The following is a 284,901-nucleotide window of genomic DNA, read 5'->3' on the forward strand; positions in this document are numbered from 1 at the left end:
GGTGGGAGGGAGACGCAAGAGGGAGGAGATATGGGGATATATGTATACGTATAGCTGATTCACTTTGTTATAAAGCAGAAACTAACACACCATGGTAAAGCAATTATACTCCAATAAAGACGTTAAAAAAAAAGAATGTATATGTATGTATAACTGACTCACTTTGCTGTACAGCAGAAATTAACACAACATTGTAAATCAACTATACTTCAATTAAAAAAAATGGATAGGACATAAGAGGAGCAGTAACTATATCCAGGCCTTGCATCTCTCTTTTCTTTTTTTTGATGTGGATCATTTTCAAAGACCTTACTGAACCCGCTACAATACTGCTTCTGTTTTATGTTTTGGTTTTTTGGCTGTGAGACATGTGGGATCCTAGTTCCCTGATAAGGGATCGAACCTGCACCCCCTTCAGTGGAAGGTGAAGTCCCCACCACTGGACTGCCAGGGAAGTCCCACAGGCCCTGCATCTCTTCTCCAGTGTGCCTCTTGGGAAGTCCCTCTAGGGTCTGCCCCTCTCTATCCTTGCTGCTGACGCAGAGATTCCCTTTATGGCCACCCAACCCGGCCTGTCACCCACCGTCACTGGTGCCTGGTCCATAAAGTGGTTTTCTGGTGAGAGAACGAGCTGAGCCCTAGCCACTGGCATCTTCTTCATGGGGAAATCCCACAGGGTGAGGTTCACCTTGAGGGGCCTGGTGAGGGGCTCTGTGGAGTCCGAGTGAGCCTGCACGTGGATGTTCTCCGGGCTGCCGACCCGCAGGACCCGGGGGGTCACCAGGATGTACCTGCCAGCAGACAAACATGGGGGCACAGGGGGACTCAAGTGGTGGAAGTGATGGACGGGGGTCACATGCAGGGAATCATACAGATGGCAGATGTCCCCTCAGTTCTCCAGACTCACAGCGGCTCAGCATGGGCAACAGGGGTCCCCAGGAGGAGTAGAATCAATCCTAGGAACCAGGTCACATCCATGGCAGTGGGAGGACAATGTAGGGCCACAGGCCACAGATGCCTGTCCTCTCGTCCTCCCCAGCTCTGGTCTGTTTGCCTTGGCTTACCTTGGCCGAGTTAATATCTAAATGAACATGGGGAGGAAATTCCCATAAATCCAATGGGTGACGAGAGGGCTGCTCCGCCCTCCTCAGCCAATCCTCCGCAGGATGGGGGGCTGGGGACAGTTGCATTGAGAAGTGTTCCAGGCCCCACCCACGCCTTGGGGGCCAGGGTGTTAGGAGGGCTGCCTTTCCCATCAGCCATGGGGTCTCATCCTGAAGCCCTCTCCTCCCCCAGCAGGGAGCCTGGGCCATGTGGCCCTGGGCATGCACTCAGGGCTTGGCTGGGATTGGCTGGTAGGGGCAGGAGGAAAGAGGACTGTCCCCTCCTCTGCCCTTGTGAAACTGGCGAGAGTTTCTGGGGTAGTTGTTCCAACTGGGGCAATGCAGGCATTATGTTTTCATTTCCCAATCACAGGCATGATCAGCCATATGGCATTTAGCCATCTGACCCCGGAGACCCACTGTAGTGGAAGCTTCTGGGAAATGCATGGGTCAAACGCTCTTACCGGGTTTCAGATCTTTCTGAGCCCAGCATGTACTGCATGGCTTTTCTCCTTCCTTGCGGGAGCCAATCACACTTGGTAAATTGTCCACTGTCTATTGTTCCTAAATCTTGCCAATCTCTCTGGGCTCCTTTTCCAACAGGCAAATTATACATATTAAACCAGGGAGGAAAACACATCTTGCTTGAAGCATTCCTGGAAGAAGGCTTTCTCTGGCCAGAAATAATTCTCAGTGGCTGTTTAATATGCCCTATTAAAGACGTTGAACCCAATTTGTGGTGTCTGCCCCTTCGAAGCAGGTGGGGCTGCAGACAAGTTTGTCTGGTTCTTTCTTCTTCAGTGAAGTCAATACTGCCAGCTTAGAGAGTCTTGCCTATTGGAGGGACCTAGACCACCCCAAACAATGATAATATACATTTATCCCACAAAAATTCATTAAATATTTACTACAAGCTTGGTCCTACTTAGCATGCTGAGGACACAGCAGTGACCACAATAGACAAAGTTGCTGCTTGAGTGAAATAGACTTTTTTTTTTAATGAATTTATTTATTTTATTTATTTTTATTTTTGGCTGCGTTGGGTCTTCGTTGCCGTGAGGGGGCTTTCTCTAGTTGCTGTGAGCGGGGGTTACTCTTTGTTGCGGTGCACGTGCTTCTCGTTGCAGTGGCTTGTCTTGTTGCAGAGCATGGGCTCTAGGCGTGCGGGCTTCAGTAGTTGTGTCCCATGGGCTCAGTAGTTGTGGCGCACGGGCTTAGTTGCTCCACGGCATGTGGGATCTTCCTGGACCAGGGCTCCAACCCATGTCTCCTGCATTGGCAGGTGGATTCTTAACCACTGCGCCACCAGGGAAGTCCCTGGAGTGGACATTTTTTGAGAACTTACTTTCTCCTTAAAGCTCATAGCCTCCCGGGACTTGGGTTCACTGTGTGCCCACTTTCCAGACTCTATCTTTGTAGAGATTTGGGAAACCGAGTATGTCAGACACAAAGGGGGTAGTCATTTATTCCTCAGGCATTTATCGTGCACCTACTGTGGGCAAGACACTGTTGTACATGCTCTATGTACACTCACAGAAGTCTCACAGCTGAAGTAAGGATTACCACCCATTGTACAAATGAGGAAACCGAGGCCCCGAGAGGATGAGCAACTTACCCCGGGTCAGGCAGGTGAACCATGAGGACGGGAAATGCTCTTAAGTCTATGGTAAACAATCTCTTATGAAGCAAAAAATCAACAGAATTGAATTAAAGCCTGGATCAGGGATGCAGGTGAGACCTAATTTAGAAAGTTCTAGAACACTGGTGTCCATTTGGGGTGCCATATTCCACCGCTGTCCCAGGCTCTCAGAGAACCTCCATTGGTTCTGTTCAGCTCTCTCTTGGCTGGGGGTGAGCTCCCCCCCTTCACATCTTCATCCGTATACCAGGTATCCACATCCCTGCCCCCATACTAGGGGCTCCCAGGTGTCCAGGATGGGGGATATCCAAAGGTGAGGGGCTGCAGAGGCTTTATTCTCACCTTTCTCTCCAGTCTGGGCTCCTTCCTCTGTGCCAGTGTCTGTCTCCCGAGTGGGAATCTTTACCAGGTAGATGCATCCAAGCCACTTTGCAGCACACTCAGGCCTGCAGAGGTCTCTTGAGTTTCTTTTCTTTCCTTTTTTATTTATTTTTTTAGCAGTAAGCAGAACTTATTTATTTATTTATTTATTTATTTAGGCCACACGGCAAGGCTTGTGGGATCTTAGTTTCCGACTAGGGATCGAACCCGTTCCCCCTGCAGTGGAAGTTGTTAGCGTCCTAACAACTGGACCGTCAGGGAATTCCCTTGAGTTTCTATTTTGACTTGGAGGTGGGTCCAGGAAGGGAAAACTGCCCTTGGGTACCAATGAGCGGCAGAGGAGGCAGGAAAACAACTAGTGTGGGGTCCTTTGGGATATAGCCTTGCCACCCAGTGAACTAATGGATGGAGTCAAAAATGGATGCTGAGTGAATGAGTGATAGCAGGAATTCATATCTCATGCACCTGATCCCTCCACCCCACCCCAGTCCGGGTCCCCCAAAAGAAGAATGATAAGCATTGGCTCAATAATTAATAATGAAATAAATAATATAAATTTGAGCACCTACTGCATGGCTGGCTTTGTTGCTGGGGACACAGCAGTGAACAGGATGGAAACCTCCCCTCATGGAGTGGATATTTACTGTAGCCACGTTCACCTGGACTCTCCCTTTGAATCCTCTCAGCAATCTAATGACCCATTGACCCATTTTGCAGGTGAAAAAATCGCAGAATGAAGTGTCCTGCCCAATACTGTACAGCTAGGAAACTGAGGCACAGAGAGGTTAAGTGACTTGCTCAGGGTCACACAGCAGGTAAAGAGATGGAACTGAGCTTCTGAATCCAGGTTTAAGAGGGAGCCCAAATTAGCAGATACAAACCATTATATATAAAATAGATAAACAACGAGGTCCTGCTGTATAGCACAATGAAAAAAATATGAAAAAGTATATATATATATATATATATAATCACTTTGCTATACACCAGAAACTAACACAACATTGTAAATCAACTGTACTTCAGTTAAAAAACAAAACAAAACAAAGAGGGAGCCCAAGGAGGGTAGGAGGTCGGGAGAGTAGCTATGGGCTCCACCCAGGTCTGCTGGCAGCTGTCAGTGGTCAAGTCCAACCTCTCAAACTTGGCCACTAGAGGGCGCTAGCGAACCTCCGGCCAGACGCAGAGAAGCGCTTGGCCTCCTCCCGCAGGAATGTCAGTGGAGGAGGGAGGGGACTTTGGCCTCTAGCCTAGAGCAGCTGCTGCTGCCGCTCACATTCCGCCCGCCTTCCCCTCCCTGGGACGCCCGGTTTGCAGCGAGGCCGGGGCGGGCGGGCGGGCGGGGCGGCCTTGCAGGGATGTGTGCCCTCTGTTTTCGCCCCCTCCTCCTGGGCTTCCAGCCCGAGGCTTCCCCGGGAAAAGCTGGGCAGGACCCAGGGGTCAAGGAATAACACCCATAGCGACATAACAACGAATGTCTCATTGATGGTACACCTACTAAGTTCCTGCACTTACTGGGACTTTCTCTCCACTAAGTCTTCCATTCTACGGATGAGGAAACTGAGGCTCAGAGAGGTACGGTTGATCGCTCTGGCAGGAGGTGTCAGGAGCTTCTTAGCGTGGACGGTATGCCGGGATGTGCCCAGTTTGGTCAATTCCAGTCCCAGCCATGGCTCCTTGGGTCATTTCTTGGTTTCCTCAGGGCTTCAAGAACTGGCTTTGCTTCCAGATCCCTAAGGGAATCACATGCCTCCTCTGCTGGTCAAAGGAGGTTTCTGAAGGCAGTGAGAGTTTTCAAGAGAAGCTTATTGCTAAGAGGGGAGAAAGAATAATTTAGCAATCATGTTTGGGGTTGATTACTGGGTCTGAAAGCACCATGGAATTTCAATGATATGTGTCCCCACAGAGCTCACAGCCGGGCCAGGGAGAACTACCCATAAATAAGAAGCTGCAAGGGCCCAGAGGAGCCTGCTATCTCATCTAGCCTGGGGAGTCAAGGAAGGCTTCCCGAAGGAAGTGGTATTTAGGGTGAGACCAAAAAAGTTTCAGTAAATTAAGAATAATTGGATGGGACTTCCCTGTTGGCGCAGTGGTTAAGAATCCGCCTGCCAATGCAGGGGACATGGGTTCGAGCCCTGGCCCGGGAAGATCCCACATGCTGCGGAGCAACTAAGCCCATGTGCCACAACTACTGAGCCTGCACTCTAGAGCCCGCAGGCCACAACTACTGAAGCCCACGTGCCTAGAGCCTGTGCTCCGCAACAAGAGAAGCCACGCAATGAGAAACCCACACACTGCAACAAAGAGTAGCCCCTGCTCACCGCAACTAGAGAAAGCCCACGCACAGCAACGAAGACCCAACACAGCCAAAAATAAAATAAATAAAATTAAATTAAAAAAAAAAAGCAGGTTCAGGGGATAGAGAGGGGGCCTCTCTGAGGAGGTGACATTTGAGTCCCTATATGAGTTGAAGGAGGGAGACATGTGGATATCTGGGAAAATTATTCTAGGCAGAGGGAAGAGCAAGTGCAAAGCCCCTGAGGTGGAAGTGTGTGTGGAGCGTTTAAGAAACAGCAAGGAGGTCCGTGTTCTGGGAATGGAGTGACTGATAGGGAGAGAGTGGGATATAATCTGAGCTGAATATTCAGCGATCAGATCGTGTAGGAGGCCACATCATTGTGGATCTGAATCTAAGTTAGAGAGAGAACCAGTGGAGAGTTTCGAAAAGGGGAGTGACATTTTCTTTCTGTGTTAAACAATTAGTCTGGGGATGTCCTTTATTCCTATGACTCGAAATCCAAAAGTAACAACGATGACAAAGATGAATAATTCCACAACATAAAAGTAAGACCAAATACCACCACAGAAAAGTTTTAAAAAAAACTGAGAAAAGGTATCTGCACTTCCTACTATAGACCCCTTAATGTTCATAATATGTAAAGAGTTTCTAAGAATTAATAATAAAATATAAACAATCCCATAGAAAAAAAATTGAGCAAAAGTTGTAGTCAGGATGTCCACAAAAAATAAAACACAAATATTCTTTAACGCACTAAAAGACACTGGGCCTCACTCATGATAAGAGCAATGCAAGTTAAAATAAGAGGAATGTGAGATACTAATTTTTATGCATTAGATCAGCAAAACTTTGGAAGATCGATAACACCCAGTATGGTGAGGCTGTGGGGAAGTAAGCATGTTAACATGTGGACATCAGTCCCCCCAGTAGAGGTGAAATTGGTGATGTTCATAAAAATTACAAATGCTTAGTTTCTTTGGCCAATTAATCCCATGACAGAAATGCTTGCACACGTGTGAAACGATGTATAAACACAAGGCTATTCATTGCAGTCATTTCTATCATAGCCAAAGAGTGAAGAGAGCCCAAAGATTCATCACTACAGGATCAGTTGCATAAATTATTGTCCATCTACACAGTGGAATATATTGCAGCTGAACCAAAGAATGAGGAAGTCTTCTCGGGCTGATGTGAGAAACTCCTAAGACGTATTATTCAAGGAAAGAACCAAAGTTCACACTTATGTGTATAGTATGTTGCTTTTTGTGAAAAAGTTAAAAAAAGTGACTATTCATGTTTTTCCACTAAAATACTCCATATTTACTTTTAAAGTTGTGATAAAATATACACAACACAAAATTTACCATTTTGACCATTTTTGAGTGTACAGTTCCGTAGCATTAAGTACATTCATATTGTTGTGCCACCATCACCACCATCCGTCTCCAGAACTCTTTTTATCTTCCCAAACTAAAATTCTGTCCCCATTAAACACTAACTCCCCAGTCCCCCTTCCCAGCCTCTTTGAACCACTAATTTTACTTTCTGTCTATGAATTTGCATACTCTAGGTACCTAATATAAATGGAATCACACAATATATCTGTCCTTTTATATCTGGCTTATATCGCTAGGCATAATGTCTTCAAGGTTCATCCATGTTGTAGCACATGTCAGAATTTCCTTCCTTTTTAAGGCTGAATACTATTCCTTTGTGTGTATATACCACAGTTTATCCATTCATCAGGTTTTTTTCCCCCTTGTATAATCAGAAAGAAAACCTGGATAAATAACTCATGCAAGTTATAACAGGCAGTGGTGGGGGATCAGGAATTGGGCAGTTGAGGAAAGATGAGGGTAAGAGAATTGTTTAAAAAATATTTCTTCATATATATTTTTTAGTTTTAAAAGCACTGTGAATGTTTTACCTCTTTGAAAGATATTTTTATATCTATATGCAGGGAGGAAAACGCAGAAGAGGGGGAGGCTGGTGCAATATTCCAGGTGAGAAATCATGGTGGTTGGAGTAGGTTAGGGGCCAAGAAGGTGTTTTGAAGTGGTTGGTTCTGAATATACTTTGCAGGTCAGGTGAACAGGATCTCCTGATAGATTAGCTGTGAGATGTGAAAGAGAGAAAGTAGAGACGACGCCAGATTTTTGGCTTGAGCAGCTAGGATGTAAAGATGAGGTGGTGGGGGCATGAGTGTAGAAATAAAGAGTCAAGGGTTAGCTTGTTATTATCACCTTCTGAGCTTTGGCCAATCTCTGCTGGTCACCAATAGCATCCACCTGGAATTTAATAACAGCATCCCTCCCCACACTGCATTTGTTTTTATAGTTGCCATCTGGATTGATGATGATTCTTCCTTATATGCAACAGAAACTGACTCCGTGTGATTTAAGCTGCAAAGGAATTTCTTGGGTAGATCCTGAGGCCTCACGGAATCACCAGGCTTGGAAGATTGAAAGGGACAAAGTAGCAACGCAGGGCAGCAGCTAAGATCACAGCTTAAATCATCCCCCTGAAACCAACCAGAGGCTCTGGGTTTTGCTGCCAACACTGGCAATGCCATCCTCCTGTCCCTTCTGCTACCTCCTCTTCCTGATCCCTTCTGTGGGCGGCCAACTCTCAATTCTAAATCCTGTGCACCTGCAGAGTGGAATCAGGGTCACATGCTCACCCTCTAGCTGCAAGAGAAGCTGGGAGAGAAGGTCTGGTGTTTTCTTGCACCAAGAGTCTATACGTAGGGGGTTTGGAATACTGTACGCGCCACCTGCAAATAAGTACCGAGTTCAGCTTCACTCATGGTGGGTATGATGGCTTTTTCTTCTTGGTAAGGAGATAAATGTGTCTTTTAAAATAAATTATTTAAAGGAATTTTAAAAACATTTTTTAAAATTTAATTTTTATTTTTTATTGGAGTATAGTTGATGTACAATGTTTAGTTTCAGGTGTATAACAAAGTGATTCAGTTATACATATACATATATCTATTCCTTTTCAGATACTTTTCCCATATAGGTTATTACAGAATATTGAGTAGAGTTCTAAAGGATTTTTTTTTTTTTAAAGCAAAAGAATGCTGGACATAAAATTCAGGACAGTGGAGACCTTTGGGGTGAGGCAGACAGTGAATATCGATAATGTTCTAATGGTAGAGTCTGATGGTGGGCTAGTGTGTATGGATTTTGCTCCTCTGCTTTGTCAAGGGCGTATGTTACATCAGTCAGCATCTTGGATGGAAAGAGCCAGCAAACTTACAGTGAGTAATTTGGGAAGCGATGAGGACAGGAACGATGGTTAAGGGAAGGGTCAGGGGTAAGGAGCCGTGCCGCCCTGCTGGCAACCGTGGGGTCCCATCACCATCTTTAGCTGAAAGGGGCAAAAGGAGGGAGTGGTTCTCAGAAACTTGAGCTGGGGCTGAGATAGAGGGATGCTGCGAATCCACAGTGACCTGCATGGAAGGAGCTTGAGGGACAAACGCCGTGGCCTTTCCCCTCCCACTGGCAGAACCCAACATAACCGGAAGCCAAAGGTGGAGGAAATTGATTGATGTAATCCTGGGGTGAGCCTCCTGGGTAAAGACCTCTTGCACATGTGCATTTCATCTATTCTTTTAAAACATTAATTTAATTTAAAAATTGACACAGGGAACTCTACTCAATACTCCGTAATGACCTATATGGGAACAGAATCTAAAAAAGAGTGGATATATATGTATATGTATAACTGAATCACTTTGCTGTACACCTGAAACTAACACAACGTTGTAAATCAACTATACTCCAATAAAAATTAATTAAAAAATCAATATTCAGGTCATGTGAAATAAAATTACTGGGATAGACTCCAAAAAAATAAAAAATAAAAATTGAGATATCATTCATATACCATAAAATTTGCCCTGTTTAAATGCACAATTCAGTGGTTTTTGGTGGATTCATAAACGTGTGCAGCCATCACCACTCTCTACTTTCACATATTCTTTTTCAGGTATTCCAACATTGCTTCAAAAGTCCAGTATGGGAGAGGGGAAGGGAGGAGTTGATTTGAAAAAATATTAAATAGCCCCCATTATCTCTGCAATGACTCAAAGAGACCTCTTCTGAGGGTCCCGGACTCAGTTTCCCTTTTCCTAGAAAAGATCACGAGAGACCCCTAAAGAGCAGCATAGACTGTGTTGGACAGCCCCAGACTCGATTCCTGCCCCTTCCCCTCTGCCCCTGGCAAATGGGGACGTTCTGAGTGGCTTCATCTCATAAAACTGCAGAGCAAACATTAATTAAACACTTTGCCCAGAGCTTGGCATTCCAAGGTTTGAACACAAACCACAACAAAAACTGCAAGTGAAATGAAACAGTCCAGAGGACTTTCGTTTCAGCATTGTTATTGCTAACCCTGCTTGGCAGAAGATGACATCAGGGGAGTCACCTGCCCAGGGCCACCCACTGAACGGGAGGAAGAGCCAACATTTATGCCCAGAGTCCATTCACTTGCGAATTCTCAAGAGGAGGGCCAAGAAATTTGGGGACACTGTCTCAGGGGTTCAGATGAGACCCCTATTGATTTAAATTTTTAAAAATTGGGCTAAAATACACATGACACAAAATTTACCATCTTCACCATTTTTAAGTGTACAGTTCATTAGTGATAAGTACCTTCACATTGTTGTGTAACTGTCACCCCCATCCATCTCCAAGAACTCTTTATCTTGCAAAATTGAAACTCTGCCCCCATTCAACACTAACTCCCTGTTCCTCCCTCTCCCAGCCCCTGACACCCACCATTCTACTTTGCCTCTATGAATTTGACTCCTGTAGGGACATCATATAAGTGGAATCATACAGTATTTGTCCTTTTTGTGTCTGGCTTCTTTCGCTCAGCATAATGTCCTCAAAGTTCATCCATGTTGTAGCATGTGTCAGAATCTCCTTCCTTTTTAAGGCTGAATAAATATTCCATTGTACGGGTGGATCACATTTTGTTTATCCAGTAACCTGCTGATGGACATTTGGGTTGCTTCCACCTTTTGCCTGCTGTGAACAAGGCTGCTCTGAACATGGGTATACAAATATCTCTTCAACACCCTGTTTTCAATTCTTTCAGGTAATACCCAGGAATGGAATTGCTGAGTCATGTGATAATTCTAGTTCACTGTTGGAGGAACTGCCATACTGTTTTCCATAGTGGCTGTACCATTTTACATTCTCACCAACAGTGCACAGGGTTCCAATTTCTCTACATTCTTGTGAACACTTGTTATTTTCTGGGCAATTTTTTTTTTTTGATGTAGCCATGCTAATAGGTGTGAGATAGACCCTATTGCTTTTTAATTTTTTATTTAGGTGTAAGAAATTGAACTTTATTAAATACAGTGATTGCTAGTGGTTACAAATATATATTTTGTGAAAAAGTATACATACATTGCCGGTGTATGCACGAACAGATTTTACTGATGGAGTATGTGACCAGAAAAGTCTGGAGACCCCTTAGTCAAACCAGCTTTGGCTGTGTGTATAGGCGGGGAGGAGGGATGGGGATGTTTGGATCACCCCAGAATCCACAGACCGAAGATAACCAAGTCCAGAGGTTGACTGAGGCAGTCTGTCTCATCCTTCAAGGTCCAGCAACAATGCCCCCTCCTCCAGGAAGCCTCCCTTGCCTTCCCAGACACAACTCCAGCTCTCTGATCTGGGCTCCTCAGCCCAGGGTTCCAGAGTCCCAGGGTCCCCTCTCTCTGCCCCAGCCCTGACCACAGAGGGGTCTGTGTCTAGAGGCTGAGGGCTCTCTGGGGTCCCAGCAATGCCCAGGTACAGAATGGGTCAAGCAGAGTTTGCTGAATGAATGAATGAGTGAAGAGTCTGTATGGCCTGAGATGGATGTGAACCAAAGAGGCTTGGCTGTTCAGGGGTGAGGAGGGGCCTCTGCTCACAGAGCCTCAGAGGAGGCTCTGCTCACCGGGGCCACACTGGGGTACGGAAGCAGCTGCAGGCCAGACATCGAAGGCCAAGGTTGAGGAGGCGTGGCCAGCGGAAGAGTAGGCGATGGGAGGTTTGCACATACAGGCTGCCGGAGGGGTCCATGGCTTTGAGGGCGATCAGGGGAGTGTAGCGGGTGTTGGTCTGTCTGCGCAAGGGTGGTCTGGCTGAGCCGATGACCTTGACAATTACCTGTGGGGTAGAGCCCTGAGCTTTGGGACCCAAGGAGAGGGAGGTTCTGTAGGGAGGGGCCCCCTCACATACCTGAGCCATGTCCTGGGGCTCTGGGCCCCCCACTCACCTTGGCCACATCCTGTGGGCTCTGTCCCACAGAGTGAAAGAGCTCCCTGGAGGCCGGGAGGTACAAATCCCGAAAGTAGCTCAGGGTGTCAGCGTCAGTGCCTGGGAACTCGGCTGTGGAAACCTGCTCCAGGAGCTTCCCTTCAAATTCGGTGGCCACCGGGCCCGGCTCCACCAGGGAGATGCTGGGAACAGGGGTAGGGGGAGAGGGTCTTGAGCCCCAACACACTCGCTGCCCCATTTTGCCCATTACCATCCATCTTTCCTCTTCACTCCCCTGCTTCTCCCATCATTGTTTCATGCCTCCTTGCTCCCCCATCTCCTCGCTACTCCCCTCCCCTTGTCTGTCCCCTCACTGCCTTCATTCCCCTGTCACTGTCCAAGTGCCCGCCTCACAAGATGTTGAACTGCAGCAGCTGGACAGCCAGACTCTCGAAGAATCCCTCCATGGCGAACTTGGAGGCCGCATAGACTTCATTGAACACGACACCTGAGAGGATTACAGGAAGGTGGGCTCTTTGGGGGTCTGGGTGATGGGCTTTGTGGGTCCAGAGGGATGGGGTCTTGGGAGACAGAGCAAAGAGGATTTAGGGATCAGAGCATATCTGGGGTCAACCTGATGGGTGTATGTGATGGAAGCATATGGGGTCAGGATGAGGTTGTCTTGGGGTGCCAGGTCCCACCTCTTCCTGGCAGTGTTCCATCCACCCTCAGCCCAGGGAACTCTCCTATTCCCCTCTATCCTCTAAACCCTTGGGCCACTTGGGCATGGGATGCCCAGGGTCCCCAAGGGCAAGCGCCATTCACCAGGGTCTTTATTGGTCCCTGTTGAGCAGTGAATGTGTCCCCCTCCCTTCCAAGATCAGGAGGTTCAGCTGGAAGAGGGGCTGAAGGGATGGGGCTGAGTAAATGCAGCTTTTCCATGACAGGGTAACAAGTAGGGTGGATTCCTTAGGGGACTGCTGGGGAGGGGGGCAGATCCGAGGAAATTTCCAGGGAAAGGAAGGGAGTCTAGAGAGGTTCAAGGAGGAAGGGAACCGGGAGAAAGGATGGCAAGTAGATGGCCTCCATAGTAGGCCCATAGCAGACATCATTAGTCAATCTCTGTTCTTTTTCCTGCAGAACCTCAGGGTCCCAAATCTAGACATCTCTGGAGCCTGGTGGGAGGTGTTTGGGCAAGAAGGAGCCTCAGGAGGAGTGCTGATGGTTCCTTTGAGTTTTGTGGGATAGTTGGAAGAAATTTTTGGAGGTTTCCAGAAGTGGGGTTGATAATGGATGTGGATGGCCTTTGGCAGCATCTATACCACCCCTATCTATTCCTGTACCATGGTAGACATAGTTAATCTATCCCAGAACTTTTTCCTTCTGAGCTGCAGAATGCTTCTCAATGAAGGCATATTTAGGGAATATGAGCTAAAACCTAGTTGCCAACCTTCCAGCGGGGGGAGGGTCAGACGCTGGGAGAATTCCCAGGGGTGCATCCCCAGGGCTCACCTTGCAGCCCCATGACACTGCTGACCACCACGATGTGGCCCTGTCGTCTCCTCTTCATGCCAGGAAGTACAGCTTTGACCAGACGGACGGCCCCGAAAAAGTTGGTATCAAAGACGTTCTGCATGGCAGCTAGGCTGAGCCCCTCCAAGGGCCCCACCAGGCCCACTCCAGCATTATTCACTAAGGGGGTAGGGCTGAGGGTTACTTTGAAGTCCCCCAACCCTTCTAGTGTCACTCCCCCAGGGACACTCCCTAAATTATCCCACCCCTCCCCCACTCCAAGTTCAGGGCTAGTCCAAGATATCTTGGGTGGACAAATGTGTAGCATTGATAATCTTTAAATATAGTTCAGCATTTGTTATAGGGGACTCTGAGCCCTGGGTGGGGAAGAGGGCTGCTGAGAACAGCCTCCACTTTAATGCATGAGCAATTCAGCTCTGACCCCAAATTGCATCAAAACAGCCACACCCTCCTTAGAAGACCGTTTAGGGACCATGAGTTGCTTCTTCATCATGCTCCTTTCCCACAATGACTCATCAAATTAATTTTCCCAAGCACATATGGTTTTCTCCATATGTGAGAATTTCTATTCGATAAAATCCACCCTATCCCCAGGTCTCAGTATATTTCTTGTATCTCTAATAAACTGAATGGTATCCTGGGCTCTTAGCCAACTGATCTACCCCTTCTGCCCAGGGTCAGAGGTTATTAGGGAAACAAGAAAGCTAGTGCCCAGACACTGGAAAGAACTTGCTGTGATAAGGATCTATGCTTGGGCCAGGGAGGGGGCGAGTGACCCAAGGGGATGCTCAGACTCACCCAACACGTCCACTTCCCCTCCCTGGATGCAGCTGAGACACTGGGCCACTGACTCATCACTGCACACATCCAGCTGGGCCACGGTGAGGGTCTGACCCAGAGCCTCCCCAGCAGCTGCCTCCAGTGTCCCCTTCTTTCCCAGGTCCCTCATGGTGGCCACCACTGGGGACAGAGAACAGAGTTGGAGCAGGCACTAGGTTCCTTTACCCTGTGTGTGGACTTACATGTTCCTGTGATATTTTGCACGAGTAGTCACAGAGGAATGGAGACCCACAGATTTATACACCTACATTCGCCATACAACCACAAATGCATACTTGTGTACAGATATTTGTATATACTTCCATCCATCCATCCACTCATCTAGCAAACATTTATTGAGCATCTACTACACCCTATGCACTATTCTAGGTGCTGAGGCTATTGCATGAAATAAGATAAAGTCCCTGCCTTCATGGAGTTCAAAACCAGTAGGTAAGACAATAAAATAAATACAGAACAGATGGCTTGAGAAAAGAAATGCATGCACACCTAAAGTCAGCATATGTGCAAATATGCACATGCAAGTATGAATAGCCCCATTTACATCATCAACGTAGGTTCTGATTTATTGAACACCTACTATATGCCAGATAATATGCTAAACACATTTATAAACACTAACTCTAATCCTTACAAGAATCCTATGATTAGGTCATTAACTTATTTTCCAAAGATGACCTCAACATCTTTTTTCACACATGCTCTTCTAGAACCTAGCTGCTCACCCATCAGCCCATGAAATCTGATTCCTCTCCCCTTGAATCTTGTGGCTAGTTGGGAATCAATAGACTATGGTAAAGGTGACACTGTGCGGCTTTTGAGATTAGGATGGAAAAGATGTTGCAGTTTCTGCTTTGCTTGCTGGAATACTCACTCTTGGAGGCTTCAGCCACCCTATAGCAGCCCAGCTGTCCTGAGGCCACCATGCTGGGAAGAAGCCCAAGCTAGCCCAGGTAGAAAGACCACACGCAGGAGCCCTGAGATTACTGGAAGAGAGAGAGATGCCTGCCCAGCCCTGACATGTTCCAGTCTCCTCTGTGAGCCTTTGACCCTGAGCCCGAAGTGCCCAGCTGAGCCCTTCCAAATGCATGACCTTTGTAAACCATGAGAGATAGATGATTGCAGCTGTTTTACGCCATGCATTTTGGGGTGATTTGCTTTTAGCAATAGTAATCAGAACACGTAGGTAATATTATTATCCCCATTAACACACTGAGGCTCAACACAGTGAAGTTTCTTGCCTGGTCCCCCCCTAGCAAGTGTGAGAACTGAGATTTCAACCTGGGTTTGTCTGAGTGCTGAGCTCATGCACCTGTACACATGTTTGCACCCCCCCCTCCCCAACGCCTGCACCCACAATCACACACACATTTGCATGTTGTCTGTGAGCCCATGTAATTTTGGGCAAGGACCTTTGGCAGTCGGTGCCTCAGTTTCCTCATTTCTAAGATGGGGCAAATGATAGTGTCCACCTTATCGGGGTGATGTGGGGATTAAATGACTTTCTATATGCAAAACTCTTAGATGGAAGCCTGGCACACTGCAAGCAGTCAATAAGCATCATCCTTCAGCAGTGTTAGACACTCATCTGCCAGCCCACGGGGACACACACTACACAATTACCTCTCTGCACATTGGTACCCAGACTGTCACACCCAAAGCTGTGCGTGTCTCTAAGACAGAGGGCAGAGGGCTGGGAGAAGCAACTCTGCCAACTGGGGCAATGCCCTTACCCCTGCATCCTCCTCTTAAGTAACGGCCCTTTGCTTACTTCGACTCCAGTGTGCTCTGGGTCAGAGGTTCCCATGGGTGGGGTGCAGATTGGGGCCATTGATTCCAGAGTGGCAGGGGGCTGAGTCTTTAGACCTAGAGCCCCCTCCTCCTTAAACCCTCAAGGTCAGGGTCACTTAAGAGGCTTATCTTGGAGCGTTAATCTGGGGAGGCGTGGGGGTGGGGACTCTTAGGGAATGACTAAGTGAAACCTCAGAGAAGCCCTCCCCAGCCAGCCCTTCTAAAAATAAATATCACCCACACCCACCCCACTTGCTTTATTTTGCTTCTGACCACTTATCTGCACCAGCCGCATAATACAATTTGAAAATGTGTTTGTTGTTTGTTCTCCCTCACCTCCCCCACTACATCACTACCTAGGACAGAGATTTTTGTCTATTTAGTTCGCAGCTGTGTTTCTAGCACCTAGAATCTGGCACCCAATAGGTGCATTAGAAATATTCTTTGGATGAGGGGATGATTCACAGGAAGAGGTGGGAAGGGGGCCTCCGTGTGTCCTGGGTCCTCCCCAAGCCCACAAATGCAGTCGAAGTCATGGACCAGTGGAAATAGTGCTGGGAGAGCTGAGGGTCTTGGGAAGCCATGCCCATCCCTGTCCTTCCCAGCCTCAGCCTGGTCCCCTTACCCTGGTAGCGCTGCCTGGGGTCACGAGCCAGCTGCACTGCGAGCTCCAGGCCAATTCCCGAGGAGCATCCTGAGATCAGTACAGTCCGGGGTGCGTCGGCCATGTTGATCCCTTCCTGGACGCGTGACCTCTGCTGGCCAGCACCTGACTCCCGCCACCCATCATCTATCTGCTCATCTGTCCCCTCCTAAGCACCCCCCACCTGACTCCCTGCAGGATGAAGGGGGCCCTGGGAGCCCCCAATTATGAACTGACTTTGGGCAGGCAGCTGGGGGGAATCCCTTAACTTCAATATAGTCCCTTCCTTTTATCTGTCAAAAATTTCCTCTCGCTGCTACACTCAAAACTGGGGGCTTTTGTTGTGATGATAAATTATCCAGGGCTGGGGGGAGTTTCAGGGAGTGCGGGGAATAAGTGGAGGTGTTCTCTTGCTGTCTCTACTCGGGGCAAAGAATCTGTGATTGGAGAGAGCTGACCAAGAGTGTGGTCCCAGAAGGGTCCGTTCAAAGAGAATGGGCAGAAATGTCAGAAGGTGGGATTAGACTCTAGGAAGAACTTCCCAACGGAGCAAGGCAGGGCAGGAACTTTATGAGTCTTTTAGCTAGAAAAGTCTTAGTCTCTGATGTCCCTGGAGAGGGAGGAGGAGCAGCTTGGGGAGATCCCCTCTCCTCCTCCCTACTCAGGGCCCCCCTCTCCCCTTCAGGCCAGATGGGGCCCCACCCCCTCCTCCCTAAGGACACAGAGTCTCTTTGTCTGAGGAGCCAGAGGCTGGGAGGGAGACACTGCCGGCTTCTCCCTCTTGGCCTTGGGGCGGGGGGAGTGGGCAGTTCAGGGCCCGGGATATGCCCCTTGGGTTCCTCCTTGCAGAATCTCCTTCAGATCCTGCATGTCTGTGCTTGTTCAATTGCACAGACAGCTCCACCTGACCTGACCCGCTGGGGCCTCCTCACATGGGGGTGGGGGTGGGGTCCCAGTGGGGTGAGGGGGGGTTCTGCCTCACCCCAGGAATGGCAGCGGTCCACCCCTCCCTGTGGCAGTGCCCTGCTTACGGTAGGGCCATACTCCCTGATTTAATGGGCCATGTGTGAGAATGGAGCTGGGGCATCCATCTGGGGCCTGAGTCAGGGAGAAGAGGGCTAGGGATGGAGGTGGGAGCCTTTATTTGAAGACTAAGAGTTTGGGGGAAAGAAAGAACTGTGAGAACTCTGTTTGGGAATCTGTGGTGAGGGTTTTGGGGTGGGGCTAGGAACCCCATTTTGGAATCTGGGGTGAAGTTTGAGGTGGGGTGAAGATCCCTTATTTAGGGACCTGCAGGGAAAGTATGGAGTGAGATCGGTACCTATTATTGTGGGACCAGGCAGGTGGGTGAGAATTTGGCATCAGAATTTGGGGGCCTGGCTGAGACAGAAAGGATCTGGTATAAAGCTGCGCCCCCTAATTCCAGGGCCTGGATGGAGGCTGAAGGTTTGAATGGGACTAAGATCTCCTTTGACGGGGCCTGTTAGGAGAAAAGGGTTTGGGCTAAGGCTGGGACCCCGGATTCTAAGGGTGGGTGGGAGTGACCCTCCTCCGACCCTGTGGGGTGAGGCAAGAAGGGCCCAGCTCCCGGCCCAGGGCTCCACCCCTAGCTGGGCAATCAGAGCTCAGCACAAACTTTCCCAATTCCACCCACCAGCTGTCAGCTACCCCCCCTTCCGCGAGCTCCGCCTGGCCCGGAGCTGGAGCGCAGGGCGAGGCCAGGGCGGGGTCTCGGGCAGTCTCCTGTGGATCCCGAGTGGAGCCGGCCGCCGCGAGAGTGCCCCGAGCCCGTGGAGTCGCCGCGCCCCGCAGCCGCCCCGGCTGGTCCCCCGCCTTGAGTGTGGGTCCCGCGGGAATGGGGAGTCGCCAGGGCCTGGGCCAGCCGCGGGCCGGCCTCTGCCTGCTCCTGGTCTCTCTGCAGCTTCTCCCCCGGACGCAGGCCGGTGAGCCGGGAGGGAGAAAATAGGACCCGGAGTGCAGGATCCATCGAGGTCCCCAAAGACGGCGTGGAGTCGGGAGTCGGGGGCGTGCATGGGGGCCGTGCACGTTGCGCGTGGCTACGGTGTGGTATTGGGGGGCGAGTGTCTGACTCTGGGCGGTTTCTGAGTGTGACAGCTTGGTGGGGGGGGGGGTCGGGGAAACGTGTGACCCTGTTTCCTGGTGGGTGCGTGGGAATGAATGCAATTTATAGGTATACATGTGTGTAACAATGTGCGTGCGGCCACTTGGAGGAAACTCTGTGTGTGCTGGGTGTGGGAGGTGACGATGATTGTATGCATCTGGGTGATGGGATGGGCCCTGGGCGAGTATGTGATTGAGTTGTGGGTATGGGAGAGTGTGTCTGTGTGTGGGGCTGATTTTGAGAATAACCGTGTGTGTGTTATGCGTGTGATTGTGTGTCTCTGGGTGACCCTCTGAGGGCTGTGGTTGTGGTTTGGGAGGCTAAATAATTGCCCATGAGGATGATTCTCAGGGGGACGGCGGATGGTGAGCGGGCACTAGTAGAGGAGAGGGTTGATCTGGGATTCAGAGCTCCCTTTGCATCTCCCCAGATAGCTTCACCTTATTCCCCCTCTTTCTCCTCTGCCCCTAATTAGCGCGCGCCCACCTCCTTTCCCCCCCATCTCTGCCCCCCTGCCCCCTCCCCGCGCTCCCCTGAGCCGGGATCAGCACCATGGACAGGGCCTCGGGAGGGCCTTGGTGAGGGGCGAGGCGGGGCGGGGCGCGGGGCGGGGCGGGGCAGAGCACGGGCGGGGTCGGGGGGAGTGGAGGTTGCTCCCCCAAGCTGAGCGAGCCTCGGGTGTTTTTTCTGAGGAATTTCTCAGGGGCCCCCCCAGGGGTCCCGGGGGCCGCCGGACGGGTGAGTCAGCGCTGACGCACGCCCAGCTGCACGAATCTGGCTGGACGCCGCGCCCCGCCCCGCAGGGTTCTGGGTCGGGGGCGCCCCGGAGTTCGGGAAGGTCGTAGTCCCTCAAGTAGTGATTGAGGGGGGCTTCCCTGGTCTGAGACACCCCAGGTCAGGCCCTCCCCGTAATTCCTCCCTAAGGTGAACTCAGGACCCCAACACACCCACTCCCACTTTCTCACTTTCTCCTTTTCCCTGCAGTCCAGAGAGGTAGCGTGGTTACGGTGTGGTGTGTGTTTACGCGGATAATCCCAAAGTGGCCTATGCCCCACTCCCACGGTCACACATCCACACAGTCGTGCGATCTCAGGCATGCACTCAGAATATAAGGCCCCTGGGACACGAAGAACGTTAAACACCTGGTGCCCAGGCCAAGGCAACCCCATCAGCCACCCGCCACACGGTCACAGCTTTTGTCACCCACCTACACTTTCAAACTCTCACACATGCTTCCACTGGCATCCATACAACGCAGTCGACATTCTCAACCAGTCACCCACTCGCTGACTTGGCCACACTCTCACTATAACCACACTCCTCCATCTCGAGTCTGAGCTATTACTATCACAGACTCCCCTGCATCACCTGCAGGACCTCGAGCTCACTGCCAGGACCCCAGGACAAGTCAAAGAACTGCACCTAATCCCTCCATCATAGGCCAAACACTCACAGACATCGACACGCCACAAAGCACATGCTCAGCTAGTCCCCGGTCCATACATGCTTGCCCAGTCTCACGCATGTACACAATCGCACACGCACCTATTTGCACAGACACTCACACCTAGGTTCTCCTACTCATCTGAGAGCGTCCCAGCCATGTCCCAGCCTGGTCCCTGCCTGCCTTCTTCCACATCCTAGACCCCACCTAGCCTCTCCCTGGCATCCTGACCAGCACAGGGGAGAATCTGTGGGGGAAGGGCAAGCCGGTTACTTGACAGACTGCCACCCCCCACCCCGGCCCCGCAGGCAGGACTCAATGCCTCTTGTGTGTCTCCTTGTCACAAAGCCAGCCATGGAAAGAAAAGGCAGTTGGTTTCTGAAAGGTCCTTACAGAAGGAACACAGATTGAAGCAGGAGACATTTGGGTTAGATGCTGGGAAAGACTTTTAAAATGTTAATGAGCAGTTGGTCAAAGAGAGACCCCTTCCCACTGCATAGAAAGTGGAGTCTGGGTGAAAGGAGAGCCTGGGAGAGCCACACGGGGTGGAATCATGGATCTCAGCCCTCCCCTGGGACCCCCCCCAGAGAGGGGGCAGCTGGGATGATCATTCCACAGGGGAGTGACCCTTGTGGTCAGCAGAGCCTGGGAGCCCAGATTTTAGCCCCAGGGGGCTGTAACCCAAATACCTCTTAATAACAGCCCAGCCACAGAACAGGCAATTAGAGATGGGGCCGGTGGAGGCAGCAGGGTTAGGGGGGTGGGTGCCGAGGGGGAGAGAGAGAGAGATGGAGGGAGTAATCCACACACAGAGATATATATAGAGAGGCACAGAGATAGAGGTATGCAGAGAGAAACAGATGTGAGACCGAGGGAAATACCAAGAGGCAGAGACAGAGAGCTAGAGAGTGAGCGAGAGCTAGGAAGTAAGAGAGGGAGGGAGAGAGAAAGACTGATTCAGAGTTGGACACAGAAAGTGGGACAGAGAGAAGGCAGGGAGGGGGAGAGAAGAAAAAAAGCAGAAGGAGGTTGGGGGCAAGAGGGAGCTGAGGTTGGAACAGGGCTCTGGAGAGTTTGGAGAATGAGGGGTCTGACCCAGGAGGAGCTGGGATGGGGGAACCCTCATCCAAACCCCTGTCTCCCACAAGTCTGGCCCCCCACCCTGGATCCCAATGGTGAGGTCAGTAGAGACGCCCCCTGGGTGAGGTCATGGCAGAATCTGGCTCCTGCCAAGAGGCTGGGTCAGGGGGTCAGTGGGACAGTCTGCTGGGGGGAGGGGAGATCAGGCAGGAGTTTGGGGCTCAGGGGAAGACCCCGCCCACCCTTGCCCAAGCCATGTGGTTCCACTTAGCACTGGCCAGGCTGCACCGGGTGGGGCTGGTAGGACGGCCTGGGTTAGGATCTGACTGGACCAGTCCCTTCCTTTGTTGGGATGAGAGGGAGGAGGTCAGAAGGTTATCAGAGAGAGGTGATCAGAGGATAAGGTCAGAGAGGGTGATAAAAGGGGGAGGTCCAAAGGTCAGATGGAAGAAACTGCGATAGGAAGAGGGAAGAGGTCAGGTGGTAGTCAGAGGGAGGTGGTCAGGGTCAGGCAGAGGAAGGTCAGAGGGGGTGGCCAGAAGAAATCAGTGGGGATCAGAGAAAGAATGGTCAGAGGGAGGAAATGCAAAGGGGTAGTGGTCAGAGGGAGGAGGTCAAGGGTGATGAAGGTCAAGGAGGAGGTCAGAGGGAAGCAGTCAGGGGAGGTGGTGGTCAGAGGGAGGTCATGGGTGATGGTGGTCAAGGAAGAGGTCAGAGGGAGGAGAGCCCAGGGAAGAGGTGGGGAGAACACACGCAAGGAACCCCTCCTCTCTAAGCGGGTTTCCCCTGGCAAGGGGGCTTCAGGCCTGGGAAGCAGCCCCAGGGAGCTGGTGCGGGGGAGTGTGGAGAGGGGGACAGTTTGGCTCTGGGGCTCAGGCCAGGAAGCTTTGATTCATCCCAGAACTAGGTCAGCTTTTTTTTTTTCTCACCAAAAACCAAGGGAAAAAAACAGGAGTCAACAGGCTGATGAGGCTGGAACAGCTGTGGAGTGGTGAGGGGGGTATGTGTCCCAGGCCTGCTCCTTCCCCCTGACCCACAAACATAGCCGGGGTGGGGGGTGGGGTGGGGGCTGAGTCCCCCAAACCCGAGCCACTCACGCAGAGTGCTGGGCTTGTTGTAACTGCCCCGCACCCTGGCTTCTTTCCGTAGCGGACCCTGTGGATGTGCTGAAGGCTCTGGGCGTGCGGGGGGGCCAGGCTGGGCTCCCCGAGGGTCCCGGCCTCTGCCCCCAGAGGGTCCCGCAGGGCGACCGGGCATTCGGGGTGGGCAAGGCCAGCACGCTTGGTGTCCCCACGTGGGAGCTCTTTCAAGGTGAGTCAGGGTGAGAGGGGCTGTGGTTCATCCTGGGAGCATGGGTCACAGTCGGGCCATCTGAGCTGCCCCTTTCCCTCTGCCCTCCCAGCTGGGCACTTCCCTGAGAACTTCTCCGTGCTGATCACTGTGCGGGGCCGGCCAGCCAACCAGTCTGTCCTTCTATCCATCTACAATGAGGGCGGTGTCCGGCAGCTGGGCCTGGCGTTGGGGCCGGCTCTGGACCTCCTAGGTGACTCCTTCAGCCCCCTCCCCCAGCAGGTCAACCTCACGGATGGCAGGTGAATATGGGGGGGTGTGGGAGTCCCAGGAGAGGTGAGATGAGAGCACGCCCTCACTGAGACTGTCCTCTTGCAGGTGGCACCGTGTGGCGGTCAGTGTGGATGGTGGGATGGTGACCCTGGTGGCTGACTGTGAACCTCAGCCCCCCGTATTGAGCCAGGGACCTCGATTCATCAGCACAGCTGGACTTACTGTGCTTGGGACCCAGGACCTCGGGGAGGAGACTTTTGAGGTAGCGCTTCAGTGATGGGGGAAACTGAGGCAGAAGGCAGGAGGGAGATTTGTCCACAGCCTGAATCTGGAGAAGAGAACGGAGAAGGGAACTATCCAGCTTCAACTTAGCACCAGGAAGCTGAGGAAGGGAGTGCCAGGCATCACGGTGCATCTTTGTGGCGTGTGCCTGTGAGACTGTAAAGCCATGAATTGATCATTTGCGATGGTGCATACTTGGCTTATGGTGGGAGAATAAGGTTGTGACGTGTGACGACGCTGTTGGTTGTGATGGTGTGTGATGCCAGCAAGGCATGGAGTTGTGTGGCTCTGTGACAGATGTGTTTTCGATGTGGTGATTGTCATGTGTGTCATGACAGTCCAGGGACCTCATCATCTTGTTTCCCTCCTTATCTCCAGTACCTTGAAGGGCACCTGGCACACAGTAGGTGTCACCATGTGCCACGAGCGAAGGAACAAATGTGCCTCTGATGGGACAGATGTTGTGGGGTGTGGCTTGTGGTTGTGGTTTGGTGTCACCCTGATAGAATCTTCCTCCTCTCAGTTTTTTGAGGCAGAGGGATTTCTGGGGCTATGGTGGGGCTACCCCCTCCCTATACTTAGCATGCTTTGGGTGGAAAAACAGCAGACCTTGATGCTTGGAATGGGGGTCGGAGTCAGCCTGCAGACCTCTTCCCCGACCCCCGTTCTCTCCCCAGGGAGATATTCAAGAGCTGCTGATAAGCTCAGACCCTGAGGCTGCCTTCCGAGCCTGTGAGCAGTACCTTCCTGGCTGTGACGACCTGGCTCCTACAGCCACAGGGGTGAGTAAGGGGCTTGTCCTGAGGTCGCTGGCTGAGTCATCCCTGGCTCCAGGTCTCAGGAATGAATGAATTCTGAGCCCTATCCAGGGGGCTGAGGGACCGCTACCCTTAAACTGTTCTTAGGCATGAATGACCTTGACTTCAGGTCACATAACTGACCCTTGGCCCCTCATCATATGATTTACCTTGACCCCAGGTCCCAGGGCTGAGTGAGCCCTGGCTTTAAAACATAGGACGATGGACCATGTGCCAGCATGACCCCAGGTGATCTGAGTGATGGGGCCTCCACTCAGGGAATCTGGACCCGACTGGAGTCCTCTTCCCAGGTACCCCAGGGGGAGCCAGAAACCCCTCCCCCTCGGCGGAAGGGGAAGGGAAAAGGGAAGAAAAAAGGGCGAGGTCGTAAGGGGAAGGGCAGGAAGAAGAAGAACAAGGAAATTTTGGCCCTGAGTCCACCTCCTGTCTCCCTGGAGAACCAGGTAAGGGGTCTGCGATCTCTCCCCTCTGTTCTTTGACCGCCCTGCTTCTGGCCTCTGATCCCCACTGATCCCTTGTGCCTCTTGTCTCCAATAACTGACCTTTGACTTCTCTCAGCTGACCGATCACTGTCGGGGGGTCTGGTCCTGTCTTAGGTACTCTTTCATATCTCCCTCCCAACTTCCAGTTCTGCGGGGGGACTAGAGAGGGGGGGCACACCCAGTTGAGTACCTTATTATTAGGGGGCTCTTGATCAGGGCTACTGTTTAAGGGGAGCCACTAGCTGGGGTGAATGATGGGTTCGTTAGTTAATGTGTCATTGTTTGGGGTTGACTGGTTGGGGTCATGGGTGAGGGTTATTCATTGGGGTTCGCTAACTGGGGGGACACTATTTGGCCTCTCTGATAGAGATTGCTGGTTGGGGGGATCATTGTAGAGAGAGATACTGACTGAGGTTGATGTTTGGGGGTTTCCTAGTTGGAGGTCACTGTTAGAGGTCATTGATGGAGGCCGCTGTTGGTGTTATTGGTGTCTGTAGTTTAGGGTTAATGGTGTGGGGCTCATTGCTGAGGATCACTAGTTGGGCAAGTCACCAGTGGGGGGCCACTGATTAGAAGGCACTAGTGGAGTCACCAGTTGGGGTCACTAGTTGGGGGAGTGCCTTTCAGGGGATCATGGATGAGATAGTTTGGGAGTCCCTGATGGGTAATTAGTTGGGAAGTCATTGATGGGTCACTGGTTAGTGGAATTACTGTTTGGGGGTCATTGATTGGGGCGCACTAGTTGAGCTCACTCATGGATGTTCATTGTTGGAGGGTCACTGGTGAGGAGGAATGATTGGTTAGGGGTCACTGGTAGGGCTTATCGGGGGTCACTAGTTAGTACTTATTGTGGGGGGGTCATTTGTTGGGGAGGTCACTGGATGGGAGAGTAACTGGTTGTAGTCATTGATGGGGGTCATTAATTGGGGGGCCACTGATGGGTCACTGGTTATAGGAATAACGGGTGGGAGGCCAATGATTCGGGTTATTAGTAGGTGTGTATGGGTCATTGGTTAGGTTCCTTAGTGGGGATCGCTTGTCATGGGTCATTAATTGGGGGTCGTTAATGGGTCACTGGCTGTAGGAATAATTGGGGGTCACTGGGTAGGTGTCCCTGGTGTGGGCCACTGGTCGGGGTCCTTGGTTGGAGGGTCACTGGTTGCACTACATCTGCTCGCCGCATCAGTGGGGAGAAAGAGGGTTATCACTTCAGCCTAGAACAGAGACACCCGGAGTAGCCTACCCTTTCTCAGCCCCTTCCTTAGCCTTCACCTGGGCCCCCATCACCTGCTTTGCACCCTTGACCCAGTTCCTCTGCAGCTGTCCAGGCCAGGAGGAGCTCCCACTCCTTCTCTGACTGCGGCCTGGCTGGCTGACCGACTGCTGAGATCTGCCTTGGGAGAGGACATATGGGATAGGCTTCCAGGAGTCTGGCCCTGAGTGGTGGCCATTGACCCTGACCCTTGGGCTTTGGAGCCAGCCCCGCTCTGCCTTCCAGGCCTTCCAGACCTGCCAGACCTGCCCATCCTCCACACACAAGGGCTCCCCCTCCTGGCTGTCCTTGTTCAGCCAGCACACCTTCGCCTGCACTGGCCAGCCCCCTGCCCCATACCCCTCTGATGTTTTTTTTTGGGAATCCTCCTCTGTCCCCCTCCCTAGACTGGGTGCTCTGGGAGAGAGAGTCTGTCTCCTCCTTCATCTCCCTTTTGTCTTGATTGTCCTGACCGCAGACCTGGTACCCTCTCTGTCCTTCCTCCAGACCTCCACTGACATCCCCAAGACAGAGACACCAGCTCCAACTCTGCCTCCGACTCCCACGCCTTTGGTCTTCACCACAACTGTGGCCATTGGCGGCAACGTCACCGTCCTAGAGGTTGTGGGAAGTGGACGAGGCTGGAAGGGAAGGTCCTGGGACAGTGGTGGTGGCAGACAATGAAGAGGTCAGGGGTAAACTTTGGTCTGTCCCAATGTCCTCAGGAGAGCTTGGACCCTGACAATGGAACTGAACTGGGGACCGTGGAGACTGAGTTAGCCAGAGAAGAAGAAGGAGAAGGTGGTCCCACCATGGGCCCCTACTTCCGGGCAGCAGAACAGTCATGGAGGACTGAGTTCCAGATCTTTCCTGTGCGTCTGGGTGGCTGGGTTAGGTGCAAGGGGGAGGGACTCCTACCTGGAGCCACACATAGCTGCATTCTCTTTTTTGCTTTCTTTTTATCTTGCCTAGAATGCCTTCCCACCACCCCAGTGCAGTTGACAAATATTTATCTACAGATACTATGCTAATGTGACAGGCATTGTGCTAATGAATGGCTCTGTGGGTAGGGTGATTCATTTGGTTTTTAGCCTAAGCATGATGAGAAGCCACTTGAGATGGAATATGTCCTGACTTGGGAGTTTTCAAAGCTCTGTCTGGCTGCTGAACAGCATGTGGACTGTAGGGGGAGCCAGAGGGGCAGCAGGGAAACCAGTAGTCTATGCAAAGCAGAGTGATGACCTGGATGAGGGTGGTGGCTGTAGCGGTGGCGTTGGGGATAGAGAAAAGTTGGACAGATTGGGGACATGCCCCATTTTGCTCTCGCTGCTGTATGTGGAGAACGATGCAAAAATGACAGGGTAGAGGCACGGTGGCACCACTGAGTAGGATGGGGAAGCCTGAAGAAGGAACAGGTGGAAAGTGTCAAGGATCTCATTTTGGATGTGCTAAACTGGCAACCCTTGTTTGATTGTCCATGGGAGTGATTGGTTAGAAAATTCTGGAGTTCAAGGAAGATGGTCTAGCCTGGAGATAAAGACTTGGAACTCATCAGCGGAGAGATGCTATCTTTAGTCAAGGGATGAGATTGCCCAGGAAAATAAGGCAGACAGAGAGGGTGTCTAGGTTCTAGCTTTGGTGTTGGACAGGGGAGAAGGTGAATAATCCTAACCATCTTACTCTGAGTGCCTGTTATGTGCTAAGCATTGTTTTAGCTTATCTTCCCGTGGGATATATACAGTCGGCATTCACCCACAGACTTTGCAGGTGGGGCCATAGGAGTTGAATAAGTTGCCCAACATCACTCAGCTATTGAGAGGCAGCTCCAGGATTAGGACTCCACAGTATGCCCCAGGGTTCATGTTCTTTACCTTGCTGCAGCATGGCCAGCTTGAAACTGGAGAATGAGCTGCTCAAAACATACTGGTTGAAGAAAGGACAGGCAGAGACAGCTCAGAGGGTGGGCTCTGTGCACGCATGCATGCCTCTGTGTGTGTGTGTGTGTGTGTGTGTGTGTGTGTGATGAGTGGGAGGTAAGTTAGCTGAGAGTTCTATGTCTGAGTTCCAGGGCTCACACCTCTTCTCTTTCCATCCCCTGCCCCAGGGCGCTGGGGAGAAGGGAGAAAAAGGAGAACCGGCCGTGATTGAACAGGTGAGGGGCCTGGGGCTGGAGGAGGTGGCGGGGTCTGTGCTAGAATGGGGGTCACACTTATTTCTCCCCCAGGGACAGCAGTTTGAGGGACTTCCAGGAGGCCCAGGACCCCAAGTGAGTCATGGCTGCATTCCCCTCTTCTTGTCTTTTACTTCCAGTTGGGGTATTTGATCCTCTGGGGTGGGGAGTTGGGGTGTAATGTTGCCAGATCATTTGAAGACTATTGGATATTTGAGGCTCAGAAGATGAGTAAAAATAGGGGTTGAGATGTAAAGTTGGGGGTTTTTATGTGTCAGTATAGTATTGAGGGGCCAGGGGTGGCTCGGTGATGGGGTAGGAAGGTCAGCATGGGGTCAGTGTCAGTGGTGGTTTGGAAGTCAGCCTGGCTCAAACTTTGCATTTGTCATGACCTCTGTTCCTCTGTCCCCAACAGGGGGTGGTTGGCCCCTCAGGCCCTCCTGGTCCCCCAGGATTCCCTGGGGACCCTGGTCTATCGGTAAGAGACTTCCTCTGGGGCGTAAACTCCTGGGGGAGTGAGGTTTCAAGTTGCGAGCATGGCTGCGACTGGGAACATTGTCTTGGAGCTGGCTCTGACCCCTCCTGCTCTGGGAATTATCATTCTGGCTCCTCTTCTGTCTCGGGGGGGGGGGGCTATCCCCTGCCTTTCTCCTTCTGTCTCTATCCCTGAGTGTCTTTCATCTCTGCCTTTCTCCCTATGTCTCTGTGCCCGTTTCCTCGTCTCTCTTTTGTCTGTCTGTCTGTCTCTTTCTGTTTTTGTCTCTTCCACTTTTTATGACTCTTTCTCCTTCCCTCCATTTCTCTTTCTCTCGCCTTCTGTCTCTTCTCTCTCTCTCTCCCTGCCTCCAACTTTCTCTGTCTCTCCCTCCTTTCCTCTCTCCATCTCTCTGCCTTCACCTCTATCTCTCTCCCCTCCCCCCCATTTCTCTCTGTCCCCTCCTCCCTCCATCCTTTCCTCCATCTCTCTACCTCCATCCCCCTCTGTCTCTGTCCCTCTCTCAGGGCCCCGCTGGCCTCCCAGGAATCCCTGGCATTGATGGGATCCGGGGTCTACCAGGCACTGTAATCATGATACCGGTAAGAGGGAGATAGGGTGGCACAGCCTTGGGGAGTAGAATCCTGACCAAGGAGGGGGGCTTCTTCTGGAGGCTCCCCTCACTCCTAGTTGCCCCCTAGTTCCAGTTTGCAAGAGGCTCCCTCAAAGGACCCCCAGTCTCCTTCCAGCAGGCCCAGGCTCAGGCAGTCCTGCAACAGGCTCAGGTGAGTGGAGGATAATTGGGAGACTGTCAGGGGGTGATGGGAGGACATTGAGAGAATGACAGAGATAGGAGATGGTGAATAGTCAGGAGACAGGTGGCTATTTAACTTCTGATGATGGCTTTGTTCCCCTGTCTCTTCAGCTCTCTATGAAAGGCCCCCCTGGCCTGGTGGGGCTCACTGGGCGCCCAGGCCCCGTGGTGAGTAAGGAGGCTGCGTGGAGTGGGGAGTACATCAGTGGAGATGACTCTAACTCAAACTCCCTCTAAATGCATTACCCTATCTTTCTTCCTCCAAGGGTCTCCCTGGGTATCCAGGTCTGAAAGGAGAGATGGGAGAAATGGGGCCACAGGTGAGATTGGTGGGGGTGGGGACAGGGTTGATGGGAAGGGTCTTCTCACAGGGCTACAGGATAAAGTGCTAGCTGGGGAAAATGGCAAAGGGGCTGGGGTTACCCTTGCAATTACTGACGTTTTTCTTTCTCCTTTCCTTTCTCTTCTAGGGCCCCCGAGGACTTCAGGGACCTCTTGGACCCCCTGGCAGAGAGGGAAAGATGGTGAGTGACTCCTAGGTCCTCAGGTCATCCCTTATCCATCTCTCAACACCCAACAGGAGCCTCAGCTCTGTGCTCCCAGGGTCTGCTGGTGTCATTGGTGGGATAAGAGCACTGAGGACAGGGAATGACAGTACACTGAGGGTGTGACAAAGGAATCTGGCCAGGTCCCCGAGTCTGGGAGGATTTGCAGAGGAATGATGCTCGAACTGAGATCTGAGGTATAACCAGGGAAAAAGGAGAGGAAGGGCATTCCAAGTAGAAAGAACAGCACATGCAAAAGAAAAGACTGGCACATTGGGGGAAATGATGAACAAGATAATTCCAGATAGTTTTTTTTTTTGATTTATTTTTTGGCTGCGTTGTGTCTTTGTTGCTGCGTGCAGGCTTTTCTCTAGTTGTGGTGAGCAGGGGCTACTCTTTGTTGCGGTGTGCGGGCTTCTCATTGTGGTGGCTTTTCTTGTTGTGGAGCACAGGTTCTAGGTGTGCGGGCTTCAGTAGCTGCAGCACACGGGCTCAGTAGTTGTGGCTCGCTGGCTCTAGAGCACAGGCTCAGTAGTTGTGGCGCATGGGCTTAGTTGCTCCGCGGCAGGTGGGATCTTCCCGGACCAGGCACCGAACCCATGTCCCCTGCATTGGCAGGTGGATTCTTCACCACTGCGCCACCAGGGAAGTCCTCCAGATAGTTTTAAAGTGCCATGAGGAACATACAGCAGGGAAATTAATGGAGACTGAAGATGAGTGTTCTTAATTTTTGTGATGATGATAACGTGAACTAGAGAAAGGGCACTAGGGCTAAAAAGAATAATGGATGGGTTTGAGATATATTTAAGAGGTTAAATTGGTACATACAGAAGCCCCCAGCATAAGACACTGCATGAGAAAGGTGCTCGATACATGGTAGTAGTTATCTTGATGATGTCACCTCCCGCATAGGGCCGCCCTGGAGCAGATGGGGCTCGAGGCCTCCCAGGGGACACAGGACCTAAGGTAAGTGATGGGGCCAGGACTGGGACTTGGAGGGACTGTCAGGGTAGAGGATTCCAAGCTCAGCTGGCCTTTCTTTCTTTCTTTTTTCTTCCAATTTATTTTAATTAATTTATTTTTAAATATTCGTTATTTATTTATTGATTTTGGCTGTGCCGGGTCTTAGTTGCAGCATGCGAACTCTTAGTTGCAGCACGCATGTGCGATCTAGTTCCCTGACCAGGGATCGAACCCAGGCCCCCTGCATTGGGAGCACGGAGTCTTTCCCACTGGACCACCAGGGAAGTCCCTCAGCTGATGTTTCTTTGTGCAGGGTGATCAGGGCTTTGATGGCTTGCCAGGGCTGCCTGGAGAGAAGGGCCAGAGGGTGAGTGTGTGAGACCCCTCCCCCGTATCCAAGCCCCCTCCCAATGTTCCTGACACCCTCCCCACCCCCAATATCAGAGCCTCCATTCCTGGGTCTGAGTCCTCACCCCTAATACCCCATCTCCTTTCCTGGGGGCTGGTCTCCACTTTTTGACTCTGAACTGCCCTCTGTGTTCCCCACTCCAGGGTGACTTTGGTCATGTGGGGCAACCTGGTCCCCCAGGAGAGGATGGTGAGAAGGTAAGTTTGGAAGAGAGTTAGGGGGTGGTTTGGAAGCTAGAAAGCCAGAACAGGCGGAGTAGAGCATTCAGGAGCCTGGGGGAGGGGTGAAGGTCTGCACTGGAGAGTCAGGAGACCCCAGTGGGGCTCAAAGAGACAGGCTGAGAGTTGTGGGGTTAGGACTAGAGTTAAGAGGTTAAACCCAGGATTGCAGGTCCAGGATTGGGGTCAGGGGCCTGAATCAAATCACGTATACTCAGTTGGCTGGATCCTGCCACACACTCTGACTCTGAGATCCCCTGGAAGGGGCTGCCGATATGAGAGAAGGTGATTCTCTGAGGGTTATACCTCCCCCCTCCCCAAGTCATATGCTTTCCCACAGGGAGCAGAGGGGCCTCCGGGGCCCACCGGCCAGGCTGGGGAGCCGGTGAGTATCAGGGACCCCTGGGCCCCTTGCCTGGCACAGGGGAGGGAGTCAGGACTCAAAGGACCTCAGAGCAGTGATGCTGGAATAACGCTCCTACCTCCTTGCAGGGCCCCCGAGGACTGATTGGCCCTAGAGGCTCCCCTGGCCCCCTGGGACGCCCGGTGAGAATGTCGCTGTCTCTCTACATCCTGTGTGTCTTTTTCTCACCTTTGTCTCCTCTGCATGTCCATTTCTGTTGCCTGGATTCTCTGCCCGCTCAGCTTTTCACCTGTGCCCCTCAGTGTCTCAGACGCAGGCTCCCGTGCATGGGTCTGCCCTGGTCTCACACCCTCTCCTCCCCCCAGGGTGTAGTTGGAAGTGATGGTCCTCCAGGTGCCAAAGGAAATGTGGTATGTGTTCCGATCCCTGATGCGCTCTGACACTCTGACCCTAGGACCGCCCATATCCTTGTCCACTCCCATGATCCCCCATTTCAACTTCCCTGACACCGCAACACCATAACCCCTTTCAGCTTCACAGAACCCTCACTTTCTCCTCAGGGTCCTCCAGGAGAGCCAGGCCCCCCAGGACAGCAGGGAAATCCCGGGTCCCAGGTTTGCGCTATCTTTGCTGACAGAGGGGGCGGGTTGTAGCGGTGCTCAGCCGAGGTCAGAGACCACTCCTGGCTTCCCCAGGCTCTGCACTTGCTGCCGCTTTCTCATGCTTTCCTTCTCTCTTTTTTAAAAAATGTTTCCAGGGAATCCCCGGCCCCCAGGGACTCATTGGCACTCCTGGGGAGAAGGTGAGTGGCAACTCTCCCTCCCTCCCCTCCTCTCCCCCAACATCTTTTCCCTTCAACTCTGCCTGCAGGAAAATCTTCTCACCAGGGCCCCTTTTGTAAGCCCTGGATAATGATAAATTGCAACATTCCCTAAATAAGCTCAGAGTTACCAAGTGTCATTGCTGGGAAAGGGTTGATGGCCAGAAACAGAACTGCACCAAGGCTAGATCATAAGGGGATATTGTCAGGAGAGAGGGGAACCCGCAGAAGCCAGTCATAGAAAATATTACCAAGACTCATGGGCCAGGAAATCCCTTTGTCTCGGGTCTTGTGACGTCATCTTTCTTCCTCTGCACATCTGTTTCCATCTCCCCTGAAAGACAGGCTTCTTTCTATTTACATCGGAGTCTGTTCTTACCCCAGCTTCTGTTTCTACACACTCTTGTGCTGTCCTGTCACTAGTTCAGTCCCCAGTTCCTTATGACCTTACAGTTTCTTTATCCAAATGCATCTGATCCTAGTTTCTATGAGGCAAGATATCCCTTACCTCAAAATTTCAGGAGAGAATCTGATTGGCTTATCTGGGCCAAGTGCCCGCCTCTGGACTTGTCAATGGTTTGCAGGACATAGGGGGTCACCTCATGCCACACCTCTTCAGGTGCGGCTGGGGAGTCCCCCCGCCCCAGCATGTCTCTCACACTGTTTTTACATCCCTTGTCTCAGCCCTCCCAGAAGCAGAGGATTTCTGAGGCACAGAGAGGGGAGAGAGCTTGTCCAGGGTCACACAGCAAGTTTGCAAGAGCTGAGGATAGATTTCCTGGCCAGTAGGATCTGTTTTTTCTCTAACCTTGAGGTAGCTGTATGTCTGAGTAGGGACGTTCCTGGTGGAATGCCAGGCTCTGAGACCCTCTGTCTCCTCCTACTATTCATCTTCTTTCAGGGTCCCCCTGGGAACCCAGGAATTCCAGGCCTCCCAGGATCTGATGGCCCTCTGGTGAGAACTAGATTCTGGGAGAAGGAGGAAGGAGAAGTGGGGAGGCTTGGGAATTTGGATGGCATATCAGGTCTCTGACAACTTAGAATGTTTATCCATCTCCTAGGGTCACCCAGGTCATGAGGGCCCAACAGGAGAGAAAGGGGCCCAGGTGAGTGACCTGGAGAGGGGCTGATTTGGGGATGAGGGTTGGCAGGCAGGGCCAGGAGTCAGGGGCTATTAATGAGAAGAGAGATGAGGGCACTGGGAACATGGAGGGGGAAGAACAGGATGACACTCATCTTATGTCCATCTCAGGGTCCAGCAGGGTCGGCAGGCCCTTCGGGCTATCCTGGACCTCGGGGTGTGAAGGTAAGTGATACTTGGGGCCTGCAGATAGAGCTTTTTTTTTTTTTTTTTGGCCGTGCTGCGCGACTTGTGGAACCTTAGTTCCCCGACCAGGCATCAAACCCGGGCCCTCGGCAGTGAAAGTGCGGAGCCCTAACCACTGGACTGCCAGGGAATTCCCTGCAGATAGGGTTGATTCATCAGCATTGACTTCTGGGAGCCAGCTCTATCAGAAACTTCTGTATGTGTGATGAGAGGAATCAGTCTGCCAGGCAAGGTGTGGTAGAAGTGACAATATATAGTAGGGTGTGTGCTACTTTGGAGCTGAAAAGCCAAAGGGTAACATTACAGTATGGTTGTCACCTTGCAGTTGAGAACAGTTAAACCCATTAGAGGCTGAACCCATTTCACTGTAGGCACACACATCACATCCAGGTCCAGGTCGGCACACTGTAATCAAGCAGAGGGTTGTTTTAAAGCTCAAGCCCAGAGCCATACAATCTGCAAGCCCAGAAATGCTAGGGCAAGCTGAGAGCTGTACTGAATAGAGATTCACTGTTGACCAAGTGCAGGGCCATTGGAATTCACATCTATATGGTAGCGGAGTCCAGTGACATTGTAGCCAAGTACAGGTATCCATTACCTGTAGTCTAAAAACAGAGTCTGATGGTAGCCAAGAGCTGGCTCCTCATATTCTTGCATTATAGACAAGCTTAGTTACACTATAACCAAGGAGGTGGTTATATTGTAGCTGGCCACAAAATCCTGTGGGTGTCCAAACTCAGAGTTCCATTGTAGCCAGGCCTGGTTTTCTATATATAGTTGAAGGCTATGTTGTTGTTGAGTCTAGTTACATGGTAGCCATGGCCAGAGAACAATTGTAGCCAAGCTCAGTTACATTGTGGTCAATGAATTGCCCTGTGGCTAGAGACAGTCATGCTATTGTCAAAACACATAGTTATATTGTATCCAAGTATAATTTTGTTGTAGTCACTGAGTTCGGTTATATTGTATCTCCCTGTGGCTGGAAACAGTCATGCTATTGTGAAAACATAGTTGTACTGTATCCAAGTACAATTTCATTTTAGTGGCTGAGCTCAGTTACATTGTAGCCAAGTGCAGCTTTTCTTGTGGCCCAAGCCCAGAATTTGGTGTGAGCTGCATCTGGGCTTGCACTGAGCAGTCTTGCTGTAGCCAAGCACAGACTCCCCTTGTTGCCAGGCACAGAGTCGCATTGTAGCCAGCACAATGGGAAACATTCCTTTGCCTTTAGAATGCAGCCGGGGCCTGGAATGTTCATCCTCTTTCTCCTGCCAGAAGGAACTGTGGACACAGTGTCCCCGGGAGATGGGAATCAATTACTTGGAAATTTGGCCTTCCCTGCACTCCCCCACACAGATGACCTTGGGAGGCTGCCAGTGGAAAGGGGCGGGGGAGAGGCAGCCTCTTGCACACCATACTAGCAGACTCTGGGGAAAGATAATTTCCTCTGGGGCTGACCCTCACCCCCCTTCCTCAGGTCTGACATCCTCTTGGGACTCTCCTGGCTGTTTCAGGGCAGGGGACTGAGTCTGGGGCCCTTCTTAAGTGGGGGGGAGGGGGGACCTGAGAGCTTTTATATTTTTCAGGGTACCTCTGGCAACCGGGGCCTCCAGGGGGAGAAAGGAGAGAAGGTGAGAAGGGAGGGGATTCCTTGAGGGGGGAGCCCTAATAATGGGGCTCTGGCTGTGTCCCTTCCCTGAAGCCCTGACATCTGATCTCTGTACTATCTTCCACCCAGGGAGAGGATGGTTTCCCAGGCTTCAAGGGTGATGTGGGGCTTAAAGGCGATTGGGTAAGACGACCTCCAGAGGAGGGGTCTGGTGGATCTGGGGGACTTGGGAAAGAGAAGGAGGGGGTGAACTGGGGCAAAGACAGGAATGACACAGGGACTGATGTCAGGGCTTCTCCTTTTCTATTCCAGGGGCAAACCGGACCCCCAGGTCCTCGGGGAGAGGATGGTCCTGAAGGGCTGAAGGGGCAGGTGGGGCTTGCTGGTGAGGAGGGGCCCCCAGGCTCAGCTGGGGAGAAGGTGAGTGGACCTGGTCACCCCCTCCAGTCTATACCCCAGCTTCTCACCTGCAGGCAAGGTGTTCCCTGGCCCTTTGCCTTCTGCCCTCTGGGCTTTTGTCTCCAACTTCAGGAGGCTCTCAGCTCCTTCAATTCCCCAGCTCAGCATTACAGAGCAATTCCATGCACATTATCTTATTTTTATCCCCATAACCACCACAGGCAACAGACATTTTTACCCCCTTTTTACAGACAAGGAAACTGAGATTTGGAATGGTTGAATGAGTTGCCCAAGGACATGCCCCTAGCAGGCAGGGGCCAGGACTTGAACCCATGTTTCCCTGAATCCCCCCCTCCTACCCCTGCAACCATGCCCCAGCCTTCCTGCCCCTCCCCCACTGACCTCCAAGTTGCAGTCTCTGACCTTTGTCCCATAATCTCTCTGCAGGGCAAGCTTGGGGTGCCGGGTCTCCCAGGTTACCCAGGACGTCCAGGCCCTAAGGTCAGAAGCTAGCAGGAGGGTGGTGGACAAGGGCAGTGTTCAGAGACTAATTAACATCTGGGGGTCCAGGCTGTGGTCTGAGGGTGTGAGCTGTCCACCCCATGGGGCATTGAAAGTGTAAGATGTGGGCTTTGGCATCAGACAAACTTAGGCTCAAATACCCAGCCTTATCTGCTAAGTGACCTTGAGTAAGTCACACCTTACCTGCTAAATGATCTTGAACAAGTCTATTGAACCCATTTTCTCAGTTGCAAAAGGGAGATACCAGTAGTATCTACCTCATCAATTTGGTTATGATAATATTGATGATTTTGGTGATAATAAAACTGTAGGATCCTTCTTACTTGGTATGATTGAGGTTGGCTCCAACAAAAAGTCAGTAAGGAGGAGAATCATAAAAAATACATATTTTACATATCTTGAATTAATTATAACTTAGAATGTACTTATGTAAAACTGTACATTTGGCTGCCAATGTTTTGATGAATGATGCTATTGGTAAGACATGTCTTTCTGCCTAAACCACACCCATATTACATCACTGATGATTTATAGTTTTTTGTTACATAAAGTGGAGCAGAAACGCAAAGACACTTGGGAAGAAATCTGAGTACAGAATCCTTCTTGAGTTCCACACTTTTGGTATCTCGATCTGGCAGTTATCTTGCCCATGCCTAATTTGACAGTGTTTTTTTTTAAGTGACTTCCCTTTACATTGAGTCTTTTCCATTTAACCTAGATTTTACAGATATCTTTCTTTTCCCTTTCTACATTTCATCAGTTTTTGTAAGGTTTCATTAAGTCACATGACCCCAATAGCAAGGGCAACTGACATAAACAGGTTTGGGATTAACTCAAGGTATCAAAACTAAGAGCAGAACTCAGTCTGTTGGAACAGAAACTCATGGGAGTTAGAACAATGCCTCCTAGCCAAGACTGATCAGTGCGTCTTGGGCAACAAACAATGAATACTTTACAGGAGGCCTGATATGTTGGTTTAGTTGAGGTCAGTGTCTTATTCAGCTTGGGTTGCTAGAACAAAAATACCTTAGACTGGGTGATTTAAACAAAGAAATTTGTTCTGGAGGCCAGAAGTCTGAGATCAGAGTGCCAGCATAGTTGGATTCTGGTGAGGGCTTTTCTCCTGGTTTGTAGATGAACATTTTCTGTCTTTGTCCTCACATAGGGGAGAAGGAGAAAGAGAGAGAGAGAGAAAGAGAGAGAGAGAGAAAGAGAGAGAGAGAGAGAGATCTAGTCTCCTCTTCTTCTTATAAAGACACTAATCCCATTCACGAGGGCCCCACCCTCATGACCTACTTACTTCCCAAAGGCCCAACCTCCAAATATTATCACACTAGGGACTGAGGCTTCAGCATATGAATTTTGGGAGGACACAAACATTCAGTCCATAGCAGTTACTAATAATCAGCATGAATAACAAAGACAGCTAATATTTCTTGAGCACATACTATGTGCCAAGTACCTTTAAAAAAAAAATCCCATTTTCTATACATATCCCATTTAATCCTAAAAAAAACCTTGTAAAGGAGGTATTGCTGGTATCTCTAGGCTACAAAGAAGACTGATGCTCAGAGGGGTCAATCCATTTGTCCATGGCCACACAGCTAATTTAGTGATGGATCTAGGATTCAAAACACAGTGAGGGGTGAGAGGGGATATCAGAGCATATGATGTTTTCCTCCAGGTCAAGGGACGATGGGCAGGAAAGCAAGTACTGGAGGCAGTTAATTAACAAGTATTGAGTAAGCCACCACCATGTGCCAGGCAGTAGGAAGTAAGACCAGAGCATTATGTCCTAGTCATTGAATAAGTAAACAGATGAGCAAGGTCATTTCAAAACAAATATTATAGGGGAAACAAAATAAGACGTGATAAACAGAGCATGACTTGAGGATGTGGTGGTCAGGATGATGGTGGAAGGCTTCTCTACGGAGGTGATGTCTGAATGAGATTTAAATGATGAGGAGTAGCTGGCTTTGTGGGGATCTGAGAGAAGAGCATTTTAGGCAAAGGCAGACAGTGCAAAGGCCCTGAGGCAGGAATGTACTGGTATCTGAGTAGCATTAAAGAGGCCAGTGTGGCTGGAATGGAGTGAGCAAGGGAGGGGCTGCTCACTGGGGCTGGAGGGGCCAAAGAACTTTCTGAAATCACTGGCCTGGAAATGCCTGAAAAGATGGGGTGGCTGAATGGGGTGAGGGGCTAACGTCACCCACTCCTCACACCCACGTCTTCTCTCTCATTCTCTTTACTCAGGGATCTATTGGCTTTCCCGGGCCGCTGGCACCATTAGGAGAAAAAGGGAAGCGGGTGAGTCGCAATCCAGGGGTCAGGGGAGAGGGAAGGGCTTGCATGAGAGGAACAGAGTGTATGGCTGTGCGTGATAGCACGTGGGGCCCTAGGTGGCCGTGTCTATGCCTGGAAGCACTTGTGTGCACACATATTGCCATGTGCAATGCAGGGCACATGTAGGTGATCCCACCTGGCATTACAGCAAATGTGCCTGCATGTCTGTGTATGCATGTGCATCCCGTGTGCCTTTCAGTGCAGATTAGATGGGGTCTGGGTGCTGCAGCCTAGGGGCCTGTGACTGGGTGAACAAGGGCACCAGCTGCACGTACGTTGTGTGACTATGGGCGTACATGTGTGAGGGGGTATGTCGAAGTGTGTGAAAGAATAGGGAAATACACATATGTGTGTGTTTCTGCGCACTTGGGGGATTGTGTATACATGCATGCGTTGTTTCGCTATGTGTGCACTGTAGCTGTGTAAATGGACATTGTGTATATGCACATGAGGGTTTGTATACTGCTGTGTTTATCAGGACCGTGTCCTCACATGAATCCATGCACATACGTGTTTACACTAGATAGACACGTGTGCAAGGGACATATTTCATGACAGGCTCCGAGTGTCATCTCGAAGCTGCGGTCACCCCTTGCATGCTGCGATGGCATGCAGTCATGTGTGCATACCATGCAGCTGTGATAAATAGGTGTCTGTGTGAGCAAATGTGCTTGTATTTGTGGACCCTGTAGGTGCAATCATAATATAATTGGGTGCCTGTGATCTTTGCGTAGTTGCATGTGTAAGCTGTACTTATGCGTGCGTGTGAGTGAAAGGCTTGCAAATGAATGTGGGGCAGACATCTTTCCAGGTCTCTGACTGGGTGCACTTGTGTGTTTATGTCATGTCTTTGCACCATCACCCTCTTCTGCTTCCCCCTCATCTAATTTACGTTCCAGGGGAAGGCTGGGCAGCCAGGCCTGGAAGGAGAGCGGGGACCACCAGTAAGAAAATGGGGGCAGGGCTGGAAGGAGGGGCTGCGAGAGGAGAAGTGGGCGGGAAGAGGGTTTGGGTTACTTCAGGTAGTCATGGTGGGGGGACCCAGAGGACTCATCCTATCTCCTAGGCTCCCCCACCGTCTTACTTCCAATCTTTGCTTCTTTTCTATTCAGGGCTCCCATGGAGAGAGGGGGCAACCAGGTGCCACAGGGCAACCAGGCCCCAAGGTATGGGGTGGGTGGGTGGTCAGGCCCCCCAAGCAGGCCCTCTGCCCCAGGCTCACCAAGTCCCACCCAATACCTCCCTGTTGAGTTTGTTCTGCAGCCTGAGTCTCATTCATTCTATCCTAGGGTGATGTGGGCCAGGACGGAGCCCCTGGGTTCCCTGGAGAAAAGGTGAGTGAGTGAGTGTGTGTGTGTGTGTGTGTGATTCTGGGTAGGAGACAAGCCCAGAAGGTGGGGAGACATTATAATGCAGAATGCAGAAAAAGCACAGCCTCTGAAGTCAGAGAGCTGTGAGTTCAAGTCTTAGCTCTGCCATTCGCCTGCTGTGTGACCTTGGGTGAGTCACTTAACCTCTCTGTGCCTCAGTTTCCAACTCTATCAAATGGGAATAACCACAGTCCCCATCCCAAAGGGCTGCGGTGGTGAATGAAATGACTTCCTGCGCATAGAATGCTTGACCCCATGCCTGGCCTGCAGGAAGCACCCAACATGCTGTTGTCATTATGTGGGACTCAGGGGCAGGCGGGAGGGATGAGTGAATGATTTCTGCTTCCATTTCAGGGCCTCCCAGGTCTGCAAGGCCCTCCTGGGTTCTCTGGACCAAGGGGTCCCCCTGTAAGTGAACTCACCCTGCTGGGGGGGAGGGGGAGCCAGGCAGTGGGGGGACTCCTTGTTTGTGCCTCAACTCTCTCCCACCTTGTCCCTCAGGGCCCCCAAGGGAAAGACGGGCAACCTGGGCACCCTGGACATAGAGGAGAATTGGTGAGAAGCCCTTTGACCTCTGACCCATGACCCCATTAGGCTCTCCATTTCTTCCCCTCCATGACACCTCCTTTTAATGTGTCTCCTCAGGGCTTCCAAGGTCAAACAGGCCCACCTGGACCAGCTGGTGTCGTGGGTCCTCAGGTCAGAGTGTACCCCACAGGTCTCCCCGGTTTTGCACCAGTTCGGGGATATTTGGGGGAGGGGGAGGTGATCTCAGGCAGACCCCCACCCCAGGCCACCTCCATTCAAGATGAGCCTTCTTCCTCTCCAGGGAAAGACAGGAGAAGCAGGGCCTCTGGGTGAGAGGGGGCCCCCAGGCCCCCCTGGATCTCCTGGTGAACAAGGTCTTCCGGGCCTGGAAGGCAGAGAGGGGGCCAAGGTGAGACCCTGCCCCGCGAGAGATCTCATCAAGTGACCCCAAAGGTCCCTCAACGGCCCCACAGCACCTCCAGGCTCAGAATCAACCCCATGGGGCAGGGGGCCCAGACTCACAGATTGAGGGGAGACGCCCTCTTCTCTGGAGTCTGACCTCCCTCCTCTGCACTCCTCCAGGGGGACCTGGGACCACTGGGACCCTTTGGGAAGGAAGGGCCACCTGGACGCAGGGGCTTCCCTGGTCCCCAAGGAGCCCCTGGGGACCCAGTGAGTATCGTTTGGAGCCCCTCCTGCATGTGCCTGGCTGGGCTGTGAAGCATGGAAGGAAAGGGGGGCCCAGGGGAGGGGCAAATGTGATAGTAAAATAATGGCTGCAGGAGGGACAGATCCCTGAACCTCAGTGCCCGGGAAGCAGGTGGGAACTCTGAGTCCCCCAGAGTGAAGACAGGACCCGGGGGCACCTCTGGGAGTCTCTTGACTGTGAATCATCTCGTCCTCAGGGACCTACTGGTTTGAAGGGTGACAAGGGCCCCCCGGGCCCCGTCGGGGCTAACGTAAGTGTAAACCCGTCTGCTGTGTGGGGAGCAGGGTGCAGGGGTCTCAGGGTTTCTGGGACGCTGGGTATTGGCCTCATCAAGTCTGCTATTTGGGGAGCCAAACAGGTCGGGGTCACGGCCAACTCTGCCGCTCACTGGCCGGGCAGTCGTGTCACTCCGCGAGGCTCAGTTTCCTTGTCTGTAAAATAGTCCCATCTCCTAGATGATCGTAAATCTCAATGAGATGATCTGTTGGACACATACTTACCTGCGTGTCAGACATCAGCGTTTAAAAACCTTCTTTCTCCTGGAGTTTACTACGACCTAGCCAGGGAGATAAGGGATCAGCCGTGATGAATGCCACAAGGCAAAATAGCGCAGAGTAAAGGGGAGAAGGGGAGAGCCGTTGAAATAGGCAGGCCAGGGAAGGCCTCCTGAGAAGGTGACATTTGAGCTGAGACCTGAAGGCGGTGAGGGAGGAGCCATGTGGGTGTCTGGGGGGAAGAGTGTGCCAGGCAGAGGGAACGGCATGTGCAAAGTCCTGAGGCTGGAGGAAACAGTGAGGAGGCCCGTGTGGCTGGAGGGGAGTGAGCCTAGGGTGAGTGGGAGGAGGTGAGAGCATGGTCGTACAGGACCTTGTGGGCTGCCAGGAAAACCTTTTTTTCATCAAGTGAGGTGGGAGCCACAGAGGGATGTGGGCAGGGGAGGCACGTGCTCGGACTCTGGTGTTCACAGCGCCCTCTGCCTGCTGTCTGGGGAATAGATTGGATGTGTTGGTAACCACCTAACTCAGGGCCTGACTGCTTGAAAACTCTCCAATAAATGAGAATTACCACTACTGCTATTATCCCTGACCCTTCACCCCTGTTTTCAGGGCTCCCCTGGGGAGCGCGGTCCTGTAGGCCCAGCAGGGGGCATTGGGCTTCCTGGCCAAAGTGGAGGCCAAGGCCCTGTTGGTCCTGCAGGCGAGAAGGGGTCCCCGGTAAGTGCCTGCCCCCCATCCCCCAGGCATCCCCAAGACCCAGCCCTTTACATATCAGGAGCTCATTTCTGCCCTCCTGACCCCGACATACCCCTTTCCACTCCGCCCATCAGGGTGAACGCGGCCCCCCTGGCCCCACTGGCAAAGATGGGATCCCAGGGCCCCTGGGGCTTCCTGGATCCCCTGGAGCTGTGGGGCCTTCTGGCGAGGAAGGAGACAAGGTGAGAGAGAGCTCATGGAAAGGGAGGGGCTGGGGGGTGGATGGGGGTAGAGGGAGGCTTGGTCCTCCCTCATCCTGTTTCCTCTGCAGGGAGAAGTGGGAGCCCCAGGTCACAAGGGCAGCAAAGGCGATAAGGGGGATGCGGTGAGTGGGGGGCCCCAGTGAGGGGGGTGGTCCTCGGGGAGGGGAGAGGGATGTGGAGGGTGGACGGGGGGAGGCCACGGAGCTTCCTGCCTTCATGAGACCCATCTTGACACCTGCAAGTAACAGAAGCCACTCAAGCTACCTGGAATAAAGGGGCTAACTGCACCCCCAGCTTCCCTCCGGAAATTCAGCCTCAGCGCCAAGCATCAGGGAGCCAGCTCAGTCCCTGGGTCCTGGTGGGACTTTTGGGCAAACGTCCTGATGGGCCAAACTTAGGACAGATGCTCTGTCTGGTCCCATGAGTTGGTAGCTAGGAAGACAGGGTTGGGGGAGGGAAATGCAGCTTCTTGGTGGGGGGAGTGGACAGGGGTGCAGTGATTGACATCTCTAGTGTTTCCCCCCCCCCAATCTTGAACCTGAGGGGTTTTTGACTCTGTTCCCTCCTCCAGGGCCCACCTGGACCGACAGGGATACAGGGTCTTGTGGGACACCCAGGCTCCCCGGTGAGTGCTCCCTGCTTTGTGGCCATCCCTGGATCCCCAGTGGGAAGGGACAGTGCTCTCCATGGTGACTCGGGCCCAAACTCAGCCCTGACCCTGACCTACCCCTCCATGCCAACGCTCAAAATGAGCTCACCCCAGAATCTGACTCAACCCTGACCTCAACCCCTGAACCCCGTCACAGCCTTAATCTCAACACTGCTTGTGACCTTAACCTCAATCCCAACTCAGACCTGATCTTCACATCCAACATTAGCCGAACCTGACCCAGTCTTACCCTTAACCCCAGTCCTGACCCACCCTCCAAGGCAGACCCCAAACCTGGGCTCAAACTCTGATTCTACCTTGGCCCTAACCTCAAACCTTACCCTACATCTCAACCCCATCTGGACCTTCCCCTCACCACCTTAACTCACCTCAACTTGACCCTGACTCACCACCCAATGCAAAGTTTTTAGAAAAACTTTGACTCAACCCTTGACTTCATTCCTAATCTCTGATGCTTAACCTGCATCCCCAACTTCAAACCCAGTCCTGACCCTCTCCAAACTTAATCCCAACCCTGAATCTCAGTCCTGACTTTGACCTTGAGCCTCTCTCCAACCCTTGACACAGACCCTAACTGTGCCCTGCCCTGTCCTCCTCCCAGGGGGCAGATGGGGCTCAGGGACACCGGGGACCTCCAGGCCTCTTTGGGCAGAAAGGAGATGATGGAGTGAGAGGCTTCACAGGGGTGATTGGCCCCCTTGGCCTGCAGGTAAGTGTCTGAGTTTGGGGGTACAGCCTCTTGTCCTTCCCACTTTGTGCCCCAATTTTGCTTCTTTGTTCCACAGGGGATGCCAGGCCCTCCTGGAGAAAAAGGGGAAGTTGGAGATGTAGGGTCCATGGTATGGACAATGGGGGCAAATGGGAGGGGGTGGTAGGGCAGGGGTGGCCTGGGGGGGTCACAGGTCACATTGTCATTTTAAAGATCCTGTGGGTCACCAGCATCAAGGATGGTGTTTGTGATTAGTGGAGTTTTGAAGGGCCATGGGGTCACTGGATGCTCTTCTGACTGTCCCACAGGGTCCCCATGGAGCTCCAGGCCCTCGGGGTCCCCAGGGCCCCAGCAGATCAGAGGTGAGGACTCTGGGGGAGGGCAGGATGCCTCAGAGGTGAGGACATGGCTTTCCCAAGAAGGGCTGTTGGGATCGCACAGTCCCAGCTGTACCCCTTGCTGTCTCTCCAGGGTCCTCCAGGGCTGCCTGGGGGAGTTGGTCAGCCTGGAGCAGTGGGCGAGAAGGTGAGAGAGAGAGAGAACAGGAGTCTGCCCGGGGCGGGGAGGCACAACCAGTCCTGCCTGGGGGTGGCTGTTCTGGCTGCCAGGATGGGAACTCTCCTCACCTTCACTTTGCCTCCTGCAGGGTGAGCCAGGGGAGCCTGGAGACCCGGGACCCCCAGGAATCCCAGGCATCCTTGTGAGTAACTTTGTCCAGTGTCCCTGCACCCATCTCAGGGAATCCCTGACCCCTGGGCATCTAGGGCCACCATGACCTCTGCAGCCCTAGGTCACCCACTGACCCAGGAGCTACAGGCATCCCCCGTTATCTTGATGACAGAGCCCTGAAAGGTATCAGGGTTGCTACATAAAGTTCTCTAGGTTGTATACTGCACAAGGGTGTAGGGCTGAGGAGGCAGGTGGGGCTCAGATCTAAACCACAAGCCCTGGCTTGGGGATGAGTTGCCCAGAGGGGATCCCTTTTCTGATTCACTCCAGGGTGGCACATGGGCTAGCCCAAATTTGCCCATGACCTCTGGGCAACTGGACCATCCTGACCCCTGACTCCTATAAATCCTAGATTCCTCTGACCTCTGACCCTTGGGCAGTCTAGGCTACTCTGACCCCTAACCCCAGGAAAGCCCCAGGCCACCCAGATTCCTGAGTCCAGGTATGCTAACCCTTGACCCCTGGAGAGTCCAGGCACCTCTGAACTCTGTTTCTGCAAAGGGGCCCAAGGGAGAAATTGGTGAAAAGGGGGACACAGGCCCATCTGGGGCAGCTGGACCCCCGGGCAAGAAAGGCCCCCCCGGAGAGGATGGAGCAAAAGGGAACGTGGTGAGTCCTGGGGGACATGGAGGCAGAGACTCGGGGGAGGAGCACATGTGTCACCTTGGACCTGCTCCCCAACTTCCAGCTGGGGGTGGGGGTCCCATCCTCCAGTGTGCTGATTCCACAAGCAACCCGGAACATGGCTGAATGAATGAATGATTGAATGAAAGAATGAATCAATATAAAAATGGAGTGGTTATTTGTCATTGCAGTAGGGGAAAATTGATTCCACACTGAGTTGTTCTAACAATGCTGGCAAGGTCAAGGTTGAGACTCATGCTAGGTCAGAGTTGGCTGATGAAGGATTTGCCATCAGGGCAGCGGTTGAGCCCCTCCCACCATGGCGATGGGGCTCGGGGTTGGGAGGGAGAGCAGCAAGGAGCTTCGGGGTCTGAGGGACCTTGATTTGAATCTCACCACCCCACCGCTTGCCGAGTCCTTTCTCTGAGGTCAGTTCTATCTGTGAGTCCCAAGCCTAGAGGATGCAGTGAGATGATGCATGGAACATTCTTAGCTCACATTAAACACGAGGATGTTCCTTCTACCAGGGCTGGGATTTTGTGTTTTGTTCACCATTGTATCCCATCAACCAGAACTGTGCCTGGGCACAGTTAAATGAATGAATGAATGAACGCTCCATCGTTCAGAGATATAATTATCCATCATTCTGTGTTCCAGGGCCCCACAGGGCTCCCAGGAGACCTAGGCACCCCCGGAGACCCTGGGGTTTCGGTGAGTGTGACCCCTCCTTACTCGAAAGCCCAGTATATTCCCTATTCTGTCCCCATCTCCACAAGCCCCCCACAGACCTGGGCAAGGTCGATGGAGAAAATAACCTTCACTTTCCTCCAAACCTCACCCCTAAATTCTCATGTGCCCCCATGACCCCTTCCGACTTTGTTCCTCCCACCACAGGGTCAAGACGGCCCCCCAGGGGAGAAGGGAGACCCTGGAGATGTGGGGGGACTGGTGAGTAGGGGGACAGAGGATGTGGTGCATGAAGAGGGGGGTCAGGGCTGGTGGGTGGGTGAATTGGGGGGTCAGGAGAGTGGGTTAATGAGGTACCCACAGCCCTTGTAGATGCACCTGCTTTGCCTCTCTGGGGCCTCACCTTGAATGTGAGCAGCTTGAGGGTGGAGGCGGGAGATGGCTGGTGCTGGGTGATATGTGGGGAAGGCTGTCTTCGCATCAAAGGCATCCTGATGGGGACATATGTATACGTATAACTGATTCACTTTGTTATAAAGCAGAAACTAACACACCATTGTAAAGCAATTATACTCCAATAAAGATGTTAAAAAAAAAAAAGAAAAGGCATCCTGAAACCGTCATCCTCAACTACCCTGCTGGTTCTAATCTCCATAGGGTCCACCTGGTGCTTCTGGGGAACCCGGTCCCCCTGGGCCCCCTGGCAAAAGGGTGAGTGATGACCACCCCACCACCACCTCCTGGCTGCCCTGGCTCCAACTTTGTTCCATTCACTCTCACAGCCCCCTGCTCCCCACTACAAACCCCCCACTCATCCCCAGAGCACCCACTCACCTCACAGCCCCCCACTCACACTTTCTCCCCTAAGGGTCCTTCTGGTCACACGGGTCGAGAAGGCAGAGAAGGGGAGAAAGGTACCAAGGTGAGTGCCCCCTGCCAAGGTGGGGGTGGGGTCCTTATCCTGACGTGTCAGCCAACAGTTGGGCCATCAGAATGGGAAGAGGCCTGGGACACCACGGGTGCTCCAATTCCATCCCCCTCCCAGCTGGTTCTTGGCTGGTGGGTGGGGAGGCAGCCACCCCCTGACTCTCTCTGCCCCCTCCCTTGCCCCTGTCCTTTTCAGGGGGAACCAGGTCCTGACGGGCCCCCAGGGAGGACAGGCCCAGTGGGGACTCGAGGGCCCCCTGGGCATGTCGGGCCTGAGGGTCTTCGAGGGATCCCCGGCCCTGTGGTGAGTGGGGTGGGAACAGGGACAGGGCGGGGGTGGGGGTGGGATCCTGCCTTCCTTATGTGCTCCCGTCTTGTAATTTCTCACCATAGTTAGAAGGAGCTGACCCTGGTGGGCAGTGGGGCATCCACATTGAGTTCTGGCAGAGTTCAGCCGCCCATGTTCTGCTTTGCCCTAGGGTGAACCAGGCCTCCTGGGACCTCCTGGACAGTTGGGCCCTCCTGGCCCCCTGGTAAGAGACACCTTTTTCCCTGAGGTCCCAGCACTGGGAACCACACTGGGCATCCAGTGACCATCTAGTGACCATGGGTGCTGATGCTGCAGACTGACCACTCATTGACTATCCATCTGATGGTCCACCCTGACCCTCTATACTAACCATCTCTTCTGATCACTCATCTCAATGGTCTACACTGACCATCCACACTGACCCTTCATCTTGATGGTCTACACTGACTATCCACACTGACCCTCTATCTTGATGGTCTACATTGACCAAACAGACCACCTATCTTAATAGCCTACACTGACCATCTACATTGATGTTGACCACTGACCATCCAAGTTGGCCATCCTCCAACAAACCCCTTCATTCATCTCTCATCATCCCTCCTCTTTCTTGACCAGCATCCCCATGACCACTTCCCTGGTAATTCCATTTGAAACCTGGGTAATTTCCCATTTGACCACCCCCCAATCACTCACATGGACCTTGAGGCTTTCTGTTTGAGACTCACCAACTGACCCTAACTCTCCTTCCAGGGGCCCTCTGGCCTCCCAGGGCTGAAGGGAGATGCTGGCCTCAAGGGGGAAAAGGTAAGGATACCTCCTTCCATTATTCTCCTCCCCCACTTACCTCCCTCTCCTCCACCTTTACCTCCCTCTGTAGCCAGAGGGCTAGGAGATTGGGGTCTCCTCTGCTCCCAAACTCACTACTCCAAGGCTCTAGGAGAAAAGTCTCCCAATCCCCCGCCCTCACTTCTTCCACTACATGTGCCTCTTTTATCCTCCAGGGCCACATTGGATTAATTGGTCTCGTTGGTCCCCCTGGGGAGGCTGGTGAGAAAGGGGACCAGGGTTTGCCAGGAGTGCAAGGCCCCCCTGGCCTCCAGGGAGAACCTGTGAGTGTGTGTCCTGCCTCGAGTGGGAAGATTGTGTTCAGAGGGTGGTGGGAAGGCAGAAGTGGGGCTTGTTTGGAGACTGTGGGTGTGGGGATTTGGGAAGCCTGGGTCTAGAATAATAGGGGTTGTGTCTGGAGAAAATGGGGGGCTCTCTCTGGGGACTTGAAGGTTGAAGTCTGCATCTGGGGTTTGGGGTCTTCTTTGGAGGGAGCTGGAAGCCTGTCTGGGGGATGTGTCTGGACCACAGGGATGAACCCTATCAATGATGACTCTGATGTCCTTTCTCCAGGGTTCCCCTGGTCCCATCGGCTCTCTGGGCCACCCTGGGCCCCGAGGTGTGGTGGTGAGTATGAGGGGTTTGTGGGGTGGGGTCACCTTGTTGGGCCAGCCAGGACTCCGGCTCTCCCTGTCTCTACCCCACAGGGTCCTCCAGGACAGAAAGGCTCAAAGGGGTCCCTGGTGAGTACTCACTGTTCCCTTGGGCTCCCATATCCCAGCCTCCCAGCCCCCTTCACTGCGCCAGAACTCTCAGGGCCTTTGCATTCATTCATTTATTTATTCAGTCAGTCAGGCATTCAACAAGTATTTCTTCAACACCTACCATTGTATTTTATCAAATCTAAGATGCCATCCATTGTAAGATGAGCCATTATTTTATAAACTGCTACGGAAGAAAACAGTTCTGCCAAGTAAACTATGACTTGTCACAGATGTTAAGATGATGACTTCACAGATGTTCACATATAGAAAGAAAATTTGGAGTTTATGCTTGGTGCTGAAAATTGCATGTCCTTACCCCCAGTGCTCTGTGTGTGTGTGTGTGTGTGTTGGCAGGCAGCGGTCTCCATAGACAGAGTTCACACCCAAATGACTTCTCCCTACAGGGATCCCAAGGTCCCCGCGGAGACACCGGCCCCCCAGGTCCCCCCGGCCCCCAGGTGAATTACCCAGGGACTATGTTGGAGTGTGTCCCCCTTGGGTCCCTCAGTGCCCAGAACTGGATGGAACACCAGGTGTTCAGGGGGTGCAGGTGGGGTGGGAGGTGGCCCAAAAGCTGAAGGAGGAACTGGGCTGTGTGTAGGGCGTTGTGGGGGACATCCATGGGGGCTCTGACCGTATCTTGTATGTCCATCTCTCCTGGCCTTTCTCTGTCTCTATCTCAAACACTTGTTTACTATTTATCTTTGTTTCTCTCTTCCGGGCGCACCCTCTCTCTGTCTCTCTCTGTCCTTGTCTCTCTCTCTCCTTTGCCTGACTTTGTGGTTCTATCTCTTTTTATCGTCTCTCCACTTCGGCCTCTCCCCATCTCTGAGCCTTTCTGTCTCTCTCCTTCCCGTGTCTCCCTCTGTTTCTGACTGTCTATCTCCCCCTGTCCCTGTCTCTATCTCTCCCTCCCCTTTCTCCTCTCCCCCTACCCCTGTGTCTTTCTGTCCCCCATGTCTTTCATTTCTGCCCATCTCTCTCCCTGTCTCTTCCTCCTGCGTCTCTGATCTCCTCCTCTCCTCCATCCCCACCTCTGCCCAGGGTCCATCTGCGGAGCTGCACGGGCTGCGCCGACGCCGGCGCTCGGTCCCGGGGCCAGGAGTCCCGGAGGGCGGCCTGGAGGAGGTGCTGGCCTCGATCACGTCGCTGAGCTTCGAGCTGGAGGAGCTGCGACGCCCTCTGGGCACGGCTGAGAGCCCGGGCCTCGTGTGCGGCGAGTTGCACCGCAACCACCCGCATTTGCCCGACGGTGAGGTCCCGTCCCTCCCCCGGTGGGCGGGGTGCCTTGGGGTCCGCCCGGCTCATCCGCCCTACCTGGCTCTGCGGCAGGGGAGTACTGGATTGACCCCAATCAGGGCTGCGCGCGGGATGCGCTCAGGGTTTTCTGCAACTTCACGGCGGGAGGAGAGACCTGCCTTTACCCAGACAAGAAGTTTGAGACCGTGAGTACCTCTGGGGGTGAAGTGGGAGGTGGTGGTGGAAGGAGGGACAAGACTCTGGAAACCATTTCATTCATACCCCGCCCACACACACACACCAGGCGTTGACTGGGACTTTATTTTTCCTTCAACCAACATCTATTGAGCACCTACTGTATGCCAACTCCTTGAAATGCTGGGGTTACAGCGGAGAATCCAAAACAAAACAAAACAAAACAAACTTCTTTGCTTTGCTGTTATGGAGCTCATTTTCTGTGGGGAAAGACGGATAAGAAAATCTAGTAAAGAAGTCAATAATGATGGAGAACCTTGAAATAGCAGGTATGTGTGCCAGCCCTAAGCGCTTGGCTGCATTAACAACCACCAGTGTGGCCATTCTGTTATCATTCCTAAAATAGATAACCAACAAGAACCTACTGTGTAGCACAGGGAACTATACTCAATATTTTGTAATAACCTATAAGGGGAAAGAATCTGAAAAAAATAGATATGTATGTATGTATAACTGAATCACTTTTCTGTAACCTGAAACTAACACAACATTGTAAATCAACTATACTTCAATTAAAAAAATAAAATTCTGTTAGCATCCCCCAGACAGGGAAACTGAGGCACAGAGAGGGACAAGATTACCCACAACAGTCTGGCTCTTGTCCCAGCCCTTAACCACGCTCTATTGTGCCTCCTAACCTGCTGTCTTATAGGCCCCATGGGCTCACTGCCCTCTACCTGGTCCCCCAGAAATCCTGGGGTTCTCCATCAGGGAGCCCTGAGCCTAACAGCCTCTGACACCAAGCACCAGGCTTAGCTATAGAGGGCAGTGAGCTTCTGGACCCTGGACTGCTCAGACTGGAATCCAGATCTGTCACCTCAGTTTTTTCATCTGTAAAGTGGGGTTCAAGAAAGTATCTACCTCATAGGGTGGTTGTGCAATTGAGGTGCCAGCGAACATATCAGGGGACACTGATTGAACACTGACTATGTGCGTCGCTGTGTTAATACCTCTACTGCAGGTAAAACACGTTGTAAGTGCAGGGCCTGCAAAAGTGCCCAATAATGTTCTTCTTATTTATTCTTATTTTTTACTGGTCAGAGCCCTAGTTTAGTGGGAACTCAGATACCCTAGTGGATGCAAATTTAGACGAGCTCACCCCCACCCAATTTATGGGGGCTTGAGAGCAGGGCTTGATCTCTAAACAGTTGCTGAAACCTGAGGCCTGATCTCTCACCATTTCATCTTCCTTCTGCCCAGAGAGAGGCTGGGGCAGGGAGTGAGGAACATTCTTGGTTTGGGTTCCCCAGACACAGACCCTGAGATGAGGGTTTGACAAGAGCAAGTCATTTATTTAGGAGGTGATCCCAGGAGGGATAAGTGAGAGGGGCCAGGGGAGGCAGCCAATAAGGGGTGTGCTGTTAAAACATCACCATTGGACACCAAGGCTCAGTTCCACTGGGGACTTCTGGGAGACAGTGTAGGGTAGGCTCCTGGGAGCTGTCCCCCACCTCGGGGAGAGGGAGCCGGGGCATTTATCCACCAGCTCTCGTCAATCATTGGTGGAGGCTGCCTCAGAAGGCGGGAACACCCAGCCTCTTGGGTCTGTCCTGTGCACCAGCCAAGCCCAGTCCAACAGTCAGAGAACAGCCTGAGAGTCCCTGATATTTACAGTCAGTAGCTTTCATTGTGGGGAGGTAAATGCAGAAAGGACACGGTGGCCCCCTGGGGTACCTGCTACACCCTCCCCTCCATCCCCCAGGTGAAACTGGCCTCCTGGTCCAGAGAAAAGCTGGGAAGCTGGTATAGCACATTCCGTCGAGGGAAGAAGGTGAGTTGCCCTGGAGGCCAAGGTGGGGATGGTATAAAAATTGGTGGGAACCAGCATGGGAATTGGAGGAGGTGAGATGAACAGGATAGACTCACTTTGCCTTCCTGATGATCACAGCATCAGATGTATGATAGGGCAAGCACAGGTCATGGTGGCGATCCAGAGGCAGTGCTGGAAGGACCTGAAGGCTTCCTGGTAGAAGTCACAGCTCAGCTGAGGTCTAAGGAATAAGTTGGGTTGCAAGTTTGGGAGGACAAGGAATAGTGTTCCAGGCAGATGGAACAGGATATACGAAGGCCCAGAGTCAAGAGAGGGCCTGGTAAATTTAAAGAAAAGGTGACTTGCTCTGCTCTAGAGAGTGTGAGGGGGAATGTGGTAGGAGAAGTGGCTGGGGAGGTGGGTGTGAGCTAGGCCCACTTCCTCAGAAAGATCTATGAGCAGTAGGGAGCCATGGAATGTTTTTAAGTGAGGGAGGGACCGAGATTAAATCTCTGTGATAGAAAAATGCCTCTGAGCTGGTGGTGGTGGTGATGGGGAAATTGGAGGCTGGGAGACCCAGGAGAAGACTGATGTGTTGGTCCAAGAGAGCAAGGAAGGGACCAGGCTGGAGCTGGTGCTATGGGGATGGAGAAGAGGGCATGGCTTAGAACAACCTCTAAGAGGGCAAGTCAGTACGACCTAGTAATTGATGAGATGACAAGTCAATAGGACCTAGTAACTGATGAGATGGCACGTGGATAGGACCTATCAATAGTAATTGATGAGGTGAGTAATTGATGAGATGAGTAATTGATGAGATGGAGTGGAGGGAAGAGATAGGGATGACACCCAGGTTCCTGGTTTTCGAGACTGATGTCTAGTGAGGTTCTGAGATATGTAAATGGGAAGAAGGTCAGGTTTAAGCGACGGAGTGGAATCTTGGGTTCATTTGGGATTTGTTTATGTAACATATATGTGTATGCTAAACATTGGGAACATAGCAGCAAAGAAAACACAGTTCCTGACTTCATGAAGTTGATATTCTCCTGGGAATATGACCAAGGAAGCAGACAGACAATAACCAAGGAAACAAAGCTATAATATAATGTCAGGGGGTACCTTGGTTTGGGTTCCCCTGAAACAGACCCTGAGGCAAAGACTCAATTGCAAGGGGTTTATCTGGGACGTGATTCCAGAAAACATCAGTTGTGGAACATGAAATGGTACAGGGAAGAGAAGGAAGCCAGGACGCATTACCAAGCCAGTTATCTCAAGCCAGTGATAAGTTTAATAATATATTTTATGTAACCCAATATATCCAAAATGTTGTCATATCAATATAAAGATTATTGAGGCATTTTAAACTTTTCCCCTCTGAGTTCTTCAGAGGCTGGTGCATATTTTATATTTATAGCACATCGTAATTTGGACACTAACTTTCCTTGGAAGTACTTAGATTGCATAAAACCTGCAGTTGCAAAAGTAGATTCACATCCTCAAGTTGTTCCAAACCTCAGTTTTCTGATAAATGGATTGAAGCCCAGTTATTAGTTATAAATTAAAGTTACAATTTTTAAATTAAATAATTAAATAAAAAATTAAAATTTAAATGGATGGACCTAGAGATGATCATACTAAGTGTAGTAGGTCAGACAGAGAAAGACAAATACATGATATCACTTACATGTGGAATCTAAAAAAATGATACAAATGAACTTATTTACAAAACAGAAATAGACTTACAGACATAGAAAACAAACTTACAGTTACCAAAGGGGAAAGGGGAGGGAGGGATAAATTAGGAATTTGGGATTAACAGATACATACTGCTATATATAAAATAGATGAACAATGAGGTCCTACTGTATAGCACAGGGAACTATATATTCAATATCTTGTAATAATCTATAATGGAAAAGAATCTGAAAAATAATATATATATGAGTATATGTGTATATATATACACGCACACATACACACATATATATACACAAATAACTAAATCTTTTCACTGTAAGTCTGAAAATAACACGACATCGTAAATCAACTATACTTCAGTTTTTTAAAAATGGGTGCCAAAAGAAAAAAATTAAAATTTAAATAAAATTTTGAAAAGTTTCTCAGTCTCATTGGCTGCATTTCAAGGGCTCAGTAGCCACATGTGCCTAGAGGTTTTCAAGAGAACCATGGATGACCAGATGGCTGGTGGGGCTGATAAAGATGAGGACATGGCAGGGGGGGCAGGTCTGCGGTGCGTGGAGATCCTGGGAAGTGGGTACCTCAGGAAGAGTAGAGGCGAATGGAGTAGCCTCACCTCCTCTTTGTCCCACCTCCAGTTCTCCTACGTGGATGCTGATGGGGCCCCGGTGAGTGTGGTACAGTTGACCTTCCTGAAGTTGCTGAGTGCCACAGCCCGCCAGAGCTTCACATACTCCTGCCAGAACTCGGCCGCCTGGCTGGATGAAGCTGCAGGAGACCATGGCCGCTCCGTCAGTTTCCTTGGGTCCAACGGGGAAGAGCTGTCCTTCAACCAGACGGCAGCAGCCACCATCACTGTCCCCTATGATGGCTGCAGGGTAAGGGAGGGGTGAGGGGCTGGCCAGAACAGGGCGGGAGGCTGCGGCTGCCCTCCCCCTGACTCGGCATCCGTGTCTTCCCATGGTCAGCTCCGGAAGGGACAGACGAAGACCCTCTTCCAGTTCAGCTCTTCCCGAGTGGGATTTCTGCCCTTATGGGACGTGGCGTCCGCTGACTTTGGCCAGACGAACCAGAAGTTTGGGTTTGAACTGGGCCCCGTCTGCTTTAGCAGCTGAGAGCTTCAGGGGTGGGAGAGACAGTGAGGGAGCCCCGGATGGGGCACATTTGGTGCTGAGGCTTTGAAGCCATCCTATTTATCGTCTCCTGGGACTGTGGAGCCAGGGGAGAGTCTGCTCATTACGGTCAAACAATATTCCTTCTCCGTTCCGGAGGTCTGGAGGCTGGACTCCCCTGGCCCATGAGTCCAGTTTCCCTGCACTGCACCCCAGCTGGCATAACTGTAGTCTGGCTGTTTGTCCCCTTCATGCTCACCCGATGCTCAGCTCCCTCCCCCGACCCCCATGCGATGAACTTCTAACTCGGAGCTGATGAACGCCCCCCATGCCTGCCTCCCACCCCTCAATCAGTGCTCTCAACACCCTTTGGTGCTACCTTCCCCATAGTTAAGCACTGGATGTCTCCTGATCCCAGGCTGGGACCCCTTCACTCATTCCTATTTTCAGGTGGGTTCACAGTGAAGGGACCGAAGTCAGACTCCAGAGGGAAGTGGGACTTCCCTGGACTGAGCTGTGTGCCCCTCCTGCTGCCTCGGCCCAGCTCTGAATACTGCTTCCCCCCATATCTCCCCAAATGCACCTTGCCATGCCAGATGGTTTGGGGACCAAGATGGTGGGGGGTAAATCAGGATCGTAATGGTGCTGCCCTATTTATATCTGGGTCTGTATTAAAAGGGAAAACCCCCTCTGTTGTATATTTAATCTGCTTCCTCCTTAGAGAAGGCTGGGATATGATGAGAGAGATTCTAGCATGATCCCCCTGCCCCCACCCCCACCCCACCGCCCCAGTCCATAGGGCATACTTGGCATCTCAAGTCTGAGAATAAACCAGTGAACTGTGTCCCTGTCTGTCTTTCATCTGACGCTGGCCATCTCTCTCTTAGGGTCAGGCTCTTGTCTCACCCGAGGAATTGGCCACCGCTTGTCTTAATAATTGAGTCTTTTGGTAGAGGTAGCTTTGGGGGTCTGGGAACCTAATTATAATGGGATTCACTGGAAGTGACGGACCTGTTTATTAACTTGGGCTGCTAGAGGAAAAGTTGAAAAAATAGCCAGATCTCTAAGAGAGCAGATCTTAAATGTTCTCAGGACAAAAAAGAAATGGTAAATATGTGATGTGATGGAGATGTTAGCTAATGCTATGGTGGTAATCTTTTTGCCATATATCAGTGTATCAAATCAACATGTTATATACACTTTAAACATCCACAATGCTATATGTCTATTCTATCTCAATAAAGCTGGGAAAAATTGTGAACCTATTAGGAAGACATCTAAACTTTAAAAAACAAAATAGCCAGACCTCCATGTTGACCTTGATTGGTCCTGGAATCACTGGCTGAGCTGAGGGGTTGTATCAAGAGGTGACGTGGAATGTGGTTTTGTTTTGAGATAAAATGACTAGGGGTCAAAGATTTGGGTGGCAGGTCAAGGGAGTGAGTTAAGAGAATTGAATTATGAGTTGACCCTTGTGGTGAGTTGGAGGTTAGGGGTTAAGGGTAGGGTAAATTACATTGAAGTGGGTTGAAGATAAGTGGAGTTGGAGGGTGGTTTGAAGTGTGTTGAGTCAGTTTGGGGATCTGTTGAATTGGGGGTTGGAATGATGAGTGGATTGCATTAAGGGTTTGGAATTGGATATTGGGTTGAATTGAATTAGGGTTGATTTAAGAAGTAGAATGAACTGAGTAGAGGTAAGTAGGGGTTACTATGAATATGGGGTAGGGATTGCCAGTTTGGTAAGTTAAGATGTGATCAGTTAAGATGAGAGTTGGGTTTGGGGTGACTTGAATTTGGGGTTAGATGTTGGGTTGAAGGCTTTAAAAAACAGATTTATTGAGATATAATTCACATACCATATAATTCACCCATTTAAAGTATATAATTAAATGGTTTTTAGGGTATTCACAGACTTGTGCAACCATAACCACAATCAATTTGGAACATTTTCATCACCTCAGAAAGAAATCCCATATCCATTAGCAGTCACCCATCATCTCCTCCAAACCTCTCGGTGGTAGGAAACCACTAATCTTTCTGTCTCTGTGGATTTGCCTATTCTCCACATTTCATATAAATGGGATCATACAATATGTGGTCCTTTATGTCTGGCTTCTTTCATTTAGCATAATAATGTCACAGTTCATGCTGCAGAATGCATCAGAACTTCATTCCTTGTTATTGTTGAATAATAATTTACTGCATTTTGTTTATCCATTCAGCACTTGATAGACATTGTTGAGTTAGGAGTGATGGAGGGCTGGTGTGAGTTAAGTTGGATCAGGTGGGATTGTGTGGGTAGAGGTAGCAGGTTGGAGTGAATTGCCTCCCTCAAACCCAGAGCTTGGGACTTCCCTGGTGGCGCAGTGGTTAAGAATCCACCTGCCAATGCAGGGGACATGGGTTTGAGCCCTGGTCCCGGAAGATCCCACATGCCGTGGAGCAACTAAGCCCGTGCGCCACAACTACTGAGCCTGCGCTCTGGAGCCCGCGAGCCACGACTACTGAAGCCTGCGCGCCTAGAGCCTGTGCTCCGCAACAAGAGAAGCCACCGCAATGAGAAGCCCGCGCACTGCAACAAAGAGTAACCCCCGCTCGCCGCAACTAGAGAAAGCCTGTGCGCAGCAACAAAGACCCAATGTAGCCAAAAATAAATAAACAAATCTATTAAAAAACCCCAAAAACCAGAGCTTACTCTGCTATTCCTGCCAGCAGCCCTCTAAGGCCACCTGAATACTTGCTCTGGATTCCTTTATTCATTCCATAAATGTTACTAAGAGTGCTAACTCTATGAAGAATATTGGTGCCCAGAGGTTAATCAATGAGTTCATCCCTTTATTCACTTATTCACTTGTTTAGCTCTATTGAGTGTGTACTCAGCACTAGGCATTGCTCCAGATGCTGGGGATAGAAGAAAGATGCCGTATCTGCCCGTCAGGATCTTACTCCTGAGGAAAACAGATTATACACAAATCTCTATGTAATGTGACTTCAGGTAGTATTAATTGTTGTGAAGGAAAATCAAACAAGTTACATGGAGAGTGATGGAGTCGGGGGTTTATTTGAAATAGGTTGGTCAGAAGAGGCTTTGCTGAGGAACTGGTGTTTTAGCAGAGACCTGAAGGATGTGAGGGAAGAAACATGTGGAGTCTTTTTTTTTTGGCCGAGTGGCTTGAGGGATCTCAGTTCCCTGACCAGGGATTGAACCCAGGCCACAGCACACAGCAGTGAAAGCCCAGAATCCTAACCATTAGGCCACCAGAGAACTCCCCATGTAGAGTCTTGAGGAAGTATCTGACACACAATGAAGAACCCAGAAACCCTCAAATACCAATGAGGGCTCTTGAGGGGGTGGTGTTTCTCCTGGTCATCTCTTCTCCAGATGTGTTGCTTTTCCTGATTTCTTCACCCTGGGTTGACGTCTATCAACCCAAATGTAGACCTGAGCCTGCCTTCCTTTTAGTTCCTCTCTCAAACATCTTTAACTCAAGAATGCATATGGGGGGCTTCCCTGGTGGCGCAGTGGTTGAGAATCTGCCTGCTAATGCAGGGGACACGGGTTCGAGCCCTGGTCTGGGAAGATCCCACATGCCGCGGAGCAACTAGGCCCGTGAGCCACAACTGCTGAGCCTGCGCGTCTGGAGCCTGTGCTCTGCAACAAGAGAGGCCGCGACAGTGAGAAGCCCGCGCACCGCGATGAAGAGTGGCCCCTGCTTACCACAGCTAGAGGAAGCCCTCGCACAGAAACGAAGACCCAACACAGCCCAAAAAATAAATAATTAAATAAATAAAATTAAAAAAAAAAAAAAGAATGCATATGGTAACACCAGTGCTGTGCGTTATTTTCCTCCTCCTGGGCACACGTGATTGAGATCACATCTCCCAGCTTCCCTTGCAGTTATGTTGGGGACATGTGACTGGGTCTTGGCCAATGGGATATGAGTAGCCATAAAACCTCCCACATAGCCCTCCTTGCTCTTTCTCTCTATTCCATGAAGACCTTGGAGATCACGTGTGTAAGATGAACGTGTCATACATGGAACTAGTAAGGGGCCTGCTTCCATGAGTTACTGCAGTTGACCCTTGAACAATGCTGGGGTTAGGGGAGCCAAGACCCAGACAGTCAAAAATCTGCACATAACTTTACAGTCAGCCCTCTGTATCCATGGTTACAAATCTGTGGGTTCGACCAACCCCAGATCATGTAGTAATGTACATATTTATTGAAAAAAATCCACAAAGAAATGGACTTGCACAGTTCAAGCCCATGTTGTTCAAGGGTCAGCTGGACTTGGAAGAACACTGCCAAGAAGACCTTCATTAAACATGACCAAGAAATAACTTAATTGTTTTAAGCCCTTGAGAGTTTAAAGAATTGCTTGTTACAGCAGCTGTCATTAATTATCCTGACTAATACAGTGAACAAATCCAACTTTTACTGAAGGCCAGCATGTAAGCGTGTGTGAGAACCAGGATGTCTCATTGCAGGAAAATCAACATGTTAAAATTTACTATTGAATATCCTTATCCTCAAAAGTGCCCACCGCTGTGAAATTGTCACTGGAGGTGTGCTCTTCCCAAGTCCAGGTTTCCTACCATTCTGCTGTCCTTTTCCATCTTTCCCTCCCTGACACCTCTTCTTGCCTACCCTCTTCACTCCCTTCCTCTAAGCCTTTCTGCTCTTTCTTTTTTTTTTTTTTAATTTTTGGCCAAGCTGCATGGCTTGTGGGGTCTTAGTTCCCCGACCAGGGATCGAACCTGGACGCCCTGCAATGGAAGCTCAGAGTCCTAACCACTGGACCGCCAGGGAAGTCCCAAAGGCTTTCTGCTCCTAGATCAAATTTATCTCACTTTCTTATAAAGAACCATCCCCTAAACCCTTCTTACAGACCCTGGCTTCACGCCCACATGATCCATGATTAGTTCAATTGATTGTCTGCATGTCAGACACCGTTCATCGAATGTTTTCCCGAATGAATTTATTTATTCCTCATCACAACCTTTGAGGAAGATTCTGTCACTACCCTCATTTTGCAGATAAGGAAGCTGAGAAACAGAGAGGTAGAGAGTAACTTGCCCAGAGTCTAGAGCTGAAGATTTTGCTAAACAAAAAAGCCATCTTCTCCCTAAAGGGAATTATTTCCATCGTAATTTTAAAAATTACATCCAATAACAGCCCAGGGTTTTAATGCAGGTCAGCTGGCATGCCCTTTTGCAACTCCAATCCCACGCTGGTACAGGTATTTTGGAGGGGAGGAACAATTAATAGTGTAATGAGGACTCTTTAATTAGGTAAAAGCTCATTAAAGAATTAGAAGCTCGGCCCTGCTAAATTAAAGGGTAATTGACAAAGGTGTAAGGAGGGAATTTTAGGCCTTGCACACTCAGCTCTGTGTATTTACGCAGCATCATCAACGGCACCCTGGTGGCTGCTGGGAAACTCCCAGCTGATTTGCATATTCAGCAGCCATAATTAATCACACTGCTTGTGCTTCAGGAGCAATTACTCCCGAGCTGGGGGTGGGGCAGGGCGGCCAGCGTGGGGGCCGCTTGCAGATTCAGACAGGGTTGTAGGGGGTTGGTGGAGCAGGGGATGTTACACATACACACTCACAACATTGTCGGAGATACAAACAATGACATACGTAGACCAAGGGCTCATGGAATCGGACCCTCATCTTGTCACCTCCTTCCATCCCCCGCTGCTACCACAGCTACAAGTCACTTCCCAGACCCACAGACTCAGAGAGGCAGACCCGCATCACACACTCCCCTACACCGTCAGCCAGATCCAGATACACTGACACACAAAGGCCACACAGACAGCTGCACACACCCAGTTGTGTCTGGACATACACCTAGAGCTGCCCTGCAAAAACAACCGTGTTCACAAACCCACCCTCAGAGATGGAGCCACATCTGGAGGGAGATCCCCATTGTCACACATAGAACTACTGTATCCTGGGGCCTGGCACATGCTAGGCACACAGAGGAACATGCAGCCCCACACAGAGACATGCCACCAACACACAAGCCACAGATGTGGGCCCAGGTAAACTCCATCATGGGTGGTTCAGAGATAACCCTCCCTCTGCCCACACATTCATTCATTCATTCAATCAATCAACCAATCTTTGTTAAGCACCTACCATGTGCCAGGCACTATTCTAGGCTTCGGGGACCCAGCTGTGGACAAAACAAAGATCCCTGCCCTCGTGGAGTTAACACTCTAGTGGGGTTGACAGGCAGTAAGCAAATACATATATGATATGTCAGGTGGTGCTATGAAGAAAAATAAGGCAGGGAGGAGGACTAGAGGGGTGTTCCTTGAGACAAAGTAGTCAAGGAAGGCTTCCTGGAGGAGGCATCCCTGAAGTGGTGGCTCATACAGAGAGAGAGGGAGGGAGCCATGTGACATCTCACACAGCCAGGCCCAGAGGCACTGACCCATGCAGAACTGCACCGATCCACATCTGGCCATGCAAAGAGGTCCTGACCCCACAAGGGCAGACGTGTGGCCTCCTGTGCTGAGTGCCCCAGACACCAGAGCTCCTTTCAAGAGGACGGGCCTGGACCCTGAAGGTGACAGTGCAGCACTGGGAAGACGGGCGGCTGAGCAGACGGAAGACCCAGATTGACACCAAGAGGTTGTCCTGTCTTTCCATGATGCTAGTCTAATCTCCTTTATACACGCTTTTTCCCCCTTGGTAAATTTCTTTTTATTTTATTTTTGTGGTGAAAAACTGCATAACATAAAATTTACCATCTACCGTTTTTAAGTGTACAGTTCAGTAGTGTTAAGTATATTCACGTTGCTGGGCAACAGATCTCTACAACTTTTTCATCTTGCAAAATCGAAACTCTATACTCATTAAACAACTCTCCATGCCCTCCCACCTCAGCCCCTGGCACCCACCTTCTACTTTCTGTCTCTATGGATCTGACTCCTCTAGGGACCTCACATGAGTGGAATCATGCAGTATTTGTCTTTTTGTGACTGGCTTATTTCACTGAGCATCATATCCTCAAGGTTCACCCATGTTGTAGCAGGTATCAGAATTTCCTTCCTTTTTAAGGGTGAATGATATTCCATTGGATGGATGGACCACATTTTGTATATCCAGTCATCCACTGATGGACACTTAGGTTGCTTCCAGCTCTTGGCTACTGTGAATAATGCTGCTATGAATATGAAAGTGCAAGTATCTCTTTGAGACCCTGCTTTTGATTCTTTTGGATCTATCTCCAAAAGTGGAATTGCTAGACTGAGTATTATTTCTTTTTTAGAAATTGTTTTCATCCAGGCACACATTATGTACAATAAAATGCACTGATCTTAAGTGTTCTGTTGGAGGAGATTTGACAATTGTCTACACACCCTAAACAAGATGTAGACTGTTTCTAGCACCCAGAAAATCCTGATGCCCTTTCCCGTGCCCCCCCACCCCCGGAGACACACCCTCTTCTCGGATCCATTCCAAGTGTGGCAAAACCGATGAATGAAATACGGAAGGTGTATGGAGGTGGTGTGGTGTAGTGGTTAGAGCCAAGCCACCTGGTCCAAGTTTCAGCTCCTTTGCTATAACAGACGTGACCTTCACCCCTCTGAACCTCAGTCTCCAGAGCTGCAAAGTGGGGTGAATAATAGCACTTACAGCGTCAGATTGTGTGAGGATTAAAGTAGTTAAAATAGATCACATACTTAGAACAATGTCTGCCATGTGGTAAGTGCTACAAAAGTGTTGCATTTTAAGTGTTGCATGTATAAAAATATGCATACGTATGCAACACTTAAAATGCAACATACATATAAACATATGGGGAGAGAGAGGGAGAGATAGAAACTTTATAATGAACCCTCATGTGCCCACCACCCAACCTAAGAAATAAAGCATCATACCCACAATTGATGCCTCCTGTATACATTTCTGCCATTGCATTCCTCTCCCTTCCCCAGCAAGGGTAGATGAATGTGGAGAATTAAAAACATGGGTTTAGGGACTTCCCTGGCGGTCCAGTGGTTAAGACTCCGTGCTTCCACTGCAGGGGTTGGGGGTTCGATCCCTGGTTGGGGAACTAAGATCCTGCATGCCGTGCAGCACGGCCAAAAAAAATACATAAAATAAAATGTAAACCATTTACCCATTTTTAAGTGTCCAGTTCAGTGACATGAAATACGTCCACATTGTTGGGCAACCATTCCCACCATCCACCTCCAGAACTTTTTCATCTTCCCCAACTGAAACTCTGTCCCCATGAAACCCTAACTCCCTATTTTTTCCTTTCCCTAGGTTGTGGGAATTTTTGACCTCAGTTTATTTCTCCATGTTTACTGCTTACAGGAAGCTGTATCCAGGGATGATGCACAACATGATTTTGCAAGTTTCTAAACTATCTCGCACTGGTACAATATTGAACATGTTCTTTTGCGACTTGCTTTGTTAGTTCAGCCAGAGATTTTTTCATCTTCTCCATGTAGGCACAAGTATTTCTAGTCTTGTCTTTTTAATTGCTTTGAAAATGCTCACCTCAGCAGAGTTAGCTGTTCACCTACTCATAAACTTTTAGGTGTTTCCCATTTTGTTCCTCTTCAAACATCTGGGCATGTGTTGCACATGGTAAGTATCTCCAGGGTGTATAAGTATATAAGAAATTAGGAAATTCTGGGTTAGGGAGAAGGTGCATTTTCATCTATCCTGAGTATGATCTTCATGCTGGTTGCCCAAACCTCACTAGGTACCTTTCAGATCACCACTCTCCTGAGACTCCCTTTTGGCCCTAAGACGAAGTCCAAGTCCTTCTACCTGCGGTTCTGGCCTCACTTGTCACCATACCTCATCAGGAGACCTAGCCTCCTGCACCTTGTGGCCTCAGGGCCTTTGCACCTGCTCTTCTTTCTGCCCACCACGCCCTGCCAGCTCTTACTCATCCCTCTCATTTCAACTCTGGTGTCACTCCCTGACGCTGACCCCTCAGGCTAGATCTGGGCCCCCCAGTCACACTCAGCGAACCCTGCCCATCTGTGCAGGCACCCCACTCCTAACTCTCAATTACTTGAAAACGGGGCTGCCTCAAAGCCAGTGCAGGCTGGGCCTGGATTGAGTGCCCGGTCTCTGCTTGTGGATAGATGGAGGAGTCTGTGCATCTGCCTTGGGGCTGGGGTGGCAGCTGCACAGAGACCTGGGCTCCAATCCCAGTTCTACCACTTGCTAGCTGTGTGACCTCAGGCACGTGGCTTAACCCCTTTGAGCCCCTCACTTTCTTCTCCTGGGAAACCCTTCCCAGGGCTGTCGCAGGGGTTGAAATGAGCCCCAGCCAGGTCTGGCTCAGGGTAGACCACTCTTGGTAGGAGCTGCTGTGATTCTGAGCCAAGTTCCGGCCCCATAACCTTGGATTAGGGCTTCGCTCCTTCCTGGCTTGGCAGGGCTGGGAAGTGATGCTAGGTCTCCATGTCCCGCCAGCTCATTCCTCAATTCCCAGGCCTTTAATGGGAACCATATGCGCTGGACGCCTGCCTGCCCACCCGCCCTCCCGCCTCCGTCTCCTCCCCCAGAGAGGCCTCCTGAGTCATCTGGTCCCCCTCCCCCTCCCCCGCTTCTCACAACCTCATTCCCACACTGCTCCGGCCTGGGGTTCTCGTGTCGTGGGTGTCTGTGTTGTGTCATGGGTCCCTGTGGGTGTGTGTGAACTGTCTGCCTGTACTGTGTGTGGCTGCGTCTGAACTGTGGGTCTGTGTGCTGTGCTTAAACTACCTGCCCTGTTTTGTGTGATTGTCTTGTGAGTTTGTGCATGTTACTGTATGAACGATATGTCTGTTTTCTAGATCTCCACATACGTGAATCTGTGTGTGTGAGCTGTGCATCTGAACCGTGGGGTTTGGGTGTTTTTTGTGTCGGGGGTCTGTGTGTGTGTTGGATCGCCTGTATTTGTGAGCGCTGGTCCTTGGGTAACTGTGGTTGGTTCACCTCTGACGTTCTTCCACCATTTGATGGGTGTGTGTGTGGGTTTCTGTGGGCTCTTCTGCCTGGAACATGTATCTGGCTGTGTGTCGCATGTGGTTGTATGTGCTGGTTCTGGGTGACACTGTTCCCTCTGAGTATGGCCTTGTGCCTGGACCATTTATCAGGGTGCAGTGTCCCTGGGTGACTGTACGTCCGTGTTGTGTGTTTGTGTGTCAGTTCACTTGAGGCCAGGCCTGTGCAACTGGGGGACAAATTCTCATTTTCACATGGTCATTGTGTGTGTGTGTGTGTGATGCCTGGAGGGGAGGGAGTTCCTGTGGTGACTGCAGTTCCATGGTGAGAAATGCCCAAGAGAAGGAAAGAATGGCGCTGAACAGTGGAGACAGTCTGTGGGGAACCCCCAGGCTCAAGGGCTGAACTTAGGAGCCTCTCCTAGGACATGGAAGGACAGCTGGGCTCCATTCTGAGTGAACAACTGCCTGCAACCACAGCATAAAAAGCCTCGTGTCTGGAATCCGACACGAACCAAACTATGGTCTTAGCTCTGCTGTACACCCTCTCTGTGGCCTTGCCCAAGTGTCTTAATTTCTCTGAGCCTCAATTCCTCCATCTGAAAAGTGGGACCGAGGCAGATGATGTCAGTGTCCTGCCTGTATCCCCCTTTGCCCTCATGGGTTCCTGTGCACACTTTAGCCTCAGGGCTTTCTCAACTCATATTCTGGCCAAACCAGAAATGCTGAGGAGCTGACGCCCCTGGGAGCAGGCCTCCCACAGTGACACGTGGGACTTGGAGAATAAATACCTGCCTCCCTCACCCTCTGGTGGGACAGCTATGAAGGGCAGCATCTACGCTCTCTCCAAGGGGTCTCCAGGAGGACTGACCCTCAGTTGTCTATGTGGATCTGATAGGAAAGGAAAGATGCAGAACAAATAACCCAGTATAATGCTACAGAGGTCAATAGGTTGGCTTTGAGTCAGACAGAACTGGGTTTGAATCCCATGTCTGCTGTTTGTAGCTGGGTGGCCTTGGTCAAGTTAGCTAACCTCTCTGAGCCACAGACTTTTCATTCTTAAATTGGGGATAATAATTCCTACCTCATAGGGTTGTTGTAAGAATTCAAGGAAATAGGGACTTCCCTGGTGGTCCAGTGGCTAAGCCTCCATGCTCCCAGTGCAAGGGGCCCAGGTTCAATCCCTGGTCAGGGAAGTAGATCCCACATGCTGCAACTAAGAGTTCACATGCCGCAACTAAAGATCCTGCACGCGACAACGAAGATCCCACACGCGGCAACGAAGATCCCGCATGCTGCAACAAAGATCCCGTGTGCCACAGCTAAAAAAAAAAAAGAAGAATTAAAGGAAGTAATGCATGGAGAGGACTTCGCCTGGTGTTGAGTCCTTAGTGGGAGCTCGATGAGTGTGGGTGGTTGTTATTAAAGAGTTGTAGGGAATTCCCTGGTGGTCCAGTGGTTAGGACTCTGCGCTTCCATGGCAGGGGGCATGGGTTTGATCCCTGGTCCAGGAGCTAAGATCCCACAAGCCATGCAGCACAGCCAAAAAAAAAAAAAAAAAAGTGTGTGTGTGTGTGAGAGAGAGAGAGAGAGAGGGATGCAGCCCTGAGTAGGTAGTCACACATAGCCTGGGGTATTAGGACTTCATGAATGACAAGGTTTTCTCCAAACAGGTAAGGGGAATGAATATTCCAAGAACATATCAATCAGGGTTTAGCTATAGGAAATAAGGACCAAAATCAGGGAACCTGGTGCTTACAAAACTGTTGGAAGGCAGAAGGATGGGGCTCTAGGCTAAGCCTATTGGATGACTTCCTATAGAACATGACTTCTGAATTGACCCTTCCAGGAGCTTCTGCCTCTGTTATTCACATAGGAAGGTGGGGAATAACACACTGGGAACCACTGACTTCAAGAATACATCACCATAACAAGAATGAATATATGTATATGTGTAACTGAATCACTTTGCTGTACACCTGAAATTAACACAACATTGTAAATCAACTATATGCCAATAAAATAAAAAAAAATACATCACCACAATGCATAAGCAAAATCTGGTGCAGCCATACAATGGAATATTATTCAGGTATAAAAAAGAATGAAGTTCTGATACATGCCGTACCATGAGGTTTTGATAAACCTCAAAAACATTATGCTAAGTGAAAGAAGCCAGACACAAAAGAACAAATATTGTGTGACTCCACTTATATGAAATATCTTAGATAGGCAAATTCATTGAGACAGAAAGTAGATTAGAGGTTCCAGGGGCTGGGGATGGGAAAAAAGAGGAGTTATTGTTTGATGGTTACAGAGTTTTGGGGAGATGAAAAAGTTCTGAAAACAGATAGTGTTGATGGTTTCACAACACTGAAGAGGTAATTAATACCACTGAATTGCACCCTTAAAAATGGTTTAGGGAATTCCCTGGTGGTCCAGTGGTTTGGACTTTGTGCTTTCACTGCTGAGGGCCTGGGTTTGATCCCTGGGTTGGGGAACTAAGATCCCACAAGCCACGCAGTGTGGAAGAAGGAAGGAAGGAAGGAAGGAAGGAAGGAAGGAAGGAAGGAAAGAAAGAAAGAAAGAAAGAAAGAAAGAAAGAAAGAAAGAAAGGAAGGAAGGAAGGAAGGAAGGAAGGAAGGAAGGAAGGAAGGAAGGAAGGAAGGAAGGAAGGAAGAAAGAAAGAAAGAAAGAAAGAAAAGGAAGGAAGGAGGGAAGAAAAGGAAGGAAGGAGGGAAGAAAGAAAGGGAGAAAGAAAGAAAGAAAGAAAGGAAGAGAGAGAAAGAAAGAAAGAAAGGAAGGAAGGAAGGAAGGAAGGAAGGAAGGAAGGAAGAAAGGAAGGAAGACAGAACTTCCCTGGTTGCACAGTGGTTAAGACTCCGAGCTCCCAATGCAGGGGGCCCGGGTTCGATCCCTTGTCAGGGAACTAGATCCCACATGCATGCCGCAACTAAGAGTTCGCATGCTACAAATAAAGAGTTGGCGAGCCACAACTAAGGAGCCTGCCTTCCACAACTAAGACCCAGCGCAACCAAATAAATAAATAAATACAATATTTTTTAAAAAGAAAGAGAGATAGTTTAAATGGCAAATTTTATGATACTTGTATTTTACTACAACTTAAAAAATTAATCATGTAATATACCAAAAGCCATTGAAGTGTACACTAAAGGGTGCATTGTATGGTACGTGAATTATATCTTGATAAAACTTTTTTTTTTTAAAAAACACATCTCCATGGTTGCAATTTAGAGATTTGGAAGCTACCATCATTGTCACTTGCAACTGCCTCTCAACAAAAGCTAGTGACACTGGTGACTGAAGACAGTAACATCTCTGCAGGAAAACCCAGTGTCTCCACAACTGTGCTTGCTAGACACCACTGCAGCACAATAGAAAGATGACCTCCATCCACTTCCCCCACCCACATCTCAATCTTCCAATTGATAGAATCTCATTGCCATACAGAAATCTGTCTGGAAAACATAGTTTTTAGCTTTGCAGCCTCTGTAGTGTAGGAATGCACACTAGGAGGTTGGGATGCTGCTGAGAGTCAATTCATTGTCTTTTGGTTTTGCTTACACAGGATTTTTTCCCTCTTTCAATGGTAAAAGTTCCATATCTACCCCCCACCCCCACCTTCGCTCCCTTGTTTTCCATCCAATATAGATTGAATGAGGCTAACTCCACTTTCTGGCTCCAGAGTGGTGAACTATGAGCCAGGTCTGGTCAAGCCACATAATCAATTCCTCTGAAACCATGATTGGCTCAGGGATGGGCACATGACTTGGGATGGACCAATGAGAGACATTATTTTGCAAGCTCTCTTTTTGCTGAAGTTGCTGAGCTTGGAAGATGAAAGCTTCTGGGAATTATCTTTAACACCTCCTGGCTAAAAGAGATCCCTTGTAGAGAATAGTAGAGATGATAAATGGAGAGAGACAGAATTCTGATGATATAACAGAACCCCTGGATCCAGCCATGCCTGAATTCCATTACCTCTGGATTTTTTTTTTCAGTTATGTGAGCTAATAGATATTCTTTTTTTGTTTAAGACAGTTCAAGTTGCCTTTCTGCTACTTGCTATCAAAGGAGCCCTGAATAATATATGGAAGGCTCAGCAAGAGCAAAGGTATGGGTAGACATGAATGGCCTAGATTCATTTACTCATTAAATTCTTCTTGATCATCTTCTCCATGTCAGGCCCTTGTGCAGAGTATGGGAAAACAAAGGACTGGACTGTTTCTTCCTCTGGCTGGACACATTGAGGGGTCACAGGTGAGTAAAGTCAATGGCTGCCCAAGCATCAATTAAGAAAACCCAATGGCCAGCTGGTGAGAGTTGGCAGGGATCCACTGCCCTTCTCCCCTGCCTCTGCACATTGTGGAGAGCAGACTGCCCAGTACCAGACCCCAAGCCACCTGGTCCATCAGTTTTGTTGTACAAGGTCCTTGAGAAGCTGATCTCTCTTCAAGGACGGTGCACAAGGCAGACATCATGCTCATCGTAGCACTGACCATGGTGCTGATCTTGAAGCTGACAACTGTACAACCAGGACACTGAGTATGACCCTGACCACAGTACAACACGATAATATTTCTGACCACAGCATGACCAGGGCAGTGATTGTGACTCTGAGCCACAACACAGCCAGGAAGCTGACCACCACACTGACCACAGCACAGTCAAGAATGACCAGTGGATACCACAGTACTGACCACAATGCTGACCCCAGTAGAACCAGGATGCTGAGGGCAGCGCAGATCACAGTTTAATAGAACATTGACTACAGCATGATCAGGACACTGACATGCCACCGACCACAGCTGTGGTTATGTCTACAGCACTGAATGTATTGGCCAGGGTCTAGTCAGAAAAACATAGCTCACACCAGATAGTTCAATAGCAAGAATTTAATATGGGGATTTAGTTACAGAGGTGTTAGTTAAGCTTTAAGAGCAAATAGGGGACGGTGAATCTACTCTAATAATAGCAAGCCACCACCTTCCAAGGGCTGAAGCAGCAAAGGGAGGAAGTGTTTACCAGAGTTACGGCCACCTGGCAGGAGCTGAATGAACCATGGTGGGGACCCTCAAAGGGGCTGAGACCACAGAGGCTGAGACAACAGCCACTGCCAGAAACACCCAAACTGGAGAGAGAGGGAGAAATACCCTGGCTTCTTTTTTCTCCAGTCCTCCAATCTCTCTCCAGGCTTCCCATTGCCTGAGCCCAGCCTGGGAAATGTAGTTTGTAGGGATCAAGGGAACCTGGGAAATGTAGTTTTCAGGGGCCATCTCTCCCGAAACAGAGCAGGGGAAGGGGGAGGAATGGACCTAAGGGCCTGTTGACCCATGTCAACCACACAACACAGGCCATAGCTTGACCATACAATGACCTCTTCCATGACCAATCCCAAGAAGGACATTGTCCGTGGTTCTGAAACACAGCACTAACAAGGGCAAGGAAAGGGGCAGGGACAAGCAGGGCCCTCCTCCACCCAAGCTGACCACAGCCCACTCTTCGTCAAGAGCTTGTGGGTTCCAACAACCAATACCCCTCTCCTATCCCATGCCTAATGCAGGCTTGGCCTGAGGAGTCAGCAAAAGATCATCTCCCATCTGGGAAAAAGAGGGAGAGGGATGATGAGATGCCTTTCCTGGCTCAGATTCTGTTTTGTGTCCCACATCCCATGGCCAGTGTCCTCAACCCCACGCTTCACTGTAGTAATGCCCTCTGGGGATTGGGCGCTGGCTAGGTGCTCTATTCACTCATAAGTCACAGAAGTCCCCAACACCTCAAGAGGAAACAGGTCTCCTAAGAGAAGGAAAGCTCTTTGCCTGGGGTCACATGGCCAAGAAGTGACAGAACCAGGGTCGAACCCAGGTCTTATTGGATAACAAGCTCTTTCTCCTTGCTTTGACAAAACCATCCATAACTTGTTATCTGCAGGGCACACAGTAGGGTAAGAAAAATGCCAGGCTTCCCCACTCCCGATATTTTATGGCTGATTTCTCTATAACCTGACTTGCTTGCTCCCTCACCCAAAAAACCATAGAGGAACTTTGGTGAGGGAAGATGTTTGGGGAGACCGATGAGGGGGGAGAGGCATAGAAAGTCCGGGAGGCTGGACGAGGACGCCCTTCATATGCAAATAGCTTTGTGTGGAGGTGGCCTTAATATTTTGATTCTCTCAGGATCTGGTCTCTTGTCTTGGGCCATTGCAATGGGAGACAAAGACTGTCCCAGGTGTGATGGGGGGAAGGAAGATGCCCACCAGCTGGCCATCCCCTTTGGCCTCGTCTAGAGATCTCCCGCCCCCTGTATCTGTCCCTCACTTTCTGTCTCCATCTCCGCCCCCGTCCCAGCAGTGACCCCTCCCTCGAAGTCCAATTTCACAGACTCTGCCTCAGTTTCTCTGTTGACTCCTGAGCTTTTTAAAGAGGAGGCCTCTCAATTTCTCTTCTTTGCTACCAGGCCTCCCTCCTACTCCCCCTGCCCCTTGATCCCTCTCCCAACCCCATTTATAACGAAGGAAATGTCCAGGGAGGGTGAAATTGACTACCACGTGAAGGAACCCCCTCACCCTCCCCATCTCCATGAGCCACCCCCATATTGGTCTTGGGGTTCTGGGTCGCGACCCCAGCTACCCTCTCGGGGGCCGGCTTCCACACACACACACATACACACACACACACACACACACACCCCCGCTTCGCCGACCCCAGACCCCGCTCCGTCGGCGCCCGAAGACGAGCTGGGGGCGGGGCGGGGGGGGCGGAGCCCGCAACAAAGACTCGCAGCGAGCGAGGGGCGGGGGTGGGGCGGAATCCCAGCCGCCGGCGAGGCGGGGGAGGCGGCGGCATAGGGTCGCCCGGCCCGGCGGGCGGGGTAGCGCATGGTGGCGGTCCCCGTGCCGAGGCGTCGCTAGGGCGGGCGGGGGACGGGACGCCGGGCCGGGGGCACGTCATGTGGCCGCTTACGGTCCCGCCGCCGCCGCCGCTGCCGCTGCTGCTGCTGCTGCTGTGTTCAGGCCTCGCCGGACAGGTAGGGGCCCGGCAGGCAGGTGCGGGCGCAGAGGGCTCCAGAAGGGGCGGGGGCTCAGGGGGCCCCGCAGAAACGGGACTGGGGGCTCCATGAGCCCCCCCGGGGCTGCGAGGGAGGGGGCGTCGCAGCGAGGGGGCCGGGACGTCCACCCTGGCTTTGGGAATGGGAAGGGGAGCTTCAGATCCGGCCTCAGAGCTGGGATGGTTTGGGGGACAACCTGATCCCAGCTTTGGGGTTCTCAACCTCTCGGTGACCCGGAGCCCACACCCGCCATCTCGCTCGAGCTAAGTGGGGTCGTGGGGGGACTTCAGGAGGCCTTGTGTGTCGCTTATCCTTCACTTCCCCCATCATGGCCGGCGGTGCCCGGCTTTTATAGCCCCCCACTCCTCGCCCGCACCCCCAAGGTGGGCAAGGGGGCGGGACTCCCGTGTGAGTGACTGACGGGGACGTGTGTGAAGTGCTGGAGGGTGCTGGGTAAACGTGTGTGCCTTTGTGTCACAGCTGGGTGTGACTGAGAGTTTGCGTGTGTGGCTGTGCAGGTGTGCCCAACCGTGCATGACTTGGGGCATGATTGGGGGAGGGTGTTTGTACCTGAGGCAGAGTCTGTATGTGACAGTGGGAGGCTGTGACTTGGAGGGCCGATGTGACAGTGGAAGGCTTGTGAGCCTGAGACCGGGAGTTGTGTATCTGTGTGTGACTGGCTGTGTGACAGCAAGTGAGGACTGTATTAATCCCAGCGCTATGTGGGCAGCTGTGGCTGTGTATAAAGGACGGTGTGTGTCAGTGTCCCCATGACTCTGGCCTATCTGCCCGGGTGTGTACAAAATGTGGGTGACCAGGTGTGTGGCTGTGTGGGAGCTTTGGGTAACCATGTGTCATTCTGTGCCTAAGTCACTCTAAAAGGGGGTGTGCGGGGCAAGAGCTGTGTGTGCAAACGTGTACATCCGTGTGTGTGTGTTGGTGCCTTGCACACTACATGCTTTCACAGGAGCACGTCTCCCTCTCCATGGTACCTCATCTCTTGGGCAAGCTTGGGGGGCTTTTCAAAATGCTGGGGGGGGGGTGGTCCCAGCTTTCTAATGCTATTGGCAAACCTCTTTCCTCCTCCGTCTTGGGGGTGGAAGCCCCCTAAGTTCTCAGATCTTCAGGAGCTCAGAGGGAAGCTGGAATCCAAAATAATAAAATAATTATAATAACAGCTAGCACTTATTAAGTGCTTATTATATGCTGGGCACTGTTTCAAGCACACCGAATGAGCTAAGACGTTTACTCCTCTGAGCAGCTTACTAGTGGGTGCTATTGTTACCTTCATTTTACAGATGGGGGGGCCGAGGCACAGAAAAGTTAGGTCACTTGCTCAAGCTCAGACAGCTTGGGAGTGGCAGAGCTAAGATTGAACCAAGGCAGTCCGGCTCCTGAGCCCACACATTTACCCTCTTGCTAAATAATCCACTCCATGGGTGTGAACAGTGCCTGTGTAAACACTAGGAGGGTTTCTAGGTAGAAGCTCAGAGGAAAAACAGTCCTGGCACCTTCTCTTTCCTGGTCAAGAGAAGAATCAGACCCTTGTACCCACCCTGAGAGGGGCTATTGGGAGGGATGGAGATCAGACTCTAGATAGAAAGGTTTCCAGGCTACAAGGAGACCTCGTGAGGTCCCCTCCCTCACTCCTCTGTTTCCCCATCTCAAGACCCACATACTGGCTGGGATGGAAAGTGTGCTCAGAGCCAAGCATCAGGCCACACACACTGGGTGCTCAACTGATATGTGAGCCCCAAAGAAGTAAAGAGAGTCAGCTGAGCGAGAGACGAGAGACCGAAAGAGGTATACACTTGAGAGAATGGTGCCTAAAAATGCACCAGGAGTGAAGTTGAATTGGGTTTCCAAGAAGGATCCTTGGAGCCACCACCTGGGGATTATCCTCCACCCCTGCTGGCCCCTAGGAAACTCTAGATTTCCTGTTCGTTCACCAAGATTGCCTAAGGGTGTGGGAGAGTGCAGTGAGAGGTGATGTTGGGTGACCCCAGAGGAGGGTGGGAGATGCTTGGGGGCAGGGCTAACATGAAGATGCATGAGAGCTATACTAGGCTCTTTGGGGGGTGGGACTAAACTGGGTTCAGTGGAGGTGGGGCTAAATGGCCGGTGGGGCGGAGCTAAGCTGGGGTAATCAGTTGGGGTGAGGCTGGGAGGGTCCTGCCACCAACTACAGTGCCTCCAGGCGGCCATGGGCACTACAGTGTTGTGTGCCCCAGCTTGCCCACCCAGCCTGGCGCCCCAGGGAAGGAAGAGGTCTGGAGAATGGATGCTCTGTCCCATCTCCGTCCCCTTCATCGCTTCCCAGAACCCCCTCCTCGGTCCTTGATGGGCCCTGGTCTCCACCAGGGGTCCTTTCTAGAAATCATTCATTTGTCCATTCAATCAACAGCTATGACGAAGCATTGGAGATATAGCCATGAACCAAGTCATCAAATCCCTGCCCTCCTGGAGCTGACCTTGTTGCAGGAGAGACAGACAAGAATCGAATAAATATATAATACAATGTCAACACCTAAATCAGTATATAATACCATGCAAGTGGCATGAAGAATAATAAACAGGGTAAAGGGGATTAAAGTGTGATGGTGGTGGAGTGGGGGGCTATTTTAGCAGGTGTGGTAGGGGCGGTGTCTCTAAGGAGGTGGTATTTGAGGCGACACTTGAAGGAAGTGAGAGAAGGATGCCTTCTGTATCCAGGAGAAGAGCATTCAAAGCAGGAATAGCAATTGCAAAGGCCCTGAAAGTGGGAACAAGCATGGTATGTTTGGGGAGCAGCACAGAGGCTGGTGTGGCTGGATAGGTGTGAGTGAAGGGGAAGTTGGGGGGAGATGAGGCCAGGGAAGCCAGGAGGGACCGACCAAGTGGGAACCTGTGGGCCGTGGACAGCAGTTTGGATTTGACCCTGAGAACAGGGGAGTAGGACCTTTTAGAGGAGTTGTCCATCCCTCCAGGGTCTGGAGCTACCAGAGAGCTTGACAGGTCCAAGGCCCACCATCTTACCCGTGGGAAAGATGCCCCCTTCCTGACCACTGGGAAGTCCTCCTTAAGATCTAGCTACAGGGCTTCCCTGGTGGCACAGTGGTTAAGAATCTGCCTGCCAATGCAGGGGACACAGGTTCGAGCCCTGGTCCAGGAAGATCCCACATGCCACGGAGCAACTAAGCCTGTGTGCCACAACTACTGAGCCTGCACTCTGGAGCCCGCGAGCCACAACTACTGAGCTTGCGCACCACAACTACTGAAGCCCACGTGCCTAGTGCCTGTGCTCCGCAACAAGAGAAGCCGCCACAATGAGAAGCCCGTGCACTGCAACGAAGAGTAGGCCCCGCTCGCCACAACTAGAGAAAGCTCATGCCTAGCAACGAAGACCCAACGCAGCCAAAAATAAATAAATAAAATAAATAAATTTACAAAAAAAAAAGATGTAGCTACATCTTTGGTACTATCTGGGTTTGGGGTCACCTCTTTCCTGGGGTCCCCACAGGATGGGACAAGAGGAGTAGCTCAGTTTACAATGCACGCCCCAGGGCCTTTGCACTTGCCATTTCCTCTGCCTGGTACACTGATCCCCCAGGTAGCTACTCAACTTCCTCCCTCTCTTTCTGCTTAAATGTCACCTCCTCTGAGAGGCCATCAAAAATAACCTCCCGCTGCCACTTTCTGAGCTCTTACTCTGTGTTATTTTTCTTCATAGGCTTTGTCACTAGGCTTTGTCACATTTCCAGGATTTGTTTCTTCACCTATTGTCTGTCTTCCCTTAGAGGGGCAGCTCATCAGGGTCCAGTGGTCTCTGTTGTATCATCAATGCCTACAGCAGAGCCTGGCACATAGTAGGTTCTCAACGAATATCTGTTGAATGAATGGATGAATCCCCCTCCTCCTCCCACAGAGTCTCGTTCGTTCTTAAACAGTGGAACTCTTGTGCCAAGGGTGGGTCGGGGGAACAACCCTCCCCTTGGGCTATCCCATACCCATTTCAAGTCGACCACAGCTCCTGGATCCGAGGCATCAGGAAAACCCATCTTCTTCATCTGTGCCTAAAATTCCACCATTGCAGGGCACCACTATTTGGGGTTAGGATGCTGTTTCCCCCAGGGCGCCTTTAGAAAATGCAAATATCCCGGGTGGATGGAAGTAAAAGGAAATCTTGAGGACTCCCAGATAACAAGTGAACTGGACATTTTCTTCCTAAGGAATGGCGGTGTTGATGCTGAGCCTAAGATGAAGGAGCTGGGGCGACACCTAGTGGTAGAATGAGGTTTGTTCAGAGACTGTGTGTGTGTCCCTGTGACTCTGGGGAAGACGTGTGGGCAGATGCCCCTGGGTATGTGTGTCAGCCAGGGTCCTGACCAGGGTGTGAAGCAAACGAGGCACTCGCCTTGGGTGCAAGATGGAAGGGAGTGCCAAAAGCCTCAGAGACCAAGATAAATACTATTTTAATGCAATATTTTAAGAAAATCAAAATTAATGCAAAAAATCCATGATGAACAAAATATCAAAATTTAAATAAAGGCAGGATCCACCTCTGCTCTTGCATGACTCACCTCACTGTAACTCTGGCTCTATAGGAGTGTGTCTGTAGTGTCCACGGGTGTGTGTGTGTATGTTTAGGGACAGTGTACTTGGCATTGGCCAAACTGGACACAGGGACATGTGTGTGCCATAATCATGTTTGTGGGTGTGTGGGCACAGTTACTCTGTGTCCATACAGGTTGACCATGTGGGCGTGTGTGTGGATTTCTCATAATCCCAACAATTGGTGTTGGCAATGACTCTGTGTCCCCAGAATTCAGTGTCAGTGCCTGGGAGCCAGTAACTTGCTATGTTCATTTACTCATGCATTCATGTATTCATTTAGAAAGCATCCATTGTGAGCCTTCTGTGTTTTGAGCCTTATTGTGAGCCTTCTGTGTTTTGAGCCTTATGCTGGACACCAAGGCTGGGTGACTGCTTGAGCTCTCAAGGACTGGGATGGAAGATTTAACTTCTCTAAAGTTGAGCCTGGCTGTGCTGGGGAGAAGGGAGTTGTGACAAGGGCAGGAGATTTTGTTCCCATTTTTCAGGAACTCTTGTCCAAGAACATTGACATATCTTCACTCCCAGAGCGGAAGCCTGGTCTGTCTCACAGCCTCATCCATCCAGAGCTCAGCCACAAATCAAGGAGAAACCAGAGGAACAGAGAGGAGTCAGAATAGGTTCCATGAAGTCTGTGTGCAGAAACTGACTTGTGTTGCTTCTGGGAAACCCAGGAGGGTCTCAGTGCCTGTTAGCATCTAAGCCCTGCTTAACAGATGAGAAGACAGGGAGTCGCAGCGTGAGAAGAAAGAAACCAAGACACAGAGTCGGTTGATGCCATTGAGTTAAATGGCAGATAGCTTCTTACCTTTTAGGTGCTGAGAGGATCCTGGTTATTCCCAAGAAAAATACACGGGGAGCACATAATGAGCCAGATTGTTTCTAGTCCTAATTTCTCTAGTAATTCCTATGTGAATGACACCGAGCGAGGTACTGGGGAAGTGGAGGGGTGCGACACAGCCCACTGTGGAATCGTTCTCAGGGCCAAGTAAGGGTGTGTGTGTGTGTGTGTGTTTAAATAAAAGCGTTTTTTAAATTGTGGCAAAATACACAGAATATAAAATTTACCATCTTAACCATTTTTAAGTGTACAATTCAGTTGCATTAAGTACATTTGCATTGTGGTGCAAGCATCACCACCATTCATCTCCAGAACTCTTTTCATCTTGCAAAACTGAAATTCTACCCACTAAACAACAACTCCCCATCCTCTACCCCCAGCCCCTGGCAATCTTCATTCTACTTTCTGTCTCTGTGAATTTGACTCCTCTAGGGACGTCACATGGGTGGAATCATGCAGTGTTTGTCTTTTTGGCTTATTTCACTGAGCATAATGTCCTCAAGGTTCATCCATGTTGTAGCAGGTGTCAGAATTTCCTTCCTTTTTAAGGCTGAATACTGTTTCATTGTATGGTTGGAACACATTTTGTTTATCCATTTATCCTTCAATAGACATTTAGGCTGCTTCCACCTTTGGCTATTGTGAATAATGCTGCTATGAGCATGAGTGTGGTAATATCTCTTCAAGACCTTGCTTCTAACTCTTGGGTGTAAACCCAGAGGTGGGTCTTCTGGATTGTATGATAATAATGTGTTTAACTTTCTGAGGAATATGCATACCATTTTCCATAGTGGCTGGACCGTTTTCCACTCCCACCAACAGTGCACAAGGGTTCCATTTTCTCCACATCCTCACTAACACTTGTTAGTATTTGACTTTTTGATTCTAGCTCATCCTAAGGGGTGTAAGGTGGTTCTTCATCGTGGCTTTGATTTGCATTTTATTAAGAGTTAGTGATGCTGAGCATCTTTTCATGTGTTTATTGGCCATTTGTATATCTTCTTTGGAGAAATGTCTAGTCAAGTCCTTTGTTCCTTTTCAAAACTGGGATGTTTGCTTTTTTGTTGTTTAAATAGAAGGTTTTAAAGCCAGGAATGAAACATGGTTGGATTTGTGTGAGGGACAGATCCTTTGGCTGAAACTAGAGTAGGGACAGTAAAGGTGTGAAGACAGAATTATTTCAGGAGCTAACAAGACCTGAGGCAAATTGGTAACAGCCAGAGGCATAGTAGGACTAATATTTGGGGGAGGACAGGGGGAATGTACCTCTCATTGTCTGGTGTCCAAGGTCCTCAGCCAGGACTACTGTCTCCTTTGGAATCTCCTCTTGGAATTCTGAAGCAGGCAGGAAAGCAGAGATGGCAAGAGAGAATTCCAGGGAGAATTCAACACCATTTCCAAACAGTTTCTGTAACCAAGCAAAAAACTAAAAGCAGGCATAGGCTAGAAGATTAACACCATTTGTGTTCCAAGGGATGCAAAGCTGTGTATGTGCAGACGTAAATTCATGCCTTTCCTCTGTGTGAATGAAATACCATGGAGACCAAGATGGCAGAGTTGGTTGACAGAGACCACTTGGCTTCTTACAAAGGACAGTGAGTTTTGCTTGGTTTATGTTTTCTAGCTTTTCTACTGGAACTTCTAGCATTTTGACCTGCTGCACATCAAACAGAAATGACCCTTATGTTTTATACTTGATACCTTAATTCATATTTTTGAGTAAACTTCCTTCCTGACATAAAACATATCTACAAAGAAGTATGCAAATCATAAAGGTGCAGCTTGATAAATTGTCTTGAAGTGACATAATGTTACCAGTACTAGGTCAAGAAACAGAACTTTGCAAGAATCCAGAAACCCCCTCATGCTTCTTCTAGTTGCCACCTGCCCCCTCAAGAGTAACAGCTAAGCTGATGTCTCTCACTATGCACTGGTTTGACCTGCTTTTTAACTTAATGAAGTCACTAAGCATGTAGTTTTTGGTGCCCAGCTTCTTTTGATCCACAGAATGTTTGTAAGATTCCTCCATATTATTGTTTTGTGATTGATTCCTTGTTTTTGTTGCTTTATGGTGTTCCATTGTGTGAATATATCGCATGTGGTATATCCATTCTACTGTTTTTTGGCATTTGGGTTGGTGAAGTTTGTGGCTGAGACAAACAGTGCTGAAATAAACACTCTGACACATGTCCTTAATGAATGCTTGTTCACATTTCTGTTTGGTATATATGTACAGTAGATTCTCTATTCGGAGTAATTATGTTCTATAAAGAATTAGGGAATACTGAATTAGTGAATGCTGAATCATTGTGGGGTTAGATTCTTGCAAGCTTCTGGTCACGACATTTTTGTTGACCAAACAATATGCAACCTCCTTTTATGAATGTTTCTGTTTAAAAACACCTTATTTAATACACATTGTTGATTCATTGGCATCAAACTCACTGCCAAAGGCACTGTAACTCATACTTGAGTGAAGCTTATCGACAAGTTGTATTTTCTCTGGAAGACATGTTACAACCTTCTTGCGCCTAGAACACTAGACAGAACTTAGCGCTGTGCATGGGGCCACTTAAAATAGCGAGATCACCAATAAAAAGCACGAGAACGTGAAAATTTTGGCACTAAGTAGACTGTGAAAAAGACACTTGATTACAGTTATGAGAGCTAAAACAAGAAGGCCAGAGCATGGCTGTGGTGGATCTCCATTGGGAACCTGTGTGTCAGTGACTCAATTTTTTGCTACCCTGTGAATGTCCATAAATCACCACAAAAGCCCCATGAGGATTGATTTGGGGGTTACAAATAAATTGTAGTGAGTAGGCGAGTTTGACAATATGGAACCCACAAATAGTGAGACTCAAGTGTATACACCTAGGAGTAGAATTGCTGAGTCATAGGGGAGGAATATATTGAAGTTTAGGAGATAACTGCTGAACTGTCTTTGAAAGTTCCAAAGACTTTTCAAAGAGTTTACCAATTTACTCTCCCACTAGTAGTGTCTGGGCATTCGAGTTGCTCTACATCATCACCAGCACTTGGTGTTGTCTTTCTGTTTCACTTTAGACATTCTGATGGGTGTTTAGTGGTATCACATTTTGTATTTAATTTACATTTCCTGATGACTAATAATATTTAAATACCTTTTCACATGCTTATTGACCACTTGAGTATCCCCTTTTGTGAAATGCCTGCTCAAGTCTTTTGCCCGTTTCTCTATTAGGTTATCTGCCTTTTTCTTATTAATTTGTAAGAATATGTGTTTTTATACATCCAAATTTTATGTCTGTGTCTCTCTCTCTTTTACATAAATTAAAAATTAGGATATCAGTTATTTGTTGGACATAGGATTGCAAATACCTTCTCCTACTGTGTAGCTTGTCTTTTCATTCTCTTAGTGATGTCTTTGATAAATAGAATTTCTTAATTTGAATGTAGTTTAAATAATAACTGTTTTTCCTTCAAGGTTAGTGCTTGTTAGTGTCCTGTTTTAGAAATCTTTGCCTACCCCAGAGTAATGAAGATATTCTTCTATATTTACTTCGAAAAGATTTATTATCTCTCACATTTAGATGTAAAATCTACATGGAATTGATTTTTGTATGTGGCTTGAGGTAGGGATCAACATTTATTCTTTCCCCTTTGAATAGGACAAAATGACCCAGGAACAGGCTCCAGACTCTGGAGCCTGACTGTCTGGGATAGATTCCTGGGGGCTGGGAAAAGTTTCTTAGCATCTCTGTGCCACTATTTCCTCATTTAAAAAAATTGGAATTTAACCCTATCTACTTCATAGTGGTATTCTGAGGGTTAAATGAGTTATTACATGTACATTGTTGCAAATGGTGCTGAGCTCCTGAAAAGTACTCAATAAACCTTAGCAATTATTGTTATTGTTTCTGAGAGTTATGAACTTTTTTCCTCCTGATAATTTTCAGGTCAGGGAAAAAAGATTTCTTTTCGTGGCACCTGGCCTTAGTGTGTTCAGGTTGCTATAATAGAATACCATAGACTAGGTGGCTTATAAACAACAGAAATCTATTTCTCACAGTTCTGGAGTTAGGGAAGTCCAGGATCAAAGTGAAAGTGCTGTCAGGTTTGGTGTCTGGTGAGGACCAGTTTCTTGGTGTCTTCTCACTGTGTTCTCATATGATGGAAGGGAGAGGGAGCTCTCTGGGGTCTCTGTATAAGGGCACTAATCCCATACATGAGGGCTCCACCCTCTTGAACTAATCACCTCCCAGAGACTTCATCTCCAAATACTATCACACTGGGGATTAGCTTTCAACATATGAATTTGGGGGGGGATACAGGCATTCAGTCTGTGGCACTCCCCAACACGATGTTTAGAGTAATGATGGTGACAGTGAGAAAGGGATTCTTTCTGGAGATATTTCTACATCAATTTCAGCTGGCATTGGTGATAATTTGAATGGAGGAGTAGGGAAAGAAAAGGAAGGTGAGAGGGGCACTATCTGTAGTTTCTAACTGTGGGTACATTTGGGCCAGGACCAGGGTGAGGCAAGCAAGAAATCTAGGGTGCAAAATTTAAGGAAGGACTTATTCTCATGTCAGTGCAGGGCTCCTCGGGGGAGGGAGCTTGCAGGGAAAGTTTAGGGATATTCCCCCTTTTAAACAGTTTTATTGAGATATAATTTATATACCATTAAATCCACCTGTTTAAGTGTGCTACTCAATGACTTTTAGTAAATTTGCAGAGTTGTACAAACATCACCCCAATCCAGTTTTAGAACATTTCCATCACCTGCAAAAGATCCCTCATGCCATCCCCACCCCATCCCCAGTTCCAGGCAATCACTGATCTAATTTCTGTCTCTATATATTTGCTTTCTCTGGACATTTTGTGTAAACTAATCATACAAAATGTGGCCTTTTGTGTCTGACTTCTTTCACTTAGCAAAATATTTTTGAGGTTCATCCATGCTGTAGCATGTATCAGTAGTTCGTTCCTTTTCATTGTTGAACGACATTCCATTGTATGCATGTACCACAGTTTGTTTATCCATTCACCAGTTGATGAGCATTTGAATTGTTTCATTCATTAGGAACAATGCTGTTCTGAATATTCACATACAAGTCTTTCCATGGACATATGCTTTCATTTCTCTTGGGTGGATGGAATTGTTGGGTCTTACAGTAAATTTCTGTTTAACATTTTAAGAAACTGCTAAATTGTTTCTTAAAGTAGTTGCAGCATTTTATGTTCCCACTAGAAAGCAGTTTAGGTTTCTCCACTTCATCACCGATACTTGGTACTGCCTGTCTTTTTGATTGAGGTTGTTCTGGTGGGTGTCATGTGCTATTAGTCCTGTGAAACACACAAGTGGAGATGTCCAAGAAGCAGATGGGCATAGGGGTTTGAGCTCTAGATGGAGATCTGGGCTGCAGAAATGCTTTTGGGAGCCTCAGCTGTAGATTCATTTAGTCAGTCAAAAAACAATTTCTTGAGCACCTACTATGTGCCAGTCACTGTGCTAAGCCCTAGGGATGAGGCTGTAAAAACACAGACATGTAGGAGCCCTTGTGGAACTGAAAGTCTAGTGGAGGAGACAAACCATAAACAAATAAAAGTACAATATAATGTCACATGGTGACAAATGTTGTTCAAAAAAATAGAGCAGAGTAGCGGACGGGGGTGGAGGGGTTGCTATTGTAGATGAGGTGGCCAGGGGATGTCTTTCAGGATACAATAGCCAGATCACTCAGAGTCCAATCAGGGAAACAAACCAGTCTAGGTGTTTCAAAGAGAGGAAATTTGATATAGAGAATTGGTTAAGTGTGAGATGGAAGAGTTGTGAAGCCAAACTGATGGGATGATCAGGAATAAACCACAGCACAAAAAGCTACTGGAGGGACATGACAGAAGGGTGGTGTGATGAAGAAAAGGTTCTTGTGTGGGAGCTGGGATCATGGGATCATGGAGTAGGTATAGCCACTGTCAGAATACACACCCCCACCCTAAGCAGAAAGAGAGAGAAGAAATACCCTGGCCTCTCCCTTCCTCCCCACCCTCCAGTCTCCCTCCAGTGCCTCTCATTGGGTGAGACTAACAGGAAGCCAGTGTGCCAGGGAACCTGGGAAATGTAGTTTTCTGGAGAAGGGTAGGGCATTGCTCTGACTTGCACAATGATAGCGCAGAAATATAAATGAAGTAAAGGAACAAACCACATGTGTATCTGTGGTAATAGTGCTCTGGGTAGAGCAGACAGCAAGTGCAAAGGCCCTGAGGTGGGAGTGTGCCAAATGGAACCAAAACCCTGCATGTGAGTGTGATGGATGGTCCAGGCACAGTATACAGAATGACAGGGGCTAGGGACCTAGGACAAAGCCGTGGGAGACATTTAGGGAGAAGGCAGGAGACAGTGATAGTGCAGCCTTGAAGTCAAGGGACAAATGACTTTCAAGAAGGAGGGAATTATTCATGAAGACTTACCTGTAAGAGTGACTAAATGAGGGCTTGTGTGAGGCTGTGGGACCAGCAAATCGTAAGGTCACTGGTGCCATTAGTGAGAGGAGTTTTGGAAGCATACAGGAGATGGGAGGTAAGGAAGCAGAGAGAGCAAGTGCAAACATGAGTGTAGACCACTCCTTGGAGAAGTTTGGCTGGGAGGAGGCAGGGCAGTTTCCTACATCACCAATGGTGAGAGAGTGAGAGAGTATCATTGGGTTCCAGATTATCTAAACAGGGAGGGCTTGGAGCCCAGTGGTTTTGGGGTCTGAAATCAGACCCACCTAGGTCCAAATCCTGGGCTCCCATTTATGGGCTGGGTCACCTTGAGCTGGTCCCCTCTCCTCTCTGAGCCTAGTTTCCTCTCTTGTAAATAGGGAAGTTGCTGTACTGTTCATGGGCGGTTGCATCCAGTACTCAGCAAGTGTATTTGCAAAGTGTTCAGCACCCATAAATGCAAGCTGTAGTACAAGTAGGCAAGGAGACATCTCATTTTTTAAAGCTCATTGTCAGTTGCAAATAATTACAATGTCAGCTACTATTTATGAAACACCATGTTCCAGACACCGGGCAAAGTGCTTTACAAGCATCAACTCTCCCCAGTCCGCCCCAGCTCACTCTGCTGCAACCACACTGGCCTCATTCCTGTTCCTTGAACACTTATTCTCCTGCCCCAGGGCCTTTGCACTTGCTGTTCTTGGTGCCTGGAACTCTTCCTTCAGATATCCAAATGGCTCCCTCCCTCACCTTCTTCAGGTCTCTGATCAAATGTCACATTCCCCAACCACCTCGATTAAAGTTTTACTCCCCTACTTAGTCCATATGCCCCTTCCTCCCAATACCCTAGGTATTTTACTCCCCACCCCACCCCCATTTGTTGTCTGTCTTATCCCATAGAATGTTCATCTCCACATAGGCAGGCATTTTTTTACAAATTAATTAATTAATTATTGGCTGCACTGGGTCTTTGTTGCGCGCAGGCTTTCTCTAGTTGCGGCGAGCAGGGGCTACTCTTCGTTGTGGAGCACCCGACTTCTCATTGCGGTGGCCTCTCGTTGTGGAGCACGGGCTCTAGGCACGTGGGCTTCAGTAGTTCTGGTGCAGGGGCTCAGCAGTTGTGGCTCGCTGGCTCCAGAGCACGGGCTCAGTAGCTGCCACGCTGGGGCTTAGTTGCTCCACGGCATGTGGGATCCTCGCGGACCAGGGCTCCAACCCGTGTCCCCTGCATTGGCAGGCAGATTCCCAACCACTGTGCCACCAGGGAAGTCCCAGGCAGGCATTTTTTTAAATCTGTTGTTTACGGTGCTTGGGACATAGTAGATGTTCAATAAAGCTTTCACTTGATTCTCAGGACACAGGAGCCATTTACACGTATTAGGTCCATGGGTCCTTACAACCACCCACTTTGCAGATGAGGAAACTGAGGCAGAGAGAGGTCATTGCTGGAGGTCACATAGGGGCAGAACCTGCCTCTCCCTGCTGTTAAGCTTAAAAAAAAAAAAAAAAAAAAGGATAGTTCAAGACCCCCACCATCCCTACCCCCATGTTCAGCGCTTCTCCCCGAGGCGAGCCCTCGGTGAGCTGCCACGGCCCAGGGAAAGGCCTGAGTCATCGCCGCCTCCATAAGGCGGCGGCGGCCGCGAACTGAGGGCGACTGCGGCGGCCGCGGCGGCAGCGCGAGGTGATGCGGGGACGCCACGAGGGGGCGTGAGTGCAGGGAAAACAGAGGAAATTAAAACCAGCCGGGCTCTCCTCCTGGCGGCCTCGCCGCCCCGCCGCCGGCTGGTGCGTGGGTGCAAAGCTGGGGGCACTGCACTCCCCCTTCCTTCGAAGGGGCGGGCCCCGGAGCTGGTCCCTGGGGTCTGGAGGAAGGTCCGAAGTATCAGTTCCCCGCCCCCACCCCAAGTCCAAGTTGTGAGCGGAGACCCAGCTGGGACTTGCCGGCAAAAGGCTAGCTCCCGTCTCGGCCGTCTGGGGTTATAATGCCGCCCCTTGGAGTCATGGGGGTCCTCCTGCTGCAGATGCAGAAGTGACTCCACTCCGCATCCCAGTAATCGCCTGTTGGTTTCGGACCCGCCACTCTGGGCTTCCCTCGTTCGGAAACAACCAAGTGGTCCCCAAAGTGGTCCTGGTACCAGGGAAGCCCCTTCCCCAAGGAAAAGGAAACCCTTGGCCACCCGATTCAAGGGAGCGCACCGGAGGACCCCCCCCCCCCATACCTGCTCTCCCGGGTTTTAGGGAGCCGGGGTCGGTGTCTTAACAGTAGGTGGGTGGGGACTTGCGACTCCGGCCCCCTGCCAGCTTTGGGTGCACGGGGTGGGGCGGCTGCCCATTTAAACGCAGGCCGAGCGCCCGGGGCTCTGAAAGGGGCTGTGAGCCGAGGGTGGCCCGGGAATACTTCGCTTCGGGGGGCGGGGGCGGGAACACCGCTGGGGGCGGGGCTGGGAATGCCGCGGCGTGGGGGGGGCGCAGCTGGGGAATGCCGCCGGAGGGGGCCCCTTGCGGGGTGGGGCGATCCCGGACAGAGGGGGTTGCAAGGCCGGGGGAGAGGGGTGGGGACAGCCGGGGCGCCGCCCGCCCCCCGCCGGGCTCCGGGCCGGAGCCGTGACGTCACAGCGGCTGGAAGTGCCCGGCGCGGAGGCTGTGGGAGGCGCGGGAGGGGGTGGGGGGGGGCCGAGGCGGCGCTTTATAAGCGGAGCCCGCCGGGCGCGCCGAGCCGCAGCCCGCGTCCCCGAGACCCCCGGCCGGCCCCGGCCCCGGCCCCCCAGCTCGCGCTCGCGCCCCCTGGGCGGCTGGGTGGCAAGGGACCGAGCACCAGGCGGCGGGCCGGAGAAGGGACGCGCGGCGGGCGGCCGCGGGGCATGAGGCGGGGGCGCGATGTCGGTGCCGCTGCTCAAGATCGGGGCCGTGCTGAGCACCATGGCCATGGTCACCAACTGGATGTCGCAGACGCTGCCCTCGCTCGTGGGGCTCAACGGCACCGTGTCCCGCGCGGGCGCCTCCGAGAAAATCGTGAGTGGCCGCCGCGCAGGGGGCGCTCCCGGGGGGCGTGGTGCCCGCGCTGCCGCCGCAGCAGCCCCCGGGGCCCCCGCCCCCCAGCTTCCCGGCGCGCCCGGCCGGGGAGCGCCCTCCCGGGGCTGGGGGCTGGACGCGGAGGCAGAGGAGCCCTAGGACCCGCAGCCACCTCCGCGCCTTTTATTATTGTTATTATTATTATTTCTTATTATTAGTGTGCAGTGTCCGAGCGCCAGCAATGTACTAGGCTCGCTCTGGCCCCGGGGCGCAGGCGGCAAGGGCTGCGGAATTCAGCCTGGTCCGGGCTGAGTGGGGCGGAGCTGGAGGATAGATTCAGGCGGCTGGTTGGAACCCTGCCTCCGAATAGGGAAGTCTCGGGGTCCCCGAGGGTCTCCACCTTCAGCATCTCTCCCTGTTTGTGTCTCGGTGTCTCTGAGTAGCCCCTTGTCTGTCTGTCTGTCTCTCTCCCTCTCTTCTCTCTCTGTCTCTGTCTCTCCCCGTCTCTCTATGTCTCTCTCTTTCTGTCTCTCTCTGTCTGACTCTATTCTTTTTCCTCTGGTTTGCTTCCCTATTTTCCTCTCTGTCTGTCTCTGTCGCGCTGTCTCCGACTTTGTATCTTTTTTTGTCTGTCTCTCCTTTTCTCTCCCCTGCACAACACCCCACCCCCTGCATCTCCCTCCTTATTACCTGCCTCACCACGTGCTGAATATTTATTCCCATAACTGACCCTCCGTAGGAGGCCCGGTCTCATACTGGGGTGGGAGCAGGGGCTGGGGCTCATGCTGCCCCCAGAAACTGCAGGATTGCCCCCTCCCCCGTCCCATCCTATCCTCTTCTATCACCTTCATCCTCCAGCTTCCCAAGCCACAGAGTTTGGCTGGGGGGTGAGGGGAGGGCAGGATGTGTGTGTTGGGGGGCACTCCCTCGGGGTTAATAATGGTGGTCCTGGGGTCCTGGGGAGAGGGGAGGAGACATCCTCCACTGCAAGCTTCCCTCAGCCTCCTCCAGATATGCCCCTTCCCTCCCATTCCTTACCCTCTTCAATCTGGTTTCGGTACTCCTCCCAATACCTGGAACTGGGATTCATGGGGGCTCCCTCTCTTGCTTGATGTTCCGCCAACTTCATCAGCCCCCCTGTTTAGCCTCTAACTGCCACCACACTGAAAGATAAGAGGTCTTTGCTCCCAAGGGTTTTGGGCAAGTGGAGAGGGGGGTGCCCTGTGCTCAGGCTTTGTCCAGCTCCCGGAGGGAATTGTCACTGGGCTTGGCCCAGGTGAGGGCTTGCAGTTTAAATCCTCAGAATTGAAGCCAATGTGTGAAACAGTGTTTATCTGTGTGTCTGTCACATCAAGCAATATTTGACTATGTCCTGGTGTATCTATCTATGCATGGTGTGTGTATGGGTGTGTGTGTGAGTGGAGGGTGTGAGAAAGTTTATGTGCTTTGCTAGCATGAGGGCACAAGTGTGTCTGCCTGTATATGAGGGTGCATCCCAGAATGAGTGTGGGTGTGTCCCTGAGTACTCGCTGTGTCTGGGTGTGGATGTGTCTGCAGACTATGGGTTTGCATGTATGTAATTGCATGTGTGCATATAAGTTTATATACATGAGTCTGAGACAGACTTCTTGCTATTGCCTTCTGAGGGGGGGAGAGAGATGGTGTCTCATTGAAATCAGAAGCCAGATTCCCCTCCCCTACCATCTAAAAAGTTTGAGTCAGTGTAAATGTGTTCATGTATTATGTACAGCATATGGGTAAATGAGAGCATGTATGTCTGGGGAACGTGTACATAGTGTACAAGAGCATGTCTCTGAGTTATGATTTTGTGTGTGTATATGTGTCTTTGCAAATATGTACAAGTACATGTTTTGTGCATATAAATGTGGACATGTATGTCTTTAGAAGTGTGTGCATATATGTTCACGTGTGTATCTATGAATGGTCTATGAATGGTGTGTGCGCCTAGTTTGTATGCATGTGGGTGGATTCCTGTGTGTCTCATGAGTTTTCTGTAAGTGTGAGTGTGTGTGTGTACCCAAACTGACCTGGTCTTCACTCTAGCCCATCTGTAGCTAACAGGACCTTGATTCAATGCTTCCATGAAATCACCTGCTGAAAGCTAATAGTTCTCCCATTCCTGATCCCCACCCCATCCGTCAGTCTCGCTAAGCCTTTCCAGAAGAGCTCTATGGAATGAGATGCCAAGGGACTCAGGGTAGGACCTGGGAGGGGACTGTGACATGAGGGTGCTCAGGAAAGTGCCTTGGGAGTCTGATAGACATAGGCTGAAATCCAGACTTTCCCTTAACTTGCTCCACGAGTTGCACTCTGGCCCAGTGACATCACCGTTCTGAGCTGCGGTTTCCCATCTATGAAATGGGAATGATAATTCCTACCTCACAGAACTGTTGTGGGTAAGAGGTCTACCATCCAGCCCTTCATCCATCCATCCTTCCATCTATCTCTCCATCCATCCATCTTTCCACTCATCCTTTCATCCACCCATCCATCCGTCCAGTCACCTATCCATCCATTTACCCATCCATCCATCCAACCATCCACCCACCCATCCACCTCTTCGTCCACTTCTCCACCCATCTATCTTTCCATCCACCCATTATCCATCATCTGTCTCTCCATCGATTCTTCCATGCATCCATCCTTCCATCCATCCATCTCTCTATCCATCCACCCATTTTGTTTATTCAACAGAATAATTGAGTACCTCCTCTATGTCAAGTGTGTATATGCTTGAAAATCCCAGCTCAGTGCCTGACATAGTAAATGCTCAGTTAGTGACAGGACTCTGAGGCAGATGAATCTGGGTTTGAATTCTGGTCCTGCAATTTACTAGTGGTATGACCTTGGGGAAATTATTTAATCTCTCTAAACTCCAATATCCTCATTTAGTCAAGGGGAGTTCAGAGTCCCCATTAAGCCATAGGATCCATGAGAACATCTGTGTTTTACTCACTATTGAACCCTAAGCCCTAATGCAGAGTAGGCCTACAATAAATATTTGTCAAGTGGCTGAATCAACAATCACATCTTCATAAGGATTCCATCTTCAAATGGAGAGATGGCTGGGTGCATAGTAGGTGTTCAGTAAGGAGCGTTTGCTCTGTTTGACATTGTAGCCAAGCACATAATAGGCATGGAATAAATATTTGTCAAGTGTCTAAATCACTAATCCACCTTCCTAAGGATTGGGGAGAACAAATGGAAGTGAGGAGGCACAGAGTAGATGCTCAGTAAGGAGGAGTTGTACGAAGCTACAGAGCACCAACGTGGGTAAGCTGAGGGGTTCCGGAACCCAGGTAGTGAGAATTCCCAGTCATGAGGCAGACAGTTGGATGCTGGTCTTGACTTAAAAAACGACCTCTGTGAGGTAGGGGTGAGCCCAGACCCTCAGGCCATTCTTGTCTCTGGTTTCCCCTCCCCGATCTGATCCAGAGAAACAGTTTAGCATTCTAAGAGATTCTGAGAGATGGTGTTACAGATCATCTCTGAAAGGGGTGGGGGGAGGGAGAAGCTGCCACTGCTACTACCTTTGGCCAACTCCCAGCCATAAACCATCCCTATGGGATGGGAGCCTTCAGTGGAATAGCTTCTCACCTGGGGGTCATAAATTCAGAACCAGACTAAGAGTTGTCAGCCCCGTTGCCAGCGGCTGCCGTCATTATGGGGCCTGAAGTGAGTTACCTACATCCTATATGTTATGCCCTTGTCCATCCCCTCCTCCTTGAGGGATGGAGGGAAGGAAGGGGAGATGGAGGAGGGATATTCTGTTTGGGGAGGACCCTTTTCCTCATGGGAAGAACAGGGAGGGTCTGAGCAGCTATCAGCAAGAAGCTCTTTGAGGACTTCCCAGTAAGAACCAAAGTTCAGAATCTATGTGTTTTCTTGACAGTTTTCTGTGCGGGGTGGGGGGGGAAGGACCCCAATACTCAGTATCAGCCAAGAGAGGCAAGGTAACACTGCCATAACAAGTGGACACATATCTCGGTGGTTTAATACTGCACAGGTTTATTTTGTGCTTGAACTATGTATCCATGTTGGCTGGAGAGCTCTGTCCATGGTCGTCATGGACCTGGAATGATGGAGGCTCTATGGTGACATGATCATTGAAGCAGGGAAAGGAAGGTACAGCATAGCCCCCACTGGCTGCTAAAGCTCTTCCCTAGAAGTGACACGTTACTTCTGCTCACATTTCATTGGCCAACACAAGTCACATGGCATGCTTAACCTCAAAGAGGGTGATAAGTGTGGTCCTACTATGACCTGGACAGAGAGGAGTGGCCAAATATTTATGAACAACCTTAAATACACTACTGATCCCTCTTCCTCTTATTCTACAATAAGAGTTTTCTTGGAGGGTATCTCCATTCATTCATTCACTCATTCATTTATTCAACAAATATTTATTGAGCACCTACTATGTGCCAGGTGCTATTCTAAGTGCCAGGGATATGACAGTGAACAAAACAGACAGAAATCCTTGTCCTTGTGGAACTGACATTCTAGGGCAGGGTAGGGGAGAAATAAATAAGTATACAGATAAATTTATAATACATGGTGATACATGTGCTATGAAGAAGCATAGAGCAATATAAGGGGAGTGGAGAGTGCTGGGGGGGGACTATTTTAGATTGAGTAGGCGACATTTGAGCAGAGATCTGAAGGAAGTAAGCAGAGGGAACCGCAAGTGCAAAGGCCCTGAGGTGGGAATATGCCTGAAATTTTGGAGCGTCAGTGAGGAAACCAGTGTGGCTGAAGCAGAGTGAGTGAGGGGGGAAAGTGAGAAGAGGTGAGGGCAGGGAGGTGATGGGAGCCACATCATGTTCGGGGGAGAGGGACTTGCAGGGATTTTAGATTTAACTTGCAACTTCTCATGCATTCCCTCTCCTCCTTTCACGCTTTCCTTTTCAACATGCACTTTTAACCTTCTAACATTCACGGTGTAGTTGACATTTATTTTGTTGTCTGATTCTCACCCACTGTAATGTCAGCTCCATGAGGGCAGAGATTTTTTTCAAAATCCATTTTTGTTGACAGAGTCCCAGTGCCTGGCACTGGGTCTAGCACATAGTTGGTGTTCAATAAATACTTGTTAAGTGAATAAATGGGATGCCAGGGAGGGTGCTGAGCAAAGGAGGGATGGGACTTAACTCAGGTGTTCACAGTTTTTCTCTGGCCCCTGTGGGGAGGACAGACTGTAGGAGGTGAGGGTGGGAGCTGGGAGACTGGGGAGGCGGCCACAGCACTGGTCCAGGTGAGTGATGATGGGGGCTGGACCAGGGTAGGGACCAAGGAGGTAGAGAGAAAAGTAGGCATATTGTGGATTTGACCCACACCTGCCTATTCACCTGCTCCTAACTGTGGACTTACGGCTTTTGCTCAAACACCTCAATATGTCAGGAAATATTTATTGAGCACCTACTTTGTACTGGGAAGGGTCCTAGACTATAGAATATAGAGATGAATAATGCCCTGACTTCAATCAGATCGCTGTCTCATCAACAGTACTTGTGACACGACATGGTATGTGTAGAGACAGAGATATTTCTGGAGTGCTGTCGGGGCACAGAAGAGGGGCACTGAAATCAGCCAGGTTGCAATGGAGGTTTCTTGGAGGTGGTGATGTCCAACTGAGTCTTAAAGTGGAGAAGGAACTGGCCAGGTAAAAACAGAGCAAGGGCATTCCAGACGGAAAGAATAGCATGGACAAAGGCTCAGAAGTGAGGAACATCCTGTTGAGGACAGGGACACGGCAAGCTGTTCGGAGTTGCTGAAGACAATGTGCCAGGTTGGGAAGAGTGTGGAGGTGGCCTGAGTGGCCAGAGGGGTCCATGTCACAAAGGGATTTGGACTGAGGTGTCTGTACTTCATTCTGAGTGTCAAAGGATGGGAGATTTGGAGGGGTTTGGAGCAGGAAAGGAATATGAGGCTGTCAGTTGCATTTTTCAAAAGACCTGATTGTTAGAAAATCCTTCTAGATTGTGAGTATGAAATTTATCTCATTTTAACATTTTGCTGTCTCACTTGCACCAAATCTAAACTCCTTACCCTGGCCCAACTTGGTAAGCCTCAGTTTCTTCATCCATAAAATGGGGATAATAGTAGATTGTACCATATAGCATTGTGTTCAGCCATGTGCCTGGCATGTGGAAGGTGCCTATAAGGTTCGCTATTATTATTATCACTATTATTATCACAAGACCCCTGCCTGAGTCTCAGATCTTGGATCACTCTTCCATCCCTTGCTGCTTTTCTTGTTCCTGCCTCTGGAACTTTTCACTTGTTCCCATCCTCTGGGAACATCCTTCCTCCAGTCCTTCCTCTAGCCAGCTCCTTCTCACCCCTCCTGTTCCAGCTCAAACATCACCTCCTCAGAGAGAGCTCCCCTGACCACCCCAGCTACAGTGTCCCCACTTTATTATTTGAACCTGTTCTATTATCTTCTCAGTACTCATAATGATCTGAAATCATCTTGGTAATTGTTTGTTTACCACCCACAGAATGGAAGTGCCATCTGAGTGAAAACTTTGTCCCTCTTGTTTATTACTGGAATTTTCTCATTTGGGGCCATAGGTATTTCCTGAATGGTCTCAGTTCTGCCCCATGAGACCACTGCCCCTTTGTCCCCCCGGTGAAACTTCTGAGCCTTGATGAGTATTTCTGTGACCACTTAGTCTTCTCCCATGGCTCAGAAGTGTCTGTTTCTTATAGCTTTTTTTCTCGTGTCTTTGTTTCTCAACCCTTCTCTGTTTGAATGGATGTCCAACAAATGTGCACATTGCCACTTTCTCACATAAGGGTATGGAGTGATCTTTCCACCAGAGAGCAGAGTCATCCCTGACTAGCAGTCACTGAGCTCTTCTGTGTGCCAAGTCCTGTGTTGGGGGCTGGGGATAGAGCAGTGAACAAGGGAGACTTGATCTCTTCCCTCACGAAGCTTCATAGGGAGACACAGTGAACTTGGAATTGTGCAAATGGCTATATAATTAAAGATTGGTGGGGGCTGTGAGGGCAGGAAGTTGGGAATGGTTGATCAAGGAAGGCTTCCCTGAGGAGGTGATGTTTGCCCTGAGACATGAAGGGTGAGTAAGAGTTGGGCAAAGACAGAGCTGGTAACATGGAGGGAGAGAGGCCAAGAGAACAGGGTGTGTGAAGGTATTGGGATGGGATGGCAGGTGGTGTGTTTGAGGATCTGGCGAGATAGGCAGATACCTGACTACCACTCTAGACCCCAAGCTTGATGCAACATATAGAAATGGCTTGAGATGCTGCCTTTGCCCATACAGTTGGCACCAACAACAGCACCATAGACAGCTACCAAGGAAGGGTGGTCTGGGCTTTGGGGCTGCTTGAGTGTAGTTAAAACTGGCTTCCTCCTCTTCCAGAGGAAAGCTCTGGTTTCTGCCTCTTGGTGTCTTCATGCCCCCAGCATCCTTCTCACCTCCTGCCCTTGGTCGGCTGATGCCTCTTTGTGAAGCTCCAAAGAGGAGCAACCGCAAAGCTGGGAGAGGAAAAAGCAGGCTTCTGGGGGAGGCTCAGGCACTTTGAGAGTTTGATGTGGGGTTGGGTGTGTTTGTGTGTGGGAGTGAAGAAGTTGCCACTGGGAGATCTGAGGGACCAAGCTGGTTCTCAGTCCTTGTCTGTCTCAGCCTTGATGCTTCTCTATTTTTAAACTTTGTATTTTGAGTCTGTCTCTCTCTGTGTGTGTGTGTGTCTCTCTCTCACATATCTCTGTCTCATTAGCTGTCTTTATTCCTCTCTGTCTTCACTATGTATCTACAACATATGATAGACTTTCAATAAAAAGTTTGTTGAGTGAATATTGATTGTTATCTCTGTCTGCCTGTGTCTCATGTCTGCGTCTCTTTGTCTCTATCCTGCTCTCTGTTTTCTCTCCATCTCTGTCTTGTCTCTATCTCTGTCTCTAAGTCTGTTTCATCCTTTCTGTGTGTCTCTATCTCTATGTGTCTCTTTTGTCTCTGGTTCTGCCATCTCTGCCTCTTTGTGTCTCTGTCACTATATCTCTTCCATCTCTGTCTCTCAGTCTATGTCTGTCTGTCAGGATTCTGTTTCTCTCTCTCTAGGATTCTGTTTCCATATCACCATAGTTACCGTATCACAGTCTAGGACCCTGACAGGGAGTGGGGGAGAGACTCAAATTCTCAGACCTAAGAGGGCTCCTGAGACAGGACAGGGCCAGAACGTATGTTGGGTGTTGGGCAGGATTCAGTGAGTGGGACAGGATGAGCCAGACCAGCATCAGCCCTTGAAGGCCCTGGGGGGGACAAAGGAGGAGACGTTTGTACCCCTGGAGATGCTGGGAATGGGGGCCAAGCTTTGATTTCCGCCCGGGGTAAAAGGTGGGTGGGTGCCCAAGCTCTAGGTGACCCTGTGCCCTCCAACCCCCATTCCCACTCCCCTCTGCTGCCCAGGAGGGCATCCCTCTAGGACCCAGCCACCAGGCCCCAGCGCTGGCTCCAAGATGGAACAGCTGTCTGGGCTGCAGCTGCAGAAGCTCATTTTGAACAAGGGAGATGATTGCAGGAGTGAGTGGGGGAGGGTGAGAGAAGGGGAGGGTTGCAAGGGCCAAAGAGGAATCAGGCTTCATTGTTGCTGCTGCTGCAGCGGGTAGTTTGCCCAGGAGATGGGGAGACTGGGTGAGGCAGGAAAAGGCAGAGGGAGGTCTGTCGGCCCACGCGTGGTCCATCTGTCCCCACTTCTGGTCCTCCCTGGTGTGAAGTTTCTCTGCCTGTCTCTGGCTGGCTCTCCCTCTGCCTGAATTTCAGAGCCTGCATCTCTGACGCTGCCTGTGTCACTCAGACTCTGTGTTTCTTGTTGTGACACCTCCTGCCCTGTATTTCAGTTTCCCCATCTCTCCCTGCCTGTATCTCCCTGTCTCTCTGCCTGCCACTCCACCTGGATCTCTGTGTATCTCTGAGCCTCCTCGCCTGCCCCTCGGTGTTGCCTTCATTATCAGAAGCACGGCTAAGTCTCCAGCAGCCCTTCGGACTGCTCTTTTTTTTGTTGTCATTTCTGCGATACTCAGGGGTTGGAGACAAATAGAGATGGCAAATTCCCAGGAAATGACGGGATCGTGTCCTTCCATAAAGGGATATTTACAAAGATATCTCAATTAGGACTAATTAACTAAGCGAGTCACTTCCCCTGCCCTCTCCCCAACCCTGAGGTCCCGCAGCCTCCTGGGAGAAAATCAGCCAATGAGTGGATGGCAGTCTGGTGCTCAGATGGTGTCTCAATGTTTAATTTATAACAGCCTTCTCCTTGCTGCCCTATCAATCCATCCGGAAGGGCAAGGTGGGCTCAGGTGCATAGACTCAGGCAGAGGCTGGAGACCTGCTGGTCCCCCAGAGCATGCAAAGGCATGTGTGCATATGTTGGAGCCTGCCCTGCATTTCAGGGCGTGTTGTGGCATGTTTGAACATGTTGGGGTATGTCTTCATGGCAAACATGTCCCTTCGTGTAAGGAGAGTCCGATGGCCACCAGACATATCTGAGCACACGGGACATGTTGGAGCAGGTCAGAGCGTGTCTCTCATGTGGGGAATGCCTGAGCGTGAGGACCCCAACAGAGGATGTGGCACATGGCAGGGCACAGGGCACAGAATGGCTCCTATGCCATGCTGTGGAGGTCTGCACTTGCAGGTTAAGAATTTATCCTCAAGTGCAAGGCAAACTATGCCTTGCAGGACCGCCCCCCCCCCCCCCCCCGCCGGCAGGGATAACAGAACCATAACAATATCTACAACTTCCAGGAGGAACTGGTCACCCCCACCCGCTGCCACCCATGCAGCTATGCACTCTGAGTTTCCCCATCCCCTTCAGCACTGGTGGGTCAGGAGAGTTGAGTTCCAGCTCTTTTTTTTTTTTTTTTTGCTGCACCACGTGTGATGTGGGATCTTAGTTCCCTGACCAGGGATCGAACCCGTGTCCCCTGCAGTGGAAGCGTGGAGTCCTAACCACTGGACCGCCAGGGAGTCCCCGAGTTCTAACTCTCGATGCACTATTTGCTCCTCTGTCCTCTGTAGTTTCCCTCCCCCAGTGCATGGCATCAGGGTCTCCATTTCCTCCATTGCTACAGTCCTACCAGGTCCCTTGGGATTACTTCTCACCTCTGCCTGCCCCTTCCCACCCCACACAGTCTGTTGATGCAACCCTCAGTGTAGCTCCCCTCAGAGTGATGCAGCCTAAGATATAATGACAAATCTGGAGATACAGCCCTTAGTGTGATGCCAGGGTAGTGTCGGGGCCATAAACATATCTTGAAATCTGACTTCAGTTCTGCAGACAGGCACTGGCTGGGACATTTGGTGCAGTGAGAAGGAAGAGAAATTTGCTCATTCTGGTGTGTGAATAGCAACATTCTCTTGCTATTCCAGGAAACAAGGATTCCCCAGACCTGCTGGCCGAAGCTGGCTCCATTAGCCCTTGTTAAGTGCCATGTGACCTCAGCAGGACACCAGGCTTATTAGTAAAGCATAAATTCTTCAGGAATATTTCAGGACTGACTGCAATGCTAATGAGTTAGTCGGGGAGACCTAAGAGAGCAACTGACAGAACGTATACAGATGTCAGTTCCTACTGAGAAGAGTGTAGGAATGTTCAAGGCTACAGGATGAACACAAATGGACCTGGAGGATTATACATGGAAGGGTGCGGGGGTTCTTGAATGGACACAGATGTGTAACATGTTTGTGGCTTCTGGATAGTCATACACATATGTACATGGCTGTCCAGAATAGCACACAGAGGGTCGTGGGTATTTAGAGGGGGGCATTCCCCTGTGTGTTGGGCACACTGTGACAGAGCTGTTTGTGGGTTTAGGCAATGTGCATTTACATATGTGGCTACTCTCTCTCTATGTCCTTATGCAGACTGACTCGTGGGCTCACAAATTGTGCACAGAGTATATGGGAATAGAATGCTTGTGAACACGTCTAAATGAAGGGAATGTACATGGCTATGGACAACAGTGCAAGAGGCATGTATACTTGCACTTGCTCACTGATGCACACCGGCATTCGCTTGAATTTACACAAATGTGCACCTATGCACATAGCTAGTCACTGATGTATCCAGATGTTCCATATGTGTCCGGAACGTAGATGCTCACAGGTGCCTGTGGATAAACATGGATGCCCACAGACAGTCACAGAGCCCCTGTGTACCCCAGTACCCACATGCCACCATTTTGGGATGCAAATGACCAACTCCCTCGCAAATTCCCCAGATTCCTGGCAAAGTGAGATCTCAAAGCAACAAAGAGTGACCTTGGAACTGCCCCCAGACCCTTTTTGGAGGACCACGGAAAGGATGTCTCAAGTCACATGAGTGCCTGGGTGACCCGGCAACGCCATCCAGGAACACAGAGCCCTGAGCCAGCCTCTCTCAGGCTGTCTTAGCTGCGATTCTCACCTGTTTGACACCCCCCTTGCATCAGGGCCAGTTATGGCAGCCAATGCTCAGAAGTGGCTTAGAGTAGCGCCCAGCACAAGGAAGAGCCCAGTGCATGTTAAGGAGCATCATTACCATTGAGTAGAAATGTTATTACCATTGTGAATATTCGCCTTGAAATGCAGGGAGATCCTGATCCTCTGCATTTCAGTCCTGGCATCCACCGCAGTGTCCCTCCAGCGTTTCAGCTTCATCTGTTTCTCTCCTGCTCTCATTTAAGAGAGTCAGTCAGTCCATTAAAGCCGTGGTTTCCTCTCCCACTGTGCACTCTTCCCTGACATCTCTCTTCATTCTCGTTTGCCTCCAAGCATCACAGTTCCAGTCTGTCTGCCTGGGGGTGGGTGGGTGTTAGAGAGTCTGTTTGGAATATAGAGCCCCCTAAAATGGGCTGGTGAAATAGGAGCTTTAGATAAAGAATGGAGGGAGTCTCAGAAAACCCAATAGCTGGGGCTTTAGGGACTTGGAAGGCCGTCATTCACGCACTCATTTAGCAATTCAGTTAGCAAATATTTATTACCCACCTACTAGGAACCAGGTGGACGAGATAGACAGGGTGCTTGCTCTCGTGGAGCTGACATTTTAGTGGGAAGAGACCAGTTACACACAACGAGAAATTATCACCCAGTAAGAGCTCTGTGCAGACTTAAACCAGGGTGAGGGATGTGGTGGAGGTGGGGCTACTCTGGATTCAGGAGAAAATCCTCACTTTCCTGTCCTCCCCTCCACTCTGGGGGCCCTTCATTTCTGCACCCCTCACTCCAGCCTGCCCATGGCTCTGGTTTCTGCAGCCCCCAATCCCCCATGCACCTTCAGCTCCAGGGCCCCACTGGCTCCATACCTTTTAATTGCTTTGACCTCCATGTTCCAATTCCATTTCCCTGGACTGGAGAATTTGTCTTTTTCAACTTGTACCAGGAATCCACTTGTTGTCCAATTTGCCAGACACCTTGGGCACTTGGGAACATGTGGTTATGGAGGTCTCCCACTCAGCAGGGATTTACGGGCAGGAGCTTTCTCTTGGAAGGGTCACTGGGAGGGGAAGCAATGCTAGACATTGTCACTCATTCATTCATTTACTCCACAAACTCTGACTGAGTGCCTAGAGTCTCAGGAACTGTTGTAGGTGCTGAGACACAGCTGTGAATATGATGGGTCTACCTCAGTCTTGTGATGTGTATATTATATGGAGACACAACAAACATGTAAGCAAATACATAAACAAGTTCATTTTGGATAGATAAGTGCTGTAATAAAAATAACAAGAAGTAAAGTAATGTGACTGGGGAACCTCATTTTGTCAGGACACTGGGGTAGCCTCTCTGGGGAGGTGGCTTTTTTCCCAGCTTTATCGAGATATAATTGACATATAACATTGTGTAACTTTAAGGTGTACAACAAGATGTTCTGATACATGTATGTATCACAAAATAATTATCACCGTAGGGTTAGTTAACACCTCCATCACCTCACATAATTACCATTTGTGTGTGTGTGAGGTGAGAACATTTAAGATTTCTCTCTTAGCAACTTTCAAGTATATAATACAGTGTTGGTAACTAGAGTCACCATGCTATACATAATATCCCCAGAACTTATCCATCTTATACTTAGAAGTTTGAAGAGGTGACATGTGAACACAGATGAGAAGGAGTCAGTGGTGGAAAGAACTGGGAGAGGAGCATTCTGGGAGAGGGAAGAGCATTCTGGGAGAGAGAAGAGGATTCTGGGAGGAGAGCATTCTGGGAGAGGGAAATGACTGGGAGAAGAGCATTCTGGGAGAGGGAAGAGCATTCTGGGAGAAGAACATTCTGGGAGAGGGAACCACAGTGCAAATGCTCTGACATGGGAAGGAGCTTCTTGCCTTCTGGAAAGAGGACCAGGTGGACCTAGAGGAGGAGAGGATAAGGTCTTATAGCTTGGCAGGGGACACTGCATGCAGGGCCTCACAGGCCAAAGTGAGTTGTTGGGTTTTATTCTAAATACAGTGAGAAGCCACTTGACAAGTTGCAGTGGAGAGGGGAGCCATGATCTGATTCACATTGTGTAAAGATCCCTCTAACTTCTGTGATGGGGAATGGATTCCAGGGAGTGAGCATGGAAGCAGGGAGATCAAGGAGGAGGTGGCTGCAATGGTCCAAGCAAAAGCCAGTGGTGGCTGGGCCGGGATCGAAGCACCCGGAATGGTGAACAGTGGGCAGCTTTGGCACATGTCTTAAAGTAGAGCCATCAGGACTTGCTGATGGATCAGATGTTAGGGGTAAGAGAAAGTGAGGAACAGAGAAATGGGATGATGTTTAGAGAGAACCAGAGACCTAGGAAGCATTTCTAAAAGACCCCGGGGGGACCAGAGCAGACCAGATACCAGCTGGGTCACTCTGCCTCTTAATAACCAGGAAGATATAATGGCCTGAATCCCCTTCTAAGATCCATGGAAGGCCATTTATTCCCCAAGATTCCCCCACCCCCTGAAAGGCCTATATTCTCTTGGTCATCCCTGCCTCTGACTTTCTGCTTCTATGCAATTATTATTCTTCACTTGGTGTCTTGTGTCTTTTGGTCTCTGCTCTGACCTTTACCTGGACTGAGAGCTCAGTCCTTGAGGTCATGGAGAGCCTCAAATGCCAGGGCAAGTCACTCAAACTTAATCCTGAAAGCATTGGGGCCATTTATCCAATCATTAATTTATTCAACAAGTACTTTTGAGGACCTACTGTGTGCCTTTCCTGAGAGATAAGATGATGAGCCAAGCAGTGCATGGAGCCTCCTTCGAAACAGGGAGACAGGTAATGATCAAATATTCACAAAGAAATATAAATGGCAACTGTGATAACAGCTTGAGGAAAAGATTCTTGGTGTTATAGGAGATTCTAATAAGGGGATTTGATCTAATCTGGAAGGTCAGAGGAAGTAAGAGCTGAGATCTGAAGCAGAGAACAAAGGGTATTCCAGGCAGAGAGAATTGCTTATGCAAAGGCTCTGGGGTGAGGGAAAGTGTAGGTAGTATGACAGACCAAAGAAGGCTTTGGAGGGGAAAGAAGCTGTAGGATGAAAGGAGAGAGGTAAATAAAGGGCAGACCTGCAGGGCCTTGTGACTTTGTTAAGGAGTTTTATCTGTATCCTAAGAATAAAAGGAGTCTACCAATGAGGTTTTGGTTGGGAGAATGATATCATCAGATGTGCCTTATAAAATTTCCCTACCCTCCTACCCTGTTGCTGGGAATGTAAGTTGGTGCAGCCACTATGGAAAACAGTATGGAGGTTCCTCAAAAAACTAAAGATAGAGTTTCCATATGATCCAGCAATCACACTCCTAAGACATATATCCAGACAAAACTATAGTTCAAAAAGATAATGCACCCTTATGTTCATAGCAGCACTGTTTACAATAGCCAAGACATGGAAACAACCTAAATGTCCATCAACAGATGAATGGATAAAGAAGATGTGGTATATGCATACAATAGAATACTACTCAGCCATAAAAAAGGATGAAATAATGCCACTTGCAGCAACATGGATGGACCTAGAGATTATCATACTAAGTGAAGTAAGTCAGACAGAGAAGGACAAATATCATATGGTATCACTTACATGTGGAATCTAAAATATGACACAAATGAACTTATCTATGAAACAGAAACAGATTCACAGATATAGAGAACAGACTTGTGGTTGCCAAGGAGGTGGGGGTTGGGGAGGGATGGATTGGGAGTTTGGGATTAGCAGATGCAAACATATATAGAATGGATAAACAACAGTGTCCTACTGTATAGCACAGGGAACAATATTCAATATCCTGTAATAAACCATAATGGAAAGAAATATGAGAAAAAAAAGTTCCCTGAGGCTCCCATGTGTACAATGGACTGGTAAGAGGAAGAGTAGATCAAGGTAGACCAGATAGACTTTCTGGATTGTGAGGGTGGCTTGGACCATTGAGTGGTGATAGACAGTGGAGAACCCTGCATGAGTTGTAAAAATATCTAGGAGTTAAAGTCAACCAGACTTAGTGAGGGAGTGGAAATGGGGGTGGGGATAATGCCTGGGCATCTGAACCACTGGCCTGGGGGGATGGGGAAGGTGACATAGGGAGTATTGGATGAACTGGGCTCAAGAGAGAAGATCTTGCATTTCATTTTGAGAATGTTGAAATTGAGGTGCTTTTGAGATGTCCAAAGGTGTTGGGCAGAGGGGATCAAGGAGTCAGATGTATATATGGATTTGAAGTTCTAAGGATGTTAATGCATACAAGTGATGATATAAGATTTGGTAAGAGGAAGCATCCTTAGAGAAAGATTGACGTAAAGAGAGAGCCTAAGGCTGAGTCTAGAGCAGTGGTTCTCAACCCAGAGATGATTTTGCACCCAGGGAGATATTTGGCAATGTCTGTAGACATTTTGTTGTCACAACTGAGAGGGGATACTACCGGTGTCTAGTGGGTAGAAGCCAGAAATGCTGCTGAACATCCTACAATGCACAGAATTGTTATCTGGCCAAAATGTCAATCGTGCTTAGGTTGAGTTACCCTGATCTAGAGTAACATTTAATGGCCAGGTAGAGGAAGATGAGTCTGCAAAACAGATGCACTGGGGTAGGAAGGAACCATGCAAACATATGTGATGGCAGCCAAGAGAAGGAAATATATCAAGAAAGAGAGAAGAGTCAACAGAGTTGAACCCTGCTGAGAGGTCAAGAGAGATGGTGGGCTGAAAAGCATCCATTGGATTTAGAAACGTAGAAGCCATGGGTGGACTTTGCAAGAACTATTTTGGTCGTATGATGGGGTCAGAAACTAGATAGGAGCAGTGGAGGTGCGAGTTCAGGAAGTGAGGAAATGAAGGCAGTTAGTGTAGGCAACTAAGAAGAGGAGGAGAGGAACAGTAGACAGATGGAAGGAGGAGTCAAGTAAGGCGTTTTGTTTTTTCATAGGAGAGACTTGAGTTTATTTAAAAACCAATGAGAGGGCTTCCCTTGTGGCGCAGTGGTTAAGAATCCCCCTGCCAATGCAGGGGACACAGGTTCGAGCCCTGGTCTGGGAAGCTCCCACATGCTGCGGGGCAACTAAGCCCGTGCGCCACAACTACTAAGCCTGCACTCTAGAGCTCGCGAGCCACAACTACTGAGCCCACGTGCCATAATTACTGAAGCCTGAGCACCTAGAGCCCGTGCTCAGCAACAAAAGAAGCCACCTCAATGAGAAGCCTGCGCACCGCAACGAAGAGTAGGCCGTGCCTGCCACAACTAGAGAAAGCCCATGTGCAGCAACGAGGACCCAACGCAGCCAAAAGTAAATAAATAAAATAAAATAAAATAAAATAAAATAAAATAAAATACCTTGAAAAAAAAAAGGGAAAGTTCTGCTTGAAAGGGAGAGATTAAATATGTAAGATAAAGACAAGTAATATGATAGATAAGTATAGACAAAAGACAGATAAATGCAATACATTGTATAAGAAGGCAGAAGAGGACCAAAGCAAGAAAAGCTGCATGATCCTTAAACGATGAAGGGCAACTCCTCCACTGTAACGGGAGGGAGGGGCTGGGATGGGGCAAATGTTTGTAAATTATGTCAGGGGAGAAGAGGGGGTTCCATTTTATGGCTGTTATTTTCCCTGGGAGGTCAGGGGACGTTGGAGGGGAACGGAGAATGTTTTGAGCCTTCCAATGTAGCTGGAATTGCCCGTGATGGTGTGCAGGCCTTCCCCATGGTACACACCCATGAAGAAAGCCCTCTTCCACGTCCCCTACTGAACTCCTGTCCTGAGGTTTGGCATCTGAGCCTAGAGAGAGATCAGATGGGGAGTGGGGTGTCCAACTCCAATATTTATGAGGTAAAACTCATGATGGGTTCTCGTAAAGTCCCCAACTCTTGAAGATTAATGCTGTTTGTAATAACTTAATCAAGAAAGCCTTGTAATAATCCTTGAAAGACCCGTAAAATCCACTCTAGTGAATTTTAGATAATGGCATTGGAAAAATAAAATCCCCCTGCCCTTGTTCATCTTGGAACACACCAATCATTTGCAGTGGACATTCATTCAAGAGGCCTGAGCACTTGTGGCGGAAGTGATCCTGAGCACTTGTGGCGGAAGTGATCCTGAGCACTTGTGGCGGAAGTGATCCTGAGCACTTGTGGCGGAAGTGATCCTGAGCACTTGTGGCGGAAGTGATCCGTGAGTGGGGAGATGCCCAGGAAGAGGAAACTTCAGCTGTTGATTTCCCACCTGTTGTTGAAAGTTGAGCTAGGACAAGGTGGGCTCAGATACTAAGCTAGACCTGGGGGAAACTGGGTTCTGAGATAGATCAGGCTCAGCTCAGGTCCTGAGACTGGAGATTAATTCAAGTCCTGGGGCAGAGCAGAGATACACCCCTGAGGTCTTAAGATACTCCGTGGTTGACCCTGAAACACATTAGGGTCAAGCCCAAGCCCTGGACGGACAAAGACTGAACTTGGGTTTAGGGACAGACCAAAGATAAACCTGGTCCTAGGAGACCTAGGAGCCCAGGAATGAATCCAAGTCCTGGGTGACTCAGGGCTACAGTATGAGTTTGAGAGAGACAAGGCCAAACTCTGGTCCTGGGATAGACAAGAGTTGAACCTGGGTCCTGAGATGGTCCAGTGCTGAACCCATATCCTTAGAGAGACCAGAGCAGAGCTTATGAAGATACAGACAGAAAATGGGCTTCTCTTGGGAAAGCTGGGGAGAGCAGGCTTGCCCTCGGGGGATCTCCCAACCTGTTGAGCCACTTTGCTCTAACTGTTGAGTACCTCTTTGATTAATGTCCATTGTAAATGACACGGCATGTCCCAGGACTAATGAGGGGAAGTGAATTTTATTTGCCGATGCCAAGTCATCCTAGGACCCAGGTCGGAGCCAGCTCAGGCCCATAGGCCGAGAAACACGCTCGGCAGAGCTGACAGCTTGGGAATGCCCAGGGTAGCCAAGCCTCCCCTCCCTCCATGTTTTTTGTTTGTTTGTTTGTTTTCGTTTTGGGGTTTTTTTGGTTTTGTTTTGTTTTTTTGTTTTTGTTTTTCGGGCTTTTTTGACTGTGCCGCACATCTTGCAGGATCTTAGTTCCCTGACCAGAGATCAAACCTGGGCCCTGGTAGTGAAACCACTGGAGTCGTAACCACTGAACAGCCAAGGAATTCCCCTCCTTCCGTATTGACTGTGACCACTCTGATGGAAACTAGAGTGATGCTTACACTTCACACACAGGGGCGCATGCATTCACACTGCAACAGATACACACACACAGCACACACACCCATGCATGTGCCTCAGACACACAGCGACACGCTCTGCACAAACACGCACATGGATACAGCTGCCATATACAAATCCTCACACACACACACACAGGCACAGACCGCATCACAAATACACTGCCAGCCAGCCCAGGCAGTGCATTCAGACCTAGCCTCCCACACCATAGTCATAACACTTTCATATTTACAACAGTGGCACGACTCTAGGGGACGTGGTATTCTCTGAGAACAGTGCCCCCAGGAGTTGTGCATGCAGTGCCTCGCCATTCACATTCACATTTTCTTACCCACCTGCAGAGTCTTGCACAGACTTACCCAGTCCCTGTTTTGGACACTGATATGTGCAGTTTCATACAGTTGCTGATGCTTTCACACTTAAGCCTGTACATGGCTACACCCTCACGTGTGTTCTTGGCCACACGGACACAGACGTGCCACTCGTCCATCTCACGCACTCTCAGGCTCTGTGCTAGTCAGCGTAGGCGAGGCTGTGCCGCATAACACACAGTCCCCAAGTCTCAGTGGATTAGCATGACCAAATGAGTGACTTCTCATGCTGCATGAGGGCTGGCAGGGGTCTCTGCCTTGCGTGGCCAGCTGCTGGAGGCTTCTCACCAACACACACTTCCGCAATTCCTGAGGCAAGAACGTGGCAAATCACGCGCTGGCTGTTAGAGCTCTTAGCCGGAGGTCACTTCCACTCACATGGCATTGGCTAAAGGAAGTCCCAGGGCCACATTGGGGAAGTACAGTCCTATCATGTGCCCAAGAGAGAACTGGAAATTTTGTGAACAGTTCTATCAGCTGCCACAGTCTCTTACACATTCAAAGAGTTAGACATTCACAGATGCAGGCCCATACATGCACATTTTATTTCTTCCCATATGGACTAGTCTTTGGCACCTGTTCTCCTCCATGGGTCGAGGCAGGAGGCCACACATGCCCTCCCCATAGTTTGCCTCCAGAGTTCCTTTGTTTCATGGTACATCTGAGGAGTCTCCTGCTCCCTCCTGAGCTGCGGGGTCTCAGGGTAACAAGTTTCCAAGCCCGTGCTATAGTCAGAGCTGAGAAAACAGCATACATACCTTCTCTTCCCCCCGGGGAAGAATAATAATAGGCATTGGGAGATCTCCGTATTGGCCGAGAACCTTCCCCATCTTGCCAACTGCAGCCTGGAAGAGGAACCCCGAGGGGAGAAGGCGATTCCAGAGAGACCCCAGTCCTCTCCATCCACGCGTCCTCCCATCGCCACCAGGACCCTCTCCTTCCCCTCTCACGGCCCGCCCCACTCCTCCTCTGACTACTTAAATATTCCAAGGCAGGAAACTCATGAATATTTATAAGGGCCTGGCAGTGAGGGAGATTAAAAAAAAAAAAATCTGGAATCTATGAACCAGGATCCGTCTATAAATAACAGGCCCATGGCTGGCGGGGCTCTTCCCTCACCCACCACATTCCTTCGACTTCTGCTCCAGCCCCATCCAAGCCTCCCAGAGCTACCCCTCCTCACTCCCCCCGCCACACACAGCTTGGCTGTGGATACATGAATCCCCATCGTCCGGTGCACTGTCGCACGCACACACACACACACATTCCCACACAGCTGAACACACAGACACACATTCGCACCTGCCTGGGATCTAGCCCGCTGCCTCCTTTCCACACACAGACACGCACTTGCAAAATCGGCCTGAACACGTCCAGGCAGCCTCCTCCTGTGTCCACGTTCAGACAGATACAGGCATTTAAGCTCAGACCCGCACACACAACACAGAGTCGCACACAATCACACACACCCAAAGAGATGCCTGTGGACCACTCCCCGACCCACAAGCCAAGCGTGGCGTTTCCCTTCAGTGGGCCTCGGTGTCCTTATCTGTGTAGGGGGACACTCAGAGTCCCTGCCTCATAGGGAGTTGTGAGAAATTTTTTAAAAATTTTTTAATTAAATTAATTAATTTATTTATTTTTGGCTGCATTGGGTCTTCATTGCTGCGCACGGGCTTTCTCTAGTTGTGTCTAGCGGGGGCTACCCATCGTTGAGGTGCGCGGGCTTCTCATTGCGGTGGCTTCTCTTGTTGCAGAGCACAGGCTCTAGGCACTGGGCTTCAGTAGTTGCAGTGTGTGGGCTCAGTAGTTGTGGCACACAGGCTTAGTTGCTCTGCAGCATGTGGGATCTTCCCAGACCAGGGATTAAACCCGTGTCCCCTGCATTGGCAGGCAGATTCTTAACCACTGCACCACCAGGGAAGTCCCGGGAGCTGTGAGAATTTTTTAAAGTAAAAAATGGATACCTGTTGTGTGCAAGGTACTATTCTAGGTACTGGTGAAACAGCAGTGAACAAAAACAGACGAAGATCCCTGCCTGACATTCTGGAGGGGAAGAAAGATAACAAAAAATTAATGCATAAATGATGTAGTGTGTTGGAAGCTGATAAAGAAAAGAAGGCGACGGGTGGTGCTGAGACATTCGTAGTCCTGACTGGAGCAGGAGGGGTGTCAAGGAGGCCTCTTGAAACAACGACATTGAATAAAGGAGTTGGAAGGACATTCCAGGCAGGGGGAATAACGGGTGCAAAACCTCATATAGAAGCGTGCTCGGGGTGTTGTAGGAAGAGCGAGGAGGCCTGTGTGGCTGGAGCAGTGAGTGAGGGGGAGCATGGAGGAGGCGAGGGCAGGGAGGTGACAGGGACAGATTGTGCAGAGCGTTGTGGGCTGCAGGAGGACTTTGGCTTTTACAAGTGAGGTGGGAGTCATAGAGGCTTCTGAGCAGAGGAAGAATATGATCTGACTTGTGCTCACAGGCGCCCTCTGGCTGCTGCAGGGGGAACACACTGTGGGCGGCGAGGGCGGGATCCAGGGTACCAGGGCAGAGACAACTGCACCAGGAAGATGCCCGTCCAGAGCGGGAAAAGTGCATAGATCCCGATTGTAAAGAGGCAAGAGAAAGAGACAGTTAAAGCTGTCTCCAAATGAATGCATTTAAAGGATTCATTCTTTATTTCCAGAAATGTTTACTGAGCACCTACTGGGTGCCAGGCACCGTTCTGGCTTGAGGACACAGCAACGAGCAAAGCAGTAAACATCTCTTGGATGCTGCCATTGGAATGCCGACAGCATCATGGGGCAGACAGAGGAAGCAAGATAAATTTTAATGTAGGGTCAAGGGACAGTACATTTTATGCAATAAAACGCAGCAGAGCGGCAAGCCTTGGGGAGTGATAGGGGCTGCACATTGTAGGTTGGGTGGGCTGGGCAGAATTGGGGATACATTTTGACGTGATAGCTGTTCTCAGGATTGGATGATAGATGGCGTATGTAGGTGGAAATGACAGAACCTGGTGCCTGGGTGTGAAGATGAGCTTTGAAGGGACACCCACATAAATACCCTCTTCTGTTGAATGTTCATTGTTTCCCCCCATCTTAGGTTGGGTTCCTAAGAAGCAGAACCCAAGACAGGGATTTGGAGTACGTGACTAATTGTGAGTGGAGGGTAAGGGAAGTGGGACCAGGGAAGGGGATTCGGGTACATTCCAGGCTTGGCCTGATCCACAGGGATGGGGGGAGCTCTGGAACGTAAATTGTACTGCAGAGGGGTGGGCTTTTGGACCCCTGAATCAATCAATCATTGGCTGCTCCTGGGGGTGGGGGATGCCTCCGAGGCATCTCCAGTGTGTGGTAGCTCCCCAGAGCCAAGGGCAGGTCTCCAGAGAAGGTCACCAGTGCTAGCTGTGAGCCTCCACTCTCAGCAGCTGTGGGGTGGGTGTGCCCCATTATAAGAAGATCTAGGCAGAGCCCCAAGAGCATTGCCTACACCCCCAGGCTCCAACAAAGAGGGTCATGGGAGCACCAGGCATTTATGCCAATCACAGCGCAGATGTCTGACACCAGAACCTGTTCTCAGCTCTCTCAGGATGAAAATCAGGCCAACTTGGCACTGGGACTCCCCTCACCCAGCTGAGATCCTTTCCGGATTCATTAACTGCTGGAGACTCAGCTCTCGGCTGCTCAGACTTGCCTGGGAATTGCAGAAGGGAGCTGTGAGGAAGAGATGCAGCCCTGAAACAGATCCGAATAGCTCATTTCATTCTCCCATGGTCCTGTAGGAAGGCACTGCCATCATGCCCATTTTGCAGATGTGGAGACAGATGCACAGAGAAGTTAAATCACTTGCCAAGGCCACACAGCTAGAAACCAGAGGAGCCAGGATTTGAACTCAAGTCGTTAGGATCTGGGGTCTATGTGCTTCTGAGCTACATTCAACTGCCTTAGACCCCACACCCCCTTCAAAACCCAAAGCCCCTGTATCCACCCTGAGAGGAGTGGGAAGAGGGGAGGAAACCTTGAGAGAATAGAACAGAGAATATGTGAAGGGTGGGGGAGAAAGAGGTCACCTGGAGGACTTGGAGTGGGCAGGAGGCACTCATTCATTCATTCATTTGTTCATTGTTCATTCATCATATAAGAACCTTGTAAGAGGGAAGGGGTAGGGACTTTGGAGACACACACAGAGGGGATTCTGACCTGTCTGCAGGGATGGGGGAGGCTTTTCAGAAGTGGTAATGTTTACTCTGAACCCTGAAGGATGCAGAGAGTTTGGACAGCCCTGGGGTAGTTGGCAGGAGGATGGCAGAGTAGAAACACCAGCATCTCTACAGTGCCACAGAACTGGGTTTGTAATTCTAGCTCTACTATTTAATATACAGAGCAAGCAGCACCACCTCAGGGTTTAAAAAATATTGTACAAATATTTATTGAACACCTACTATGTGCCAAGTGCTGTTCTAGGCATTGGGAACATAGTAGTGACCAAGATATAAGGTCCTTGTATTTGTACACTTCTCATACACTACCCCAGCCAATAAATGTATATAGTATGATTTCTTCTACAACAAGTGGGGAGATGGGGACTGAGAAGATCTTCTTTAAGGAGGTAATCAGGGAAGGCTTCTTGAGGAGGTGACTTTTAAACTTAGGTGATTCTTTTTTTTTCTTTTTTCTTTTCTTTTCTTTCTTTCTTCTTCTTTTTTTTTTTTTTTTTTTTTTGGCCATGCTGCATGGCTTTCACGATCCTAGTTCCCCGACCAGGGATCGAACCCGGGCCCCTGCAGTGAAAACGCCAAGTCCTAACCACTGGACCACCAGGGAATTCTCATAAACTTAGGTGACTCTTAACTATGGATAAGAAGGATCCAGCATTATCACTGTTCCTTCAAAGACTTATTATTGTGAGGCACGAAATGGGACAGTTGACTGAAACAGATGCTCCCTAAGTGTGTAGCTTGGTGGTTAAGACAACTTTAGAGAGAGGCAGGCTGGGCCCTGAGTCCTGTGGGCTGGTCATTTACATGGTGTCCCTCAGATTCATTCCTTGCCCTCCCCTTGTTTTTGGTATCAGAGGGGGGTTGACCCCTGAAAACTACATTTCCCAGGTTCCCTTGCTCACTGGCTTCCTGTTAGATTTGGCCAATGGGAAGCCGTGGTGGGAGTTGGAGGCGGGAGGAAGAGAGAAGTCAGGGCATTTCTCCCCCTGTTTCTTTGCTGCAGGCAGTGGCCTTGTTGTCCCCTCCTTGGGTCCAGCTCCACTAACCCCTTTGCCCTGCCACCCTGCAGCAGCTTCTTTTTTTTTCTTTTTTGGTCACGACGCGTGGCATGTGGGATCTTAGTTCCCCGACGAGGGATGGAACTCGTGCCCCCTTCAGTGGAAGCACAGAGTCTTAACCACTGGACCGCCAGGGAAGTTCCCAACCCTGCAGCTTCTTACAGTTGCTATTCTTTTGATCGCTTCACCTTTCCCACCTACCCCATCCAGCCCTTCTGGCTCCTCGGCACCACACTCCCCATATTAAATTCCCTCCATGGAACCATCTAGCATGGCTTCTGTCCCTCAACAGACTGATGGCGTGGTAGGCTCTTCCCCTTGCCTTTCCTCCCTGACCTTCAGCTGAGGACACCCCCTACATCCCACAACTGTTGGGAGGTGAATGGAGGTGACCCTATCAGGAGCTGACCTTCCACAGTTCTTACTACGTATGGTTTGAAGCTCTATGTGCTCAGGCACTCATTTACCTCCACCACAATCCTAAGAGGTGGGTGCTGCTTATTAGCCCTGTTGTTTTGTTTGTTTGTTTTGTCTTCGTTGCTGCGCACGGGCTTTCTCTAGTTGTGGCGAGTGGGGGCTACTCTTCGTTGTGGTGCGAGGGCTTCTCATTGTGGTGGCTTCTCTTGTCGCAGAGCACGGGCTCTAGGTGTGCGGGCTTCAGTAGTTGTGGCATGCAGGCTCAGTAGTTGTGACGTGCGGGCTCTAGAGCGCAGGCTCAGTAGTTGTGGCGCACGGGCTTAGTTGCTTCGCGGCACGTGGGATCTTCCCGGACCAGGGATCAAACCTGTGTCCCCTGCATTGGCAGGCGGATTCTTAACCACTGCGCCACCAGGGAAGTCCCAGCCCTGTTTTATATATGGGAAGCCGAGGCACAGTGAGGTTCAAGTCACTTGCCCAAGGTCACATGGCTGGGAGGTGGCACTAGGAAGTCCCTCACGCACGCACGTGCCTGCATAGTGCCTGGCACACGGATGGCACGCGGCAAGGCTGGTGGTAATGATAATCATTACATGTGGAGCTGGTCTCTGGTGAGTGCCAGGACTGGAGGTGATGCTGAAACTCCACCTTGGACCAATGCAGGAGCCGGCAGTCGCAACGCATGCTGATTGAAGGCCCTTCTGGGACCCACGACCTGGTAGAACAGTCCTCGGGCTCCTGCTGGCTCCTGTCCCAGCCCTGGAGGACAGGGGCAAAGGGCCTCTCTACAGCAGCTTTGGCTGGGAGCAGCTGCTCTGTGCTTAGCCAGGATCGATTTCCCTTCAAGTGGGCCGTTCACACTAACAAAGGGCTCCGGTGACCCAGGTGGCCATCACCGCCTCCTGCCCTCCGAGCGGAGGATGTGCCTTGCGACCGGAGCTGTTTTCTTTGAGATCCATTTCTTTGAAAGCTCTGGAAAACTTCAAAGGATGGGCCGAGTCAGCCCCCCAATGTGCTCACCTGAATCTTGCTGGTGGATTTCTCTGCCTCTCTGTCTTGCTCTAACCAGCCCACCCTCAATGATCTTCCTGACCAGATCTTTTCTCTGCTCACACATGGATATGGGCTGAACGATGTCCCCCCCCCACACACAAATTCATATGTTGAAGTTCGCACCCTCAGGACCTCAGAATATGACTGTACAGTTAAGTCCCCCTCTATACAAATGAGTTCTGTTCTGAGATCATGTTCGTATGTCCAACAAAGTTAGCCTAGGTACCCAACTAACACAATCGGCTATTGTGTACTGTACTGTAATAGGTGTATAATACTTTTCACACAAATAATACATAAAAAACAAACAAACACGAAAAATAAAGAAAACATTTTTAATCGTACAGTACAGTACCTTGAAAAGTACAGTACAGTACCAGCTACATCACCACTGCTTTTACGCTTGCTTCCGGACATCCTGGGCTTGACATCCTGGGGGGATGCCCAGAGGAGCCACCAGTGTCAGGAGAGGAACATTGCCACCGTGAAACCATTGCTTGGCAGGAAGGGAACCAGGGAATTCAATACCCCAGACTCTTTCCTCTGCCTGCCCCCCACCCCAGTCTCCTGTGGTCACACTCACTGGCCAGACGTCGCTGGAAGCTGGAGGGCGGGGGCTTCTGGGAGGTGGAGGCTGCAGGGGTCAGCCTCCCGGAGCACAGAGCGGCTGGAGAAGTGGGGAGGGAGGACCTGGAGGGGCAAACAAAATATCCAGCTCATCTCCAGGCCTCCCGATTTGAGCTTCAAATTGTGCACCATCTTCTCCCTACTGGAGTAGAATCTTTGCGAGAACAGGGGTCTTTGCCTATCCTGTTTGCTGCTGTGTCTCCAGTACCCGGCACAGAGTAGATGCTCAATCAGTGTTTGTGGGATGCCTTTGCCCATGCTGTTCCCTTTGCCTGGAACCCTTGTAACCAGGCTCCGTAGCCATCCTCTGCTCTTACTTGTGCTCGCTTCATCAAGGCTTTGTTGCGCTGTTTTATAATCGCCTCTTTGTCTTTCAAATATCTTAGCTCCCTTAACCCTCAAAAACCAGCATTGTCATCACTCTTCTCCGCTTTGAGGAAATTGAGGCGCAGAGAGAGTAACTCGCCCAAGGTAACCCAGAGCCAGGATTTAAATGCAGACTGCCTGAGCCCCAGATACTGGGCTGCCTTTTTGGATTCCCTGTCAGCATCTATTTGCCTTTTTTTTTTTTTTTTTTTGGCTGCGCTGCACAGCTTGCGGGATCTTAGTTCCCCGACCAGGGATTGAACCCTGGTCCTGGCAGTGAAAGCACCGAGTTCTAATCACTGGGCCGCCAGGGAATTCCCTCTATTTGCTTATTTTCATGCCATAATCAATTTTATTGCACTCACGTGTATATTACATTGCCGATGTTATTCGAATACACTAACAACAACCTCAGTGACATCAGTACTATTCTTAGCTCCATATTACTAATGGGGAAACGGAGGCCCAGGGTGGCTAAGTCACTCGCCCAAGGTCACACAGCAGAGCTGAGATCGGAACCCAGGCGACCTGGCTCCAGATTCGGTGCCCTAAATGACCAGGCTCTGTTGCCTCACCTTGGCTGGGGGAATTGAATGCCTGCCTTTGAAATCCTGAATGTGAGTCCAAGGTGTAGCCAAAGGATAAAAGGTTTGGACCCCAAATTAACTTGCCACCCCCAGCGGCGCACACAGAGCCCACGGAAGTCAGTTTTCAGGCAGTGCTGATGCCTGGCTGTCCCTGTGAGTTATTAGCCAGCAGATCGGGCCCCTGTCACCTCCTGGCCACACTATCCAGCCTTCAAGGCCTCCCTCCTTCCATCCCCCGCCTGGGAGCCTCATAGCAAACACCTCCGTTTTGTGCAGGGGCGTCCCTGGCTCCTGGCGTGAGATTCCTGAGCCAGCCACAGAAGGTCAGTTTCCCCCGTGACAACCTTTTCCGTGCACCGACGGATTGATTTCAGAAATCCAACTCCAGCCAATGTGCCCATCCCCTACCGCAGGCACTGATGGCTGCAAATTTATGCCCAAGCCAGAAATTGAATTCCTATAGGTCGAGAGAATTGTCAGAAAAGCTCACCCAGGCTCATTTTTACTTCTGACAAACTTCAGGAGAGAGATTAAACCTGGGCCGGTGTCTTCCAGCAGCAGGGACTGTGGTGGCGGGGAAATGACCTTGACATGGGTATTTTTCTTACATTCCCTGGCTTCACCTTGGCCTCCCAGAGTTGAGAAATAAAAAGCAGCCAGACCCACAGGCCTGTGTGGTTAAAGCGAATTCCCATTTCTGACCAGCTAATGTTAAAAAGGGGCAAGCTCTGTGTACCTAAAGGCAAGTCTCTTGGTCCCTGTGGCAAATATTGAGCCATTCAGAGGGATGGGAAATAAAGCTTCTAATTCCTCTCCATCACGTGACAGCCAGGCCACTTCCTGCACCAGGTCCTGAGGCCGATTCAGTCTCGGCAACTTTGCACGGTTCTAATTAATCTTCCCTGTGCTATGACAGGGAGGACATAAAAATATGGGTAATGGGATGGGACTTCCCTGGTGGTCCAGTGGTTAAGACTCCGCATTTCCACTGAAGGGGTTGCAGGTTCGATCCCAGGTCAGGGAACTAAGATCCCACATGCCGCACAGCGAGGCCAAAAGATTTTTTTTTAAATGTGGATAATTCCGTAGCCCCTCACCCCCACTCTGCCGCCTGCCCGAAGGCCAGGAAGGAAGAAACAGAAATCAAATGATAGCTCTGGGAAGGAAGAATCCCCGTCTTGCGAGAAAAAATCTCTCTCACTTGCCTTGAAAAATGAGACGTCTGATACAAATGTAGCTGTTTCCCTTTGGTACAAAAGCCCCTAAATATTAAAGAAATGAATCCTTGATGTCTACAAAGAAAGGATCAAAAACGAAACTTTCTGAAAGGAGAAGAGCTTTTATTTCGCTGTGAACTTTTCTAGATCTAGACTCTGGCAGGGATGCTTGCAGAACATGGAGTGCGGGAGGATAAAGAAATAAATGACTGCCATTCTTGTATTCATTCATTCATTCAGGAAGTGTCTGTGAAGCAGCTACTGCATGCCAGGCATTGGGCTGTGAGCCAGGGAAACCTCAGGGAGAAATTAGGACCTGCTTCCCGCCCTTCAAAGCTGATGGGGCATTCTACAAAGTCTCTGACCAGTAGTCCTCAAAACTGCCAAGGTCATGAAAAGCAAGGAAAGATGAAGAAACTATTACAGACCAGAGGAGATTAAGGAGATGTGACAACTAAATGCAATGTGGAATCCTAGATGGGATTCTGGCCCAGAAAAGACATGAGTGGAAAAACTGGAGGAATCCCAATAAAGTCTGGAGTTTAGTAAGAGTGATGAACGAATGCTGGTTTCTTAGTTGTGACAAATGTGCCATGGATATGTAAGATGTTAACAACAAGGGAAATCGGGTGAGGGGTGTATGGAAGCTCTCTGTCCTATCTTTACAATTTTCCTGTAAATCTAAAATCCTTCTGGGACTTCCATGGCAGTCCAATGGTTAAGACTCCATGCTTCCACTGCAGGGGACGCGGGTTCAGTTGCTGGTCGGGGAACTAAGATCCCGCGTGCCCCGCAGCGCAGCCAAAAAATAAAATTAAAAAGGATCCATTAAAAAAAATAATAATTAAAAAGATAAAATATAAAATACTTCCAATATAAAAAGTTTATTTAAAAAAAAGTCAGCAGGGGACATGGAACAGTTCTAGAACAGTGCTGGTTCTGTGAATTGATATAAAAGCTCCCGCTGACTGGGCAGTCACAATGTACCAGGCACCGTGACTGACTCTTGACATGTACCAATTCATCATTTTCACAAGAACCTTGTGAAGCCTGGCCGTTATTATCCCAACTTTTAGATGAGGAAACAGAGAGGTTAAGAAAGGCACAGAGGGGTTAAGCTACTTGCCCAAGGTCACACAGGAAGGAGTAGATCAGAATTTGGACTGAAGCAGCCTGTGTGATAAGATCTACAGCTGGCTGTTCATGCACAGTATTTACTGAGCAGTTACTATACCCTTCAGAGGCTGACTAGAGAAACAACTCTTCTAGGGCTTTTGGGGATTTTAGTTCAGGGAATTGGTTACAAAGATGATGGAAGAGATGAAAAACTAAACAGAGATGGAAACGAAAACCAGAGATTAGCAACAGCCGAGAGCATTTATTCCCCTAGGACGGGTGGTGGTGGGGCATTGGATAGAAGAGGTGGTATAAACAGAGCCCAGGTGTGGGACTACCAGTGCGAGCTGAAGCCACGGAACCAATGCTGGAGCACAGGAGGCAGAGAAAGCAGGGAAATACCGCTGCTTCTCCCCTTGTCCTGCCCTCATATCCTCCATGAATGCCTCCCATTGGCTGAACCTTTCTGAAAGCAAAAGAGTGTGAGAGATGTAGTTCCCAACCATATGGAGCAGAGCAGGGGAAGGAAAGGATGCAAATTCAACCATCAGGCAGCTTACACTTAAGTGTGTGTGTGCATGGGGGGGACTAGGCAGGAAGGGGAAGGGATGGTTTTGGTTCCCAGTTTACAAGTGAAAGAGGCAAAGTGATCTGCTTAGAAACTCACAAAGAGGAAGTGGCAGATCCAGGATTTGGACATGTATTATGGGTTCAACCTCGTAGGGTTCTTCTGAGGATTGGTGAGAAATGAGCTGCAAAGCCCTTAGAATAGAGCCTGGCTTACAGGATATGCTCCATAAATGTTAGTTGTTATTGATGAGGAGGAGGATAATAATAATTACTATTACAACTACTGTCATTTTTATGATGCTAAAGGACCTTCCTTTGCATAGAACTGCTGTATCCCACTGTCACAGGACTCTGTGTGTGTATAGGTGTGTGTGTGAGGGGGTGGGGATGGGGACCATTTAAGGGAGGGGTCCATCCTGGAACCGGAACACCCCACTCTGCTGAGACCTGAGCAGATTTTCCCCATGTGAAGGAGGAGAGGGAGAGTGTCCTAAGCAAAGAACACAGCACGGACAAAGATCCAGAGGCAGAAAGGGGAACTGAAACAGCTGTATGTGGGTGAAGACAAGTAAACGGCGAGGCTGAGAATTCAGCCGTACCCAAGTGGGCAGGACTGGTGAGTGCATCCAGGTGGCATTTGGGCTTTATACTGAGGGCATTGGGGGCCATGAAGGGTTCAATGTGGGGGGTGACACTTTGTAAATTTATTTATTTTTGGCTGCTTTGGTTCTTCGTTGCTGTGCGCTGCTTTCTCTAGTTGCGGCGAGCGGGGGCTACTCTTCGTTGCGGTGCGCGGGCTTCTCATTGCAGTGGCTTCTCTTGTTGCGGAGCATGGACTCCAGGCGTGCGGGCTTCAGTAGTTGTGGCGCACGGGCTTAGTTGCTCCGCGGCATGTGGGATCGTCCCGGACCAGGGCTCGAACCCGTGTCCCCTGCATGGGCAGGCGGATTCTTAACTACTGCGCCACCAGGGAAGCCTGGGGGTGACACTTTGAAAGCTGGCTCTGGCTTCTCTGGGGAGAATGGATCAGTGGATGCAAGGCTTGAAGCCAAGCTTCCATGGAGAGAGAGAGAGTCTTCTCCCATGAGCATAGCGGCTAAGAGTGAGGACTTGAGAGCCTCACAGGCTGGGGTCCAAATTCCAGCTCAGACACTTGCTGTGTGAGTTTGGACAACTGACTTTCCTCTCTCTGCCTCAGTTTTTCCATCCGTAAAATGGAGCTAATGTTAGTACGTACCTCATTGGGGGAGGGGAGGCTACAAGGATTTAAAATTTGTAAAGCAGCTTAGAAGAGCATCTTAGTTCGTTCAGGCTGCTATAACAAAAACACTGTAGACGGGGTGGCTTAAACAACAAAATTTATTTCTCACAGTTCTGGAGGCTGGGAAGTCCAAGATCAAGGTGCTGGTAGATTCAGTGCCCAGTGAGAACCAGATTCCTTGTTCATAGATGGTGTCTTTTCGCTGTGTTCTCACATGGCAGAAGAGTTCAGGGAGCTCCCTGGGGTGTCTTATAAGGGCACTAATCCGACTCCCAAAGACCCCACCCCAAAATACCATCACATTGGGGATTAGTTTTCAACATTTGAATTCTGGGGAGACAGAAACAGTCTATAGCAAAGAGCACTCTATAAGTGTTAAATAAAATAAAAAACCAGTAGGAGAGGCTTCTCATGGCTTTTAATCCCATTTCTCTGCTGAGAGCACCCAAATATGTATCTCTACCCAAACCCTCTCTCCTCCTCTCCCCAGCTACCTACTTGATATTTCCACTTGGAGGTGGTCACAAGCAACATAAATGGAACGTGCCTTCAGGCTGGACTCTTGATTTTCATCCCCCCTCTAATTTTCCTCCCTGCCCCACTCCACATGGGCTCCTCCTCCAGCCTTTTTCAGCTCAGTAAATGGTACCCCCCATCCATGCACTCCATTGCTTGGGCCCCAAAAGTTGAACTCATCCTCAACTCCCCTCTTTCCCTTCCACCCCATATCTAATCCCTCAAATCCTGTGGGCTCTGCCTTTTTTTAATTAATTTATTTATTTAGCTGTGTCACGAGGCATGTGGGATCTTAGTTCCCCAACCAAGGATCAAACCTGTGCCCCCTGCAGTGGCAGCACGGAGTCTTAATCACTGGACCGCCAGGGAAGTCCCGGGCTCTGCCTTTAAAACATAGGAATCTACCCATTTGCTGTCCCTATTCCATCTACCCTGGTGCAAGCCCTCATCATGGCTCACCTGGATGACTGTGGGGGTGAACAGCATGTTCAAAGGCCCTGGGGTGATAAAGAGCTCAGGAGTCATTGGGAATCTGAATGTAGGCTGGTGAGATTCAGGAGACTCGAGTGAGGGTTTGTTTCTTCCCTGAGGGGTCTCCTCAAATGGGGTGTTATTGAGTGCTGGGGACGGGGAGGAACTTGTCCTTTCTCAAAGCAAACTGGGGCCCTCGTGTTGTAGCCTGGATGCAGACCTCTGTCCATAAACCCTACCCTTAGGGCTGTCTGCAGGCATCCACGGTGTTTCTGACAGTCTGGGCCACACTGCAAGGGAATGGACTGCGTTTGTAAATTCTTCCACAAGGCAAGCCTTCTCCAGGGAGAAGGACCCCAGGGAGGGCAGTCAGTCAAACTCAGAGACCTGTGTCTCTTCCCACCTTTCCCAAGGAAGTCTATTTCATTCATTTTGGTCCACGTTGGCAGTGTAATGGTAGAACCTAAGACATCCGGGAATGTATGTCTGGACCGGGGCCCAAGGGGCAATGGGGGTCTTCTGCCATGGCTTGGCTGGCTTCAGAGGGTGAGAGGTGGTGTGTGCCAGCCTGAATAGCCTCTCAGGGCAAGATGGGTTATCTGCATTGGAAGGGAACGAATGAATAAATGAATCGGGAATTCCCTGGCGGTCCAGTGGTTGGGACTCAGTGCTTTCACTGCCGAGGGCTTGGGTTCAATCCCTGGTGGGGGAACTAGGACCCTGCAAGCCGCAGGGCGTGGCCAAAAAAAAAAAAATGAGTGCATGAATGAATGAACTCACAGTCGCCCCCCTCATCCCGTCCCAGCCCCTCCCCCGGCCACGGACTCTCACAGGCCAAGCCCAGCTGCTGTGACTGAGAGAGGTTCTGGTTCTCCATCTCGGCACCGGTGAGCTGATATCTTCTTTAAAGCCTGTCAAGCTTATCACTCAGCGGGGATTTGCCCCATACTGCTAGGTTTGACAGGGGCAGCCTGCTATTATCTCAAGCCCTGCAAAGGGACTCAGGCCCCGTCACGGCTGAGACGTGGCAGATAGATATGTCCCTGATCATTCATCACGGCCTTTCTGCCGTCCCTGCAGTCAGAGGGAAGCCGCCGCCGCCTCTGTGCCTGCCTCAGATGATCTGCAACTTGATCTCAGACGGTCCCTCCCTGGGAGAGACGGAAACCGATTTGGTGGTGGAGGGGAAATGCATGGTGAATCCGTGATGGGCTGTTTGCCCATCAGCATCTAATCATTCAACAAACATTCATCATGCCTGGGGGATTCAGCAATGAGCAAAGCAGACAGAACTCCCCTTCCCCATGCTCTTTCCCGTCCGGGGGGCGGAGGCAGGCTTTGAGCCAGTGGTCACACCCAAGAGGTCCCAATGGCCATTGTGATCAGGGCTTGAAGGAGAACAGGGGAGGTGCAGCATGGTGGTGTAGACTGTGGAGCCATGTGGCCTGTGTTCAAATCCCAGCTCCACCACTTATAGACTGTGAAGCTCTGAGCAAGAGATTTGAGCCCTCTTTCCCCTAGTTTTCTTCACCTCTCAAAGGTAGATAATGACAGTGCCTGCCTCCTAGTGCAATGGTGAGAATTCCATCAGTTAAAGCATGCAAAGTGCTTAGAACAAGGCTTGACATACAGTAAGAAATACAAGTATTTGGGGAAAAAAGCACAGGATGCCTTGAGAAGTGTGTAACGTGGGGAAGGGACAGTGGAGGCTGCTTTTGGAAGAGACATTTATGCTTGAGCCCTAGAAATGGGGAAGAGTTAGCCCAGCCATGAGATGGGGCAAGAGTTTTGATGGCAGAGGGACCAGCCAGTGCAAAGACCTGAAGGTGGGAAAAAGCATGGTGTGTTCCAGGAAGAGGAGGATGCCTAGAGGATGGGCCACAGAGAACACGGCCGTGTGAGCCTTGGGGTTTTGTTGTTGCTTTTTGTTGTTGTTGTTTTTTGTTTTGTTTTGTTTTGGCTGGACTGCATGGCATGTGGGATCTTAGTTCGCCTACGGGATTAAACCCGCGCCCCCTGCAGTGGAAGTGCGGAGTCTTAACCACTGGACCGCCAGGGAAGTCCCATGAGCTTTGTTGATTGCCTGTTACACCGAAACAGGACTCCTCTCCACCAAATTACATCAGGGAGATGTAACTAGGACCAGAAACCAAACTGGCCGAGTCACGTGGCGAGTAGGATGGAGCAGTGTCTCTGTCTGTCTTTGGTAGGACTCGACACCCTGTCTCTCTTTCTCTCTCTCGCTGCCATCTGGCTGTGACTTCTCATCATCTTGCATTCTCAGCCCCAAATCCAATGGACTTTCACCCATTCTTCCAGATCATCTCAGTTCAGTGCCCGCATCAAATTCAAACCATTTTGACTTCAGGAAGTTACTAAATTGGCTTTAGAGCATCATGAGGATTATAATAATAACAATAGCAAACACTTCTGTAGCACTTACTACATGCTGATGACTGTTCTAATTGCTCACAAGTATAGTATTTTTTTTTTTTTTTTGGCCACGCCATGCGGCATGCAGGATCTTAATTCCCCACCCAGGGATTGAACCCGTGCCCCCTGCATTGGGAACGTGGAATCTTGACCACTTGACCACCAGGGAAGTTCCCTCTCACATGTATAGTATTGACTCATTCAAGCTTCCCAGCAACGCTGTGAGGTAGGTACAAATTATCGTGTCCAATTTACAGATGAGGACACGGAGGCACGGGGAGGTTAAACAACTCACACGGCAAGTGAGTGGCCAAGCCAGGACATCAACCCAGGCAGCCTGACCCTCAGACCCTGCTCTTAACCACCTGGCTCTACTCTACCAGCTGAGTAGGAAGAAGGAACATCCAGAAGAAACGAGTCATTTCCATTGTAAGGATGTTGTCTGGAAAGATGCTGGTGACATCACACGGACTCCTTTTTGGGAGGACCGTGGGAGAGATCCTTGCCTGTTCTTGGTACTAAAAATAGTTAAGTTTTCTCCTGAGCATCTGGTGTGTTTTTGTTTCAGGACACTGGGAGCCGCATAAATGACCAGCTTTCCCTTTTTGAGTTGGCTGCTAAGGAACTTGAAGCCAAATTTATGGCCCAACCATATGCTGGTTGTTCAAGTTTTTAAGGGATGGGTTTTTCTTAGCCTCACTTCTGGCTCTATGTCCCCACTTTTTCTCTCTCTTCCTTGCAAAAAAAAAAAAACAAAACCCCACAAAACTTTAAACGGACTGAAAAAAAATTTCACAAGAACAATACATGTTTACTGTAGACAACTTAGAAGGTAAATTTAAAGATGGGGATAAAAATCCCTGCTTGTCCCCGATTTTAATGGCTGCATAGTATTCCCTCCTGTAGAGTTTTAAAATCAATGCCCCTACTGGCAAAGGACTGGAGGGGAAAAAATTCCAGTTGTCCAATTTTAGACAGCACTTTAATGAGCGTTCTTGTAGCAATTGAGTGCTTGTCACATGATTTCCCTGGGCTAAATTCTTAGACTCAGATTGGCTGGGTTAAATACAAATGCAGAAACCTTAAGGCTTTGGCTCTGGATTGGCAGACCGCCCTCCAGAAATGTCGAATTCCTGCTCTCCTATTTAATTGGAGCTATCTTGTGGTATTTTACATATCCTTGTAAACCACTTGCAGTCCTCTCTGGAACAAGGCAGCCAACAAATAAATATATGAGCCCCAAGCCACTTCTGTTTCCTGATTAAATTATCCAGCCTCAACCGCAATAATATCCTTGACTTATTAAGAGGCAGCTGCTTGCTCTATTCCTGTTTGCTAATCCCCAATAGCCAGTGCTCAATGGTTGGTCGCCCCTGGGACCCTGTAGCAATCCCTCGGCCCCCGGAAGAACCAAGAATTGTTTTTTGAACCAAGACGTAGGTGACGGAGCTGTAGGCTGAGCTGATGATCCCGGACGCGAGAGCTAGAAAAACTTTTCCTGTGTGTCTTGTACTCAGTCAATCCTGGACCTGTTACAGAGACTGCTGCTTAATCGGGGCAGCAGCCTGGGTGAAAGCATTTGAAAAATCCCAGCCAGAAAAGGCAATATGAGGAAGAGCTACTTGAATGCATTGCTTACCTGCTTAGAGGCCATTAGCAAGAATATTGAACTTGAAACCAGCAACTCAGCCAAGAGGGTGGCTGGCTTCCCCATTGCATTTGCCACATGTGAGGTGAGACAGGCCACCAGATCAGAAGTGTCTGTACCGGGAGAGCTCCGCGGCTCTCACACCTGCTGTTATAAACATTTCCCTTAGTTATAGGCGTTCTCTACCCCTAGGACTGTGATCTCTGAGAACTCGTGACTTTGGTTTGAAGCTAAACCCAGTCTGAGAGAGCTGGCCTTTGGACTGTCAAACACGGAGCCTTCCAGGACCTTCCAATGGGTTCCCAAGGACATGAATTGACTGTGTATTTGAACTTGAACCCGATGGGCAAAACTTAGGCTCTTTGCCGTGCTGAGATTTGGCAGCCAAACCCCGAGCATTTAATTACGCTGCTGCAGAGAACACTCCAGCGAGGTGCGTCCAACGCAGACAATTATTTTAGGAAAGCCGTGGAGGCCTTCTCTCTGCGCCACTTAAATCTTGCTTCTCTTTTACAATTCAACATTTCGTGTGTTGAGAGAAAATGGCTTGTTTGCTTCAAAGGACACGCTACAGAATGTAGGAAGGGGATGTTAATTATGTTGAACCGGGCTGCTTTGTCTCTGCACAAATGAGAATCTTCGGGGGGTTCTATCCAAATTGCTTGGGGATCAGAGCCAGGGGAGCACAGATGGAGATGTTTGGACTCAAGTTCATGGTTTTGGTTTTTTTGTTTTTGTTTTTTAAGGACTGTATTTGTCATGAAAAAAGGTGAAGCTAGTTCTGCATTCTCCTAGAGCCAAAGGGGAAGGCACTCCTGAATCACTTTTCTTTTTTTTTGTTTTTAAAGTTTTATCTTATACTGGAGTATATTTGATTTACAATGTAGTGTTAGTTTCAGGTGTACAGCAAAGTGATTCAGTTATACATATACATATATCTATTCTTTTTCAGATTCTTTTCCCATACAGGTTATTACAGAATATTGAATAGAGTTCCCTGTGCTATACAGTCGGATCTTATTGATTATCTATTTTATATAGAGTAGTATGTGTATGTTAATCCCAACCTCCTAATTTATCCCTCCCCCTCTGGGTCACCCTTTTTGTCTTAGGCCATCCTTCTTGGTTTTGGTCAGGCTTCTTCAGGAGCAGAGCTGGATGAGAGGAGTTGAGTGCAAATACTTAGCTGGGAGGCGATCCCAGGAGGAACCAGTGGCGAAAGGGAGATGGGAAGTGAAGGAAACCCAGGCAGGGCAATCTAAGGGTGCCACTGTGGGCACCTGGAGCACAGATCCCCATGGGATCCTCTGGGAAACTGCAGGCAGCAGGCACCCCAGAGTTCTCCCACTGGAGAGGCGAGAGGGCTGGTATTTATCACGAACTCCGTAGGGACTTCCGGGTGGGAGGTACTTCTGCCTGCCCAGTGCAAAGGCGGGGTGGGCTCCGACCACACGAGGAAGCCCTTGGCATTGGGGATCCTGGGCGCTCTGCAGTAAGGCTGGAGTGTGGGCTCCACCTGGACCATGCCTGCGTGCAAGGGAGCCTGGGAAGGTGAGTGACTTCATTCTTCCGCCGGGGAAACATGGACTCGTAAAGAGGGGGTTCCCTCAACCTCCGAAGTGTGTACAAAAGGCTCAAAGAATGACTAATTACAATAGTTTCAGATGGCATCTATGAATGGTTTATTTATTTTTTTCTTATAAATTAGCGGAGGAGTCAAGCTCATCTGTACAGTGATATCACTTGTTCACATTCCAAAAAGCTTAAAAAAAAAAAAAAAAGCCTTTATTGAGTGGGAGAGAAAAAGGTGGGCTAACAGCTGGAGTCTCTGGGATTGCTCATAACTCACAGCCTGGCTTATCTCTGCTACAGCTCATGGGAACAGCCTCTGCGGGGTGATAAGTAGCGGCTGTGCAAATGATCCATGATGGTGAAGCTTTGTTTCTCTGTAAAACACTTGGGGTTCTATCAGACTTTCTTCCCTGTCTTAGGAATGCATTCTGGATAGGACCAGCATCTTCTACTTCCCATCTTCTCAGTTTCCACCCATCATCGCTTGCCTGGACTCTTGCAGTCACCTCTGCCCTGGTTTCCCACCCTTGCCACCCCACACCCACAGTCTGTTCCCCTCACAACCGCCAGGGGGCGCTTGTGAACACCTGAGTCAGGTCCTGTCCATCCTCTGCACAGAACCCTCCTTGGCTCCTACCTCACTCAGAGCAAAAATCACTGTCCTCCCCATGGTCCACAAGGCCCTGCACATGCTGTCCTGTCCCATCCCTGTCCTCATCTCCCCCACCCCCCGCACAATCTCCCCCTCGGTGACTCTGTTCTAGCCGCACTAGCCTCCTCCATGTTTCCCAAACATACCAGGCATGGTCCGGCCTCAGGGCCTTTGCACTTGCTGTTCCCTCTGCCTAGAACATCTTTCCCCAGATATCCTCATGGCTCCTCCCTCACCTCCTTCAGGTCTTTACTCAAATGACACCTTCTCATTAAGCCCTTCCCAGGGGCCCTAAAATTGCAATCCCTAACCACCCCCCAACCCTAGCATCCTCCATCATTTCTTCCCTGCTTTACTTCTCTCTATGGCACTCATCACCCTTTAAATACTTGGTGTTAACTTATTTGTTTATTTCTGTTGCTCTCCACTTTAATGTAACTCCTAGAGGAACTTTTGTGTTTGTGTTTTGTTTACTATGTTTTCAATATCCAGAACAGAGCCTGACACACAGTAGGAGCTTAACAAATATTTGTTGAACAAATGAGACCACCATGCCCTGATTAAAAACAAAAAGACTGGGAGTTGTGACTGACTCCAGTACGTTCTGGGGAAGCTCAAGGGGGCCTGATCTGGGGGCCCAACATGTTCCATCCAGTGAGGATTCATTGCTTTTTGAACAATGTTTCTCCAATCCCTCCAGATACTGGTCAGAATTTGTGTGCCAAAAGTGTCCCTTCCTCTCTCCTCTTCTCCTGGCTCACTCATCCCTCAAGTTCAGCTTACATGTCCCTTCCCTGGGGCACCTCCTCTGAGACCCTCAGCCTGGGAGGGTCTGTTACTCTCTGTACTTTCTTTGTAGCATTCACTGCAGCATATAGTTCTAGAAGTAATGGCAGGATTCCATAATTCATGTCTGTCTCCTCCACATCTATGGGCAGCAATCGATACGCTTTCTTCGTCTCTCTCTTCCTAGTCCCTATCCCGGACCCATGCCTGGCATAGAATAAGCACTCACTAGATATTTTCTAATAATTTTGGAAAATTATGGCTCTGATGAACATGAGCCGTAGGACACACGCATCCCTTAAAAACTTGAACAAGCAGCATCAGTTCCCTGATGAACATGAGCATTTCAAAGGTTCTGATAAGTCCTGCATTAAAGAAACTCGTTTCAGGAATTCCCTGGTGGTCCAGTGGTTGGGGCTCTGTGCTTTCACTGCTGAGGGCCCGGGTTTGATCCCTGATCAGGGAACTAAGAGCCCTCAAGCCGTGCAGCGTGGCCAAAAAAAAAAAAAAGAAAGAAAGAAAGAAACTCGTTTCACTCAGCAATGCACAAACATATTTGACCTCAGAGTACCCTCTTCCCAGCATGCCTGGTAAGATTGCCAGGGTTCCAAGGAGCATGGTTTGGGAAGCACGGCCATAATTGATCCCTGAATTATCTAAGTAGCATCAACTGACTTGAAGTTTAGTTTAGGAGGAGTCTAAAAGTGACGCCTTCTAGTCAAGGGCTTGGAGGTCTCTGCAAGGAGTCTGTCACCCTTTGGCCATCACTCTGCCTCTTCTCAGGAACAGGGGTTGGGGGAAGGGGGAATGACAATAGTAGAGTTGTGCTTAGTGGCCCCCAAGATATATCCAGAGCCCATCTGTCACTGTGGGTTGAGAAGCAGAAAGGAAGGTTCAGGTTTGAGGGTCGGTAGGAGTCTGGGTCTATGTTCTAATGGTGGTTATGGAGGCATTGTTGCATGCGTTTGAGAGAATGAATTCCCCTTTGGAAGGGCTCAAATCCCACAATTCCTTGCCATGTTCCTTCACCCCTCATACTTCAGTCTTATCATCTGTAAAATGGGTCTCCCGGAGGAGGGATTGAGATCACACACGTCTGGCACTTAGCACATGGTCTGGCACATTCCAAGGGTCCAGCAAAAGACATCTGTCATCTCTCTGGGGCCCCCTTTCTCTCCCAGGAGTTATGGGGTGATTCCCCCATTGGGTTCCCACTCTCTGACCCCCACCTCCCCGCAGACCCTCTTCCAAAGCCCAGAGGAAGGCTGGCAGCTGTACACCTCGGCCCAGGCTCCCGACGGAAAATGCATCTGCACGGCCGTGATCCCCGCGCAGAGCACCTGCTCCCGCGATGGCCGGAGCCGGGAGCTGCGGCAGCTGATGGAGAAGGTAAGAACCTTCCAGGTTCCCTTGTGAAAATCTCCCAATTCCCACCCTGCCCTCTGCCCCCATCCAGGTCAGCCGGGGCCAGATCTAGCCATGCAGATTATTCAGAACTGGTGGATAACCTGGCTCCCCTCCAGGTGGATATTTCGGTCAATATCTGTTTAGTGCTTTCTTTGGAGGAGAAGCTGAGCGCTGTATGGGGAAAGGGAAAGAGAACCCCAGTGGCAGCATCTGAGTCTTCGGTGCGTGAGCTCTGGCCCCACCATGCATTCAGCCAGACTCACCTGCTAAGAAGGGTCTCACCCTCCATCCCAAGAGACTTACATAAAGATGCCTTCCCCTTCTGATTGTGGTTGATATAAACTGGTCCCCATTCAATACATTCCCAAGGATATCTCGGTGCCCTTTAGAGGCCGACTGCTGTCCTTTGCCACTACCCAGCTGAACTGCCCATTAGTCACCTCTGATGTCAGTGTTGAAAGGGACTAGCAACTTCCCACCGCCATCCTGTGGAGGAGGAAGCTGAGGACAGAAGAGACCCTTGTTGGCACTGGAGTCTTCCACCCATTAACTCTGTAGGATCCTGCCCTGCCCGTGACACTGGAACTGCTTTCCCCAACAGTGCAGAATGGCCATGTGGTGTCCCCTGATTGTTGACCATGACTGTAAAAATGTTTTGTGGCGTCCAGGATGGGTATCAGGCTCTTGGCTTTCTGAGAACGTCCAAGTGTCACGTGAACGATGGTTCAGGAAAGTCTGTGTATTTCAACAAGCATCCAGCGTTGCCTCTGAGTTCACCTTGGTCGGGAGGAACTCAACTTAGCCAAGTTGAGGTGGGGGCTAGGGGGCCCTCGGTCTGGATTAGGAGAGGTCAGGGCAAGGGGAAGTTCAGTCCCCTCATTTAGCCTAAAGGTATTTATTGAGCATCCAGTATTTACTGAGCATTCAGCTGTGGACAAGCCAGACACTGGGTCTGCCTCTGAGGATCCCACCTAAAGGAGACAGATGAATAAGAACATTCCAGATAGTAGTCATAGCTGGAAAGAAAATAACCACGTAAGGGGGAGAGGGTGAGTGGCTGCTTAAGGCAGGATGATCAGGGAAGGCCACTCTGAGGAGGTGATGCTGGAGTTGAGACGTGAAGGATGAGGAGGAGCCAGCGGCAAAGACAAAGGGAACAGCGCTCCAGGTAGAGAGATCAGCAAGTGCAAAGGCCCTGAGGAGGGAAGAAGCTTCAAATCTATGTGAGCGAAGTTGGGCTGGTGGTCGCGGTGGATGAACACGGGCGACTAGGCAGGCAAAGGGGCAGGACCAGCTCGCAGGGTCTGCAGGGGAAGGTGATCCAATCTTCCTTTTGAAAAACTCCCTCTCGGGACTTCCCTGGTGGTCCAGCAGTTAAGACTCCACGCTTCCACTGCAGGGGGCCCGGGTTCGATCCCTGGTCGGGGAACTAAGATCCCACACGCCTCGCAGTGTGGCCAAAAAAAAAGAAAAAAGAAAAAAGAAAAAGCTCTGTCTGGCTGCTCTGTGGAGACTTGACTGCTGGGGACGAGAGTGGAGGCAGGGAGAGCAGGGAGGAGGGGAGAGGTGGGAGGTGGTGGTGGCCAGACTAGTAGCCAATGCATGGATTGGGCATGCCATTGGGAGGTCAGGTTGCTGGTAAGGTTGGGAGGAGAAGGTTGGTGGGGTGTTTGTCTGGCCTCTGGCCCCGCCAGGTCTTGTGTGTGGCATCCTGGGGACGGGGACAGGAGAGTGGCTCTCCCTAACCCTCCCAGTTCCTAGGTTCAGAACGTCTCCCAGTCCATGGAAGTCCTTGAGTTGCGGACGTACCGTGACCTCCAGTACGTGCGAAGCATGGAGACCCTCATGCGGAGCCTGGATGCGAGGCTCCGGGCGGCCGACGGGTCCCTCCCGGCCAAGAGCTTCCAGGTGGGTCCTTCTGGGTTCAGGTCAGAGGTCAAGAGAAGAATTGGGATCGGTGCCCATTAGCTCCCAGCGTGGGGGTCACATCTGGGAAGGACCGAGTGTTGGCTGCCCCAGATCTAGGGTCCAGTGTGGGCTGGGCCAGATGTGCATCAGAGATAAGGGGTGAAGTTGTGGGTTGAAGGTCGGGCTCAGGTCTGGGTCACTGGTCAGGGGTTGGGATCAGCAATGGTTCCACCTTGGGAGCAGGAGCTGAAGGGCAGGATGACGGAGCTGTTGCCCCTGAGCTCAGTCCTGGAGCAGTACAAGGCAGACATGAGGACCATTGTGCGCCTGCGGGAGGAGGTGAGGAATCTCTCCGGCAGCCTCGCAGCCATCCAGGAGGAGATGGGCGCCTACGGATACGAGGACATGCAGCAGCGGGTGATGGCACTGGAGGCCCGGCTCCACGCCTGTGCCCAGAAGCTGGGTATGCCTTGCTGCTTGATCTTGACCCCTGGCCTCCACACCCAACCCCCAAAACCCTCTGTGTGCCCAGGGCATGGTTTTGACCTCTAACTTCGAAACTTTGACCCTTGACCTCCCTACTCAAGGCCAAAAATAGACCCAGAAGCTGGAAATGCTCCTGACCCTACACTTTCAGTCCCTCACCCCCAACCTAGCTCCACCTTGGGACCAGATTTCTGGATCCTTCCTCAGCCCTGTTCCCAGCTCTTCAGTTTGCTCACACTACCACATCCTTGCCCTGCCTCCCTTGCATTCTTCCCATCCTCCGCTCTCATCCCCCCTGTTCCTGCCTCCCAGGCTGTGGGAAGCTGACGGGGGTCAGTAACCCCATCACCGTTCGGGCCATGGGGTCCCGCTTCGGCTCCTGGATGACTGACACGATGGCCCCCAGTGCGGATAGCCGGGTGAGTGACTGTGCCCACGCCAGGGGTCAGAACCTATACTGGGGAGGAGACATAGCCTGTGGCTGCCCCTAGGTGCCAAGCAATTCCACATCGATGATTATCTTGTAGGGCGGAGTGTCCTAGGGTCTCCAGGGACCTTGGACCTCCCCCTGACTGTCTAGTGACCACCAAGTGACCAAGAACTTTCCAGCCCTGTGAATCCATAAGTCAGCTGACCTCCAAAGACTGTATAGAGACTAATGGTTACTAGTACTAATGACCAGCTCCCAGTGACCACTGAGCTCAAAGTAACCACCAGTGACCAGTGCCTTCCCAAGGACTAGGACCTACCAGCACCACTCAATGACCTTTAAACTTCCGGTGGCCACCATGGTCACAATTGCCTATCACCTCTGATCCACAGGAACCATCTATGAACTGCCTAGTGACTATCCTAGTGACGGATGTTGGTCACTGGGCAGCCACTGAGTGTCATAGATTAGAGGCAGCAAATAGCCACTGCCCCACTGTGATCATTGGTCTCCCAGGCATCCTGGTGGTTCAACCAAGGGGTTAAGAGCTTGGGTTTGGGGGGAATTCCCTGGTGGTCCAGTGGTTAGGATTGGTGCTTCCACTGCTGGGCCATGGGTTCAGTCCCTGGTTGGGGAACTAAGATCCCGCAAGCCACGAGGCACCAAAAAAAAAAAAAGAAATCAGACTTGGAGTTATATCCCGCTTCCACCAATTCTTAGCTGGGAAACTTGGGCAGGTTCCTTAATGTCTCTGAGCCTCAATTTTCCTTATCTTCAAAATGGTTATGATAACATCAGCGTTACAGTTTTTAGGATGCTTTGCCCAATAACCAGCGCGAGTAAGGGCACTCACAAATGCTAATACCATGGTGACAGCGAAAGATGTTGACGGAGAGGATGCTGCGTTCATGCCGGTCACCTCGTGGTCACAGGAATTACCCACGGGCAATGGATTCACGTGACCTCTTACCACCCAAGGGCAGCCTAATGACCACTAGCCATCCCATATCCAATGACCAGTGCACTCCTAGGCCCAGTGAGTCACCAGGGACTGCAATTTCCCCGATTCTTGGGGATCAAGCACTGTCCTCTGAGTGTCTGAGACCAATAGCACTCCCTGACCAAATGATCCCAGTCACTGGGAGGTCATGAAAGGTCACTGGACATCCCATGACTGAGTAATGACCACTTAGTGACTGTTGATCCCTAATGACCATATGATTCCTGAGTGGCTGCTGGGACCTTTGGGTCATTGGTGGTGGTCCACCAGTGACCAGCGGCTCTCTTGTAGGTCTGGTACATGGATGGCTATTACAAGGGCCGGCGGGTCCTGGAGTTCCGCACTCTGGGAGACTTCATCAAAGGCCAGAACTTTATCCAGCACCTGCTGCCCCAGCCGTGGGCAGGCACAGGCCACGTGGTGTACAACGGCTCCCTGTTCTACAATAAGTACCAGAGCAACGTGGTGGTCAAGTACCACTTCCGCTCGCGTTCTGTGCTGGTGCAGAGGAGCCTCCCTGGGGCCGGCTACAATAACACCTTCCCCTACTCCTGGGGTGGCTTCTCGGACATGGACTTCATGGTGGACGAGAGTGGGCTCTGGGCCGTGTACACCACCAACCAGAATGCAGGCAACATTGTGGTCAGCCGGCTGGACCCGCACACCCTCGAGGTCGTGCGGTCCTGGGACACCGGCTACCCCAAGCGCAGCGCCGGCGAGGCCTTCATGATCTGTGGCGTGCTCTACGTGACCAACTCCCACCTGGCCGGGGCCAAGGTCTACTTTGCCTACTTCACCAACACGTCCAGCTATGAGTACACAGACGTGCCCTTCCACAACCAGTACTCCCACATCTCCATGCTGGATTACAACCCCCGCGAGCGGGCCCTCTACACCTGGAACAATGGCCACCAGGTGCTCTACAATGTCACCCTCTTCCACGTCATCAGCACCGCTGGGGGCCCCTAGGGGCTGCCATCGCTCACGCAGCCACGCGAGGGCCACGGGAGCCCTTTCTCCTCTGCCTGTGTCCCTCCAAGTTTATCTTTCTATCTCTGTCCTGCCCTCTCTCTCTCTCTCCCTCTCCCCTCCTGTACTGTTTTTTCTCCCTCCACCTTTGCGCCCAGCTTTCATTCTTTGCTTCGGTATTTCTGTCAGTGCGTTTTCTCAGTATTGTCTCTTCTTTACTGATCTCTGATTTTGATACCTCGCTCTTTCTTTTTATTGAGGCCTCTCTATCTTTTGATCGATCGGACTCTCCAGCTCTCTATCTCTGCCTCTCTTCCCTCCCTCCCTTCCCTCTTCGAGTCCCACCCCGTCCTCCTCCTCCTCGCTCCACGTCCCCTCCTCCCAACCCGAGGAGTTGAGTGCACGGATGCTTCTTTTTTTATTTACACTTTTTCTTTCCGGGTTGCTGGAATAAATGGGACCTTTGACATTTGATGCTTCCCCTGCTGTGTGTGTCTGGAAGGGGCAGAAGAGGCAAGGGGGAGGGTGAGCCTGGAGGCCCATCCCAGCTGGGTCCCCTTGTCCCAGGCCACAAGCTTTGTGAACAGGGGCAGGTAAGCCCAGCCCGGGGGGTGGGTGGGCGAGGGCCATGGCAGGGCGAGCCCTTTGGGAAGACAGGCGAGGATACCCAATCCAAAGTTGTTTCAATTGATCCAAACAACATGATCCAAATAACCAAGAACTCTATCACAACGATGAAGACTGGCCTCAAACGAATATCCTTTGTCACTGTTTTTTTTTTTTTCACTCACTGATCACACAGGTGCATCACTGACCCACCTGGCAACTTTTAAAATGGGTTTTTTAACAATTTGGCTGCTTTTAAGAATATGGGTATGAGAGGGTAGCACACAATTTTTCCTTTTTCTTCTCTTTTTGCTTTGTAACATCAAAATCATTTTGTATGAGTTGCACCTGTTCTGAGTTAGCTGCTAAAAAAAGATAGCAAGGCTGAAAGTGCATGGGGCCCTTCTGCTGGACACACCCACGCCCCGTGCCCGGGCTTGGGCAGGGATAGTCCCTGACGTGGGGACCGACATGGGGACCGGAGCTCTTGGAGGGGAAGGACGGGCAAAGCTAGCAAGTATCAGAGACAGGAAGGGAAGGGGTGTGTGAGCGCGTGGGGAAAAGACTGAAGTAAGCACAGGCCAAGTCCTCAGGAACCTCGGCAGTGTGACTAAGGTGGGGTAGGAGGGGGTCACAGAAGGGGAAAAACAAAATGAAGGCTTTATTTTAGCCAGATCTTTGGTAGCCTGGGTGACAGACTTCAAGGAGACGGGGGAGACAGTCGCCTCTGAAGCTGTGGCCGGGAACAAAGGTAGTGCTGACCACTCCCCACCCCCGCGTTGGCCCCAACACATGGCCCCCCCTGAAATCTCCAGCAGAAACATTGTGCAAACAGCCCTACCGGCCCAGACAACCCCCCCGCCCGCCCCTGCTGAGGCCACGGAGGCCAAACTTGCTCCTCTGGGAGGAACCCTCCCTCCCTGTCTCCCCGTCTCTAATTAATGGCCTGATTAAATCATCTCCGCTCCGTGCTGGCATCTCCCGGAACTCGGGACACTGGGGCCGCATTGCCGATGAAACCAGTGAATAATAAATGCGACTGCCTAATGCACTCATTTAAAACCAATTTTAAAAGAAATCTTCAAGAAATGCAATTAATTTCCATTTAAATTAACAAGTTCGACATTGAAGAGAATCGATTCCTGGATAAGCACCTTGAGAGGCACTTCGCTCTGTACCTGCTTTTAAAAAACAAACACACAAACAAAAAACAGGCACAGGGCGAGGACACCTAAAACATCTGCACCCCAACCCTCCAATCTGTATTGGGCATCAGTCAGATGCCCACAGGCGCCCCTTCTCTCTTTCTCACACACACACACACACACACACACACACACACACACAGGCAGGCCCAGCCCTCCTTATACTTTTGGGTTGGTGGCTTTTGTTCCAACCAAGGTTGGGAAGGAGTAATAACCCCCTGCCCCTGGACCCAGGCGAGGGTTGCGTGTCATCTGCGTGTCCTAGGCTGCCTACTGCTTACCCTGACTTCCCCTTTTGTGGATGTGTATCTGGCTACATCGGGGAAGCTTTGTAGCCCATCCCGTGGCAGTACCCATGTTACCCCGAGTTGAAGCAACTGGCTCTAGCCCTGCTCTGTGGCCACAGAAGCCTGAGCTGGTGAAAATGGCAAAAGAGTGGAAACCAGCCCCCTGGGTAGAGTTTGGGCCGGGAGGTGCCAGACCAGTGACAAAGACTATACTCTCACCACGCTGAAGGCCTGGGATTTAGGGCCTCACTTCTGGGCAGGAGGGGTGTGGAACAGGTGACAGAAGCCACAGCTCCTGAACCATGCATGCTGAGTGGGCTCTGGGGGCATGTTTACCAAAGAGCAACGTTCTTTTGTGTTGGGTTTTGGCCGCTGCACAGCTAGACAAAGGAAGAGGGAGGTCCATGGAGGCAGGTGGTCACGTCCAGATGGGGGGACCCCTGGGTCACACAGGACAGACACACACCTAAGGCCAACAAGTCACATGGGCACATGCAGGCTTGGGCACGCGCACACACACACACACACACACACACACGGATGCCCAAAGTGACAGGGAGTGACACAATTTCCCTGGGACTTCCCTGGCGGTCCAGTGGTTAGGACTCTGTGCTTCCACTGCAGGGGGCACAGGTTCGATCCCTGGTCAGGGACCTAAGATCCCCCAAACTGTGCGGCTTGGCCAAAAGAAAAGGAAAATTTCCCTGCCAGCCCCACACAGGAAAATGCGCGCGCACACACACACACACACACACACACACACACACACCCCCGCACCCTCCCTTCCCCGGCAGCATCTCAGATGCCTGGGAGCCCAGGGAGACCTTCCCCGGGCCTTTGGTGCTGAGAGCGAGGCACAGGCCCATCCTCAGGTGGTACCTTGGAGCAGGACCCTGAAAACCCTTCCGCCCCCAAGTACTCGTTTCCGATCCTTCCCAGAGGCTCCTTTGGACCTGGAGGGGTGCAATGGCTCCCCCGACACCGCAGAACGGTTGGCGCAGACGGCAGGGTTGCTGCCTGCCTTGTGGCCTCCACGGGTGGTGGGAGAGGATTCTGCCTGGAGGCGCAGCCGACCAGCCGGCTCTCCCCAGCCCACCGGAGCTGAGAGGAAATTCATTAAACCTTCCTAATGACAAACGCTCTGGCAGGCGGCAGGCAGAGAGCGATGGCTCCAGAAGCTGGCCAGATGGGAGTCGGCCCAGGTGGCTGTTTGAGACTCGGGCTTTTATCAGAGACTCAGCTTCGGCGGGGACGGGGGGCGGGGGGCAGGGTGTTCCCTGGCGTCAGGCCAGGCAGGGCTTTATTTTCCTCAGGTGCCCAAGCCCCGCTAGCCCGCCACCCGCCCCCGCCCCGGGCTGGTCCCCGTGAAGTAGGCGGGCAGACCAGGCCTAACCGCCTCTCAGCAACTCCGCAAACCTCCTGACCGACCTGAGCCCCCAGCCCAGGCCCTGGCCCCAGGGCAGCTACGAGGAGGTGATGGACAAGAGGTGGGCCGCACCCCAGCCCCCCACCTGAAGAGGAGGAAGAGCCCCCCCCCCCCGGACCCCATGTGCCACAGGATTCCCTCTGCTCCACGACAGCCCCTCCCCCGGAGGGCGGGGCAGGATCCCTGCTCTCAGAGGCGCCTGGCAGGGCCCCCCCCCACCAGGCTGGCCCCCTGCTGCCATGGTAACAGCGTCTGCAGAGGCCGCAGGACCCAAGCGCAATCTGCCAGAGCGCTCGTGGTGACAGGGAAGCAGGCCTCAGGGTGCTGGGCGTAGTTCATTCTAACTCAAGTGGCCCACGTGCGTGGAGGGAGTTGGTGGGAGGGGGGCGGCGAGAGCACCCAGGGCACGGGGGCTTCAATCTGGCTCCCCGAGGATGCCCTGCTCCACCCGACCTGCTGAATCCAGAGCTGGGGGGTCAGGGCCCTCGCGTGCCAGGACGTTCTTGAACACCCAGGTGTGAGGACCGCTGGCGCTGAGCAGTGCTCCACATCCCCGAGAGCCTGGCTGCCGCTAGGATGCCCCCAAGCCCAGGAAGAGGAGAGGCTCCTCAGCGAGGAGAGGCGGCCTGGACACCTGGATGCCAGGGATGGTGGGAGACGATCGCTCCCCCAACCGTGCCCCACTCACCTCCGCAGGGAGGAAATGAGAGACAGGGACAGCAGAACAGTGGTTCCAGGTTTAATCGAGGCTGGGGAAGGTGCTGCACTGCTGCTTAGAGAGGGCCCCCAAGCAGCAGGCAGCCTGGGCCCCAGGCGGAGCATTTGCTTTTTGCAACTGAATAGAGGGAGGTGGCAACACCAGAAACAACTCAAGGCCCTCCTGCCCCTGTCCTGGACCTGGAGGGACACAGGGGGCGGCTCAGCTAACCAGGCCTTCTCTTTGGGACAGGTCACCCCCAGCCCTTGGATCTGGAAGTCCTGCGAGCCTCTCCACCCTGCGCCCTTCTGAAGTCAATTCCTAAAGGGGAGGGGAGTCTGGCAGGGAGCCCCCGGTGGTGAAGAGCCCCCCTCCCAGCCATTTTGGGATCAATAAATACTGTGTGACACGAGCAGGGAGGGGAACGCACTGGTCAGCGGCAGCAGGGAGCGGAGCGTGCGCACCCAGCCACCCTCTCCCGCACCCAGCCCGGGACGGGCGGGGGGCGTGCGTGGCAGGCCTGGGCCGTCCACACCCCTCACTCCGTGCGCAGGATGATGTGGATGCCAGAATCCGTGAACACGGGCCCGCTCATCTCCCCTGCCCGCAGTGCAAAGGAGGCGTCTTCAAATGGCTTCTGCATCTGACCTGGGGAAGGAAGCATGAGGGATGGCAGGTGGGGGGTCAAGACCCGGGCTGCAGGCCAGGACCAGGCAGGGCGGGCAGATGGGGCTCCCACCTGCACCCCCGGGCACTCATTTGGACTCATCCGTCACGTGGTTTATGGCCCGGTCACAGCGGCGAGTGGGGCCCAGCTGAGGGCGGCAGGGCAATTAGGGAGGCCCCGGGAAGGCTGAGGACAGCGTGAGGGATGAGGGCAGAGCTGCGGTCTCTGCCGTGCACGTAAAGACGCGTTCTAGGCATGAACTGGTCTCCCTGCGCCGGTCCCCAGCCCCTGCCACACTGTCTGTCTCCCCTGCCTCCTGGGGCGGGCAGGCGGTCCACAGACCCTTGCTGGCTCCCCGACACCCCTCGCCCCATCCTGGGCCCCTCCCTGATGCTCTGTAGACCCCAGGGATGGAGTGGGAAGGAGGCGGAGGCCTGGCTCCCTCCGCTCCTCCCTTTTCCACAGCCCCAGCTGGAGAGGCCTGAACTCGGGGTTGCTGATCTGACCCCCTCCTCCCCTCACCCCTGGTTTCCCCACCCATGAGGGCGGGGCAGGGGATGCTGGGGGACATGCCCTGGGGCTCTAAGGGGCCCCAGCCTTACACCTCCAACAGGAGGAGAGGAAAATGGCAGCAAGTCCCCACCTTGGGGGGCCCGTGATGGGGACAACTGAGCAGAGAGACACACGGATGGACTCCCCACCCCAAAAGAGAATGTCACTGGGGAGAAGGCTCTGCGGCCACCACCCCCAGCAGGGCGGCCTCTGAAGCCTGAGGGAGGGACTTTGCTGCCACCTGGTGGACTCCAAAGGCCCATGCGGCAGGCGTTACCCCTCCCGATCTCTAGGTGGTGGGCGGGCGCTGGTGGGTCAGAGGGTCCTGCCGGGGTTTGGTGGTGCCCATTCCTCGCGCACCTCTGCTGAAGGCACCCAGGTCTCCCCTGGCCTTGGCGGAGCTGCAGTCGCTGAACTGTGAGGCCAGAGATTCAAAGTCCTCTTCTCCCGACTTAATCTTCTGGATGTAGCCTGCGAGGGGGACACACAGGGAGACCTCCCCGTCAGGGCTGGGGCGGGGCAGAGGGCTCCAGGGAGGGCGGCATTCCACTCAGAAAGCGCCTTTCACGTGCAGGCACACCGTGACACTGTGGTGACCGCAACAGCCAGCTGGTCTCACGTCCCACCCCTATACCGCCCGCCCTGTCACTCCCCACCCCACACACACTCAGCAACATACAATGAACAGAGCATGGCCTCTTCCTGCCCTCACACGTACTCTGAGAGAAAATCTACCCCCCAGGCCCTGTTGGGGAGGACAGCAGAAGACAGGACAGAAGTTAAAAAGGGACACTGGGACCCAGGGGTTCCCCAAGAACCCCAGGGCAGTGGTGGAAACCCCAGTGGAAAGTTTTCTACAGGCTTCTAGGAGAAAGGCAGGAGGCCAGGGCGCCAGCCCAACTCTGCCACAGGAGACGGCTGGGTCCTCAGCCCGTGGGCCTCAGTTGTCTCATCTGTCCAAAGTGTGAGGAAGGCCAGGGCCGCTTACTGGGGCTTTGTGGAGACCCAGCGGCGGCCTAGCTGGGGCTCGGGGAGGGACACGCGTCATTCCCACAGACTGCGCCCCAGAGACAGCAGGGTGTGTTGGTAGCGCACCAGATTCACCCTCTGTGCAGCCCAAACTGTCCCCATTGGGTACCGATTCTCCCCGGAGGGACAGGGAGGCTGGGCTGATGGGAGGGCAGGAAAAGGATGACTGAGGGGAAGGGCTCCCAGCAGAGGGCGCCAGGGGGCAGCACCGAGCACCTGTGTGGCTCTCACAGACCCTGCGTGTGCGGGGTAGGGAAGGGCCGCCAGCCACTCTCCTGAGTCCAGGCAGGAGCCCTTGGAGCGAGAACCCATCCTGTCCTCCCCAGACCACCAACGGACAGCCCCTTGCCTCGAGCTAGGCCTACACGGCTTCCCTGACAGCCACTCTCCTGGGGGGCATTATCCCTGAGGCCCCCGGGGGGACCTGGGACCATGCACCCCAACCCCCAGCTTAGCGATGGGACACCAGCCCACGCTGGTTGTGAGGGGCACCCCGTCACACCCACCGGTGGGTTTCTGAACTCCATGATGACACCTCTACCCGTTGCTCCTGTCTGACCTAAACGAGGCTGTGACACGCCTGGTACCTGTCTGAGCACCGCAGGGACACTGCGGATTAATCTACCTGGTGCTCTGAGGTCCAGACACGCAGCCCGGCCATCTGCCTAATGCTCGGCTGGTGCAAACCTCCCCTCGGCCCATGGGCCTCCGACTCCCGTCCGACCTCAATGTCACTGTTATCCATCTATCTCCCTGGAACGACGGTGACAGCACACCTATCACTCCCCGCCCACCCCCGTCTCACTGCTTGTCACAGCAGCAACTGCGTGTCCCGGTATCTGACCTGCTCGGCTGCTTCCACGGCTGTCCCGGTAGCCCCTGCCTCCCCCGTGTCCCTGTCACTCTCGCCCTGTCCTGACCGTCCCTTTGCTTCTGAGCCTCAACTGTCAGTCATTGCCAGCAGGCCACAGTGCCCCACAGCACAGTGCCCGGCACAGACAGACACCTTGACAAATGGCACTTGCTGTCACCATTCTCTTCCCCCTTCCGTGTGGGCTGTGCCAGCCGGTGACGAGGCTGCCCCTACTTCTCTCTGACCTGCCCACCCCTGGTCCTCCTCGCCTGCACCTCGCAGTCTGCGCCGGCCGTCACCGTGATGCGCTGCCTGGTCAGGCAGGCTCTCCGTCGGATGCGACACAAGCCCCACCCTCTGTGGACTGCTCGCATGCGGCAGCGGCTTCTGCCGTAATGCTCTGCGGTGCTCCCGACGCCGCCCTGGGGCTGCCAGGTAGGTGGTCCCCCTGTGCTAGACGCATTCACGGGTGACTGCGATCTGAACCGGATGTCACTAGGATACCCCTCCTCTACCTCCTCCTCTCCCTGGATTCTGGTTGCGTCCTCGGCCTCACCGGGACGGCACCAAGATATCTCCTCTCTCTTCTGTCTGGACCTCAGTAACAGCGGCCAGGGGATCCTGAGTGCACTGTGCCCCCCGGTGCACCTGCCCGCCTCCAGGTACCGTGGGGGGCACTGCTGCACATGCCCAGCACTTGGGGAGTCAGGCCCAGCCCTGAGCCCGGTACAAGCACCCCCCTGCTGCGTCCTCCAGCAGCTGGAGCTGTGGGCACAGTGGCGGGGAACCCCCGAGACTAGGTGGCCTGGCCGAGGCGCGCACACAGTGTATGTGTGCAAGCAACAGCAGCCTAAAGACTGAATAAAAGCCAAGCTTTTGCCCCCCCATAGTTTTTTGTTTGTTTTTTGGGGGTTTTTTGTTGGCCAGCCGCATGGCTTGTGGGATCTTAGTTCACTGGGCCCTCGGCAGTGAAAGCGGAGTCCTAACCACTGGAATGCCAAAGAATTCCCGTGTCCCCCATAGTTCATGGCACCCAAATCTTCCTCTGACCAGCCAACTCTCTCAGAAAATATTCTGCTTGGATGGGAACCTGAAATGATTTTGTTTAAAGAAACAACGCTTCCTTCCTGAGCTTCCCTTTCAAAAGCTGACCTTCAGGGGTCTGGCCACAAGTGAGGATGCAAGGCTACATTCAGAACCCCCTGTGTCCCCTCAGCTCAGTCTTACACCCCCCATGGTGTCCCGCCCAGTCTTGCCCCCCCCACACACCCCCACCTCTCAGCCTTTGCTTAACCTTTGTTTAATCATCTCTTCCCACCTGAAGCTCATCTGCTGTCCTCTGGTCTCACCCAGGAGTCTCCCTAAGGCCCCACTAGGCGAGGTGCCTCCCTGGGCCCTGCATTTACCCCTTTCCTGTTTGTGCGTCTGTTGCCGCCTCATACGGGAAGGAGAGGGACCAGGTCGGCCTTGCTCACTGCTGTGTCCCCAGCTCCCCGTGCTGTGCACTGAACAGGTGTTCACTAATGTTGAAGGAATTCGTGAATAAATGAGACAGAAACAGGCCACGGGGAAGGAGAGAGAGGGATCCACCACTGGGCTCTGTAGACGGAAATGCTGGAATCTCATGCCTTTTTTCTGTGAACCTCAGGCTCAAACGCTACAGAGGAGGCAAGAAAGGAAGTGCAAACCAGACACCCTGGGCTGTTCCCAGCAATGCCCTGCCTCACCCGACCGGCAACACCCCTTACCCAGACAGCGTCCATCTAACCCTCACCCAAGGGGGCAGCTGAGGCAGAGCAGGGTGGATTGTGGACCCCAACTACTGTGTTCGGATGCCAGCTCTACCGATCCTGAGCTTTGCAACCCTGGTACGTGACTTCGTCTCTTGGAGCTTCACTTGCCTGGTCTGTAAAATGGGCTAATTATCAGCTCTGACCTTGGAGGGCTGCTGTGAAGGGTAAAGGAATCATTGCCAGAACAGTGCCTGGTGCAGAGTGAGCCCCTGACAATTACTAGCTGTCAGTCCATAAATAATACGGGTTGAATGTTTATGTCCCTCTAGAATTCATATATTGAAACCCTAACCCTCCAATGTGACAGTTACATGTAGGGCGACTGCTGTTCACATCAGGGCCTCCCTGGGACCCTCAGGCCCTGGGCGTGTGGGGATGGAGGGATGGGAGTAAGCAGGGAGGGCTTCTCCACGGCCTGGCTTCCTTACACAAGGACACTGGCAATGACAGGCAGCCGGTCCCCAGATCCCTGACAAGCCTGTGGCCGCAGCCCAGCAGCTGCAGAGGAGCCAGCACTGGGAAAAGGAGCCTCAGCAGAAAATGTGGACACATTGCCGGCAGCCTGTCCCCTCGGGGCAACCGGGGAGCACAGGACCTAAAAGCGAACTGATGGACCCAGGCTGCCGGCTGCAGAGTGTGTCGCCCAAATCCTGATCTCTTTATCACCTGGAACAAGCCCTTGATGAGAACAGGGGCGGGGGGAACAACATCCACTTTCACGAAAGAGAAAACCAAGCCCAGGCGCCCAAAGCTTGCTGATGTGGCACACGAGTGTCTGGTTACCGAGTGCACCATGGCCCGGGCCATCTCACTGCACCCTCGTAAGGACCCCCGAGGGGGCCTGCCTCAGCCCCATCTCAGGACACTGAATAAAACCACAGGCCAAGGTCACTGGAGGGTCTGCACGCTAAACCCACCAGGCCTCCCGCGTCCTGGCCCAGAGCTCCACCCGCGGGCCATGGGGAAGCAGCAGGGAGCTCTTGGTAGGCGGAAGCCTTGTCCAGACCATGGTCCCCACCACACACTCCTAAATGAGTGGGGTCGAGGCTCTGCTGAGCATTCAGCTGCTGGCTGGCCCCTGGACCTTCACGGCCACCCGGGCCCCATCCTACAGATGAGGCAACTGAGGCTCTGACAGTAAAGACGCTTGCTGGAAGCTACGCCGCTGGCACCGAGATCCATCTCTGTGTGGCTCCAGGGCCGGGCCACACTGGTTCTGACCTTACCCCACCCCTGCCCCTCTAATCCATCACCCCGTCCTCCCGATTCTGCCTCCTAAATCTCTCTAGAATCTACTCTACCTGCTTCCTACCTGCCCCAAGTTCCAGTCACAGTGTTTCTAGTTGCGATTCCTCCCACAGCTTCCACCAGGCCCTCTGGCACAGGCAGGCAGGTCGGACCCCTGCTAACACTCCCGCGTGTGCACTGACTTAAGGCTAGGCCCCAGGGCCCAGCTGCTTACTGGGCACACCCCCAGACACCCCTTCCCAAGACCCAGGCTGACCTCAGCACCCCCAGGCTCCCACTGCAGTGCGAGCCCCACCAGACACATCCCTGTCCATCCTAGAGCTGGGTCGGGGGGGACCCTCACCTGCCACCCCCAGGCAGTCCCCAGGGCCCAACAGCTTTCCTTCCACGTGATGCTCAGATATCCCCACATCCACCTGCCATCTCTGGCCAGGACTGTCGCAAGGGCTTCTGTCTCTGGCCTGCTGCTCTGCGGAATCCAGGTCCTCTCACGGTTGCCTTGCCAACATCTCTTCCTCAGACCCTCAGATTTAGTGAGTCCCTCCCGAGACTGTGCCTCTTCCCAGTCCCCTCAACCAGTGATGGCACCTCCTGATGCTCAGTCTCCAAGTGCCCGTCACCTCTTGCTCGTCTCATGTGGTTCGGAAGCCTCAGAACAGGGACCCCTCTAGGAGCTAGGAGGACCCAAGAGGTCATCTCGTGATTCCTCTGGGTTTCCTGCCACATCCTCTTCCCCTGGGGCCGCCAGACCCCGCTCATTGCTCACAGCTCACCGCTGGTCCAGCCAGCCTGGGCCCTGGGCCTTCTGGCTTTCTTGGCCCGTCACCCTCCAGCCACACGGCTCTCTCCTAAAAGCCAGCGCCACAGGGCCCCCCTCCCAGTCACACGTGGCCATGTGTTTCCTGCTGTCTCTGGGAAAGGACCCAAACTCTTGGCCTCACTCTGGGCCGTCCTCCACCTGGCTGGGACCTGCCCTTGAGGGGTCTCATCCCTCTTCAGTCCCCTGCACAGCCTTCCCCCGAGTCCTACCTACAGCCGAGCCACAGGCCTTCATTTCTGCCACTTCCTCTGCCAGGGATCCTTCTCGCTTCCTCCTGATTCAGGAAACCAGGCTGCGAGCGCTGCCGTGGGCCAGGCTTTGTGTTGGGTGGCAGGAATACAGTGGGGAAAGAGACAGATCCAGTCCCTGCCCTCACGGAGCTCAGGAAGCGAGCTCTTTGAATCTGCCTTCAAGATTCTGTGCCAGAACTTGGCTCTGCTCTACAAGGCTGGGAGGTAGGAGGCTAAGAGGTGCCATTTAGCAGGTGCCAGACACTGTATGGGGGGTGTAGGTGTGGGTATAGGTGTGTTTAAGTAATATCCCACGGGCCAAGGACTTCCCTGGTGGCGCAGTGGTTAAGAATCCACCTGCCAATGCAGGGGACACGGGTTTGATCCCTGGTTCGGGAAGATCCCACATGCCACAGAGCAACTAAGCCCGTGCGCCACAACTACTGAGCCCATGTGCCACAACTACTGAAGCCCACGCACCTAGAGCCCGTGCTCCGCAACAAGAGAAGCCACCACAATGAGAAGCCCACGCACCGCAACGAAGAGTAGCCTCCGCTCGCTGCAACTAGAGAAAGCCCGCGCGCAGCAAAGAAGACCCAACGCAACCAGAAATAAATAACTAAAAAAAAAAAAAAAAAAATCCCACCGGCCAAGTACCGGACCAGTGATGCATAGCAAAACAACAGCCAATATGGACTGATTATGCCAGGGCTGTGCTAATAACAACCATCATAATGGCCACCAGCAATTACAGAACATTTACTAGATGCCAAGGCTGTTATTCATGCTTTACTGCATTAGGTCAGAGTCTTCTCAACTACCCTATGCAGTGGGTCCTATTATCATAACGCTAATTTTCCAAGTGAAAAGATTGAGACTCAGAGATGTTAAGTAACGTGCTCAAGGTCACACAGCCAGGACCTGGCAGAGCTGGATGGGCACTCAGCCTATTTGGGCATGGGAGAGAGACTGGTTATGTGGGGTTGGAGGGCCCGGGAGGGGTCTGGGATCTCTGGTGAGAGAGGCTGAGTGGATGATGAAACCACACGTGTGATCCAGACCAGCACTGTCCAACAGAACTTCCTGCAAGGATGGAAACCTTCTCTATCTGTGCTGTCCGAGATGGCAGCCACTAGCCACATATGGCCCCAGTGTGGCCAGTGTGACTGAGGACCCAATCTTTAATATGACTTAAATTTAATTAATTTAAATGGAAATAACCACACGTAGGTGGTGGTGGCCACACTGGACAGCTCTAGACCAGGGTGCTGCGAACTATGTCCCACAGGTCAAATCCTGCTGTTTTTGTAAATAAAGTTTTATTGGCACACAGCCGTGCCCATCTGTTTACATATCATCTATGGCTGCTATGGAGTTACCAAGCAGAGCTGACAGAGACTGTATGGTCCGCAAAACCTAAAATATTTACCATCTGGCCTTTTCAGAAAAAGTTTGCCTACCGACTGCTGCTCTAGACTGTGGAGGAAACACAGAACAGAATGAGGAACAGCCTTCTCCTTCAGGGCAGAGTTAATTCACTGATTCTACCTTTCCAACCTCCCTCCTGACCCATCCATACACGTGCCCCAGGACCCTGCTTGACGATACTACCATCAAGGATAGCTCCCACTGAACGAGGACCCACTGTGTGCCACGCACTTTCTCATCTCACTGAGTTTTCACGATGGCCCTCGGAGGCAGGTATATGATGCCCATTTTACAGAGGTGAAAACTGAGTCTCAAGGAAGTGATGTGAATGTCCCAAAGTCAAGGAGCTTATAGTGGCATGGCTACTGTCTGAACCCAGGTCTGCCAGCCCCAAGGTTGGGTCCTCCCCACCTACCCTGGCTCACCCTCAAATACCAGCTGGAGAGGAAAAGGAGAGGCAGCCGTGAGAGGCAGGCTCGTGTCATGTACAGGCACTTCCAGGTCTGTCAAGGCCACAGCTGACAGCTGAGCAAGCTGGGGTAGAGGGTCTGGCATGACTTCTACAAGCCCAGTCTGGCCCCTGGGGAGAGGGACCTGCCCCCCCCCAGACCCTGTCTCCACCTCCGCTCACCATTGATCAGCTCCAGAGCCTCCTCCTTGGTCCGGGTGATCTTCTCCTGCCGCCAGGACGAGGGCCGCCGTGACTGGCTGTGCTTGACCAGCAGGTGTGAGCAGCGGACCCTGGCGGGCTCCCCTTGTCCATTTTTGCCGCCGCCAGTGCTATTGCCACTCGGCCGCTCCCACTGGCTGGCGTTAGTGATGTGATTGAAGTAGTACACCCGGCCTGGAAGAGGGGGGAGTGGAATTCAGCTGCGACCTGCTCAGAGGACACCACCGTGAGGCCGTGATAAGGGACTGGCCAATGAGATGCCTCCATTCGGCCAACCCACTGCTGTCCACCAGTGCCACCAGGCCTTAGGGAGCTAACATTCTAGGCGGGGGCAGACAGACACCAAACAAGCAATAAGACCACGTTATAACTTCAGTCATTCATAACTTCAAGGGGGAAAATAACCCCAGGTGAGGAAGAAAGGTTCCAAGCGTGCACTCAGCAGCCAGACCGCCTGTTCAAATCTGCCACTCTGCCACTCACTCACTGTATGATCAACCTTCCCTGGGCCTCGGTTTTCTCACCTGTAAAATGGAGATAACAGCAATACCTGCCTGAAGGCTTGCTGTAAGGGCTGTATGAGTTCGTATCTGTAACGTGCTTAGGATAGCACCTGGCACACATTAGGAGTGTGGTAGCAACTATTATGTCCATTTTATAGACTACAAAACTAAGCAACATTTCCTGGGTGTTTACTCTGCTCCAGGCACATATGGGGGAGGCAGGAACTGTACCCATATGCGTCAGACACAAAAGCTCTGCTCTTTTCCCCTACCCAGTGTACTCTGTTGCAGAACTGCGGGCCAGCATTACTGGGGCCAGATGTTACCCAGAGACTAAGGAGCATGGAGTGAGGGCCGCAAACAAGAAGCTTGAAGTAGGACCCAGTAGAGATAGGGTGTCATTCCAGGGGCGGAGAGTTTGCCTGGGTTACGTGGAGGACTTGTGCCCACCATTGTGAAGGGCTGGATGTCACCCACGGGGAACACTGTTAGGGTTGAACTGGGAAGAAATGGAGGGAGTGGGGGCCCAGAATTGGGCAGAGCATCAGCTTTATGCTGCAGGTCACAGCCACAGGCCAGGGCTGCAGCAGGGTGGGTGACAGCTGAGCCACTGACTGCCTCTAAAACCTTGGCAATGGGCTCCATCTCCCTGAACCTCAGTTTTCTCACCTGAAAAGTGGGGGTGAGGTGAGAGAATAAGGACATCAAACCTCATGGGGTTAATGTGGAGAGCTGATGATGATGTATGCAAAGTGCTCACCAGAGCTCCTGGCGTTCAATAAATCGGAATTCTTACTGCGACTGTGATTACTGTGAGCTCTGGTCCGGCTGAGTGAAGCACTGGACCTCAGTGTATCTCAGTGGTTTGCAGTAACAAGGGCAGGGGGCTGTGGAGTCAGACTGACTGGATTCTAACCCAGCCCCCACCCCCTGAAATGAATGACCTTGAGCGAGTTCCTTCAGTTTTCTGGCCTCAGTTTCCTGACCTGCAAAATGGGAGTAATAACTACCTACCTTCCAGAATTGCAGCCATTCAGAGAAAGAAAACACCTAAAACGCTTGGCACAATGCTTGGCACTGAGATAAACGTGCCCTATTATTGACATTATTATTGGGGGAAAAACCTTAAATCGGGTCCCGGAGCACGGGGGGATGTCCTCAGGCAGAATACCACCGGGCGGATATCGCAAACTCAGATTTAGGTATGGATGGCAGCAGGCATGTTAGCAGTAGGAGGTTGTGGACCCGAGGCCGAGCAACCCTGGGGCCCCGCCCTGAGCATGGGGTTGGGGTGTCCTCCCCCAGGGGTGCCCCCTGGGCCCAGCGGGGTGCAAAGACCTTCTCCCCGGACGTCAAGTGCATTAGGCCGAACGAAAGGTGTCAGTCAGATCGGCAGGGCCAGGGCCATCCCTGAGGGAGTGCCGAGGGATCACCGTCCCCCTACCACCCCGGCAGTGCGAGGGGCCTCTCCGGCCCCGCCCCTTGCCTCAGTTTCCTCAGGGTTCCCCACTCCTCAGGCTCGCAGCCCTCACGGGGTGAGCCGGGCCGTCACCCTGGGACTACGCGGAGGAGCCAAGACCCCAAGGCAATCGAGCGGCGGCGCCGCGCCCAAGGGGCGAGCTCGAGCCCTGCTTCCGCGGGCCCTCGCGGCCCCGCCCCAGCCCCGACCCCTACGGCACCTGAGCTGCGGCTCATGCGCTTCTCCCAGCCGGGCGGCAGCTTCTCCTCGTCCGCCATCTTCCCTCCTGCCGCAGAGCCCGCTCCGCCTCCGCCGCACCGCCTCTGACGCCCGCGCCTGCCCACCGCCGCTGCCGATTGGTTGGGCCCGCCCCGCAACGGGGTCTGGCGACGACACTCATTGGGCACCCCAACTGTCCGGACGGGCTCTCTGGCTTCCTATTGAGCAGAAGCGGGGGTGGGCGGGACCTCCCACGGTTTTACCTGGGCCCCGCCCCCGGTCGGCCTCACCCAGGCCCCGCCCTCCTCCTTTCCTCGGCCCCTAAGTGGTGGGAAAGGTACACGAGCCCTCCTTGTCAACGCCCTTTGCCGAGCTTCAAAGAAGTCCTCACCTCTCCTTTGCGTCCTTCGCCGCAGAGCTCATCCGATTGGCTACTGCAGCAGCAATTCCCGCCTTCCTAAGCCGTACCCGGAGGGCCGCAGCTCCCCATGCGGAAGTGTCTGGTTTGTGTGGAGGTAACTGCAGCAGAGAAGGTTCTTGGCAGAGGCTGCGCTGCCTTTGTTGTTGCCATAGCAACGCAGTTACCTTGGTGATGAACAGCTAGGAACCCAGAAGCCTAAATTTGGCTCCTCCATCCTCCCTCTTCCCACCTGTTTCCTCCAGATGTCCAAAGCTAGCCCACCTCCTTTTAATTTTTTGTGCAAGTCTCTTTCCCTATGCTACTGACCCAAACACCTTACACTTCCGTTGGAGTCTACTTTACTTCACCTATTCCCTCCCAGTCTGGCTTCTGCCTCCGTCCTGGGTGACCAGTGGGTGTTGGCATTGCCATTCAGATGGGACAACATGGGAGGCGCGGGTGGGAAGATGATGAGCTCAGTTTGAGTCAATTTATTTTTTTAATTTATTTTTTATTTAAGTATAGTTGAATGAGTCGATTTAAAATTAAGTCTGTGGCACTCGTGGGACACTGAGGAGGTGGTTGGAGACCTAGGGCTGGAGATAGACATGGGAGTCAAGACACCAACAGGGAAGAGTTCAACTACAGTTCATCTATAGCATAGACCCTTACATAACCGTTAAAAAGAATGAGGTGCAATGACATGAAACACAGGGAAACATGTCTATGACAAATTATAGAGGCAGGATGGGGGTTGAAGGTTAACAGCACTCAGGAGCCAGATTGCTTTGGGTTCAAAGCCTGGCTCTACCATTTGCTATGACCTTGAACAAATTACTTAACTTCTGCACTTCAGCTTCTCCATCTGCAAAATGAGGGTAAGAAAAATACATATCTCATAAATACCTTTGATGTAAAGATTAAATGAGTTAATCTATATAAGCACTCAAAAACAATGTCTGGTCCCTAGCAAGGATATGTGTTGCTGGGTGAAAAAAAAAGCAAGTCACAGTACAGTGTAGCAATTATAGTATGTATGAAAGCATAACAAAACCAAAAAAAAAAATCAACAAAAATTAATTTAATTATGTGTATTATTAGAGTATGTATAATTATCTCAATTGTGTAAAAACTATATCTTTATATCACAGAAAATTTCTGGATTTATTCAAATATGTTAATGACTAACACTGGTGATTCAGGTGAAGGAAAAAATGGGAACTTAAGTTCTAATATAACATTTTGATTCCTTTTTACAAGCATATATGAGCACAGTAGTAATAATACTTTTTAAAAGATAATTTTAGACTTAGGGCAGAGCTGCAAAAGTAGTATAGTTTTCTGTGTCCTTCACCCAGCCTTCCCTTATATTAGCATCTTACATAATAGAACAGAGGCTCTCAGCTAGGGGTGATTTTGTTCCCCAAGGGACATTTGGCAATGTTTTAAGACATTTTTGATTGTCACAAATGGAGGAAAGGAGATGCTACTCGCATTTAGTGGGTAGAGGCTGCGTATGTTACTGAACATCCTACAATGCACAATTATCCACCCAAAATGTCAACAGTGCCAAAACTGAGAAATCCTGCCACAGAATAATGATCAAAACTAAGAAATCAACATTGGTACAATACTATTAACTAAACTAGACTTTAAAAGAATTTCCCCAGTTTTCCCACTAATATCCTTTGTATGTTCCAGGATCTACATTGTCATGTCTCCTTAGTCTCCTCCAATATATGTCAATTTCTAGGTCTTTCCTTGTCTTTCATGCTCTTGATACTTTTGTAGAGTAGAATGTCTCTCATTCTGATGTTTGGTCATGATGGGGTTTGTCTGGTATTCTCATGATTAGATTGAGGTTATGCATTATTGGGAGGGATACCACAGAGATGATATGCCCTTCTCAGTGCATCATACTGGGTGATCAATGATGTTGCAATGTATTACTGGTAGTATTAGGGTTTCAACTGCTGCATAACAAATTACCCCACAATTTAGTGGATTAACATTTGCCATCTCAGTTTCCAGTACAGTTTAGCTGGTGTCAGCAAGGGCGTCTGTGGTCTTATCTGAAGGCTTAACTGGATAGGATCTGCTTCCAAGCTCCCTCATATGGTTGCTAGCACGATTCAGTTGCTAACAGGATACTGGACTGAGGACCACAAGTTCTTCACTGGCTATTGGCTGGGGGCCAGTAAGGCAGCTCACAACCTGGCATCTGGCTTTCATCAATGAGCAAGAGAGCAAGCAAGACAGAAACCAGTCTCTTCACAACCCAATCTCAGAAGTGATATAACATCACTTATGCCATATTCTGTTTGTCAGAAGTTAGATCTACCCTATACTCAAGAGGAGGGGATCACACAAGGGTATGAATACATGAGATCATTAGGGGCCATCTTAGAAGCTGCCTCTCACAGTTGTGATGTTTTTGATCACTTGGTTAGGGCAGTATCTGAACTATTTTCCCCTTTGTAATGAATAACTACTTTTGGGAGAGATACTTTTGAGACTGTGCAAATATCCTACTTCTGCTTAAACTTTTGCCCACCAATTTTAGCATCTGTTAGTGCATCTTGCCTACAGCAATTATTACTATGGTGATGCAAGGGTGGGTGATTTCTTATTTCTCTTTCCTTCTACAACTGAAATCCTTTTGTAATGAAGAGTTGTCCCTTCTCCCCCACTCATTTACATATTCAGTTATTTATTTATACGAGCATGGGCTCAAGGATATTTAATTCTTTGGGTTATAATCCAATACTATCGTTATTTTGTTGCTCAAGTTGTTCCAAATTTGGCCACTGAGAGCTTTTTCACAGGTTGGCCTCTGTGCCCTTTCAACATGCTTCCATCCTTTTTATTTGAGTACTTCTTACCTTCTGGTACACAAATTTTGGGGGTTTGTTTTTTAAGCAGACAGGTAAAGAGGGTACTGACCTATAAGAGCAGGAAAATACAGGCTCAGCTTGTATTTTCCCTGCCCTAGCTCTGGAATCAATTACTTCTCCTCCCACCCCCCCCCACCCCAAATTACTTCTCCCAGAAGCCCTGGTTCCTTTTATTGGAGAATATTATTTAGAAACCAAGATCTGGCTGCTGGGTGTGCTCACTGATACTGGGGTGTCACGGCTTCTGGTCCCTCTAAGTGGGTAAAGGAAATATATGTATATATGCACATGTCTGTATTTCTACATGTGTCTGTAAACATATTAAACCAAAACCATGAGTCCACACTGATAACTCCCAACTCTAATCCAGCCCCACAGGGTTCATTCTACCCACCCCCTTCCAATGTACCCTCTCCTAGTTTTACTTGTAACTTCTTTCTCCAGCAGCAAGAAACCTGGCTCTAATTATATACAATATATTATCCAACCCTGTGTGTGTATACGTGTACAAAACTAGTTTCAGATTTGCTAAATCATACCACTGTGAGGAACATAGTTACCAACTAAAGTACAGTGTTTGTGTATAATTCTTTTTTCTTTATCCTTACAGTATTAAATCAAATTACTTTTTCAAGGTTATTTAGGTCAGCTCCTTTCTCCCCTAACCTCTTTGGTGGGGTCATGTGATTCATTTGTAATACAGGCAGATTTATTTGACAGCCTGCATTCCATCTTTCTCCCTATATCCTGGTTGGCAAATACTGAGTCCTGCATCCACCACTACAGTTCCAGACATAGCAGTTCCATCACCACAGAAATCCCTGCATACTGCCCTTTTATGTAAAAAAAAAAAAAAAAGCAAACAAAAATCAATAAAAATACTAATTAAAAAGAATGAAACGGATAATTTATATAGAAAGAAGAAAAGTAAAGCATAAAAAAGCAAACCGCTGAATGGTATGCAAATATTACAGAATATATAATTATTCCAATTGTATAAAAACTATAGGTTGTATTTCAGAAAATTTCTGGATTCACTCAAATGTTAATTATTGCCACTGTCGGTGGGGATATTATAAAAATAAGAAACAATTTTTAACAAAACATTTGGATTTTTTTTACAAGCAGTTATTGGCACAGTCTTTTTAAAAATAAAACTGAAGTTTATATAAATGCATTGAAAAAGGCCTGACCTCAGGAGAGAGAATGGGGCCAGAAGTGGGGTCTTACTTTTAGCCTGTCCTTTTCTATGCTGATTTGAAAACAAGGACTCACCTTGTCAAGGTTGTCATGAAATTAAATAAAAAATTGGGGGGGGTTGTTTTTTAAACTTTTGGGTTTTATCTATTTATTTATTTATTTATGGCTATGTTGGGTCTTCGTTTCTGTGCAAGGGCTTTCTCTAGTTGCGGCAGGTGGGGGCCACTCTTCATCGCGGTGTGCGGGCCTCTCATTATCGCGGCCTCTCTTGTTGCGGAGCACAGGCTCCAGACGCGCAGGCTCAGTAATTGTGGCTCACGGGCCCAGTTGCTCCGCGGCATGTGGGATCTTCCCAGACCAGGGCTCGAACCCGTGTCCCCTGCATTGGCAGGCAGATTCTCAACCACTGCGCCACCAGGGAAGCCCGGGGGTTTGTTTTTTAAGCAGACAGGTAAGGAGGATACTGACCTATAAGAGCAGGAAGAGCAGAGGTACCAGAAAACAGAGATTTCTAACTTGTCAGGAGGAAGTGGAGTCCTAGGGACAGGAGGGAAGCCAAGGGAGCAGGTAGGGAGGTGGCCAATGGAGACCGAGGTGAGACCATCACCCCAGGCAGCCGTCAGGTTTGCATCCCAAGAAGCTTGGTGGCAAAAGGCAGGCAGAAGCCTGGGTGGAGCAGTGGGCTAGACTTGAACATGGTTATGTCCTGAGAGGATCAGCCAAGTCAATACACAGAGAGGGGAGAAGGGATGGAGCAAGGTTCTAGGTGAAACTCTCAAAGCAGCTCCAGAATGTGGCTCTGGGAAAGGACAGGGCCAAGGTTGAGCCCAGGATCTGTGGCCAGGGGAACAGAAATGGAGTGTTTGGGGTCCTGTCTACTCAAACCTGAGGGAAGAAGGCAGGAGACGGCTAATAATGCCAGGCATCCTGCTGTTTTAACTCCATTATCTCATCATTATCTCATGGAAATGTGACTGTCATCATGGTTCCCCTTTTTAGAGGAAGAAACTGAGGATCAGAAAGGCTGACTCCTCCAAATTCCACTGCTAATGATCAAAATTCAAACCCAGTTGGTCTGACTCTTGAGGCTGGGTTCTTCTTATAGCCTATGCCACACTGTTTCACTCTGTCCACAAGGATTTCATAAGTGCTAAGAACTGTGGCTGCTTAATCATGCTTTATCTCATCTCCACTTCACAACACACCACTGAAGTAAACACTGTCGGTTCCAGTTTGGATAAGGAAATGAAGGTTAAGGGAGATTAAGTAACTTGCCCAGGGTCACAGTTGGTGGCAGAGCTGGGATTCCACCCATAGTCTCTCTGAATCTAAACCTGTATGCCTAACTACTACATCTACTGTCCTTACCCAGATGACAAAAATTAGGTCTATTAGGATGACAATAATCCTAGGATTATTGTTGGTCTATTAGGAAGACAATAATCCCAGGATCTCTTGACCTTCAGAGACACATGGCTAGCCCCAGAGCTCTGGTCTTCCATTCAGGCTCCCAGTCTACTGGCTCCCTCATTGATCCAATCTTGAAGTCTTATTGAGCAGCTGGGTACTGAGAATATAGTGACGACCAGATGCCAACCCTCCCCTCAAGAGATAGCCCTCACTCAAAGATGACAACAGTGAAGCAGCCTCTAAGTTTTTATTAACATGAGTTTTCAAAAACAAGCATCCATATTAGTGTGGGGGGCGAGGGTGGGGGAAGAGGGGAGGACAGGTAGAAGGAATTCTGCTCTATTGGTAATAAAGCTCCAGGTTCATCCCATCGTGGATTTCATCTGAAGTACAGGTGTTAAGGAATCCTCACTGTGGGCTCCATCCACACCCCTCCCATCTGTCACAGCTGGGTCAGGGTGGCCACATTTTAATTTGGATCATTTTAATGTGAAAAGAATCCAAACTTTTAAAGAAGTTCATGTTCCTTTTGCACAACAAACATGCCCGAGTCTCCCTCCACTCTGACCTCCTGTACCCAACTCAAGTGGAGCTCAGTAATAAATACTTTGACTGGAAAGTGTCAAAGTCTTATAAGCCGAGTCAAATCAAAATATTTCACCAACCACCCTCCTCCCCCAACAAAATAATTACATGGCTCCCATTTTCTAAATACTTAGCATGTGCCACATATTAAGTTAAACACATTATGTGCATAATCTCATATAGACTCCAGTACTGAACAAAGAGAACCAAGTCTGGGTATGTAGACCCTTCCTCAAGAAGTCAAAGGATACAGTCCCCCAGAGATACATGGTCCTTAAAAATCGTGTACCTGCGGGATAAAAACTTTTCAGGAAAAAGCTTAAGGAGGCTCTTCAGCCTGGAGGCAAGCTCAGGAAGTTCTGCCTAAGCAAAAGGCTGGCTGCAGCCCTCCCCCAACCAAAAACCTCTGGCCTGCTCCTGTCCAGCCCCCAGCTCTACCCCTGTACTCACCACTTCTTCAATACGATCTTGTTCCAACGAGTGCCAGTTTGGGCTGCAATCAGCTTCTTAAGGTCCCCGATGGTGTCATCAGTACTGGGCGCAGAGGAATTAAGGAAAATGGAAGGGGGAGATAGAACGCGACGAGGACATTTCCAGGAGTGAATGCTCTCTGCCAGGACCCCATTCCCGCCCCCAACCCTGCCCCCGGGTTTAACTAAAATCACCCTACAACATAGACTGAGTTGCCTGCCTCATTCATGTCAAGCACCCTCCGGAAGCCACCGCCTCTCGGCCGCCAGTGGATACTTGCATTTAACGCGGACTTTCTTCCCCAGACGGTCGTTGCAAACAACCTCGATCATCCTGGCTGGAGCTACACAGAGCGGGGACAGAAGCAAAAGAATCGGGACTTCAGGGGTCCCTCAGGCCCCAAGGCACCCGGTTATTGAGACTTAATGTTCACGCCTCCCTGAATCCCCCAGATCGGAGTCTTCCTGGGCCCCAAGTCCCGTGTCCCAGGAGCTCGGACCCCACGGCGACCGCGGACCCCAGGCAGCCGCGCGCCCCACCCCCCGTCCCGGCCCAGTCCCACTTCAGGTAGCCTGAAGGCCGAGCCTCGCCTCTCGCAGGCGGGCGGATCCTCGACGGCCGGGTCCCATCAACTTTCCCCTACTCCGGACCTCTCCACCTGGCCCCCTCACCTCGAATCTCCTGGAACCAGCAGACGCCACACCAAGCTCGCTCGAATGGAGAGCCCCAGCCAGCGCGGACGCTAAGAACCGGAAGCGGAAGTGCGCAGCCGAAAGCTCCTCCCTCCGCTCCTCCCAGTGCCTGTCAACGCCCCGCGGAATTCGCAGCCCCGGGCAGGATGTGGGCTTGCGGTTCCTAGGAGCAGCTTTGGGGTCCCGAGCCTGAGTAGAGGGACACATGTGGACGGAGCGTGGAGCCGAATGAGGGTCCCGGCGGGGGAGGGGCGTGGAGAGTCAGAGGTCATGGACCGGCGCCCAGCCGTTTGGATGCAGTTAGTTGAAGGCTTCTCGCTGTGCCGAGACGCCGTCTGGTGTGGCATCTCGGGGGGCGGGGATGACCTCTCGTTCCTGAGCCTGACGGAGCCTCTAACTGCAGCTTTAGGGCTTTGGGGAGCCTGGGTCAAGTCCTGCGGGCATCCCGTCCGCCCCCCTGCCTTCATTCAGGGCTGGGCCTCGGAAGCGTTTTGCTCACCCCTCCCCTCTGCTTATCTCGCCTGCCCCCAGGGACATCTTGGGTGCAGACTACAGTCAATAAGTGAAGGAGCCTCCTGATCCTGGCCTGGATACCAGCACTTACTAGAATGGAGTTCACGTTGCACGTCTACCTGCAACACTGACGAGGAAGCTGGAAACTGCACAACTGCAAAATCTGCCAGGTCTGTATCTTCAAGGAAGGTCGCTCCCGCCCTACAGGGGGCACTGTGTACCAGTTCCCAGCGTTGCCTTTCAGCGCCAAGCAGCCCCTGAACTGGTCTGGTTCCCCAGAGCTGGTGGGACAGAGAACACCCCTCCCTAAGTCCAACCTGCCAATGGAACTGACTCTTGAACTGTTCCCTCTCAGCAGATGAGATTCTCCTAGTTTGGTGAGCCTAAAAGGATTCACTCTGAAAAGGGGCCACCACTTCTTCTTCTTTTTTTTTTTTTTTGATTTTTATTTATTTATTTTTGGCTGCGTTGGGTCTTCGTTGCTGCCCGTGGGCTTTCTCTAGTTGCCCCGAGCAGGGACCACTCTTCATTGCGGTGCGTGGGCTTCTGATTGTGGTGGCTTCTATTGTTGCAGTGAGTGGGCTTCTCATTGCCGTGGCTGCTCTTGTTGCGGAGCACGGGGGGCTCTAGGTGCGCAGGCTTCAGTAGCTGTGGCACGTGGGCTCAGTAGTTGTGGCTCGCGGGCTCTAGAGCGCAGGCTCACTAGTTGTGGTACACAGGCTTAGCTCCTCCGCGGCATGTGGGATCTTCCCGGACCAGGGCTCGAACCCGTTTCCCCTGCATTGGCAGGCGGATTCTCAACCACTGTACCACCAGGGGAGACGCGGGGCCACCATTTCTGATTCACCCAATCCACCTTCTCAAACTAGGATATGAGATTAGGTGGAAGACATGAGATGCTTTCCTGGGGAAAGGGAGGATGCTCTGTGACCCTGTTGGGGCTGTCCTGCCTTAGGGAACTGGCCCAAGAAGTCCCACCTCAAACACTAGACTCAGGGGCCTTCCTGCCTCAGGACTTTGATCCGTTATTTCTCCAACCCCTGCAGAATCCCTCTGAGTGGGCTTGAGAAGGCAGGGAATCTGAATGGAAAGCTTATTCAGATTGGAGACACAGGCTTTGGATCCAGACAGATGAGTAAAAACGCCTTGATATTAAGCTGTGTGGTCTCAACTCTTCCCCTCTCTGATTCTCATCTTCCTCATCTATGAAAGGGGAGAGCAATCCCCACCCTAGGATTGTAGTAAGAATCGGTCTTGGACCAGCCCCTGACAGTCCTCTTGCAGAAGAACAGATGGGGCAAGAGGGGGAGATGGGAAGGTCAGGGGTGAGCTTGAGGGGACTAATGTGCCCGAGGAAGTTTAGAAGGAGCACATCTTTGCATTCACATAGAAATACTAGGACACACCAGATGTTGATGGTGTTTACCACTAGACGGTGGAATTGCTGTGTCTCATGTTCCTCTTTTTGGTGCTTTTGGTGTTTTCCCAGATTACCTACAATGAACATATGTTACTTTTGTAATCAGAAGAAAAAGTAAATGTTATTTTTTTAAAACAAGAAGTTCTATTTTTTCAATGTTTGATTCAAAGGTAGCTAGGGAATTCGCTGGCAGTCCAGTGGTTAGGACTCAGCACTCTCACTGCCGAGGGCCCGGGTTCAATCCCTGCCCAGGGAACTAAGATCCCAGAAGCTGTGTGGCGCAGCCAAAAAAAAAAACCCCAATTTTTTTTAAAAATTAAAAAAATAAAAAAGGGGAGCTAAGGCACAGGATGGTGACGCTGAGTTATGGGCTGGGGGAGATTGGAAAGGGGTGAGGAGTGCTGCTGAAAGGGGAAGAATATAAAGTCTGGGATTGTTGGGGGCTTGGGCTCCATGGGCAGTAGTGGGGGGCTGCCAGCCCCAACTGGGCTAAGGCTTCCTGAGGAAGTGGAGGGGATGGGCAATGGGAAGTCCCAGGACTAGGCTGCCACTGCTGCATGGACTGCCTCCTCCAGAGCCAGGTGGGAGGGGGAAAGGCCTCAGGAGACAGGACACCTCACCTTAGAGACCTCTCTCCACATCCTGGTAAATATCATTCGGAGCTTCCCATGAAGGGACTCAGTGCCTGCCCATTGAGGGGCCAGGACAGCCCCATCCTCCCGTCTAGGCAGCGGAAGGACCTGCTGTCAGAGCTGCTCTTGTGAGGAGGTAGATGCTTCCCAGGAGGGAGAGTTCTAGGTCAGAACTCTGGGCAGGGCCCCTCTGCCCCTTGTCGCCTAAGTTTCTGACCCAGAGGAAGGAGCTTATACTTGGGGATTCCCATCCCTCCACTCCTGTATGCTTGATGGGGAGGAGATGGTCCTTAGGAAACCCCTGTAACTGAGCTGGGGTCAGGGACACCTGCGTTCTGCTGAATTTAAAGGTTCACCAGAGGGGAAATAATCTTAGAGGTGGAGAGAGTTGCTCAGGAGGTCCCTTCTCCCCAACATCTCAGCCTGTCAGCAGGCCTTGGAGATGCAGCAGTGTCCAAGGCCAACCTGCCACCCCAGAATTCAGTCTGATACAGGAGGAAGACAAGTAAAGAAGAAGGACAAGTGAAGAGGTCCTTGCAATACAGTGTGACAGGTGCTGTGAAGGGGAAGCCCAAGGCACTGGGAGCAGAGGAGTCATTGCCCCTGCAGGCTGGCATGGGCTTTCCAGTGGGAATCGGAGAGCACTGTGATAGAGGCCCACACTCTGGCATCAGAAAAATCTGGGCTTGTGGCCCTGGCAAGCGACTTGACCTCTGTGTGATTCTTTTGGTCTTTCCTTCCACAGTCGTAAAATGGTTGCCAGAGCATGAAGCATTTTTTCTGTGCTCTTGTTTGAGGAAAAATATCAAAGGGGTTGGATTTATTAACAAACATTTGGAACTTTCTTGCACATGGTAAAAATTCAAGCAGCACAAAAATATTATATACGGCAGCATAAAGTTTCCTCACCCTCCAGACCCCAGGCCCTCCTCACGGACAACTACAGCTAAAAGTTTTCATTTCATCTCTGTGTCTTCAAACATGTGATACAGAGCCTCCCAAGAAAATGATGAAACCTCTCAGATGTTAATAATGCATTTCAATAGAGATAGGGACTTTGTATTTTCAAGTAACATACAATATTTTAAGTTGTGTCAAAGGGCAGAAATGAATGACATAGTTTTCATACAGGCCTTTATGTATAAAATGAAACACAATAAATATATATATATATCCAATGAGATCAAACTATATACACTGTTCTCTACACCTTTTGCTTTTAAAAGCAAACAATATCCTAGCGATTGTTCCAAACAGCACAGAAAGACCTACCTCATTCTTTCTGACAATTTGAGATCCTAGAAGTGGGATTATTGGGCCCTACAGGGGCTGCAATCTGATATTGCCAAACTGTCTTCAAAGATTTTGCATCAATTCTGCCCCATCTGCAGTGGTTGAGAAGGTCTATTTCCTCACACCAAGGCTAGTGTGGGTATTTTCTGGCTTCCTCATCTTAATCTGATAGGTGAATACCACAGTGTTTTACTTTTTATTTATTTATGGATAAGTGAAAGCATACAGATTTTTAAGCTTTATTCAGATATAGTTGATATACAAAATTGCACACATTTAACATATACATCTTAATGAGTTTGCTTTTTTTGGGGGGGGGGGGCCGGGCTGCCCGTCATGCGGGATCTTAATTTCCCCACCAGGGAGCGAACCTGCACCCCCTGCAGTGGAAGCACAGAGTCTTAACCACTGGACCGCCAGGGAAGCCCCAGTTTGCGTTTCCTTTTAAAACAGTTTTCAGCGTCTCCAATTTCTTCTCTGTGTGTGTATTAAAAACATGTATTGCCAGGGAATTTCCTGGCGGTCCAGTGGTTAGGACTCGGTGCTTTCACTGCCCTGACCGGGTTCAATCTCTGGTCGAGGAACTAAGATCCTGCAAGCCGCACAGCGCGGCAAAAACAAAACAAAACAAAACAAAAAACCAAAAAAAAACCCAACAACCCAAAACCATGTATTGCCATTATAGGCTCTTGGGAGTGTGATTTGGCAAAACCTATTCAGAATTAAACTTAACATGTCCTTTGACCCATCAACCCAACTCCTGGTTATTTATCCTATAGAAATAAAAACATGGGAGGTATATATTGTGTATGTGTGTGTGTGTATATATATATATATATATACACACATATATGCATGTACATACATATATAAAGAGAATGTTTAGCGCCGATATTGCGGTGATAGAACTGGAAGCAACGTGAATACTCATCAATACGGGAATGTTTGAATAAATTTCACTGCCCTTATGAATTGCAACTTTAAAAGTGAGTGATATATTTAGAAAAAAAAAGAGTGATAGGGGCTTCCCTGGTGGCACAGTGGTTGAGAATCTGCCTGCCAATGCAGGGGACACGGGTTCGAGCCCTGGTCTGGGAAGATCCCGCATGCCGCGGAGCAACTAGGCCCGTGAGCCACAATTACTGAGCCTGCGTGTCTGGAGCCTGTGCTCCGCAACAAGAGAGGCCACGATAATGAGAGGCCCGCGCACCGCGATGAAGAGTGGCCCCCACTTGCCGCAACTAGAGAAAGCCCTCGCACAGAAACGAAGACCCAACACAGCCATAAATAAATAAATAAAAATTTTAAAAAAATAAAAAAAAAATAAAAAAAAAAAAAAAAAAAAAAAAAAAAAAAAAAAAAAGAGTGATATATATCTGGAGGGAGTGTCAATTCAGGCTCTGTGGAGAACAATTTGGCGCCATCAATAAAAGCGAAAAATTCAACACGTCTTTTAACAAGCTATTTCACTTCTACAAATTTATTCTCGAACTCTCCGCCTTGTCCTCCGCTCTTGGTTCCGCCCTCAATCCCGCCCTTTAGGGCTCGTGACCGCCGCAGCCACGCTTTCCCGGTTCGGTCCAAGCCCCCCACCCCCCAGTCTCGTTCCCACCTTAACCCCGCCGCCGGGCCTCGTCACCGCTCTAGCCACGCCTTCCGGGCTTGGTCCTAGTCCCCAGGCACGTCCCCCGAGTCTCGTTCCCGCCCTTAACCCCGCCCCCGGGCTCGTCATCGCCCTAGCCACGCCTTCCGGGCTTAGTCCTAGTCCTTACCCCCACCCTCGGTGCCGCGTTCGGATCCCGTGCTGGTCTGGCTCCCGGGACCAACCACGTCCCCGCAAGGAGAAAGCCAGAACTCTGCCGGCTACCGGGAGCCACGACCACCTCCCTGCCGGCACCCTCACTTCCCGCCGTCTCTTAGGGGCTTCCAAGGCGAGTCACGGAGTCCCTTTCGCCGGAAGCGGAAGTGCGTGTCGGCGGGATCATGGCGACGTTTGCGGACTTGCCGGACTCTGTCCTGTTGGAGATCTTCTCTTACCTCCCGGTTCGGGACAGGATCCGCATCTCCAGGTGCGGCCCCGCCCCAGGCGAGGGAAGGGCCGGGCGGGGGGGTGCACCAGGAGATGGACATCTGGTTCCCGCGGGGCCGGGACGTTCTAACGGCGGGTCCCCTTCCCCAGGGTCTGTCACCGCTGGAAGAGGCTGGTGGACGACCGGTGGCTGTGGCGACATGTCGACCTGACGCTCTACACGGTATGCGGGGCTGGCCGGGCAGGTCTGGGCCAAGGTCGGGTTGGCCCGACCTCGAGGACCACGCCTCCAACCCTGTGTTTCGAGCGAGGCTGTCCCGGGTGCATCCCGGCCGCGTCAATTATTTTGCTCCACTGTGCCTTCCAGGCCTCAGTTTCCCCACCTCCAGAATGGGTGTTACCAAAGTCGTGCAGGGAAAGGGCTTATTGATGAGTTTTCATGGAGAAATCATTTTCCATAGTCAGCTTATCTCCAGAATTAATCTCCTGAGTGGTGCAGCCAAACCATTTCCACTTTCTCCCATTTGCATTTTATTTTTTTCTTTTTATTATGAACTATTTCAAATATATGTAGAAATGTACAGAGGATAATATCTGAAACTATGTACTCACCACCTAGATAAAACCTTTTTTAACCTTTGGCCTTATTTACTGCTGGTCTTGTGAAACACATACAAATGTTTATATATACACATATGCATACAACATTTATAGGTACACTTCTTGCACTTTTTAAACCCTCCTCAGAGGTAACCACTATCATGAAGTGGATTTGTATCCCTTCGCGTTTTTATTTACTTATGTGTGTGCCCGTAAGCAATACACAGTATTGTTAACGTATTTCTAAAATTTAGATAATGCTGCTCTACTCTTTAGATAGTTAAATGCTATTTTACTTATATAACCAGCTTTATTCACACATCACTTTTGAGATTTATTCTAATCAGCACTTGTAAATCTAATTCATTCCTTTTAACTGCTGTTAAATGAATATACCACAATTTGTTTATCTATTTTCCTGTTGACAGATGGTTAGGTTATTTCCAACTTTCTACTGTTGTGAACAGCTTTATAAGGCAGTGTCTCAGACTTTACTGTGCATATGAATCACCTATGGGGATCTTGTTAAAATGCAAATTCTGATTCAGTGGCCTGGTGTGGGGGCCCCAGATTCCAAATTTCTAACAACTTTCAAGGTGTTACTAATGCTGCTGGTTCTTGTTCCACAAGAATGTCCTTGCATCTGTCTTCTTGCATCCAGGTACCAGATACTCTGAAACCTAGAAGTACAATTTCTGAGAGGTAGGATCCTTTATATTTTCTCACTTTCAATTCTTCATCTGCAATTCCAAAATCAGAAAGCCAGAAAAGTGAAAAGGTTTTTTGTAAGCTTGGCACAAATTCATTTGGTGGCAACACCTGATGTGAACTAGTGTGAGGCTATTAATGTCCTTTTCCTTATCTCACTTGGAATAAAAGTCATGTTATACTGAAAAATATTAATCTGATAACAAGGTGCTGCCCTTGACCCTTCTGATGGTATTATATATGGTATTTGTACCACATTAATTCTGAATTCTGAATTCTGAAACCCATCTGTCTCCAGGAGTTTTGGATAAAGAATTGTGGCCTTGTACAGAAATTATTTTTATTGAAATCACCTTTAAAAATGGTTATTTTTTTCTGTACTAAAAAACTAATACATTACATAATAATGTAGTTCTTAGTTATTTTTTCTGCCATTTTATTATGAGAAATTTCAAACATATATAAAAGTTGAAAGAATAGTACAGAGAACACGAAGTTACCCACTATTAGTATTTAACTACATTTGTTTTATCACCTGTTGACCCATCCATCCATCCCTCTTTCCATCCATCAATCCATTTTATTTTTTAAATACACTTCAAAATAAGTTGCAGACAAGAGTCCACTTCATCCCTAAATACTTTAGCATATGTAATAGAGATTAACTAGAACATTTGTTTTGCGTTTCTCTTTTTGAGGTTTAATTTTTAAAAATCACACAAGTCATGAATAATTCTTGTAAAAATGTTGAAGTAGTATAACTATGTATGGTGATGGATGTTAACTAGACTTATTGTGGTGATCATTTCACAAGCTATACAAATATCGAACCATTGTGTGTACACCTGAAACTAATATGTCAGTTATATCTAAATTAAAACAAAAAACCATTGAAATATTGCCACAGATGAAGCTAAGAGCCTTTGACAGTCATCCCCTGGTATCTTCAACCCTTCCCCAGAGTAACCACTATTATAGGTGTGGAATATTTCCTTCTCTCCCATCTTCTATGCATTTATACCCTTGGGCCTGTATAAGGGAAGGAAAGTGCAGTGGTTACAAGAGCAAGATTGGCTTTTGGAGTCAGGCTGTGTTGAATCATAGCTGTACTCTTGCAACAAGATTCTGGCCACTGCATTTTTCCAGAGGTACCTGCTACACAACCAGGTACTGTGTGAGCTTTCTAGTTCAATGCTCAGCACTGCACCTGGCAAACAGTAGGTACTCAATACAAGTTAGCCATTATGGTTGGAATAATTGTACCCCTATAAAATATATAGTATTGTTTCTTTTTTCTTTAACCTTTAAAGTATCATTTTGCCACTCTTTCCTGCATGTTTTGAGGAGTTACCAGGGTTCATATCTCTGGATCTACTTTGTTCTTAGCTACTACCTACATGGCTGTTATCTTGTCAGTGGACATTTGGTTTTTGCTGTTAAAACCACGATGTCAGAAACCAATGTTTCTGTAGGGTAAATTCCACAAAAGAGGTCTTACTAGGTCAGGCAGTATGTGCATTTAAACAAACTGAAGAATTAGTTTTAAAAAATAATACGGGGGGCGGCGCAAAAAACATATACACAGGATTCAAAAGGTACAAAATAATAAAAATTGGAAAGTAAGGTCTCTCCCTACTTCTGTCACCCAGGTCACCTTGTTGTTTCCCAAAGAAGCAGCAGATGCTACCCCCACCACCGCCCTTTTTTTTTTTTGTGGGATCTTAGTTCCCTGACCAGGGATCAAACCCGGGCCCTCGGCAGTGAAAGTACGGAGTCCTAACCACTGGACCGCCAGGGAATTCCTGCTCCCATATTCTTAAAAACAAAACAGGTGCCAGCGGGTGTCCACATTTTACATTTCAGTAAAAACCACCAGATCGCCTTCCAAAGTAGCCACACCAAGTCCCACCAGCAGGACCTGAGAACTGCTTCTCCACATCCTGGCCAGTGTTTGATATTATGAAACTTAAAGGATTTTCTCATTTTGTCCTTCTACAAGTAAAAGGGATTCAACCTCTGGCTTCGTGGCCATTTAAAATTTTGCCAACGGTCGCTTCTACTTCTGTGAGTTACCTTTTAGTGGGCAATATTTCTAGTGAGTCCCTTTCCCTCGGCCCAAACTTGCAGGTCCAGATTTTATCAGGAAGATTTGATTCCTCTGTCAAGAGTAGTCAACAGGGGGAAGGGATAAATTAGGAGTTTGGGATTAAAATATACACACTACTGTATATAAAATAGATAACCAACAAGGACCTACTGTATAGCACAGGGAACTATACTAAATATCTTGTAATAACCTAAAATGGAAGACAGTGTAAAAAAAGAATATATATATATATTCTGAATCTGAATCACTTTGCTGTACACTGAAACTAACACAAGATAGTAAATCAACTATATTTCAATAAAAAATTTAAAAAAGAATTTAGGAATAAAAGGATTAGGGATACCAAGAACCCAATGGAAAAGGTGTAACTGAGAGGTAGCAAAATATCCTCTTGCCTGGTCATGGATTTTGCTAATAAAAAAGTCATATTTACAAAAAAAAAGTCGTCAACAGATTTTATGGTATGCAATTTCTTTTTAATTTAATTAATTAATTAATTAATTAATTTTGGTTGTGTTGGGTCTTCGTTGTAGTTGTGGAGAGCGGGGGCTACTCTTCGTTGCGGTGCGTGGGCTTCTCATTGCGGTGGCTTCTCTTGTTGCAGAGCACGGGCTCTAGGCACGCGGGCTTCAGTAGTTGTGGCACGCAGGCTCAGTGTGGCTTGCGGGCTCTAGAGTGTAGACTCAGTAGTTGTGGCGCACAGGCTTAGTTGCTCTGCGGCATGTGGGATCTTCCCGGACCAGGGCTCGAACCATTGTCCCCTGCATCGGCAGGCGGATTCTTAACCACTGCGCCACCGGAGAAGTCCCTACAATTTCTTTTTTCTGTCCTTTTTTTTTTTAAGCTAAAATGTACATATAATGAAATGCACAGGGTACCAGTTAGTTATAGTTTGTTTGTTTGTTTGTTTGTTTTCTACTAAGTCTAAGTTCCCAGGGTTAATTTTTGCAGCTTTCACTATTACCAAGCTGTGATTTTTATTTTTTTCTTTTAACCTAGATCTAATTTACCCTGGGCAGTTTTAGCCTTTTTCCGTTTTATTTTGTATGGCTTATTTCTATGAGGAGGTAGTCATTAAGAAAGGGATAAAAATATTGCCAGGTGGATTCACTTTCTTGCTTACTGCAGAAGATAATGAGAGTCCACTCTCTTGCTAGAGACAGATCTGTTGTGGTCTCTTATCGCCATTGCTTTTGTTCCAACCTAGAGGTCAAAACAGATTAAATCATCCTGTTGCTCCTGGGGAGGTATCTGGGTGTGTGAGGCTGGTGAGGGAAGGACAGAATTCCCAGGGAACATCAGAGCCCCAGCTGGGGCCTGCCTGTCTCCAGGCAGGTGGGGGCCTTGGAAGATGCCCCACATCTCTGCCGCAGTCACAGCCCCCCCCGCACCCCGTTTCTGGTTCTTACAGATGCGGCCTAAAGTCATGTGGCACCTCCTTCGCCGGTACATGGCATCCCGGCTCCATTCCCTGCGGATGGGCGGCTACCTGTTCTCGGGCTCCCAGGCTCCCCAGCTGTCCCCCGCCCTGATGAGGGCCCTGGGCCAGAAGTGCCCCAACCTCAAGCGCCTCTGCCTGCACGTGGCCAACCTGAGCATGGTGCCCATCACCAGCCTCCCCTGCACCCTGAGGACCCTGGAGCTGCACAGCTGTGAGATCTCCATGGCCTGGCTCCTCAAAGAGCAGGACCCCACCGTGCTGCCCCTGCTCGAGTGCATCGTGCTGGACCGCGTCCCCGCCTTCCGCGACGAGCACCTGCAGGGCCTGACGCGCTTCCGCGCGCTGCGCTCGCTGGTGCTGGGCGGCACCTACCGGGTGACCGAGACCGGGCTGGATATGGGCCTGCAGGAGCTGAGTTACCTGCAGAGGCTGGAGGTGCTGGGCTGCACCCTCTCGGCCGACAGCACCCTCCTGGCCGTCAGCCGCCACCTCCGAGATGTGCGGAAGATCCGGCTGACCGTGAGGGGCCTCTCGGCCCCTGGCCTGTCGGTCCTGGAGGGCATGCCAGCCCTGGAGAGTCTGTGCCTGCTGGGGCCGCTCATCACCCCAGAAATGCCTTCCCCGCATGAAATCCTCTCCTCCTGCCTCACCATGCCCAAGCTCAGGGTCCTTGAGCTGCAGGGGCTGGGCTGGGAGGGTCAGGAGGCAGAGAGGATCCTGTCTAAGGGGCTACCCCACTGTATGGTCATTGTCAGGGCCTGCCCCAAAGAGTCCATGGACTGGTGGATGTGACCGTGCCAGCCGACCCTGAGACCCCTCTCAGCTTTTATTAATGAGTCCCAGACCCTCTGAGCAGCACCTTACCATGGGCAGGTAATCAGGCTGGAGAGGTATGAAGGCCACAGGTAGGGAGAACCCAAGCCTTGGCTCCTTCAGATCATTGGAATCATGGTTTGCCAGCTGTGTGGCCTCTGTGACATCAGCCAGCCTCTCGGAGGCCCTGTCCTCACCTCCAGAAATGAGGAAGACCATAGCTACCTCTCGGTTATGTTGCAAAGCCTTACTCTTTACTACCAGCCCTGAGGTCCGAGAAGGTCCTCGATGAAGAGCCATTCGCAGGAACAAGACAGATGTGGAAGGGTGGGTTAGGAGTTAGGGAGACCTGAGGGGCCAAGGCCCCCTTAGGAAGCCTAGAAGGGCTGTCAACGCACGTGCACCAGCACACTGACACATCATTGACATGCCGACACACCACTGACACGCCGACACACCATTGATAGTCCTACATGCACGCAGGAGACACGGAGAGAAGGGCAGATACAACTCATGCTTTGATGATCGAAATGTTAATAAAGGTTCTCAGTTGTCCTTTCAGTATTTTGTATTCTGTATTTTCCAAGTTTTCCACAATATATATTATTTTGCTATTAAAGAAAAATAATCATATTTTTCAAAAAAGCATTTGGTTTATTCATTCAACAAATGTGTCTTCAACCTCCGCTCTTTTGCAAGCATGGTTCTAGGCACTGGGACCACAGCAGTGAACAAAACACACAAGGAAGAAGGCAGGATGATAAACAGGTGAACACATGCATGAAACAGTTTCAGAGACTCTGAGACAATAAACCAGGGCCACGTGATGGAGGCACACGTGTTTGGTTGAGTGGGCAGGGTGGGCCTCTCTGAGCCGAGAGCTGAGAGGTGAGGAACCAGCCCCGGGACGTGCTGGGGAAGACAGAAAAGGCAAAGACTTGAGATGGGAGTGAGCTTGGCAATTTCCAGGGATGGGAAGAAGGTCCAAGTGGCCGAGGGAACAAAGGGTGAGCAATCAAAAGTGAAGTCAGAGAGATGATGGGGAGAGGTTGGAAGGGCCTCACAGGTGGCTTTGGTTTTAGGGGTTCAAAAGGTAGCAACTCCTTTTCCTGCCCTTTGAGTCTGAAGCACTTGAAAGATGCAGGTGGCAGACTGATAGTGATCCTAAGTGCCCACCCATGAAATGAGCGTTACTTTTTTTTTTTTTGAAGTATAGTTGATTTACAATGTTGTGTTAATTTCTGCCGTACAGCAAAGTGACTCGTGACTCAGTTATACATATGTATATGTATATACATTTTTTTTTTTTTTTTTGGCCACGCCGCACAGCATGCGAGATCTTAGTTCCCCAGCCAGGGATCAAACCCATGCCCCCTACAGTGGAAGCGTGGAGTCTCAACCACTGGACCTCCAGGGAAGTCCTTGTCATCTGTTTTAAGATGTGCCTGGACAATAGTGCAGCCTTGGGGCAGGGTCCTGGTACCCCCCCCCCTCAAGGGATATACATAACAGTATCTTCAAGCTGTTTTGCAGATACTGAAACCTCCACCAGGTGGGAGAAGTTAACGGTATGGTGCCCACAAGCATTTAGACCCCAGACCGGTTAGAACCAGAAGGTTAATGATGCTGACTCCCACTTACCTCACCACCAACAAATCAGAAGAATGTCCACGAGATGATCACGCCCTCCTCTTTGAACCATTGCTATAAAACTGCTCACTAACCCCACTCCAGGTCGGGACACACAGTTTTGAGGACATTAGCCTGCTGTGGCCCCCTTTGCCTGGCAAAGCAATAAAGCTATTTTTTTTCTAATTCATCCCCCCCCTAAAATAAAAATAAAACAAAACAGAATGTACCTGGAACTTGATTCAATCACGTATAGTAAGGTGATGATAGACGTGGAGACAGCGGTTGTATGGCCATTAGCATAACTGACACCATCTTGGGCCCTGTTCCTCCTATCCTTCCACTGACCCTATGCAGGACTGTACTGTACAGTAAATCACTTCTCTGTCGTCAAGGGCTTTGTAGTTAATAGATACTGTTTCATAATCATTAGGTTCAGGTGGCCTCTATGCTCTGTTAGGCCCCAAACAATGATGAAAACTTTCACTGCTGATGTATTCCCGGCACCCATGAGACTAGTTACCCATTTATAAATCTTGACTTAGGAATGCACATCCTGTTTTCAAGCACCTTCCCCCATACCCTAGGTTAACTATAAATTGTCCAAATGGCCCCTGGGGGTGTGGAGTGAGTCTGTGAATGCTTCTGGGTCACTGTCCAACTGATCCCACCCTGTGAGCAAGTTACCCTCTAATAAACGGATCTATTGATTATATGGAGCTGCCTGCCTTGTTTTTCGGTCTCAAGATGCCTTCTCATTTCGGTGGTCTCTTTTCATTCTCTCCATCCTCCAACAACTGTCCTTTAAAGAAGGGCTTATTACTACAATTCCCAAGAGGAGGGGCATGCCATGCCATGCACGGCCACACGGGAGGGGGGCACCAGGACTGGTCAGAAGGAGTGAGGGAAAAGCATGGGCCAGAGCCTTTGTTATGGTTTTTGCTGGAAGGAATGGGAGAGGCAGGGGAGGCCAGCAGAGCAAGCTAAGAATTGGATGGTTTAAATAATTTCAGTGGGGGACTTCCCTGGTGGTCCAGTGGTTAAGAATCCGCCTTCCAATGCAGGGGACGTGGGTTTGATCCCTGGTGGGGGAACTAAGATCCCACATGCCGTGGGATCACAACTGAGCCGGCAGGCTGAAACTAGGGAGAGAAGCCCATGCGCCACAACAAAAGATCCCGCATGCTGCAAGGAAGATCCTGCGTGCTGCAACTAAGACCCAACGCAGCCAACAATTAAATAAATATATAAATAAATAAATATGTTTTAAAAGGCATTTAAATAAATAATAAGTAAATAATTTCAGTGGGTTCTAGGCTCTAGGGGTGGTCCCTAGTTGCATGTTACATGGTCCTGGGATGATTTAGGGCAGGGGGAATATTGGTGTAGGGTCCCAGGGTTTAGATAAAGGAGGTGATCGGATTGGCTGGTTTGCATATGAGAAGTGGGCTCCCAGGCATGTGGTTTGCTATCTCTAGGAACTAGCTAACCCTGAGAGGGGCGGTCTTTCCCCAGGTTTGCAAGACCTAAGATGTCAAAGCATCATAAAATGTAGAAAATAAAAAACATGTTTAATACACCCTCCCATGGGAATTCCCTGGCTGTCCAGTGGTTAAGATCCAAGCTCTCACTGCCAAGGCTCCGGGGTTCAATCCCTGGTCAGAGAACTAAAATCTCACAAGCCACGCAGCATGGCCAAAAAAAACCCCAAAAAACAAAACAAACTAGAAATACACCATCCCATGAAGGTAAGGTATCATTTATCGAGTGCTTGCTTATTGCATGTCAGGTACTGTGCTCAGTCCTTCATGTACAGACTCCTATCAGCAGCCCAGTAAGAAAGGCACAGAGGAGGAAACTTAGGCACAGAGAAGTTAAGTTGCCCAAAGCCACACAGCTAATGAAGTAGCAAAACTTGAGTAATCTTATTCCATGATCTTAACCATTATGTGAATTTGCTTTGTTGACATGGAACATTATGTGAAAGGATGGCCCAGTAACTGTGCTCCATTAGACAAAAAAATTTTTTTAGTTTATTGAGGCATAATTAATGTATAACAAACCACATGTTTAAGTAATTTGATGACTTTTGACATGTGTACACTCGTAAAACCATCACTACAATCAAAATAACAAACATTTCCATCACCCCCAAAAGTTTCCTTGTGGCCCCTCATAACCCTCCCTCCGATCCTGTCCCCAGGCAACCACTGATCTTTCTGTCGCTATAGATTATTTTGCTTTTCCTAGGATATTATATAAATGGAATCATATAGTGTGTTATTTTCTCTGTGTGTGTAGGAGGGGTCTTGTTTCTTTCACCCAGCATAATAATTTTGAGATTTATCCAGACTGTTGCAGGGATCAAAAATTTGTTCCCAGGAATTCCCTGGCAGTCCAGTGGTTAGGACTCCGTGCTTCCACTGTAGGGGGCCCCGGTTTGATCCCTGGTGGTCGGGGGAACTAAGATCCCGCATGCCCTGCAGCGTGGCCAAAAAAATAAAAAACAAAAAACTTAAGAAAAAAATTTGTTCCTGAGTAGTATTCCATCATACGGCTAGAGACAACTTGTTATCCATTCACCTATGGATGGTTATTTGCGTTTAAACATATAATTCTTGAGCAGAAATTAACACAACATTGTAAATCAACTATACTTCAATTAAAAAAGTAAAGTATAAAATAAGCCTTGGGACTTCCCTGGTGGTCCAGTGGTTAAGACTCTGCAGTCCCAGTGCAGGGGGCCCGTGTTCGATCCCTGGTCGGGGAACTAAAGATCTCACATGCTACAACTAAAGATCCCGCATGCTGCAACTAAGACCCGGTGCAGCCAAATAAATAAATAAGTAAATATTTTTTTAAAAGAGCCTTAAAAAACATATACTTTCTGGTTAACAAGAAATTTTCCTGATGTTGAAAATAATACCTGCTTGTAAATAATTTTAACATTACAGAAATTGAATCTATTTCTAATCCCTGGTCCCACAGGGAATCATTGTAAAAAGTTCGGCTTATCGTCTTCTAAAACTTGCTTTGTCTTGTTGACTGAAAAAAAAATGCACAATGTGAGACTTGTGAGTTAAGTTTTATTAGGGACAAAATGAGGACTATAGCCCAGGAGACAGCCTCTCAGATAGCTCTGAGGAACTGTTCCCAAGAGGTAGGGGAGGAGGTCAGTATACATATGACTTTAACGAAGGGGGATACGTGCAATCAAGCACACATTTGGTAGAAGGTTGCTGCTAGTCGCAAGGAGCAGATGTCTCCGTTAATAATTTTAGTGCTTTTCTAAATATGAGAAGATGGAAGAAACTAGACTGATAAAATCTTCTGAAAAATCTAACTATCGGAAGACCTGTTCTGCCAGTTTTTCCCAGAGCACAGAGTGCCTCATTCCTGATCTCCACCCTGAACTCCTTTCAGGGTGTGTTGAAGGTCAGCCACTGCAGTGGCTAGTGACTTCATTCTTGTAGAACCAGAAGGCAAGTGACAATTTTTAGTTGGCAGTCTATTATTGTGACTTTGGACAAAAAACAATCACGGGCATCTCTTCATTTCCCTCCTGAGTTTGAGACCAGTCACAGGACTCAGCAATGAAAACATCAGCTTCATGGCCTATAAAAGCAGGACTGAAACACGTGGCTCCACTATGCAGCCTGGTGGGTTTTCTGATATTTCACCCCTAAATTTGCCAAACCTACTTGGGCATGGCAGAGCTGGTCAACCACAAGGCTCCTCTAGATGCTTACTGCATGGCCCCAGCCTGATCAAAATGCCCTCTCTCTGGGGCCCAGAAGACTCCAAAAGGCAGAGAGAAAGGGTGTGAACCGTTCGAACTCAGCTCCTTCTTCCAAACCCACTATTCAGATAAAGTGTGTGCATGTGTATGTGCAGAGAGGGATCAGGACTGTCGCTTCAGCTGAAATTCCCCCTCCTCGGACCCAGGGGGCCAGAGGAATGGAGTTTCTGCCCTAACTCAGACTAAAGTAGATACATACCTGTTAAAAAAATTTTTTTTTGATTTTTTAAAAAATAAATTTATTTACGTATGTATTTTTGGCTGTGTTGGGTCTTCATTGCTGCACGCGGGCTTTCTCTAGTTGCGGCGAGCTGGGGCTACTCTTTGTTGTGGTGCGTGGGCTTCTCATTGCGGTGGCTTCTCTTGTTGCAGAGCACGGGCTTTAGGCGCGTGGGCTTCAGTAGTTGTGGCACGTGGGCTCAGTAGTTGTGGCTCGAGGGCTCAGTAGTTGTGGCTCGAGGGCTTAGTTGCTCTGCGGCATGGGGGATCTTCCTGGACCAGGGATCGAACCCGTGTCCCCTGCATTGGCAGGCAGATTCTTAACCACTGCGCCACCAGGGAAGTCCCCATACCTGTTTTGTGTCTATCTCAGCCTATCGACAAGGATGCTATCAGCTAGGGATGCCTGGAGCACTCACCTGGGCCCAGACTAAATGCAGCGAGCCTCCACAGATATTTCCCCAACCTGAGTCACTGCTGTGTGGCTGGACTGGCCCTTATGGTTTCTTATTATGATTGTGATGAAATAAATTTATCTTAAGGCTGGACAAGAAAAAATTTAAACATAAGATTCTCTCTCTGCCCATTTGAGCCACTACCGCCTCTCCCTTTTGTACAATGTGCATCTGCAGTACACATTAACCAGACCTCCTTAGAAGACACAAGAATACCTGCCCACTTCCGTGGTGGCGCAGTGGTTGAGAGTCCGCCTGCCAATGCAGGGGACACGGGTTCGAGCCCTGGTCTGGGAAGATCCCACATGCCGCGGAGCAACCAGGCCCGTGAACCACAGCTACTGAGCCTGCGCATCTGGAGCCTGTGCTCCGCAACAAGAGAGGCCGCGACAGTGAGAGGCCCGCGCACCGCGATGAAGAGTGGCCCCTGCTTGCCACAATTAGAGAAATCCCTCGCACAGAAACGAAGACCCAACACAGCCAAAAATAAATAAATAAACAAATGTGGGGTTTAAAAAAAAAGAATACCTGCCCAATTGTAAAGAGCAATTTTCTCCTGGTACCAGCAAGGTAACTCCTTGGGAGATAACATTCCTTTCTTAATTAATCTTGTAAAAGGTCACAATGACTGACTATTTGCCTTGTACGTGCAGATCTGTACTTTGTGAACTCTCAGCATGTCACTTTGACGTATAACCTTTTTCTCAAAAAAATGTATATAACTGTGCTTTGACCTGTAACTGGTGGAAAAGTCCTCAGAGCTTTCTGAAAGACTGTCTCCCAGGTTATAATCCTCAGGTTGGCTAGAATAAAATTCTCTATTTCTGTATTAGATTGACTACTAATTTTTTTTTTCACTGACAATGCCAAGAAGCACGTCAGCAACAATCAACAGGGAACTTGAAAAAACAAGGTTTATGAGTCACAGGTCCTAAAAGGTACGAGGGCATGCCTAAGGTCTCAGATAGAAGGAGATAGGAAGGACAGACCTGGGTTCTGTCTTTCTTGGGGCCGAGGGTGGGGTGACAAGTATTTTAAGGTTTCACTCTGTATTGGTGAATTTAAAACGTAAGAGCAGGAACTAGGGGGCAGGAAGAGAAAAATGGGATCACTTAAACAATCAGTTATCTAGGTTGCCCAGGGATCGCTAAAAGAGGACCTTCATGGATGGGGCAGCCTGTTTTCTATCTGGTTGTTTAGCTAGTAACTGTGTTATGCAACTGGTAATACATTTATCTGAAATGGATGTCTTTGAAATAGATGCCTCAGGAATCGAAAGCTAATGTCAGCCATGTACACTGCACCTCCTTAAATGCAAAGATATTCCCTGAGCTTCTCGGGGAGAAACTCCCCCAACAAAAGAAGAGCCTTTTTCTGCCTAACTCGTTAAGATGCTTGCAGATCTCGTCGGAGTGTTCTCCCTCTTGCAATAATCATTTTGAATGAAGTCTCTCTTTACCAATGTCCAGAATTATTTTTATTTGACAATGCAGAACAAACAAACAAAAATCCTCATTTTTTAAAAATATCTATCTATTTATTTTATTATTTATTTATTTGGTTGCTCCGGGTCTTAGTTGTGGCAGGCGGGCTCCTTAGTTGTGGCATGTGAACTCTTAGTTGCAGCATGCATGTGGGACCTAATTCCCTGACCAGGGATCGAACCTGGGCCCCCTGCATTGGGATCGCGGAGTCTTAACCACTGCGCCACCAGGGAAGTCCCTCAGAGTCATTCTTGACTCCTTGCCCCCAAACTACACATCAAATCCATCAGCAGACAGTCATCGGCTCTGCCTTATTTCTAGCATCAGAGCACTGTCCCACTCCTTCCATCCTCCCCTGCCGCCTTTGTCCAGACATCTCCATCTGTCATCAGGATTATTGCCTTAACTTTCTAATTGTCCTCCCCAATTCTATATTTGCTTCCATGGAGTCACACACGAGACAGAGATCTTTTAAAAATATACATCAGATAATGTAGCTCAAAACCCTTCAGGGGCTCCCCACCGCACTCAGTGTAAAACCCAAAATTCTTACAGTTGCCCAGATGGCCCCATATGATCTGACTCTGTTACTTCTCTGATTTTATCTCCTGCTGGTCTCCAACCTTCACAATTCACTTCAACCATTTTAGGTATTGAGCTTCTGCTGTTGGTCAAAGAGGCCAAACGTTTCCTGCCTCAGGACCTTTGCATTTGCTGTTCATTCTTCCTCCAGAAATTCTCACAGTCCCCAAATTCCTTCAGCCTGATTGCTGGGGGTAATGTGGAAATACTGTGTCTAGATAGTTTTCGCATTTGCCAAGCCGTCGCTCTTCCCCGCCGCAAGCCCAAGCACTAAGCACTGCTAGAACCCAAAGGTATAGTGGTAAGGAAAAATGCTTTTTTTTTTCAATCTTTTTTCTCTTTTGTTTTTTTCTCTTTTTGTTTATTCTTTTCTTTTTTCTTTTTTAGTTTAAAAACTTTTATTATTTTTATTTATTTTTTCACTCAGATGGCATTCTCTCCCTCTCACTCTCGCAAAGGAAGAGAAGAACGATCATCAATGGCTAATGGCAGCTGCAGAAGCAACAGCAAGAACGAGCTTCATGCTCAGGACAGAACACTACACCTCTTCCTCATGGTTTCAGGTGCTCTACACATTCAGAGAAACTTCTCTAGAAACGACCTATAGAAATGATCCCTGAAAGTATAGTCTTGAAAAATGCTTTCTTAAAATGTGAACTTTCCAATACGGAAAGTTTTATGGTTGATTTCAAAGGTAGCCAGTTGAGATAGAATCTAATACCCTTGATTCCCAGCAGATGGCGGCACATCACCAGATTTGCCATGTAAATTATTCACTATAACTTCATGGGACTTCCCTGGTGGCGCAGTGGTTAAGAATTCGCCTGCCAATGGAGGAGACACGGGTTCCAGTCCTGGTCCGGAAAGATCCCACATGCCGCGGAGCAACTAAGCCCGTGCACCACAACTACTGAGCCTGCGCTCTAGAGCCTGTGAGCCACAACTACTGAGCCTGCGTGCCACAACTATTGAAGCCCATGAGCCTAGAGCCCTTACTCCGCAACAAGAGAAGCCACCGCAATGAGAAGCCTGCACACTGCAAAGAAGAGTAGCCCCTGCTCTCCGCAACTAGAGAAAGCCTGTGAGCAGCAACGAAGACCCAACGCAGCCAAAAATAAATAAATTTATTTGAAAAATATTATAACTTCATAACACAGGAATTAAGAGAAGCTGCTAACATTTGTATTCCTCTTCACCCTTCATAAGGGGAAAAATGAAAGGAATTCGTATTTGTTGAATATCCACTTTATCAGCAGGATACTCTGATTTACACCTATGATTTAAATCAGAGCACATCCCTCATCTCTCAGAACTCCCCAAAAATAATCAAATGGGAAATGAAACGAAAATTTAGATGTATGTATGTACAGCGTCTAGGAGTTAACCTAATAGAAAGATACAACCCACTGAAGAAGAAAAATTTAAACTTTAACACCCTAAAGAAGGAACAGAGTAAACAGGACGATCCCTTTGTGGACAGATACCTTCCTAAACCTGGTGTTCTGTTGTGTAAGGGTCTCGGAATGGTAGAGAAAAGGAGCAAGAAAAGCCTGTATTGGATATCCTGAGGACTGGCCAACTAGAAGCGAGGCCCCGCCCAAGCCCCGCCCTCACACCTGAACCCCTCCCCCAGGTCGGACCCGGCTTAGCCCCGCCCACCAGATCCTGTACCTACGCCCAGCCTCGCCTTCTAGGATTGGTCTTCAGCCCCGGTCACGCCCCCAGGCCTTATCTCCGCCCAGGCCACGCCCTCCAAGAATCTTTCTCCCCTCTAGCTCCGTCCACTTACCCTGGTAAGTGGCGCCAGGCTGCAGCGATTTCAGGAACGTGCCCGCCCCTCTGGCTTCTTTAGGCTCCTCCTTACGGCCCCGCCCCTTTCCGGCGCACAAAACTGGAAGCGGAAGTGGGGATCAGCGGGCCTGCAGCCGCAGCGGGCGTCAAGGCCACTCAGCAGAGGTACGGACTGCCGGGTTGGGGGGGTGGGTCAGGGTCACTGGGTAGGTTCAGTCCCGCCCCAGTAGTGCTTTTTTCCCGACCCGCTGGGGTCGGGGAAGAGCTGAAGTGGAATTACGTTCAGCTGACGCTGGGCCTCAGTTTTCTCATCTTTCAAACTGTTGTCCACCCTCCCGCCCACGAGCACAAGGCAGATGTTATAACCCAAAGGTATGGTGGGATGAGAAAATGCTTCTTTAAATGAGAACTTTCAAAACGACATGGGCATGGATGATGGCAAAAAACATACTTTGTGAAAGAAGCTGTGAAAATTAATAAATAAAACCTGACTTAAAATGGAGTCAGGAGGCCAGAAGAGGGCCCTCTCATGCCCTGCTATTCAAGGTCAATTGTATGCCCCACAAGAGGAAGCCTACCTTGCTTTCCCAAACTGGAAGCACACTTTGCTATCCTGAAGGAAGAATTTCTCCTGTCTCAGCAACAGCCCACCAGCGATGAGAAACGTGGCAGCTTAGCCAAGGAGAAGCTGTCACCACCCTGAACTCCTATTTCCTCTAGTGAGCTTTCCTTTAGGACAGCCCCTCCCAATTGTTCCCTATTCCTTATAAAAGCAGGCTCCCTTTGTTCTCTGGACATGCCTGTGGTTCACCATAGGTTGTATATCCTGAATTGCAGTTCTTTGCTGTTCCCAAATAAACTCATTTTGCTGGTAAAATAACTTGATGTTTTAATAATTTTAGGCCAACAAAGCCTTACACGAAAGAGGGTATATTATATCATTCTATTTAGATGGAGTTCTAAGAAAAACAGAGTCATCTATAGTGAAAAAATTCACAACAGGGGCTGTTGGGAGGTTTTGGATGGGAACTGACTGGGAAGGGATGTGAAGAAATTTTCTCAAGTGAGGGTAATAGTCCATCTTGATGTGGCTTTGGATTACACAGGTGTATGTATTTATCAAAATTCAGCAAATGCACACTTCAGATTTTATATTTCACTTTATGTAAATTTTTCCTCAAAATAAAATATTGTATGCAAATATTAAGCATTAATGATATACATACTGAAAAATCTAGGAAGGTGTGTACTGATGTCACAATTTGCTTTGAAAAGCATGAAGAAAAGACTGATGGGTAGATAGAAGGATGGATGGATATGTGATAATGCAGTTGTAAAATGCTAATGGCAGAATCTAGGTGGCGTGTATAAGATGTTTAGTATAAATTTTTTCCAACTTTGGTATATGTTTGAAAATTTTCACATTAAAATGTTAGGAGAAAAGCTCAATCAAAACTCTTGGGGGATATGTTATTGTTTATTCCCACTTAAGAAGAAAACACAAAAGGAAAAGTGTTGCCTACATCAAAATTAAATAAACTGTTGAAAGATAGGAGACAAACCAGGAGAAAATATATGCAGTATAAAAAAGATAAAGGAGAAAATCCAGGATATACAAGTATATAACTTACTCTTATGTATCAAGGACAAAAACACAAGCAATTCAATAGAAAACTGGCATGGAAATAGGCAATTTATAGATGAGGAAATACCGTAACCATAACAGTAAAGAGTGATCAGTTGGACCTGTAAGCCTCAAAAATAAAACAGCAAATTATTTTATCAGCAAAATCGGTTTATTTGAGAATGGCAGAGAGTTGTAATTTGGGACAACCAAGCTATGGGGAATTATGGGCAAGTACAGAGAACAAAAGGGGGGCTTGCTTTTGTTAGGTTTTAGGAGAAAACTGGGAGGGTTGTTTTGAACAAAAGTTCATTGGAGAAGAACGTTGTTTCTCATTGGCTGCAAGTGGTGGTTAGAGCATTGTTGCTGGGGCAGGGAGGTGTTGACCTGAAACAAACAGACTGCCAGATATTTCTCCAGAAAAGATGGGTTTATTTGGGATCAGCAGAGAATTGCAGTGGGGGGGTCTGCAACCATGGGGAGCCATGTGTAAGTCACTGCATGGCAAGGGAAGGAGAATATTTTTATAGAGGGGAAACGGAAGTTGGGAGGGCTATAGTAAACAAAGAGTTCATGGCTTGGGGCTTCCCTGGTGGCGCAGTGGTTAAGAATCCGCCTGCCAATGCAGGGGACACGGGTTTGAGCCCTGGTCTGGGAAGATCCCATATGCCGCAGAGCAACTAAGCCCATGCGCCACAACCACTGAGCCTGTGCTCTAGAGCCCGCGAGCCACAATTACTGAGCCCACGCGCCTAGAGCCCGTGCTCCACAACAAGAGAAGCCACCGCAGTGAGAAGCCAGCGCATGGCAACGAAGAGTAGCCCCCGCTCGCCGCAACTAGAGAAAGCCACGCACAGCAACAAAGAACCAAAGTAGCCAAAAATAAATAAATAAACTTATTTTATAAATAAATAAAAAATAAAGTTAGTTAAAAAAAAAAAAAAAAGAGTTCATGCCTTTTCATTGGCTGAGTCCTTGCCAGGAGAGAAGAGGAGTCTTCTTCTTGTCGGGCTCTGCTATCAATGCAAGTTGTGAGAACTTCCTTTTCGGTTCTCCCAACTCTATTTAATTGAGGTTACTGTTTGTTAATTTTTTACCTTGGGATCTTCCTTCCCTTTTTTTCTTTTATTTTTTTCTATTTAAAAAAAATTCTACAGTTGAAACTAACATGACATTGTAAATCAACTATACCCCCAAATAAAATGAAAATTAAATTTAAAAATTCTTCCTTTTTTTAAAAATCAGGAGATAAAATTCCTATGTGAAAAACGTCCTCCCTTGTACTGGAATAAAAGTAACATTCTTATTTTACTTCTTCCTGCCATTTATGGAGGCTGGAACAAGTGGTATGTGATTGAGAGGTCTCCATTCAGGGCTTTCTGACTCCGTTTAAAATGAGGTTTAGGGCTTCCCTGGTGGTGCAGTGGTTAAGAATCTGCCTGCCAATGCAGGGAACACAGGTTCGAGCCCTGGTCTGGGAAGATCCCACATGCCGCGGAGCAGCTAAGCCCGTGTGCCACAACTGCTGAGCCTGCGCTCTAGAGCCCGTGAGCCACAACAACTGAGCCCACATGCTACAACTACTGAAGCCCACGCGCCTAGAGCCCGTGCTTCGCAACAAGAGAAGCCACTGCAATGAGAAGCCCGTGCACTGCAAAGAAGAGTAGCCCCTGCTCGCTGCTACTAGAGAAAGCCCACACACAGCAACGAAGACCCAATGCAGCCAAAAATAAATAATTTCTTTAAAATAAATAAATAAAATGAGGTTTATTTCTTTTCACAGACGACACTAACGAACTCTCCTTATTAAAAAGACATCATTCAGAAAGGGAAAAGTAAGCTATAATGAGGGATAGGATATTTGCAACATATATATCTGAAAAGTAACAATAAGTGAATAAAGTTTGCAAATCATAAGAAAAAGACAAAGGTCTGAAGAAAAATGGGCAAGAGCCCAAGAGTAGGCAGTTCATGAAAGATTTCTGAACAATCAGTAAACACATGAAAGGACTTCCCTGGCATCTCAGTGGTTAAGACTCCACGCTTTCACTGAAGGGGGCACGGGTTTGATCCCTGGTTAGGGAACTAAGGTCCCTCATGCTGTGTGGTGTGGCAAAAAACAAAACAAACCAAAACCAAAAAACAAACAAATGAAAAGATGCTCAGTTTCAGTGATCAGTGAAATGGAAATAAAATCATGCTGAGATGCTAGTATACACCCAACACAGTGTCAAAATTTAAAGGCTGACAATATCAAGTATCGGTAGGGATGTGGAGCACCAGGAATGCTCATAGACTATGTGGGAGTGTAAATTTTTACAATCATATTCCTTCTAACCAACAGAATTTGGTTATATGCAATATGTGATACAATATGGCAGAGGTGATGGGATGCCTCTCCTGTTTTATACAATGCATTGTATTGTATAAAACTTGGTAGCAGACTTTTCTGAATCTTCCTCTGTTGCTGGCGTTGAAGAAGCAAGCTCTCATGAATCATACAGCCAAAAGGATAGTTCTACCAATGACCTGATGGAGCTTAGGAACAGATTCTTTTGCAGATGAGTCTCTGGTCAAGATCCACCCTTGGGTGACATCTGAATTGCAGCCTTGTGAAACCCTAAAACAGAGAACCCAGCTAACCTACAGAACCTGAGATAATATGTGTTGTGTAAGCCAATAAGCTTATGGTAATTTGTTACACAGCATAGAAAATTAATACAATCCATTTGGAAAACAGACCTATTATGGTAGAAGATATGCATGCCCAAGGACCCTGTAATTCCACTCTTTGGAATGTATATAACAGGCATGCTTGCACATGACCACCAAGAGCTATGTACAAAAATATTCATATATGCAGTATTTGAAATAGCCCCACACTAGAAACAATTTAAGGTCCATCATCACTGATATGGGTAAATAAATTGTGGTGTATTCAATACAACGGAATACCATACATTAATTATCAAGAATGAACTCAAGTATACACAATAATATGTACGAATCTCACGTTAAGTGAAAGAAACTAAAAATTTTTAAATGTATGGTTCCATTTCTCTAATACTCGAAAATATGCAAAATAAAACTGCAGTATTAGGAATGAATACTCGGGTAGTAAAAGTATAAAGAAAGGCAAGGAAGTGATTAACATAAAATCCAGGGATATTGCTGCCTTTGAGGTGGGGAGCTAGGCGTTTGTGATTAAGAAGGGACACATGAGATTTCTAAGGTCGTGGGGATTTTCATTTAAAAAGTATTCATCACAGTATAAATTTGTTTTTTCCTTTTTGGTGTTGTATTTCTCATTTTTAAAAAAAGGTTTAAAAAAAAATGATTGGATGAACCTCCACCCAATGTAACTTGGAAATGTAGTAGAAACATTCCAATGTGGCATTGACATATGTTTTCTTGTATATATTTATTCTACCATCTGTCCTCCTCCGCAACGGAAATAAAATTTCTGTGAAGACATGACTCAAATATTCCCTATATGAATGAATGAAAGCAAAAGTATTAAGGGAAATGATGGTAACGACATAAAACCAACAAATTATAAATATATAAACGATATAAACATGTACATACCTATAGAATGTCTAAAAATCCATTAATATTTATCTTATAAAACTGGATAGATTTAAATAAAGTTAACAGTCCCAAGATTAACATACAAATGTAAGACAAGTTCAAAGATAATACAGAAAAACTTCTGAGAAGGGACAGTAAAGTTTAGAAATAAAGAATAGTGAAGAGGGGTGTGTCAGTTATCCATTGCTGCATAACAAACCACCTGGAAACTTAGTACCTCCTTTACCGCGTTGCAAGAGCTCAAAGAAAAGCATTCTTCGAGCCTCCCGCGGCCTGGCTGCTCTAGGGTAGGCGCGAGGACCCGCCCAACCGACTTCAGCGGCTCTGGTCCCGCCCCGTGCCCCGTCCTCCCGCCTGGCCCCGCCCCCAAGATCCCTAACGGAGCCCGCCTGCAGGGGCCCAACGGCTCCTGCGAGAGAACACTAGGACTTCTCGGCCTCGAGGCTGGCGGATGCAATGGTCGCCGCTCCTGCCGCCTCAAGCGCTCCTAGGTCGGGCCCCGGAGCCTTCCACCTTCCAAGGAAGTGGAGAGGGCGCCCCCAGAGCGGCTATCTTTTCCGAAACTGCGCCATTGTTTCCCTCGCAATCTGCCTCTGGCACTGATGAGCAGGTCCGCGTGCGGCCCCGCCTCTTGGGGGGCGGGGTCTTGGTAAGGGCGGGGAGACGGAGCACGGGAGGGCGGGGTCCCGGAGAGGGTGGGGAGACCGGGCTCTGGGAGGCGGTATCTAGGCGAGGGAGGGGGCGTGCAGCTCCAAGGGGCGGGGTCTGAGCGAGTGCGGGGCCCTGGACCTCTGGAGGCGGGGTCTCAAGCGACTGGGAGTCGAGATGGCGTTGGCCTTCCGTCCTCGTGTCCTTTCGTTCTCTGAACCTGGGCATTTCGTCGGTTTTTCGGGTGAGAGGGGCCGGTGAAATTTAATCAAGCAGGTCCTTTTCTGCCCTCCTTGTACAAGAGAATTTTACCTGTGACTTTTGCTTTTTTGAGCGGCTTTGAGGTGAGGTTTTAAGATAAACTTTTTTTCGGTTATTTATGTTTGATAAATTCGTTGGGGAAAATACTTTCGGGATTCTAGGGTGAGTGTAAATAAGCAAGTGTAATAAAGAAAATAAAACGAAAGAGAAGAAGTGAAAACGTAAATAACAGGTCTTACATTAAAGTAAGATTGTTCAGCTCTTAAGTCAACTCCAACTTTCCTCCAGAGGCTGTGATCCCCGCAGAGTTTAAAAATATAGGGATCTCTTATACTGATATTATTAAAAGGGATTTTGGTGCCATATATTTGTAGTTAAAGCGTGATAGGAATCCAAAGTATAAGTGAAATACGTGAGATTGTATTTCTTAAAAGCATAAGGACTCTCCAGAAAAAGGGAGGAAGCAGCTTTCCTAATATTAGTCGCAGAAAATCGAATTTACTAACCTTAAACGAGATGTGGTTTGACCAAGTGGGGTTTTTTCAGGGAAGTTAAAAACTCATGGGTGAGAAATTGGAGGAAAAATAACTCTGGAGGAAATTAAGCAACATAGGCTCCTTGTTTCTGAAAATATTTCTCACACCTTACCTTTTTCATAAGAATTTTTCTTAAAAGTTTCAGAAATAACACGGGTGGTTTATATTGTGGACAGGCATTTAAGTTAATTCCTGTGTTAATGTTTGTATTGTATCTCTAGTGGATGTGTGCACCTTCTCAATCTAGCTATAACTGAACATTTTCCAGGGCACTCAGCAAAACTCATTGGGTGCCAGATATGAACCAGACCTAGGTCCATGCGTGGGCACAGGAACAATAAAAAATGCACTGGTGCTGTCCCCACAGAGTAGGCTATTTAGAGCAGAAACATTGAAAACTGACTTGGGGGCCTGTAACAGAAGAACTTTAAGAACTGAAAGGTAAGTAGGACAGAGCTAGGCAGAGGCTGTGGAAGGAGGGTTTTTTTTTTTTATGTTTAATGATTTATTTATTTTTTTTAATAACATCTTTATTGGAGTATAATTGGTTTACAATGGTCTGTTAGTTTCTGCTTTATAACAAAGTGAATCAGTTATACATATACATATGTTCCCATATCTCTTCCCTCTTGCGTCTCCCTCCCTCCCACCCTCCCTATCCCACCCCTCTAGGTGGTCACAAAGCACCGAGCTGATCTCCCTGTGCTATGCGGCTGCTTCCCACTAGCTATCTATTTTACATTTGGTAGTGTATATATGTCCATGCCACTCTCTCACCCTGTCACATCTTACCCCTCCCCCTCCCCATAGAAAGTGCAGAATCCCAGAAGCAGGACAGAGCCTGGTGTGTTGCCTGAATGGAGGAAAGAGAGACCTGACCTGGGAAGTAGAGAATGATGAGAGAGGGAGGCAGTGTTTACCTGAAATCTGGGTTCACCTCTTGGTGGGTGTCGAGCCAAAAGACACAACCAAGCCAAAGAGCAAGAGAGGGAAGGATATATTACTTGCAGCAAGTAAGGAGTACACTGCGATCTTTCTCAATGCAGTGTCTCCTTGAACAGCAAAATTGGGGAAGTTTTAAGCTAAGGGTACATGCATACTCATGAAGGGGCTCGAGCAGAAGAGAATTCAGCATAGAATTGGGTCAAAGGTTGCCAGAATCCAAGCTTTAGTTGATTGAAGTCACGGGGGTCAGAAAAGGTTAACATCGACTTTCCTTCGGTTCCTACCTGTCTGAGGTCTCAGCATGTAGTTACCTAGGTGATTGTTATGTATATCCCTTGAGGAGGAACTAGGACTCCGTTTTATAGCTGAACTATTATTTCTTGACTACCTTGCCTTTGTTCTTGCATTCCCTCACTTCCCTTAAGATCATTAATTACTGAGACCTGTTCTAGGGCAAGCTTATGTCAAGAACGCCATTCCTGGTTCTCTGTCTCTCTGGGACACCCCCTTGCCCCCACCCTATCTGCTTACAGCAGGACTAGTTGGGACTTTAAGGAAATTGGAATTTATTGAAGAGTTTGAAGCAGGGATGTGATGTGATTCCGTTTGTGATTTAGCTAGAACATTCTAGCTCCTGGATGGGAGTAGACTTCAGGAAACACTAGAGAAGGCATGGTGGCAAGAGAATAAGTCTAGGGATAGAAAAGAAGCAAAAGGATTTGAAAGAAGTGTAGGAAGTGGCATTAGAGAATTGGGTCGCTCCTTCATTTACTCAGTCATTTATTTACCAAAGGATGAAGAACACTTAACTACGTGCTTGTGCTAGAATCGTGGATGGAGTCCAAGCAACAAACACGTACATGAATAAAATATACAGTACTGTTCTCATAATTACAAGGGAGATTGAGAAAAACTGACAGCTGTTGAAATTGCACTACATAGAAAACCAGTGGAGGAATTAAAGACATTTGATGGCCAAGCTATGAAAAATAAGTTCCCCATGAAGATTCCTCCCAGGAAATGTATCAGTGTTATATCTCCAGCATGTGTGTTTATAAACAAAAGACCAGAAGGTCTGTGGTCCATCCTGCAGCCACCGCAGGGCCTCTCCTGAGCACTCAGCCAGCCAGTGCGGCCACCCCTACCCAGAGCACCAAAGGAGGTCCCATCCAGACGGACTGGTCCTGTGAGATTCTCTCCATTGGGGAACCTCCACCCAACGTAATTTGGCCCTCAGGCCTGAGGAGAGCCAGGATCCCTTCTTTCTTTTCCTCTGGGCTCCAGCCTTCCGTCCCCCTCTCCCTGGGGGCTGGACTCTCCCTAATGATACCTAATGATGCAAATTGGGTCCCTCATGGAGGGAAAGGAGAAAATTTTCGGATGGAGAAGGTCAGGTGGCTCAGAGGCTGTCGCAGAAGGCTTTCCGAGAGAGGGTGTTGGCAAAAAGCCTTGCAGGCTGGGATCAGGGACACCTGGGGATGGAGGGAAGGGGCGTGGAGGTTGGGGAGGAAGGTGCTGCCGGCTGGAGGTCATTTCGTGCTTGGAAAGGCTGGGGGGAGTGGAAGTTCTACATCGCCAGCAGATAGCTTAGGGGTGGATCTGAGATTTAGAAGGACCAATGGCAGTGCTTTGGGCCAGGGTATTTGGAGGGTCCTTATGTTCAAATAACCCTGAGGTTTGAGGATGGTAAGCACAGTGAAAACGTAAAACTGGCCAAACAGCATAGACTTGCCAAAGTGCCTGACCAGTGAGCTGGGTTCCTTGATCACTATTATGAAGTTCGAGAGAGGTTCCCCAGGGAGGGATAATCTTTTTTTCTTTAATTAATCAATTAATTTATTTATTTTTGGCTGCGTTGGGTCTTCGTTGCTGCGCGCAGGGGCTACTCTTCGTTGCGGTGTGCGGGCCTCTCACTATGGTGGCTTCTCTTGTTGCGGAGCACAGGCCTAGGCGCGCAGGCTTCAGTAGTTGTGGCGCACGGGCTTAGTTGCTCCGTGGCATGTAGGATCTTCCCAGACCAGGGTTCGAACCCGTGTCCCCTGCATTGGCAGGCGGATTCTTAACCACTGCGCAACCAGGGAAGTCCTGGGATAATCTTTTCCAACAAAATTTTAGCCACAGAAGCAGCAGTGACCTGTCTACAGGGGAAAGCTTTGGTCCAGTGAGAAAACATACAGACCATGACTAAAACGTATTTATAGCCGTGAGATGGGGGCAGCTGCATGAAATCCACTTGCCAAACCTCAAATGACCCATCAGGCAATTCAAAATGTCCAGGGACAGCGTGAACAGGTTTCCCTGCATTGTACTTTGGACAGGAGGGGCACACAAGGTAGGTGGTCTTTGTAGGCTTCTTACTATTTCCCCACCAATAATGGTTCATGAATGCTCTCATTTTGTCAGTGGACCAAAACAACAGGAATGGGAATCTTAGAATTTCTAGTAGGACCAGTTATTTGGCCCAAACCAGAGTTCTTTCTTTTTACTGAACCAACAGTTACTAGGTCAATATATATATATATTTTTTCCTTTTCTGGAGCCAATTGTTGGGCATTTCTAGTCAATTTGTCTAAATTGTTATCTTGGGGAGTGTCCCTTTGGACCATGACTGAGGTTTGGCCTTTGGTTCCTTTGAGAGCAGTGTTTTGGGAAGAAATAGAAATGAGGTGGTTTCCTTTAGCCTCTAGGGAGCCAAACTTGGAATGCCCAGCATCTTAATAATAGCCAAGGTGGCGGGCAAGAGTAGGGCTTCCTCCCAGGAAAATAGCATCCACCTGCTAAAACTTTTGGCCTTAAAGGGATATAAAGTCTCCAAAGAAAAATTGCAGTTTGCTCAAACTCAGGTTTGATATTTAGGGCACCCAATCTCGGAAGAAGGACTACATTTGGATGCAGATAGGCTTCGTGGCATCCTGAACTTCCCGAAACCTAAGACTAAGAGCCAGTTAGGAGGTTTTCTCGGGCCAGCAGGCTACTGTCGAAATTTGGATTCCAAATTTCTCTTATGGCTCAGCCCCTATAATGCTTTATTGAAAACCTGCAAACCTGACCTCATTAACTGGGGAGATCAAGATGACCCAGCTTTTGAAGCCTTAAAGAAAAGCTTGGACATCCTAATCATCAGTTTCCCTTTTTCCTCTTTGTATGTGAGAAGGAAGGGAATGCCCTTGGAGTACTCACCCAAAACAATAGGGACCATCACTGACCATGGGGTATTATAGCCAGCAGCTGGACTCTGGCATGGGCTAGTCCCCTTGCATGAGAGCCATTCCTGCCACTGCCCTTCTGGCTAAAGCCACTGAAGAGATGATCATGGGATCCCCCTTTAACCATCTTTGTACCCCATGCAGTCAAAGCCCTCTTAATTTCTTGTCACACCTCAGCACTTTCCAATCAGCCGCCTCACCTCTTATGAAATGCTTTTGCTAATCGCTCCTCACATAACTCTCACATTGTACTCGCCTCAACCCTGCTACTCTTCTCCCCTCCTTCACTGATGAAATCCCTCACAACCGCCTAACGCTGACAGATCACCTTTTGACTCCGCATAATAATTTACAGGAGACTCCTCCAACCAATGCAGATTTTTCAAGGTTTACCCATGGTTCTTATTTAAAGGGAGAAAATGGTAAATATTGTGCTGGGTAAATATTGCAACTCCTTTTGATATCCTTGAGGCAGCACCTATATCTATGGCTACTTTGGTCCACCAGCCTGAATTATATGCTTTTACTCTGGCTTGTACTTTATCTGAGCGCAAAACCGCAAACATTTATACCGATGGAGTAGCCTTTGGAGTAGCGCATGGCTTTGGGGTGCTATGGAAGCAATGAGGTTTCCTTACCTCTAATGGGGAAAAGGTGAAAAATGGCTCTTATCTTCAATCCAAAATGGATAGATATTTGGATGTATATATATTATGTATGTAATAGATCTAAATAGAGTTTGTGTGTTTGTGTCTGTCTGTGAAAGTTTTGAGTGTTCATTGTACAGAATTTGAACAAGGAGAGTATGAATGATCACCTGTGCCACAAATGTTCCCCTCCACTGTCTCCATGGGAGGAGGGCCTAATGAACTGGGGGCACGGGGTCCATTCCCCCCCTGCCCCCCAAGTGGCAACAGCTGTGCTGTGCTGGCGGACTCCAGAGGCTGCTGCTTGTCACTGTGGCTAGGAGGACACCCACACACCTGTGGACTCCCAGGCATCTCGCTCTAGTCCCACCTGGGGCACGTGGGCTTCCCTCTGCCGGCACCACTTTATTTATTTACATATTTATTTACACAGGGACAAACGTCTGTTGCTCACTTTGAACCTGGCACAGCGCCCACTTCAGGGGACAAGATAGACTTGTGAGTGGCATTGAAATACTTATTAAAAATGTCACATATAACATTACAATTGGTTTTTGTAACTTTTGTATATTTTGTATCCTATAAAAATTTTTTAAACTAAAAAAGCTATTTAAGTGGGATAATTGACCTGTATATGCTTTTGGATTTTTTATGCATACTGCATTCATCTGTGAATAATGACGGATGTGTTTTTCCCTTTCCAGTCCTCAGAGTATTCTTTTCTTTGCTTTTTCAGCTTTACTGCCCTGATGGGGACCTCCAGTACCATCATGACATAAAGTGGTGACAGCTGCCATCCTTGTCTTTCTTCAGACTTCAAAGGGAAATTTTTCAACTTTTCACCAGTAAGTTATGGTTCCTTTTTTTGTTTTCATTTGGAAAACATTTTAAGCTTATAGAATAAAAAATTGTAAGAACAGGACAGTGAAATCCCATTTGCTCTTTGTCTAGATTCAGCATTTGTTAACATTTTGCCACATTTTTTTTCTCTCTCTCTATACATGTAATAATTATCAATACTATTTTTTTTGGACCATTTGAGAGTAAGTTGCAGAAATAACCCTTCACCTCTAAAGATCTCAGCATGTGTCTCTTAAAAACATTCTCTTTTGTAACCTCAGTTCAGTTACCACATTCTGGAAGGTGTAGGTTTTTATTTATTTTTTAATTTTTTAATTTAATTTTATTATTATTTTTTAGAGGACCCCTGCCCATTTCTTTATTTATTTGTTTGTTTTCCCCCAAATTTTAAAAACGGCTTTTAAAAATTGAGGCAAAATTTACCAAAAATGAAATACACAGATCTTAAGTGAACAATTTCAAGAGGTTTGCCAAATATGTACATCTGAATAACCAACATCCCAATCAAGGATATGAGTTTCCCATCACCCCAGAAAGTTCTGGGTACCCCTTCCCAGACAGTCTCCAACTCTAAGAGCTGCTACTTTGTGATTCCTATCACCAGACATTATTTTTTCATGTCCTTGAACTGTATATAATTGGAATTACATAAACTGATGGAATTATATAACTGAAATAGAATTATATATTAATTATAACATAATTACATTTATATTATTAATAATATATCATATGAAATACTGTTATATTATTAATAATATAATATTGTATAATACAAAATGATAAACTATAATTAATTAATAATATACCTGATAATAGGACTAAAGATGCTAAGTAATAGCATGATTGATAATATAATTTAAATCATATAAATTATAAATTCTATAAACTATAATATAAATAATTGATTTATTTTTTATTTTTAAATTTTTATTTATTTATTAATTTAAAAAAAATAATTTATTATTTATTTATTTATTTTTGGCTGTGTTGGGTCTTCGTTGCTGCGCGCGGGCTTTCTCTAGTTGCGGCGAGCGGGGGCCACTCTTCATCGCGGTGCTCAGGCTTCTCATTGCGGTGGCTTCTCTTGTTGTGGAGCAGGGGGCTCTAGGTGCGTGGGCTTCAGTAGCTGCGGCACGCAGGCTCAGTAGTTGTGGCGCACGGGCTTAGTTGCTCCGTGGCATGTGGGATCTTCCCGGGCCAGAGATTGATCCGTGTCCCCTGCATTGGCAGGCGGATTCTTAACCACTGCGCCACCAGGGAAGCCCTATTAATTTTTTTTATTGAAGTATAATTGCTTTACAATGTTGTGTTAGTTTCTGCTGTACAATAAAGGGAATCAGCTATATGTATATCTATATCCCCTCCCTCTTGGACCTCCCTCCCACCCCCACCCCCCTCATCCCACCCGTCTAGGTAGTCACAGAGCACTGAGCTGAGCCCCCTGTGCTATACAGCAGGTTCCCACTAGCTATCTATTTTACACATGGTAGTGTATTTATGTCAAACCTAATCTCCCAGTTTGTCCCACCCTCCCCTTCCCCCGCTGTGTCCACATGTCCATTCTGTATGTCTGTGTCTCTATTCCTGCCCTGCATATAGGTTCATCTGTACCCTTCTTTTTAGATTCCATATATATGCATTAATATACGATATTTGTTTTTCTCTTTCTGGCTTACTTCACTCTGTATGACAGATTCTAGGTCCATCCACATCTCTACAAATGACCCAATTTTGTTCCTTTTTATGGCTAATATTCTATTGTATATATGTACCACATCTTCTTTATCCATTCATCTGTTGTTGGACATTTAGGTTGTTTCCATGTCCTGGCTATTGTAAATAGTGCTGCAATGAACATTGGGGTACATGTGTCCTTCTGAATTATGGTTATCTCAGGGTAGATGCCCAGTAGTGGGATTGCTGGATCATATGGTAGTTATATTTTTAGTCTTTTAAGGAACCTCCATACTGTTCTCCATAGTAGCTGTATCAATTTACATTCCCACCAACAGTGCAAGAGGGTTCCCTTTTCTCCACACCCTCTCCAGCATTTATTGTTTGCAGATTTTTTGATGATGGCATTCTGATTATTGAGTCAGTGATACCTCACTGTAGTTTGATTTGCATTTCTCTAATAATTAGTGATGTTGAGCATCTTTTCATGTGCCTCTTGGCCATCTGTATGTTTTCTTTGGTGAAATGTCTATTTAGGTCTTCCACCCATTTTTTAATTGGGTTGTTTGTCTTTTTGATATTGAGCTCAAGGTGTAGGTTTTTAGAAAACTTTTCCGATGAGCCTGTTACCTCCTTTTTAATTTTTTTTTTAGTATTTATTTATTTGGCTGTGCCGGATCTTAGATGTGGCACGTGGGATCTTCGTTGCTGCGTGCAAGATCTTTGTTGCAGCATGTAGGATCTTTTTTTTTTTTAGTTGCGGCACACGGGCTCTTAGTTGGCGGCATGCGAGATCTAGTTCCCTGACCAGGGATGGAACCCAGGCCCCTGCATTGGGAGCGCAGAGTCTTAACCACTGGACCGCCAGGGAAGTTCCCCTTTTCTTATTTGTTAACTTTTTTTTTTTGGCGAGCTGCTTGGCCTGTGGGATCTTAGTTTCCCGACTAGGATAGAACCCTGCAGTGGAAGCGAGGGATCTTAACCACTGGACTGCCAGGGAGGTCCTGACTTTTCTTTTTTTGTCATTGAATAGATAGTGATTGTATCAAATATGTTTACTGGGGGCTTCCCTGGCGGTGCAGTGGTTAAGAATCTGCCTGCCAACACGGGTTCGAGCCCTGGGCCGGGAAGACCCCACATGCCACAGAGCAACTAAACCCATGCGCCACAACTACTGAAGCCCGCGCTCCTAGAGCCTGTGCTCCGCAATAAGAGAAGCCACAGCAATGAGAAGTCTGCGCACCGCAACGAAGAGTAGCCCCTCCTTGCCACAACTAGAGAAACCCCGTGCGCAGCAACAAAGACCCAACGCAGCCAAAAATTTAATTAATTAATTAATTAATTAATTTTTAAAAAAATATGTTTTCTGAATCTATTGAGATGATCATATGGTTTTTCTCCTTCAGTCTATTAATGTTGTAAATTCCATGAATTGGTTTTTTAAAAAATGTTAAACCTGACTTGGATCCCTGTGTGGTTGTGGTAGATTATCTTTTTATTTTTATTTATTTATTTATTTATTTATTTATTGACACCGCGTGGCTTGTGGGATCTTAGTTCCCCCACCAGGGATTGAACCCATGCCCCCTGCAGTGGAAGCGCAGAGTCCTAACCACTGAACCACCAGGGAATTCCCTTTATTTTTATTTTCATTTATACATTTTAAACTTTTTTTACATGTTACATTTATTTACACATTTTATCTATACATTTTTAATTTGTATTATTTATTATTTATAAATATATTTTACATTTATTTATAAATTTTTTATTTATACATTTTACTAATGTACATTCAGTGTGCTGATACCTTCTCTCTGCTGTTTGCATTTATGCTCATGAATGAGATGGGCTCCTTATTATTATCTGGTGTATCCCTGACTTATAGAACTTTTCACTGTCAGCGTGGGTTTGGGGAATCCATGGGTAGGACTCTTTTATGACCTGGTGGGAGCCGAGTTTTTCCGAAGGTAACGTTCATATGCTCATGCCAGTTCCCTGCTGGAGATGTTTTGGACCACAGAGGTATTGTGAATTTGGCCTGATACCCACGGGAAGTAGACTTGTGTTTGCAAATTCTCAGGAGAGAGTTTTGCCCCCAAAACCCAGCACCGAGGCCAGAAGGACCCTGGTCTGCCCCCTGGCCATTCTTCAGCAAGTATTCATGCCGGGGAGGGCTGGGTAGGTGTGTGGAAGGCTGCTTGGAGCCAGATGTGGGAGGGTCTTCCCTGTTGTGGTTGGAGGAGGTATTCTAGAAGTTCTTAAGTCCTTAAGGGAAGGGGCATAATCAGATCTGTGGGCTTTTTTCCTCCCCAAGAGAATTCTGTCGACTTCATGGAGCATTGTTAACTCTTAGACATAGAGATAAAAGGGGGCAGAGGAACCAGTCTGGAAAACATTGGAATCTTCCAGGTGGGACATGCTACAGGCCACAACTTGGGCACATTACATGCAACTTACAATAATGTTGCCTTACAGTGCACAATAATGTTTGCTTCACACTATTTCTAACGATAAAATAATGTAAAAGGATGCATTTCATGAAGCTAAACAGTTGTTTGATTAAAAAGGCTCTTCCAGAAAGACAGATACCATATGATATCACTTATATGTGGAATCTAAAATATGACACAAATGAACCTATCTACGAAACAGAAACAGACTCACAGACACAGAGAACAGGCTTGTGGTTGCCAAGGGGGAGGGGGATGGGGGAGGGATGGATTGGGAGTTTGGGGTTAGCAGATGCAAACTAGTATATATAGAATGGATGAACAACAAGGTCCTGCTGTATAGCACAGGGAACTATATTCAATATCCTGTGATAAACCATAATGGAAAAGAATATAAAAAAGAATATGTACATGTATAACTGAATCACTTTGCTGTACAGCAGAAATGAACACAACAATGTAAATCAACTATACTTCAATAAAATAAATTTTTTTAAAAAAAGGCTCTTCTTTTGGTTGCCAAGGCTCCAAGTGGAAGGCACTTGGTGTGTGCATGTAGGTGAGAGAGCAAAAGTCCCATTGATCCATGAGATTAGCCGTGTGCAGGGGTGATGCTTCAGCTACATACGTCATTTTTTAAAAAAATATTTATTTATTTTAGCTGCGCTGGGTCTTAGTTGCGGCACGTGGGATCTTTAGTTGCGGCATGCAGACTTAGTTGCAGCATGTGGACTTCTTAGTTACAGCCTGCGAACTCTTAGTTTCGGCATGTGGACTCTTAGTTGCGGCATGCACGCAGGATCTAGTTCCTGGACTAGGGATCGAACCCCGGCCCCCTGCATTGGGAGCGTGGAGTCTTACCCACTGGACCACCAGGGAAGTCCCCATACATCATTTTTGTTTGTACTTGACAGTTTAATTGTTCTCAGTTACACAGGTAATGTGTGGATATGTTTTTTAACATTAAAATAATTGAGGAAACTGTAGAGTAAAAATGTCAATGTTTCCCTTCGTGTTTCCCCTGCCAAGTGCACATGAAACGGTGTCATGTTCTTCTCCAGAGGGCCCCAGTGTTACCAATGTATGTATGTCTTTGCAGTTTTTTTTTTTAATTGTAGTAAACTATATGTAACATAAAATTTACCTTTTAACCTTTTTTGAGGGTACTTCTCAGTAGCACTAAGTACATAATACATTGCTGTGCGGTCATCACCGCCATCCATCTCCAGAACTTTTTCATTTTCCCAAACTGAAACTGTCCCCATTAAACAATAACTCCCCAGAACCGTAACTCCCAGTCCCTGGCACCCTCTGTTTTACTTTCTTTCTCTATAAAGTTGACTGTTAATCTACATACCTCAGATAAGTGGAATCATACAACATTTGTCCTTTTGTGTCCAGCTTATTTCACTTAACATAATGTATTCAAAATTCTTCCACGTTGTAGCACGTGTCAGAATTTCATTCCTTTATAAGGGTGAATAATATTCCATTGTAAGTATACACATTTTGTTTATCCATTCATCTGTTGATGGACATTTGGGCTGTTTCTATCTTTCATCTATTGTGAATAATGCTGCTATGAATATTAGTGTGCAAATATCTGTTCGGCTTTGTTTTCAATTCTTTTGGGTGTGTATACCCAGAAATAGAATTGCTGGATCTCTGTTAAGGTAACTCTGGTTAAGGTTTTTGAGGAACCGCCACACTTTTCTACAGTGGCTGCATCATTTCACATTCCCACAAGGGTTCCAGTTTCTCCACATCCTCTCCAACACTTGTTATTTCATTTCTCCTTTCTCTCTTTCCCTCTTTCCCCCTTCCTCCTTCCCTCCCTCCCTCCCTCCGTCCCTTATGCCATCCTAACGGTATGAAGTGGTATCTCATGATGGTTCTGATTTGCATTTTCCTAATGATTACTGATGTTGAGCATCTTTTTGTGTGCTTATTGGCCATTTATATATTTTCTTTGGAGAAATGTTTATTCAAAGCCTTCGCCTCGGGGCTTCCCTGGTGACGCAGTGGTTAAGAATCTGCCTGCCAATGTAGGGGACACAGGTTCGAGCCCTGGTCCGGGAAGATCCCACATGCCGCTGAGCAACTAAGCCCGTGCACCACAACTACTGAGCCTGTGCTCTAGAGCCTGTGAGCCACAACTACTGAGCCTGCGTGCCACAACTACCAAAGCTCGTGCGCCTAGAGCCCGTGCACCACAAGGAAGAGTAGCCCCAGCTTGCCGCCACTAAAGAAAGCCCGCCTGCAGCAACGAAGACCCAACGCAGCCAAAAATAAATAAATAAATTTATATTAAAAAAAAAAGCTTTCACCTCGCAGTCATTTTCAATACACATACATATTTTATAAATTATGTAAATGTATTTATACTTTGTCTTCAGATCTGTGTCAGTTTTTTGGTTTTGTTTTAAACACTGTAATCATATCCCATATACAAATATCTGATAATTCTTTAGCCCCTTGCTATACTGTAACGGGATGTTTTGGTTGGTTCTAGTTTTTACCCATTATAAACAGTTTGTAGTAAACAAGCTTGAACACACACACACATCTATTTTATCTGTCTATATCGCCACAGGTGCCAGGGTTCCTCTTGTTTACAGTCCTACAAGTTGCTGGTTTGAAGGCATAGGGATATTTAAAATTTTTATACACATAAATTCCAAATATCCCCAGCACAGCCCCAGCTGCCACGGGCCCCTGGTCATCTTTTGTCATCTGTGGCTATACAGTTTGTCTACCGGGTGCTGAGGGCAGATGGCTGCCCGAACCTGGAGCCCAGATAAGACATCCCTGGAAGCCCTCTCTCAGCCTGCTGGCCCACCACATCTTGAAGTTATTCCCCCCAATCCCCCTCATTCCCACGAGCCTAAGAATAGGCCTTGATATCCTTCTTGCAAAAAAAGCCTCTGCTCTATCAAGCCTCTTTCTGAGGGAGTGTGCCTTGTGGGAGTGGCCCTGCTCCACGAGGAAATTTCCTTTCCTTCCTGAAACCTCCAGCTGGCAGCCCCCTCGTCTTTTGCCAAGGAGTGGGGAGAGGGTGGTCAGAGGGATAGATGCCCGCACCCTCTGAGCTCCTGAGTTCCCTAGTGCCTGAGCTTTCATGGCGTATACCCCTTTTAGTTTGATGGGAAAATATTTGCTATTTGTTAAATATATATGTGTAGAGTATATATGATATATACATCATTATTAATTTTCAGGTTATACAAAATATATATTTTTTTGTCTCTGCCACACCTCACCTTGAACAAACCTGCCCCTCCTTAATCTTTCCCTCTCAAGCAATAGCCATTATTTACCCAGTTTATTAGGATTGTAAGGAGAGACTTGCTAATGACCCAACACTCCCGCCCCAGGGTCAGGCTTTTCTTTGATCAGAAAGAGTAAACAAGGCTGGGAAGTGAGATCAGGGAGGACAGCTGTTTTCCAGGCTCAAGGGTGGGCAGAGTTCAGTGGCCCAGGGGCATGGTGGGAGGTGGGTGGGTGGAGAGAAGCCTGATTGAAGTTTGGTGAAGTTTTGTCCAGGTTGTTGGGGGGGCGGGGACAGACAGTTTAGCTACTCATTCATGAGACAGATATGGGGAATTTGGACAGTCTCTGCCTGGTCTTGTCATAGGTAAACAAAGGGGTCATCCTTGGGTCTTACCTAAGTTGTGTGGGGAAAGGTGTTTCATTGCAGGGCACAAAGGGTTGGGGGGATTTCTTACCCACTACTGTTTTCTTTTTCTTCTTCTTCTTTTTTTTTTTTTAAGTATATTTATTTAATTTATTTTTTTGGCTGTGCTGTGTGACATGTGGGATCTTAGGTCCCTGACCAGGGATTGAACCCATGCCCCCTGCATTGGGAACGTAGAGTCTTAACCACTGGACCATCAGGGAAGTCCCATTGCTGTTTTCTAGGACCACAGGGCTCAGGTATAAAGTTCAACACTGTCAGAAATTCCCTGGTGGTCCAGTGGTTAGGACTCAGCACTTTCACTGCCATGGGCCTGGGTTCAATCCCGGGTCAGGGAACTAAGATCCCGCAAGCCATTTGGTGTGGCACTCTCCGCCCGCAAAAAAAAAAAAAAAAGTTCAACATTGTCAGTATAAAGGATCCAGTGATCCTCCTTGGTTTCTCTACCTTCTGTTATTGGCTTTGGGTTTCCCCCATGCCCCCTTCCATCCCAGTCTAATTCCCTAGCAAATCCTTTGATGTTTCCTCTGATATGTACACCATACTAATCACCTAGAATCGTCTCTGCTGCTCCTGGCCTCTTCCAAGGTGTCCTGCCACTGCCCCTCACCAGCCGCCTGCTTCTATCCTTGCCCTCCCCAGTTCTGTCCTGTGAACAGCAGCCAAAATGATCTTAAAAAAATATAAATGGGAACAGAACACTCTTCGTGCAAAACTCCCGATAAGCTAGTCATGAGGTGTAAATCCATATGTTCCTTTGCCCTCGTCTTGACTCAGTTTCTGGTCCCTCTGCCCCCCTTCCCCCCACTTTCCTCCCCAGACACCCCAGTCAGCAAGCTCTACCCACTCCCACGTGGGCCTTCTTTTTATTTTTTTGTTTCTATTTCATTTATTTCTGCTCTGATCTTTATGATTTTTTTCCTTCTACTTACTTTGGGTTTTGTTTGTTCTTCTTTCTCTAGTTCCTTTAGGTGTAAGGTTAGATTGTTTATTTGAGATTTTTCTTGTTTCTTGAGGTAGGCTTGTATTGCTATAAACTTCCCTCTTAGAACTGCTTTGCTGCGTCCCATAGGTTTTGGATCGTCGTGTTTTCGTTGTAATTTGTCTCTAGGTATTTTCTGATTTCCTCTTTGATTTCTTCAGTGATGTCTTGGTTATTTAGTAACACATTGTTTAGCCTCCATGTGTTTGTGTTTTTTACGTTTTTTTCCCTGTAATTCATTTCTAATCTCATAGCGATGTGGTCAGAAAAAAATGCTTGATATGATTTCAATTTTCTTAAATTTACTGAGGCTTGATTTGTGACCCAAAATGTGATCTATCCTGGAGAATGTTCCGTGTGCACTTGAGAAGAAAGTGTAATCTGCTGTTTTTGGATGGAATGTCCTATAAATATCAATTAAATCTATCTGGTCTATTGTGTCATTTAAAGCTTGTGTTTCCTTATTTATTTTCATTTTGGATGATCTGTCCATTGGTGTAAGTGAGGTGTTAAAGTCCCCCACTATTATTGTGTTACTGTCAATTTCCTCTGTTACAGCTGTCAGCAGTTGCCTTATGTATTGAGGTGCTCCTATGTTGGGTGCATAGATATTTATAATTGTTATATCTTCTTGGATTGATCCCTTGATCATTATGTAGTGTCCTTCCTTGTCTCATAACATTCTTTATTTTAAAGTCTATTTTATCTGATGTGAGTATTGCTACTCCAGCTTTCTTTTGATTTCCATTTGCATGGATTATCTTTTTCCATCCCCTCACTTTCAGTCTGTATGTGTCCCTTGTAGACAGTATATATATGGGTCTTGTTTTTGTATCCATTCAGCGAGCCTGTGTCTTTTGGTTGGACCGTTTAATCCATTCACATTTAAGGTAATTATCCATATGTATGTTCCTATTACCATTTTCTTAATTGTTACGGGTTTGTTTTTGTAGGTCCTTTTCTTCTCTTGTGTTTCCCACTTAGAGAAGTTCCTTTAGCATTTGTTGTAGAGCTGGTTTGGTGGTGCTGAATTCTCTTTTAGCTTTTGCTTGTCTGTAAAGCTTTTGATTTCTCCGTCAAATCTGAATGAGATCCTTGCCGGGTAGATAGAGTAATCTTGGTTGTAGGTTCTTCCCTTTCATCACTTTAAATATATCATGCCACTCCCTTCTTGCTTGTAGAATTTCTGCTGAGAAATCAGCTGTTAACCTTATGGGAGTTCCCTTGTATGTTATTTGTCATTTTTCCCTTGTTGCTTTCAATAATTTGTCTTTAATTTTTGTCAATTTTATTACTATGTGTCTTGGCGTATTTCTCCTTGGGTTTATCCTGCCTGGGACTCTCTGCACTTCCTGGACTTGGGTGGCTATTTCCTTTCCCATGTTAGGGAAGTTTTCGACTATACTCTCTTCAAATATTTTCTCGGGTCCTTTCTCTCTCTCTTCTCCCTCTGGGACCCCTATAATGCGAATGTTGTTGTGTTTAATGTTGTCGCAGAGGTCTTGTAGGCTGTCTTCATTTCTTTTCATTCTTTTTTCTTTATTCTGTTCCATGGCAGTGAATTCCACCATTCTGTCTTCCAGGTCACTTATCCGTTCTTCTGCCTCAGTTATTCTGCAATTCATTCCTTCTAGTGTATTTTTCATTTCAGTTGTTGTATTGTTCATCTCTGTTTGTTTGTTCTTTAATTCTTCTAGGTCTTTGTTAAACATTTCTTGCATCTTCTCGATCTTTGCCTCCATTCTTTTCCCGAGGTCCTGTATCATCTTCACTATCATTATTCTGGATTATTTTTCTGGGAGGTTGCCTATCTCCACTTCATTTAGTTGTTTTTCTGGGGTTTTATCTTGTTCCTTCATCTGGTACATAGCCCTCTGCCTTTTCATCTTGTCTGTCTTTCTGTGAATGTGGTTTTTGTTCCACAGGCTGCAGGATTGTAGTTCTTCTTGCTTCTGCTGTCTGCCCTCTCCCACATGGGCCTTCTTCCCCCTTGAGCCCCCTCCCGGAGGTAGATCATGCCCTGGCCACTATTTTCCTGAGACCCTCTTCCTCCAGGGCTTCCAAAGGCCAGGACAAGGTGGGAGTGAGTCCTAGGAGCCCCTGAGTCTGCTTGTATCAGGGTCGGTGCCTTTTAGGGTTTGAGATACTTGGGGGATAATATTGCATTATTCCTTGTTTCCTCCCTCCCTCCCACCCTCCCACCCTCCCTTCCTCTCTCTCTTTCTCTCTCTTTCTTCCTCCCTTCCTCCCTTTCTTTCTGTCTTTTTTTGCCAGGCTGCACAGCTTGTGGTATCTTAGTTCCCCGACCAGGGGTTGAACCCGGGCCCTCGGCAGTAAAAGCGCAGAGTCCTAACCACTGGACCACCAGGGAATTCCCCTCCTTGTTTTCGACTTATACGACTTGCAAAACTGTTCTGAAGCTTGAGTACCCTCAACAGTCACAGGAGTTTACTAGCCTTCCCCACGGGCAGCAAGGCCCGATTGTGAGAGAGACAGGACCTCCCTGGCCTTTTAGGAAATCTGCCTGCAGGTGGGTGGGCTTGTGCTTTGCTTCTTGCAGGGTCTTGTGAAGCAGCGTCCAGGCTTGTGCGGGGTGGAATCTAGGCATGGCCCATCTCTCATGGCCCCTCTCTTGTCCTCTAGCTGTGCCTGCTCAAGACCCCACCTGTCGCCAGGAGGGGAACATGGAGGAGGAAGGGGTGGCTCCAGAGCTGCTGACCACCTGGTCACAGGTAACCAGATATCCCCCTATGTCCAACGTGGCATCTCCCTTCCCTGAGTGTGGGTGGCCTGGAGCCTCAAACCCCACCGGGACTTGTCCCCATGCTTCCTCTAATTGTGGCTAAGGGACTTCCCAGAGAATGCTCTCATTGCCTCAGTATTTATGAATTTTTCTCAGTATACTCACTTGTGGGCTGTGACAGAAAACCAAGAAAGGCTGTGAGACCACTTTGTCTCAGGAACTCTTGGGGACATCACTCATTCATTTACTAAGTATTCCTCACAGGCCACTGGAAGCTCAGTGCTGTGTGGCGCCTGACTGAGGGGACCCAGGCTGGATGGGTTCACAGTCTAGTTGGAAAGTTCAACTGTTCACTGAAGAACTAATACACCTATGGGGCTGGATGGGATTGCTGAGGGCGAGCTCGCCTTCCTGTCTGAACTTCCCAAGCGTCAGTCCCGAGGCAATGTCCTCCTCACACCCTGCCCTCCTGGGACACTGTTGGAGATGAGCCTTAGCTGAGCCCGAATGTGTGATGTTTCAGGACCCGGTGACCTTCCAGGAAGTAGCGGTGGACTTCTCCCAGGAGGAGTGGGCCCTGCTGGCCCCCGCTCAGAAAATCCTGTACCGAGACGTGATGCTGGAGAACTACAGGAACCTGGCCTCCGTGGGTGAGTGAGGTCGGCCTCATCTCTTCATTCATTGGTTTTTGCTGCAAACATTTCTCCAGCACCTGCTATGTTTCAGGAACTGTTCTTGCTCTTGGGAAGAGAGTGACACAGAAGGAGATGTGGCCCACCCTTAAGAAGTGACATTGTAGGGAATTCCCTGGCGGTCCAGTGGTTAGGACTCTGCGCTTTCACTGCCAGGGGCCTGGGTTCGATCCCTGGTCGGGGAACTAAGATCCTGGAAGCCTCATGACACGGTCCCCCAGCCCCCAAAAAAAGAAGTGGCATCGTAGAGTGGGGGTGAGCACACTTTTCCTTAAGGGGCCAGAGAGGAAATATTTTCAGCTTAGTGGGCCCTCGGGTCTCTGTTGCAACTCCTTAATGCTGCCGCTGTAGTGCCGAAGCCACCGCAGATGGTACGTAAACAAATGTACCATCTGCGAGGTGTGTTCCAATAAAACTTGACTTTCAGAAGCAGGTGGCTAACCCCTGGGCTGCAGTCACCAGCCCCTAGTCTAGTGTCTCCCTCTTGAGAGTGAAGATTCATCCATTACACTGACTTAGTTTTCTTCATGATTGGAAGCTTCCATGCTCCTGAAGTGTGTCTCTGAGCCTGGGTCTGAGGATCCCTGATCCCTGTAGGGCACGATGGGTAGTTAAGAGTTTGGGGTCCTGGGTACCATCATGTTACTGCTCGTGGGTTCACACATGCCCATTTGCCGAAAGTGTCGGCCCTACTCTGGGGCGGGGGGAGCTCCTGTTTTCGTCCCTGCACTGCCCCCACCTCATGTGTCTTTCCCCACGTGCCAGGGTATCATCTCCGTAAACCCAGCCTGCTCACCCAGGAGGAGCTGAGGACCAAGAAGAGGAGAATTCTCCAAGACACCTGTGCAGGTGAGCCCTGGGAAAAAGGAGCCCTTTTTAGGGAGTTTCTCAAATGTCATCTTTGTCTAAGAAATTATCTCCGGCCACTTGGGGTGAGTTTCCTCTCGAAACTTCTGCTTCCCTTCCTCTCCTTTCCTTCTCTCTTTTCTTTCTTCCCACCTTTTTTTTAAATTGAAGTGTAGTTGATTCACAATATTGTATTAGTTTCAGGTGTACAGCAAAGTGATTTGGTTATACATATATGTATATATCTATATTCTTTTTGTGTTTCAATTCTTTTCCATTATAGGTTATTACAAGATGCCGAATATAGTTCCCTGTGCTGTGCAGTGAATCCTTGTTGTTTCTCCCACGTCTGCTCTTAGAAAAAGCTCTGTTCTGCTTTCTTTTTTTTTTTAATTAATTTTTATTGGGGTATAGTTGATTTACAATGTTGTGTTGGTTTCTGTTGTACAGCAAAGTGAATCAGTTATACATATACATATATCCACTCTTTTTTTTTTTTTAATTAATTTATTTATTTTTGGCTGTGTTGGGTCTTCGTTTCTGTGCGAGGGCTTTCTCCAGTTGCGGCGAGCAGGGGCCACTCCTCATTGCGGTGCGCGGGCCTCTCACTGTCGCGGCCTCTCTTGTTGCGGAGCACAGGCTCCAGACGCGCAGGCTCAGTAGTTGTGGCTCACGGGCCCAGCTGCTGCGCGGCATGTGGGATCCTCCCAGACCAGGGCGCGAACCCGTGTCCCCTGCATTGGCAGGCAGACTCCCAACCACTGCGCCACCAGGGAAGCCCCTCTCCACTCTTTTTTAGATTCTTTTCCCATATAGGTCATTACAGAGTACTGAGTACTGCTTCCTCTTTCCAGAACATTTCCAGGTGTGCTACTTGCCCATTTTCCCACTGTCTTCACACTTCGGTTGCATGATATAGTGCCCTCTCTCAGACTATTAGCAGCCGTCTCATTTGTAACAAAATTGTTTCTTAGCCAGTCACTTGCCATTTCCACCCCTTGTTCACATCCTTGTCAAATTCTACACATTGCTGAAATCCTTGGAGTCTGTCTTTAACTGCTGGTGCATTCTTTCCCGTCACATTGCCTTCTCATGTTTAGGGTCAGTATATGAAAAAAATCTATGTGGGCCTGGCTTTTTTTTTTTTTTTTTTTTAAATCACCTTTATCTCACCATTTATTTCTCCAAGAACTTAAGTGTTTTTTCCTCCGATTCATTTCAGACCAGAATTCTCAGCTTAAAACCAAAGAGACTACTGCCAAGCAGAATAAAGTTTGGGAAAAACCATTTACCAGCAGGAAAGTGGTAAGGCTCACGAGGGCACATTGCTGGTTCTCTGCAGGAGGGAATTGCCATGAGATAGAACAATACAACAACCTGGCGAGACATGGGGCCAGTCAGTGGCCTTCACCCAAGAGAAGTCGTGTCTCAGGAGAGAGTCTTGGGGTGTCGTGAATTTGGGGAACATTCTAAACTGATTTCCATATTGATTCCTGGAGAGGTCCCACAAGTAAGCAGGTCCATAAATAAGACTTAGAATTGACACAGAATTCAGTTTTTGTTCTAAACAACTATCAGAAAAAAAAAATTCTGTACCTAAGAAGCCTTATGAATGTGGCCATGATGGAACCTTGTGGCCGAGTATTCCCTCTACTCAATTTGTGTGCTCTGAAAGTGGTAGCAACGTCTAAGGTAGGAATCTGCTTTCTTTACTGTACACACTTTCTATGGGGGAGAATTCCCACGACTGCAATGAAAGTGAGAAAACCTTTAGTTACCACTTATCCCTTAATCAACAGGCACCAAGTCAACCTGGAGAGAAACACCATGAACAGAGTCTGTGTGGAAAAGCCATCAGAAGGAATCCTGACCTTATTTTGCCCAAGAGGAATTACACAGGAATGAAACGCAGCAAACGTAAAGAACATGGGAAAGCGTTTAGTTATCCTTCATCCCTTGGGATCCACATGCGATCTCACGCTGGTGAGAAACCCTACGAATGTTCTCAGTGTGGGAAAGCTTTCAGTCGCTGCTCGTCTCTTAGGACATACGAGCAAACTCACACTGGAGAGAAACCACGTAAGTGTACCCGGTGTGGGAAATTCTTGAGATCCGGCTCGAGCCTCGCCGTACACAAGAGGATGCACACTTGGGAGAAACCATACGAATGCAGTGACTGTGGGAAGGCCTTCATCAGGAGCAGTGACCTGACTATGCATAAGAGAGTACACACCGGGGAGAAACGCCATCTGTGCAGTGACTGCAGCAAAACCTTTAGCAGGAAGTTCCATCTGACGGTGCACATGAGAACCCATACTGGGGTGAAGCCCCGCCAATTCGGTGACTGCGGAAGAGCCTTCGATAGGAGTTGTAAAGCGACTGCCCACAGGAGGGTACACGCAGGGGGGAAGATGTAGCAGTGCGATGACTGTGGGGAACTTTCCAGTAGTCATTCATCACATAGGAAACATGTGAGAACTCACAGTAAAGACAAGTGTAGGAGTGGAAGCAGGGAAAGCCTCATCCATCTCACATGACAGCAACTCTGTGAATATCTTCAGTATGGGGAAGCCTTCTGCTGGGAGTTAAACTACTGCACGAGGAAATTCAGAGTGGCAGAGAAACCGTATAAACGTGAAGAAAGTGGGATTGCTTTTATCAGGGCCCTATCCTGAGGTTGGAAATCTAGCTCATTAATTTTCAGTCTGTGTTTTGGAATATAAGCATTTAAGGCCATAGGTATCCCTCTAAATACCCCCTTTGGCTATATTACATGAGTTTTGAGCTAAGGTTTTTTGTTTTGTTTTTGTTTTTAATTTATTTATTTATTATTTTTGGCTGCGTTGGGTCCTCATTGCTGTGCGTGGGCTTTCTCTAGTTGCGGCGAGCGGGGGCTACTCCTCGTTGCGGTGCACGGGCTTCTCTTGTTGCCGAGCACAGGCTCTAGAGCACGCGGGCCTCAGCAGATGCGGCGCGTGGGCTCAGTAGTTGTGGCTCACGGGGTCTAGGCGCACGGGCTTAGTTGCTCCGCGGCATGTGGGATCCTCCCGGACCAGGGATTGAACCCGCGTCCCCCGCATTGGCAGGCGGACTCCTAACCACTGCACCACCAGGGAAGCCCCTGAGCTAAGGTTTTTAAAATTTTGGTTTAGTTCTAAATATCATCTGATATCTCTGTTAGATCTATTTTAACTCACAGCGTCACGTTACTTTTTAAGCCTGTCAAGATGCTACTTCATTTGAATTTCACCCAAACTCTCTCCTTCCCCCAAATCCTATAATATCCATGTGTCTTCCTTGGTTTGGTGGGACACCCCGAGGTTCCTCACGTATGTGGTCTACCTGGTTGCAACAAGCTGGTAAACCTGACTTTGTCAGACTATAGGTTTTGTCCCTGGTGGTCTTAGGCTGATTGTGTTGGGACACTAACCTGTAGTCATAAATACTACAGGTCTCTCATCTTCTAAAATGTTTCTAAAATATCCTTCTAAAATGTCTTCTAAAATATTTTCCTATCCATTATTGATTTTTATATGTGGTGTCAGGAGGGGCCCAATTTAATTTTTCCCCTACAGAACTGATTTTCCTAGAACTCTTAATCAGAAAGCCAGGTCCCATAAGTTGTTTGTGTGTGTGTTTTTGTGTTTCTGGGCCTTCCATGCAGTTCTGGTCAGGTTATTAGTCCTGCATCAATATAGCACCATCTTTAATAATGTTATGCCTAATTTTTTTTAATATCTGAGAGGCAGGTTCCTGCAACTTGTTCTTCAAGAGTGGCATGTCTCTTCTGTGCCTTTTATGTCTCCATATAAGCTTGGAGAATTTCACAAAAAATCACATTGGTATCATGTCTGGAATTGCATTGAATCAGTACTGGTGGAATCAACATCTTTATGTTATTAAATCTTTCAGGCCATGAACTCAGTATCTGCATTTATTGAGGCATTCTTTAATATCTTTTAGTAAAGTTTTATGTATTTTCCTATGAAGGTCTGGCACATTTAGTGTCAGATGTCTTCCTAGGCACTTCATATTTTATCACATTTTATCATTTTAAATGCTAATATATTAAAAATGTAATTTTTCTTTGTAAACATATATTCTTAATGTTTTTGAGTGCTAGAGATAAATGTTTATTAAAAATTCTACTAAATTTTGTTGAACATTTCCGAATAGACTTGTAAACATAGTACTTTCCTTTTCAACGGGCAGTACTTTGAAAAGCCAAAATACAGTAAGAGAACACAATGTGAATCAACGTTAGTTCAAAATCTTTACATCTTTAACCACGTAATTTATGTTCAAAGTCAGTAGATGAACTCCAGGAAATGGAAGTGTGTGCTGATTGATGAATCACAGTATTTTATAGTTAAATATCTTTGTTCTTTTTATATACGCTATTTCCATGAACAAAAAAGAAATCTTTAAATAGTTTTCATGTAGGCAATCGTTGCTTTCAATATCTCTCTTAAAAACGATGTTTAATTTTATAATTCTGTCTCATAACTTACTTTCCACATAAAATGCACCATTTGAAATGTATAGGTTGGTGAGCTTTGACCAGTGTATACACCCCTATAATCACTACCCCAGTCAGGATATAAAATATTTCCATCACCCCAGAAAGCATAACATACTGATTTTGCCCAACATTAACAAAGCTGTAAACTGTGGAAATGGAAATGCTTTTGTCTTCCAGAATAGAAGCAGCAATTTGACAGGAAGAAAGAAGGTGGGGGGGTGAGGGGATTCCTTGGCAGTCCAGTGGTTGGGACTCCTAGCTTCCACTCCAGGGGGCCCAGGTTCCATCCCTGGTCTGGGAACTAAGATCCTGCAAGCCGCCTAGCGGCCAAAAAACAAAACAAAACAAAACAAAACCAACCTGACATTAAGCCTGGGCAGTTTAACCCTGGAAAACAGCCTAGCAGGCGTGTAAGCTGTTTTCCCTCTTCATGCATGCCCACATCACGTGATCTGGTAGGCCAGTTTCCTTCCCAGTGCTCCAATCAAGAGCTTTGTACAGAACTCTAAACACCTTAAAGCAGTTGCATTGGGGGTTAATTTGCAGGGCAGATTTACTGTTCTAGGTCAGGTCAGCCTGATACACTTTTCTTAGCCCTCCAAAACAGTAGTTTAACTCTGTATTTTGTGAAGATTTTTGAACTTACTATTTAAGACAGGGGTCTGCAAGCTTTTTCGACAAACGGAGAGATAGTAAGTATTTTAGGCCTGGTGGGCCAGATGCTCTCTGTTGCAACTACTCAGCTCTGCCGTGTGGCACAAAAGTGGCCACAGAAAATACATAAATAAATGGGTGTGGCTGTACACCAACAGAATTGTATTTACAGAAACAAAAGCCAGGCTGGCCGATCCTTCTTTTAAGGCAAGGAGTTTGCATTAAGAAAGTGGAGAGGGACTTCCCTGGTGGCGCAGTGATTAAAACTCTGCGCTCCCAATTCAGGGGGCCCAGGTTCGATCCCACGTGCATGCCACAACTAAGAGTTCGCATGCCACAACTAAGGAGCCCATGTGCCACAACTAAGGAGTTGGCAAGGCGCAACTAAGACCCAGCACAACTGAATAAATAAATAAATAAGTGGAGAAAGGAGGCTCATGTTTTCTAAAAGCACTTCACCTTATTGGCTTATTTTTTTTTTAAACACATGCACAACTTTGAAGAATGGACACTGGATCCTCAATATTTAAAAAATCTGGAATTCCTTGGCCGTCCAGTTGTTAGGACTTGGTGCTCTCACTGCAGGGACGTTGGTTGGGGAACTAAGATCCCACAAGCTGCAGCAGCACAGCCAAAAGGAAAAAAAAATCTAAAAAATAATAATTTCTATTGACAAACATGGATCTTGAGGGAAAAGGGGAACCAGGGAAATGCAGCTTCCAAAATTCAGGAAACATACATTGCTGCTGGGAACGTAAAATGATGTCATAATGAAAAACCATTTGACCCCCAAGAGAAATAAAAAGATATGTCCACACAAAGAGTTGCACACAAATGTTCATAACATGTTTCATAATAGCCAAAAAGGGAAACCCCAAAAGTTTCCCTTTTAGGAACTGGAGAATGGATAAACAAAATGTAGTTATCCATACAGTGAAATATTATTTGGCGATAAAAAGAAATGAAGTCCTGATACACGCTGCAACGTGGATGAACCTTGCAAAACATGATGCTCAGTGAATGAAACCAGTCACAAAGGACCACAGACCATATGATCCCATTTGTGACATATGCAGAATAGGCAAAGCCACAGAAACAGAAAGTAAGTTATTGTTTCTGGTGGGGGAACCCGATTAACTAAACAGGCATAAGGGATCTTATTGGGTTGATGGAAATGTACTACAACCGGTTCATGTTGATAGTTGCATAACGCTATACGTTGACGAAAAATCATTTGAACTGTACCTTTCAAATGGGTGAGTTTTACGGTATGTAAGTTATACCTCACTAAAGCTGTTATAAAAGGTGCTTCCATTATGCATTCTTTTTGATAAATCTAGCCACAGTCTCCATTGTGGCAGGATATACCCGTAATACTCAGTTTTGAAGTCATCCTTGGAATTGTGGCGTTCCTCATAGATGCCAGTCTCAGTCTGTTTTCTCAAAAGCTAGCATCCAGTTAATGAATCCTTTTTGGACTGAACGATCTAAAGAGTGTAACACTCTTTAACTCATTTATTGGGGGTTCAGGTGGGGTATTTATTTATCTCGGCAATGTCATCTTCTCTTTCAGGGCCTTCCTCTTTTTACTCCGTAGTTTCCATGCTGCACTTTTTAATTTGGTTCTTTTCCTTGTGTTCTTTAGAAGTCTTTTTGGACATTTTGTGAGACATGGAATGGTTTCCTTTCCTAGGCTCTGAATACTTCAAACTATATCAGGGTATAAGGTTTCTGGAGAAGGCCTAGAGGTATATGTCTCTTGCTGGTCCTCATAGAGAATTTTCTTTGTGTGTTGAGTTTGCTCATAGCAAAGTTGCTACACTTCTATATAATAACTGATGCATAGATCTTTTGTGGATTTCTATAGATAATCATATCTACAAATACAGACAGATTTCCTTTGCTCCTTTTTAATCCTTACAACTTTCTTAAGCTTTTATTGCCTGTCTCTGGCTGGGGCTTGAACCATTATGACTAGGAGTGGTCTTATGCATCCGTGTCTTTTTCCTGATCTTAAAGGGCATTCTTTTCCTATTTTATCTTTTAAGTGTGGTGTCTGCTGTAACATTTTTGTACATAACTTTATCAGGATAAGACAGTTCCCTTCTCTTCCTAGGGTGTTAGTGTTCTTTCTCATGAACAGATGTTGCATTTTTATCAAATGTCTGTTCTGCATCTCCTCAGATGATAATATTTGTTCACTGATGTATTTCAAAACCCCTAGAACAATGGTAGAACCCATAGTAGGCACTCAATAAGTATTTGTTGAATGAATGAATGAATGAATACAGGCAACTTCTCTTTTTTTAACATGTTTGTGTGGTACATTACTTGAACTGATTTTTCCACTGTGCTATTAACCTTGCATTCCTGGGTAACCTGACCCTCACATATTTATTATACATCATCGTTCCCAGTTTGCTAGCTAAGATTTTTGCGTCTCTGAGTGAGACCAGCCTGCAAATTTTCCTTTTGTCATGCTGTTCTTTTGTTGTTGGGATATGCTGGCCTCATAAAATTAGTTGGGGAAATTCCCACAAAGTCCATGCCTTCACCTAGATTCACCAGTTATCAGCATTTTTTTGACAATTGTTTTGTGTCTTTCTTTGCTTGTGTGTAACTTTCTTTAATGGGGGAGCCATTAGACATCAGACTTCTTTAGCATTTATCCCCAAGAACAGGGACATTGTCGAGAACGGTAAGATCTGAGGATTATCCCTACTTTCAAGCTAACTAGTTAGTCTGCCACAGTTTAATGGATGTTGGCCAAGACACCAGACTTCTTGGTCAGAGACCAAGGGCTTTATTACAGCACAGCAGGCGGCAGATGCTTCACGTTCCTGTCAACTCCCCTCGACTCCCAAGTCCCACAGGGGTGACGTGAAGCGGACCAGGCGGCTGCTACACATGCAGTGAGTTTGTGTCACAGCTGAGGAACCCCAAGCTTTTCTAATGAGCTGCAAACAAACCTGCCCAATCTTTGCCCCGGGGGGAGACCTTAACTTTATTACACTGGACAGCAAACAAACCTGCCCTGTGCTCCGAGACATAGTCCAGAACAGAGTAAGACACGTGGAAACTTGAGCTACCTGTGGAGAACTGTCTTCCGACATTTTCCTCTATCATCAAAATATCATTAACACACTTATGAAATTTAACATGGATAAAATGTTATCAGCTCACAACCTATAATCAAATTTCTTCCCATAGATATCCTTTCTTGAGGATTCGAAATATAATTTAGTTTTAAAAATTATTTTTAAAAAATCTTATGTAAGAAGCCCTGGGAAAGTAGACACTTAAATAGAGCCTTCTGACAAAAGTCACTTGATTCGACTCAAAAGAATCAGATAGGACAGGAAGTATGCCTGCACGGAAAACTGTCATATTTTTTTTTTCACAGAAAAAGTTGTGAAAGCCTTCAGAAGCACTCATCCTTGTATGACACGTGAGGACACATGGAGGAGGGTCCTGTTAGTATAATGACTATGGATGGGCTTTCAGGGGTGGATCTTCACTTACTATTCACCAGAGAACTCGTTCTGAGAGAGGCCATGCCATTGTTGTGAATGTGGGTTTGCCTTTATGCTGCATCCTTTTTTTCTTTTTTTAATTTATTTTTATTGAAGTATAGTTGATTTACAGAATGTTGTGTTTATTTCAGGTGTACAGCAAAGTAATTCAGTTATACATACATATATATCTGGGTATTTTTTTTTTCAGATTCTTTTCCCTTATAGGCTATTACAAAATATTGAGTATAGTTCCCTATGCTGCATTCTTAATATGGACCCCTAGCTCATTAATTTCTTTGCGTTTCCTTTCATAATATAAATACTCAAGGCCACACGTATCCCTCTAAATGCCCTCTAAGTTACTGAAAAAGTTGTGATAGGTAATCTTTTTACTTATTGTGGCTCAGTTCTAAATACTGTCTTATTTCCATTTTGACAACCTCTTAGACTTATGGGTTATTCAGGAATATGTTTTCCAGATGCAGTGCCAGGGGTTCTTAGTCGCCTTGTTTTTCATTTCCATTCTAGTTGTTTGTGGTCAGAGTCAGTGACCTGTAGAATGTGGATTCTTTGGCATCTGTTGGGACTTTATGGCCCAGTGTACCAGACACTGCTGGCTGCCTCTGTGTCCACTCTGCCCCTTTTTCTGACTCAGAACCTGGATTTTGCTCAACTTGTTAAATGTTTACTATAAAACAAAAAACAGAAAAACCCAGCTCTCTCTCTTAGTCTTTCTTGAAGGAATGTCCCACAGCCTTGGTAGACAGGCAGAGCCACTGGTGTGGCTTCTGGGAAAGCCATTGAAAAATGGGACAGTCCCATGCTTGTTATCTTCACTCTTTGTCCTTGGTCCTTCCTCCTTCTTTCTGCCTGGAAAGTAAATACAATGCCTGGGGTTGGAAGGAGGTGACCAGTAGGCAGAAGCCACAGGCAAAGATGGCACAGCCAGGACACAAGGCTCTTTGCTTCTCAGTGGTTTCTCTGAGTGTCTGTACCGACCCTGAACTGCTTATTTCTAGACTCATGGTACGTGAGAAAAAGAAATATTCTTTTTAAAAAAAGTCTTCATTGTAGTTTCATGGTGGGGGAGCTATCAGGAATTTTTTTTTTTATTACTCTCAGGAAATGTTTATTACTCCCAGCTGAGTAGTTTGTGCTGGTGTGGTAGTCATGAGAACCCACCCCTTGGGTATCCAACTAGGGGGCTGAGTTTGCTGGTGGCCCTGGTTGCTGACCCTCCCAGAAACCACCTCTGGGGTTGTGCTAAGACTATTCCTAGCAGTGACTAAGCCTGGCAGGAGTAATATAGTACAAGCCCATTTGTGGGTTGTAGGGCTCTTCCACTGATGGCCATGGTTCAAGAACCCCCCACTGGTCTGGCCCTAACTTGGCTAGACTGCGCCTCTGTCCAAGACTCTTCGGGCCCAGCCTTCCTCCGCCCTTCTCCCTTCCTTCTGACTGGATTTGACAACAGATAGCAAAATATCAATGGGAGTCACTGTCAAAGCTGATTCTGTCACCTACTGTCCACAAAAACCTGATTGAAATGGGTTCAGAAGAAACTAGGAGAAAAACTGGAGACAGTAAGGAGAAAGATTTTTTAAGGTCTGTTTTGTTTGATGTTATTAATAAAGCCATGCCAGTTTTCTGTCTGTTAGATAGTTCTCCATCCTTCTCATTTGAACCTTCTGTGTACTTAGATGTACCTCTTGTAAAGAGGATGTAGCTGGATCCCACCCCCACCCCAATCCAATCTGAAAATGTCTTTCAATCTGTAAACCCATCCAGTTTTTTTATTGTGATTCCTAACATACTGGATTAATTTCTACCACCTTAATAGTTATGATTTCTATTCCGCATTTTTCTTTTAAAAAACGGGAAATAGAGAAGATTTGATGAAAACGTATAAGTACAGTTAAAAAAAACCAATAAACTTGTACCCATCAACCAAGCCAAGAGATGGAAGATTGCTCTACCTCCTTGGGTTTGCAGCTTTTATCCATTATGAATAATGTTGCTGTAGACATTCTTGCACACCTCCCATTGCACGTATATATGAGTTACTCTAAAAATGAATTCGCTGAGTGTAGAATCTTTATGTTCAAATTTGTTGTGTATTCTATGTGAAATGTATCTCGTTTTAATTTGTACTTTGCTGATTACTAATGAGAATGGGCATCTTTTTATATTTATTGGCTCTTTTGAGTTTCCATTTGGGAATTACCTTTACATGTTTTTGCTGATTTTTCTCTATCTTTGTCATTTCCCTGTGATATTTAGGAGTGTGATATCTCTGATACCAATTTTTTTGTTGTAGATGTCCCTCTCTCTTTATGCTGTCTTGATGAACAGTGATTCTGAATTTTAGTTTAGTTTAATGTGTTAGTCTTTCTTTTTGTCTCATTTAAGAAATCCTTCCGCAAACTCCGATTCTAAATATGTTCAGCTTCATTGTCTTCTTCAGCTTTTGACGTTTGGTTTCACGTTTAAATTCTCAGTCAACCTGAAATTGATTTTTGTTTGTGACAGAGTGTGACAGAGTATGACAAGTTTATTGATAATGGTTTCAGATTCCACAGTGCAACTAATCTTTAAGAAATAAATGACTGCTAGTTAATTTTGGTACAGTATCAAAGACGACTATTCACAGTTATCTTAAGAGGCTGTAAAAATACTCATCCCTTTTCCATCTACGTATCTATGTATAGCTGAAGTTCTTTAAATACTTCAATCAAAACAACATATCACAACAGATTGATTGTAAAAGGAGATAGGAGAATCCAGCTGTTACTGTTAAGTAGACATTAAAGAGATATGCAAGGGACTTCCCTGGCTGTCTAGTAGTTAAGACTGTGTGCTTCCACCGCAGGAGGCCAGGTTCGATCCCACATGCTCCCCCGGTGGGGGAACTAAGATCCCACATGCTGTGTGGCGTGGCCAAAAAAAAAAAAAAAAAGAGTAAACGGGGATTCTTGTACCATCTTTGCAACTTGTCTGCCAATCTAAAAAATGATCACAAAATTAAAATTTTCCTTAAAAAAAGAGATATACTAATGCCACTCTTCCCTCTAAATTTTTTGTTTTGGAAAATATACTTCAAAAAAAATAAAGATATTTATGTTTACATGTAATGGCTTATTATTGTTATTTTTAACAGATGGGTAATAATATTTTTAAAAGCTCAGTTTTAACATTATTCTTGAAGTTTAACACTGTTTAAAAAGATTTTAGCAGAGCCTTATGACATTTTATAGAAATGAAAGAAACTTATTTCAAAAGAATGGGTAAAGAGATCAAAACAAGATTGTATGTCTAAGAATCAACTGAAAAATATTAAAATTCACAAATAAAATAACTAGAAGAATACTATATAAAAATACAAAATGCTTTTTCTATTACCTAACATTATCTCTCTTCTTTCTTTCTTCCTATCAATCATTCAATCAATCATATTAGTTAAGGAAACTCCGGCTGCTGAAACAGATAAGCCCTGAAGTCCAGTGGTAGCATTAAAGATGGTGATATGTGGATGAATTATAAATATATTTTCTGTATTCTTTATATATTCTGACTGTAGAACTGACAGGATTTTGCAGATTATGTGTGCACTCTGAGAATAAAAAAAGGAATAAAAGATGACTTCCAAGGAATTTGGCTTGTGCAACTGCAATAATGGAACTGTCATTTATTGAAATGCGGTAAGATGGAGCAGGAACAAATTTTGGGGAAAATCGTGAATCAGTTTTGGGCATCTCAAAATTAACATGACCATCACACACAGCAGTGGAGCTGTCAAGCAGGCACTTTGAGCACACTTCAAGGATTAAACAGTACCCCGAATTAATCATCATAGAATTTAGAAAAACTTTTTTTTATTTTTATTTTTTTATAATTATTTATTTTATTTATTTATTTTTGGCTGTGTTGGGTCTTCGTTTCTGTGCAAGGGCTTTCTCCAGTTGCGGCAAGCGGGGGCCACTCTTCATCGCGGTGCGTGGGCCTCTCATTATCGCGGCCTCTCTTGTTGCGGAGCACAGGCTCCAGACGCGCAGGCTCAGTAGTTGTGGCTCATGGGCCTAGTTGCTCCGCGGCATGTGGGATCTTCCCAGACCAGGGCTCGAACCCGTGTCCCCTGCATTGGCAGGCAGATTCTCAACCACTGCGCCACCAGGGAAGCCCCAAAACTTTTTATTTTGAAATAATTTTAGACTCAATAGTGCTGTAACATTTCACTCAGCTGTAGCTTGCCATGGTCACTACAAAGCCATGCTAGTTTCTTTGAAAAAATAATATTATTCAAAAATTTAGAATTTATTTTATCATAACATGAAATATTTTTTTGACCAAAAGTGGATTCCCCTTATGCCCCCCTTCCTACCAACTTTTTCTTTTTTTTTTTTGGCTGTACCACGCAGCTTGCAGGATCTTAGTTCCCCAACCAGGGACTGAACCTGAGCCCTCAGCTGTGAAAGTGCGGAGTCATAACCACTGGACCGCCAGGGAATTCCCTCAATTTCTTATTTTTAAATAGTTTAAACTTGCCATGAAGTTGAAAGAATATACTGAATTGAATACACTCAACCTGGAACCATCAATTGTTAACACTTTGCCACAAACTGCCCCCAACCATTGTCCTTTTTCCCCACTGCTTAACCATTTAAAACTACAGTAAGTTGAAGACGTTATGACAGACACTTAAATGCTTTGGTATGCATCTTCTAGGAAGAAGGGCGTTCTTCTACTTAGGCACAATATTGTTACTTCACCTACAAAAATTAAAAATAGTTCAGTTATATCATCTAATACACAGGCCATATTCTTACAGAGCTGGTTATTTATTTAGTCCAGGGCCCAATCAAGGTTTACATATTACCTTGGTTTTTATTGTCTCTGTACACCCTTTTAATATAGAACAGTACCCTTGCTGGTTTTTTTTCCCTCCATGACATTATTTTGAAGAATCCATGTCAATTTCTTGTGGAATATCCCACATTATGGATGTCTCATTGTTTTCTCATGGTTTCTTTTAGCTTGTTTTTTTATTACCTGCATTTCCCATAAATTGGAAATTACCTCTAGAGTGGTGGTTCTCAATGGGGGTGATTTTGCTCCCAGGGGACATTTGGCAATGTCTGGAGATGTTTTTGGTTTTCAAAACTGGGGGTGCTTCTGGCATTTAGTGTACAGAGGTTAGGGATGTGGTGAAATTTTCTACAATATACAGGACACCTCCCAAAATAAAGAACTGGCTGGCCCTAAATATCAATAGAGCTGAAGTTGAGAAACCCTGGTCTAGAGCACCACTGTCTGTGATGATGGAAATGTTCTATATCTGCACTGTTCAATATTGTACCCTAGAGCCACACGTGGCTATTCAGCACTTTAAATGTGGCTAGTGTGACTAAGAAACTGAATTTTCCATTTTGACTAATATAAAGTAAATAGTCACATGTGGCTGGTGGCTAGCTTATTGGACAGCATAGGTTTGCAGGTTTAATCAGATTCAGGGTAAACATCTTTTCAAGACAGGAAGAGATGAAATAAGGAACAAAGGAACTATGTAGAACAGCCAGAAAACAGGAATATGGCATTAGTAAGTCCTTACCGTACATGTAAATGGGTTAAATTCTCCAATCCAAAGGCACAGGGTGGCTGAATAGATAAAAAACAAGACCCAACTATATTTTACAGTATAGTTTACAAGAGATTCACCTCAGCTTTATGGACACACAGAGGCTCAAAGTGAAGGAATGGAAAAAGATGCAAATGGAAACCAAAAGATTGCAGGGAGCTATACTTATATCAGAAAAAATAGACTTTAAGTCAACAAATGTAACAATAGACAAAGAAGATCATTATATAATGATAAAGGGGATATAACAATTGTAAATATATATGCACTCAGCATCAGAGCACCTAAATATATTAAGCAAATACTAACAGATTTGAAGGGAGAAATAGACAGCAAATCAATAACAGTAAGGGACTCCAATACCCCACTTTCAACAATGGACGGGGAATTCCCTGGTCGTCCAGTGGTTAGGACTCAGCGCTTTCACCATGGGGGCCCAGGTTCGAGCTGCACAGTGCAGCCAAAAACAAACAAACAAAAACAAAAAACAAACAAAAATGGACAGATCATCCAGAGGAAAAAGATCAGTATTTCCAGACAGAAAATATTGACCTCAAATACATTTCAGACCAAATGGCCTTAGCAGATATATAAAGATCATTTCATCCAACCAGCAGCAGAATACACATTCTTCTCAAGTGCACATGCAACATTCTCCAGGATAGATCACATATTAGGTCACAAAATAAGTCTTAGCAAATTCAAGAAGACTTTTGAAATCATCCCAAGTATCTTTTCTGAACTCAATGGTATGAAACTAGATATCAACAAGAGGAAAGCTGGAAAATTTGCAAAATATGTGGAACAATCAATGAGTCAAAGAAGAAATTAAAAGGGAAATTAAAAAATACTTTTTTTGGTAATCAATATATGTTTATTGTAGAAAACAAAGACAAGCAAAAAGAGAAATAACCCACAATTCCATCAACGATGTAAACCACAATTAATCATTTTCCTATGCACATATTTTGTAATAAAATAAGACCACATTATAATGTTTTGTAATCTGCTTTTTAAACTCAATCAGCTGTCCACGTATTTAAATATTTTTTTCAGGACATCATTTTAGTAGTTGCATTATATTTCTTCACATGAATAAACTATATTTAAAGCAATGCCCTGTTGTTAGAGACTTGTTTCCAATCTTTCTTGCTACTGATACAATACTATAATGAATATCCTTGTAGTTAAATCTTTTACAAGTCTATTGTATCTTTTCCATAAGATAAATACCTTTATTTAAGTGGCATTACTGAACCAAAGATATTCACATTTTAGGATTTTCTTACTTCTTACTTGACATATAAGACCTGGTAATAACAAACCCTAACATTACTGTATGTAAAAAAATCTTGAAATAAACAAAAATCGAAACACAACATACCAAAACTTATGAGATGCAGCAAAGCAGTTATAAGAAGAAGTTTATAGCAATGAATACCTATATTAAGAAAAAAAGATCTCAAATCAAAAACCTAACTTTGAAAAAAAAAATTTTACGGGGAGGAGTCAAGATGGCAGAATATGAGGATGCAGAATTCGTTACTCCTAACAAGTACATCAAGAATACATCTACAGGGACTTCACTGGTGGCGCAGTGGCTGAGAATCCGCCTGCCAGTGCAGGGATCACGGGTTCGAGCCCTGGTCCAGGAAGATCCCACATGCCGCGGAGCAACTAAGCCCATGCACCACAACTACTGAGCCTGCGTGCCACAACTACTGAAGCCCGCAAGCCTAGAGGCTTTACTCTACAACAAGAGAAGCCACCTCAACGAGAAGCCCGTGCACCGCAACGAAGAGTAGTCCCTGCTCGCCACAACTAGAGAAAGCCCACGCACAGCAATGAAGACCCAACACAGACAAAAATAAATAAATAAATTTATATAGATATAAAAAAAGAATACATCTACAGGGCTTCCCTGATGATGCAGTGATTAAGAATCCGCCTGCCAATGCAGGAGACATGGGTTCGAGCCCTGGTCCGGGAAGATCCCACATGCCGCGGAGCAACTAAGCCCGTGCGCCACAACTACTGAGCCTGCGTTCTAGAGCCCGTGAGCCACAACTACTGAGCCCGTGTGCCACAACTACTGAAGCCTGCGCTAGAGCCCGTGCTCCCAACAAGAGAAGCCACCACAATGAGAAGCCTGTGCACCACAATAAAGAGTAGCCCCTGCTCGCCGCAACTAGAGAAAAGCCCACGTGCAGCAATGAAGACCCAACGCAGCCAAAAATTAAAAAAAAAAAAAGAATACATCTATAGGAACTTCCCTGGCGGTCCGGTGGTTAAGACTTTGCCTTCCAATGCAGGCGGTGTGGGTTCGATCCCTGGTCAGGGAGCTAAGATCCCACTTGCCTTGGGGCCAAAAAAAAAAAAAAAAAAACCCAAAACATAAAACAGAAGCAACATTGTAACATATTCAATAAAGACTTTAAAAATGGTCCACATCAAAAAAAAAAAAAGATTACATCTACAACTGGAACAATTCTCACAAAAAACCTAACTTGCACCTCAAAGTACTAGAAAAAGAATAAAAAACTAAGCCCAAAGTTAAGAGAAGGAAGGAGATAACAAAGATCAGAGCAGAAATAAATAAATGGAGAACAGGAAAACAATAGAAAATATCAATGAAACTAAGGGGTTTGTTTTTTTTTTTTGGCCGTACCGCAGGGCTTGCATGGGATCTTAGTTTCCCGACCAGGGAAGGATTGAACCTGGGCCCTCAGCAGTGAGAGCGCAGAGTCTTAACCACTGGACCGCCAGGGAATTCCAAGAGTTGTTTTTTTTAAAAGATAATATTGACAAACCTTTAGCTAGACTTACCAAGAAAAAGCGACATGATTCAAATAAATAAAATTATACATGAAAGAGGAGACATTACAATTGATATCACAGAAATAAAAAGGATTGGAAGAGATTAATATGAACAATTATATGCCAACAAACTGGACAACCTAGAAGAAAATGTTAAACTCTTAGAAACATACAACCTAGGGAATTGCCTGGCGATCCAGTGGCTAAGACTCTGCACTCTCACTGCCGAGGGCCTGGGTTTAATCCCTCCCTCGTCAGGGAACTAAGATCCCACACAAGCTGTGCGGTGTGGCCAAAAAAAACGAAACAAACATACAACCTATCAAGACTGAATCATGAATAAAGAAATTCTGAATAGACCAATTATGAATAAGCAGATTGAGTCGGTAATTGAGAATCTCTCAACAAAGAAAAGCCAAGGACCAGATAGCTTCACAGGTGAATTCTACCAAACATTTAAAGAAGAATTAACACCGGTTCTTTTCAAACTCTTCGAAAAAATTGAAGAGGGAATGCTTCCAAATTCATGTTATGAGGCCAGCCTTAACTGGATACCAAGATCAAACAAACAGCCCATAGTAGCAGAGGTCAAAGTGCCATCACACCAGCAGGCAACGGTGTCTGCCAGGGCGCCTCAGCCTGCCATCTAGTGAATCCAGTTAGTAAGCCAAGAGCAGTCTAGTGGCATCTCTTTCTCATTTGGGGCAAACAGTCCTGCTCACTGCCCCATTTGTTTCACTCATATTACCTTGGGTGAAGTATCACGAAGCCACAAGCAGACTGAGAGAGAAACCAGAAAGAGTTTTATACTTTTGTTATATTTGCAGTTCCCCAGGGAAAAGACAGCACTTCATGCAGGGCCACTCAGTGTAAGCACTGGGGTTAGTCACAAGGCAGAGGAAGGGAGCAGAGCTGTGGGCAAGCACCTTTACTGTGGTTTCCATGGGAAGGAACGGGCAAGGCAGAGTAAGCAGGCTTAGGATTAGCCAGCTATATGTGAAAGTGGATCCTCCACGAAATTATGTTCAGGGACTTCCCTGGAGGTCCAGTGATTAAGACACCATGCTTCCACTGCAGGGGGCATGGGTCTGATCCCTGGTTGTGGAAGTAAGATCCTGTATGCCCCACGGCTTGGCCAAAACAAAAAAAGCTAAAACTATAGAACTCTTAGAAGAAAACATAAGGGAAAAGCTTCATGACATTGGTTTGGCAATGATTTCTTGGATACAACATTAAAAGCACAGGCAGCAGGACTTCCCCAGTGGCGCAGTCGTTAAGAATCTGCCTGCCAATGCAGGGAACATGGGTGGGAATGTGAAATGATGCAACTGCTGTGGAAATCAGTCTGGAAGTTCCTCAAATTATTAAACAGAGAATTACCATATTCCACTTCTGGGTATCAATCCAAAAGAACTGAAGGCAGGGACTCAAATATTTGCATGGCAATATTCACAGCAGCGTTATTCACAGTAGCCCACCAATGTCAAACTCAAAAATTTACAAATTCAACTTTTTTGAGTTTTTAATTTTACTCTTTCCTTATATAAGTTTTTTTTTAATATTGGAGTATAATTGATTAACAATATTGTGTTAGTTTCAGGTATACAACAAAGTGATTCAGTTATACATATATAAATTCAATTGTTTTAAACTTAGCCCAAACAAGAAGATTTTCAGCCATTTAGAGCATGCCTGCTTTGCATATCCCCAAAATGATGTCTAAAATCTGCTAGCCACAGAGAAGATAAATTCTGGTGCTATAAAGACCCCAAGTGTTGCTGCCCTTCAGAGCTTTCTGACCCAGAGACTCCCCACCAGGCTTCTGAGCACCATCACCTAGATACATAAACCCCCCTCTGCAATTGCCTTCTCCTCCTGGAATAGGAGTTTGCATACTCCCCTTCGGAGTAGCAGCCCCCATGCTATAGCTTCGGTATTTCCTCATACCATGAGGGCCTTTTCCCATAGGCAAACCTGTCAAAGTTTGTTCTACTGCCACCTCATGGTCATATCTTTTTCCTTAATCAGTCCAGAAATCACTTGAATACCCTACTTACATGTATGGCTCCCCACCTCCCCCAAGACACACACATTTAGATCCCTAATCCATTTGGAGTTTATTTTTGTGGGTGGTGTGAGGTACATATGTAATTTTATCTTTTCCCAGATGGCTAACCAGTTAGTTGTCTTAGCACTTTTCATTAAAAACTCTATTTTTGCCCCAGTGATCTGAAATACCACCTTTATGAACTAAAATTCTGTATGTTCTTGGGCCTGTTTTGAGATATTCCCATTTGATTCCTATTCATGTGCCAATACCACAGGTTTAACTACAGTGGCTTTGTGCTATGTTTTAACATCAGTAGGGCATCATTGCTTGTTTTTCAGTGCTTTCTTGGGCATCACCAGATGTTTGTTCTTCCATATAAACTTTAGCATCAATTTGCCTAACACTATTAAAAAAAAAAGCTTGTTGGAATTTTTATTAGGATTATGTTACATTTCTGAATTAACCTGGGGAAAATTGATATCTTTATGATATTAATGCATTTTATTGAAGAACAAAGGATGTTTTTCCTTTTGTTTAAGTCTATTTTGTGTCTTTCAAGAGTGTTTTAAAGTCCCCCATGTGGGTTTTATACATTTCTTGTTAAGTTTAATCCAAAGTATCTTTTTTTTGCTATTGTAATTGAGTTTTTCTCTATCACCTTACTGGTTATTGGTTTAGTAGATGGAGGCTTTTGATTTCTATATGGCAATTCCATATCCTGCTAAGATACTGAACTCTTTCATTGTCTACATCAATTTTATCATTGATTCTCTAAAGCTTTACATGTATAATATCATATCATCTGCAAAAAGAGATAGTTTTACTTCTCTTCCAATTCTTAAGTTTGCAATTAATTTCTCTTATCTAACTGCATTAGCTAATGTCACCAGTACAGACACAGACACACACATAGCTATACATATAGTCATCGTAAGAAAGTATTCATCAATTTCTATTTTCTTGAGTACCTATATCAGTAACAGCTGTTGAATTTTGTCAAAGGCTTCATCAGCATCTATGAAGATAATCACATGATTTATCTTCTTAGATGTATTGATATGGTATGTTATTTAATAGATTTCCTAATAACTGAACAAACCTTGAATTCCTAGAGTAAATTCCACTTGGTCAAGGTTTATTATTTTCTTAATGTGGTTTTGTATTCTATTTGCTAATATTTATCATAGCTCATTTGAATCAAGATTCATAAGTGACATGGCTCTGTAATTTTCTATTTTTGTATTCTATCAGGTTTTATATGAATGTTGTCTTGCTTCATAAAAAGAATTAGGAAGTTTTTCTTTACTCTCATTGCTCTTAAACAACTTACGGAGTATGAGAATATGTATCTGAACTTTGAAGATTTGGTATAATTTCCCTATCAAAATATCTGGGCTCCCATTTACAGTCTACTGATGCTTGACAAGGGTGCCAAAACAATTCAATAAGGGAACAAATAGTTTTTTCAACAAATGGTGCTGGGACAACTGGATATCTACATGCAAAAGAATGAAGCTGGATGACTACCTCACACCATATACAAAAATTAATTTAAAGTGGATCAAAGAACTAAATGCAAGAGCTAAAACAAACAAAAAGAATAAATGTAAGAGCTAAAAATATAAAACTCTTTGAAGAAAACAGTGGGTAAATCTTTAGTGATTGGATTTGACAATGTTTCTTAAATTTGACAGCAAAAGCATAAGCAACCAAAAAAAAATAGACAAGTTGGACTTCATCAAAATTAAAATTTGCTGTACTTCGGAGGATATCACAAAGAAGTGAAAAGACAACCTACTGAATGGGAGAAAATGTTTGGAAATTATATATCTAGTAAGGGACTGGCATCTAAAATATATAAAGAACTCTTAGAATCCAATAATAAAAAAATAACACAATCAAAGGATCTGAATAGACATTTCTCCAAATAATACATAAAAATTGCGGCAAACACATACAAAACTGCTCAATACCCACAAGTCATTGGTGAAATTAAAATAATAACTACAATGATGGGCCCTTCCTCCACTAGGGACAGGGTGGCACCTGCCGCTCTCAAGACTGCTCTCCCAAGGCAGAATAAACCAGTCCTGCTGTAGCCTCAAAAAAAAAAAATCAAAACTACAATGAAATATCACTTCATAGCAACTAGGATGGTTATAATAATACTTTTTAAAAAAGACAATCCACGTGTTGGCATGGATGAGGAGAATCTGGAACCCCCATACACTGCAGGTGACAAATAGGGTAAACATACTATTACAATATGACCCAGCAATTCCACTCCTAAGCATATACCCAAAAGAAATGAAAACATGTCCACACAAAAACTTGTAAAACAATATTTTGTAGCATTACTCACAATGGCCAAAGAGTGGAAACAAACCAAATGTCCATCAACTAACAGGAATATTATTCATCACTTAAAAAAAATAAAATATTGATAAATGTTACAGCATAGATGAACCTTGAAAAGTTTATGCTACGTGAAAGAAATCAGTCACAAAAAGTCATATGGTATTTTAAAAAAACTTATATGAAATTGTCAGAATAGGCAAATCTATAGAGACAATAAATAGATTAGTGGATGCTTACGGTTGGGGATGGGATGGGGTACTGGGGGTGATGAAACTGTTCTAAAATTGATTGTGGTAATGGTTTCAGAACTGTGTGAATATAAGAACCACTGAATGTACACTTTAAATGGGTGAATTGTATGGTATGTGAATTATGTCTCAATAAAGTTATTACCAAAACCCCATCCCCCAAGCCAAAATCCAATTCATCTGGGCTTGATGCTCTTTTGTAGTGTAAGCTCCTATAAAATTTATCCATCTTGGTTTGCACTGATATTCTATTTCTAGGTTTTTGGTTTTTTTTTTTGAGCTTGGAATTTGTTTTTTATTATCTCATTTAAAAAAGTATTATCTCAGGGCTTCCCTGGTGGCGCAGTGGTTGAGAATCTGCCTGCCAATGCAGAGGACACAGGTTCGAGCCCTGGTCTGGGAAGATCCCACATGCCGCGGAGCAGCTAGGCCCGTGAGCCACAACTACTGAGCCTGCGCGTCTGGAGCCTGTGCTCCGCAACGAGAGGCCGCGACAGTGAGAGGCCGGCGCACCGCGATGAAGAGTGGCCCCCGCTTGCCGCAACTAGAGAAAGCCCTCGCACAGAAACGAAGACCCAACACAGCCAAAAAATTAATTAATTAATTAATTAAAAAAAATTTAAAAAAAAATTATTATCTCACTTTTAAGGATAAAAGTGTTTAGGATGACTTTTCCTCTGATCACTGCTTAAAAGGTATTCCATATTATTTATAATAGCCAAAAAAGTGGAAACAACCCAATATCCATCAACTGATGAATGGATAAATTATGATACATCCATAAAATAGAATATTATTCAATAAGAAAAAGAAATGAAGTACAGGTACATGCTACAACATGGATGGACCTTGAAAACATGTAACTCAGAGAAGCCAGACACAAAGACAACAGTATCGTAATATTCCATTTATATGAAATGTGGGGAATAGGCAAATCCACAGGGGCAAAAAGTAGATTAGCTGTTGCCTCAGGCTCAGGAGTGGAGTAGGAGATTATGGCCAAGAGGGCACTGGATTTTTTTTGTGATTATGAAAATGTACTAAAATTAATTGTGGTGATAGATGCACAACTGTGAATATACTAAAAGCCAATGAGAAAATGTAAATTGGTAAAGCCACTATGGAGAACAGTACAGAGGTTCCTTAAAACACTAAAAATAGAGCTACCATACGATCCTGCAATCCCAATCCTCTGCATATATCCAGAGAAGACCATAATTTGAAAAGATACGTGCAACCCAAAGTTCATTGCAGCACTATTTACAATAGCCGAGACATGGAAGCAACCAAAATGTCCATCAACAGATGAATGGATAAAGAAGATGTGGTACATACATACAATGGAATATTACTCAGCCATAAAAAAGAATGAAATAATGTCATTTGCAGCAACATGGACGGACCTAGAGATTATCATATTAAGTCAAGTAAGCCAGAGAAAGACAAATACCATATGATATCACTTATATGTGGAATCTAAAAAAATGACACAAATGAATTTATTTACAAAACAGAAACAGACTCACAGACTTTGTAACAAACTTATGGTTATCAAAGGGGAAAGGTGGCGGGGGGTGAGGGGGGAGGGATAAATTAGGAATTTGGGAGTAACATATACACACTACTATATATTAAATAGATAAACAACAAGGACCTACTGTATATCACAGGGAACTATACTCAATATTTTGTAATAACCTATACAGAAAAAGAATCTGAAAAAGAATATGTGTGTGTGTGTGTATCTGAATCACTTTGCTGTACACCTGAAACTAACACAACATTGTAAATCAACTATACTTCAATAACAAAAACAAATTTAAAAATTAAAAAAAAAAAAGCCAGTGAATGGTATACTTAAAATAGACTGTGTGCTATGAGCATTACACCCCAAACAAATAAAACTAAAAGGGGACTGAATTAATTAGGAGAATAGACCATTTTATGGACAAGCAGGCTTATCTTTGGAAATATATGTACATCGTTTGCATTGGGCTAAAGAAACAAGAATTCCTGTAGGGAAAAAAAAAAGGAGGCCTGTAGAAAAGCATTTGATGATCCTGCTGCGCCTGTGCACCAAGCCTTGGATCTGACTCCGCCCGGGGTCCCACCCTCCGGGGACAGGCAGAAGACCAACCCCGCCCTCCGCGTCTGTTCCGCTTCTAACCCGGCCTTCTGCGCTTCGCTCGGTCCTCCAGCCAGGCGTTGTCCTCTGGGCCTGGTCGACAAGGAGAGCCTGCTTCGGATCCAGGTCCAGCTGCATTCCCTAGCGTCTAGAAGAAGCAGGCGTCACCCCTATCCTCCCCTGTCTCCGCCGCAACTCTTCAGGATCCTGGAGCGCCCGAGGCTCCGCCCCTCGTGCTGCACGCGGTGCGGTTCCGGAAGCGAAACTGCTTCCGGTTTATGGCTCATTTCGCGTTCCTCGCTGTGTTTGAGGTTGGTTTCCTCCTCTGTTGGCGTCTGGTTTCGGCGCTCAGCCCCGGCCTCTCAAGCCTAGCCAGCCGGCTAGAAGTCGCGGCACCTCCTCCTGCCAGTACCCCGCGCCCAAGGCTTCCCGCCTCGGTCCCTCCAAGAGCCTCTGGCCGCTCCGCCAGGGCGGGTGTCGGTGGTGGCTCTGTCTCCCCGGTGCAGGCGGGGCCTTTTCTCCATCCGCTGTGCTCCTCTGTTCAAAAACTGCCAGAGCAATCTTTGTGTCGTTTCTCGTGAAGGAAAAGCATTTACGTTTTGGAAAACTGCCCCAGCGCCCTCTTCTACTCACCGACCTGGCGATTGCAGCGCGTTCCGGTGAGCACTGGACAGAAATGCTCTGGCTGTGATCATCCGTTGTTGGGAGTTTGATAAATTATTCAGGTGTTACCTTGTGAACTATTTGTTCATATTTTACATGTCTAGTGTCTCTACATCTGTCTTCGTGTGCATAGTTAAATGTTTACGGTAAACTCTGAGAGTAAGGAGATTGAAATAATTTGCAGGCATGATATTTGACCTTTAATACTTGGTTTATTGCCTCATATATGCCTCGTATAACTCCTACAGATTAATACCACAAGTGAAAACTCAATAGGATAATGATCAAGAGGTTTCGATAGGCTCTTTAATAAATAAAATATACAAAACAAAGAAAATTTTAAAAATAAACAACAAAACAAAAACAAATATACGAAGAGACGACAAATACATGAAAAGGTGCTTGATATGATTAGCAACCAGGGAAATGCAAATTAAAATCACAATATGATAGTATTACACTGACTAGTCAAAAGTAAAACTAAAAAGAGTGACAGTGCCAGTTGTTGGTTGAGATGTGTATACAGAGCTAATGGAAACACATTTTTAAAGATACCAACTAAATTTGATCTGTTGATAACACGACAGTAATGCAGGCACATGTCCACCAGTTGAACATAAGCACTATTCATAGCATCATTTGAAATATCCCTAAATTGGAAATAACCCAAAGTGGATTAACAGAATGGATGAACTGTGGAATATATTTTGTGTGGCATACTCTTCAGCAAAGAGAAGGGCCAAATCACAGGTAGATAGATGCAACAACTTGGATGAACCTCACAAATGTATGTTGAATCAAGGAAGCCAGACACAAAAGAATGCATGCTGTTTAATAGTGTTTCTTTAAAATTCAAAAATAGGCAGAATAGCCTAGAATGTTAAATGTCAGGATAGGGGTTTGGATTTAGAAGCATGGAATTAGTGATTTGGAAAAGAGACAAGGAATATGTCTGAGATGCTGGATATTGGGACATTCTGTTTCTTGATCTGAATGGTGGTTACCTGGGGCTGGTCATTTCTTGATAGTTCATTGAGATTTTTATTCATGATTGCCTCCCTTAGTTATATGTATGCTGTAATTCAATAAAAAAAAGTTCAAGAAATGGAACTAAGTGTTCTACCTCCTAAAGTTGAATGAGATATGCAGAAGTAGAACAAAATGTACTGAAAGGATGAATAAAAATAAAACCAGTACTTAGTGGAAAAAAAGTAGAACTGATCAGTATTATGAAAAGGTGAAAAGATGAAAAATATATTTATATAATAGTCTTTGGAGTTAACTGTGAGATAATATGGAAAGACTTCAATTTCAACATAAAAGAAAAACAATGACATGATTCAGACCCTGTTGGAGTGGCCAGCGTTAAAAATGTATTTTGATTTTTTTCTAAAATCATGATATTCAAGTTTGGATGTCTTTGGGTCAATATTGGAACACTTACTTTTTAAGTAAATGAAGTATCAATTACCACAGTCCTCTGAAGTGGTTATTTCCCTATTCTGTCTTTATCTTACACTTAACCAGTCTTGTCTATGTATCTCGAATATATTTGTGTATGTGTGGTACTCCTTATACTTTAATGGGATGGATTCTTTCTTTAACTATACTGCTCATCACCAACATAATTATTTTCATTGCCCGACTGAACTGTGAGGTCCTGAAGAAGTGTCCCCTCCTCGTTGCCTAGTACCTGGCTTGGCATAAGGAAGGCCCTTAATAAATATTTGTAACTGAATGAAGGAATAAGAGACAGAGGGAGACAAAGGTTCCAAGCCCAACCAAGCTCTAGCAGGGGGTACTCAGGGAAACTTCTGATTTCATAAACTCTTTTGTATTTCTCCTCTCCATTATGCCTAGTAGAGGGTCTGGACTGAATTCTGGTCGTGTTAGGAATAACAACAACCACAGGAGATCAGGCTCTTGACACACTAACCCGTATCTACTCTGGGCTCTCATTTCCTAACTGGTGATTTGGGGCCAGTTCCTAATCCTGTGTGAACCTCAGCTTTCTTGGTTATTAAATGACAGTTTAATACCCAATCTGGGGGGGGGTGGTTGTTGACGACTAAAGGAGTTTATGTATGTAGAACTACTAATAGGTGCTCAGTAAATGGCAATTCTTATTGTTAATATTTGTGTGGTATCGTATTAGATGGTTTTTAGTGGCTGTCACATGTTTCATCTGCAGAGAGATGTTTGATGATTGAGGAAAAATGTCAGTTGCTTAATGATTGATGTTGCAAACCAGTTACCCAGACTTTCTAGTGTTCAAAGAGAAATTGAGCTCAACCTCTTAATTTACTCAAAAGCTTCTCTGGAGTGATCTGAGGAAGAAATGGAATGTTCTGGAAACTCTCACGATCAGATTCACAGGATGGCAGCCCTTGATCTGACTCACGGATGTGGTGAGTCTTTGTTGATGCTTCTTTTCAAATCGTTTACTTCATGTAGTTGCAGTGGGCTGAGAGATCATGCACTGGGCCATACAAAAGGGATTGGAATGGCCACAGTTCACGTTTCTGGGATTTGGGATGCAAGAAGGTGTGTGTGCTTTTGGGGTGGATAAAATGTTCATGAACTTTATTGTGTCTGTCACACAACTCTGCCTCTTTGTACTTTGATTTGTATAACTCTAAGATGGATTTTTTAACCTGTCTTCGTAGGTAGCAAGATTCAGAAAACCATTTTCTTGCTCCAGGTAACTCATGGTGCTTTGTCATACCATGGAGTTAGTGTGTTTGTGGTGTATTCTGTGCATCGTGTGGAAGAGTTTATAGGCCTGCGATTGTTGGGATTGGATTGGCTTCAGAGTATACGCCATGCTTCTTCTCTCTGAGGTCATCTTTCTGGGGACCCTTCCTGTCTTTACGAGAGAAAAACCAAGGAGACACGGGTGGTGGCTCGGTTACTGATGGATTCTTCTCAGGCAAGTGAAAAGAGGACCTTTCTTCAAAATGTTGTCATGCTTGTTTCCATCAGGGAGCCATGTCTCCTTGTAATGTCCCCAAGCTTTTTAACGCAATTAATGGCCCTGCTTAGGGAATGAGTCCCAAGTGAATTTCTCCCGGACCATGCCATCTCAGAATATACAGGGCTTACAGGGGATATGATTCTTTTATCTTGATATTTATCAATTCTTTCTGATCCTCAATCATGTTTGTTGGCTTATTGTTTTGCTGAGTGTTATGACAGATCTTAAGGAAAGTATGTGAAAGTATCTAAGATCTAATCTCACAGAATTTGTGTGTCACTGTGGAAATAATTCATTTGTTATTAGATTTTACAGTGCTGCATTGTGTTCAGTGCTAACTACAGCTTATAAATAGAGGAATAAAGCAAGAAGAGCCCACAGTAAAGCTGTTTTTAAGATAAGTTTAATCACGTGTCAGTGATGCTGGTAAATCCACGTGACTGGATGCGATCAGGCAGCGTATATAGCTAGAGAGAAGAGGTCTGGGCCCAGGAGTACCGTAGGCTTCTGGTCTACCCTCCACAATCCCTCATGCATCTCTCTGAGAACATCAAAGAAGATGGTTTTTAGCTGAAGCCAGCATGTGTTTGATAGTTTAGCACTTAGTGACCTTCGAGGATGTGGCCGTGAACTTTACCCAGGAAGAGTGGACTTTGTTGGATCAAACGCAAAGAGATCTCTACAGAGATGTGATGTGGGAGAACTACCAGAATCTCATTACAGTAGGTGAGGCTGGCATCATTTCTTCACTGAGCTCTTTAGGAAATGAATGTTTCTCAAGTACATTTGCTGTCAAATGGGAATACCGTGGTAAACAAGACAAACCTGGTCCCTGCCCTCATGAGCCTTACTGTCTAGAGGATTCCAGCATGAAAATGATCTTTATTTCCTTTAGGGACTAAAAAATCTTAAGACTTTAAATGTGTATGAGGTTGAACATAGTTTTTAGGTCTTAGAGATCTCCAGTCACTTGAGGGCACAGAGAGAGAATGTGTTTGGATTTTTGATCCTTTAAAGAAGTTTTACTTGTTTGAGATTTTGCATGATTATTTTGCTGTTTTGAAGTTAAACTTCACTGTCTTCAGAAACCCCAAAGGCTAAAGTGTTGGTTCCCGACTCAAGGACATGTTTTTCATGTCTTGCAAGGTCCTCTTTATGTGTTTTACCTTTAAGCAGGGTACAAATCATGCAAACCACATCTCAACTCTCCTTTGGAAGGAGCAGAAGAGCTGAGGACAGGAGCAAGAGTTCTGCAGGGTGAGTTCATGGCAGATAGGGTTTTTTTTTTTTAATAAATTTGTTTATTTATTTGTTTTTATTTTTGGCTGTGTTGGGTCTTCATTGCGGTGCGTGGGCTTCTCATTGTGGTGGCTTCTCTTGTTGTGGAGCATGGGCTCTAGAGCACAGGCTCAGTAGTTGTGGCTCACGGGCTTAGTTGCTCCGTGGCATGTTGGATCTTCCTGGACCAGGGCTCGAACCCGTGTCCCCTGCATTGGCAGGAGGATTCTTAACCACTGCCCCAGGGTTCTTAACCAGGGAAGCCCCAGATAGGGTTTTATGAAGAGCAGTGAGAGTCTGGGAAAGGGGCGGTGCCTTTGGAAATGTCACTCTGCAAACTTAAAGGTGTACTCTCTTTTCTGAGAAGACTAAGGCCATTTGGCTTCTGAGTTTCTTCAGGAGCCTTCAACTCCTGTTTACCTTTAAATTCCATTGATCTTCTCAACCTCAGAAAGATCTGTCCATCTCATTTGAAAATTTCATTATTTACAGGTAGCTGTTTTCACCATACCTTCTTACTTATTTATTTATTGGCTGCGCCACACGGCATGCGAGTTCTTAGTTCCCCAACCAGGGATCGAACCCAAATAGTAGACAGACTTCCCTGCAGTGGAAGTGCGGAGTCCTAACCACTGGACTGCCCAGGAATTCCCTCACCATACCTTCTTATATTGTTTTCCTGATTCTATCATCTTTTTGTTTACCATCAGCCTTTCTTTTCCAGAGTGTTATAACTTGGTAAATTATCCACAATTTTTAAACCATATCCTTATCGTTGTCAAACTCCTAACACAACCAAACTTTGTGGTCCATCTTCCCTTTTGTTTCATCATTTTTATTATGTTTCATTCATATTAAGAAAGACACATGTGCCATATGCTTTTTTTTTTTGAGGTAAAATGCATATACATTAACCATTTTAGTGAATGTAAATTATTGTTATTGAGTACATTTCAAAAGGACACCCAGTATCCGTTAAGCAGTCATTTTACATTCATCTCCTACCCCCAATCCCTGCAACCGCTAATCTGCTTTCTTTATGATTTTACCTATTCTCTATATATCATATAACTGGAATCATACAAAATGTGATTGGCTTCTTTCAGTTGCACAATGTTTTCATCTATGTTCATCCATGTTTTAGTATGTATCAGTACTTCATTCCTTTTTATGGGTGAATAATAGTCAATTTCATGTCGATTTACATTTTGTTTATCCAATTGTATGCTGATGGACATTTTTCCCCCACGTTTAGCAATTGTGAATACTCCTGTTAACATTCCTGTACATATATTTGAATACCTGTTTTTAACTTTTGGGTACATACCTAAACATAGAATTGCAGGGGCATATGGTCATTTTATGTTTAACTTGTTAAGGATTACCAAACTATTTTATACAGAGGCTGTACCATATTACAGTCTCACCAGCAATGTAGAAGAGTTCCAGTTACTTCATATCTTTGCCAACACTTCTTATTTCCTTTTTTTTTAATACTAACCATTTTAGCAGGTATACAATGATATCTTTTTTAAAAAATTTATTTATTTATTTATTTTTGGCTGCATTGGGTCTTCGTTGCTGCATGCGGGGTTTCTCTAGTTGCAGTGAGCGGGGGCTACTCTTCGTTGTGGTATGCGGTCTTCTCACTGTGGTGGCTTCTCTTGTTACAGAACACAGGCTCTAGGTGCGCGGGCTTCAGTAGTTGTGGGTCATGGGCTCTAGAGCACAGGCTCAGTAGTTGTGGCGCACGGGCTTAGTTGCTCCGCGGCATGGGAGATCTTCCCGGACCAGGGCTCGAACCCATGTCCCCTGTATTGGCAGGCGGACTCTTAACCACTGTGCCATCAGGGAAGTCCCTTAATTATTTTTGTTCTACATTCTTTCTAGTGCAGCCCTTGAAACCTGTGTTCTACTAGCTTAGTGGTCACCTTAGAATGACAGAAATTCCTTAAATGCCTGAAGCCATGAAAAGAAAATTAACAATTCTCTTTTAGTGCCTTGCCAGGCTGTTTACAACTCTTCCTTAGCCTTCCCTTCCTGCTTGAATGCATCTTGAAGGTCAGCCAGAGGTGAAGGCTTTCGGTCCTCTCTGGCCTTTCCTACCTTGCATCCGGCCCTGTGCATGCTTGCAGACTTCTTAACTCTCTGGTAAACGTTCGAGTTTTTATATGCCCCTATTCACCCGCATATAACATTCCCAACTTGTTCCTCCCAAGGCTTTTCAGTCTGTCTACTATTTGTCCCAACCATTTTCCCTTTCCTCAAGCTGCTGCGGCCAATACTTCACCTGTAGACACTTTCAGCAGAAGCTGCCTCACTCCTGGGAACTCTCTGAGTTGGGTGAAATAAAGGCAAGCTCATGCACCGATACTCAAGGAAGCTGCCAGACAGATTGAAACACACAATGGCAGTTCTTTGAGAACAAGGTCCATGTTGTTCCTTTTGGCACTAGCAGCTTGTTCAAGAGGTGCATCCTGCCATCTCCATGGCTGCAGCTGATCTGGAGAGTGTGGATGGTAGGTGGGAGGTTAAAATGCCACAGCACTCTCTCAGGGAAATACAGCTGCTTCTTTCTTTTTACCATTTGCTTGGTTTTTGTATATTTTTTTGCTAGATTCTGAATTCTGCAAGAGTTGGTTCTGGTAGTTTTTGTAAGCTTGTTAGTTTTCTTACCATGGGAAGGAGCCACCAGAATCTAACGCATTTTGTGATGTCATTCTTTGTTCCTTATGCTTTGAAATAACTTTATCCCACAATTTTTCCTCAAACTTGAATTTTTCCACTTTATTTCAGAATTGGATTTGCAACTTAAAACCAAAGGTCCCACACCTCTTCAAGATATTTCTGTGGAAAAAACATCAAATGGAATATAATTGGTAAGATCTCCAAGAAACAATTTTTTTCCTCCATATCAGGGCCAGAAGCACAAAATCCATGAGAATTATATGAGGTAAATGCTGTTTACCTAGAGAAAGCAGAGTCTATGAAGAAATTCTCTGAATATCAAGAATTTGAGAAGTACTCTTAACTTACTTCAAACCTACTTCTCCTCAGAGGTCTCACATGTAAACATCCATATTATATGTAACTCTGATATCCAGTTTTTGAAACACAATGTACCCTAAATAATTATCAGAAAAACTCTCTAAGATGCTCTGTGAAAATAGAGAATGTAATTCAAGGTCCTGGCCTCATAGCTTATTCAACTTAAAATAACTCAAAAACAGAGGAGGAACTCTGCACACTTAATGGAAATGGGGAAAAATTAACTATGATAATGTTTCCAATGCATAAATATTGTGAGGGGGGAGAAATTCTATTATTATAATTAATGTGAAAAAGTCCTTAGTTATTATTTGTACCTTAATCAACAGGAGAGAAGCAATCCTGGAGAGGAACAATATGGCTCTAACCTGTGTGGAAAAGTGTTTGGTGAACACTCATTTCTTATGACACACACGAGAACTCACATTAGACAGAAAACTTCTAAGGGTAATCAGAGTCGAAAAGCCTTCAAAAAGAACTTTATTCATACTTTGCTCAAGGAAATCATACTTTGCTCAAGGAAATCAGTGCTTCTGAGTGTATTCAACATGAAAAAGTCTCGAGTCAGCTTTCAAATCTCAAAAAAACTCAGACACAAGGGAAATCGTGTGAACACAAAGACTGTTGGAGAACTTTTGTGAATCAGTCATCGCTTAAGTTACATAGGAGATATCACACTGGAGAAAAGCCCTATGTGTATAAAGAACATGGGAAAGCTTTCACTGATCCCTCATACCTTCCAGATCATATAGGAATTCACACTGGCAAAAAGCCCTATGTATGTTTGGAATGTGGGAAAGCCTTTACTCGATCCACAGGACTTATTTTACACATACGTATTCACACTGGAGAAAAACCCTTTGAGTGTAAGGAGTGCGGAAAAGCTTTTATTCATTCCTCCTACCTTAAAAAACATGTAAGAATTCACAGTGGAGAGAAGCCATATTTATGTAAAGAGTGTGGGAAACTTTTACTTGTTCCTCAGGTCTTGTCTTACATATGCGAACACACACTGGCAAAAACCCCTATGTGTGTAAGGAATGTGGGAAAGCCTTCAATAATTCCTCAATGCTTAATCAACATATGAGGACACACACTGGAGAGAAGCCATATGAATGCAAGCAGTGTGGGAAAACCTTCACTCAGTCGTCAGGCATTACTACACATTTAAGAACACACACTGGAGAGAAGGCCTGTGCATGTGAAGAATGTGGGAAAGCCTTTGCTCGGTCCACAAATCTTGTTATGCACATGCGAACACACACGGGAGAAAAGCCGTACAAATGTAAAGAATGTGGGAAAGGCTTTAGATACTCCACATGCCTGAATATGCACATGCGAACTCACACCGGAGAGAAACCATATGAATGTAAGGAATGTTGGAAAACCTTCACTCAGTCTTCAACACTTGCTAAACATCTAAGAACTAAGACATGTGAAAAAACCTGTAAATGTTCCTCAGACCTTAGTATTCACATCTAAACTCATCTGGAGGGGGCTTCCCTTGTGGCGCAGTGGTTAAGAATCCACCTGCCAATGCAGGGGACACAGGTTAGAGCCCTGGTCTGGGAAGATCCCACATGCCGCAGAGCAACTAAGCCCGTAGGCCACAACTACTGAGACTGCGCTCTAGAGCCTGAGAGCCACGACTACTGAGCCTGCGTGCCACAACTACTGAAGCCCACGCACCTAGAGCCTGTGCTCCGCAACAAGAGAAGCCACTGCAATGAGAAGCCCATGCACCACAACAAAGAGTAGCCCCCACAACTAGAGAAAGCCTGTGTGCAGCAACGAAGACCCAATGCAGCCAAAATAAATTAAAAATTAATTTAAAAAAATTAAAAAAAAATAAACTCATCTGGATAAAGACCTCATGAAAGTAAAGAATGTGAAAAAGCTTTACTCAGTTTTCATCCTTACGTGATATTTGGGAACTTACATGGGGCAGAATTCGAATTCATAGAACGTACATGGGAGAGCAGTAATTGTTCACACCTTACAGGATGTCTAAGAACTCACACTTGAGAGAAAAACTTTCTGGTCATAAGGCGTGTAGGCAAACCTTTTTGTTGTTGTTCTAACATTAATTTTATATACCTGAAATTACTGTAAAAGCCATGTGAAGGTAAGAATTAGATACAACCTTAAAATGTTTCACATGCTTTAAAAAGCACATGATAACTCACACTGGGGAAAAACCACATATATGTAAGGAATGTGGTAAAACTTTTACTTAGTGTTAAGGCCTTAATATCCACGTGAGACTTCGACATAAACCCCTATGAATGTAAATGATACAGGAAGAACTACACTTTTCGTATCTTTTTAGGACCCAACATTTAAAAACGCACAGTGCAGGGACTTCCCTGGTGGTCCAGTGGTAAAGAATCTGCCTTACAATGCAGGGGACGCAGGTTCGATCCCTGGTCAGGGAACTAAGATCCCACATGCCACGGGGCAACTAATCCCACGTGCCACTACTACTGAGCTCATGTGCCTCAACTAGAGAGCCTGCGTGCTGCAAACTACAGAGCCCACTCACTCTGGAGCCTGCACGCCACAACTAGAGAAGAGAAAACCCACACACCATAACTAGAGAGAAGCCCGTGTGCCGCAACGAAGAGCCCGCGTGCCGCAACTAAGACCCGACGCAGCCAAAAATAAATAGAAAATAAATAAAAATTAAAACGCACAGTGCAGAAATGCCCTCTCCATGTAGGAAATCTGGGAAGTCTTCAGAGATTCCTGAAAGCTTCATGTGCAAAGAGACTCAGGAATGTAAGAAATGTTAAAAATCTTTCAGGTGTTACTCAGTCAACGTGCAGTGGAGAGAAGCCCTGTCAAGGTGTCAGGTATGTGAGGAATCTTTACTTCTGCCTCCTAGGTTCATATTCTCGGGTAATCTCACAGAGGCAGAAAATGTTATGAATGTTAGAAATAGGGGAATACCTTCACGTGTGTGTATTTTTTTGGATTTCAACCTTTAGTAAAAACGATAACTCATACCAGAGAGAAATTGTGATTGTAGGGTACCTGGGAAATGGTGTATCCACTTTATCAATCTTATTCTAAATACATGTAAAAACCCACCCTGGAAAGAAGCTGTATGAAAGCAAACATGTGGGAATGATTTTTGGTAAATACACATCACTTAAGAGACTCATACAGTACTCACTGGGGATAAACTATGAATGTGAGGAATTTTGGAAAGCCTTCAGGTGCTGGTCTTCACTTATTATGCACAGGAGAATTCATGCTGGAGGAGATAGTGAAATCAATAACGTGACATGAGATTGCCTTTCTGTGTGTCTTATTCTCATGGAAAGCACCTGGCCCCTTAATTTTTTGGGGTGATTTTATATTATAAAAGAGCTTTTAAAGTGACTCTAACTTTGCTGTACAGCAGAAATTCACACAACATTATAAATCAACTATATTCCAATAAAATTATAGAATAAAATTACTATCATATTAAAAATAAAGTGACTAGAGTTTCTGCTCTATCATACTCATTTCATGGAATGGTGTTTTCATCATGGCTTAGTTCTGAAGGCTTCCTCATCTACATGATAATGTCTTCATTGAACTATGAGATATTTGGAAGGTTAATTGGCAATGTAAGGGCATTTTATAAAAGTTTTGGGGTACTGCTTTCTAATATATTTGCAAGTGGGTCGTAAAATAGGCTCTTTATGATGTTCTTTTTCTGTATATTTATAGGAAATTCTCTCTGGCCCTGAATGGCAAGTAGTATCTAGTTGGCTCTTCAGTATTCTTTGTCCTTTGGCCCCTTATAAATAGAATCCGGAGTATCTTCAGGCACATACTTAAAAAACATTCCACTTCTCAGGTTTCCTTGGATTTATGGGACAGTATATTTCACAGTCCTGGCAAATAAGAAGTAGATGGAAGTCATTAATATGGATTCAGGGAAAGCTGCTAAAAGGGGACAGTCTCCTATGGCCTTTTAAATTACTGCCCTTTATCTTTCCCCCTTCCTTCCTGGAAGTCAGACACATTCCTGGAATTTGGATGATTAAATTTTTGCTAGGAGGACAAAAGCCACAGAAAACATGGTTTGGCTAAAAAACACAGGGACACTCCCACCCCCATTCCCCACATGGTATCTTTGCACCATCCAGTGGACTGCTTATTTACAGACTTATTGGTACATGAGGAAAATCAGCTCCTTCTCAGTCCGAGCACTTACACTTGAGAGTCATCAGTGTATAGATGGCGCTTACGTCCGTTAGTTAGATGGTTTCACCTGAGGACTGGCAAGCCATGGGAGACCTCTGACTTTGGCAGTTGGGATTATGAATGGAAGTAGCAAGAGGATTCAGAAGTAGTGGCCCATGAAATAGGAATAGAATTGATTGGTGTTCATGACTCCAAAGGAGGGAGCAGTGACTAACCAACTGTATTGAAAGTTGATTGTACAAAACCAGTGAGGACTGGGATTTGACCATGAAAGTTATCGGGGACCCTTTCAATAGCTGACTTTGTGGAGCAGGATGTAGAAAGCTCTCACTGGAATAAATTTCAGAAAAAGAGGATGGATAGGCATTACAGACAATAAAAATAGGTACTCCTCTTTGACCTTACAATCACTACCTTAAGATTCCAGCTTTACATTGTGTATTAGTTTTCTATTGCTTCTGTAATGAATTACCACAAAGTTAATGGTGTAAAACAACAAAAATTTCCTATTTTACAGTTTTGGAGATCAGATCTCCAAACAGGGTCTCACTGAGCTAAGAGCAAGATGTCAGTCAGTAGGACTGTGTTCAGTGGTGACCTGCTTTTTCCAGCTTCTAGATGCCTCTTGTCTCATCTTCCATCTTCAAAACCAGCAACATCAGTTGAGCCCTCATGCTACCATATCTTTGATTTTCCAACTCTGCTATTCAACTGTTACACCCCAGAGCCTGCTGGAATTATTCAAACAGGCCAGTACTAAGCTGGACCCTGCTCTGCTTTGCCTTTTTTTCCTCCCACCCCCGAATTTTTTTTAAAGATTTTTTTGATGTGGACCATTTTTAAAAGTCTTTATTGAATTTGTTACAATATTGCTTCTGTTTTATGTTTTGGTTTTTTGGCCAGGAGGCATGTGGGATCTTAGCTCTCTGACCAGGGATTGAACCCACACCCCCTCCATTGGAAGGCAAAGTCTTAACCACTGGACTGCCAGGGAAGTCCCCAGCCTTGCCTTTTTCTTGCAGAGACCCCAGTAGACCTCTCTCCTCTCATTCCTGCTTTTCCCTCCTGACTGACTTGGTGCTTCCCCATGTGGCCCAGTGTGGCATTGTGCCCTCTTCTCTTGAGATTGTGTAGCTTGTAACCTTTCTTTCTTTTTTTCTTTCTTTCTTTTTCTTCTTTTTGGGCTGTGCCACTCGGCTTGTGGGATCTTAGTTCCATGACCAGGGATCGAACCTGGGCCCTCGGCAGTGAGAGCGTGGAGTCCTAACCACTGAACTGCCAGGGAATTCCCACTTATAACCTTTCAATGACATTAACCTCTCTGTGTCATCACTCAGTCACTTTTATAAACGAATACTCAGGCACAAATCAGTTGACACAGCAAGCAGGTGACTCACTGCTTGATGGAGGGACATGCTTTGGTCTTACTAACTGCCTATTCCCGACAGCAAGCTCTGCCTGGGAGGGTACTGCTGGCTCTTGGAGCACTTCGGTCCTCACTGCCTGGTGCTGTGTCTGCAAGTCCTTACATGGTTTTCCTGCCTAAATTGTGACAAGAGATGGACCTGGATTTTTGCTTGGTATATGTAGTAAGACTGGGGGTATGAGAAGTCCCCAATGATACCTTATTTGTGATAAAATGTCCTACCAGACAAGAGGTGATGGGGGCATCAAGGGCTAATTGACACAGGCTGAAAGCGGCACAGTGAAGGCTTCTTGGTAAGGGAAGTAACCATGGTTACCCTCAGAGGACATTGGGGGCGCTGAGACTGATTCACTGGCCTGGCAACACCGTTAGAGCACCATCTGGGGCCACCACGGAGGGTTTAGGAGCCGGGCATTGAGCCCCAGGTGTGCTCCTTAAATGTAACAAATCTTCTCTTACTCTGGTGAACAAACAAGTCCAGGGTAAATAAGGTCCCTTATCAACAGGCCATCAGAAACATCATTGACTTTTTGTCCCCTGGGCATTGCTACCCGTGGCAGACACACATTTGATTCCAAATTTCCATGGGCCCTTCTCAGTTGTCGGTAGCTAGGTGTAGGGTCCCACTTGGAAAACCATGGCTCCTGAAAAGTTTAAATTATGCTTTAAAGACAAATCTCTGTGTTGTTGCTTGCTTTGCTATTGTCAAAATTCACCGCGACATAGTGGGATAGAAGAGATGGTATTCATAGAGACGTTGGCTCAATGTTTAATGGAAAAGGTAGAGGGGAAGGCACATTTTGTTCTTGCTTCCCCCAAGACACATGAAGGGGGCTCTTAGCTCATTTGTGAGGTTGTAAATCGCCTGGTCAGTGTACTTGGGCACTCTTGAGTGCTGCTGTCTGTCAACATGCTAAGAAAATCCTCCTGAAAACCAAATTATCACAAAATCAGGGTTCTGCCACCATTGTTCTCTTGGAGATAACCCCCAGCCCCTCTGAGGTTGATAGAGACACCCTGGAAAGGGGGGCCACCACTCACAGCAGGGGCCAGTCAGGACCACCAGCAGCTTATCAGGTAAATACAATCAATCAATCAATCAACAAACAGTTGTCTCAGGATCAGACAGGAGACAAAAAAGAAAAAAAAGTGGAAAAGCTGCAGATTTAGGTGGCTACAAGCACCCCTCCCTCCCAAAACTAAAACTTGAAATTAAAAAAATTATAGTTTATTTACAATATTATATTCATTTCAGATGTGCAACATAGTGATTCAATATTTTTATCAGTACACTCCATTTTTTGAAATCTTTAGGTATGGAGAAAATGTCAGGTCTATCAAACATAGTGGTAGTCTCATATTACTTACTGATTTAAAAGCAACAAAGAAAAATAAACCCCTAGATACTGGGAAGAAAGTAAAGATTAACTACATAGATTCTATATATGTTCGTTTATATAATGTATATATGTATAATTTAATATAGATGCATAATAAATTATATAAATTGTGCATAAGTTGGAAATTAGAGATCCATGATGTGACCAAACTGGAGATTCAAAATAACTTATATATAATAATAAGTTACATGTAATTAAGGCATACAAGAGATTTGTAATAAACTTTATATACTAAAAAAATGTATATAACAAAAAGATTAAAAGTGCACTGATTGGCTTTTGTACCTCTACAACATAACTTCTAAATTTACTTTAACATTTGGTAAAATGTACTAATTGACAAATCTTTATAGACTTAATGCTGGCACTTAGTTAAATTATAGGCATACCTGGGGATCCCATTAAATTTAAACATTATACTCACCTACAATTATAAAAAGTAACTCACAGTAGAGGAAAAATAGGTGTGCCTCACTTTAATTGTAGCCTTGCCTAAATTTCCCATAGTCATAGTACCTATTGCCCTAAAATATCCCATTTTGGACATAGATGCCCTGACACAATAATAAGTTTAAGTTAAGTCTTTGACATGAATTGTTTTGATAAGATGGGACGCCTCCACCAAAACCCTAGTTAAAATAATTAATATGTCCCATTGTGAGTTAAAACAGGGCCTTCAAGGTTTAAAACGTATTATACAAACCTAGTTGATAAAGAGGTGATTATCTTCACTCCATTTAATAACCCAGTTTTGCATGTTCTTGAAAAAGAAAGAAAGAAGGAAAGAAAAAAGGAAGGGAGGAAGGAAGGAAGGAAGAAAGAAAAGGAAAGGAAAAGAAAGGGGAAAGAATCCATCCCTTGGCTACCTTGGGAACCCTTGGGATTAACTGAGTAGATAGCAGAGTTCATGGACTATTAAATTGCACTGCTAGCCATATGTGATGGAACACAGTGGAATGTTCCTGCTTTCCATCTCTTAACCAGGATGTCCTAATGAAAAACAGGACCCCCCCCCCCAAAAAAACAACAACAACAACCAAAAATACACTTGGCCAAACTTCATGCAGGTATCTTGGCTCTGGATGTTCTGGCCAACAAATGTTTCATCTTCACATTTATTATGAACTGTAGGGATATTCCCTAAAAATCGTCCATTCAGGATCAAGAACTCTGAGAATCTCTTGCTTCACAGATATCCAGATTGTCAGTCAAAATCACACGTATTGCTACATATACTGAGGCCACAACATAAGGCCTTGTCAAGACACTCCATTTTCCCTTTGGACCTATAGATGTTACTAATAGTAACAAAGGGACACATTTCACTTCTCAAAATACACAACACTAGGCTCCTGGAGAGTGCCTTCAATAAAAGTTTCATGGCTCTGGTCCCAGACAGCCAGTTTAACTGGAAGACATAATGATCTCCTCAAACAATTTCTTTAAAATTCCAATCTGGGGATTTCCCTGGTGGCACAGTGATTAAGAATCTGCCTGCCAATGCAGGGGACACGGGTTTGAGCCCTGGTCCGGGAAGATCCCACATGCCGCAGAACAGTTAAGCCCATGCACCACAACTGCTGAGCCAGCACTCTAAAGCCCGCAAGCCACAACTACTGAAGCCCGCGTGCCTAGAGCCCATGCTCTGCAACAAGAGAAGACACTGCAGTGAGAAGCCCACGCACCGCAACGAAGAGTAGCCCCTGCTCACTGCAACTAGAGAAAGCCCGCATGCAGCAATGAAGACCCAATGCAGCCAAAAATAAATAAATAAATTAATTTTTAAAAATTCCAATCTGACCAATGAACCACTAAGTGGATCTCTATCTTGTCCTGAGCCATAACCTATGTCGATGAAAAATTAATCACTTGATCTAAGAAAGGAATGGAAATTTTTATTTGAGCCAAATTTGAGGATTATAACCTAGGAAGAACATCTCAGAAAGGTCTGATAACTGTTCTGCCTGTTAGAAGTCAAGGCACAGTTATATAAATTTATTGAGACAGAGAGTTGTACATCAAATGACGTATTACCGACAATTTACATAATCCATATCTAAGAATCATCATGGTGGGTCATGTGACCCTTGAAAAGATCAAAAAGTTATGTTATCTTTTAAGGAGTTGTCTTGTTGATGCTAGGAGAATGTTGCTCTTTATGGTTGAGCAGGTATTCCTGCTGATGGGGGAGGTCTTGTTGATGCATAATGCAGATACAATGCACAGTGGGAGGAGAGAGGAGGCCAAAGGGCAGAGAAGAATTTTTATGTTTAAATTTTTCTTGGGACTTCCCTGGTGGTCCAGTGGTTAAGAATCCGCCTTTCAATGCAGGGGATGTGGGTTCAACCCCTGGTCAGGGAACTAAGATCCCACATGCCGTGGGGTGACTAAGCCCGCATGCCACAACTACTGAGCCCACATGCTCTGGAGCCTGCATGCCACAACGAAGAGCCCTCATGCCACAACTAAGACCTGACACAGCCAAATAAATTAATTAATTAATTAATTAATTAAAAAAATTTTTTTCTTGGGCTTCCTTGGTGGCACAGTGGTTGAGAATCTGCCTGCCAATGCAGGGGACATGGGTTTGAGCCCTGGTCCAGGAAGATCCCACTTTCCACAGAACAACTAAGCCCGTGTGCCACAACTACTGTGCCTGTGCTCTAGAGCCCGTGAGCCACAACTACTGAGCCCGCGTGCCACAACTACTGAAGCCCGCGCGCCTAGAGCCTGTGCTCCATAACAAGAGACGCCACCGCAATGAAAAGCCCGCGCACCACAACAAAGAGTAGCCCCGCTCACTGCAACGAGAGAAAGCCCGTGCGCAGCGACGAAGACTCAACACAGCCAAAAATAAAATAAATAAATTTATAAAAATAAAAATAAGACAGTTTAAAAAACTTTTTTTTCTTGTCTTGCTATAAAATGTGAATTTCATTTCACACCTATCTTTATAAATTTTTAATTCCATAAGAGTTGGAGGCCAGATGGAGGATGCATACTCTCCTGGGACATCGAACATATATTGTCCTACAGGCCAGGCAGCTACTCATCTGATAGGGGACCAATTTGAGGCTAAACTTCCACCAAAAAACAAAACCAAAAACATGTTAAGCACAGCCGCACACCATTCTGTTGTCTGTTGCTCTTACTACTACTGGTCTGGGTTCTTTCACTGATTTACAATCTAGAGGTCCAAATCCTCCACATATGTCACTGTTTCAATCAAACATATGTAGGTCAATGCTGCGACCCACATCAACATGAGTGGATATCATCTGAGAAAGGATACCCCAGTCCCACTTCCTAGGTGACATTGCCCTGGCCCAGAAGTTCATTGGGGTGATGACATTGCTTCAGATGACATTACCTCAGCCCCAAATCTTGCTATTGGAGATGATTTTACTGCCTGTCCTGGAGAAGACTTCACCCAATTCACCACACCTTTGGACTCACTCACCTAAGGTATAAATTGGACTCAGGACATTTTTGCTTTTCTTTCTTTGATATTATGGATTCTATTATTGAAACAGGAGGGAAAGGGGCAAGGCACAATCTTTAAAAGAATGACATAGTTGTTGTGGATATGACATAAACTGGTTAGAACCGACTAGGCTCAAGATGGTGGAAGATTCGATTTCCAGTGGACCTGGAGCCTCATTATACGTTCATTGTAATGTATTAGCATGCTAAATAACACACCCACAGGTGCCATGACAGATCTGAGGCCAGCCATAAAAGGCCAAAAAATGGGCGGTGGCCCAATTCCTGGAAATCCCACCCCTTCCTCAAAATAGTTGGAATAATCCTCCCATTCATTAGCCTATTAAAATCCTCAGCCCATAAAAACTAACCATTCCATATTTCGGGACCGCGTTCGCCTTTGGAGACAGACTGCATTCTGTCTATGGAATGTGTATCTCTCTAAATAAATCCACTTCTTACCTATCATTTGTCTCTCACTGAATTTGAAACCATGGGGCTCCTGGGCACAAAAGGCTTTCTGTGTCCCCCGTTTCTTGTTTGTGGGAAATAGGCGTCATTAGCCTCCATGACCTTTCCTGAGTTCCAAAGGGCAGGTTCAAACATTTGCTAATCAGGGAAGGGAGGTGATGTGGAGACAAGTTAGGGGCAGTCAAGAAACAATAGTGCAGCCTTGGGGCAGGGTCCTGGTACCCCCCCCCCCACCTCCAAGGGATATACATAACAATATCTTGGAGCTGTTTTGCAGATACTGAAACCTACACCAGGTGGGGGAAGTTAACTGTATGCTGCCCACAAGCACAGAGACCCCAGACCAGTTGGAACCAGAAGGTTGGTGATGCTGACTCCGAATTATGAAACTGAGAAGGACCCTGTGGGGCTCTTGGGCATGAAAGCCTTTTTGTCCCCAGTTTCTTGTAAGCAAGATTCCAGTCTCTATGACCTTCCCTGAGTTCCAAAGGGCAGATTCAAACAGTTGCTAATCAAGGGAGGAGCAGCCAAGAAACCATTTGAGGCAAGATTAAAGGGACCAGAGAAGCTCATCAAAATTAGGAGACTACCTGCCCACACCCTAATCTTGTCAGCAACCCCACCCTTGAACTACTGCTGTAAAACTCCTCATCAAATCCTCCTGGGTTGGGACACATAGTTTTTCAAGGCAGGAGCCCGCTGTGTCCCCCTTTGCCTGGCAAAGCAGTAAAGCTATCCTTTTCTACTTCACCCAAAACTCTGTCTCTGAGGTTCGATTCAGCACCAGTGTACAGAGAAGCAGAGCTTTTGGCATTAATTGCCTTACCACCAGCCAATCAGAAGAATGTCCACGAGCTGATCACGCCCTCCTCTTTGAACCATTACTATAAAACTCCTCACTACCTGATCTCAGATGGCCTCCGCCTGCAGCGGCTTGAAGCAGGATTTTTGGTTCCCTGGCCAGAGATTGAAGTCAGGCTGTGGCAGTGAGAGCACTGAATCCTAGCCACTAGACCAATGGCCAGTGATAAGGCCCTGGCCCATCAGCTTTGTAGAAATAAATTTCCACGAAGAGACAAAGAGTAGTGAAAGAAGTAAAGTGTTTATTAGGAGGAAAAAAAGTACGTGTGGATAGACATACGGGCGGACTCAGAGAGTCGTGCCCTCATGGTAGTTTGAATCACGTATATGGGGCATTTCTTCTGAGTTTCCTTTGGCCAATCATCTTGCTTTGCCTGGTTCTGAGTCCATATTTGGTTTATCTTAGGGCCCTCCCATGTGTGCGAGGGCATCTCTTAGCTGAGATGGATTCCAGTGAAGAGGCCTATGGATAGGTTGACATCACTCCCTTTTTGACCTCCAAGGAGACTTTCTGCACATGTACAGTCGGGAAGGTCTCCTTGACCTTGAGAATGAGAAATATGGGAGAAGTTAACTGTATGCTGCCCACAAGCACGGTCTTTATCTTTTATTTGCACAGGGTTCAGCCTCTCCTATACTTCTCCTGCTATTTTCTTCATCTTGGAGTATCTGCCATGGGAAAAATAAAAAACAGAATAAATACTCAAGGAAGAAAAACACATAGGTAACAGAAAAATGTCACTACTTTGAATACACAAAGAAATCAATGATTAGAGTTTAGCATGGTGTCCAATATAAATTAAAAAAAAATAAGGGGAAATAAAGGTTAAATAAAGGATTGATTGAATGGAGGAGATGATGCTGAAAGCTCAGCTTCTCTGTACAAAGGTACCGAATCAAATCTCAGAGATAGGAGCTTTGGGTGAAGTATCAATAGAAAAGGATATTTTTATTGCTTTGCCAGGCAAAGGGGGACACAGTGGGCTCCTGCCTCGAAAAACTATGTGTCCCCTCCCAGGAGGATTTGGTAAGGAGTTTTATAACAATACTTCCCAAGGGTGAGGTTGCTGACAAGATTAGGGTGTGTGCAGGGACTCAGGTTGTCTCCCAATCTTGATGAGCTTCTCTGGTCCCCTTAATCTTGCCTCAGGTGGTTTCTTGGCTGCTCCTCCCTTGATTGGCAACTGTTTGAATCTGCTCTTGGGAAGGTCATAGAGTCTGGAGTCTTGCCTACAAGAAATGGGGGACAAAAAAAGAGACCTCCATGCCCCGGGCCCTCCCGCACAGTTTCATAGATAGCCTATCTCATGGATTGGCAGGCTTATTAATATGGGAGACTCGGGCTTGCCTGGTGGCGCAGTGGCAGAGAATCTGCCTGCCAATGCAGAGGACACGGGTTCGAGCCCTGGTCTGGGAAGATCCCACATGCCGCGGAGCAACTAGGCCCGTGAGCCACAACTGCTGAGCCTGCGTGTCTGGAGCCTGTGCTCCGCAACAAGAGAGGCCGCGATAGTGAGAGGCCCGCGCACCGCGATGAAGAGTGGCCCCCACTTGCACAACTAGAGAAAGCCCTCGCACAGAAACGAAGACCCAACACAGCCATAAATAAATAAATAAATAAATAAAAATTTAAAAAATGCATCTAAGACAGGAAAATGGTATAGACATGTAAAAGTATCATTAGTATAATCATGATTGATCTTTTAAAAAAAAAAAATATGGGAGACTTATTCTAAAGGCTCCAGGATGTTGAGGACAGGCAGGTAGATAAGCTTTTGAGGCGCGACCTGGTGGGTGAGTATCCACCCCCAACCTCTCCCTTCTGATCCCTAAGCCAGCACTGGGCCTCCTCCTGCACCAACACCACTTCCGGGTATGGGACCGCCCTCTCCTCACAGCCCCGCCCACAGGCCTAGTTCTAGCCTAAGTTTGGCTCGTTGGGCCTGTTTCTGCTTCCAGAACCCAGGCTGAGCCAACTTCAAGTCCTCCAGCACCAACTACAATTCCCTGTCAGCAATGGTTGAACTTGATTGGCAGCCAGAGTCCCGGGGCCCCGCCCCCTACGGCCGAGGCAGGAAGCGGAAGTAGCGTCGCTGGTCGGTGGCAGTCTTCTGCCTCGTGGCCCAGTTCCTGGTGGAGCAAGTCGCTCTAGTCGTCGTGTGGTTCAGCGTGTCCTTTGTGAGGCTCGCGTCAACGGAGAGCTCTGGGATGCGAGGAGGGTGATAAAGGACAGGTTTGGACTAGGCCACCACGGCGCTGCGTTAGAAAGACCTGGCCCTTCCGCTCGCGTCCTCCGGGACCTGAGCCACCGCGTTTAGCCGGTGGGACGTGCGGTAAGGGCGCTTCTGCGGCGTGTTGTCATTCACTGTGCTTCCCTATTCGAAAGCCTCCACTCTGTTTTTTGAGACTTTCCTCCACGAGGAAAAGAATTTCCGCTGTTCTGGTCAACAGTTGCTTCACCTCCCACCTCCTCCGGGTGTCACGAACCTGGTGATCCTGCCGTGTTGCTCTGAGTATTAGGGAAAGTTGGTTTAAAGGGCCGGTACTTTTTGTATGAAAAAGAATGTTTCATCTGAGAATTTGGGTGTGTCTTCCCGTGTTCTTTATTTTTCAATATTACATAGAGGTAGATAAAATACTTTCTCAGGTGTCAAGGGTGTGCATATTTCTGTATATAAATGTAAACGTATGTAGATCACAGATCTTTCTTCTAATAAAAAGCAAGAGTACTTAGTCTTCTCGTCATCTGAGCTTCCTGGGGCTGTACATGCCCACAGAGTGAAAGCGGGCCTCCAGGAGATGTGGTGGAGGCTTTATGATACTAGTTCCAGAATGAGGAACCATAAACAGGGTGTTCGGACTAAGCGTGTTTTTTCCCCACATTTTTTTTTTTTTTTTTTGGTAAAATCTTAAACCTCAAGAAAATGTGAACATCCAGTACAATGAATGTTCTTTGTAGTAGATTCACTTATTTTTAGCATCGTACATGTGCCAACTTAAAAAAAATGCACAACGTGAGAGTTGTGAGTTAAGTTTTATTTGGGGCCCGAGAGACAGCATCTCAGATAGCTCTGAGAAACTGCTCCAGAGAGGTAGGGGGGGAAGGTTAGTATATATGTGATTTTGGTATAGGGGGAGTACATGCAATCAAGCATATATTTTTTTGCAGAAGGTTTCTGCTAGTCTTGTGAAGGTTACTGGTAGTCACGAGGAGCAGAGTCACCATGAAAGATTTTAGTGCTTTTCTAGATATGAGGAGATACAAGAACTGGGCTCATAAAATCGGTTCCTGAAAATATCTAACTATCTGAAGACCTGTTCTGCCAGTTTTTCCCAGAGCACAGAGTGCCTCATTTCTGCTCTCCACCCTGAATGCCTTTCAGGGGGTGCTGAAAGTCAGCAGCTGCAGCAGTTCATGATTTAATCCTTGTAGAGGTAGGTGGCAAGTGCCAATTTGTAGTTGACAGGGCCCCCTCATGGTCATAAATTCGACCATGCTTTGGGAGGCATTTCATGACCATTTTGTCCCATGGTGCTAGGAAGGCTCATTCCTAAGTTTGGCAAAGATTTTGCTGATAGGCCACTCAGTGTGCTATTACTGGACTAGGTCTTATTAACAATAGCCAAAGGTCTCTGGACCACCTGTCTTACTAGTCTGTTCCAAGAAAAAAAATTCCCTCTTATTGCATCTTCCCATATCTAGAGTTACACTATTACAATCATTGATCCCATACAGAATTATATATTTGATCAACTGCTTCAAGTTGCCTAGTCATCATTATTTTTGTTGGAGGCTCAGTCACACATTTGGAAATACAAGAAACAATAATCTTGTTAAACAGGCAAAATACAAATAACATAGCTAGCAGTATTATTAAAGTCGTAAGTAAGAATTAAGCCAAGAACTTCCATTAGGTGCGGCCCAGTATATTCCCAGGTCATCTGACTTAGTCTGTTCTGTACCAATCCTTATCTTTCAGGGAAATTATGTATTGGCACTGTCCATAAGGCTCCCAGCCCAACTTCCTAGTGTTACTAGGCTGGTTATCCTTAGTATCATTTAATTGTTCCCAAGATAAAGGAGGGTCTTAAAACTTAAATGACCATAGCCTGGTGTTAACCACATAAATCCATACCATAATTGTGGGAGGTTTTATTCCTTGGCTGAAATTTTGCTTGTTGCTCTAACTGAGCTTGAGTAACTTTAGAGGAAAATTCATTTTCATGGCCAGGGTCAGAGCAGGTATTATTAATTGGCTAGGTGAGAGGATCCCACCTAGTATACCGATAGTGGTTTGAACAGGACTATAATTTCTTTCTTTTAGAATACATTTCCTAAGGGCCAACCAATTACAGCCTTGGAGTGGAGAAATCCACCAAGGTAATCCAGAAGTACTAGACACAGATAGTTGGTCACAAACCCAACAATTGGATTGATTTTTAAAACTAGCATAGGATCATGCCCATGATAGAAAAACATTTGATTCATATGCAATGGTTCAAGAAGTCAAGAAAACATTATAAATGATCATACGAGTCAGGCCCAGTATCTTGGGCTAGCTGTCTACTTCTGATGTTGTCTTCTTTTCATCCTAGTAGGAGTGTAGTTCGGACTAAGTGTGTTTTTTACCCACTTTTTTTTTTTGGTAAAATCTTAAACCTCAAGAAAATGTTAACATCCAGTACAATGAATGTTTGTTGTAGTAGATTCACTTATTTTTAGCATTGTGCAGATTTGTTCCCTCATAGATTTACGAATACATTGTATAGTGAGGTGTTTGAGCGTAAGTTGAAAATAAATTGCATACATGCTACTTGACTTTTAAGAACTTGGTAATGCTTCTCCTAAAGATATGGGCATTATCCTAGTAAAATCATAATATCATTATTTCACATAAGGAAAGTAAAAATAACAATGTCTTCTAATATTTACTTTAAAAGGTTAACTTCTCCACGTTGTTCCAAAATATGTTTTGGGTAGTTTTGGGATCTACAACCCAATCAGGGTTTATATATGACAATTGTTTATGCCTTTTAGTCTGTTTTAACCTAGATCACTTGCTGTTGTTTGTCTATTATATTCATTATATTGACTCTTTGAAGAGTCACATGCATTCTTTTAGAAAGTCACACATTTTGATATTCCTGCTTCTATTTTCACAGTATGTTTAAGTTTTCCTTCATGTCTTGTATTTCCTGTCAGTTCGTAAATGGGTTCAGAGGAGAGGTTGGCAAGCTTTTGGTATGAACAGGTCCAGATAGTAAGTTCTTGATGCTTTGTGGGCTGTAAGGTAAGGAATTACTCAGCTCTGCCTTTGTAGTGGGAGAACAGCCAAAGACCTAAGGAAACAAATGGGCATAGCTGTGATCCCAAGAAACTATTTACAAAAACATGCCTGTGACCAAAGTGTGCCACCTCCTGGTGTAGAAGCTTCAAAAGGTCATTTCAAAATATTTTGAAGGTAATGTTGTGTACATCAAATTGCATTCCATTGGGAAGATGTAAACTTATGACATCCCTTGGTTAGTGTGCTAAGTTTGATTACTTGCTTAAGATAGTAATCACCAGAGCTCTCTATTTTAAAGATAGACTTTTCCATAAGAATAAAAGCATCATATGTGGGGTGATATTTTGATACTCAGAATCTTTTTCCCCCTAGCAATTGTTTTAGTATCTGTTAATAACCTGCAGTAAATAAGTTTCTAGGGTGTTTTTCTAGGTCAAAGGCAAGTATACTTTTACTTTTGTTGGCTATTACAAATTCCCTTCCATAGATCTTGTGCCATTTTGTAGTTTCTGATCAACTTTTAAAAAAAATATCTAAAATTTATTATGGAGAAACATAAGGAACAAATTTTAGTTTTTTAAAAAATTTATCCATTTTATTATGGTTCATTATCAGAAATAATGGATACCTCTAAGTTTCTTGGTGGAGAATCCATCACACCTAAAACATGAAAATTATGTAGTACCCAGTATCTAATAACAGGGAAGAGGAACAGTGGAATCAACAAATATTTAATAATAGTGACGACAGTTGCTTGGCTCTGGTTAAGATTTCCTTTTAAGTGTAACAAATTTTAGTTTTAACTTCAAGACACTTGTTTTCAAAAAGAATATCCTATCTACTTTCAGTTTTTAAAAAAAATTTATTGAAGTATAGTTGATCTGCAATGTTAATTTCTCCTGTACAGCAAAGTGACTCAGTTACATATGTATGTGTGTGTATATACATATACATATATATATACACACACTTTTTATATATACATATACATATATACATATACTTTTATATACATATACTTTTCCATTATGGTTTATCACAGGATATTGAATATAATTCCCTGTGCGTAGGACCTTGTTGTTTATCCATCTTACTAGTTTGCATCTGGTAATCCCAAACTCTCAATCCTTCCCTCCCCCACCCCCTTCCCCCCTTGGCAACCACAAGTCTGTTCTCTCTGGTTTTTTTTTTTGTAGATATGTTCCTTTGTGTTGTATTTTAGATTCCACAGATAAGTGATATCATATAGTATGTGTCTTTCTCTTTCGGACTTACTTTGCTGCAAATGACATTATTTTTATGGCTGAGTAATATTCCATTGTATATATATACCATATCTTCTTTCATTCATCTGTCAATGGACATTTAGGTTGTTTCCATGTCTTGGCTATTGTAAGTAGTGCTGCTACAAACATAGCGGTGCATGTATCTTTTTGAATTATAGTTTTGTCTGGATATATACCCAGGAGTGGGATTGCTGGATCATATGGCAACTCTATTTTTAGTTTTTGAGGAACCTCCATACTATTTTCCATAATGGCTGCACCAAATTACATTCCCACCAGCAGTGTAAGAGGGTTCCCTTTTCTCCACACCCTCTCCAACATTTATTATTTGTAGACTTTATAATGATGGCCATTCTGACTGGTGTGAAGTGGTACCTCATGTTGTTTTGATTTGCATTTCTCTAATAATTAGTGATGATGAGCATCTTTTCATGTGCCTATTGGCCATCTGTATGTCTACTTTGGAGAAATGTCTATTTAGGTCTTCTGCCCATTTTTCGATTGGGTTGTTTGTTTTTTGTTATTGAGTTGTATGAGCTGTTTGCATATTTTGGAAATTAAGCACTTGTTGGTTGCATCATTTGCAAATAATTTCTCCCAGTCCATACGTTGTCTTTTCATTTTGTTTATGGTTTCCTTTGCTGTGCAAAAACTTATAAGTTTGATTAGGTCCTATTTGTTTATTTTTGCTTTTATTTCTATTGCTTTGGGAAACTGACCTAAGAAAACATTGGTAATATTTATGTCAGAAAATGTTTTGCCTGTGTTCTCTTCTAGGAGTTTTATGGTGTCATGTCTTATATTTAAGTCTTTAAGCCATTTTGAGGTTATTTTTGTGTATGGTGTGAGGGTGTGTTCTAACTTCATTGATTTTACATGCTTCTGTCCAACCTTTCCAACACCACTTGCTGAGTAGACTATCTTTTCCTCATTGTATATTCTTGCCTCCTTTGTCGAAGGGGTGTAGGTTTATTTCTTGGCTCCTTATTCTGTTCCATTGATCCGTATGTCTGTTTTTGTGCCAATACCATGCTGTTTTTATTACTGTAGCTTTTAGTATTGTCTGAAGTCTGGGAGGGTTATGCTTTCTGCTTTGTTCTTTTTTCTCAGGTTTGCTTTGGCAATTCTGGGTCTTTTATGGTTCCATATAAATTTTAGGATTATTTGTTCTAGTTCTGTGAAAAATGTCATGGGTAATTTGATAGGGATTGCATTAAATCTGTAGATTGCTTTGGGTAGTATGGCCATTTAAACAATATTAATTCTTCCAATCCAAGAGCATGGGATATCTTTCAATTTCTTTGAAGCATCTTCTATATGCTTTATTAATGTTTTTTAGTTCTCAGCATGTACGTCTTTCACCTCCTTGGTGAGGTTTATTCCTAAGTATTTTTTTGGATGTGATTTTAAAAGGGATTGTTTGCTTACATTCCCTTTCTGATATTTCATTGTTAACATAAAGAAATGCTACTGATTTCTGTATGTTAATCTTGTATCCTGCTACCTTGCTGAATTCATTTATCAGTTCTAGTAGTTTTTGTGTGGAGTCTTTAGAGTTTGTCTTTAGAGAATGTCTTTGGGAGTGTTCCTTTGTCTTCAGTCTTTTGGAAGAGTTTGAGAAGGATCAGTATAAATTCTTCTATGTTTAGTAGAATTCTCTTGTGAAGCCATCTGGCCCTGGACTTTTGTTTGTAGAGAGTTTTGTTTGTTTGTTTGTTTGTTTTTAAATTACAGATTCTACTTCACTTCTAGTGATTGGTCTCTTCAAGTTATGTATTTCTTCTTTTTTTTTTTAATATGTATTTCTTCTTGATTCAGTTATGGTGGGCTGTATGTTTCTAGAAAGTTGTCCATTTCTTCTAGGTTGTCAAATTTGTTGGCATATAATTGTTCATAGTATTTTTTTTTTGTATTTCTGTGATATCAGTTGTGATTTCTCTTTCATTTTTATTTTGTTTATTTGTGTCTTCTCTCTTTTCTTCTTGGTGAGCCTGGCCAGAGGTTTGTCAATTTTGTTTACCTTTTCAAAGAACCAGCTCTTAGTTTTATTAATCTTTTTCTATTGTTTTTAAATCTGTATTTTATTTATTTCTTCTCTGGTCTTTATTATCTCCTTCCTTCTGCTAACTTTAGGTTTTGTTTTTTCTTCTTTTTCTAATTCTTTTAGGTGGTGGCTTAGGTTGTTTATTTGAGATTTTTCTTGTTTCTTAAAGAAGGCCTGTATCACTGTGAACTTACCTCTAAGAACTGCTTTTGCTGCATCCCATAGATATTGTATGGTGTTTTCATTGTCATTTGCCTCAAGGTATTTTTTAACTTCTCCTTTGATTTCATCATTGACCCTTTGGTTTTTTAGTAGCATGTTGTTTGGTCTCCATGTAATTGATTTCTTCTTGCAACTTTTTCTGTGGTTGATTTCTAGGTTCATGTCACTGTGGTCAGAAAAGATTCTTGAAATAATTTCTATACTATTAAATTTGTTGAGGCTTGTTTTCTGCCTAGTATGTGGTCAGTCCTAGAGAATGTTCCATGTACACTTGAAAAGAATGTGTATTCTATCTTTTTTGGATGTAATGTCCTGCAAATATCATTTAAGTATAACTGTTCTTTCGTATCATTTAGGATCTCTGATGTCTTACTGATTTTCCGTCTTGAAGATCTGTCCATTGATGTGAGTGGGGTGTTAAACTCTCCTATTATTATTATACTCCCATCAATTTCTCCCTTTATGTCTGTTAGTATTTGTTTATGTATTTGAGTGCTCCTATATTCGTTGATGAGTGTAATATCCTCTCCTTGTGTCAATCCTTTTATCATTGGATAGTGTTCTTTATCTTTCTTTATAGCCTTTGTTTTAAAGTGTATTTTGTCTGGTATGAGTATTGTGACCCTCACTTTCTTGTCATTTCTGTTTGCATGAAGTATCTTTTTCCATCCCCTCACTTTCAATCTATGTGTATCCTTTGCCCTAACGTGGGTCTCTTGTAGGCAGCATATTGTAGGCTCTTGTTTTTGTTTTTGTTTTATCCAATCTGCCACTCTGTGTCTTTTGATTGGAGCATTTAGTCCATTGACATTAAATGTAATTATTGATAGGTATGTATTTATTGCCATTTTAAACATTGTTTTCTTATTGGTTTTATATTTCTTCTTTGTTCCTTTTTCTTTTTTTTTTTCTTTTGTGGTTTGGTGATTTTCTTTTGTATTATGCTTATGTTCTTTTTTGTTTTTGTGAATCTATTGTATATTTTGCTTCATGGTTACCCTGCTTTTCAAGTATGTTAACACTTTCCTATATCTACTTGCCTTAGACAGGTAATCATATAGGCTCCAACATTCTAGAAAAAAAAATCTACATTTTCTTATTCTCCTCCCTACATTTTACGATTTTGATGCCCTCTTTTACATCTTCATGTTTATTCTTTTGCTGTTCATTGTGGGTATCATCGCTTTCACATAAATTTTTTGATTTTTTTTTTAATCTGTGTACTGGCTTATTTAAATGATTTACTTTCCAATTTTGATTTTCTCTTTCCTATAGATTCTTACTTCTTTTCCATTTAGAGAAGACCTTTAAATATTTCCTTTAGGATAGATTTAGTATTGCTGTATTTGTTTAGTTTTTGCTTGTCTGAGAAATTCTTTCTCTCTCCTCCTATTCTAAGTGATAATCTTGCTGGGTAGAGTATCCTAGGTTGCAGATTTTTCCCTTTCCAGACTTTGAATATATCTTTCTACTCCCTTCTGGCCTGCAACGTTTCTGTAGAGAAATCAGCTGATATCCTTATGGGGGTTCTCTTGTAATTAACTCTTTGTTTTTCTCTTGCTGCCTTTACAATCCTCTCTTTAACTTTTGCCATTTTTTATTATAATATGTCTTGGTGTGGGTCTGTTTGGGTTTATCTTTTTGGAACCCTCTGTTCTTCCTGTGCATAGATATCTGTTTCCTTTAGGTTTGGGAACTTTTCAGCCATAATTTCTTCAAACACATTTTCAATCCCCTTTTCTTCTTTCTTCTCCTTCTGGGATCCCTTTTGTGCATAGATTGGCATGCCTTTATATTATGCCATAGTTCTCTTATAGTGTTTTCATTTGGCTTTCTGCTGGCTGTTCTGATTGGGAGATTTCCATTATTTTATCTTCCAGATCACTTATTCATTTTTCTGCATTATTCATTCTGCTTATTCATTGTCTTTAGCTCAGCTTTCATCTTGGTGAATGAATTTTCTAATTTTTCTTGGCTCCTGCTTATAGTTTCTAGTTCCTTTTTTACAGTAATCTGCATTTCTATCAATAGTCCTCAATTCCTTCAATATTTTATCTCCTTTTTGAACTCAGTGTCTATTAGACTGAAGAGGTCTGTTGCATTGTTTGTTCTTTCAGGGGAATTCTCTTGATCTTTTAATTGGGAGTGGTTCCTCTGCTTCATTTCACTTATATTTTTCTTGATCTATGAGTTTAAGAGAAACAATTATTTACTGTGGTCTTGGAGGGCTATTTTTATGTGGCGGCATCCCTGTATAGCCTGTGTGGGTTTAATATTTTTTTGGTGCAAGAGCTGTTTTCAGTGTGGATGCCTGCTGCCTCTTTCCTCAGTGTATGCTGGCCATTATTCCTTTGATAGGAGGAGTAACTGGTGTTGTGGTGACCAGAGCCTGCACTGGATATTGAGTGGGACCTCCTCTTTGCTCTGTGGTTGTCACTGCCGTGTCAGGGGCCTATTCCCTAGTTGTTGAATAGAAACCCCTAGATCCATTTCTGAGTTGCATTTCTGATCTGCAGTGTGAGGTAGATGGGATTGGAGCCCTCCCACTGGGAGAGAAGCCACTGAATATACCTCTGCCAGAGGTGTTCTCTGGTGAGTGTGCTCTGTTGTGTCATCTGTCATCTGTTGTGTGGGCTCACAAAGTACACTGTTGTTGGCACTGCCCTCAGCCCCGTGTCAACCTTGGGAATGCTGGCAGTTAGCCCTGGTGTCCCTCAGGCATTGTTTTCACAAGGCCACCAGCACAGATCCACTGAAGTCAGGTCCCAGGACTGCAATAGTCATGCACCTGGACCTACTGTGGGAGCTATGGAGACAGCTCAGACCCTGGCCTGGCCCAGCCCCTGCGTGCATGTGTCCACGAAGCCCACAGCTGCTAAGGCCAGTCCTGTCCCAGCTGCAGGAGCACTCATACACTCGGATGTCCTGCAGATGCTGAATTTACAAAGCCGGTGGTGGAGGTGTAAATCTGCAGCTCATGCTGCCAAGGGGAGAGATTTCATCCCTGCTTCCCAAGTCGCACGATCCCTGGGGCTCAGCTGTGGTTTCAGCCTCACCTCTGTGAGCGGGCAACCCACTAGTGGCTGGTGAGCGGGAACCCCCGAGGCGGTGATTGGGGCATGCTTCCCGGAGCCCGCATAAGCAGGGGCTGGCACATGGAGAAACAGGCTGTAATGGCATCCCTTTCCCTCCCTTCATGTGAAATGAACCCATTACTTTCTTCTTGATGGGCAGCTTGGCTCACCCTCCCCCCTTTTCTGGCTGCAGGTGAGACAGGGCTACTCTGGCTTTTCACAACAGTAGTGTGTATTTATGTGAGATTTCTTGAGTGTGCAGGGATATTCGGGAATTTCGAGCTAGAGTGGAATGACTTCCAGGCAGTGGCTGGGAGAATTATGATTATCTCTGGGTGCTCATGCCTTCTTTCTTTTCTTCTAGGTGTTCTTTCTAAGGATAGTTTCTGCTTTTCTGAGGAAAAGATAGAGGCAGAAAGGATGATGGCTGAGTGTTTGAGAAATTGTTCTCAGTTAAGGAGACAGTGTGGGTAAGAAGAAAGTGTATTCTTCTACAAAATGACCTACTGCATCCACCAGATGGACACATTTTGTTTTGGTAGACCTGTGTCCAGAGCTTCTTAAAGAAATAAAGTCATTGCAAGACTGAATCCCTGATGAATTCCCTCCGAAACTGGAGGCTCCTACTGGTGACAGATTACCCTGAATAATCTCAGTATTTCAGTAATTACCTCCTAATATTGCCTCTCATGATGGTGACTGCATATTTTTAATTTTGCTTGGTGTTCTTACATAGTAAGGAAGATGACTGCATTTCTCAAAGAATGTATTCATTCATCAGCATTTAGAAGTGTCTCCAACTGGCTTAGGTCTGTGCTGCAAGAAGGAAATAAAATGCTTTTAGGCTCATTCTATTGAGATAAGTTCATGTGTTATGTGTTCCTTTTGAGCTGTAGCTGAAGGATATCAATCATGAGTGAGTGTAGATAGAAGAGAACCTAGGACCAGTGTGTCCTGGGGGAGGTGATGAGAGACCTTGAATCCCTCTGTTGCCATGGGTCACCGGTCTCCATTCCCCACTGAACATTGGTGGAGGTCTTACTTTACTGAAGCTGGTATGTGTGTGATGGTTTAGTATTCAGTGACCTTCGCTGATGTAGCTGTGGACTTCACCCAGGAAGAGTGGACTGTACTGGACCCCTTTCAGAGAAAGCTTACAGAGATGTGATACTGGAGAACTACAAGAACCTGACCACAGCAGGTACAGCTGCCACCATTCTTGTAGCCTCTTAGGGAACAGATGTATATGATGCACCTTCTGTGTTGCATGGTGGGTGATGTTAAATATGAATACAGTGGAAAGTAACAGACACTGGTCTCTACATGAATGGTTTTCAATTTGGGTGGTTTGTGTAAAAATGTGGTTCTAGGACTAGCAGCATCACCATCATCTTAGAAATGTGCCTTCTCTTTCTCCACTTATTGAATCAAACTCTGGCCTTGGGGCCCAGTCATCTATGTTGTAATAAACACTGGACTTGATTCTCTTGGACACCAAATGTTGACAGTCACTGGTGTATTGATTTCCCCATGTGAACGAACATCTCTTTTTGCACTTACTTCATTTCCCATTTCAAAAAAGTCTTAAGCTTTGTAACTGTGTATAGCAATCTGAACATGGGCTTCAGGGGCCAGAGAGAAAAGATCTTTTTGGAGAACAGAAAGAGGTGAATTTTCATTTTTATCTCTTCTGAAATAATTTTACCACTTTTTTGGAAATATAGGACCTGATTCGTTGGACAGTTTCTCATATTTTGCAGGAGCTTTTTCCATTAATATATCTTTGCTCATGAGCAGAGTATCAATTGTTCAAACTCTCTCTGATCTCTTGGTTGGAACAAGAAGATTTGAGGACAGTGGAGAGAATAGGAGTCCTCCAAGGTGAGTGATTCCCTGGTCAATGAAAATTTCAGTGTCTTTGGAATTATAATAAGGAAACATGAAGTGTTACAAAAAGACAACCCTCAGAATGGGAGAAAATATTTGCAAATGAAGCAACTGACAAAGGATTAACCTCCAAAATTTACAAGCAGCCCATGCAGCTCAATATTAAACAAAACAAACAACCCAATCCAAAAATGGGCAGAAGACCTAAATAGACATTTCTCCATAGAAGATATACAGATTGCTAACAGACACATGAAAGAATGCTCAACATCATTAATCATTAGAGAAATGCAAATCAAAACTACACTGGTCAGAATGGCCATCATCAAAGAATCTACAAACAATAAATGCTGGAGAGGGTGTGGAGAAAAGGGAACCCTCTTGCACTGTTGGTGGGAATGTAAATTGATACAGCCACTATGGAGAACAGTATTGACGTTCCTTAAAAAACTAAAAATATAACTACCATACGACCCAGCAATCCCACTACTGGGCATATACCCTGAGAAAACCATAACTCAAAAAGAGTCATGTACCAAAATGTTCATTGCAGCTCTATTTACAATAGCCAGGACATGGAAGCAACCGAAGTGTCCATCAAGAGATGAATGGATAAAGAAGATGTGGCACATATATACAATGGAATATTACTCAGCCATAAAAAGGAACGAAACTGAGTTATTTGTAGTGAGGTGGATGGACCTAGAGTCTGTCATACAGAGTGAAGTAAGTCAGAAAGAGAAAAACAAATACCGTATGCTAACACATATATATGGAATCTAAAAAAAAAAAAAAAAAAGAATGGTCATGAAGAACCTAGGGGCAAGACGGGAATAAAGATGCATACTTACTAGAGAATGGACTTGAGGATATGGGGAAGGGGAAGGGTAAGCTGTGACAAAGTGAGAGGGTGGCATGGACATATATACACTACAAAACATAAAATAGATAGCTAGTGGGAAGCAGCCGCATAGCACAGGGAGATCAGCTCGGTGCTTTGTGACCACCTAGAGGGGTGGGATAGGGAGGGTGGGAGGGAGGGAGATGCAAGAGGGAAGAGATATGGGGACATATGTATATGTATAACTGATTCACTTTGTTATAAAGCAGAAACTAACACACCATTGTAAAGCAATTATACTCCAATAAAGATGTTAAAAAAAAAAAAAGAAACATTTCAAGATGTGCTTTCTCTCAGAAGGCTGAGGTCATTGGTCTCTGATGTTTTAGGATATATTCAAATTGTCATACGTACTTACTTCACATTTACTCAAAATTTCCTCTGAGTTCACAAAATGGCTTGTTCTGTTTCTTTTTTTAAGTTTAACATTTTTATGTATGCTATTTTTCCAAACATTCCTCCTTTCCTTTACTGATAATATTTAGTCTTTTTTCCCCATCATATCTTTTAAATTAGCTACTGTATTTTGACTCTGCATGCCTAGCATTCTTAAACATTTGGCAAACCCAAACTCCTCAAATCTGTTATGTGTTTTTTTTTAGTAGCTTTAATTTGGAAGCAAATAAAAACGATATTATTTTTAACTTCTTCAACATACTCTTTGTTTCTGGAAACTCTTATATTTGTTATTCTTTTTTTTTTTTTATGGGAAATGTGACTTAAAATCAAAGACTCAACAATTCAGCAGGATATTCTAGGGGGGAAAACATCTGTCGGGATGGAAGCAGTAACATTGGTAAGTTTGAAACATCATATCAGTTTTCCACATTTAGAAAAGAATGGGAATTTTATTAGTTATGGCATGAGCACAGGTGATAGATGTTTGCAATAAGTGGCATTCTCCCAGGGGAGAGCAATGTCTCTGGCGAGATATTCTGAATACAGTAAGTCCCCTACATATGAACCTTCAAGTTGTGAACTTTCAAAGATGCGAAAGTGCGTTCGCATATCCAATCACGTAAGTTAGTTCACGTGTCTGGCATATATTGTCACATGCGTGCATCCTCTATAAGTGGTTGTGCTTTTGTGTACTGTACAGTACCGTATAGAGTACAGTAGTACAGTATCTTTATTTCAAGCACAGGATGTCTGGAAGGAAGCATAAAAGCAGTGGTGATATAGCTGGTACTTCTAAGAAGAGCCAAGTGTTAACAATGGAAACATAAAAGTGAAAATAATTGAGAGAGTGGAGCGAGGCGAAAAGATGATAGACGTCACGCGTTCTTACAACATGAATCATTCAACCATTGGCATGATTCTAAAGAACAAGAACAAGATCATGGATCATGTGAAGTCTGCTGTGCCAATGATGTCAACAATAATATCGAAGAAGTGTGGAAAAGTGATGGAGGAGTTGGAGAATCTTCTCAGGGTGTGGATGCAGGATCAGCATCAGCGTCGAGTCCTGCTCAGCTTAATGCTGATTCAAGAGAAAGCTAAAAGCCTTTATGAAGACTTGAAGAAGTAACATGGCGAAGAATCAGAGGGCCATGATTCTTCGCACCAGGGAAGTCCCCTGAGCAGGTTTTTAATGTGGATGAGACAGGACTGTACTGGAAGAGGATGCCAGACTGAAGTTACATCAGTAAGGAGGAAAAGTTGATGCCAGGCTACAAAGCAGCAAAAGGTAGGCTAGGACTTCCCTGGTGGTGCAGTGGTTAAGAAGCCACCTGCCAATGCAGGGGACACGGGTTTGATCCCTGGTCCGGGAAGATCCCACATGCTGCAGAGCAACTAAGCCCGTGAGCCACAACTACTGAGCCCACACGCCTAGGGCCTGTGCTCTGCAACAAGAGAAGCCACTGCAATGATATGCCCGCGCACCGCAATGAAGAGTAGCCCCAGCTCACTGCAACTAGAGAAAGCTCGTGCACAGCAATGAAGACCCAATGCAGCAATAAATAAATAAATAAATAAATAAATAAATAAATAAATAAATAAATAAATAAATAAATTTATTAAAAACCCCAAAAAGGTAGGCTAACTCTTGTTTGGTGGCAGTGCTTCCAGGGATATGAAGCTGAAGCCTCTCTTAGTTTATCATTCAGAGAACCCAAGAGCCCTTAAAAACATAGCCAAGGGCTTTCTTCCTGTTGTGTGGAAGAGTAACCCCAAAGCTTGGGTTACACAGGCCATTTTCCAGGACTGGTTTCTCCACCACTTTATCCCGGAGGTAGAGAAATACTGCTTGGAGAAGGATGCCCCATTTAACATTCTTTTGCTGCTTGACAGTGCTCTGTGCCACCCCCGATTCATGGACGACTTTCATCCCAACATCACAGTAGTGCATCTGCCACTGAATACTACATCGCTCATCCAACCTATGGACCAGGGAGTTAAAGTGACTTTCAAAAAATGTTATTTATGTCACACTTTTTGTCAGGCAATAAAGGCAAGTGACAATCAGGAACAATCTTGTGACAATTTTGGAAGGACTGTAACATCTACAAGGCCATAAAAATCATTGACTTTGCTTGGAATGAGGTTATGGCCATCACCATGAATGGGGTTTGGAAGAACCTTTGCCTGAAGTTTGTTCATGATTTTCATGGATTTGAGAAGGTGATGAGTAGCCCAAAGAGGTCTTCAGCAACTTAGTGACCCTCAGGGAGAATCTGGAGCTAGATCTGCAAGAGGACAACTTTATTGAACTCCTTGCTATGCAACATGAGGAGTTTACTAATGAAGACTAATGATGGAATTGGAGGCCCAGAGAAAGGATGAAGAGAGACAAGAGGAAGAAGAAGTAACTGAAGAACTGAAGAGATTCACCATGCAGGAAATGGCAAGGGGATTTTCTTATTTGTGGAGGCACTGTTAGATTTTGAGGCACAGGACCCAAATGTAGAATGGTACACGAAGGCTGCTGCAGCTGTGCAGAATGCAGTCCAGTGCTACTATGTCATCTATGATGAGGGAAAAAGAGCTATTACCCAGACATCACTGGATCACTTTTTCAAGAGGATAGATAGAATTGAATCCAGCAAGGAACCAGAACCTGTGCCATCAGCATCAGGCATGAGTGAAATTGCAGCTTGCCCTCCATCTCCTATTGCTGACGATTCTTCAACTCTACCATCTCCCACCTGCCCTCCCTCCTCCAGTCAGTAATTCTTCTTGCCTGTTCACTTGATGCCAGCCCCTGTATGCCAGCTGTTGTACTGTACTACTGTACTTTTCAAGGTACTGTACTGTAAGATTAAAAATGTTTTATTTTTTGTGTTTTTTTTTTGTATTATTTATGTAAAAAGTATTATAAGCCTATTACAGTACAGTACTATACAACCGATTGTGTTAGTTGGGTACCTAGGCTAACTTTGTTGGACTTATGAATGCGCTCTCGGAGCAGAACTCATTTATATGTAGGGGACTTACTGTATTCTGAATATGATGAATTTGGGGACATCCTGAACCTACCTTGAAACTTGGTCCTTCAGAGTTCCTGGAAGTCCCGCTTTCCACATATATAACTAGGCATTGAGATTTTACAACAGTCCATGAAGCTGTACAGGATTATTTGAAGGTTGGAGTAGATGGAACATCATTCTGGCATAAGGATTCCATCATTTAACTTGAAAGAAATCAGCAGGTCAGAGGTGTATGAATGTAATAGAAATGGTAAAAGTCATCATCATCGTTGTAATGATGTTTCAAGTTTGACATGAGTAGGATCAATTAATGAGTCTGAACAATCTTTGCATCATCATTCATCTATCCATCCACAGGCAAGAATCCACAATGGATGGGAACTCTATGACTGTGAGCAACATAGGAAAGACTTCAGTGAACACTGGAGAACTCAAAGTGGAGGCAACACTTAACGAGCATAATGAGTATGGAAAAAGCTTCCTTACTCCACAGAAGAAAACCTCTACTGTTGAGAAGTATTCTGTGTTTAATCAGTGTGGAAAAGCCATCATCCTGACTCCAGATATTGTGGACGGGAAAACCAGCATTGGAGAGAAAGCCTTGGAATGTAGTGATGGTGAGGAAGCCTGTGTGAATCAGCTTTCCCTTCAGGCACAAGTGGTAACTCAGAATGGGGAAAAACCCTGTGAACAGAAGGAACATGGGAGAACTTCTGTTCACTCCACAAGCTGTGGTATACGTGTACGAAATCACACCGCAAAAAAAGGTTATGGGTGAAAGCAGTGTGGGAAAGTCTGTAAATATCATACATCCATTAAAATTCACATGGGAACCCACACTGGAGAGAAACCCTATAAATGTAAAGAACATGGGAAAGACTTTGTTAGTGCTTATTGGCTTATGAGGCATATAAAATCTCATACTGGAGAGAGGCCTTTTATGTGTAAGGAATGTGGGAAAGCCTTCATTAGAGCTTCTCAACTTACTTTGCATATAAAGTCTCATACTGGAGAGGAGCCCTTTATATGTAAGGAATGTGGAATGTCCTATAGATATTCCTCATACTTTAAAAAATACATTCTTCTTCACACTGCAGCAACACCATATAAATGCAAGGAATGTGAGACGGCCTTCATTAGTTCTAGTCAACTTAGGAAACATGCAAAATCTCATAGTGGAGAGAAGCCCTTCCCATGTGAAGAATGTGGAAAATTCTTTAGAAGTTCCTCCGACCTTAAAATTCACATTCACGTTCACACTGGAATAAAACCCTACAAATAGGAGGAATGTGGGAAAGCCTTCATTTGGAATGCAGGCCTTTCTAGACATGTACAAACTCACAGTGGAGAAAACATGAGGATGTAAACAACATGAGAAATCCTTCAGTTATTCCAATTCCTTTTAGATACATGAAAAACTTACCCTCTAGAAAAATCCTATAAATGAACAATATGTAGGAAAGCCTTTAATTCTCTCTATTCCTTTTGTCTTGAAAGAAATCACCTTGTCCTATCGATGTCAGGCATGTAGGAAAGCCCTCAGTAGTCCTGATTCACTTGACGTGAAAAGAGCACACTGGAGAGATGGTCTTCAAGCATGAGGAATGTGGGAAAGTCATCCATCTCACAACCCAGCCTGTTAAGGCTCACAGTGAAGCCATACTACTGTGAAACATGGTAAGCACTTTACTGTTTCCTCAGGGAAATATATATTCCTTAAATATGGGAGATCTTGCAATGCAGAGAAACGCTACTAAGGTAAGATTTGTGGAAAACTGTACTTCTCCTGAATACTTTGATGTTGACTTGAGATCACACTGTGGAGAAGAACATTATGGATGTAAGAAATATTGTAGAGTCATCTTTTTTTTTTTCCATTAGAATGTTACTCATCAAGAATTTCCTGGCAGTTCGGTGGTTAGGACTCAGAGCTTTCACTGCCGGGGCCCGGATGTGATCCCTGGTCAGGGAACTGAGATCCTGCAACCCATGCAGTGTGGCCAAAAGAAAAAGGAATGTTATTCATCCATTGGACATGGGGTGATTCACAATTAAGAGAAATGAAATGTAGGAAATATGGGAAATGCTACCCTGAGTCTGAAATCTTAGGGTTTCTGTAAAAGGATAGTGTTCCGGTTGGTCCCAAAGGTCTATTTTGAACGTTTGTCATCTGGCCCTGACCTTTCCTGGGCAGTGGTACGTCTTTCTTTCTCCTCATCGTCAGGCCAGGCCAGTCTAGTTGCTACATCTTCCAGGCCACAGCCTGGCCAAAAGTGGGCCTACAGGATTCACAGTTAATCCTCTTTGGACCCCTGGTTTCTCCTTGTTGGGTGGACCTGGTTAAGACGTTGCGAAGATAGGGACTGCTTGACTGTGTATGGTGCTCATCAAGTCCCAATGGCCGAAGTGGAGAATATGGTACATCTCTGTAAATTTTGTAAAGATGGCCTTGTCCTCTCACAGTCCTGATCCTTTCAGGGTCAGGATTAAGCATGGGATGAATGGAGAAAAAGTGAGATTTCATTTACTGATGTGAGACACCCCAATTTCCTGACCTTTGCAGGAAAACAACACCCTGACACCTGTGGAAGGCATTCAACCTCAGGCCTTGCAGGAAGAGGGTAAAAGCAATGAATGTTCTCTTTCACCCCTATATCCAGCTCCAAACCCATGGTTAACAATCATATCATGTGTCTGGGTCAAGCAACCTCTGCTGTTGGTGACATGGCCTCCCTCTGGGTTTGTCATCCCATCCAAGTGCTTGAAAAGTGAAAAACTCATGTGACTCTGGCTGCTCCTATTAATGTGCGCTGCTTGATGCCATGACTGGCAGTTCCTGAAGGTGGGCTTCTGGTGCAGAGACAGACAAATGACCAGTACACCTGTTACTCCTCTTAAAGATGGGTTTATGGAGGTTCAGCTGTCCTCAGTTACGCCTCCATCTTTGTCACCACTGGGAATTACAGAAGTTGAACAGGATCTGTCTGGACTTTTTATTGGCTCAATTCTACCAGCTGTCAGTAACATCCTCAGTGCAGGTGTACCAACCGCACCATTATTGCCACCAGAACTAACCAGTCCCCCATTTATGTGCCACCAGTGAACCCAGCTACTGCATTACCAGGTCTAATGTGTTTACCAGCCCCACCCTCCCCAGTCTTAAGCTTCCCACACCCCACGTCATGCAAGGTGTCGGCTAGCCAGAACTTGTTAACCCAAGTATGTTGCCCATCTTGCCTTCCTAGGACTCTGTCTAATAAAAACCTCATTTCAGCCTCTGATAAAAAGTTAAACAGTTCTCATGTTCGAGCAGCCTTGGGTTACATCATGTATGGCCATCAGGGTGCAGCTTCTTAAATTTATTTTATTTATTTATTTATTTTTGGCTGTGTTGGGTCTTCTGTGTGAGGACTTTCTCTAGTTGCGGCAAGCGGGGGCCACTCTTCATCGCGGTGCGCGGGCCTCTCACTATCGCGGCCTCTCTTGTTGCGGAGCACAGGCTCCAGACGTGCAGGCTCAGTAGTTGTGGCTCATGGGCCTAGTTGCTCCGCGGCATGTGGGATCTTCCCAGACCAGGGCTCGAACCCGAGTCCCCTACATTGGCAGGCAGATTCTCAACCACTGCGCCACCAGGGAAGCCCCAGGGTGCAGCTTCTTGATGACACTTTCTTGAGGCTAATCAAACCGTTGTAATGATAATCCAAATCAAGCTTAAAACAAAGCCTGGACTGGAATTACCTGTGAACCTTCATTTACATGTTTGTATGTGTGAAGTAATGTGTCATGTTGTGGTTCTTTTTTGTGTATGCATATTGTGACCTATCTGTTGACCTCTTTAATTATTGGCAGTGACACTGAATTATCAGCGGATTAGTCTTAACTGCCCTGAATGCAGTGTAATGGACACATCACACTAGCCCTGGATGGCAGTCTGATTTTCTGAAATAAGACCATGGGTCCAGCAGAATTTGTTGCAGTTGCCTGAGTCTGAGACCTCATGGGTCATGTTAGAGGTTTATATGCAGGTTGGCCTCATTCTGCTGCTTCGACTCCTAGTGATAGTGTCATCAACAAGTGCTCACTGAGATCCATGAAGCAGATTTCATCCCAGCTTTTGTTCATCAGTGGCTGACCAGATGTCCTTTTCATGTGAAAATTCTCCATAAGCCAAGTTGACCAGGAGTAGCTTATTGAAGACCCTCCTCCGTGCATCTCTCTTGCTCCTGCTCATCATGTTGTACATGTGAATACAAGGCCCTCACCCCTTTTTTTTCTCAGAATTGAGAAATGCAGTGAGGAGCTTGGAAAGACGAGATCATCTCTCCCATTGAGACAACAAGCAGGCTTGGTTCCTGCTTCAAAGAAACTGAAATAAATTCCACAACCTCAGCATTCCTCTCTTGTAAGACAACCCAGTGTATGTGCAGACTCCACTGGGCCCTCTGTGTCACCCCTGAGAGACTCAGGGACAAAGGGAACCAATACAAACAGGCTAACTTTCCTTGGAGGAAGGGAATAATCAAGTCATAGATCCAACCGTTTTGGTGATGGAGACGTGACTTCCTGGAAGAGGCAGAACAGTAGTGGCCAGGCTGGTTGGAAAGACAGAAAAGCATCTGGAATCCAGTAATGAAAGCTCTTCCCCAGACATTTGCCCATGTTTGGGGCAGGAAGAGGGAACAAGGATCCCTGCTGTCCTACTTCTTAATGAGCCTCAACAGTAAGTGTATCAGTAATTATGTCAGTTTCCTTTTCCTTAATTTCTTAATCTTATTGTGGCATTACCTTTTAAGTGTCTCTTTTGATATAGACATTATATGGAGTTTTAAGATGCCCAGGTATTTGAAATGCAGTCTTAAAATCCTTTTTTTCTCCCTTGGTGTATTTACTCTATAATATAATGTAATTACTAATAAATTTGGGTTTGTGTCTAGCATCTTATTTTTTCCATATTTATCTCATTTTTCATCTTTCTCTGCATTGTTAGTGTATTTTCATGTAAATGATTTTACTGTCGATGATTGAAATTTATATGCTCCACTAATTTTATATTAGTTTTTACCCTGAAACGTTTTAAATTAATGTCTTTCATTGAAGTCTTAATACCTTTTCCCTCGTACAAAGTGTACTGGGGCTTGTGAATACAGCAATGCCCATCGTCAACTCCTCAGCAGCACACTGACCCAGAGACCCAGAAATCAGTCCATAGTTAGAAGAGCCACTAAACAGGCCCAGGTGGGAAAAAGAACCAAGTTCCCCTTGAGAAGTGGCAGAGCCCCACCTTCTTGGGAGAGGTTACATCTGACAGGGACTTGGATACCCGTGTAGGGAAGTGCTCAGTATCATCAGAAACAGTGAAATGAATGCACCTTTGTGAGGTAAATTGGCCTCCTCCATAGGGGTACAGCTGTGGAGACTGCATGATTGCCCCGCTGTGGACATAACAGTAATGACGATGGAAACGGCTGTGACTGGTTCCCAGCTTTCCTGGGTCATGAAGGCTTCACGTTGGCCTTTTCTGTCCCAGACAACTTTGGACCTGGCTGTCTGCCTCAGCCCCCAGTGGTGCCGTCCATTGGGTTTCCCATTGGCTTTGTCCCCTGGCCTTTCTGGCACCCTGCAGTCAATGCAGCTCTGGTCCTTTCTTCACTCTTTACCCAGACCTGCCGCTCTCACAGGCAGCTGTCTTCCTGCCTCCTTCTCTCCCTCTGACTGCCCTGTCACTTGTCACATAAAGGGTGGCTTGTGGGTCCCTGGTGATGGGGACATTATATAAGACATTATTGCCCCTGAGCAGTATGTCTTTCCACGGCGTGTAACAACAGAAAGGCATCTCTTTAGTACAGGAGCTTTGAGGCGAGGAGTGGGGAAGATTATTCATCAGAGTGAAGGGCGGAACAGGGTCAGCTTGTGTTTGTGCTCCATGAGGGGACGAGAAATATGCACCCTGAGCTTCTGAACCAGTTCACTCGTGACCCGTTGGAACACAGTGCCTTTCACCATTACGAATCACTTTCGTCAGTGGAATCAATTTCATCATTCTTATCTCAATGTTAATGGAAAAGTTAAGGGACAGGTTGCGGATATCCTTCCGCCTGAATCTATCACGCCTTGTCTCTAGAGCAAAGCGCGGAGTTCTTGGTCACGGAACATGTTTAGACAGGTACACCGTTCAGCCCATGGTGACTCTGGGGGCACGAGGCCCCTGCGCTGGCCTGGAAGGCCATGTGATGCCTCAGCAGCCAGGCAGATTGGAGCCCAAATATCTACAAGGGCAGCTCCAGGAGCTACTGGGCTCCCCTCAGCTGGGAATACAGAACACTGTATTGTGTGGGCTTCTTCCTTGAAGCACTTCTTGGTGGCTGATTTGTGTCAAAGCCCACCTTCCCTCCCCAACCACCGGCTCTCAGTGATGTGTGTCCGATGCTCTCCCTGCATGACCCACTGCATTTGGCCCACCCTCTGGTGCCTGCCTGGGAACAGGGCGTTCCTGTTTCTGAATGGCTGAGGCAGCTGTACTTGTGAGGCTACTGACCTCCCTGTGCCGGCCGCCTGCAGGAGTGACCCTGCATGTGGGTATTTAAAAATACTGTTTTGTGGTAGGTGTTTTGTTCAGTGTTTTAGTCTTTGAAATGCCAGCTAAACAGTTTTTTCTTTATATTCACTTTTTTACACTCTGCCTTTCTCCATTTAGGGTCTGAGTTTAGTAGTTAAAAACAAACCTAGCCTTTTTAAAAAATCTGACTTTTGATTTGCAAATTGATTTAAAATGTCCATTTTAAATAAACAGCTCAGATACATAAATTTAATATTACTAAAGAAACCTCCAGCACTTTAAAGTCCTTCTTTTATGGGCAGGTATCTTTTTCTTTTTTTTTCACTCTTCACACCTTTTATTTTATTATTTTTTTTTAACATCTTTATTGGAGTATAATTGCTTTACGTTGTTGTGTTAGTTGCTGCTGTATAACAAAGTGAATCAACTATTCATATACATATATCTCCATATCTCCTCCCTCTTGTGTCTCCCACCCACCCTGCCTATCCCGCCCCTCTAGGTGGTCACAAAGCACCGAGCTGATCTCCCTGTGCTATGCAGCTGCTTCCCACTAGCTATCTATCTTACATTTGGTAGTGTATATATGTCAGTGCTACTATCTCACTTCGTCCCAGCTTACCCTTCCCCCTCCCTGTGTCCTTAAGTCCACTCTCTACGTCTGCGTCTTTATTCCTGTCCTGCCCCTAGGTTCTTCAGAACCTTTTTTTTTTTTTTTTAGATTCCATATATATGTGTTAGCATACGGTATTTGTTTTTCTCTTCCTGACTTACTTCGCTCTGTATGACAGATTCTAGGTCCATCCACCTCACTACAAGTAACTCAATTTCGTTTCTTTTTATGACTGAGTAATATTCCATTGTATGTATGTACCACATCTTTTTTATCCATTCATCTGTCGATGGACACTTAGTTTGCTTCCATGTCCTGGCTATCGTAAACAGAGCTGCAATGAACATTGTGGTACATGACTCTTTTTGAGTTATGGTTTTCTCAGGGTATATGCCCAGTAGTGGGATTGCTGGGTCATATGGTAGTTCTATTTTTAGTTTTTTTAAGGAGTCTCCATACTGTTCTCCATAGTGGCTGTATCAATTTACATTCCCACCAACAGTGCAAGAGGGTTCCCTTTTCTCCACACCCTCTCCAGCATTTGTTGTTTGTAGATTCTTTGATGATGGCCATTCTGACCACTGTGAGGTGATACCTCATTATAGTTTTGATTTGCATTTCTCTAATGATTAGTGACGTTGAGCATCCCTTCATGTGTTTGTTGGCAATCTGTATATTTTCTTTGGAGAAATGTCTATTTAGGTCTTTTGTCCATTTTTGGATTGGATTGTTTGTTTTTTTTGATATTGAGCTGTATGAGTTGCTTGTGTATTTTGGAGATTAATCCTTTGTCAGTTGTTTCGTTTGCAAATATTTTCTCTTTTGGCAGGTATCTTGCACAGCTGGGTCTCTAAGAGAGGCACTGCCAACCAAACTGGTTTTAAATTTCTTTTCCCCCAGATCTATGGTTTTTGGAGGATCCATTAAATACTTCTACTACTAATCCTGCACTCACAATCTTCTACTGCCCTAAAATACACATCATGTAAAATTTACTATTTTAAATGTGCAGTTCAGTGGCATTAAGCACACTCATTGTTATGCAGCCATTGCCACCATCCATCTCCAGATGTTTTTCATCATCCCAAATTGATACTTGGTACTTACTAATCAATAACTTCCTGTTGCCCCTTGCTCTAGTCCTGGTAACCACCACTGTACTTTCTATCTTGGGCTCTATGAAATAGACTCCTCTGGTTACCTTACGTATGTGGAACCATATACTACAATTGTCCCTTGAACAGCATGGGTTTGAAATGCGCAGGTCCACTTATACTAGGATGTTTCCTCAAAAAATAGTATGGTACTACATGATCCACGGTTGGTTGAATCTGTGGTTGCAGAACCACGGATCCAGATGGCTGACTCTGGGACTAGAACATCCCTAGATTTTGTTGTCCCCAGCAGGTCCTGGAAGTAATCCCCTGTGGATACTGATGGATGGCTGTATTTGGCTTTTTGTATTTTGCTTATTTCACATAGTAGAATACCTTCAAGTTTCATCCATGGTGTTGCATGTGACAGAATATTTCTTTTTAAGACTAAATAATACTCCATTGGATATATATACCACATTTTGTTTATCCAGTCATCCATTAATGGACACTTCGGGGGCTTCCATCTTTTGGCTACTGTGAATAATGCTGCTGTGAACATGAATGTGGATAGAACTACCAAGTTCTTTCAATTCTGGGTGAAACTCAGGAAATTGCTGGATACTACGCTAGGTTTCTATGTATCCTCGTTCACTTTTAAATCCTACCTTATCTTGACAGGTATGTTATTCATAGGGATATTTGGAAAAAGTACAAAATGAGAGCTTTTGACATATAGAAATTCTGTCAGTTGTGTGTAAAGATGTAGTGTAAGAGCGTCTAGAGCACTAGAGCACTGTATGTTTTTGTTTTCTGCATTTGCCTCTAGATAGGTATTTATTATATCCCATGGTGGACTGTGTATTACATCAAGCAACCTAAAAGCCAGTGATTTTGCTATATCTAGGTCTCCTTTACCAATCTTGAGAAGAATCTCAGTTGTGTGTTAGTCACAAGTCCCTGGGTTCCCTCAGTGAACAAGGCTCTATGCAAGGTACTATGTCATTGGTAACCAAAAGACACAAAAAAAGCCCATAATGTGCAAAAACTCTCCAAAAGAAAGTAGATCCTAATGCCAGATGATGTAGACTTCTTTTTTCTGTTTTTTGAATTTTTGACCACACTGTGTGGCTTGTGGGATCTTAGTTCCCCAACCAGGGATTGAACCTGGGCCCTCAGCAGTGAAAGCTCTCAGTCCTAACCACTGGATGGCCAGGGAATTCCCAAGACAATGTAGACTTTGAAGCATTTCTAAAGATAGAGTTAATCAGATAAAAGGTTCCAGTTCTTCAAGATAGGAAAAGTTGAGATGTGTCTCCACTAAATATTTTTGTAAAATATATAAAGGAATGTTTGAGAGAAATAAAAGGATGAAGAGATAGTACACAGTTCCCCGGGGGGACTTAAAATCTTTCTCCCAGAATGTTTCTCCAAACAATAGAGGAAAAACAGGACATATATATGAAAACAATGAGTAAATGCCTAATATCTGTGTACCGAATACTGTCTCTAGTAACTGTCAGATATCGGAAAGTGCTTGTCTGGGGATGAAGGTGAGGGGATGGACTAGAACAGGCAGGAGGGCTTTGGGGGAAGATAATTATGTTCTATACCTTGCTTCCTCTGGTGATTATGCAAGTATATGCAATTTTCAGAAGTCATTCCCAGAATGCTTACGTGTACATTTCATTGTACACTAATTGTATTTCAGTGGGAAAAAAATGTAAACATCCTATGCAGTCATCAGGAAAATAGGTCTCTGGGCCTGTGCAGTACAAGGTTTCCTAGTTTGAGGAATGTGGCATTAAGTAGAATCTCTACTAGGAAATAGATAGCTGGTTTTTAGCTGTGACCCTAGGTTACGTCAGGGTTAACAACAAAAAAAATTGGTAAACAAAAGACATATGATGCTGCCTAGGACATGCAAAATCTCTCCACAAGAAAGCACATCCTAATGTCAGACAACATAAACTTGATGTATATGGTTTCAGGCTTCAGGCTTCTCATTTCTGAGGTTATCGAGATGGTAGATTTGGTTCATGGATAAAAATTGGAACTTTCTGCCTTTGTCATTCGAATACTATTGTGGAGATGACCATTTAGGCTGCTCTTCTGTATTTTATTTATTAAAGACTGTGATTGAGTTTATTTTATTTTTTAAATTAATTTTTATTGGAGTATAGTTGATTTACAATGTTGTGTTCATTTCTGCTCTACAGCAAAGTGAATCAGTTATTCCTATACATATATCCACTCTTTTTTAGATTCTTTTCCCATATAGGTCATTACAGAGTATTGAGTAGACTTCCCTGTGCTATATAGTAGGTCCTTATTAGTTAGCTATTTTATATATAGTAGTGTGTATATGTCAATTCCAATCTCCCAATTTATCTCTTCCCCACTTCCCCCTTGGTAACCATAGTTTGTTTTCTACATCTGTGACTCTATTTCTGTTTTGTAAATAAGTTCACTTGTACCATTTTTTTAGATTCCACATATAAGCGATATCATATGATATATTTGTCTTTCTCTGTCTGACTTACTTCACTCAGTATGACAGTCTCTAGGTTCATCCATGTTGCTGCAAATGACATTATTTCATTCTTCTTTATGGCTGAGTAATATTTCACTGTATATATGTACCACGTCTTCTTTATCCATTCATCTGTCAATGGACATTTAGGTTGTTTTCATGTCCTGGCTATTGTAAATAGTGCTGCAATGAACATTGGGGTGCATGTATCTTTTCGAATTATGGTTTTCTCTGGATATATGCCCAGGAATGGGATTGCTGGATCATATGGTAGTTCTATTTTTAGTTTTTTAAGGAACCCCCATACTTTTCTACATAGTGGCTGTACCAATTTACGTTCCCATCAACAGTGTAGGAAGTTCCCCTTTTCTCCACACCTTCTCCAGCGTTTATTGTTTCTAGATTTAAAAAAATTTTTTTAATTTAATTTAATTTATTTTTTATACAGCAGGTTCTTATTAGTTATCTATTTTATGCATATTAGTGTATACATGTCAATCCCAATCTCCCAATTCATCCCACCACCACCACCACCCCTGCCACTTTCCCCCCTTGGTGTCCATATGTTTGTTCTCTACATCTGTGTCTCTATTTCTGCCCTGCAAACAGGTTGATCTGTACCATTTTTCTAGGTTCCACATATATGCATTAATATACGATATTTGTTTTTCTCGTTCTGACTTACTTCACTCTGTATGACAGTCTCTAGATCCATCCACATCTCTACAAATGACCCAATTTCGTTCCTTTTTATGGCTGAGTAATATTCCATTGTATATATGTACCACATCTTCTTTATCCATTCGTCTGTCGATGGGCATTTAGGTTGCTTCCATGACCTGGCTATTGTAAATAGTGCTGCAGTGAACATTGGGGTGCATGTGTCTTTTTGAATTATGGTTTTCTCTGGGTATATGCCCAGTAGTGGGATTGCTGGATCATATGGTAATTCTATTTTTAGTTTTTTAAGGAACCTCCATACTGTTCTCCATAGTGGCTGTATCAATTTACATTCCCACCAACAGTGCAAGAGGGTTCCCTTTTCTCCACACCCTCTCCAGCATTTGTTGTTTGTAGATTTTCTGATGATGCCCATTTTAACTGGTGTGAGGTGATACCTCATTGTAGTTTTGATTTGCATTTCTCTAATAATTAGTGATGTTGAGCAGCTTTTCATGTGCTTCTTGGCCATCTGTATGTCCTCTTTGGATAAATGTCTATTTAGGTCTTCTGCCCATTTTTTGATTGGGTTGTTTGTTTTTTTAATATTGAGCTGCATGAGCTGTTTATATATTTTGGAGATTAATCCTTTGTCAGTTGATTTCATTTGCAAATATTTTCTCCCATTCTGAGGGTTGTCTTTTTGTCTTGTTTGTAGTTTCCTTTGCTTTGCAAAAGCTTTTAAGTTTCATTAGGTCCCATTTGTTTATTTTTGTTTTTATTTCTATTACTCTAGGAGGTGGATCAAAAAAGATCTTGCTGTGATTTACATCAAAGAGTGTTCTTCCTATGTTTTCCTCTAAGAGTTTTATAGTGTCCGGTCTTACATTTAGGTTTCTAATCCATTTTGAGTTTATTTTTGTGTATGGTGTTAGGGAGTGTTCTAATTTCATTCTTTTACATGTAGCTGTCCAGTTTTCCCAGCAGCACTTACTGAAGAGGCTGTCTTTTCTCCATTTTATATTCTTGCCTCCTTTATCAAAGATAAGGTGACCATAGGTACGTGGGTTTATCTCTGGGCTTTCTATCCTGTTCCATTGGCCTGTATTTCTGTTTTTGTGCCAGTACCCTATTGTCTTGATTACTGTAGCTTTGTAGTATAGTCTGAAGTCAGGGAGTCTGATTCCTCCAGCTCCATTTTTTTCCCTCAAGACTGCTTTGGCTATTTGGGGTCTTTTGTGTCTCCATACATATTTTAAGACTTTTTGTTCTAGTTCTGTAAAAAATGCCACTGGTAATTTGATAGGGATTGCATTGAATCTGTAGATTGCTTTGGGTAGTATAGTCATTTTCACAATATTGATTCTTCCAATCCAAGAACATGGTGTATCTCTCCATCTGTTTGTGTCATCTTTGATTTCTTTTATCAGTGTCTTATAGTTTTCTGAGTACAGGTCTTTTAACTCCTTAGGTAGGTTTATTCCTAGGTATTTTATTCTTTTTGTTGCAATGATGAATGGGATTGTTTCCTTAATTTCTCTTTCTGATCTTTCGTTGTTAGTGTATAGGAATGCAAGCGATTTCTGTGCATTAATTTTGTATCCTGCAACTTTACCAAATTCATTGATTAGCTCTAGTAGTTTACTGGTGGCATCTTTAGGATTCTCTATGTATAGTATCAAGTCACCTGCAATCTTGTTTGTAGATTTTTCGATGATGGCCATTCTGACCTGTGTGAGGTGATACCTCATTGTAGTTTTGATTTGCATTTCTCTAAAAATTAGTGATGTTGAGCATCTTTATATTTGCTTTTTGGCCATCTGTATATCTTCTTTAGGGAAATGTCTACTTAGATCTGCCCATTTTTTCATTGTGTTTCTGTGATTGATTGTAAACCTTTAGAGTTGACCTTTAAACCACAGAAGGTTAAAAGATACCAAATAAGGAAATCTGAGGGATAAATGAATAAAAAATAAAAGCAAAACAAAAGAACTAATAAATAATACCCAAAGGTGGTTCTCTGAGCAGATTCACATTGAGGAGACCCATTAAATACACAGATATTGGAGAACATCTGACTTGGCATTTGCCCTCTGCAAAGATGAGAGGGAGAGAGCAGACCTATTTCAATAGAATTTTCCCAGCTAAAATTTTCTTGAGGTTTCACAGTAGTTAAGATTTGTTCAGAGTGGTTTTTGCGGGGAAATCTTGACATTGTATTTCTGATCTTTTTTGGTTAAAGGTGTAATAGTCCATATTTACTTTCCTGTTCTGCCTTTATCTGCCCCAGAATATTTATGCCACTGTGGGTGTGTATGTAGGACCTTCCTTATTTTCTTGCCTCCTTCATTTCCCTCATATCACTTTTGAACTGATATATTAATCATTACTTTATTATCTACCTCCTACCATCATATGGGATCGTCTAGGCCTCATACATTATTTGTATACATTGCTCATGTCTTCTCATTTCCTAGCACAGGGACATAACTTAATTATTTGCTGAGAGATTAAAGGAGAACGCCAGAGGGAAGAACTTAAAAGGAGATACAGGCCTCCAGGCTTCTCCTGGCTCCTTCAAGGGAACGTCAACTGGGTCAACTGAATAAAATATTTCATTGTTTTTCTCTTCATAATGCCCAGCAGCAGTTTATACTGTGTAAGCCATATATAGACTTTAAATTTTTTCTATAACCACAAGAAACCAAAAAGAAATAACTGAGGTCTTTTTTTTTTTTCTTTTTTCTTTTTTAGCTGCGATGAGTCTTCGTTGCCGCGTGCAGGCTTTCTCTAGTTGTGGTGAGCGGGGGCTACTCTTCGTTGTGGTGCGCGGGCTTCTCATTGTGGTGGCTTCTCTTGTTGCAGAGCACGGGCTCTAGGTGCGCGGTCTTCAGTAGTTGTGGCACGTGGGCTCAGTAGTTGTGGCTTGCGGGCTCTAGAGCGCAGGCTCAGTAGTTGTGGCGCATGGGCTTAGTTGCTCCGTGGCATGTGGGATCTTCCTGGACCAGGGCTCGAACCCATGTCCCCTACATTGGCAGGTGGGTTCTTAACCACTGCGCCACCAGGGAAGCCCCTGAGATCATTTTTAATAAATTTTATTTAACCCAAGATATCCAAAACATTTCAACATAGTAAGTGGTAGTGGAGCTATTTAAATCCTTCATATGGAGTATTCAAAATTCACTGGATACTATATATTAATCAGATGTAACTGATTTGTGTTTAGATCTCAAAAAATTACAGTTGAAAGGATAGTTTCCAATACCCAAAATATTTGCAATAATTGTCTGCATACAGGTGTGAGGCCAGGTGCTCCGGAGCCCTGGGTGCAGATTTAGCCTCGGACTCTGGTATCCTGAGTAGTCATCACATGGCCTCCAGACCCACCCTCTGACCCAGAGTGCCAAGAGTCACCACAGGATGAATACAGTGCATCAGTGAAGGGTGTGTGTGTCTGAACACGTTTACTGACCAACTGGAAATATCCAAATATCCGTGGATAAGCAAAATGTGGCACAGCCATACATTTGAATACTATTCTACAATTATAAGGAACAAAATACTGATGTGTGTTTTTCACATGGATAACTATGAAAAATCATTCTGCCAAGTGAAAGAAGCCAGATACAAAAGATCATCTATTGTATGATTCCATTTATATAAAATAGCTAGAAAAGGCCAGTTTATAGAGACAGAAGCAAATAAGTGGTTGCCTAGGACTGAGGTGGCAGTTGATATTACCTGCAAATGGGCACAGGGGAACTTTCTAGGGTGATAGGAATGTTATAAAACTGGATTGTGGTGATGATTGCATAAGTAAAAATTTACCAAAACTATTGCCCTTATGCTTTCAGTGGCTGAATTTCATGATATATAAATTATCCCTCAATAAAGCTATTAAATAAATTTTAAAAAGTTTTATTCTGGACTCACTCAAGGTGAATTGAAAAGTTCTACCTTTGTTTTCAGCATGCATTATTACACACCAATATTATTATGGTTACCACTCTGAATTGCAACATGTTTACCTCTTTGGTCCCCAGTTTTTTTCATATGAAGTAGGCAATAAAAACACTATGGAGTAAACTTAGTGGAATCAAATTGAATTAAAGCCACACTGAATATCTTTTTCCCAAGGGGGGGAAAGCGGGGTGGTGGTGGTGGGATGAATTGGGAGATTGGGATTGACATATATACACTAATATGCATAAAATAGATAACTAATGAGAACCTGCTGCAGAAAAAAATAAATTAAATTTTAAAAAGCCCACTATGAATTAAACTTAGTGGAATCAAATTCAATTAAAGCCCCACTGAATATGTTTTTCCTTAATAATAAATTATGATTTTCCAGTAATTTGAGGATCTTACTATATACCCAGTATTTGTTTTGTGTTTGTTTTTGTCGTTTTTGCCCCCACAGTCCTTAGTTCCATTCATGGTATTGTTTGGATATTCTTCATAGTCTTCATCACGTGTCTCAGCTTTGGTTCCTCAGAAGCAGGTGCCGAATCAAGGATTTATGGGGAAGCACATTATTGGAAGGAGCAAGGACCATGGAACATGGGTTAGAGAAAAGGGAAGTGATACAGGGCAGAAAACACATCCAATAAAGCTCATCTTAAGTCAGCTTGCACACGAGTGAGCAGAGTTTTCATCCTCTAGGGAAATTCTGGAAAATGGCACAAAATCCAAACTTAGAATGATCCCAGGTAAGGGGTGAAGAAGATGGTATACCCCACACCTGTCCATCAAGAACTGTCCCTCGTGGGGCATAATTCTCCATCAGGTCCGCCGTCACACATTGGGAAAAGTAGGTTCCACCTGGTGCTGACAGTGGCAGTCAGGCTGCTGTGCAGTGGGGATGGTGAAGGGATCCCAGGGAATGTAGGAGAAATGCTGACAGCGTCTACCACTCCACCCTTTGCTGCAGACTCAATTCTATCAATATTCTTCTCAAAAAGTGGACTAAGTTCTGAATACATTCCACAAGTGTGTAACTACCACTCCTGCTGGCACCTCCAAAGAGTGCCCTCCCCCCAAATAAGGCACAAGAGAAAACAAGTTTTATTCTATTGCATTCATTATTAGATGTTTTAGGATATTGGGGTGTATCTTAAAACTGCAATGATAGCAAATAAAGGTCCAGCAAAACAAAAGAAAGAGGAAAGGAAGGGAGGGAGGGGGAGGGAGGAAGGAAGAAGGCAAAGAATGAAGCAATATCTCATAATTATTCTATGCTATATACTTCTATGAATCATGTGAAAAAACTAACTTTCAAAACTAGATTCCGGGATTCCCTGGTGGCGCAGTGGTTGAGAATCTGCCTGCCAATGCAGGGAACACGGGTTCGCGCCCTGGTCTGGGAAGATCCCACATGCCGCGGAGCAACTAGTCCCGTGAGCCACAACTACTGAGCCTGCGCGTCTGGAGCCTGTGCTCCGCCACAAGAGAGGCCGCGACAGTGAGAGGCCCGCGCACCGCGATGAAGAGTGGCCCCCATTCGCCGCAACTAGAGAAAGCCCTCGCACAGAAACGAAGACCCAACACAGCCAAAAATAATAAATAAATTAAAAAAAAAATTAAAAAAAAAAAAACTAGATTCCCACTCTTGAAGCTGAAAATCTCACAGTTTTCAGGAAAATGTTGGATAGCCAAGTTAGGAATGTGGGCATAGTGTTAGGTTTTCAGGGTAGACTCCATTCCATTCCCCATCTGTTTGAAAAATGAGATAAATGAGAGAAAACACCTTTTGACAATTTTGTCAAGATAACATAAAACATACACAGAACAAGAACAGCCTTGGTATGTGAAGCACTTTGGTTATGACTGTTGTATGATTTTCATTCCATTTCTTCCAGAGAAAAGCAAACACACAGACAAATTAACGTGAAGAACATGAATATTTGAGAGGATAATTTGGGGGGAAACCATGCCATACATGGTATAAGTGCTTTAAATCTAATGTTGGAAATCACCAGAATGGCTGTAAGAAACCCAGCCCAAGATGGAAATGTATGGGCTGCAAATAGGAAGGAAAAGTCAAAAGGAATTACTGAGGAGGGTGTTGAGGAGAAACTAATACAAACACAAATAAAAGCAAAGTCATAGGTGCTTTGAGAATGGAAGAAATGAAGCATGTCTTTTAAGGGAAAAGAAAAGCAGGAGATATAAATTCACAAAATTTGTTTTTGCAGCCCACAGTGTCCACTTAGTTCTGAGGCCAGTGGCCCCTCACAGACAAGTGGTACCTAAACCGAGGAGCCTTCCCAGGGCCCCCTTCACATCCTTGTTCCTCAGGCTGTAGATGAAGGGGTTCAGCATGGGGGTGAGCACGGTGTACATCACTGAGGCGATGGAGCTTCTCTGGGGAGAGTGGGTCACAGCAGAAGTGAGATAGATCCACACGCCTGTCCCGTAGAACAAGGAAACCACAGAGAGGTGAGACCCACAGGTGGAAAATGCTTTATATTTTCCCGCTGCAGAGGAGATTCTCATTAAAGAGGAGACAATTCGAGAGTAAGAGAAGAGGATTCCAGTGAGGGGAAACACACCCAGCAGGGCAGTGGCCACAAACAAGAAGATGTTATTGATGAGGGTGTCAGAGCAGGCCACCTTGAGAATCTGAGCCAGTTCACAGAAGAAATGTGGAATTTCAGTGCCAGTACAGAAGGTCAGCCGCCTCAACAGTAGAATATGAAGCAGGGGAACCCAGAAAATGATGAACCAACACATCAGAACCAGGAGGCCACAGAAGCGGGGGTTTATGATGACCGTGTAGTGCAGGGGATGGCAGATGGCCACAAACCGGTCATAGGCCATCACAGTCAGGAGAAAACTATCCATTACAGCAAAAATCATAAAAAAATACACCTGAGTGAGGCACCCTATGTAGGAGATGCCTTTGCTCTGTGTCTGGATGTTCACTAGCATGCTTGGGACGGTGGTGGAGACGAAACAGATGTCAACAAAGGAGAGGTTGGCGAGGAAGAAGTACATGGGGGTGTGGAGGTGGGAGTCCGAGCTGACGGCCAGGATGATGAGCAGGTTCCCCAGCACAGTGACCAGGTACATGGACAGGAACAGTCCAAAGAGGAGGGGCTGCAGTTCAGGATCGTCTGAGAGGCCCAGGAGGAGGAACTGTGATACTCCCGTGTGGTTTCCTGCTCCCATGTGGATGGTGCGTCTAATGGGGAGGGAGGCAAAAGCAACGTTCAGTGAACAGCCAAACGGCACCTCAGCTAGTCATCACTTACGATTCCACCTTTAGGTCGATATCCTTCACCCTCTATTAGTCCTTCCAATGACAGTGATTCACTCAGCCAAATGGTAGACCATTTCCATTTTAAATGTATTTATTTAGCTGTTTTAAAATTTAGCAGAAAAAATTTTATTATCTCCTAGTCACTGGTTCCAATCTTTTTGTTACTGAAGTATAGTTGATATACAATGTTGTGTTAATTTCTGCTGTTCAGCAAAGTGAATCAGTTATACACATATATACATTCTTTTTTATGTTCTTTTCCATTATTTATCTCAGGAATTGAATATAGTTCCCGTGGTATGCAGTAGGACCTTGTTGTTTACTCACTGGTTCTAATTCTATATGAAGCTATGGACATAAACTGATTTCTTTTATGATATGACACTTGCAAAATGAATGAAGACATTTAATATCTTTTCTTTTTGATCTCCATATTTCCTTCTTTTTTGGGGGGGGTTTATTTATTTATTTATTTTGGGCTGTGTTGGGTCTTCGTTTCTGTGCGAGGGCTTTCTCTAGTTGTGGCGAGCGGGGGCCACTCTTTATCGCGGTGCGCGGGCCTCTCACTGTCGCGGCCTCTCGTTGCGGAGCACAGGCTCCAGACGCGCAGGCTCAGTAGTTGTGGCTCACGGGCCTAGTTGCTCCGCGGCATGTGGGATCCTCCCAGACCAGGGCTCGAACCCGTGTCCCCTGCATTGGCAGGCAGATTCTCAACCACTGCGCCAGCAGGGAAGTCCCCATATTTCCTTCTTTCAAATAGTTCAATAATAGTTATTTAGACGGGGATTCCCAACTCAGACAAACTTAATTCTATGATCTGATGCTCTGTGTTGTTGTCATAGTTATCTCTCAAGTGCCTTAAGTGCCTTATTATTATTTATTATTATTATTTTTTAAATGTAGCAGTGCATCCTGGGTCGGCGTAGCCATGGCGGCTCGTGTCCTTTGCACCTGTGTCCGCCGACTGCCGGCGGCCTTCGTGCCGCTGCCCGGGTTCTGCACGCTGGCCGCGGCCCGGCCGCTCAGCACACTCTGTTCCCCGTGGGGGCCCGGACGAGGCCTGGGGCTCCGCAGCCGGCCTCGGTGCTCGGTGCTCGCGCAGGTTCCAGGTGGAGTTACACAGCTGTGCCGCCAGTATAGTGACTCTCCCCCTTTGACATTAGAGGGAATCAAGGACCATGTTCTTTACGTCTTGAAACTCTATGACAAGACTGACCCAGAACAGCTCTCAGTAAATTCCCATGTTATGAAAGACCTGGGCTTAGACAGTTTGGACCAAGTGGAGATTATCATGGCCATGGAAGATGAATTTGGGTTTGAAGTTCCTGATATAGATGCGGAGAAGTTAGTGTGCCCACAAGAAATTGTAGATTACATTG

At 46.8% G+C, this 284,901-nt stretch overlaps 10 protein-coding genes and 2 non-coding genes across 18 annotated transcripts in view; 6 read left to right on the forward strand and 6 right to left on the reverse strand.

Moving 5' to 3' along the window:
• Window positions 1–11,376: 11,376 nt before the first annotated feature.
• On the reverse strand, window positions 11,377–16,574 carry RDH8 (retinol dehydrogenase 8). Its single transcript, XM_061188789.1, has 6 exons — window positions 16,472–16,574; window positions 14,014–14,175; window positions 13,195–13,374; window positions 12,097–12,190; window positions 11,702–11,885; window positions 11,377–11,592 (listed from the first exon to the last, which is right to left on the reverse strand). Exons 1-6 carry the CDS (start codon window positions 16,572–16,574, stop codon window positions 11,377–11,379), a joined length of 939 nt encoding a protein of 312 aa, XP_061044772.1.
• A 1,676-nt stretch (window positions 16,575–18,250) lies between these two features.
• On the forward strand, window positions 18,251–55,716 carry COL5A3 (collagen type V alpha 3 chain). Of its 2 annotated transcripts, XM_061190537.1 has the most exons (67): window positions 18,251–18,432; window positions 22,285–22,446; window positions 22,538–22,727; window positions 22,804–22,960; window positions 23,658–23,762; window positions 24,089–24,241; window positions 26,040–26,153; window positions 26,258–26,404; window positions 27,637–27,684; window positions 27,757–27,798; window positions 28,118–28,180; window positions 28,705–28,779; window positions 28,879–28,962; window positions 29,103–29,159; window positions 29,258–29,311; window positions 29,462–29,515; window positions 30,449–30,502; window positions 30,813–30,866; window positions 31,052–31,105; window positions 31,467–31,511; window positions 31,619–31,672; window positions 31,856–31,900; window positions 32,051–32,104; window positions 32,248–32,292; window positions 33,212–33,265; window positions 33,372–33,416; window positions 33,563–33,616; window positions 35,221–35,265; window positions 35,373–35,426; window positions 35,556–35,663; window positions 36,090–36,143; window positions 38,418–38,471; window positions 39,407–39,451; window positions 39,620–39,673; window positions 39,797–39,841; window positions 40,232–40,285; window positions 40,379–40,432; window positions 40,523–40,576; window positions 40,707–40,814; window positions 40,988–41,077; window positions 41,311–41,364; window positions 42,221–42,328; window positions 42,442–42,549; window positions 42,639–42,692; window positions 43,142–43,195; window positions 43,842–43,949; window positions 44,026–44,079; window positions 44,258–44,311; window positions 44,421–44,474; window positions 44,596–44,649; window positions 45,180–45,287; window positions 45,960–46,013; window positions 46,197–46,250; window positions 46,647–46,700; window positions 46,858–46,911; window positions 47,113–47,220; window positions 47,396–47,449; window positions 47,980–48,033; window positions 48,231–48,338; window positions 48,628–48,681; window positions 48,762–48,797; window positions 49,223–49,276; window positions 49,863–50,070; window positions 50,151–50,263; window positions 52,015–52,083; window positions 54,399–54,638; window positions 54,729–55,716. In XM_061190537.1, exons 1-67 carry the CDS (start codon window positions 18,345–18,347, stop codon window positions 54,873–54,875), a joined length of 5,241 nt encoding a protein of 1,746 aa, XP_061046520.1. In that variant the 5' UTR covers window positions 18,251–18,344; the 3' UTR covers window positions 54,876–55,716. The 2 variants fall into 2 exon arrangements, with proteins under 2 accessions (XP_061046520.1, XP_061046521.1); XM_061190538.1 differs by lacking the exon at window positions 48,762–48,797.
• Window positions 55,717–71,673: 15,957 nt separating this feature from the next.
• On the forward strand, window positions 71,674–133,156 carry OLFM2 (olfactomedin 2). Of its 2 annotated transcripts, none has more exons than XM_061188791.1 (6): window positions 71,674–71,892; window positions 127,722–127,871; window positions 129,651–129,797; window positions 130,041–130,260; window positions 130,596–130,702; window positions 132,005–133,156. In XM_061188791.1, exons 1-6 carry the CDS (start codon window positions 71,815–71,817, stop codon window positions 132,680–132,682), a joined length of 1,380 nt encoding a protein of 459 aa, XP_061044774.1. In that variant the 5' UTR covers window positions 71,674–71,814; the 3' UTR covers window positions 132,683–133,156. The 2 variants fall into 2 exon arrangements, with proteins under 2 accessions (XP_061044774.1, XP_061044773.1); XM_061188790.1 differs by lacking the exon at window positions 71,674–71,892 and adding an exon at window positions 86,576–86,825.
• Window positions 133,157–136,932: 3,776 nt separating this feature from the next.
• PIN1 (peptidylprolyl cis/trans isomerase, NIMA-interacting 1) lies at window positions 136,933–148,462 on the reverse strand. The gene is made up of 4 exons (XM_061188793.1): window positions 148,376–148,462; window positions 146,155–146,367; window positions 138,483–138,593; window positions 136,933–137,551 (listed from the first exon to the last, which is right to left on the reverse strand). Exons 1-4 carry the CDS (start codon window positions 148,431–148,433, stop codon window positions 137,442–137,444), a joined length of 492 nt encoding a protein of 163 aa, XP_061044776.1. The 5' UTR covers window positions 148,434–148,462; the 3' UTR covers window positions 136,933–137,441.
• Window positions 148,463–154,511: 6,049 nt separating this feature from the next.
• On the reverse strand, window positions 154,512–156,093 carry UBL5 (ubiquitin like 5). Its single transcript, XM_061188794.1, has 5 exons — window positions 156,006–156,093; window positions 155,611–155,677; window positions 155,314–155,397; window positions 155,115–155,152; window positions 154,512–154,661 (listed from the first exon to the last, which is right to left on the reverse strand). Exons 2-5 carry the CDS (start codon window positions 155,664–155,666, stop codon window positions 154,618–154,620), a joined length of 222 nt encoding a protein of 73 aa, XP_061044777.1. The 5' UTR covers window positions 155,667–155,677; window positions 156,006–156,093; the 3' UTR covers window positions 154,512–154,617.
• Window positions 156,094–156,146: 53 nt separating this feature from the next.
• On the forward strand, window positions 156,147–168,196 carry FBXL12 (F-box and leucine rich repeat protein 12). Of its 3 annotated transcripts, XM_061188795.1 has the most exons (5): window positions 156,147–156,325; window positions 156,558–156,709; window positions 161,805–161,953; window positions 162,064–162,136; window positions 166,740–168,196. In XM_061188795.1, the coding sequence occupies exons 3-5, from the start codon at window positions 161,868–161,870 to the stop codon at window positions 167,559–167,561; spliced, it is 981 nt and encodes a 326-aa protein (XP_061044778.1). In that variant the 5' UTR covers window positions 156,147–156,325; window positions 156,558–156,709; window positions 161,805–161,867; the 3' UTR covers window positions 167,562–168,196. The 3 variants fall into 3 exon arrangements, with proteins under 3 accessions (XP_061044778.1, XP_061044780.1, XP_061044781.1); XM_061188797.1 differs by lacking the exon at window positions 156,147–156,325 and having other exon boundaries at window positions 156,368–156,709; XM_061188798.1 differs by lacking the exons at window positions 156,147–156,325; window positions 162,064–162,136 and having other exon boundaries at window positions 156,637–156,709.
• A 7,974-nt stretch (window positions 168,197–176,170) lies between these two features.
• LOC133091638 (small nucleolar RNA U3) lies at window positions 176,171–176,382 on the reverse strand. Its single transcript, XR_009700967.1, has one exon. It is a non-coding gene; the product is annotated as a small nucleolar RNA U3 (small nucleolar RNA).
• Window positions 176,383–183,220: 6,838 nt separating this feature from the next.
• On the forward strand, window positions 183,221–206,095 carry LOC133091356 (zinc finger protein 558-like). Of its 3 annotated transcripts, none has more exons than XM_061190574.1 (8): window positions 183,221–183,366; window positions 189,433–189,497; window positions 189,736–189,844; window positions 201,310–201,398; window positions 201,933–202,059; window positions 202,867–202,950; window positions 204,170–204,252; window positions 204,747–206,095. In XM_061190574.1, the coding sequence occupies exons 4-8, from the start codon at window positions 201,351–201,353 to the stop codon at window positions 205,362–205,364; spliced, it is 960 nt and encodes a 319-aa protein (XP_061046557.1). In that variant the 5' UTR covers window positions 183,221–183,366; window positions 189,433–189,497; window positions 189,736–189,844; window positions 201,310–201,350; the 3' UTR covers window positions 205,365–206,095. The 3 variants fall into 3 exon arrangements, with proteins under 3 accessions (XP_061046557.1, XP_061046554.1, XP_061046556.1); XM_061190571.1 differs by lacking the exon at window positions 183,221–183,366 and adding an exon at window positions 183,569–183,748; XM_061190573.1 differs by lacking the exons at window positions 183,221–183,366; window positions 189,433–189,497 and adding an exon at window positions 183,569–183,748.
• TRNAK-UUU (transfer RNA lysine (anticodon UUU)) lies at window positions 200,965–201,037 on the reverse strand. Its single transcript has one exon. It is a non-coding gene; the product is annotated as a tRNA-Lys (tRNA).
• Window positions 206,096–231,045: 24,950 nt separating the features above from the next.
• Window positions 231,046–238,240, forward strand: LOC133091352 (zinc finger protein 846-like). The gene is given in 6 exon segments (XM_061190565.1): window positions 231,046–231,231; window positions 231,682–231,762; window positions 234,580–234,662; window positions 235,161–235,329; window positions 235,332–235,796; window positions 235,799–238,240. Coding segments are annotated over 6 exon segments (1,347 nt in total). The 5' UTR covers window positions 231,046–231,197; the 3' UTR covers window positions 236,314–238,240.
• A 44,252-nt stretch (window positions 238,241–282,492) lies between these two features.
• On the reverse strand, window positions 282,493–283,431 carry LOC133091358 (olfactory receptor 7D4-like). The gene has a single exon (XM_061190575.1). It carries the CDS (start codon window positions 283,429–283,431, stop codon window positions 282,493–282,495), a length of 939 nt encoding a protein of 312 aa, XP_061046558.1.
• Window positions 283,432–284,450: 1,019 nt separating this feature from the next.
• Window positions 284,451–284,901, forward strand: part of LOC133091362 (acyl carrier protein, mitochondrial-like) — a 477-nt gene continuing 26 nt past the window's right edge. Inside the window, exon 1 of the mRNA XM_061190578.1 lies at window positions 284,451–284,901. This exon is cut by the window's right edge and continues 26 nt beyond it. Within this exon, the coding sequence (XP_061046561.1) occupies window positions 284,451–284,901 (451 nt within the window).

This window comes from Eubalaena glacialis, chromosome 4 (genome assembly GCF_028564815.1).
Source record: "Eubalaena glacialis isolate mEubGla1 chromosome 4, mEubGla1.1.hap2.+ XY, whole genome shotgun sequence".
Classification (NCBI taxonomy): domain Eukaryota; kingdom Metazoa; phylum Chordata; class Mammalia; order Artiodactyla; family Balaenidae; genus Eubalaena; species Eubalaena glacialis.

Coding starts and splice junctions, on each gene's coding strand:
- RDH8 (XM_061188789.1), bottom strand. CDS start 16,574: ATGGCCGACGCACCCCGGACTGTACTGATCTCAGGATGCTCCTCGGGA. Junction 12,191..13,194: donor CAGTGTCATGGGGCTGCAAG/GTGAGCCCTGGG, acceptor TAATCCTCTCAG/GTGTCGTGTTCAATGAAGTC. Junction 11,593..11,701: donor GCCCACAGGATGTGGCCAAG/GTGAGTGGGGGG, acceptor TCTACCCCACAG/GTAATTGTCAAGGTCATCGG.
- COL5A3 (XM_061190537.1), top strand. CDS start 18,345: ATGGGGAGTCGCCAGGGCCTGGGCCAGCCGCGGGCCGGCCTCTGCCTG. Junction 23,763..24,088: donor TGGCTCCTACAGCCACAGGG/GTGAGTAAGGGG, acceptor TCCTCTTCCCAG/GTACCCCAGGGGGAGCCAGA. Junction 31,673..31,855: donor CTGGCCCCCTGGGACGCCCG/GTGAGAATGTCG, acceptor TCCTCCCCCCAG/GGTGTAGTTGGAAGTGATGG.
- OLFM2 (XM_061188790.1), top strand. CDS start 86,691: ATGTCGGTGCCGCTGCTCAAGATCGGGGCCGTGCTGAGCACCATGGCC. Junction 127,872..129,650: donor TGCGGCAGCTGATGGAGAAG/GTAAGAACCTTC, acceptor CCCAGTTCCTAG/GTTCAGAACGTCTCCCAGTC. Junction 130,261..130,595: donor CGCCTGTGCCCAGAAGCTGG/GTATGCCTTGCT, acceptor CCTGCCTCCCAG/GCTGTGGGAAGCTGACGGGG.
- PIN1 (XM_061188793.1), bottom strand. CDS start 148,433: ATGGCGGACGAGGAGAAGCTGCCGCCCGGCTGGGAGAAGCGCATGAGC. Junction 146,368..148,375: donor GCGCATGAGCCGCAGCTCAG/GTGCCGTAGGGG, acceptor CCCCTCTTCCAG/GCCGGGTGTACTACTTCAAT. Junction 138,594..146,154: donor GGCTCTGGAGCTGATCAATG/GTGAGCGGAGGT, acceptor TCCCCCTCGCAG/GCTACATCCAGAAGATTAAG.
- UBL5 (XM_061188794.1), bottom strand. CDS start 155,666: ATGATCGAGGTTGTTTGCAACGACCGTCTGGGGAAGAAAGTCCGCGTT. Junction 155,398..155,610: donor AAAGTCCGCGTTAAATGCAA/GTATCCACTGGC, acceptor CTCTGCGCCCAG/TACTGATGACACCATCGGGG. Junction 155,153..155,313: donor AAGATCGTATTGAAGAAGTG/GTGAGTACAGGG, acceptor TTTATCCCGCAG/GTACACGATTTTTAAGGACC.
- FBXL12 (XM_061188795.1), top strand. CDS start 161,868: ATGGCGACGTTTGCGGACTTGCCGGACTCTGTCCTGTTGGAGATCTTC. Junction 161,954..162,063: donor GACAGGATCCGCATCTCCAG/GTGCGGCCCCGC, acceptor CCCCTTCCCCAG/GGTCTGTCACCGCTGGAAGA. Junction 162,137..166,739: donor TCGACCTGACGCTCTACACG/GTATGCGGGGCT, acceptor TGGTTCTTACAG/ATGCGGCCTAAAGTCATGTG.
- LOC133091356 (XM_061190574.1), top strand. CDS start 201,351: ATGGAGGAGGAAGGGGTGGCTCCAGAGCTGCTGACCACCTGGTCACAG. Junction 202,060..202,866: donor CAGGAACCTGGCCTCCGTGG/GTGAGTGAGGTC, acceptor CCCACGTGCCAG/GGTATCATCTCCGTAAACCC. Junction 202,951..204,169: donor TCTCCAAGACACCTGTGCAG/GTGAGCCCTGGG, acceptor GATTCATTTCAG/ACCAGAATTCTCAGCTTAAA.
- LOC133091358 (XM_061190575.1), bottom strand. CDS start 283,431: ATGGGAGCAGGAAACCACACGGGAGTATCACAGTTCCTCCTCCTGGGC.